General features: G+C 36.1%; 1 protein-coding gene across 1 annotated transcript; it reads right to left on the bottom strand.

The window, feature by feature from the left end:
- Nucleotides 1-123,296: 123,296 nt before the first annotated feature.
- On the bottom strand, nucleotides 123,297-240,767 carry LOC145693197 (uncharacterized). The gene is made up of 15 exons (XM_081768977.1): nucleotides 240,562-240,767; nucleotides 235,185-235,531; nucleotides 226,326-226,357; nucleotides 220,398-220,478; nucleotides 217,499-217,550; nucleotides 202,138-202,193; nucleotides 192,599-192,714; nucleotides 185,673-185,911; nucleotides 176,522-176,615; nucleotides 168,651-168,864; nucleotides 163,410-163,532; nucleotides 160,724-160,861; nucleotides 152,016-152,153; nucleotides 143,300-143,386; nucleotides 123,297-124,858 (listed from the first exon to the last, which is right to left on the bottom strand). The coding sequence occupies exons 1-15, from the start codon at nucleotides 240,630-240,632 to the stop codon at nucleotides 124,697-124,699; spliced, it is 1,950 nt and encodes a 649-aa protein (XP_081625103.1). The 5' UTR covers nucleotides 240,633-240,767; the 3' UTR covers nucleotides 123,297-124,696.
- Nucleotides 240,768-261,710: the final 20,943 nt, after the last annotated feature.

Genomic DNA, 261,710 nt, shown 5'->3' on the forward strand with positions numbered 1-261,710 from the left:
ATGAGAAGAAAACAAGTCGACCAAATCTACTATTGTTCGCTAGGCACAATTATTAAAAATCATAAGAAAGAAGTATAACTAAAATTTACCTCAAAAGGGGCTAAATTAGAAAACAGAAATATGCGTGCATACCCAGACGCTCAAAGAAGAAAGCTTGAGGATTAATCTGCCACATAGTAAATTCATGGAAAGTAGACTACAATTTGTCAATGAGATTGGTTATGATACTGATATATAATACTACATGAAGAATGTTTAAAGATTGTAGGAGTCTAGGGGGCAGTCAGGGGGGCAGAAGTAGCTACTAGGGGGGGCTCGCCCCCCTTTCCCCCCTCTGGCGTCATCACTGTATTGTTATGTTTACTTTTTGAACTTAAGCACTTTCTGTACTTTTTGGTGGCATCTTTTACTTTCCCTTTCTGTATATATGTACACCTTGTCTCAAAAAGGTTGAGCGCATTCTTTATTGGTGTTTTGAGGCAAAAATTTTCTAAGTCCAGCTTCGGGTATCTTCGGGAAAAAGTAAGCCAGGTTCGAACCTCCAAGCCAGCCTTTGCAATCGGGAAAAAGTTTGCAGATGTGTTTTTCTTCTTTTAAATATAATAAGACTTGTTACCAAGTGTTTAAAAAAGCAACATTGATTGAAATACTTAATGATACAATATTTCGAAACCTTTTATTAATGTGAGCACATGCTTGTTCGTCATTTAGCTTTCTATACGTAATGGAACATTTAAATACGTTAAAGAATCTTTCCATATATAAAAGAATGCTCAAAGTTAAGAAATAGAACATAATTATCGCCTGAGTACTAAAATAAAAGTCAAAGTAGAACAGAAACAGCGTTTGTAATGGATATGAATGTCATAATTATCTTGAAATCCTTTATACATCGCTAGAAGCTTAGTTGTAGAAGTCCTTGTGTTAGCTCATTGGTAAGCTGTCGGATTTCAAATCATAAGGTTGTGAGTTCGAATCCCATCTGGGTCAGTACTTTTTTAAAATTATATTTTCCGCAATGCATGAAAAATTATATAAAATAATTACATTAAAATACATAAGTTGTTTATATATAACATAATAATTGCAGAACATAGTAATTATTATGTTTAAAATATAACATCTGAGATAATTTTCACAGTAGGTCGGTATTATATATGAGGATGTAAATACAAGTTAAGAAACTCGTTCAATAGCAATAAATAAATCATGTAGTGTATTTATTTGCAGCTATTTGTCATATAGAGAGTAATTCTCAACATTCATAATATAGAATGTCATTTATGTTCTTGAAAAGTTATTCGATGCATAAACAGAGGGTATAAATAGAGAATCCAAAGTCGGAACGCTCGCAAAAAAATTCATGAACCCCAAAGGTCACGTGAGCAGACTGGAATTGCCCTTATGAAGCATGCCACAGCAGAAAGTCTTTACATAGATTTTCAATTCAATTCCTGATATATGCTTTTGCAATGTGGAAGTGGTGATGCCTTGAGTCGCCCTCTCTCGCTCGCTCGCTCGCTCACTCTCTATTTATACAGAATATAAAAGTGGATTTATGTGTGTGTTTCAACACAATTCTGATATATCCAGAGCAATTTTAACTATATTTCTTACAGTCTGGAAAAAGAGTACTGTCGGGATACATATCAAAAATGCTAGAAACGGGTCGATATTATTATTGAATCCATAGTTTCGTGGTCGCTTAGGTGAATAGCTCTACTTTCAATTCAAGTCCAATTAAGCTCCCATTAGCACCCAGGGTGGTTACGTAGCGACATAAAGATATCGAAATCAACCGATATTAGAATCGAATCATAAGTTTTCAGCGCCGCTAACAGTGCAGCATTTCCCATTAGTCCACATTAGTCCCATTGCCTAGAGGGCAACATATTTGCAGAGTGCAAATTTTAAAACTTGAATAATATTTTAATTTTTTTCCGTATGAAAAAGTTAAAAATCATGAGCAAATATACTATTTCACGAACAATCCTCTTTTACTATTCTAATATGTTTAATAATAGCGTAAGAAATGTAATAGTAATTCAGAACATGTTTCACAGTTGTTATTTTTTCTTACATAGTTGTAGCTGTAGCATGTAGTGAGTGGAATTTAACTGTAATAAATTCACTAATTAACCATATTCGAATTAAGTTTTATTTTTAAGTTCGGAATGAAGAGGCGGAGAAATATGGAGTTATTGGGGGCACTGAGCTTTTCTACATTTTACTTTCAAGATCTCCATTTTTCTTTTGTCATTTGTTCCTAATAAAAAAAGTTCAGTCACTTTTGGATTGTCATAGGATAGTAGGAGTTGGATTTTGGGATGCAGCCTGTGAGATTCTAGAGGAGCTAACTGCTTGAAAAAATATTTTTGAATCATCTGTAACATATGAAATAAGGTTATGTATCATAAAAAATTGAAAGTAATTATGTCTGCGTAATCATCACGGTCAAATTGCAAAGTCAAATGAATTGACGTTTGGTATATAATCAGGCTCCAATCCCAACTGGGAAGTTATCATACGCGTGTCACTTTCATTATAATACATATCCTTAGGGGGAGTAGAAGTCCGAATTTTTGCGAAAAATTTAGTATCTCACAAGCCGTTCAACTGAGAGCTGAAATTCAGCATATAACTCTATTAAAAATAAAGAGAATATGCCCTGGCATTTTTTAAAATTGTCTTTTATGAGCGGGGGGACGGGGGTGCATTTTCTATATATTGGAAATTGGTAGTGGGTTGATTTGTAAAAATAATCGAAAACGATTGATATTAGTTGAGAAAAAAATTGAGTAATGCAAACTAAAGTTCTTTTTGAATTTTCTACCCACTGCTTTCTATTTATAATTGCTGAAGCTGGTGTTTAATATATGGAGCGTTCCGAGCATAAGGCAATCAAGCCATAAAGTTAGAGAAAAATGGCCATAAAATTTGTATTCTAAACTTAATTACATGGGCATTTTCAATTAGTACGGCATGCTTAATTATATAGAAAATTAGTTTCTCTCTCTCTCTCTCTCTTTTTTTTTTTTTTTTTTTTTTTTTTTTACGTTGGTCTACTTTTCCTTGATTCGAAACTTTTAAATTTCACCCTATTTTCTACTGAAATGTGTCTGTAAGGCAACAAAGAAATAATTACATATGATAAATTTAAACCCATTTTAATTCGGAAGATGAGAAACACTTTGCCATTATATATCGTAAAGGTCAGACCCACCAGTATTGTAACAAAGAGGTGCTTGACGGTAGAAATTCAAACTCCGATACGTGATAATTTCACAGTCTTGTTTTATTACAAGTGTAATCTCTTTAGTCAATGGAGAAGAGGACGTGGGTCATTGGTCAGAGTTGATGTCGATGGGTTTTGGTGGTTCGGAGGTGGTCGCAATGGTTCAGAGTGGTTTATAGTTGGTGGTGGGTCAGAGTGGATCACGATGGTTGATGGGTCAGAGTGGGCCAATGGGTCATTTGGGTGGTGGGTCATAGTGGGTCGTGGATCAAATTTTCATTGACCCACACCATCTCTGGTTAAAATTGTACTAAAGATAAGAGGCACCGAAGATGCATGTCGGCTATTATGCTCAAATTTTGCGCATGGATAGTACTCCACCAGAAAGCAATAAATCTGAAACGGTTCACGGTATGACCTCCTAGAACTCGAGATGTAGGGGTTTGTCTGATTGGCTAAATTAAGACGTCAATGATTTATCCTTCAACAACCAAGCTTTTTATGATCGTTTCCGTGGGGAAGTCAGAAGAACACGTGCCTAGTAATCGTAATATTGATAGTTCGCGTCCACCCCGGGGTATTTGTTTTGTGTTTTTTTGTTTCACCTAAATATAAACAAATCACACATATAGGCATTTTAACATATTTTGGGAGAGTAATTTTGTGGTTCGTTGGCGTTTTATCGCGTCTCTGCCACTGGTAGTAAAGTTTTCAAAATGGAACTTGGGCCATCACGGATCGTCGCTGCGGGGCCACCAATTTCTGGCGAGAGGTTAATAGTTGACCATCTGTAGTCCACCGACGCTTACAGCTTAGGGTAATGAACGATGTCCTTGCCTTGTAGACTTCATGACTACCGACGTCGGCAGTCAACTAGCTTTTAGTATTCCTTTACTAACCATCTATCGTTCATGTTTGTACACGGTGTTGTCATAATAATAATAATAATAATAATAATAATAATAATAATAATAATAATAATAATTATTATTATTATTATTATTATTATTATTATTATTATTATTATTATTATTATTATTATTATTATTATTATTATTATTATTATTTGTAGTAACAGTAGTATAATTGATGATAGAATAATTATTGTCTATGTATTGTCTAGGTAGGACTACACACAGGATTTGGCTCGTTTTGGTTCGACTTGACTCTAATCCGAGTCGAGTTGGAAGATATTTTTCGCGCCGAGTCCAAGAGTAGACCTCAAAGATGTCTGTTTCGAGTCGAGTCGAGTTTCAAAGAAAAGTCGTTCGTGCCCATCCCTACTAATGAGAGCTTAATCGGAGTTAAGCGAAATTGAAAGTCTCACTATTTATCTAAGCGACCCCGAAAACTATGAATCTAATATCGATCATTTTCTAGCAACCTTTTATATGTATCCCCCTCCCATTCACCATAGGTAACCCGACAGCACTCTTTTTGAAACTATAAGAAATGTGGTTAAAATTACTCTAGGCCAGTGGTTCTCAATCTAATTCCTATCACGATCCCCTTTTATCACACGCTCTTGCCAGCGACCCTTTTATAATTTGTTTTATAATAAGCTTGTGTGGAATTTTTAACATACCTATTTCTATAATAGTAGAATCCATTTTTTTGTTTATAGTGAACAGTGCCATGGAAAATCATTGCCCGGGGCGAGAGTATAGTACGATGTCACCGTATATATGAGTGACGTCGACAGACTAGCTACGAAGCGCCACCATGGTTGGCACGAAGCTCAATAACATTTTCAAAATAAACCCTACCTTTCCTTAATTTTGAGCACATTTTATTACGTTTTTCCTTCTATTTTACACATGTGCACATGCACTTTCCTAACTTGAGTAACACACTTCCTCCGAAATGTGTGGCCCCTTTTTTCGGCGCCCGGCACTGACAGTGGATACAGTAACTGTAATATCTATATTCCCAACGACGAAGGTGCTGGTTCAAGATGGATGTTAAACTCCTTCATTGAAGAGGCCATTAACGTATCCGATCTAAGCCCACAACTTCTTGACCAAATAATAGAATGATCATGCGACAAGTCTTTGCAACTGGTTTTCTGTAACGAAGACTTGGACAAGTTCTGCCTGATGAGGAGAGAAGAATATCCTGGTCTGGTGATTGCTGCTTTAAAAGTAATAATTCCATTTGCTATATCGTACTTGTGCGAAAGTGTTTTTTTTTTTTTATTTTTTATGGTAAACATTAAAACAAAGATAAGAAATCGCTTATCAGTTGAAAATGGCTTGATAATATTCGTCATGAAGATTGAACCGGGCATTACTGCACTAGTGAAATTACACCATGCTTAGGTATCTCATTAGGTTTTAATTTTAATTGTATTTCAATGTGCAGGTTTTGTTTCATGTGTATTTTTCTAGTATTTCTATATACAGTTCTCATTAGTTTTATATCATACCTCTTTGATTTAAATTCATTTTTAAACAACTCTACTAACTAACTAACTCTATGGCCTATGGAACCCGGAGGTTCAATGCCGCGTTCACAAAAGCTCTACACTGACTTCTATCCTTAGCCAATTGGATCCAGTTTCTACTTTGTATTCTTATCTCAGCGAGATCCATCTTAATATTGTCCTCCCATCTGCCCCTAGGTCTTCCTAATGGTCGTTTTCCGTTTGGTCTTCCAGTCAAAACTTTCAAAGCGTTTCTACTTTCTTCCATTCTAGCTACTTGACCTGCCCACCTAAGCCTCCTAGACTTGACGACCCTAACAATGTTGGGTAACCGTATAAATTATGTAGTTCCTCGTTATGAAGTTTCCGCCATTCCCCATTCCCGTTCCTCTTGGGTCCGAATATTCGTCTAAGGATCTTGTTCTCAAATACTTTCAGTCTATGTTCTTCCCTCAGAGTAAGCGACCATGTTTCGCAACCATACAGAACAACAGGCATGATTATCGTTTTGTATATTTTAAGCTTCAAATTTCTCGACAGAATTCGCGACGACAAGAGACTTTGAACCGAATAGTAACACGAATTCTACACCCTTTGAAAATGTTCAGTAGACTTATTTTTTATTGTTCTTTACAGTGTGTATAAAAAATAAAAGTATGCCTATCAGAACAAAATTAAAAATAATATTTAAAAATAATTTCTGGTATTATATTCTAACTATATTTATCTCTCCCGCCTATCTTCGCGATCCCCTAGGGGCCGCGACTCCCAGGTTGAGAAACCCTGCTCTAGGCATACATGAGTTATGATGGAACATACATACATACACTTTTATATGTATAAATGCAGATAAGAGAGAGTTGAGAGAGAGCGATTAAGGAATTACCGCTCTCAATCTCTTCACTTTACTTTTCGATTCGTGAATTTCTTACGTGACAGTTTGGGGCTAGCCACAATCCGATTTTCGATATGCTCTACCTAAATGCTGTAATGCGAATATTGAGAAGTTATCTGCGATGAAAGTAGCTGCAAATAAATATATTACATAACTTATTTATTGCTATTACACGATTTTTTAAATTTGTATTCAATATTCACACATAACACACCGACGTTCTGTGAATACCTCAGATGTTATATTTTAAAGATCAGAATTACTTATGTCGTGAAATGATATGAATATATATATTCAACTGATATATACAACTGATGATATGAATATATATATTCAACTGATATATACAACTGATGATATGAAAATATATATACAACTGATTAATTGTAATGTAACTATTTTACATAATTTTCATGCATTGAGGAAAGTAGAATATCATAAAGGAATCTCACTTGAACGGGTATCGAACTCACGATTTAAACGCTCGGTGGTGTACCACTGAGCTAACATGACCGCTTTTCGGAAGCTGCTTCTGAAATATAACTGAGCTCATACGTAAATGCTCTTTTCCGTATGGAAATCACAATGACGAAACGAGAGTGTGAATACATAGTCTCGAAATATTGTATCCAGTGGCGTAGCAGCTGTCCCCGCAACCCCCGCAGTGCGGGGGGGCCCCGATGTATAGGGGCCCCGAAGTCTTGCGATGAATAAAGTTTTAAAGAAGTAGAACTTCCACCTTACTTGTGTCGGCTTTACAAGTGGGGCCCCTTCTCTATACTTTGCGGGGGGGGGGGCGCAAAAGTGTGCTACGCCACTGATTGTATCATTAAGTATTTCAATCAATGTTACTTTTTTCTACACTTAATACCATTTCAACATGTCTTATTATATTTAACAGAAGGAAAAACATATCTGTACATCTTTTCCCGATTACTAAGGTTGGCTTTGGAGGTTCGAACCAGCAGCTTTAGTTTACTGTTTTCCGAAGACACCCGAAGTTGGACTTCGAAAGTGTTCGTCTCAAAACAGCTATAATCATATCGCTGTTTGGTATATGGTATATGTTTTTATACGTGTAAAGTCAGTATAACAATTCATTCTTTAAACAGCTTTTCGTATGTATTAATATTCCTTTATAAAAACTGTTTTTATTATTATTATTACGGCGCACCATTTTCAGATTTCTTTCGCGAGTCGTTGACCAAGTCGTTCGCCACCAGCGTTGCCAGACTCACAGCTCGGAATTATTCCAAAACCTGATCGAACTTATGCTAGATTCGGTCAAATTATGCTAGATCCTCATAATTACTAATTCAGGAGTTTTTAAAAAAACAAAGTTGAGATACGATAACGTAACTTAAAATACTCAGAGAGCAAGAATGCATGGATAGAACTCAATACTTCATGCACCAAAATTTTAACTCAACTAAATTACTGCAGTCGTTGCCAAACTCAATGGCGTATATATCGTATAAATGAATGCAAAGTTTTTGTTTACATATTTTGAAAGAAAATTACTTCGCAGCATAAGCGGAGTTGGGAATCGTCTGCTGGGGGAGGGGGCAGATTTTTGGTCGGTCTCGGAGCTGTCATTTCAGGAATAAATATGATCATGAAGTCAGAAGTAAAGATGGTTAAGTTGTCAAAAAGTTGGGGGGAGAATGGCCCCCATAGCTCCGCCCATGCCTCGGAGTTAAAGGATTAGAAAACCCTGAGTGGAGCCACACACACACACACACACAAAAAAAAAGCCCAAAGCCGTTCCGAACTTACTTAGGAAAATAAGACTGCCTGTATGGTTTACCGAGTGTATGAATCAATGGAAGAGGATACATTTCTGCCGTTCTTTTTCTTCCCACGACCAACTTCTCCAGGTTTTACGGCTTTTTGATAACTTGCTGAAATTGTGCTAGATTTGGGCAGGATGCTAAAAGCAAGATGCTAGGTTCTAGAGATATGCAAATTATGCTAGATCTAGCATCATTATGCTAGATCTGGCAACGCTGTTCCCCACAATAGGCGTGTCGTGCAAGTAACCAATCACACGTCAGGTACTAGCTTTTACCTATTGCTTTCTTCTCACAGCTCAGAACATTGGTAACTATGGATAGACGTACAGCAGTAATTACTTTATGGGAGTTGGAAGGTTATTCTGCAACTGCAGCTAGCAGGCGAGTAGGTGTCCCGACCTCTACAGGAAGGCAATGGATTCGGAAATATGGTGCTACAGGTCAGACTGGTAATTTACAATCTCCTGGTCGTCCGCATGTGTCAACCGAAGCCCAAGATGCGAGATTAGTAAACGAAGCCCGGTTAGACCCACTAAGGACGTCTAGACAGCTAAGGGAAGCTTCTCTCTTTCCTGGTAGTAAGCATACAGCTCTGCGAAGGCTTCGTCATGCTGGGTTACGTGGCCGTGTTGCTGCCGTGAAGGAAAAACTCTCAGACGACCACAAAATTTACCGTCTCGCGTTTGCACAGGCGAATGTGGTTCTCAATTGGGAAAACGTAGTTTTCTCAGATGAATCCATATTCACAACATCAAAGGAGGGACGCCGTTTTGTGTATCGTCCGAGAGGCACCCAATACGACCATGGATATGTGGCTGCTTGCAATCGCAGTGGCCATGTATCTATTTTATGTTGGGGTTGGATTTCCAGACGCGGAGCAGGACAGCTTCATAGAATTGAAGGACATCTGGACAATGCTCAGTACTTAGACATTATCAGTAATATCATGGTGCCATCTGTACGAGTATTTCAGCCTGATGGTGAAATTCAGTTCCAGCAATACCAGTCGCCAATACAGAATTCCCGTGTGGTTCAGGAATGGTTCGCAGGGCACCCTGAGATTGATTTAATCGACTGGCCGCCTCGTGGAGCAGACCTCAATCTCATGGAAAATATGTGGGCAGAAGTGAAGCGTACTCTAAGGGAAAGTTGGCCTGAGGCAGATCCACCAAGAACTCAGGATGACCTGTGGCATCTTGTTTCCGAAGCATGGCTGGAGGTAGGGGAAGGAGATAGATTTGTCACCCATGTAATAGATTCCATGCCCAGAAGAATGGAGCGTGTAATAAATTCAGAAGGGTCTTGGACACAATATTAATGTCCCCGCCTTAACTCCCGAAAACCAGCCCTTTTCAGGGCTACCTAAACGCTTCTGAAAATATTTCTAGAAGTAAACCACTCCTTGTATCCGATTTCTGTGCAATCCTACTAACAAAAGAATGATAATTAGCTGTAGGCTTTGAACTCAAGACCTCTTCAGTGGCAAGTCCGTACTCTACCAGTGAGTTAACATGAACACGCAAACCTAACCTGAAGAAACACGACTTTCAATTTCTGGTATTCGATGACAATGATGCTCATATACTTTGCAAATGTTGTATTCAACTTGGGATATCCCGCAACACACACACACACATAAACAAAGCGAAAGAGAGAGAGAGAGAGAGAGAGAGAGAGAGAGAGAGAGAGAGAGAGATGAATACACAAAAGCATATTCAACGTATTCGAATGAGACTCTAAGTAACGACATTCCGTTCTAAAGAGAATTTGTGTTTCTGCCAGTGACGTTAAGGGGATCGGGAAAAGTTATGTGTCTTGAAGCAGGATACGACTTTGGATACTCTGTTTATACACTTTCTATATCCGTAGGAATATACTGTATTTCACGAATATAAATAGCATACTGTAATGAGAATATTGAGAAGTTAAATCTGTATGACAAATAGCTGCAAATAAATACACTACATAACTTATTTATTGCTATTAAACGATTTTCCTAACTTGTATTTAACATTCTCATATATAATAACGACCTACTGTGAAAATTATCTCAGATGTTATATTTTAAACATAATAATTACTATGTTCTGCAATTATTATGTTATATATAAACAACTTATGTATTTTAATGTAATTATTTTATATAATTTTTCATGCATTGCGGAAAATATAATTTTAAATTAAGGACTGACCCAGATGGGATTCGAACTCACAACCTTATGATTTGAAATCCGACAGCTTACCAATGAGCTAACACAGGGACTTCTGGAACTAAGCTTCTAGTGATGTATAACGGATCTCAAGATAATTATGACATTCATATCCATTACAAACACTGTTTCTGTTCTACTTTGACTTTTATTTTAGTACTCAGGCGATAATTATGTTCTATTTCTTAACATTGAGCATTCTTTTACATATGGAAAGATTCTTTAACGTATTTAAATGCTCCATTACGTATACAAAGCTAAATGTGCTCACATTAATAAAAGGTTTCGATATATTGTATCATTAAGTATTTCAATCAATGTTGCTTTTTTAAACACTTGGTAACAAGTCTTATTATATTTAAAAGAAGAAAAACACATCTGCAAACTTTTTCCCGATTGCAAAGGCTGGCTTGGAGGTTCGAACCTGGCTTACTTTTTCCCGAAGATACCCGAAGCTGGACTTAGAAAATTTTTGCCTCAAAACACCAATAAAGAATGCGCTCAACCTTTTTGAGACAAGGTGTACCTGTAAGGCGTACACAAATGATAGAAAAAATTTATTCAAGCAAAGCACATCTCTTTACAATGAATTAAGTAGAAAGTTCATTAAATATGAGAGAAACTAGTTGCAAAAAATATCAATAAATAGATCAAGATATTTAGAATATTTGATGTATAATAAATATACATTATACACGATTAATGTAAAATAATCATTGAAATTAACAATAAAGCATAATTTAAAAAAAGCATAATTAAACAAGAAATAAAGCATAATGTGGGCTGCTCTAACAATTAAGTTGTATGAAGACGAGAAGAAAACGAAAGCTGATTCCTTAACGAATTTCGTTGATCTTCTTTGTGTCTACAAAAACGCATTCCTAGAAACCTACAAGCTAGGTATCATCTCTGTGATTATATCAGTTTCTAGTGCTACATGTGAAAGGTCATTCTCTTCTTTGAAAAGATTAAAGACTTGTATACGCAAGTCAATGACTCATCATAGGTTGAAAACTTAGTGTTACTTTATATTGAGAAGAAAATTGCTAAATCGTTAGATCTTTAACAAGTTGTGAATATGTTTGCTGCTGCCCACACGAATAGAAAGATCCTCTTCAAGTAGAGGCATGAACCTATAAGTTATTTTCTTTACCTGTAAAAGTGTATTTGCTTCCACTTAAGTCAACCAGCTACACATATTTTAAACGCCATGATTAAATAACTATTTACTTATATTAGAAATCAATTGCATTAATGAATCCTAGTTGTTTGAGGTACTAAATTCTTATATTTTCACTGTTTTCCAAAGAGTAAAATCATGAACAATAAAGATGGAAACATTCACCTTGAATACACACACACACACACACACACATATATATATATATATATATATATATATATATATATATATATATATATATATATATATTGAAGATGTCCCCCTCAAAATCATCTTGGGCCCTTCATTCGCCCCCCCCCCCTGAAAAAAACTCTAGCTACGCTACTGGACACCATGCACCAGAGATGAATTCTCTACCACTGAGCCACCGCGGCCTTGCTTGGGCTTGGTCGTCCATATCCAATCTCTCTTTTGGCGTTGCTTAAACAACTTCTAGTTTTGTTCTAAATCCAGACTCCATATTGGCGTAGATATTAATATTACAGTCGATTGGTAAAATCAATCTTCCACATTTCAAAATTAAAGTACACACAAGTAGAAAAATAAGCATTTATCATAAAAACACTAGCTGCAAGTGTTCAAAATAGATTTATGGTTTCTATAAAATCAATTGAAAATTGTTATTTTTAATTAGGCAGCTAGTGAAAAACAGCAGCTTTCGACTCCAGCCGAGTTTAAACTCAACCTAAACTCAGTTGACCAAAGTGAACTGACCCGACTGAACCGACCCGACAACCCGACCCGAGCTGACCCGATTGACCCGACCCGACAACCCGACCCGAGCTGACCCGATTGACCTGACCCGACAACCCGACCCGAATAACCCGACCCGAACTGACCCGACCCATAACCCGACCCGAGTTGACCTGACCCGACCCGACCCGTTTGAGAGCACTAGTTACAAGATGTACTACATATTTGGGTTCAATGATATTGGTATCTATCATTTGCTTACAAAACCATCTCACATTGTATTTTACTTCTTCGTCTCCTTATCTTTCATCTGTGCCAGAGGTTGCTAATCTTAAACAGTGAATTTACACCATGTCAACTTTTCACTATATTAAGTACAAAGCACAAAAGGTGATCGTTTACACATACCACTCGAGTAATAGTTCCATAGAAATGGTTTGTTACTAGACTCGAGCAATTTTTCGTTTTATACTAATATACATACACATATATACGGTATACATCCAGGCATGTTCAAAAATTTGGCTTATCGAATCTTTGATTAGCAAAAATTCATTTGATGATTTGGAAATCCGGAACAGTAATTCCCTTTGTAGTTCTCACACTTCTTACAACGCCTCCTGCCATTGTTGGAAACATTTCTGGAACGCAGTTTTCGGAATGGCGAGCACGTGCCGTTGCATTCCGCATGATGTCTTCTCTTGTCTTAAATCGGGTCCCTTTTAGTGACATTTTCAGCTTCAGGTAACCAAAAGTCACACGGAGGTCTGTTCAGTGGCGGATCCAGGGGGGCGATCGCCCCCAGAAGAGGAAACTTTCTCATTTTATATATATATAAATAAAACCCATCCCAGAGTTTGAAGCTCTTAAAAGTAGCTCTAAGTAGCAGTATGACAACTCACCGCCCCCCCCCCCCCCCGATGTCGGTCCTGAATCCGCCGCTGGCTCTGTTGGGTTAGTAGGGAACCTGTCAACACACAGGAATGTTGTGTTTGGCGATGAAAGCCTGAATCAAATTTGGCGGACACTCTCTTCATGCCCAAATTTTCGTTCAAAATTGAATGTACCGTTCCGAGTGAATGGTTTCCGCTTGGATATCGCCAAGCGTTTGCCACAATTTGATGTAATATCGCTGCTCAAGTTTTTATGTCATTTTACAAAAAACTTAAATCCGACGACCGCTCACTACACGTCTTCACTCGTTGACCGACTGCCAGCGACTGTCCTTTTCTGCAGGCGGCAAAAAATCACGATTGCGCATGAGTATCTCCTCTACGTCTACATTGAAGAGTCTCATGTTTACATGTCTACATGTTTACGCGGGAAAAAGTAAGGTTCGATACTTTTTGAACACACTTCGTACAGTATGAGCGGAACATATTCGGTGAACCAGCTCAAAAGCTCCAAGTATGCAAACTTGTAGAACACAGATTTTGTTACCTGACTACATGCCCACCAAATTTCATTCAGACCTGGCCAGCTGTTACCGGGGAATAAAGTACCACATACATGCCGAGCCGAGATAGACCACCAAATACAGCGATCTTTATTTCTTAGACGATGGGCTACTTGCCTAAGAACTTTGGTTTAGATCCAGCCAATAGTTACGGAGAAATAAAGTACCACATAAACACACAAGTAACCAAGCTACGTAATTATGGTTGCATTCTTATACATTTTGAAGGGGGCACGGTGACTCAGTGGTAGAGCGTTCACCCCCGGTGCTTGGGGTCCCTGGTTCGATCCCAGCTCGCGCCGTGTGGACTTTGTGGTCGACGAACCCCGTGCTCGTGGGTTTTCTCGGGGTTCTCCTGTTTCCTCCCACTTTCTTCATTCTACCATTTCACTCATCTCTCATGATCACCGTCTCCTTTAGCCTAACCGGCATAACCGTGGGACGTAAAACTTAAAGATTTCATTTCATTTTTTCTTATATATTTTGACTTAAAGAAAATGAAAATAAAGAATTTCGTGTTTATCTTAAGTAAGATTAACTAACCAGCGTTTCCACTGAAATCTCGTTTATCAAATTAATAGACTAGATGCTTAATTTACTGCACATTGTAGATACAAGCTACATAACGAAAGAAAAAAACAATGCTGTTGAGAAGCAAATTGTTTTAAAAAAACAGTGAACACGAAAGTAACTGTAATCCTGCTGGAGCACGTTTACTTTAATTGACTAAAGTAACATGATAAAGTGCATTTTGAATCTACCAATGGCGAATTTAGCAATATTGCATGAGACCTGCAACCTTATGTAATTGTATAGAAAAAGCTACAATAGAAGTTTATGCTCCCCAAAAAGAATGAAATTGGTTACTTTGATGTGATGTTCACCTTGAAAATCACAAGACAAAATACGCATCACTAGGTTTATCCTTACAGCTACATCACTTCCAATTGCGTTATTCGCACGAATGATAATTTCAGTGATTTTTAAAGTGAAATCAGGGGCTCACCCACGGTGCACCACCGGGTCCAGACCCTTCCAAACAAAAAATTGTGACTCAATATATGTGTACAGTTTCTCAATAAAAGCATATTTGTTTAGCAGAGAAATGATTAATGAAGCATGAAAATTTGATCTTACACATCATCTGTACTTTTTCTCTTATAAAAATAATGTAGTTCTATCATTCTTTCTAAAAATATAGGTGGAAGTATTTTACATTTATTTATCGCCTTTTCGGGTGCAGAATAATACCCATTCATTACTTCATACTCGTAGTGGCTTGTAGAATTGACCTCCCTAAAACTTGAAACCTTCTCAAAAAAAAAAAAAAAAAAAAATCTTCGGGATTTGCGGTTCAATTGTTTAAATAACTGTAATCTTCGCCAACAGACAGTACTACGGAAGCTTTATTTCCCAGGTCCCGCGAAATTTTGTTTTCTTTGTGGTTTCCTGGTGTCTACGAAAATATTTCAACGTAACTACTGCTAGTTACTGGTTCTAAGAATTGTTCTTAATTATAATTCACCTGTTATGGTATAATGGAAATTTTTGTTTGGGAGGCCCAGTAGTTTTTGAACGTACTGTATACTGTAGATTTTACAATATATATATTCTTGGGTCCATGTAGTATATTCATTTGTTCCTTATTCAAACCGAAATTCATGTAGAAGCTTTGAATAACCCAGTAGGAATTATATTTTGGGGAATAATATCTTTATTTACACATTATTTTAATGTAAACCCTGTATATGGGCATTTCAAATGGATGAGCATTAAAATTATACAATTTAATGCTGTACGAAAACATAGGCCCGCAAGTGGATAGAAATTCTTGAAATTATCCACCAATCTGATATGTGGCAGAATAATTTAGACCCCCTTCGTCCTTCTGAGATGCCCGTATCCTCCCAAAGGCCCGTTTCATTCACTTTTTACTATTTTCTATTCGTTTTATATTTTGCGCCGCCAAAACTCTTGGTTCTGATTGGAACTATTTCCACTGATCTAGTATTAAGGCGCGTCTCTAGTCATTCTCTACCCGGAAAAGCATCAAGTAACACCTCATTAATTCTCTCCAAAATAATTTTGGTTTTCTTCAGCAGTAAGCACCAGAAATCGGGTAACAATTTATAAATTAGTTAAATAGACTCGTTGGAAACGGAAAGGCGTGAGGCAATGAAATAAATCAAAAACCAGTGAGATATGGACTTCAACCCAAGCGACGCCGTGTTCTTAAATGTTAATAGTGATGGACAGGATACATCGTAGTGTGATCTTTTCTAAAACAGTTTTAAGAGTAGTGTTTTTTCCTTTGATAACTCCCATTATCCTAAAAATTTTCCTGTTAGGTTGCGATAGGCCTGTCCTAACATAACTTTCTCTGTATATGCAGTAAATGTGATTTATTATTATTATTATTATTATTATTATTATTAATGTGACGATACTATTATTATTAAGAGAGATATGCAGGTCCCTTTTTGTTTACTTAGCTCGTTAAATTCCACATAATGTAGAGAAATGCTCACGCTAATTCCTTAGCGGTTGTCACAAAAGAAATATAATTAAATTACAACATGGTTTTCATGGGAAAAGTTTACTAATCTAGGGGAATGACAACATAATTTCTAATTAGTTAAGTTTATTACATACTCAAAATGGTAATATACAACAATATTTAATTAAATGATTCAACAAGAGTAAATTGATATCTGATAGTTCATGTGACAGTTTGATACCTTAATATAGATCGACTAACAGGCAAGATATTCAGATATTTAAGTTATTGGAGATGGAAGATGAAATACAAATATGCGACAACAGTTCTTAATCTTGAAAGTTTTACGGTGGGTAGACAGATCATTTTATATTACTTGCATGACATCTCTAAACTTGAAATTAATGATGCAACAAGTGCTCGTACATACCTTATAGGATTAGTCTTTGTAATTCGTAGAACTTTGACGATGATTCTGTCAGCTCACAATCTGCGTCTCGAGTCTCGACTCTCGAATCTCCGAAGCTCCGAATGAATAATTTGAGACCTTGAGGTCCCTTTTTATTATTTTTCGAGGGACACACCCAAACCTCCAGTGATAAAATTTCTGTTCGGAACCGCGGAGTCTATAATGTGCCGCTATTTCGAATCTACATCACAGCGCATAACATATTTAGAAAGTGGTGATAAGAATTCCAGTCTGCATGATATGATATGAATTTAGAAAGTAAATATTTTTTCGAATCGAAAATAAATAATATAGGTAAAATTTAAATGTTGGAAGTTATTAACAGTGAGAAAAGTATTAATTATGAATTGGTAGTTTTACTTTTGTTCGGGAGATTTCTCTTCTCTCTTCCCTTATTATAATCTGCCACTATTTAGGATGACATGATTTAAAGTAATGTATGATTAAAATAGTCCAAATCTTATGTTTCACATTAAACTCTTCAGTATTTGCTACGCGTACCGTATTTCGAATAATAAAAACTGTGAAATATATTTACTATATGCTATGAAACTTAATGACACGGTAGATGAGTAGTTGGAATTGCAATTTAGTTATGTAGAGATATGGAATTCTGGCGCACCAACTTATTTGATATTTTAAACACCAGACGAATGCTTTTTTGAGATAATTAAAAGAGTAGTTTGGCGCTTGTTTTTACTTGGAAACTAATAGCAGTAGTGGTTGCAGCGGAGAATCAGCGTACCTGTAAAAATATAAAGAAAGAATAATGTATTTTAATATAGTAAGAAGAAAAAGATAGATGAGAGGAAAATGATTATATATGAGAAGAAGAGATATTAATAAAATATAGAATATATATATATATATATATATATATATATATATATATATCACATATCTTAATTATTGAAAGGAATGTTGAAGGTTAAATACTTACCTCGTTATTGATATTGTTTCCGCTGTTTAATATTGTTTTCTGAAAAAGTGATGTAAATATACTTGCGCCGAAGCTGAAATGAGAAGAGAGAACATTGAATATATATATACACAGGAACATCTACATGTAAATATTTTATACGAAGTCTGAACTAATTAATCTACTAAGAACTTAACCTAATAACCTAATCTAACAAAATCAAACAAAGAAATATACATATTACTAACAACCTATTATCAAAAGATTCAATGTAATAAAATTACTTACCTGTGGTTGTTCTAATATTCTATATTGTTTGCATTAAATTGTTCTTGAATTCCGTGCTCGTGGGTTTTCTCGGGGTTCTCCCGTTTCCTCCCACTTTCTTCATTCCACCATTTCACTCAGCTCTCATTATCACCGTCTCCTTTAGCCTAACCGGCATAACCGTGGGACGTTAAACTTAAAGATTTCATTTCAATTTTTTGTTCTTGAATTCAGAATGGTAACAGAAACTTCAGTTGATCGTAGATATTAAAATTTTATTTATAGTGTGAACATCAAATTTATATTCTGTTTCCATACTATGTGCGCTTTGGATAAGTTCCCAGGATGTTGCTTCACATGTCGCCTAGATCCTATTATTCTGATTAGTTTTGCTTTGCCACAATTTTGCGTGAGGATGGCGACTCCGTTGATGCCGGGCCAAAGTTTGGCTCAGTTTGTAACGATCTGAAAATCGATCGTTTCAAATCTTGTTTGTTTTGTTTCACATTGTGATTATTGATTGTTTTATTTTATTATAAGTACTTGTTCATTTAATTTTAAGCTTATTGTTACTAATTTTAAAATGTTATTATGAATTTTCAACTCAAATTTTATTAAAACGAGTCGATAAATTTAGTTTTATGGGATACTAAATGAATCACTGGGCGGAAAGTGCTTTAAATTCTGTATACATGCATTTTTATCTTTTTCTAATTATTGACCGATTGATGGATATTCAAAAATAAGCAGTAAAGTTGATAAACGTAAAATCAAATTAATTTGACGTTTAAAATCAAGTTTTAAGTGCTATTTAATCGAACTGCCATAAAATATTGACAATTATATTATTTTGTGCAGTAACTAAATATAAATGGTAAGACGTGTTTGTGGAATATCGTTGAAATGTACCATAATATGAATTGCTAAGAGCCTAGCACCGCCTATTTCCTTATCCCAGATGATTCCCAATGTAAAATTATTAAGTTTGATTTGTATGCAATAATTATTTTATTAAATAATATGAATTTTACGGAATTTAGAAAGCTAATATTACAGCCTATGTACTAACACGAGATGGATGTTATGGATGTTTTATATGTATTCTTAGCCATTGTTTATAAAGCTTCGCAGTCATGTGGAAATACGTCGTTGTCTTGAAATAATATATGTACTGGCTGTAGGAAGTAAAGTGGTGAGATAACTGGTGTATCCTACAATCCGGATCGTTTAAAAGCAGACAGCTGTAATATGGCTCTTGTATCCTGGTAATTGAAATAAGCATTAAAATTTTGGAACTAAGATTTGGAATCCGTATTATTATTGTTTGATTGTTAAATGCTGTGAATCTACTTCCACGCATGATATCCGGACCTGCTTGACTGGTGCTAATTGGAATGGAAGTCCGAGATGCAAATTATATAAAAGTTAAGGTTTTCTTATGGCAACGAATGGCTGTTCCTATAGAAAATGGGTAGTACTAGAGAGTGTTTTTAGAAGATAATTTTACAGCTACAAGTTCCTGCTAGAAAATGTTCAACATGTTGAACATGTTGCAGAACCGAGCCCACAATTGAAATAGCTTAACCCAACAACTGCAACGACTTTTGTACTGCCAGAAAAAAGTGGATCCCGTATACCATCTGTTTACGTCAACGTATAAAGGTGTGTGACAGCAACAGTCAGTTACGAAAAGGTTTGTACAATAACTTCACTTAAAATGTCAACAACATTGTGTAGTACTGTGGAAGGAGTACTACAAGAATCTCACATACAAATAGACGTATATAACATATAGCTGACGAAGGTAACATACATATATGTATGTAATATAAGGAAGACTGTTAGATATCTGATATCCTGCAACGGCATGATGTAATATCTAAGGGCAGTGCCTATGTAGCATACAGATAACGTATGTTCCGTACTGATTTTTGTAGTACGCAAGAGGTTTCTGTATATTTGTACAACATACTGCTGTCCGGAGAACGGATTTTTCTCAGTGCAGACTTACTGCATGTACCACTTTCAGGAAAAGTGTTGAACATGATTCTGTACTGCGATAATTGTGCCGGGCAGAAAAAATATAAAATAATGTATGCATTTTTTAGCTGTACCATGCAGCTCAAACTCTTCCCCATATTGCAAGTCTCACGTTAAAATTTCTGGAAAAAGGACGTGGGGGGGGGACGCTGTACATAGAACCATTATTTTCTTCTTTTACAAAATAAAAAAGGTCAGTTATGGCCCCTTCGGTCTGGATTCCCATGATAGAAGCTAGCCGCTTAAATCCAGAACTATTTGTAGTCAAAAAAAAAAAAAAAATGGACCACACAATGTTTCAGGACTGAACCTTAGTTCGACAAAGAATGATTCGTCTGCGTTGAAAGACAATTTCGGCAACATCATACGATGCAACTTGTTGAAGATGCTTCAGTTCACCAAATGTGATAAGCAAGTAAAGCTTAGATATTCTTTTGCTGAAGAATTAAAGTCAACATTGATAATTTTATCCATGACCAACATTTTGAATAATGTTTTTCCACAGGCATACGAAAGCAAAATTCAAATCAGCGAGTTAAAATACAAAGACTCGCAAAAACTTTGCTATGATGGTGTTATACCAACAAGAGCAATGAAGGCCGAGTATTACGCACTGTCGTATTCCACAACTGCAAGAGACTTCGTCGACGTAGACATAGATTCAGAATCATCAGATGATGTTGATGATGTTGACGATTAATCAGCACAACATCTGATGTTCACTTTACTATTCCCATGTAATTAGTTTGTGTTTTATTTTCTGCTGTTGAGATGATTGTTTGTAGAAAAATATTCACAGTAGATCTAAGCTCTCTTTTTGTCTTATTATTCTTTTGTTTTTTAGTGCCACTGGAGACCGATTAGGAAAAAACTAAACTTGTTGTGAGTTTCCTTCATTGTATTCTTTATGATATATGGCGTGGACAAAATGTTCCAAGGAGGTATCAGCTCTTTTTTCATTTATTTTTTTATAACTTTTGTTCAATGCCACACTCGTCTTTTGTGTAAGTGAAAAAATAGATCTGAACCCCCTTTTTTTTTCTTATTTTTTGTTTGTTCAGTGCCACACTAGGCCTGGTCTAGTAACAATCTTATGTTACGTGTGTTTTTTCTTAACTGTGATGTTGTACGGTAGAGTAGGCCTCAGTTTGTTTCTTATTGCTTAATTTTGTCCAGTGTTACTATAAGCCTATTATAAAATTGTTATAGCCTACTGCCAGTGAAAGTCAATAATTTGGTTACTAATAAGTCTTTTTTTACAAAATGTATAAGTTGAATGGGTCTTAGTTCATAAACATACACTTTTTTTTAAACAAAACGTGTTCTTCTTTTTTTCCATATTCCAGTATTCACCAATACTATTTTTGGCACTTAAGACACTGAAAGTACAAAAGCGTCAGAATCCAGAAAGATGCCAAGCATTATGAAAGGGATGAAAATGGGCTGCTCTGAAACAAAATGGGTCATGGCTAATAAAAGTACCTTCTTTTCAAACAAAAGAGTTCATTTTGTCCATAAATCAGTATTCACCAATCCTACTTTTGGCACTTGAACACGGAAAGTACAAAAATGTCAGTAATGCAGAAATGTGCCAAGCACCATGAGGGGTGCTCCACAAATTTTTCAATGATCTTTGTTTAGGGTCCCTTTAGATACACTAAATCCGCAAATATGAAAGGTCTGCAGTGAAAAGTGAATTCTAGAAGAAAGAAAGAATCTGAATTAATTATCGGTAGTGTTTCATTCGTTTTTATACTCTCCTGAGAAATTTACATTTTGGCGCTTAGCACCTTTCTGCTTTCTGGGGGCGATATGTTAATAGGGGGTCAAACTTCATATTTTTCTAAAGAGCACAGTGGGAGATTTCATCGATCTAGGGGAACTTTATTCAGTATGTGATGCACATTTGCCTGTGACAGGTTTTGATGTTCTATTCGATTGAAATATGCGATTTCTTTGATAAAGAATGTTGTTTGTGTATTATTTACCAAAAGAAGTTTCACAAGTGTAAGAAAAGTGAACACGATTACACACAATTAGTGAAAGAACAGCAGTAGCATTGATGTGATCAGCTTATGTCTAAATAAAAGTTTAGTGGTAATGAGTACATTACACTAGATAGTCAGGATAATAAACAAGAGTCAGCAAGTACTCAAGACTGACAAGAAAAAATATGTTTATTAGTCTGAATTACAGCTGTGTTCGGATTAATCAGAGGTGATCTACTAGCAATATATGGATCAGAGGTGATCAGGAATCTATGAATTAAATCCGTGTTGGTATTCACTCTAGATAATTTTCTTGTAAAGAGTTTCCTATATTTCTTACTGTCTTTATTTCGAGCCTCCTGTGCTTCTTCGGAAAGCTGGCCTATTGGTAGAAATAGGACTTCGAGAACGCTTACGGGCATATGATACCAAGAATATTTTTGCAAATACAGTTCCAAAGTGCAACGAGCGCACTCACTAAATTTGTTTGTATCAATCGGAAAAACAAAATTTAAGTATTCTAAAATAACGTGATATTGCTTAATTAAGTGGGCATTTTACGACCGTTATTTCGGACCATTTTTCAGCATTCCTAAAAAACTTGCGGGCTGTATTGCCATCATTGGTGTTTCCTGTTTGTTATTTCGGCGTTTGTATACAAATAGTCCAAGCTCACTACCAAAATTTTGTTTGGACCGTTTATTTTTTTATTCCATTATCATCCGATTTTCTTTGCCCCTTACATGCCATGCTTTAATATCTAGGCGGTATGCAATGTGTAAAATACATTACATAAGACGCACCCAAGAATAAACCGGACAGAGTCCAAAAGTCAAAAAGTTCAGGTCTACAGTTTTATGAGAAAGAATACCAAGAATATTCATCTCTCTCGGATTTACTCCACATAAATACGTACACGTAGACGCACACGTAGATTTACACGTAGACGCACATGAGGATACAAAATTACACACTTTTCTATCAATCATACAAAAAAAATAATCTTAGGCTGAACGATAAATTTCTTGTCACCTATAGTTATTATGATTAAGGTGACTTTCTCGATTTGATCTTCTACTTTCTGGACTTGGTTTTGTACAACCTCAACTTTTTCTTTTGCAAACACAAAACTTATGGGATGGCAATCTGGTAGAGGATAGAGCGGTATTTTGCCAAATAACACAGATACGATTGTTAATGACACTGTACAGTTGAATAGGGACCATAGATACACCAAACAAACTCTCGTCAGTTGCATGCTCATCTAAAAAGGTTGGCGATACATACTTTGTTGCGCACCACCACAGTCCCCCTTAATTGGCTATACATGCTTTGTTGCGCACCACCACAGTCCCCCTTAATTGGCGATATATACTTAGTTGCGCACTACCACAATCTCCCTTAACACCAATATTAATATTGCGAACATCAGACAAAGTTCGAAACACATCTTCTTGGGTTTTACTGAGTCTTCTTATGGTATCATGAAGAAGGGATTGCACCGGTATGTCAACCGATGTCTCTGTGATTTTTATTTCATCTGGATAACAACGTTGCTTAACATATCTAACCTCATCATAGGATGGATACATTTTACAACCTGCTTATTTTGCCTCATCACGCATGTCATTCTACTGGTTTTTTCCAAAGATTTGCATCAACTAGAAACGCCAAAGCTTCATCTTCTGATAATTTCGCCAGAACGGAAGTGCAGTGCTTCCAGATTTCTTGATTTTTCGTACACCGTGTGGGGAAAAAACAACAAAACTCCTTGACGATCGCTGCCGAGTCGCGTTTTCCTCCGTAGTTTTAATTCAGTCACCATCGTCAATTCCTAGTTGCTGGTTGATTCTATAAGTTCTTTAACTTTCCTACATTGCACTTTTGAGGTACAGTTTCGGTCTACTGCATTTAATTTCAACAGAAGTATCCGTTGGCAGAACAGGCGCTAAGTTGAAGTCCACTTCATTTTCCAACCATGTTGCATTGTCTTCTATCAACCTGTCCTGGTGCTGATTGCCTTTGTCCCGTTTAACCAGTACGTATATCATTAATATATTTCCTTATTCTTGCTCGCGAACTAGTGGTCAGTTCTACTACTCCAGTTTGTTCCAATATGTAATTTGTTAAAACTTCAACCGATTTGTTGACGCATGTTGTTCCCAGACATCTAATATAACCTGCCATATAAACACGGGAGTCATTTTTACACCACGTCCTTACGTTTTTGCGCAAACTTGCACAATGTTTCTCGATTGTTTTCACTTCTACCCTCAATAATCTTTCAGGTGAACTTAATCCGCAGGCTGAACACCACAGAACACTTACTTCAATCCTTGTTTTTAATTCACAAATAATATTTTTCCACATGTTCACACACACACTTTTCCCACGCTATCCCTTAGGAACACTAAAATGCAATGCGAAGTCCAAGTGCTCGATCTTCCCTTCGGAGACCAACAATACTATTACAACACTGCACTGGCCACTCTGTGTAAGCACAGCAGGACACAAGTCAAATGAAGTGCTAGTACAAAGCGTACCTGTCGGAGGCTCTACGCGCGTGCAATTGGTTGCCCCATTTCAGGCCATATTTGCAACCGTTGCACGCGACCATTGCCCGAATTGAAGTCAATTTCATACCAACGGCATATTTAGCTACCTACATCGCAGGTATTCTTTGCTATATTGCTTGGTCGCAAAATTGAATAAAGTTCCCTTAGATCTATGAAATCTCCCACAGTGCGGAGGTCCAAATATCAATGCTTGTTCTCCTAATAAAATTTCCAAGTTACAGCGTTGATAAATATGTTTACACGTAGGTACAACTTGAATCATACAACATGTACAGATCACCATGATTCACATCTAAAACAGATTTTCTAAAAAAATAAAGTTAGGAATAGTGAAAAATATGTGAAAATTGCATCACAAAAGACATTCCTTCGAAACTCCCAATTTTTTTATTTGGAAATATAGTAATTCTATCAAAAATGTACAAAAAATATCTTATGAAAGAAATAATTTTGTAATAGTAGCTTATATGATACTGTATGCAAGACTAGCTTTCTGATACATCGTGTCTTCAAAGGAAAAGTTGTTCATTGATGCTTCTGTAAAGAGGAAAATATAAGAGAAAAGTCGCTTCAAGGTGACTTTTCTATGACAACGTGACAGTGACAAGGGAATACAAAGGTACAGGAGAGAGAGAGAAAAGTGGAAAGATACCAGGAGAAACAAGATCAATCATCGAAGAAGAAAGAGAAAGAAATGTCAGGGGTAAATATTTTGTCAATAGATAGAGTAACAAGCTAATAGAATTATGTACTAAGCAGAAAGCACGTATCAAAGAAATAATTGACTCGTTACTCAGCGTGACCTTAGCAACTCCCTATGGTAGGCAGTTTTTCTCTTTTCTCAGCAACACTCCGGACTCTTATCCAACTCAGAGTCATACTAAACACACACACATATATATAGCTATGTACAGATTGATCAAAAAGTCACACAAACCATTACGATCATCTGTACAGTCTTCACTATCGTTACATTCAACGCCGTATAGCACACGCTCATCCGATTCTCCATGACCTCTTAAACCAGACTCCAGCTCTACCACACGCATATTCACGGTTAGATCACCTTCTTGCTATCCATGAATATTATCAGGCCACCGTTCGCTATAACCCTTGTCGTTGTATATATTGCCATTCAAACATCCGTTGCACATAATTTCATGAATGCACTCCTTTGTTTGCTAACTAATAGGCCTTCAAATGTCTGAACCCGCTCTGAGTAGCCCCAGAGCAGAAACCTCGTCGCAATTAACACCATATATCCTTGTATACTGTTACCTGCACTTCATTTCATCATATACATTACATACCATGCTCAGGTTACCTTCTTTTGTATGCCTAACCAGATAAATATATCAATAAATAAATAAATAAATCCTAATACCCACCTCCCAATGAAACTACATATAAATGAATGCTCATAGCCCCAGAGAAGGTGTTGCTTACTGCAGTTCGTCCATCTTCGGATGAGAATGAAATTGCACTTTAAAAAAATACGCTCAGTATTGCCAACTGTACGAACATTTCCTTAAACGTAGGGATATTTAGACATATCTACTAATCGTAGGGATTGATTTCGTAAATTGGCAAGCAACGTAGGAACTTTTTTTTAAAAAAGTAACTTTATTAGTGAAAATACGAGTAAAGTGCAATTAGTCATCATATTAGTACTATTAATTAGTCGAGGCCACCATGTCTCACGTTATCCTGACAAATCGTAATTAAACTTTAATTACCAACCTTAGTTTTGATCTTTTTAGATTTTACATTTCGAAAAGAATAAAAGTACTGTAGAATATAAGTTGACTGTGACAAATTTCCTCCATGTTGAAGGGCACTGAAACAAAGAAAAACAAAGATGGGCAAGGGCTTCTCAATTCACTTTTAGTTACAAATTTCTCCCTGAAGGCACAAAAAAGAGACTGCAGAACTTTTTACATAACGGATCAACACATATATCTCCACAAGAGAAGTATTATAAAGGTTGTTCAAAACATGATTCGAACCGGCAGCTCTGTAGGAAATACAAGCGTCCTTTTAAATGTTTTTAGAAAGACATAATGGACAAGAAAGAGTATCATCATTTACAATATATTTTAGGAACCGTGAAAACTGCTTAACGTACGGTAATCTCATTACTCAGAAGTCAAATACTGTCTGACATTTTTTTTATATAGTTTTGGCAATTTTCCCCTAATAATTTGGTTTTCTTTGTAAGAGGGCTTTCCCTACAGTTCGTTGACTGAGATCACTATTCGGAGTCTGAGTCAGTACGAAGGTTGATGTGGGTTTCCTTTTCAAAATAACGTTTTTTACACTCTATACACCGTTTATGCACTAGTTTGTCAAACACACGTTGTAAACCATTTTCTGAGAGTGAGTGTAAGACAATGGATGTAGCAACTTTCACTTACGTGGTTCGTGCTCAACTTCGTTCTGCGTAAGTTCTTCGTACGTGTTGGGAAAGCCCAGAAATCGCAGTATGGATGATCTAACAAGTAAGGGACCATATGGTTGTCGCGCAAATCAGATGCAGACATACGCCATCTGATTGAGCATGAAAAGATATGGAGAACACAGAAATTTAAGGTGCTAAGGGCCATAGGGAGCGGAGTGAGGGAGGAGGAAACATTGAATGTCGGCAAAATTGGAGAAAGTCAGGAATGATGGTAAAAGTTAATTCCGTGCAAACAGGGAAAGAAAGTCAAGCAAAAGAAAGAAACTAAACATAACAAGGGCATCAAGGACGAAGAAAGATCATAGTCAGGGTTGCCATCCGGACCGCAGTGTTGCCAGTGCTGCATAACATTGATATGGAAGATATAGCACAGTATAGCAATTCATGCACAAGGAAAAATATTAGTAACACAAAAGACAATTGAAAAGACTCTGTACACGTGCATAAAAAGGTTTGACGTAGTCGTGAGTGAATATTACACCCGCGTGAATATATAAATGGAGGAAAATAGAGAACAGTACGCACCATTTGTAGTTTAATTGCAGTTGACGTGAAGACCACGAATGAATGCGTGGTCAACACACAAACATTTCTCGCAGTGAGCACAGCGGATGAAAGCAAGCTGGTCACACGCGTCTCTGCAGCATTCCTCTGTGACTCCTTTTTCAAAGCAATATGCGGAAGGTGTTTCAAACTGTCCAGGATGTTCATTGGAGTAGCCACATTTGAAAAACGCAAAGCGTATCATCTTTTGGAATCGTCTAGAGGAAAAGTGGTAATGAACAAATGACTGAAGGCGGAGAAAGTTCTCACGTTGCCGCACATTAATACTGGAGAACACTAACGTATCTGTGATGAACTTCACCATGTTTTTGAATGGACAAAGGAAGAACACATCAGCAGGTTGTATAAGGCCTGTACATTTCGGATGAATCAGCTTTTTGTAGAATTGAACACCGTTAGGAACTGTCATGTTGTAAAGAGTGTCATCCTTGTTTGGAGTCCAGGAGTCAACCAAAAGCAAAATACGATCCTTACCCTGAAGATCGGGTCACAAAACTTCTTCCAAGAAGATTTGAAAATCCCATATCGAAAACAAAAGGTTCGGATCCCTCGTTAAACTGTAGCTCCCGTCCTTTATACGTCATTATCATCCCATGGAAGGCAATAGCAAACCACCATGGGTTCATCCAGCCCAGGGACATTCAGGTCAAAACCTGCCTTCGGCAGAACACCGATCATCATCATCACCATGGAACGATTCTCCCAAACACTTTCGTTTCTGTGTTATCATATGTACCCCCTTCACTTTCATGTCTATATTTGTCCTACCTCATGTACATTATTCACTCACGACTATCGTAAAACCTTTTTACGCACTGTACAGAGTCTTTTCAATTGTCTTTTGTGTTACTAATATTTTTGTGCATGTGCATGAATTGCTATACTGTGCTATACCTTCCATATCAATGTTATGCAGCGCTGGCAACACTGCGGTCCGGATGGCAACCCTGATTATGATCTTTCTTCGTCCTTGATGCCCTTGTTATGTTTAGTTTCTTTCTTTTGCTTGACTTTCTTTCCCTGTTTGCAAGATATTAACTTTTCCCGTCATTCCTGACTTTCTTCAATTTTGCCGACATTCAATCTTTCCTCCTTCCTCACTCCGCTCCCTATGGCCCTTAGCACCTTAAATTTCTGTGTTTTCCATTTCTTTTCATGCTCAATCAGATGGTGTATGTCTGCATCTGATTTGCGCGACAACCATATGGTCCCTTACTTGTGAGCTAAATGGAGAATAGTTTACAGAGTGTCCACTAATTTTCTCCAAAAATTCCATAGGCTGTCGTACCATATGTGTCCTGGCATTATCTTTTAGAGAAAGCCATTCTTCATGAAGAGATTCAGGTCTTTCTTTTTTGAGATTTACTCCCTTCAAACGCACTTATAACACATTAGGACGATCATCTATATTTGTAGTTTGATAACTTGGTATTCCAATGCTGTACAGACAGAGTATTCGACAAATATTAAAACCTCAAATCAATTTTAACTTCTTTGAGGTTCCAGAAACCTGAGAATTTTGGAAAGGCGGTGAGTCGCTGTGTTTCAATACGCTGAACTGTTGGTTTCATTCGGTATCAACGTCTAATTCAGGACGTGTTAGTGGTGATTATTCTGTTCCGGAATTGAAGGGTAAGGGAAAAAAACAAGGAATGTCCATGTATGAGCTTTTTCGGGTGTTTTGTCCTATCTGTTTGTGACTCTTGGTTCTATTTGGCTGTATATGCCATTATAACGTAAGTCGTTATACACAGGTCCTCAGTCATAATTAAAGCTAGATTATATTAATGAAATCACTAAAAACAGTTTATGTTGCGTTTAGCTTTCCTGGCCTTTATTGTGACACACACTTATTGAAATAAATACACACCTTCATGATTATGCGTATATCCCTTTTATGATGGTTCCTGAATTATATCGTTTATTTACAAAACGTTGCTATGACAACGTAAAGACAAAAACTCATCACAAATCATCAGATTAGAATCAATTTTGATTATCTTTCCTTTTTCTTATTTTCTTCTTCTTCTTCTTCAAACTGATTAGTGCATATTTTAAAATCATACATTGCCCAGAAATATAGGAAGAGATATTTAAAATTACACTGAAAATACAAGATGTCGTTGCATCATGTCGGCAGAACTATGGGACTTTCTTTTATTGGGTTTACAATTAAAAGAAAAGAATCCTGGATCGTTAGGTAATACATATTTATCACTCGAGCTTTCGAATGCACCTCGTATATATGAAAATTACAATTCATATATATATATATGTCATATTTATTTTAAATTTTATCATTGACTTCATTTATCTATACATTTCAACGACGATAAGGCACATTCGAAATTTGATTTACAAGTTATTTAATTTTAAGTATTTTTCGAGTTCATTAAAAAATTGTTACACAGTTAATAATCATATACTTGGGCATAATGAAGAAGGTTCTGAAAAAGATGTATTTATGATATTTATATGGTTGTTCTTTGAATGAGGAAGGATCAAGTACATGTATTTTCAAAAAAAAAATATCCATGGATAAAACATGATGATTAACATCATAACAAAAATTAAAGTTACAGTTTGAAGAAAAGAAGTTCTTATCAACATTATAAATGTACGATTGAATGATCATAGAATTCAAATGAAATGCAAATAACACAATATCATAACGGTATTTATAGTGAAGTATAACAAAAATCAATTGAATATATTCTTTCGGACGCCACAACATTAGCTTAAGTTACATGACCAATGAATTCGCTTAAGTTGCATTGAAAGTCATAAACCGGAATACAGTCTTGCGCGTTATTTATTTCTACAGTTCTTTGTTTCTTATTTTGAGAATTTGTACCATCTATGAAATTTCTACGAAATCCAATTCGAAGGAAATTAGATCTAATGAGTACATGCTTCTTAAGTGTATGATTACTATTACTGTTGCTACCAAGATTAGGTTCGGTTACACGATTACTATTCTGTTACTAATAAGGTTAGGGTCGGTTATCTTACCGCTAAAATTAGGTTCAGTTCTCATTCGTTTTACTGGTGGCGAGATGTCGTGTCTCCTAACGGATCTGTACTTGTCCTTTACACGATATCCACGGTAGTCTGTCTACCACGGTTTCTATTTCTTCTCTAATTAGGTTCGGTTACATTACTGGTACACATGAATTTAACATCACCTTTTACATTGGTATCACACTTTAATCTCACATGGACACTTCGAATTTGATTTCCATTAAGGTTAGTTTGATTCAGGTTAGTACTGTATTGCACTATTGATGGATTTTTAAAATTTTGCAGTGTCATACCTAGATGATTGAAATCAACGCACTGCATTACGTTTGGTAAAAGCACCATCTGATTGTTCATTACTATAATTTTGGTCCTTTCGTTGAGTGAACATTTTAATAGCTCTAACTCAATCGACCAATCATTATAAACATTGGTAAAAACACACGTTTTCTTTCTAAATTTCACGAATACTGGGATCAATTTTCTTCCTGTTACATGAACCAAAGTCGTGTACATATCATTAAACGGTTCTATTACTATTACTTCATCTTCAGAATTAATATCATGTTGAATATACCGTGAATACAAGCAACCAATAACATTCACTAGACGAAGATGGCCATAACTACTGATACATACTAAAATCTTCATTACACGTAGCATCAATAAGTCAATCAAAAACATTCGAATGAAGAGTAAAGTCAGGATAATCTGATCCAACCAAAACAGCAGTAAGTTTTGCAAAAACTCAGTAAATTTCATCAATGCAAATTCAAGATCTGCATTTTCTGTTGTTTCTGTGGAACGTTCAGGTTCATTTGGAGCACACGTGTTAACCTGTGATGGCAATTCTTTAACCCGTGATGACATATCTTCAGTGAAACTACGGAATATTTCACCAATATCTTGTCTCAGTTGTGCAAACTGCTGGTCGATTTGTTCCATTTGTTGTCTAAACTGCTGTTTAATGAGATCGGCTAGATCAGATAATTTCATCTTCTTATTACCATTTGATTCAGCTGCATTTCCAATATCAGGAAGACTCATTTTGATATTCCTCGGAATTTTTGTGCCACTTCTCAACACGGTAAACTCCGTCTTGTTATCTCTTTAGTGAAATCACCTCGCAGCCTGTCAATCTTTATTGTTGAAATTCATTATTTAGGAGATTGCCTACTTTACTTCAACGAATCATCTAAAGGTTCCTGGCGGCAAACCACCAAAATTTTATAACGTATTCAATCCTGCGGCAAGAATCGCCAGAATTTTATAACGTGACTCGTTATACACAGGTCCTCAGTCATAATTAAAGCTAGGTTATATTAATGAAATCACTAAAAACAGTTTATGTTGTGTTTAGCTTTCCTGGCCTTTATTGTGGTACACACTTATTGAAATAAATATACACCTTCATGATTATGCGTATATCCCTTTTATGGTGGTTCCTGAATTATATCATTTATTTACAAAACGTTGCTATGACAACGTAAAGACAAAAACTCATCACAAATCATCAGATTAGAATCAATTTTGATTATCTTTCCTTTTTCTTATTTTCTTTTTCTTCTTCTTCAAACTGATTAGTGCATATTTTAAAATCATACATTGCTCAGAAGTATAGGAAGAGATATTTAAAATTACACTGAAAATACAAGATATCGAAATACAATATGTCGTTGCACCATGCATGCATACATATAAAACGTCCAGGTAAAAAGGGGCAAAAGATGTAACTAACCCTATTCTTTTTATGCGGTTTTCAATATTAAAACGCCGTTTTCTCGAAAATGCAGTTTTATGACATTCCTTCTTTTTATCCTTACCCTTCAATTGAGGATATTGTTTTATTATTTCCACAAATGCCTGGCAACATTGAACGCAACGTAACTTCTGTTTTTCACTAAGCAAATGTGGCACCATCTTGCACAAGCACGAGACATTTTTATGTGCTCTATAGCAATTTCATAACATCTTGTTACACTAATATTCAGTTTAGCTGCCAATTTACTAATCATTACGGCCATTTTATTCGCTATTCTTCAACATTTTATGAATATAGAACATTATTTCTCTATCCGACTTTGTGGACAATCTAGACTATTTCCTTGGTAATTTGCTGAACTCGAAAAATAAAACAACAATTGATATGACGAAATAGCCTATTAATATCAGTGTTAGCGTTTCTTGAGGCTTTTCTTTATTTGCATTGTAAATTTTGATGTGAACAAAACATATTTTCGGTAGAGCTGTGATTTTGTTTGCAATGAAAAGATGGTGTCAAAATAAGGTTAGAAATTATTTTCAAAAGGAACATAAAAAAACGTGAAAGCGAATTAGAGGAAGTGACAGTGATTCTGGAGTAATGGCTTTCTATAAAGTTAATCCATTTCACAAGTCTGCCGTGTCGTGACAAAACGCTGTAACTTTGGCGGAGAAGTTTTACGAAAATGAGCCGTAAAGTTTTCATTCAAACATGTGATCTGTATCGTGTAGAACCAGTGTATCTTGACTTTGGAAACACGTGGTTACATGTAATGTTACGTAAATGCATGTTGTGTGATTGAATTTGGTGAAAATTGATTGGTTGACCATTATTGCCTAGTTACACTGGTTCTACACGATACAGATCACATTTTCGAATGAAAACTTTACGGCTCATTTTCGCAAAACTTCTCCGCCAAAGTTACAGCGTTTTGTCACGACACGGCAGAAGTAAAACCAGCAACAGAAACGGTAAAAACGACATTCCAATATGGCGGCAATATGTTTCGTGTTCTGGTGCTCCTTCTATATGACATTGAGCAACTTTGGTTGTTGCGTAAGCTGAAATATACATGGTTCATAGGAAGAAATGTGTATTTAGGGTGATTTGCTTGTTGCTCCGTAGATTATTTAGGACCTGATAAAACTCAGATATTATGATAAAGTGTCAAGTTTCATTGAATGTCCCAAATCAAGAACAACAGTTAAAGTATTTAAGAACAAGAATCTCAGCCAACCAACTATCTATAGCACATCGAAAGGTATCACGAGCTTCCTCATGCCTAAGCAATTAGCGTACGCGCCTTTGGTGTGGGAGACCCGGCCTCAATTCCCGGAAGGAGTCCATGTGGTTCGGATCCCCCGTTAAGCTGTAGGTCCACGTCTCGCTGTTGAAAGGGACGCTAAACTCAAAGTCAAATCACAAGCAGAAAGTATGCAGAAATTCCTGCTGCATCTATAAAACAACAATTAGAAAATTTTAATTTCACACACGAAGAACGTTGATTGACGCAACAGGAAAAAAAAAACAATTGAATACTTCCTACTATTTAGCTAAAAAGAATAGACCATTCACTGATCATAAAATTCTAATCTATTTGCAAACGAAAAATGGTCCTGATGTCGTGGTAACACTTCAATCTCATTATATTAGTACCGAAATAATTAAACACTTTTTAATGAAGAGATTGTTAACATTGAAGTTAGCTTCTGATAATCATATATTTTCTGTTCAAATAGACAAATCAATTAATCTCAGTATGGAATTGTTTTAATTTCGTACCTGAAAACCATCCCAAATGATAAAGACGAAATCCGTTTTCTTGATTTAGTAACTCTTAGCGATAAGAAAGCAGACAGAATAACCCATGCAATTTTAAATTGCCTGTATGTTAAGGGTTAACAGATGCGTTTAGTTGAAAATAATTTAAAAACAAAAACAATATTAACCGACATCAATAAAAGCGTTAAAAGCAGAAAATAAAAGTGCTAGAAAGCATCAAATAATAAGAAACTTAAAACCATAAAATGATTCATTAGAATTATCTATAGAAAATTTTAACTGACATTTGAGAGGCGATTCCTATCTCTAGGTAAGAAAAGAAGTTCATATGGACTTATGGCCGAAAGTGTTTAGCAGGGCTGCCTAAAAGCTTTGAAAACTTACATTGCAACACGCGTTATTTCGAACTCGAAAAATCGTAGAGTGTCGACCCATATCAGCGTAAAAAAAAGTCACACATATGCCATCTAAAAATGCATATTTGAGTAATTTGCAATGTATACACAAGGGATTCCCTGAACTCATAACTCCCAGATATGTTCCGAAAGAGAAATACCAGAGTAGGAGTATGGTGATTTTCTGACCTTCATAATCCGCTCCCTCGTATGTCAGGGGCTTAAGCCGTGATTACTGCTCTGTATGGCCTTCTTTCGTCAGGGAGCTAAGGGATTAACGTGGGATTAAGCTGGATTGAGGCGGAACTTTAGTTTAAAGCCGGTATTTTATCATATATTGTATTCTACATACGGCAATTACATTTTCAATTGAAGTAATGACAGTTCGAAATTACACTGGGATAATATTGTTTTGTAATCGGTAAACCTTCCAGTGTATGACGTGTGTAAGATGTTTCCCCTTGGCGCCATTATTGTTTTATACCGTCGCGGCTTATCTTTTATAGACTTCCGCTCGCTTTTTATGACCGCCCGTCACACCCGCTGCGACTAGCTTTTACGGACTCCGGATCGGGAGGCGCTAATGACATTTTCGTGTTTGCCGGCTCTTTTATAATTTAGCTCAAGTAAGAAGAGAAAGTTATTACTTACCTTTTTACTTACTCTTTATTGCTTTATCCGCTATTCCGATGCCGCCTATTTTCCTGGTTGTTTGTTGTCGCCCACTGTTTCATTAATGTTAGCAATCTTCTTTATGACGTAGTAGAACTTGCTGCCCGAACTGAAATCGAAGAAATATTGCGATGGCGTAATTGAAATGTATGCTTTTTAGGGTATACTTATAACCTCGGTTAAGTATTTTGATTTAGATCGTTACTGAATTTAATAAATAATAATGAACTGCGTCAATATATTAATTTGATAATGTAATTTTATGAAAAGTATGAATATTGTGCATTATTTATTGAAGAAAAAAAATTTTAAAAGTACGAAAACTACATTATTGCAATATGGGTATTTCTATGATACGTGTCAGACATACGGACACTATCCGGAACTAGGTATGTTTACAAGGTGACGTTTGTATGCTGGTACTTGTATGTTACTCCTTTTTCTGGAAGCATGGCTTATTTGACACTGATTGTGGGCACAACATTTGATTGTAGGATATTTGCTACTCCTTGCAAGTTTGAACTATGTTCTTTTACACAGCACTTTCCATTATTAATACAATTTGTATTGGGATTTCAGCTTATTTCCATTTGTTATTATTATTACTATTACTACCATTATTATTATTATTATTATTATTATTCGTATTATGAAAGTATTTTACGTAAATAGGATTGGAACTTAGCCTCTCTGAATTACTAGTCCGTCACGATATTTATTATCTGTGATGATATATATGAGAGAGTTTTTTGTATGTTGCAGGAACTTATTATAAATACGTGATTGCGTTTTAGTATATGAAACTGGATATAGAAACACGAGTACTTAACACGTCACGATCGTTTTTATTGCTTGCCCTATTATTTAAATGTAAAATTACACGTTACAACTAATTGATATGTATAATACAGTTATTAATTTTTATTGCTAATTGCGGAGAGCATATGATTTTAGTTTACTTTGGGATTGTATTATTTAGATTTTTTAATATTGAATGTGTGTGTATCCTAACAGTTATATAATCGCTAACAACGAACAAACAATTTGAAAATGAGTAGAAGACTTGTTTACAAACCTAATACCGTGCTATTTAGATTTCATGTTGTGTATGTATAAGAATAGACATTCCATACATACGATGAACATATTTGAAACTGCAATTGTATTTTAGGCTTTTGGAGGGCGGATTTTTTGAAAGATAATCCCTTTTTTGTTTTGTTAGGCACTTATTCCTTTCTATTTAGTATGCAAAGGGCGCTTCATTTTTTTTTAATTTACCATATTAATGCGTATACACTTAAGTATAAGACTTGAATTTAATAATTTTATAACTAATTTAATACAACTTGTACTCAAAATAATGGCGACATTACGGATTATGTCAAGTCAAGAGTGAATTTTATTAATTAAACTTTGTATTTACTATCGACACCAGCTTATAGGATGTCTGGAAGATATAGGAACACACAGATATTTTACTAGAACTTACACTGGTTTCAAGCTCCTTTGCTTGCATGATATTAATATTAGGGATTTGATTTACATAGGACTTACTTGGATATGCTCTGAAATTAGAGTTTCTTTATTTATTTTGGGGAACTTTATATTTGTAATTAGTTGGGAAGCTTGTTGCCGCGTCTGAACGGAATAAGCGTTTATTGCATGATAATTATTGTTGTTGTAGATGAAATTGATATCTGTACACTCAATAAAAGTATGAATACAGAAATATTAGTTTTACTGATAGTTTCATTTGGAATTGCACTACGAATCCCATGTACTAGGGGTTACAGCAGAACAATTAATAATTTTAAGTTTAACGTCCTACGACTATGCCTGCTAGGGTAAAGGACACGCTGATGATGAGAAATGAATGAAATGGTAGACTGAGAATGTGGGAGGAAATGGCAGAACTCTGAGAAAATCCCCTAAGCACGATGTTTGTCCATTACAAACATATATGGTCCGGAATATAACCAAGAGTATTGGAACTACTAATTAGGAAGTGTGTTGCCTATAAGTAAGAATAAAGGATATTCTTTTGAAAAGGTTGTTAATAATTACAGGGCTGAAAAGTTATCCACTGTATGTGATAGACGGTGTTGCAGAACTACTTATACATTATGTGGACTTACGACTTAAAATTTATTACAGTACTAAGACTATTGATTTAGGCGAAGATCTTGTTTGAGGCCTTTTGTAGAGAGGTTTTAGTTTAGGCTTGTTGATGAACGTATTATTACATTTTTTTTTTAATTAATATAGTGAGGATATTATAAATTTGCACCCTCAAGTGGAGGCGAATTACAAACCTTTTGCTTAACGCTTGAATGTGCTAGCTGATTACACATTTCCGATGCTGCACAACAACATTTTATTACATATGCCTTTATTTGACTCGATTTATATGCGTTGAATCACTGACAGAACCATGGTAGGTAAAACTTGTTTTTGTCTCGAAATTTTATGTTACGTGTTTCGGTTTTCCGTAAAAAATATTTTCACACGGAGTACACGTGAATTTGATTTTGTCTAAGGTTAGAATATATCGTTATTTATAAAGTATTTGACATAGTTTTAATTGAAGTTGCGGATCAGAGATACACAGATTGACATATACAACACACTGATCTTTGGTATATTGTAGATATATTTAAATCTTACAAAACAAGAGAATACTAGAATTTGGCATAGCTTGTATTATATTTATGCTGTAAAATCTTATTCCCCAGAACCATTATATGAAGACTTGCTTGACGACTGCACTTGTATTTGTTGAAGTAGGTTGTTTAGGAGATTATTTTTGTATAGATATACAGATTAAGCACGTGCTATTACTGTATGATGGTGAAAATGATTAATACTTTATTGTTGGGATAATAGATAGATATATGGTTATTTACTTTGTAAGAAAATAATTTATGGAAACTTGTTCGTATTAAGATTTCAGATTGTAAGATAGAACTTTGTTTGATGCTATGTAGCTTACATATGGATGATAATTACAGCTTGTCAAATTATATACACACTACTCAAACTTGAAAGTTGTTTACTGTATTATATTAATGTAACAATACTAGGAACAACTGCAAATTCACTTGTTATAACATATTATATCTTATTAGAAATACTTGATCAGAACTGCTAAATATATTTGAAACAAGATTGAAGGCAGAAAACTATGCTTGAATTTACCAAGCATTAATAGTTACTATATTGATTAAAGTTTTAAATATGTGTTACGATACCTTCACTGATTTAGTACTTTATTTGTAGCCTGTGTGAATACATTTTAGAATAAATTAGGCTGTTCCGACTATTTGGTTGCAGATATTACAGTGTGATTAGAATTTATTTTATACTTGAAATATGACACAATATTAAGTATGAAGTATTGATAACTAATACTTTAACTGTGACTTACTTGGAATACAAGTTCAGACTATAGTTTTTGGGTTTAAAATTACTACTTTTCTTTCAAGAAGTAGATGGTTACCAAGTTTTAAGAGCAAGGACAACTGATTTGTACACTAATGGCAGCTATTATATTAGATTGGAGATATGCCTTCTATATAACTTTAATTTATTTGTATTGCAATTAGCACATAGAAATACCTTATCTATATATATAAAAGAGAACGTACAAAATTTTGTCCGCTCATCACGCTAATACGGCTGAACCAATTTCTTTCATTTTTGGGGGGTTATTAGGATTTGGACCCTAGATGGTTTTTATCATATCACTTTAATTTTTAATTACCAGTGTCTTGAGATAATTGACCATTCAAGTGTCCATAACGTACAAATCCTTTGTTATTAGTTCATCATAGGTAAAAATAAACGTATTTATATGCAACCCGCATGACCGTGTCACTCGGCGGGTTAACATAAATGACAGGCGATATACAGCGGAAAATAGCTTGAATCTTCTGTTTAAAATTTTTTAATTGATTTGCTTATTTTTACAGACACTTTTACAATATGCCAGCACCGGGATGACCGCAGCGAAGCGGGGCGGGTTAACATAAATGACAGGCGATATAATGTTAAGATTTACTGCAATCTTCTATGGTTTTTATCATATCACTTGAAAGCGAAAAAGTAAAAATTATCTAAGTAACAAAGTTTATTGCGTTCCGGGGTGACCGCAGCGAAGCGGGGTGAACGCTGCTAGTTTTATTAATACTTGGAGATACTGATTCCTTTAATCATTTATAAAGGCATACTTATTAATAACATTTAGATTTGCTTAGTTGGAATCAAGTAGCAGCGTTAACTATGACCAATAATAAGAACTAAATGGTTTATAATATCACGGATTGACTGATGGTTGTTGGAATATTATTATCTATTTAAAATAATATACAAGGCAACGCAGCTAGTGACAAGTATTAACCTATTTGAATTAGTAGAATATAACTGACAGACTGACATGTATTGCTTTCATATTATAATATAATTCGGTTGCAATTCCATGTATGCTAGCTGAAGAGTATATTACTGACATTGATTTTAATAGATAGCCGGGCCAGCACAACTAGTGACAGCTATTATTTTGTTTAAAGCTATTTAAGTATGACTGACAGACCACTGTGTTTTGATTTCATAATATGTATTACACGGTTTACAATAACAAAATTGGCAGTTCATTATTACATTATCTCTTTTATTCCAGGAAATAGGTAGGCAACATAACTACCGACAATTATTACACTATTTGAACTATGAAAGAGAGAAATTACAGACGGCTATGTTTTGCTTTTATAATAAAATATATTTGGTTTACATTTATGGAGGCGCTTTTGATTATTGCATTAGTCACTTATTCATGTTAGATAGGAGGTAGCGCAACTAGCGACAACTATTGACTTATTTGATTTATTAAAACACATGAATGTTACATTGATTTGTTTGCATTTATAATACGATATAGCAAGTTTACATTTAAGGATTGGTATTATGATTAGTACAATATTGAAATCTATTCATGCTAGATAGAAGGTAGTACAAGTAGCGAGATCTACTAACTTATTTGAATTATTAAAATGTGTGAATGTAAAACTGATTTGTTTGCTTTTATAGTAAGAAATAGATTATTACATTTAAGGATTGATATTTGATTAGTATAATACCAAGATTATTCATATTAGATAGGATGCAGCGCAACTAGCGACAACCATTGACTTATTTGATTTATTAAAACGCGTGAATGTGAGACTGATTTGTTTGCTTTTACCTAGGTATAATGCGATATGGCAGGTTTATATTTAAGGGTTGGTATTTTGATTAGTACAATATTGAAATCTATTTACGTTAGAAGGCAATGCAAATAGCGACATCTACTAATTTATTTGAATTATTAAAATGTGTGAATGTCAACCGATTCGTTTGCTTTTATAATAACATATAGATTATTACATTTAAGGATTGATATTTGATTAGTATAATACCAAGATTATTGATGTTAGATAGGAGGCAGCGCAACTAGCGACAACTATAGACTTATTTGTACTATTAATTGCATGAATGTCAGGTTGAATTTCTTTACTTCAAAAATATTTGTTTATTAAATTGTAACTATCTTTAAAAATGACTGCATAGAAACAAGATAAATAGGCATTAAACACGAAACACCATATACCATTAACATGTACTACATTGTGTTTAAATTACTAGATTCATGACTGATAGACTAAGACGGTTTTCTATAGTAAAAGACTAATTATTTTGAATAACTAATCAATAAATACTAGTGTATATGCATTATATATTTGCTTTACATAACTTTATATTTTATTTATCTTGCTGTTTATATTAACTTGTTATTGTAGACGTTCTCATTTGTCAAAGAATTCTGATAAAATAAATATAATTGTATAAATATTAGTAAATTAAAATTATATATTTATTGTCTACATATTGAATAAGTATTGGTTTGATTCACGAGAAGAATTGAACAATCATAGTGAGAATTTTATATTTTTATATGAGTGGAAACTATATGATACAAACACACATTAGTATTGAATAAGCATAACATTAAGGATAACTTTTACGAATATGAACTAATTTTCTTGTTCTGAAGTTTAGTGTATGCTTATAGAGCAGTTTTTTTTAAATACAGGAAGTTTCACGAGTCATAAGGAATATTTACAACTAATTGGTAATACTATACTGATGAGACTCGAGTTCCGGATGTGGAGATATATCGGAAAACATGATGGATGAGAAAATATCTTAATATACTAACTCACGAAGACTCTTTTTGTATCTTTGTTTAATAGGGACATTAAGTATTTTTTATTTTAGATTGATTACAGACAAAATTATAGACTATTTTGACTACTGATTAATTACATGCTAATTTAGTTGTATTATAGATTATGACATTTACGGTATTAATTGACCTGAAGGTTTGAAATATTCCCAAGAAAATATTTGTAAATGGATGAATGTTATGATCATTATAAATCTCCTAATAAACATATTTTAATCAAAGGATCAACCCAGAGTAGGATTTGTTCATAGTTTCAAAGAATTATCCAATTCAATAATACTATACGCGTTTCTTCATCTTACATGACAGTTTTGAGCCTATATTGACATTGACAATTGCATAGAATTGTTTTCATTATGATGATTCCTTTATTTTTCTGCAATATATGTTTTATGTTACGTTTGTTGGTCTATCTGTTCAGTATAGTGACAAATGTTTTAACTGCATTGTGACATTTGAATGAAAATGATAACATGATATCAACCATTTGCTTATTAGATATTTATGATTATTACCAGTCTTACTATTGCTTCTGGATCTTTTATGTAGAAAGAAAAATTGATTTCAGCAAATTGTGTTTGTGTGCTAGGACAGTACTTCCTGTTTTGCTGTTCTAATCTTGTTTTTGTATTTTAATCTATATTAATGCATTAGATTATAAATAAGTTTTCTTCTTCTTACACGTTAAGATACTACTTACCATTAAATTACAAATTTCGCACATATTACTGTATACTACAACGAAACGCAGGGATATATTACTTACAACATGAGAACATTATTCATTTTGTGTGGAATACAGATTTTTATTTTTTATTTTGGTATTAGAAATATAGCATATATGTACAGTAACAAAAATTATTTGCAAACGTTCAACTAATATTTATCGAAGAATTATTAGCAATTTCCTTTAACTCGTTTGAGACCGCCGTTCCATTATTGGAATATGGTTTTGGAACAATATATCAAAGTGAGTTATTTATGCTGGTGCGATTGGGCTTTATGAGACGACTGATCTGCCTACACTCAATCATCTTTTTGGAAGTTCAGTAGTGCAAATACTGTTTCGTGGTTTTAGGGTGTTTTAAATCTATTTAGCTTTTCTTCATTAATGGCCTCAAAAAAGTATAAGTATATAGTGATAGCTATTTATTTTATCTAAGCAACCATAACATTGTAGTACGCGTAAGGTACATGTAAAGCAATGAGTAAAATAGTATTTTGTTCGGTGCATAATTGTGAGAGCTACGCCGGTGCAAACATGAATGTTCCATTATTAGAACTGCGGTCCCAAGAGGCCCCCGGAGTTTCTACAATGGACTAAATACATCCGATTCTATTATTTGCCAACTCAGCGTTCACAAAAGTGAAGAGGATAGGTCTATCATAGACACTACGAGTAATGTATACATTGCTCCACCAGATGATACTGTTACAGATGAGAAGAAAAAGATGAGTGAATTTTTTCAAGTGATGCAGAAGCAGTTGTAAAAAGACTGGGAAACGGAATAGTCATTGAAGAAACTCTTCAGAGTACTTCTTTTGTGGACACATCTGAGAATCTTGTAGCAAGTTTACCTAATAAGATATATAAATACGACAAAATTCAGAGAAGCTAGGTGATCAATGGCGTTAATGCTCTACAACATGAAGAATGGAAACTTAGTCCTTCGATTTGAAATTGTGAAAAAAGTCAATGGAAATCTTTGAACAATTCTATGACAGTGAAACAATTTCTCTTAATCGTGACTACACAAAGTTAAATGACTTTCAAAAAGGTGAACTCAACTTGAATGTCACTTCTGAGTAAATCAAAGTCTTCCGTGGTATTTGTCTCCTTAGTGATTACTGTTTTGTGCCAAGGCTAAAGATGTATTGGGAATAAATTCCCGATTGTTACAATATCTGAGCTGTATCTAATGCTATGTCCAGAAACATTTATTCGGATTAAGAAGTGTAATGGTAGTCTGTAATAATCCCAATCTTCTGAAAGATGATCGATTTTCAAAAGTGAGGCTCTAATGAAATGAGCTACACAAAAGATGGCTCGAACACGTTTACGGTTAACGTAATCTGTCCATTGATGAAGCCATGATTCCTTATTACGGAAGACACAGAGCGAAACAAGACTTACGATTAGTTTTGGGTACACGGCTTGGTGCATGTGTTCTCGTTTGCTTTATGTTATTCAAGCTTCATTCAATCAAGGTGCAAAAACTATCATCTATCATCCAGATCTAGCTGTCGGTAACTCAGTTGTAGTAGACTTTGTTGATAAATTACCGTAAAGTGAATAATATAATTACTTTTTTGATAACTTATTCACATCTCTACGTTTACTTGAGAAATTACGGGTTCCTGTGTCCAACATTGTTCTATTTTTCTCTATACAGTCTATATGTGGGAACGTTACCTGTATATAACATAAGTACGTGGCATAAACTTAACCAGTTTACAAATGAATGGCTCTTTGTATAAGACATGTTGCATCCGCAAAGCGGCGTGCGCAACAGTTGCTCACAGCAATTCCACCGGAATTGTTCCGACATGTTGCCTTATGCTGTTCTTTGATCCGTCAACGTCTGGACTTTTTCCTGGTAGATTCGAGCTTTCAGATATCCCCACAGCCAGAAATCATAAGGATTTAGATCGGGGGATGTTGCTCGTCACATATCTGGAAAACCTCGGAAGGTGCTGCGATCAGCAGTGAAGGTTTCACGAAGCAGATCCTTCACGTGGCGACCGATGTATGGTGCTGTCCCTTCTTACATGAAAACTCTCGTCTCCAAACAGTTTGGTGCCTGTAACACAGGAATCACATGTCACAATAAAAGGTCTCTACAACTTGCCGATGTCCCGATATAGGTGACAACTCTTTGGAGTGTCTTCTTCTCGAAGAAATGCGGCCAATTATGAACGTTCCTGTGAATCCATAACAAGCAGTTACGGATGCAGAGTGTAATGGCTGTTCCTACACAACACGCGTATTATCCGAGCCCCATACCAGACAGTTTTGAGTGTTCACTGATCATTGTAATGTAAAATGCGTCTCATCAGTCCACAGGATACCCCACGGCCACAAATCATCCACTTCCATCCTTGCCAAAAACCGAAGGGCAAACTCCAAGCGTTACGGCAGATCTTGGGGTTTCAATTGCTGTAGTGTGTGAATCCTGTAAGGATACCAGTGTAAAATAGTGCTAAGAATTTTCAATACTGTTGGCTATAGGATGGCAAATTCCCGTGACACCGCCAGAGCACTGGTAGCGGAATATGGAGCGCGTACTGCGTGGTCCACAATAGCCACAGCAACCTTGTCAACAACCTCCATTGGAATGGGTTCTCTCCCTCTCCCTGGATCCGCACGCAACTCATCGTTATCTCGAATTTCAGTACCATCTTCTTTAAGATATTTCTTGATAGCGATTCTTTCTCATTCCTTTCAGACGAAGATATTCCTTCAATGTTTCACTAATTGCTCCCGTTCTGATAGACCAATTTTACTAACATTGCAAGGCCTTTCTTAACAATAGTCATACTGCTACTCACATCAAAGCGATCGTCTGTATGAAGTGTGAGCTCGCATGTGTTAGGATAGGTACAGCACCATATTTTCCGAAAAGTGGAACTAATACATTTTCCAGCGTGCTTCTCATCCGCATATTCCATTAGCGTATGTACCAAAGAGTGCGGCCAACAAAGCATTAGACTTTAGCCCCAATTTCATCTCCCCATGAATTTGCTCGAACTTGAATGCAAGCGATAGCATCGATTCATAGAAAACGACTCTGAAGAAACCAAAGTGGTCAGATACACCGTTCGTGCGTTATCGCGTTCCAAAGTGTGGGATGCCACGAGATGGCGCCAGTATTGAGGCGCAGCTGCGAGATGGCCCCTTAACGCCTCAAGGATATTTGTATAAAGTGTGAAGCTGTCCCGTTATAGTGGTCACAGATCTAATTCCGTACCGTATTAAACTCGTTGATCAAGCTTGTTGTTGCGAGTTTGGAGCACGTACAGTAGGATGTTGTTCACACATGGTCACCATTATTTGGAATTTCTCTTACGGCCACAACTATGAGTTTGTTGTGTCCGTTCATCGATAGTCCAGCGTTTCTCTTCGCATTGAAAATGCTTCAGATGATGAAGATATTTACTATTTTGTTTCATAAAGTAAACCTCGGTCACAACCTCAATGCTGATGAATGGCGTCGGGAAGTGGCGCTCCCATCGCCCATTTCTTCGGAACTGCAATCAGCCATTGGTCATCCAGGTTGGGGGTTGGGTAGGGCTGATCACCCTGCCTGTGAAATTCATCGATCGATAGTAGCAACATAAACCTTGGATGAAGCCGGCTGGATTTTTGGATTTCGTACCTCTGCTCTGTCCTGGATATGACTTTGGATTGTTTGGATGATGCTCGAACCTGGACTCATGAGACCGTGGAGTGAAACGTGTGCGCACCCAGCGAGACCGGATGGAGCGGAAAGGAAACGCTGGGAATCAGCGACACAGGGATCTCCAATAGAACATGGATCTCTCCCCTAACACGGTGGGAGGTGGGTCTTTTCAAGGGTACCCATCAGTCGGCGGTACAAGTTGCCCTGCTCCATTGTCAAGCGTGACTTGGGGTGACGGCTTAGCTTGCTGACAAAGGTCATGCAGGTAGGAACTGCCAGGCTCGTTGGCCTCTATGGAACTCAGACAGGGAAGTGGAGAAGATTTTGGGCTTAATTTGATAATGGTTTTTAATCACCCTGTTTCGTCCGCAGCTCCATATTAAGAAATTACGTAATGGCATTTTACTTGTCCATACTGTCAGTGACAAACAGTCCCGGCTGCTGCTGAAATGTGAGTCCATCGGCACCGTTCCTGTCCTGGTTGAAGCTCATAACCAGCTCAATTCCAGCAAGGGTGTGATTACCTGCCGCGAATTCCAAGATGTGCCTGTTGATTAAATCTGTGCAGAGCCCGCGACTCTCTTGTTACAGGAGTCCAACGGATCCACATTAAGAAGAATGGGCAACTAGAGGCGACACATTCATATATCGTCACGTTCGACCTGCCCACCTTACTTCCTGCTTTGAAGGTTGGCTACCTCCAGTTGAAAGTCAGACTGTATTCCTTTGCCGCTCCGATGCTTCAACTGTCAACGCTTTGGCCATTCTGCGCCTTCTTGAAATGGGACGGGCACTTGTGGGAACTGTGGTGGCCCTCCACATGGTCCTGCTTTATGCACGATGGATCCAAAATGTGTCAACTGTACTGGTGCCCATCCTGCTTCGTCCAAAGATTGTCCCAAGTTCAGAGAGGAGAAGGTGATTAATGAACTAATCGTGACCAAGATGATCTCTGCGGCGGACGCTTGCCGTAGAACTGCGCCGAAGTTACCTTTTAAAACCAGTTTTTCTTCCTTGGTGAAATCCAATAACTCTGTAAACTCAGACAACAGATGCATCCACGCAGACCAATTCTTTTCCAGCTTTTGCTGGCTGTTGCACTTGTACCGTCTCGTCTATGGAGGGGGTAGAGGATGACGATCTAGATGCATTCCAACTTGTGCCTCGTCGTGAGGGAAAGCATGCATCGAAACTGTTTGTTATAGATTCCGCTTAACTTATGGCTCTACTCCAGTGGAATCTCAATAGATATTCCTCTCACCATGTGGATCTTCGTCAGCTCCTGTCAGTGTTGGATCCAGTGATCTGTCTCCAAGAGACTCAATTCACGCCTACCGCCACCAATTTAGTCTCCGGATACACGTTATATCGTCACGAAAGATCACGGATGGTCGTGCGACGGCGGCGTCGATATTGGAGTGTCTGACTGCTACCATTCCTCGATACTACATGTTACGAGTCCTCTTCAAATCATTGCTGTCCGTATCTTTATGCACCAGCCTATCACCATCTGCTGTGCGTTCATCCCCCGCACCGATGCTTTTACTGCAGCCGATCTGGGCCATGTCTTTCACCAGCTTCCCGCCTCTATTGTCTTTGTGGGAGACTTCAACACTTACCATACCGTATGGGGCCATTGGCTGGACTGGACTTCGTGGTCACGAGATTGTAGCTTTTCTTGCCGAGACGAACCTAATTCTGTTGAACGATAGCAGTCCCACGCACTTCACTACTGCTACAGGGACCTTTTCTCATCTGGATTTGTCCTTCTGCAGCCCAGCTCTGGGAGCTCAACCTCAATGGCGTGCACATCCTGATCTTTGTAGCAGCGATCATTTTCCACTGGTACTTACAGGATTTCAGCTCCCTCCAGTTATACCGTCGCCAAGATTCAATCGGTGCCTAGCTGACTGGGCACGGTTTTCTGCCAGCTTTAACATCACCCCAGATTTGTGTCAGTCTGTCGAGGAACAGTGTGCGGCTTTCCAGCGGAGTATCTTGTTGGCAGCCGATGCGGCCATTCCCGTCCACCATGGTCTTCGTCGCAAGCGCGTCGTTTCTTGGTGGTCTGCAGAGATTGAGCAGGTTATCCGTGCCCGTCGACGAGACTTGTGCTTTTCGTTGTGCTCCTAGTGATGCTAAGTTGGAGCAGCTTTGCTGCCTCCGTGCCCGAGCTGAGTATGTCATCAAACAGGCCAAACGACGCAGCTGGCGATGGTATGCGTCTTCACTTTCTGCCCAGAGTTCAATTTCTGAAGTATGGTCTAATGTTCGTCGTCTAAAAGGGCATTCTCCTTCTAGTGGTATTTCTGCTTTGGTTATCAATGGACTCCTGGTCACCGAACAAGACTTTGTAGTTTCCGAATTGGGGCAACATTTAGTCGATGTTTCCAGCGCTAGGCATTATCCAGCGGCCTTCCTGCCCATCAAGCATCGTGACGAGCGTACGCCTCTCGTCTTTCGCTCTGCCAACAACGAGAGCTACAATATCCCGTTTACTGCTGCGGAGTTATCTGCTGTTCTACGCTCCACGAAGGACACTGTGCCAGGTCCGGATCATATACCTTATGCCATGCTTCGGCATCTCTCGCGTGAAGGTCACCGCCATCTTTTAGATCTCCTTTACCGGCTCTAGCTGAAGGACAGTTTTCCCGCTGCTTGGCGTGAGGCTTACATTATCCCGATTCTAAAACCTGGCAAGCTACATCTCCTGCAAACTACTGACCTATTGCCCTTACCAACTGCCTTTGCGAAGTTCTGCAGAAGATGATCAACAACCGTCTCGTTTGGTTCCTTAAGTATAATGACTTTCTTTCCAACTTCCAGTGTGGTTTCCGACGCTATCGCTCCACGACAGATCATCTTGTTCACCTGGAGACTGCGATCCAGGAAGCCTTTCGCCACCGTGAACTTCTTGTGGCCATCTTTTTGATTTGGGGAAGGCTTATGACACTATTTGGCGCTATGGGACCCTGCGCCAACTGCATACTTTGGGCCTCCGTGGTCATATGGCTGCTTTTCTCTAGAACTTTCTGCACCATTTCGACAGGAGAATGGAGTTCCGCAAAGCAATGTGCTCAGTGTAACACTGTTTACTGTGGCTGTGAATAGTATGCTGCACGAACTTACACCTTTCGTTCATGGTTTGCTCTACGTGGATGACTTCATGATCTACTTTCGGTCCTATTATTATAATCTTCGTACCATTGCACGCCAATTACAACTGACGCTCAACCGCCTGCATCAGTTGTCCCTTCGCTCTGGCTTCAAGTTCTCCTCTGCCAAGACCAACTGTGTGCACTCCTGTCGCGTCCGAAACTGTGCTTATGATCCAGATCTTCTCTTGGCACCCCATCGCCTCCAGAATGTGTTGTGTATTCGATTCCTGGGCCTCCAGTTTGATCGCCGTCTTACTTGGAATCAGCATGTTCACGCCTTGAAGTATAGCTGTCTCCGCTTCATGAACTTGTTGCCCCTACTTTCTCATACCACCTGGGGTGCTGACCATGTTGTGCTGCTTCGCCTTTAGAGAAGTCTCATTCCATCGAAGATTGATTACGGCTGTGTGGCTTATAGTTCTGCTCGTCGCAACGTACTACGCCATCTGGACACCGTCCACCATCTGGGTCTGCGAATTGCCACTGGGGCATTTCGTACGAACCCAATCCTTAGCCTGTATGTCGAAGCTCACGAGCATCTCTGTTGTACCGTCGCCAAGTCCTGCAGCTAAACTATCTACTTCATCTGAAGGCCATTCCTGATCATCCCTCTGGCTTTACGTCGGAAGTTAGAGAAGAACTTCTCGCAGATCTTGCTGTCGAGCTACTTCCACTTGCTGTTTTGGGTTTCCTGCCACTTCCACCCTGGCAACTGCTTCGACCGGCGATCAACTTCTCTTTCGCACAGTTCAAGAAGGCCACTATCAGTGACCAGGAATATCGAATCAAATTTCTCTCTCTCATGGACTCCTATCCAGGCTACCGCTTCATCTTTACTAATGGCTCCAAGGAGGATGACTCTCTTGGCTATGCTTTTGTTCTGGAAGTCCGCCGTTCCCGAGTTCAGCTTCATCCCTTCTGCACCGTCTACACCACAGAATTGGTAGCCATTTTGGAAGCTCTTCAACATGTTCGTCGCCACCAGCTTCGCGCTACTGTGATCTGCTCTGATTCCAGTAGTGGCCTTCATAGCCCTGCCGATCTCTTATCTCCGCATTCACTTGTCTAGCAAGTACTACTTCAGTGCCATGGCCTCCTTGCTGTGGGCTATAATCTTCGGTTTTCTTGGGTGCCAGGCCATGTTGGTATCCCTGGAAATGAGCTGGCCGACACTGCTGCGAATGAGCTGCTCTTCATGGTCGTCGTTGCAACCTCCCTGTCCCCAGCACTGATGTTCGTCACATCTTTTCTCGTCTTCTGCATCAGCGCTGGCAGTCATCATGGGATCAGCAGATCAACAACAAATTCCATGCTGTGAAGCCCCGTGTTGGAGCCTGGTCGTCGAGCTCCCGCCCTTCACAACTGGAAGATAGGACTTTGGCTCGTCTTCGGATTGGTCATAGTCATTTGACACACGGACACCTTCTACAGAGAACTCCTTCTCCTGACTGTAACCTCTGTGGTCAACGCTTGACTATTCGTCATCTTCTCGAGAACAGTGTGCTAGTGAAATGGTGCAAGCGACAGGCAGCCGTCCAGGCAGCGGCCGCTTGTCTCATTTGGCTAAACAAATTGAGTAACTGGCAAAATCATTGGCTAAAAGGCTAACTTGCAAAATCATTTAGCTGAACACTTACTTGTGGACCATTTTTGGGGGGGCGGGTTACAAGCGGGTCTGGGCGGGAAGGGCAAGTGCAAGCGCGTGGTTCTCTTTAAAGTGTTTTGAAGGTGAACTTTGTACCTCCTTTACTGGTCTTTGGGGGGCTTTTGGATCCAGGTATGGAACTGGTTGTTAAGGTCCGGTTCCGGAACCGGGTTTTCAGATCCAGATCTGGAACCGGTTCTAAGATCCGGTTCTGAAACCGGATTTTCGTATTCAGGTCTGCAACCGGTTTTGAAAACCGGATTTGAAAAATGGAACCGGATTTGAAAAATGGATCTGGATCTTTGTGGTCATCCCTATTGGATAGTATGCTTGAATTAATATATATGAATTGCATTGAATATTCATGATCTACCACACACTGTGTCTGTTTTTATTAAATGCAATAAGTCCCTTTTTTCTTTCCTTTCTAAAAAGTTTTAACACTTTATATGTAGTCCTAAGATCAGAATGCATTAGCTACTTTGTGTGGTGATTTTTATTATTATTATTATTATTTTCCAGTTCAAATCACAATAATCACTTAACAATATTATAAGACAACAATCCAAGAAATGAGCTGTGTATATTGACTTTTAGTGCTCATATACTCTGGCTACCCTCCAAGGCACAGTTTCTCAACGTAGGGGTCGCGACCGCTAGGAGAGTCGCGAACATAAACAAAAGACATATAACACTAGTTAACAAATTTAAACTTTTTGTTTGTTACATGAGGAAAATCACCTGATCTTAAAGGAACTTTTTGCGCTGAATTCGAATATGCACTCGGTTTCTCTCCATCACGTACAGTTTTCCCGTAACAGAGGGATTTTCGGGAAATTCCCTCAAAATTTTCCCTTTTTCAGATATTTTAGTCCCCTAGCTCCTGTCCCCTTACATATAGTAACATAGAAATTATACCTAAGTATACCTTGATTTATATTTAATAAACCCTAAAAGTTTCGTAAAAATCGCTTTGTTCTTTCTAGAGAAATAAATATATTTGTATGTATACTGTGTGCACTGTTTATTGCACCTTATAGTAATGCTTTCAGATCTCCTGAGTTGGGGTAAAAACGATTTGCTTTATTACTACAAACACAGACATAAAAATGAATATTTACAATAGTCAACAACACACTTGGAACTTATTGGATGCAGAAACGAACATATCAGTGTACAGGAAAAGGCATGTTCAATTTTCAAGCTATTTCTCAATGCAAGATAATGTGTGCGTATGTACGGATATAAATGGGTTGATGGCGGAGCTAGGAATTCCTTACGTTCCAGAAGAATGGAGGTTATTTATCGACGCGTCAAAGGTCAGCCTTAAAGCTGTCCTTTTACATAATGGAAATAAAAAACCTTCTATACCACTTGCGCACTCAGTGAAGATTAAGGAATCCTATGACACCATGTCAACTTTCCTAAATCTTATAAATTACAAGGACCATTCTTGGCAAATATGTTGTGATCTCAAGGTAGTTGGTATTTTAATAGGACTGCAGTGCGGTTACACGAAGTACCAATGTTTTTTATGTTTATGGGATAGCCGAGCTGATGACAAACATTATGAAGTGAAGGAATGGGAACCTAGAGTGAATTACGTACCTGGAGAATGCAACGTCAAATACGCTCCTTTGGTAGATCCTAATAAGATATTACTACCGCCACTTCATATCAAGTTAGGACTTATGAAAAACTTTGTCAAAGCCATGGACACATCTGGTGAAGGTTTCAAGTATTTGCGAGATAAGTTCCCTAACCTGAGTGATGCTAAGATTTCAGCGGGAGTGTTTATTTGTCCCCAAATTAGGAAATTAATGCTTGATGATAGCTTTGACAGCAAGTTAAAGTGCTGAGCTAGCTGCCTGGACAGCATTTAAGTGTGTTGTGCGCAACTTTCTGGGCAATAACAAAGCTGAGAGTTACACAGAAATCGTACAGGACATGATACAGAAATACAAAGAGTTGGGTTGTAGGATGTCTTTAAACATCCACTTTTTGCACTCCCACCTCAGCTTCTTTCCTGCTAACCTAGGTGCTCTCAGCGACGAACAGGGGGAAAGATTCCACCAAGATATAATGGCAATGGAGAAAAGGTACCAGGGACGATGGGATCCTTCAATGATGGGGGACTATTGTTGGGGTCTTGTTAGAGAATGCAACATTTCTTACAAAAGAAGGAAGTAGTGTACGTTTTTGTAACCCAATGGAAGTTTCATATATTGTGATAGTTTTGATTGTCTTTCCATGACCTTTTGGTACATTTGTATTATTGTTTATTGTAAATGTCACACTTGTATTGTCACACTTGTTTATTGTCACACTTGTTTATTGTAAATTATATTCTATTATATTTTATATATGTGTTTGTGGTAATAAAGCAAAACGTTTTACCTCAACTTAAGAGATCTGAAAGCATTACTATAAGGTGCAATAAACAGTACACACAGTATACATACAAACATATTTATTTCTCTAGAAAGAATAAAGCGATTATTACGAAACTTGGAGGGTTTGTTAAATATGAATCAAAGTATACTTAGGTATAATTTCTATGTTAGTATATGCAAGGGGACAAGATCTTGGGTTGTAAAATAAACGAAAAGGGAAATTTTTGAGGGATTTTCCCGAAAATCCCTCTGTTAGGGAAAATCGTACGTGATGGAGAAAAACCGAGTGCATATTCGAATTCAGCGCAAAAAGTTCCTTTAAGAACAGGTATTTCCTTTTATGTAACAAAACCTTTGTTAACTAGTGTAATTAGAATCTAATACTGGAAAATATTTTTAAATATTATTTTGAATTTTGTTGTGATAAATTATTTTTATTTGTACATACTGAGAAGAACAACAAAAAATTGGTCTACTAAACATATTCAACAGGTGCAGAGTTGGTTAAAAATCAATGTAAATGAAAGATAGTACGATATGAAACTAATGAGAACTGCATATTGAAATACTAGAAAAATGTAAATGCACTTTATTTTTTTTTACCATATGACCCAAAATTAAGGAAATTGTGAAATTTTAAAATTTTCAAACAACCTCCATTTCGAAACAGTATGACATCGGATTCGATATCGGTAGTATGAATAAACTGACTAATCCATTCGCTTTTAGGGAAGTTACTGTATCCACTATACACAAGAAATGGATTCTACCATTATAGAAATAGCTGCATATAGCGAGATCTCCGCAATAGGTATAAGGTATATTAAAAATCCCACACAAGCTTATTACAAGCCAGAGAGGGGGTCGCTGGCAACAGGATGTGATAAGGATATGGGGGTCGCGATAGGAATTAGGTTGAGAACCATAGCTCTAAAGTAATGATGAAAAGCGCTGATACCTCCCTCTCGACAACTTTTTGAACCAATAATAGCATATATATATATATATATATATATATATATGCTATATATATATATAGCATATATATATACGCACGCACGATCTCGTCAGATGAGTTATAGTCTACTGTGTTTTTATAAGCATACATACGCGCGCGCACATACACACACACACACACAGAGGAAAGAGTCCATTGAACAAGTCCTTCGACAAACTCACAATAGATGCTGATTATTCCACTTGAGATGCAAAATTGAATTGAGAAAGTTTATCGAAAATGTTTAAATGAAACTATAAAATCTTTTTTTTAAATGAGAACTAGATAAATCTCTTCTTCGATTCAGAAACTGTAGATAACTCATTATGACCGTTCTAAGATTCTTCCCTGTCTTCCTCTATGTCACATTGTGCGAGTTTGGGAAAGTCCTTGAAGAAAGTTTTCGTGAAGAAAGAAGCTTCCACAACTCCCAAATTCGCTATTACGTAAATTTTATTAAAGTTTGAGACTTAGTTAAATCACTTATTCGTATCAAGAAACGATAGATTCACATCAATTCAAGAAAAGATTTATAAACTAAATCATTAGTTCTTCCACAGGTATCATTATGCGATTTCCAGGCCTCTCATATCTCAAGGTTTAGTGAAACGCAACAGAAAAAACTCTCAACAATCACTATGAGTATGGACATTTTAGTGTGGATCAGTTTAGTTTGGCCGGAACAATTTCTCAAGTGGTCGCTTAAGAGATATTTACTTTCAGCTTGAATGATTGTTTATAAGCTTTTCCCCAATGAGTTGCATGACGGGACAACATATTTAGTCTTATACTAGCGTCAAGTACCCGCTCCGCTGGGTAAAAATAATAATAATTAGCGGGTAATTTGGATTTAAACGGCATCGGAACTGTCACTGTTCATCTCAGCGACCCCGAAAACTATGGATTCAATGCTAATATCTGTAATTTTCAATCATTTTTATATATCTACCCCCTCCCCTCTCCAAGTTGCAGGGCTGAATTTGGATTTAAACGGCATCGGAACTGTCATTGTTCATTTCAGCGATCCCGAAAAGTATGGAATCGACACTAATATCAGTCATTTTCGATCATTTGTAAATATCTCCCTCTCCCCTAAGTTGCAGCATTAAAGGGAAGAAAAATTGATCAGGTCGGTCGGGTGGTTCAAGAGTTATTAAGTCACAAACAGCCATTTTCATTTATATATGTATAGAATCGAAAACATCCCAAAATAAAATATTGTCACTTTAAATTAGAAACGAACTGAAAAAATACAGCCATCACTAAATTCAATCCGCCTTATGCAGAGTCGTTTTGATGTCTGATTAGTGATACACTAAATGCCTAACTACTACATGAAACATATGTTAGTCGAACAGTTTAGTATGGCACTAATCACGCATCAGAACGACTCTGCATAAGGCCCAATGTGTATAAAAAAAAATAACCTTCAAATACTAATACAATTGATTTTAAAGAAGGGATGATAATTTTTAAAAATCCATTTGGAACAAAATTCGTTAAGAAATCAAGGAAAACCCTTATAAATCAGAAACCCGTGACAGTATAACAAACTAGACATAAGAATACATGTTTTTGTTAATTCACAATCAGAACTCGAAAACATATACTTTTCGATAAAACATAAAATATAAGACCTCTCTAGTGGTCATATGTAAAATCTGATGAATTAATGCTCTTGAAATGCAAATAAAATGGCTCCACGATGGAAAGTAGAGTCTCGGTCTCACGTATGACAGGTGGGATATTTGTGATAAAAATATAACAAAGATAAATCAAATAGAACAAAGTTATCTAAACACGCAAATGAAAATTGATAGCTGATTTGGAATATCTTATTGTCATATTTGAAAATAATTTATAATGCAAACCGATCATTAGATTGATTGGTCGATTTGATCATAGTTCAGTGCCTCTTTCAGCAGTGAGGCTATACGAGACGTGAACCTACAGCTTCACATAACACTCGAACCACACGATCTCTCACAGGGAACGAAATATGAATCAGTAACATATCTTCTTTAATAGAAAACCATTACATATAAGTAGGGTGGTAGTGGCGTGGTAATTTACAATACGAGGAAAAAATCAAATGAAAAACGAAATTATTTTTTCACTATTTTAGTGCACGGAGAACGTTTGCTTGTACAATGATCTTCCACATAGTCCCCTCTCAGTTCAATGCACTTACACCATCGGATAGAAAGTGCTTCAACACCACTCAAGAAAAATTATTTTTATTGACGCTGTAGCATTCATGGACGTCTTCATCAGACTTGAATTTCTGCCCTACAAGATGCTCTTTTAATGAACCGAAGATGTGGAAATATAATGGTGCCAAATTTGGTGAGTATTGCGGATGTGGGAGACATTTGAAACTAGGTCTTTGATGGTTTTCGTGGTTGCAAGAGTAGAATGACAACAGTCATTATCGTGTTGAAGCAAAACACCTTTACTCAGCAATCCACTTCCTTTGTGCGTATTGCTGGCTTCAAACCATTCTTGAGAAATTTTGCTGTAGGTGGCATTAGTTTGTGGTACGTGGGAACATGTAGTGTTCCCGAATAGAATTATTCTTATCCCAGAATAAAGTCCATATGAATTTCCTTGCAGAGGGCTGGCTCCAAAATTTCTTTGGTTTGGGCAAAGACGAATGTCGCTATTCTTTGCTTGTACGTTTCGTCTCCAGTTGAAAATGTTGTATCCAACTTTCATCCCCAATGGGAATGTAAGCTAGAAAATTCTCACCCTTCTCTTCATTACGCCTCAGCAGCTCTTGTGTTGTATCAAAACGACGATCTTTCAGTTCCTGCGTTACCTGTCGAGGAACCCACTTGGCAACATTTTTCTGTAGCGGAGTTAGTCATGCATTATGTATTGTACTGAACGGAAGCTCATATTCAGTAAGGAAGCCATTTCAGCCAGAATGACCCGCCGTTTTCCCTGAATAAGCCAGTTTGCTGAGGCTATGGACTCCTGTCACAACTCGATGACACTGACCCGGACAAGGAACATCAGTCAACAAATTCGTACCTTCTGTGAATTTCTTGCACCGCTCGTAGCCATTATGACAAATAGACGTCCCCATACTTCGTCTTCATTCTCCGATGAATATTAACTGGTTTCACGTCTTCACTCCATAAAAATCTAATAATTCCACGCTGTTCCTCCTTGATGCAACTGCGTAATGGTGCCGTCATATTGAATCAGCTGTTACTCAGCCCCAATTCCATCTACCGCCACTGTTTCGTACTATCAGTTCGGAAAGACGTGAAAGACTGTGTTTGCAAATTCCCAAACATCTGGAAAAATAAAGATTTTAATGACACATTTGTGGTTTTAATTTTAATCTTCCTCATGTTGAACTCTAAACAAGCATCATAATTATCGCAGAATTCTTTATAAGGGCAGTAGCTAAACTTAAACTGCAAACAATAATCAATATGCTTTCCCAACCTAAAATAGTAATTATCACTGAGTTTAATAACAAACTACTAGGGAAGATCAAAAATGTAATACAACCACACAAGAGCCTAATATTTCTCTGTAAGACGTGAAATGTCCATTTCCAAGATATTGCTCTTTAATTGATTATTATCAGTAATTCAACACCCAGTCTCGTCACAAGCTGATCATCTATAATAGGTTGGAATTCGAGTAGTTCATCTGATTTTCTTCTTACTTCGCTTAATTCAATGATATCCCAGTTGATCTTCCGTAGCCTTCTTTCAACGGTTACAACTTTGTTTCTGATTCAAGAGATCTCGCATTATGCGTAGCAACGTCAGTTTTAAGTAGCAACGTGTCCGTAACTTTGGGCATTCTTAGCATGAGAGTTCGTACGTTGCCTTGCCTAGTCACAATTTAACCTACGGAAAATGAAGGTCTTTGGCTTGTTATGTCGCGTCATTATTGATGAAAGAAGTTGCTAGGTATTTGGCCAAAAAGCACCGTGCTGGCCAAGCATGTTGTTGATATCCCCATAGTGGCTCTGCTATTACTAGTCAAACCTGTAAGTTTCAACATGGAAAGGAAATTTTCAGTTTGGACCACTGGGAGGTGCGGACATGATATTTGATGGCTCATCCGGCCAATTCCATACATCGAGTGAATCTTAACATGTAAATAGATAAAGGAAGATCGAAGGAAAACGAATAAATAGCGACATGTGATGTCTAAAATAACAAATGTGGAATTCTGCAAAACATGGGGAAATACATTATAGAATACATAAAAAAATTTAACACGTACCTCGTAAGAAAAACAATTCAAGATAACATGATTCTTAACAAGGCAAAGCAGAGACTAATGGACTGAAGCAGATAGTAGCGGTGAAAAGAGAGAACGGCAAATCTATATATATAAAAGAGAACGTATAAAATTTTGTCCGCTCATCACGCTAATACGGCTGAACCAATTTCTTTCATTTTTGGGGGGTTATTAGGATTTGGACCCTAGATGGTTTTTATCATATCACTTTAATTTTTAATTACCAGTGTCTTGAGATAATTGACCATTCAAGTGTCCATAACGTACAAATCCTTTGTTATTAGTTCATCATAGGTAAAAATAAACGTATTTATATGCAACCCGCATGACCGTGTCACTCGGCGGGTTAACATAAATGACAGGCGATATACAGCGGAAAATAGCTTGAATCTTCTGTTTAAAATTTTTTAATTGATTTGCTTATTTTTACAGACACTTTTACAATATGCCAGCACCGGGATGACCGCAGCGAAGCGGGGCGGGTTAACATAAATGACAGGCGATATAATGTTAAGATTTACTGCAATCTTCTATGGTTTTTATCATATCACTTGAAAGCGAAAAAGTAAAAATTATCTAAGTAACAACGTTTATTGCGTTCCGGGGTGACCGCAGCGAAGCGGGGTGAACGCTGCTAGTCACTAATATCCTTGAAGAAATACAGAACAAGGTTGAACTATTTAACAGCAAATTATTCTACAAGCGATGAAACTGTAATGTCTCACTATTCTAAATCCGTTCATGACGAATTTCATTAATAGCACGTTTAGTATGTTAGTATTTATTTGTTCATGTTTAAGTTTCATTCAAGTTTCAGAAAGCTAGAATTATGTAGGCAACCAGAATTCGAATTTGCACCTCGTATTTCCATGACTTTGGTGATTAGCACGCGATTCTAAACTTGTGAACTATATAATTTGCGAAAGTAAAGAAGAAAATCCACGAACCAGAAGAAATTATATTTGACGAAGGAAGAGATAAGTAATTTCTGTATTTTACATTGAATTTAGGGACAAATAAAATTCCTACGATTGAAGAAATCTTACAACGTTACGGTAAACATAATTATATAAAATAGTAAATATAAAGTTTTGTGGCAAGAGCGGTAATGAAACAAACAATGCAGCTTTAAGGAGTTTCAGGTTGAGAGATTTCTCTCACACATTCTTTTGCCACCAAATGTACACACTTATGTATCATCAAAAATAACTAATATAAACAATTAAAATAAATCTTATCTAAATTCCATGTTCACTAACGAACTAACGAACGCACATAGTATTTCTGGTTATTTTCAATTGCAAATTATATTAGTAAAATAAGCCAAGCTAAGCACTGAAAACAGAAGTAATATATACAGAATGATCACAAAGTCCGTTTTACCTTTATCACGTGTCCACATATTCAGATGTGGACGCATTGCATTAATCTGGGATCATGACAGAGGACAACTTCGAGATAGTGTGACTATTCTTATCTATTTATTCTAGAGTGTTTGTGTGTACACCATCGTTTTCATAACAGAGTATGATTCCCTTCCAAGTACGATGTTAAACTCTTCTCAACAATGCTGGCGTGATGGTTGTAAATGCACGTCAAACAGCTTAATTTCGTCAACTGTCTCGTAACGTGTGGCAGAAATCTTTTGTTTTATGAACCCCCCACAATGCATTGTCTCAAGATGACAGACTCTAAAGGTACAGGAAAATTGACAGAACCACGTCCAATCCATTTATCAGGAAATACCTCATTGAGATATTCTCTACCGGCAATAGTATAGTGGGCTGGTGCTCCATCCTGCTGGAACCGTACACGACGTAGCACCGATTTTACATATATGGAATAAACCAATCACGTAACATGGTGAAATAACGCTTGCAATGTGATTCATAGCACCGTCAATGAAATATGGACCTACCGAGTAGGTTGCAGACATTGCAGTCCAGATCATGACATGTGGTGGGTTGTGTTCAAGTTCTTCATATAGGATCTATGTTTTTTACTCCAGAAATAAACGTTTCTGGCCTTTGCACTGCGATATATTGCATACTCGCCCGAGAAAAACACTTTCCACCTTGAAGGAAGAGTAAAGACATCGTTCATTCGTCCACAAGCTTGCTGACGTTTTTGTACGTCACTATCACTGAATTCGTTTACAAAGAAAGTTTAAATGCCTTTAACTGCAAATCCTTCTTCGTATGTTTTCGTAATGTAGAGTATGGAACGCCCATTTACTATGGCTGCTTAAGAACGCACTTTGGCGAAGGTTCAATAGACGCTGCAGCCTTTACACACGTTTTCAGTCGTGTTGCTGGTCGACCTGAGTGAGGTTTGTCTTTTATGCAACCAGTTGGAAAGAGCTTTCTCTCTCACCGTAAAATTGTTGGTTTTGGAGGGTAATGTTTCCGAAACTTTACAGTGAAATCATGCTTAATATCTCTTATTGATTTTCATGTATGGGGCTGTTCGTGAGCCCACGTATACATTACGATCCGTTCCTCCATCGTGTAACCGGACTCATCAACCATGATTCAGATGTATCTTAAAACCAGCAAAAATAAGAAACAAGAATTCATTAACATCTTATGTAATAGATAGGGGTAATGGGTTGAGATGCATCTCAACATCTGCAACAATGAGAAACAACAATTTATTAACGTCTATCTAATATACACAGTGGTTGAAGTGAGACGGTATGCGGTGGTAGCTATGCCATACCGCCTCTGGTTTTTCAGTGATGATGGCATACAGCCTCTGGTTTTTCAGTTATCAAGACATATCGTCACTGGAGAGTAGATGATAAAATACCTTTAATAAATCCATTTCTATGCACAGTAATTGACGAATAGATTCTATGCAAAAAGATTTTATTTCTTATGTAGAAATAATTTGTAAGTTGACAACACCAATATTTTTGTTATAGTATTTTCCTACCTTTTCTTTTCAAAATAAGGTGTCTTCAAACAAGTTCATTTAGTTAATATTGTGATGTGTCATATTGAATTGTTTCTTTCTTGTGTGTGTTTCTTGCCTTAATGCATATACGTAAATGTCGTGTTTTGAGCATGGGCAGATTTAGGGATTGTCTGCTGTGGGAGCGGATCTTTCGGGGGTTTGAAATAATACCCCTCAGTAGAGTGGGGAGTCTGTAGAGTGGGCAGTTTTTCGCAGGAAATTGTTAATATAAAAGCTCAGTTCTTTAGTATTCTCTATAATACAACATAAGGGGATATTTTTTTTTCAAAAAGTTGTTGGCAGGGATCAAAGTCTCTCCATGTACCTCCCCCCTCGTAACTACAGAGGCGATCTCCAATGGTTTTCAGTCATTATATTAATAGAAAATCAATCTTTTAGGCAACATACCCTCAGTGTATTTCAACATTTAGGTAGCCGGTATGTCGAGTCAAAATAGTAATAAAACATACCTCTTTTGCTTTCCTTCCACTTCGAACACTGGATATACATAAGGGGTAACGACACTTTGTGATCACTCTGTATATATATATATATATATATAATTTGCTTCCTTTAGAAGAATTTTGTTCTTTACCAACGGTATTTGTGGTACTGTCAATTCCTGGTATAAAATAAGAGAAAGAGAGTTTGTCAGTTATATAATATAATCATAATCAAAAGGAAATAAGAAAATAATGAATGTAAATATTACTTCGCTAATTAAACGTAAATAATAATATTATAGAAAACAAAGATGGAAAATGTAAATAATATAAAAAAGTTAATAATAATAATAATAATAATAATAATAATAACTTAAGCTATGGTAAAGGAAATTAGACGTAATACTTACCTGTTTGTCATATCATCTTCATCCTCATACCAGACTCAATCGCAAGAGTTATTAGAGCAAAAGAAAGTAACATTTAGATAAGAGAAAGTTTATATGAAAAACTTTTGAAAGTTATGAACTGAGGGCTCTGATTATAGGTTAAATAAAAGTTATAGAATGCTTGTTCAAAATTCCTCGTGGTAGACCGTCTTCTTGATTTCCGCCTGACTTGATTATCTTTTGACTCGCCTCGTCTTTACATGGTCCGCGCCCACATAGCGCACGGACGTCCACAGTACGTCCGAGACTGATCCCGGAATGGACAACACGACATCTCGGGATCATCCGAATTTGCTCCCAGGACATCCGTAGGACCTCTGTAGGATATCCAGATTTCCGCTAATATCCCGGAAAACAAGATATTCAACCGGACCTCAAAGAGAGGTCCACTGGTAAATTGTGGGATAATGTGGTCCTAGATATGTTCGGCGTGGGATTTCTCTGGGATCTCCTTTCTCATCCGGGACGTCCCGTGGATATTCTACGTGGAAATTCTTTAGGACGTCCATGGGATGTCTACTCATTGTCCCAATAATATCCGGACCTATAAGGGATAATTGAGAATAAAATGGGACGCCCTAGGGACGTCGTGCGCTATGTGGACGTGTTCACATAGTCCTCTGTCCTGACGTCGGTTGCTGGAGATTTGCTTGCTGTGTATAACTGGAGCCAAAAGAATGAGAGTTCTTGCTGGATTCCAAGAAGACCGCACTGGTCATCCGTGTTGTCGCTTCTGTAATTGGCCCAATTAATGAACAACACGCTAAGAGGCAGATTTTAGTCGAAGAGAAAAAACCTAGAATGTAGTACAAATCGATTTTCATTTTAAAAATTCACAAGTGATAGTTCACTCTTCGGGTGTCTTTCTCGAACGATTTTTTTAAAAAACGATTCATGTTTCGTAAATAAATGTTTCATTAAGAAACCTACAATATGGTATAAATATGTTTCATACGTTCGCTGTATCAGTGTAAAACCGAGTTTGGATCTCAGTGCTGTACGAGCCATCCTGTGTCTCGTTAAAGGTTTATCCGTCGGTGCGTTAGGGTCTGTAGTGACTTGTATTCAGATCTTACTTTGAGCTTCTCTCCACAGATGACGAGATGGTATTTCAAATTCACACTTCAGCCATCTGTTGACAGAATCCGAAGCTATATTACGTCAAAGCAAGACGCGTCACCGATAACAACTCATGTAGCATGTGGATGCTAGTACTAATGTTAAAAATCGTTCTGTCAAAAACGAAAATATCACAAACGCACAGAGGTAATACGTACAATGCATAAAACGGCACCGCACAGAAATGAAGTATCGCACAAGCCACCGGTGACTCGTAACGCAGCGAACGTCTTAAAGAATGGTGGAGGCGATAACGTCTTCCAGTACTCTGGGAATTATTTTTTCGGACAATTAAAAAAAAAACAGACAATTTTGTTCATATTTCATAAACAAATCTACAATGTACAGTACTATAAATTATTTATATGTATTTAAAAAACATTACAAAGGGTAGTTTGCTCGTGGGATGTTTCTTTCTATACAAAATTCCCCCTTCCCCCGAAAAAAAAAGCCTATTATAATTTTCTTCATGTTTCCTAAATAAATATGACCGCAATAACCTCAGCATAGTATGTTTCAATTTAAGAAATGAGAACAAAAAAGTTTAGTATTGTGGTCCATGCCCCTTATTTTGTGTTCTCTTACAGTATTTTTGACTATAATTATATACCGTGATTTGCTTGCTTTTATTTAGAGGTGCAAATAATCAATTAATATTCAACAGCTTGTATTATGAAAGGAATACGAGGCGAAGAATGCCCCATACGATTCACACTTTGATAAACGAGATGTTTGCAGCTTTTTAGTCACTGTGCTCCGATATCTGCCCTGCACTTTATCCTTTTTCCAAAACCAACCTCACAAGGATAGAGTATATACAGGGTCGGATTCAGGATTTTCTGAGGGGGGTGTACCATAACTACCAAAATAACCAGTCTCATTGAAACTCTTCAAAGTGACATGTGACAATATTCTTTACACTTGACAACGCTAATACATAGAACGGAGGGGGGAGGGAGTATTTTAAAGTGGGTTGCAAGTGATATGCAAGAAAATTTGTTCCTCTCTCTTCCTGGCTTCTGTTTTCTTCCCTACGTGACAAATGTTATATTGCTTTGCCTGGTGAATCCTTTTCCTTCAACTTAAGAAAATCGACTTAAACTATTGCTTTTCCAAAACTTCTTTTTCTTTTAAGTCCCAAACGGAAACATGACGGAAGAAATTTTCGGAAAATGCTGCTATTTTCAGTGCTAGCTTCTCATTTTAAATAGTGTGGCCTACATTTACAACGAAGGGACGGTGCACCCCCCTAAATCCGGCCCTGTATGTATATAGAGTGTATCAAATAGGCTTTACAACTTTGAAAACTCATATTGATTAATTTATTTAGCTTATACACACAGTTTTGTTGTCATTTACATCGTCTTTTTTTTATTTTTTTTTTACCTTATACCTAAATAGGTTCAATGTGGCTTCCTTGCTGATTGGCGCGCATCCCATCGGAAATCTCACTTGCTCTACAATGTCTTCAAACGTACGGAGACGACCTGAAGATTTGTTGTGTCTTACCGAACATCCAGTTTCAATAAATCACTTATGCCACTGATAAATAGTAGGCTATCTTTACCATACTTTGTATGAAATTTACGTTGCACAGTTTCATCAAACCAAAACACACAGCTAGCACGTTCAGGACCAGTAAAGGTAGCCATCTTTGGTGCAACTGAAGCTAGCGCTTGCGGTGGCTTGTTTCTGAACTAGTGCACTACGCGAATCAAACCTTGATGTATTCTGCTACGAAATGACACCAAAACAATGTCTGTAAGATAAATGAATAAATCAATATGAGTTTTCAAAATTGTAAAGTCCTTTTTAATACGCCCTGTGTATCAATGAAACTCGTCAGTGCTGGACCATTGTAGTAGACTGTTGACAAGCTTAATATGCATATGAAATAGTGTGGAGTGCACATCTTTCCATTCTGGAGTTTTTGACCATCCATCGAAGTTAGGGTTTACACCAGTGTGGAAATTGAAGCACTTCGAGGTGGGGGGAAGTTAGTGTGGGCCAAAAATATACTTGTACTAAGAGTGTACTCTTGCAGCAGTGGCGTATACTGGTTTGATGGCTTGGGCTACCACTAACCTTTATAATACCTGTACATTATTATTATTATTATTATTATTTTATTATTATTATTATTATTATTATTATTATTATTATTATTATTATTATTATTATTATTATTATTGGACTTTTTCCATAATACTATACAATGTTCAAAATAAGAAAAAAAACTTTACACCATCCTTTTATAAGTAGATAAATATTTTTTTCTCTTCACTAGCAAGACTTAGACCTATATTATCTTATTAGTATTATGGAACAACGATCGTACATTTCTACCTTTATTTGTTGCATGAAGTATCACTACATTTCGCATTGGATAGATGGTAAACCTACTCACCAGAGCAAATGGAAGCTGTCCGAGTAATAATGAACGCTGAAATAGGTGATTAGGAAAGAAGGAGCCTCAGTCTGTGAGAGCTACACAAACTACTGTAAAGGCGGATTTTCATGTGTCCTTTACCTCCGTGAGTTGCGAGCGATTGTGCTAAACAGCCAATGAAATCACGCATCGGAGATGGCGCGCTACACTCGCGTCAGAGTAGAAATTTGTTCAACCCTGACGGAAGTAGCGCGCGTACACTATTGTGTTCACTGACTAACATGGCGGAGGTAAGAACAACGTTTGAGAACTGCTTGTAGAACAAGTAAGAGAAAACGAAATTTTGTACAACCTTAAGCATCCGAAATACAAGGATTCAGTATTAAGGACAAAAACATGACATCAAATTGCTGAGAATATTGGTATCGATGGTTAATACTTTTATATTTGTGTAGTTAGTTGTATTACCGGGAACAATAGATAGTTCATACAATAACTGGTATGTACAAATTATCAATTCCTATATGAAATAAAAGCAATGTAATTTGAAACATGCTTTAGTATGATTTATAAATATTTTTATTTGTTTTATAAAATTTATCCGGATCGGATTTTAATTCAAAGAAAAGGTTCCTGTATATTCCGTATTCTCGTCGAAGCTGGAAAATGGGGTGAATCCACCGCATTTTCCTAACATACTTCCGACGGTGCGTTTTGAAATATAATATATTCCAGCTAAAACGATAGCTCTCCTTTGGGAATCCATTATCACAAACTAAAGTCGCAAACTTTCTATTTTACGCATGCGCATTAGCTAGAGAGTAGTAATTTGGCGCAATACACGCACGGATGTATGAAAACGAAAATAATTTACGGTGAATACGCTACATGTGATGCTTCCGTTCTAACGCGGGCATGAAAATCCGCCTTAAAACACAAAATTTTCGTTGTGCTAACGCAAATCGCTACGGAACGAGGCTCGTGATGTAAAAAAAAAAAAAAAAAAAAAAATCATAGACTCCCAAAATCCACTGTCATTACTCGTCTAATTTCCTTTTACTCTTCACTCAGGTCCAAGAAACCGATTTCTCTAGTGGCAACTGCTTTTACCTGGCGGCCCGTCCATACGCTGTGGGCGGAGGTGGAGCGAAGGGGAACGCTCTGATACGATTCTTACTGTAGTAACTAGAGACTGATTTCTGCTGCGTTGTCATATTGAAGACTTGAGTTCGCGAGACAGGTTGCGTGCAAAGAATTCAGTGGATCTTTCTAAATACATTCAAATTCTCAGAAAATTTTATCATTGAAAGAAGATACTAAAGTATAAAATTATTAATATAATTTAGTTCATATTATAACTTTATTTTGTAATATTCTAGAGCTGCTGCCGGTAGGCCCGGTAGTCTACAAAACACGCCACTGTCTTGCAGACTGTGTTAATTTCTCAACACATTCCGAAAGAAACTTGTACTCGCAGGAAAATAACTTTATACGATATGGAATAGGTTATAATTTCTTAGTTTACAGTATTTTTCTCACAAAAGACTTGAAAAATCAGTTTTTCTAATGTACACTCATGTCCAAAATGAATGTCGCATATCTATAACTCTCTTCTTGTAAGAATATAATTAGATAATGATTTTGCAGGATACTTTTAATACTGATACTATTTGTATAATCGGGAAATGTATATTTGTGGCAAATTTCACAGGAATAGAATTATAAATACGAAAATTAGAGTGAGTAAAAAAAAAAGTTGCTAAATGGACAATAAAGTTTTATTTTGCTTTTATTATTCTTAATTACTGCTCTTTTGACATGAAATTTGCCACATACATGTCTTTGCCAATTATACACGTACTAACATTGTAAGAAATACCGGGCAAATTCGTTATCAAATTATATTCTTACAACAACATATTTATAGACATGCGACAATAATTTTGGACATGAGTGTACATAGTGTATAAAGGATCTTGGGTATCCTCTGTGAGAGTGTTTCCATAAAGTGTGCTCATAATTGTAATTTGTGTAATCACTAGAACACCACGTAAAATTAAAGTTACAAATATGAATAACCGCAATTATTATGAATATGCATTCAAAGTAGTTAACCTTCTAGTTTAAAAGAGGTGTATTATACAAAAAAAAAGGTAGAACAGATATTTGTTAAAAACTGTCTAATATCCATTAAATGGCTATCCGTTATCCGTTAATATCCATTAACAGTAAAATGGCTTCCAACGAAACATAGAACTAAACCTGAGAGACTGAAACACACCTCAATCTGTTCACTGTTCAGGAGATGTTACTTTTCAGCGTTTCGGATAACTCACTGTGCCAGTGGTGTATTTAGGATTTTGTTTTCGGGAGGGCTATGCACAATACGGGAAAGAAAGGGACAATTCCCATCTGGGTTTTAGAATTAATATTTTAATCAATTGTCTACTAATTCTGTACTAGGAAAAAACGTGAAACTCGTATGTCGGTTGAGAATCTTACCTCCCATTATACGTTGAAGATTTGTAATCTCATTTCAACTTAATTGACTTCAATTTGGAAAAAATGGAAATATTCAGTTTTATCTGTGTAAGTTTTTACCTGAAAGAAAATGCAGACACAAGTTGAAGCTGAAATATACTGATTGCAGTTTTAATGGCAAGAATTGTAGACTGGTGAACCTTATGTGATATATTATACACAAAAATTTAACAATCAAACCTTTTATTCTATTCATAGAAGAAAAAGGAAACATCTTCTTAACGTACCTAATTTCCCGGACTACGTATTTCCCCTCTCTTGATTTTCTTTAATTCAAACATTTACTTTCCTTTATAACTAAACGATGTAAATATTCCTTTGCTATAATAAGTAAAGTCCCGTTATGCTGATGTCCATGCACGTTGGTGTGGAACATCAGTTTGGCTTATCAGCTTCTCATAGTTTTGGTGTTACTGACGACAGCCGACTCAAAGCAACCTACAACGGTCGAAACTATGATAGGAGAAACGAAAGAAAGTAACAACCAAGAAAAAGAAACGGAAGAGTAGAATGGGCGAAAGATAGAAAAAACAACAACCCAGTTCTTACATGGAATGAAATTGGACAAATACAGTATTTTTTCTGAACAAAGAGCATAAGAAAATGGAAAGTCAATGAAATTCTTCGAAATGGTGAGAAGGATTAATGTTGTAATCCTATGTGGAATGCGAAAAACCATCAAATTTATTTCGGGAGGAGCTTGAACCCGATAATCCTCCCTCTAAATACGCCACAGCACTGTACTAAAATTTCTCGGAATAGATTCTATTTCGACACAAATTCCTTGTTAGTAATTTGCAAAACTGATGATTTTTATTTGTATATAAATTTAACTTTTGTAATTACACATAAAGGTTGGGGTCATTACCAAGTTTCCCCCTTAGAAAGCACAAAGGGAACGAGGTTCCGGGGAAATGTTCAGTCCTTCCGGGGAGTTCCTGGGAATTTCCCCCTTCCCCCTTCAATTACCACACTGGTTTGCACTTCGTCAAATTTTCGCAAAAGATAAAAATCTCTGAATGCTGTTTGTAACAAAAATACATTGAACAAAACCGTTATTAAAGTTAATTTGAATCATAAGAAAGTAAGCGACAAGACAGTTGATTAGCCATTTTGTGAATGTAGTGTGTAGCTACCTACAGTAAAGATTTGCTTCGAAAATCAATGGTGGACAAATTATTTCCGCAACATGAAAACTTAGAAATATTTCAGTCTATATGTCATTTAAACAACTTCAACTCGTTTTACTTATAGGCTACACGTCATTGGTGCAAATCAGCAAGTAGCCACAGAATTACCTATATAATATAAATAAAATAAAGAGTTTGTTTGTCTGTGAGTCTGTCTGTGTGCGGCCTGGAGACCAGACGAGTGGACCAATAGTTACCAAATATGGGTCATGGGTACTTTGGTCCAGGCCCCAGACCAAGACTAAGCGTTTTTTTTTTTTGTTGTTGTTGTTGTTGTTGTTTGCTTTTTTTTAAATTTCGAACCAGGGGGGTCTCAGGGAGGACATAAAAGTAGTAGATAATGGCAGATAATAGTGCCGAATTCATAGTTTTCGCGGTCGCTGAGATCAATAGTGAAACTCCATTGCATTAACTTCCAAATTCACCCCATTCGGTTGCGGGCCGGAGGTCACCGAGGGAGGATACCGAAACATGTAAAAATAATCCAAACTGACCGATATTAGTGTCAAATCCATAGTTTTCGCGGTCGATGAGATCAATTGTGACACTTCAATTAGCAGTGACTTTCAAATTCAGCTACCATTGTATGCAGGTTGGGGCTCACCTGCGGGGGGGTGGGGTTCCGAGACATGTAAAAATAATCCAAAATGACCGATATTAGTGTCAAATCCATAGTTTTCGCGGTTGCTGAGATCAATGGTGATACTCCCACAGGCGTTGACTTCCAAATACAGCCCCTATGCCAAAAATGGGTAATTCAGCTAGTAAGGAATAAAATACAGTTGGTCTAGATATACAATATTAAATATACCATTTTTTTTTTTTTTTCATCGGATACCGTACGTCTGTTATCAGATTATCAAACTCCGTCAACAACCTAAAAGTTTTGCAATAAACACGTGCAAGAAATATCGCACATAACATATTTCGAAGAAGAAGAAAAAGAGTAAACATTCCCATCTAATCGTGAGATTTTTTCTTCCTTCCGTAAGGAATGTTTTCGTTCGTCAATTTAAAACTGCTTTGTCAGCTTATTGCACTGACAAATCTGGCCTTTATGACAAGGATTGTAGCATTCTTACCTTCGTATATAGCTAACAGAAAACAGAATACAACACGAGGTCTGTCTTACATTTTTCCAAAATTTACTTTCACTCAAGCAATACATATATTTCCTAGGCTATTGTCTTTTCCGCTCTACAACCTGTGGAAGAACGTTTGATTCCTTTTCAACAACAGTGTCCCCTCATTTGAGTACCGAGTATTCTATTCCGCTTTCCTAAGTCTTTCCTTTTTTTTTTTTTTTTACTTCTTTTTCTAGTGCTTTGTTTTTCTTGATGCATTGGAACAAACTTTTTTCTTCTTTTTCTGTTTGTTGAATGTCTGAATAAAAAGGCAGAAAGAATATAAAAACGTAGAAGGAAAAGTAAGGTACAGAAAATTTTCAAACTATATATATATATATATATATATATATATATATATATATATATATATATATATATATATATATATATATATATATATATATATATATATATTTCTTTTGCGAAGACGTTCTCTGCCGTGGCTGACGAGATTCAATTTCTTTATTCCATTATTCAGTTTAAATGTTCATAAAGTTGTATTTTTTTCTTTTTTTTACACCAGTTTCTCATAAAAAATTGAAGTAAGAAAAAAAGATTGAAATGTATGAGAAACTTCAACTTAAGCTCTGAAATAAACTAACTTTTCATGACGCAGTTTTGTTATTTTACAAATTTTCTTCCACACCTGGCATCACTGCTTGTATAAAAATACACACTTTATTTTAAGCCTTAAAAAGGGAAAAGAAAGGAAATCAAGTACATACCTAACTTTTCTTTATTTTCTTCCAGATTGTTTATGATTATTCTTCTTCGCCGTCTTCCTTTTCTTCTCACTTTAAAATTATTTTATTTTTTTGCTTCTTAAAACAGACAGAAAGAAGTAGTTTTATATTGTATTTGGATATGAATTTTATAAAACTTAGTCCTGCTGAGATTTGATCCCTGCAGTAGTTCCAAACATAAATATTACTTTTCGTTCGAAAGATAAATAAATCAGTCTCTCATATATATCTCGGAAAGGAAATAAATCTATCTTTTGAGCTTATAAATATAAAGTACCGAATGCACTTGATCTTCCCACACTCACAGGGAACTAAATTAAATATTCGTATGAAAGCTTCCCGCAGCGCTGCAGAAATTTATTGAACTACTTGAAAATGTAATATAATGCTTCACAATCTAGGATTCGCAACTGAATTTTGAGTCGGGATCATCATGATTATATAAGTTCACGCGTAAAATTAAGTTAGGGTACTAATTTCTATATATTCCTCAAGATAATGGAAGCATAGTACATTTGGAACATCAACATTTTCACATTGTTGTAGGTGGTTGATGTCAGTAGCGTAGCGTGATATTCCGAAAGGGGGATGCCAAAGTTAGTCATTTGTGCGATATAGTACTACTGCAAGCAGCAATACATAGCTATTCCGAATGGAAATATAGGGTTATGCAAAATTTAGAAGGAAGCCCCCCTAATTGGAGGTCTAGTGGGGCATAGAGAAGCGAATGCGGGGATTATGTTAGAATTTAATAACCATTGTCTCAGATCCTTCTTGCCACTACCGTTGTGACGAGAAAACTAGGCCCCACTTTTGTATGAACATTGTTTCCAGTATCGTTCCCTTCATTTCTTTCTCGTGGGCGGCTTTTTTCTCCACATACCACACGTCAATCTCGTTCTTTCAAAAAAATATCGCCCCTATAAATTTGTCATTTTGGGTCCGGAACTCAGACGCCCGTTCGTGAATATGGGCCTGAGTGTATATATCATTTGAAGATGTAAATACAAAGCACTTAAACCAACTCCCAGATACTGAAGTCAAGGGCGCAAATCTGTCTTCAACGTTCGTGGGATGGGTAAGACTGTTCCCATAATCCTTTCCCTTTTCAAACGATGTTCAAAATATTTATGAAGTTGAAAAAAAAATGCTGTGGAGGATTAGGGGAGCAGAGTTGTCTATAACATCGGCAGGAGGGCACATTTTAAGGCTTATCGTGGAGGAAGGGGAAAAGAGACTCATATTACAGTAGATGAATCAGATTTCTGAGGTAAACCTGTTGTACTCTTATATTATATACCAAATGATGTAGATGAAATAGTGGTACATATCATTATTACAACTCAGTGCCGTGAGCACATTCTGAAATTTGAATATATGCGTAATAATAATTGACATGTTTCTACTTACGCATCCACAATGATCCACATTAAAATTTTAATATTTGTTTTATAAGAATACAAATAATGACTTCCCCAAAACTATGAAAGAAAATCAATCAGGCCTATATTTGGCGCAACAATATTCTTATCTGAGCAAAATTATGATTACCACAATAGCATTATAGGAATTGTTGCAGGAATTAAACAAATAGTTGAAAATAGACTACTAATAATTAATGACAATGAAATATTAAAGAATGACGATTCTTTTTTAAAAATGAAACAAGTCAAAGGACATCAGTTTCCTTTGTGGCAGTCGGATAGAAATCATCATCATCACAATCTCAAATCGGATTATTGGGGGGAACAAGATTGTAGGGAGCATGTTCCCCTTATGTCCCCGAGATTTGTGCCAGTGACTGAAGGGCCCTTGCACAATCTTTGCGAGTGCGGGGAGTGGTGGCTCTCTTGTCCTACCAGATCGGTGACGTAATTCTACAGAATGCTTTAAATTTATGCCTGTGTCTGTGAGCTCCTTTACGATGAAGATTACAATTACGATGCATTTAGTTACGATTAAGGCATAACTATTTTAATACTATTATTTACATAAACGGCATGCTTCAAAAATGCGTTGAACTAACCATTTCCGTTTTGTTCTATTTCCTTTATATTAGGGCTCGTACGTTCTGTTCAGAAACTATACCTTAGTTCAAAATATATACAGTTGGAAATACTTGAATATGCCAGCGTATATCTAAAGCAAATGTAGGGTTGCAAGGGATGAGGAGGAGTGAGAAGGGAAGTATTGCGCATGCGCATTCAACAGAAAGCAGACGAAAACCCCGATGCTTTCAGTAAGCCTGGAAGCCCGAGGAAAATAGCATACGACAGGAGGAAAGACAGAAAAACAGAAAATGTGCATCTGAGCGACGCGCATGCGTAGGTTCCTCTTGTCAAAGTAAGTCGAGAGAGCGCGCCAGAAGATTGCAGTGGAAATAATTGTGATAATTACAAGCAAACAATTTATATATAATGAAATACGTACTTTTTCTTATTAACAGGGGATGCCGGGCATACTGGCGTTCCCTTACGCTACGCCGCTGGTTGATGTACAGGGTGAGTCTTTCACAAAGAGGATCTGTGTAACATGTGTGATAAGAATGAATTATTGAGTCAATGTAGTACAGTGTGACAAGAAGTTACCCAGAGGAGATGCTGGAAGTATCCTGCATTGGAGTCGGAGGCACGTGTGTAGATGAGACCACATTTTCTGAAAAGCATTGGCGAGTATATCCTATGGGCTGGTGTGAATAGCTGTGATAATATTGTTCTGGAATTGCGAGGGTTGTTGTACACCTGTTCCTTTAGAGCTCCCCACAAGAACAAATCACAGGATGATAAAGATGGAGAACGATATGACCAAGATTGGTTAGTGCCACAATTGATGACGCGATCACACTGACTCAATGCGCAACACACTGCGATCACACTCAATGCGATCACACTGACTGATTGCACGGGAACACTGACTCAATGCACAATCGTTGCATATGGTGTATGCGCCGTGGCTCCATCCTGTTGAAAGTAAACGCTCCTTCACCTATTCTCAGTCAATTATCCAACAAACATGTTGAATATCTTACTGATATAGAGAGTCGAGTTCATAGTTTGGAGGAAGAATACAGAGACGATACAATATGATACGGCACACCAGATCCGAGTTTCTGAGCATGCAGTGGAACTTCCATGAACACATGTGGATTGGCATCTGATCAGTGTAGCATGTTCTGGGAATCCATGTAGGCAGCCTGACAGACAGAATGATGCTTCATTTGAAATTAACAAGTAACCATTATGTAGCATCTCTGGAGCAATATTGAACAGAAACAACTTACGAATTGCTCGCGAAATACCTTGTCCACATCAAGGTAACCTTGAATGCAAACAAGTTCAAGTACTGCTTCAAAATCAGCATAGCGGCTGACTGAAACAACTGGAAGTGTTGTGCCAAACGCCGAGATGATTTCATGGACTGCGTTGTAAATTAACTGTTTCCAAGAGGTGTGGATACGTCTCGACAATAAAGATATGCTACTTCACCATTAACACTATGCTGACTCACTGAATTACATTTACAAGTTTCCTCGCATCTCACCTTAATCAACTATCCTGCATTTTGCCTGCCTCAAGGTTACTTCTCGCTTCCCTTTAAGTAGGTTATCACACTCTACTGGTGACCTGACATTAACCTAAGACAACCAGTATAGACCAACCTGAGTGTGGACTTACCGAAAATTGGTCGGAAAAAATGCTAAAACTTGAAAACAAAATTCCGGTTCGAATTCGAGTAAAAGTGAATATTTATTATTTTTAGTGTATATTCCGCTGGTGCACACTTAGGTTCAGAGAAGGCGCCTCTTAGCATGCAAAAGTTTGCTGCTCCAACTTCCCCCCCCCCTCTGCGTGCCCCTCTCTCAAGAAATTAAAGCTGGCGTCGTCACTGTTAAGAATACTTCAGTGAATTCTTATATTAATGTCTGCCATATTTAAAATCTTTTCACTCAATGTTATACAGGTCGGAAAGTAGTTATTGTGACTCAATGAAGTAGTTTAGATAAGTTAATGCAATATTGTTGATTACATAAATCTTATAGAATTGATCGTACAAGGTCAAATGCTAACATCGTGATGTGAAATATGCTAATACACTGGCGCCCAATAAATATCCTCATATATTGATGCCTAGACCTTATCAGATATGAATTGAAATTACCTGTACCATCATTTCTCAACAACATCATTTTGCCATCTGGCTCTGTCAATCAGTCTGCTACGAGTTAACATGACACAGGCGAAATCGCTAATGCCAATGATGCAGCGAACATGCAACATGTACTGCTGATAACTGAAATATCTTATATTCTCGGATGAACCTTATTTTAAACCACGGAACGTGTTTGTGTGCGGCGGACGCCTAAAGAAGTGTTTGATCCATAGTGTTTTCGCGCAACCGTGAATCATGGCGGCGGCTCTGTGATGCTATGGGACGGAATATCCTGGTTTTCAGTGACCCTGTTCTGACACTTACCTGTCGCATCACTTCCCATAATGTTGCCATTTTAAAAGACCATGAGCATTATATGGACCGTATGTTGTTCCCGGGTAAACATTATATTCCAGGATGATACTGCGGCGATTCTCACAGCTAGAACTGTTGAGACGTGGTTTCACGTTTCAGGAACTGAAATTTAACATCTCTCATGGCCATCAAATTCCCGAATCTGAACATAATTTAACATCTGTGATCCATTTTCGAGACATGACTCTGGCCCATAAGTCAGTCTCCAACCTATATCATGAAACTGTGATGCACTATACGCGGGATGATATAATATTCCACTTGCTACCTTTCACGACGATCTTCATGACGCCATTCTACGTCGCATCTTAGCTCTTCTGAGGGGGAGATAGTTATCCAACGCCATACTAATCAGATAAGTTGCACTCTTTTTTTTTTAAAAAAAAAAAAGTTTTTTTCCATTAAGTTGATAAGTGTGTATATCAGGTTGGTACTCATACACCCAAATTTCGTCACCTGTAAGGATCCTCGACATAAAAACGAGTCTTCCACAGCACGCTAACTGATGTTGTTCTTGGTAGACTTCGACGCGGTGTTCCTTCTCCTTCTGGGTCAGTGGCCTGGGGACGAACTTGGCAGCAACATTTCACTTGTTCAAATCACATGTGATTATTGCGTGCCCTGTTCCGTATAACACACCTACAATAATAGCAATGTTGTGGATTGTCCTCCGACAATCCTCATGCACAAGTAGCCGAATCGTTTCAATATTTTCGGATGTTGTGTTCGTTGAAAGTCGTCCTGTTTTCTTGTCGCCTTCCAGTAATGTTCTGCTCTTGAAGTGCGTATGTCACTCGAAACACCTTGAACGACTCATTGCAGCATTACCGAACACATCCCGAATCATCAAGCATCTCTGTGATGGATTTGCCGAGTTTCATAAAGAATTTCACGTTCGCTCGATATTCTAACTTGCTGCCCACAATGAAATCACAGACGTGGTAACGCACATGATTAGAATGGCACCAGCTGCACAGCTCTCTATGTACACAGGACAACGTCACAGCAATTCCTCATTTTCTCCTGTCATTGCATCTTTCTGCTTATATTTTGCTTCCCCATGTGTCAACTTGAAAAATACAATGGATTGCTGACGGAGGAGAACAAACTTCCTAATTGGTTTTCAGTGAGGAAGAAAAACGTTTACAGACTCTTCCGTAATTTTGGTCACCATCACGAGTTCCGTTCCGCCCTTTTGCTACATCAAGATTCCGCCGGATTTGATGTCACCAAGTGAGATTTCAAGAAGACGCATGTAACTGAGGTTCACAATCTTCATGGAGAACACCCGAGATGACGTCTATCTTCGTCATAATTATGGGAGGTGTTACACCAAATACTAATTTCCATATTTGGAGTTGGAAGAGACCGAAGGTGGGACCCGGGAAACGAACCGAGAACAAAACTATCAACCAGAGAAACAAAAGAAAGGATTGGAAAACCAGATTTCAACGAATTCATATCAACTCATCGAGGAGCGAGACAATGGATTTTCACCTGCAAAGCAAGGTGAAGTGCCAAACTGACATTTGGGGAACTCTTACGCAAAACACTTTGAAAGCTCATTCCGTAAGCAATTCACATTTCTCCAGCTTAAGCGTTTAGTCTGCAGTTCCTGTTCAAAAGTCAATGTATCTTATGCAGAGTCGCTCTAACGTATGATTAATGCCATACTAAGAGATCGACTAACATATGTTTCCTGCAGTAGTCAGGCCTTTAGTATGACGCTAATCATACGTCAAAACAACTCTGCATACGGTCCAAGGTGTTTATGTTTTATTTAAAATTCTATAACATCGAATTAGATTCCCTAGTAGATTATGTATTAATTTTGGCATTCGGCTGTCAAGCCTGTTAAATCTTTAAATAAATGGTGTTTTATGATCCGCTCATTTTATGTATAATAGCTTTATCTATAAATCTATAACATGCCGTTTAAGTTACGTTTCATGGAGGAGATATGCTTAATTTTTAGTGGTCTTTGTAGTACCAGGTAATTGTAAAAATATTGGGCGGTATTCAGAGAGAATTCGTTAATCGAGGATTAGTCTCAGACTAGTTAGTAAGCATACTAACTCTTTACTAAGGAAGGTGCACCTTATGGTATTCAGAGTCTACTTTGAGTACAACTAAAATGATGATTTGGGTATGATTAACTTATATAAACCCAATGCATCGGGTGAAAAAAAATGTGGCAACAACGGAAAAGTAGATGAGCGCATGTGTGGTCTGTGAAAATGAAAATATATGAAATACGAAATGTTGTGTCGCACGCTAAACCGTGAGTAAAAGATTAGCTTCTGTACTAGATTAATTAGTCACATGTGATTAACTTCGTCCAATACTACGTCCTAATCAGAGACTCTGAATACAATTTTGGTAACCATCCTTTAGTCAACTCCGTAGTATGACGTTAATCAAACTTCAAAACGACTCTGCATAAGGCCCATTATGTTTTGTGTAAGGTTCTGTTTAAAGTCATGTTTCAAGAGGATAAAGTAGAGAACGGAACGTGTTCTTGGGGTACTGAATCAATATCGAAAACAGTTTCTAGTTACTTTTTACTGTTTTTGCTTTATAGAGATCAATATTGAAACCGAAAATAGTAGTTGATTTCTAGCACTTCCGGTTTCAGTAAAGAGATAAAGGCGGAGATGGAACCTACTCTGAGGTCACTGAATCCATTTCAAGAAACTGTATCTCACTATTTACTATCGCTTTTGTTCTATGATGAAGAATATCGTTGAAACCACTTCTACCATTGACCAATTTTACAAGACGGTTATGGAAAGGAATTAAACGTACTATTGAGATACTGATTCCATATCAAAATAAAAATATATTTCTCGCTATGTTTATTCTGGTATTTATTCTGGTACCCATCTACAAGCAGACGAACAGACAGGTATAGTTGTATTACAAGACCTCACGTACTCACGACTAGCATAGTTTGAAAGTCTGAAAAAAGGAGAAAATTTTGTTTACTACGTCCTTTGACAGGAACCAAAAACAATTATTATCTTCCGTATTTCTCATTGCTACGAAATGTTCTTAAAAACATCATTTGTGAAGTTTTTTATATTGTTTGTTTTTATTCATCCTTTTCTCCCTTGTTCCGGTAAATTTTTCATTTCCATTTTACATCTTTTCATTATTATTTTTTTTTTTTCCTAAACTCCTTCCTCATTCTTTCTGTGTGGCCTTCGAAAAGGGCAGTTTGACAGTGGTATTGTACAAGAAGTGACTAGAATGAAACCCTAGGAATTTCACTGAAAAGCTTCCTGCCGTAAGAAGATTCTGCCTTTGACAGGTGTGTCTTGAATGAAGAAAAAGCACAGACTCGAAAGAAGAACCACCAAAAAAAACTTTGCAAAAAACACACTCAAAAGAGAAAGATGGACAGAAAAACAGATCAGAAGAAAAGAAATGATAAAGAATTTTTCAAGACAATACTTTTTTGTCTTCCTGACAGAAACAAAAAAATAAAAAATGGCATTACAGTCAGTTGCAGTAGACAACTTTTCTTTTTTATTTTAGCAAAAATGTTTTATTTAATGTTAAAAAAAGAACTCAGTTGCTATGAGTTTTCATTGGTTCTGCGTATTTGTCTTCCGTCTTCTTTGACAAAGATGGGAGATAGACTAACAAGAAAGAAAAAGAAGAAACAAAAGCAATACTTGTTTAACCTTGGAAAAACTTTTTCAAAAGCATACGGAAATGCCTTTTAGTTTAATCAAACAATCAGGCGCATTTACAACTAGTAAAGCATAATGAAACAGTTGAACATTGTTCTGAATATCTCCCAGCACTTACTCCTGGACAAAGATCTCATTTTAAACCCCAGTTGTTCATACAATTAATCTACAAGGAACATGCAAGGGTGTCAGATAAGTTAGTTCTCGGATTCTAGCAGTCGCGATAGGAAATCTATTACGACTCTGGACTCGAAAGACTGAAGGAATAGCGTCTAATAGTTTTAGTAGTTTGGGAAGGTGTAAATGGAATAAACGCAGCAAGGAGGGAAAGATTCTAGCATCTGGTAAAACTTCGATGCCCAGCTGAAAGTCAAACAATGATGGGCAGTAACCACGATGCCTTACTGCTAATAATTCAGGTAAGATTGGAATTGGGTCTATCTACTACGAAACAAATTCTGTGTCTGTACAATACTAATTATGTATCTCAAGAAGTGGGTAGAACCGAGTTCAATAGTTAAAAACAAATTTTTTGAAAGGGTTGGCACGATGAGATTGAATTAGTAGTGTCTATAGTAAGCACATGCACGTTAACCCTTTCATGCATGAATTATGTTATCATTGACATTTGATGACGATTTTTTTTCTTACAAATTGTTCTTGATGTACTATGACATGTAAAACCAAAAATTTTGAAAGTTGATGTCTTCTTAGAAGAATTTAATCATTATTTTTACCTTCTCACTTGATTGGACCCCATGCATTTTGGGTAAGATAAACATTTCTGTATTGTGGCACAAAAAGTTTGCAAAATTACACTAAAAATAAATGGAATAAGCGTTATATTGTAGAAAACTTGCCCAGGTGATTTTGATACAAGTAATAACAGTTACAAATCAACATATTCATCAAAATCGTACATGTAACCATTACTCTGTGCTCTTACCCAAATTTTCACTCAAACTTTCGGCTTCTTGGGTATATATTGCTTTATGTGAAGTCTATACTTGAATGACATGATTTGCCCGTCAATGCATTGATATTCATCATTTACAGCAAATTCGAATCTTTCCTTCAGTTTATTCACTACATATCCTAATTTATAAAGTCCGTCGTTCGCATCTCGAGGCTATGAATTATCATAGATATCTCCATATGAGGTCAAATCGGTTTACTGACATTACGTCAGCTACAACTTTACAACGTAAAACTTCATCTGAAGACCAATACTGTCGTCTTCTTGGGTAACAGATAAGGCGTTACAAGATTTATTTCAGGGAACACTCTAATTTCACCTGAGTCAATCCAAAATGTTCCTTGCCATTTGATCCGCATACAGATTGGTCTGAAACAATGTCATTTAGAAGATCATCTGTAAATAACTGCGAAAACAAATCAATTTGTTCAATTTCTGTAATATTTACATTGGTATTTCCAAGAAATGGATTAACATTTGGAGAAAATTTATTGCCATATTTTGACCACCTAACTTTTGGTTGTTGTCTTTGGTTGCTTCTAGTCAGAGGAGGTTCTTCAATTTCTTTTTCTTCATTCGCTGATTTTTCTTTTGTCATCCTCACCATACTGAGTAACATACGTTCATGGCAGTTTGAGGATGCAGGTCTACATGTTCTTGATTTGTTTGATTTCAGGAAAGATGGTCTTTTGGGAGGCGTTCTGAACATACCAATTTTGTCTGCCATAACACGTTGGAGTCAAGTGTGGAGACATCAACTGGAAATCGAACCCAGATTTCACACACATATATATTAGAAGTTTTGATAAGGCTCGTTGGTTACCACAGAGACTCCAATTATATTTTTGTAAGTGGCAAGCAACACTTTTGCAAGACCAACGATATCTTCAATAGATGCAAGAAGTCCAATACAGTGGACAGACTGTTGCAGACAAATGTGCTTCAAATGCAAACTGTCCACTATATGGAACATGTCTGGATGACATCTGTATATACAAGAACAAAACCTGATATCATGATATCAGCTTGTTTCAGACATTGTAACAAAGAAAAGAAAAAATATCATTTGCTAGGCACGCCCCCGTAGAAGATGTCAGCAGATATTTCAGAAGAACTCGGCACGCCTCTTGCCTGTTTCAAGCATGCACCGATGATGTCACATCCCTGCTTTCAGAGTTTCAAGCTAGGTGGCAGAAAAATTCAGATCGTCAGGCCACCAAGGTAACTTCTATTGAAAAAGAATGCACTTCGGTTGAGAGTGGAGAGCTTCCACATAACACAATCGTAACCAATCAGCAGTGTCCACTCCAGTGGACGTTATGCACGAAAGGGTGAATGATTCAGGCAAGCCTTGTCATTTAAACAGTAGACTGTAAAGCACACTTTCAGGATAAACTATCTCAACAGAGCCCCACTAACTTCAAGTGTTGGGTTAAATCATCATACTACGAAAACATCACTGTAATCGTCCATGTGGAATTACATCCCAGAACCCCAGTCATACGACGTTTGAGGTTTCAGCAACCAACCCCTCAGCACTTTTTAGCATCAGTTCAGTCGCAACCTATCATTGGTCGACCAGTGTCCGTCAACCAGCCAGTTGAATATCCCGCGTCAAAAGTTTCTCCTATGTTCTATTCCTTCCGGTCCTCAAAACGGCTGGACCTGGCTTCCAACAGGGGAGGAGCCAAGGATAACCATTTTAGCTTTAATAGTTCCAAATAAAGCAAACTGTCAAATTTAAGTATTAAAAGAAAATTATTTTTGAAGTTGTCAAAGCTCAACCGAAAGCCATTGAACTCAGCACTTTAAACTTAAGTTATCCATTAGGAGACACACTTGATAAATGCCAACGTAGTAGACACTATGGAGTGTTACAAACCCCATCACTTAATTGACTGCAGAATAAATTGTAATTATTTTCGTTATTATTAGACTAGTTATTATTTGTCTTTAACCGATTGCTCTTGAGTCTGTATATTTTTATTTCATTTTAAGCAATATTCATATAATTTTACATTACATGAAAAAATATATGCGATTTTTTGGGAATTTTGCAAGGTAATTTCGAATATGAAAACAAAACTATTTGTAAGTTAGGTTGGTAATAACGAACTTAACATGCATAATATAAAGTGTATTTCCTAAAAAGATACCAAAGTTGTTAATTGATACATTATATGATCTTACTCATGCAAACTATTTGTTCACATTTTCAGTCTGCTTTTACATTTTTAGTTTTGGCATTCATAGCAAAGTTTTACTCTATGTTCATAACATGTGTACCTTTGGCAGGAAATGCATCTAGTTTTTGTTTTTCTATCTCGTGTTCGGGAACAGAATCTACATCGGTTCTGCTTCGGGTATTGGCACTGGTTGAATATTTTGCACTCCTAGTATTTCACAAATCGCGTTGCGGATACTGCGCCTGAATGTTGGAATTTCAAGTTTGGCTTGGAGAAATGGCTTAATCATTGATAAAGATAGCTCCATTAAAAACTTCCTTCCTCGCATCTTTGTGTTTTGCATCCTCAAATTGTAGAGAATCATGGCGTTTATGACACTTTGGTCCGTCATTCCATACCACATTCGTAGCGGCCAGCGGTTAGTTCTCGACACTGTGTACGAATGACATAATTGTTCAAATGAATCTATGCCTCTTTTCGTTGCGTTGTAAAACAGTATAAATTGCGGTTTCTTAGTAGCTTCATCAACTAACTTCCTTGCTTAGATGCATAGAAGACAGCAGTAATACGTTTTTGTTGCTTTGGGGAGAATATGACACGAGCATCTTGTCACTATCAAATGCAAAGTATGAAGTACCTTGTGGTTTCTTTGCGTTAAATGATGGAGGTATTTCTGGTTTATTTGACTTCAAGCTTCCAACCATTGTTATTTGGTGCTCTTGAAGCATTTGCTGAAATAAAGGCACAGAGCTAAGCCAATTGTCTACTGTTATGTTTCTATTAGTTCCATGGATTGGTTCGCTCAAAGTTCTTACATAGTAAGAAGGTATTGGTTCTCTATTAGGAGGTGTAACTTTCCCTACATATGGTTTCGCATTTAGCATATAAAATGTTTTCGCGTCATTCATCATCACTACTTTTAATCCATACTTATCGGGTTTATTTCTCATATAGACTCTGAAGGAACATCGTCCTCTGAATTCTAGAAGCTTCTCATTTATTGTAACGTACTCAGAGGGAGTATACAAAGATTTAGAGTTTTCTATAAATTGCTTCCAAATATCACGAATCGGAGCAAATTTATCAGTTGCTCGTCTTTGTTGTTTGGTATCTTTGTCATCAAATCTCAAGCAGGTTCTATGAATTTAAATCTGTTCAATGGCATGGTTGCTCGGTAAATCGAGGATCCAAAAGCAGCAGACCAAAGTTCTTCCACATTTGTTCGGGCGACTCTCTGCCCCACTCAAGAAAAGCAACCCCAAAAATGCCAAAAGTTCTTTCGTTATATTGTTGTGATAACTTTGTTTTATATTGATTTTCTGAATCTGCCTCTGTACCTCTTGATTTGTTCTTAGTATAGTTTCTTCCAAAATCGTGTCATCTATAAGTAAATGCCATGCAGATAGAGGGCTACTTACATCCCTAGTTGGTCATTTCGCTCCTGGTAAATGTGTAATCAAATTTCTTGCAACCGGGCGGCCTCTTCGTTGAGGTTCCTAGATTCTGCACAGATGTTTATTTCTTCAGATACAAGCAGCTGCATTCTTAACTCTTGCAAATGGTACTGAAACATTAAAAATTTTTTGTCCTTTGTTTGTGTTAGTTGAGGGTAGCTGAACTTGTAAAGGTGCTGGTTCTGCATTTTCATTGGCATCTTCTTCATCAGACTTGACACTTTCTTCATACACAAAGTCAGGCTCTTCATCACCAAATAAATCCTCAAGACTGTCGCTATCAGTGTCCTTCTTCATGAGTAAGTCCCTGATATCATCACTTCCTAAATCCATGGTTATATACTGCAAACCATCAAAAATAAACAAAAGTACTGTAGAATTAATGTTTTACACAACAGACACACAAGGGATTTTAACACCCCACAATTATTACACAGCAGACACACTGGGGTGTGTAACACCCCACGAGCTGAAAATCAGGAAGTCTTCACTCCGTGAAAGCACGACCAACAAAGACGAAGGTCAGTGGTTGCAAGTAATGATACCAACTGAATTTACAAAGGAATCAAAATTTCCCTTTCTCTAAAATAAAATAGTAACCAATAAAAAAAAATATTTCGGGGTGTTAAACACCCCAGTGTGTCTCCCGAGTGTTATACTTACACTGATTACTGTTCGGTTGATGTGAATAAAATGTCCGTTTTGATATCTGGTGCGAAACTCAGCTCAGCAACACAACATAGGGATAGGCTAAGATCACGCGTGTGACGTCTAAGAAACTCAGTTGACGTCCAGAAAACAGACAGGGGTACCGAGACAGCCAGGAGGCAGTGCGTTGTTGGGCAGGGTCGCATGAAAGTGCATGACGAAGAACACACAATTGCGAGAGATTTTGGTTTACGAATTCAGACACATTCTGAAAGCAAGCCGTAAAAAAATATTAACAGTGCATTTGGGCTGTTAATAGCGAATGAAGGAGCGCATCATTTGTGGTTGATTTTTTAAATTTCAATCCGGCAACACAGCATAACAAAATGTACCCTGTGGGCACTGATCAACATCATGTTTGAATGAGGGAGCAGACCCTCAGAAAAGTCTTCGTGTTATTGCAGAGATCATCAGCAGAGTTTGTATATATCATACCACTATCGGAATACCTGGAATATCCTCCATCGAATTGTCACTTCAGATGAAAACTGGATCTGCCATGACATTCCACCAATGGCATATGTAAAGGGATCGAAGTTTAATATCCCCTTAAGAAAAATATTTTGGAAAAACAAATATTTATTGTATTCGTCGGTGAAGGGGCATAGTGGAGTAACTCGAAAACATGATTTTAAGTTACGACCCGCATCTATCCGTGTTTAGCCTGGTCTATCAACCATTCAATATTCATAACCGAATTCCCGATATTAACGGAAATATGAAGTTTTTGAAAATGACATATCTTGAAATATGTAGCACAGTATAACGTTACGTTCTCACTGATCAGCAGAATGGTTGGATCGTGATAAACGTCCAGGACGTATCCTAACCACCTCTCCACATACAGAATGTGTTGTTGATAGTATGATACTCTATAATAGAAGTGGTCCATCAAGTTTTTCTCAGGAAAGTTGAAACTATTTTTGCAGATCGTTATAGTGCTGAACTCCACAAAATGCATAGCAAGCATTCAGCAATATAATCATAGACATATGCCGCCTTATGCAGAGTCGTTTCCACGTAGATTAGCGTCATACTAAAGGCCTGACTACTGCAGGAAACATATGTTAGTCGAACTCTTTAGTATGACACTAATCACGCGTCAGAACGATTCTGCATAAGGCGCATGATGACGTCAGGGCCGGACTAAGTGTGTTTTTAGGGGGGCTGTAGACCCGGGCCTCCACTCTGATCAAAATCTCAACTGGCTGTCTAAAAAGAATCATACAAGACATAATAATCATCATAAAATAAAATATGACCAAAAATATGAAACAAATTTCTTCGTTTGTTACATCCACAACCAAAGTTCCATTAGTTATAATATCATCTCATAGATGGTATGGTTGATGTCGTAGAACTAGGTGTATAGACTGAAATAGTGTGACGTCACATCCTTTTCGTTGCTATGGTGATCGCCATATTATTTTCTATACAAACACGAGCGAAGGCTGAGAAATAACGCAAAAATGGTTATATGTTATGTACCTGATTGTAAACATTATAGCGATAGCGATTTTTTTACATTTCCCATGAATGGAGCAGAAAAAAGGAGATGGAAAAAACAAATAGGTAAGTATTATTTAGTTTCATAGAGAGAAAATTATAGGCCTATATTGTCAAGTATTAAAATGAAATAAGTGCAAGTTTACATTCCTTTGGAAATGTTTTTTTTTTTTCATATCGTACTTTTGTTTACTTTTTTTTTTCATTTTGATATTTACAATATCTATCAAAATGTATCCACCTTATTCACTATAAATTTAAATTTTTCACTCAGTGGTATCGATATTATACACAGTATTCCAAGCACGAAGAATTAGTTTTAACAGTTGTTTAAAAATATGTGCAGAACCATTCATGACTAGTTGTTTCTTATTGTACATTTTCCCACCAACTTCACTTCGTCCTCAAAGTATTTGAACAATCTAACTAATTTCACAGCCATTGTTCTTACGCATATGAAACTACAAACACCCCATACTTCAACTCACGTTTGTGTAGAAAACAAAATGGTGATCACCATGGTAACGGAGAGGAAATGACGTCACTACTATTTCAGTCTATTCCGTTAATTAACTTCCCTACTGTACTTTCACAGAAATGTATTAGGTGAAGTCAGTAGAGGCCACATACATTTTCTAGTTCTGGACCTCCAGATGGGTTAATCCGGGCCTGGGTGACATGTTCGACGACAATGAACACTTACATGTCGTTCAAAGAACGGTGCAGACTCTCCACAAATTGGGGTATGAAAACCCTTCGTCACCCACTGCACACATTCTCCTGCCATCTCTCTTACCGACGACCACGTTTTCCAATGTCTCAATCAATTCTTGGCGGGAGAACATAACTGATGATTGGGCGGTGCAAGATGCTGTTGAGCACCTCTTCGCATTGAAGACTATATATTTATTTTACCACAGAATCCACTCGTTGACTGAGCAATGGCAAAAATGTGATTGTAGATAGTGACTATTTTCATTAATCTTGCCACTCCTAGTTTTTATTTACATTTACTTATTTTATTTGTTTATTTTTTGCCTTTAGAAATGGCGTGCCTGGGGTCAAATATTTAATTTGCACCAATGGAAAACGAGCAAATTTTGTTCGAATCCGTTTCACCTAGTGGCGGATGTAGAAAGTAAAAACTGGGGGGAAAGAACCTAGACTATGTTATTATATCATAAGTTTACGCAAATCATTTTAATTTGCAATCCGTTTAAGCACTTCGCTAACAGAACTAAGAATAAAAATGACAGAAATGAAGTACGAATTAACAATTAATAAATTGTAGGCATTTACAGGTAGGCCTATGATAGCTAAACGGATTACTCACAAGATATTATAGGGCAAAAAAAAAATTGTAATTAACATTCAAGTTAAGAATTGTTGGAGAAAGTAAAACTTGAGTAAAACGAACTCACTACTATTCAAGTTATCCTAGAAGTGTCCAATAAAGAATAAAATCCAACGCTTACTGTAAACTTTCATATACAAGGGTGCCCACAAGGGGGGGGGCTATGACGCAAACTGCGTCATTGAAATATTTGGGGGGGTAAAAATCTATATAAATATTTTGATGGGGGGGTAAAATTAATCGAAAAGAAGATTTTTTCATGGAGAACACCTACGGATAGACAATTGGGGGGGTGCGTCATAGACATAAGGGGGGGTGGGCACCACTGTCATATATATATATAATATATACGTACATAATATATATATACACAAAAGGCCATGCTTGTATCCCAGAGCATGTGAATTTGTGGTGGACAACATCGTGTCCGTGAAGTTTCCTTGAGATTCTTTCACATTCCATTAATTCTTTTACAATCATTACTACATTTCTTTCAGCAATCACCCGTCTCCTCTAGCGCCTAAAGAGCATAATCGTTAGACGTAAACGTAGAAATTTTCTTTTAGAAACAGATAGACTGAAAGGATAATGGATTTCGGATTGAAAATAAATTTCGTTTATGAAAGATTCTTATCCGTGATCTGCGCTTTCAGAATTGAAATAGCCGAAACCACTTGTAAGTTTCCCCATCTTCTAGTTTAATAATAATTATTAATTAATCTATTCTCGTCAATTAATGACAAATAATAATAAGAAGAAGAATAAGAATAATAAGAATAAGAATAATAAGAATAATAAGAATAAGAATAAGAAGAAGAACTTTGCTTTTTAAATGTTCTTTTTCTTTCATATTTTGTTCACGTATTCTGTGTCAGTGTATATAACTGACTATTATCGCGGCCAAATAGATTCTAAATTTGTTGAACAATACTCAATATGACGGAGATATGAAGTGTTGAACTGTCATAGCTTCCCTTTGGGAATGGTCCTTTGAATAGCTGTGGAAATTAATTATTGAGTTCTTGTGGTAGGTAGAACAACATTTTTTTACTTAATTTCATTCATCTTCCTCATTTTTTTTTAGCGTTGTTCCACTTTTGGAACATTGTGGTATTATGGCCAAGTAACTTACATCTCACACTGGTAAATTATTTAATTAATTCTGATGAACATTTCGTTAAATATTTCCAACTTTCCTCCTTTCCTTATCTCAACGTTCGCCGGTCACAACAGTTGAGCAGAAATGTTTGGGCCTCTACGTGGTCACATAAATTATTCAAGTTAGCAATGAAGATAAAATCTAGGATCAGATTTACTAACATTGATTTTGAGTAGTAGCTCTTGTGGGAAGATGGCGCCACACTACAAGGCTCTCTTAAAACATATCCAGACTTTGTCGATAGATGGCAGAAGGTAAAACGAACGGCTAAAATGCTGCTTATTTGGTCGAAGAGTTGACACAAGATAGTATTCAAGTAATTTTATCCTCATATAGCGTTGCACCAGGGGACTCTCGGGATAGCTTTTCTTCTCTCATTTTTCCCAGGATACTTTGCGGTCGGTGACGTCACGTGGAGGTATCGCGGTATTTTTCAAAATAAGCGAAATTCTGCATAAACAATAACACTACTGTTTCAAGATGCGGAAAAGTTATCTTACTTGTGCAGTAGCTCATTCTAATAACATAGGAAGCAATACAAATTAAATAATGTTCCATCGATTCCCTAAAAATGATGAACTTCGAAGAAGATTGATTTCCCGCTGTAAGCGAATGAACACTTTTAATGTGGATAACGCACGAATACGTTCTGCTCACTTTTCACCAGAAGATGATCAAAGAGTTTGAAAAAACGAGCTTCTAAGTTTCCTGCAAAAGTAGTGTCTAAGATCTAACGTTGTTTCTTCATTATTGATACCAAACTGGCATGGGGAAAAACAAACTAGACACTAGTCAAGTTGAAAAACAGGTGTGTAACAACAATAATTAATTTTACTTTTATGACATTTGTTTCTGAGGGCCTGAAGCTTAAGGAGTTTATGTACGTAAGGCGAAGTGGAAGGGGGTACCAACGAGAATATAAATGTATACTCTCATATATTCTTTAGTTTAAATGATATTCGTAAGTATCTGAAACATTATTCTAGCAAAGTGCTCCAAGTGCACTTTGAGCAGAACATTCATAGGAAGCTATTACGAAGCGAACCTAACCTAACTTTATCTAATCTAACCTAATCTAATCTGGTTTAACCGAACCGTACCTGTTACGTATAAATCACATTGATTTTATTCCTTCTCGAATACCACATCGTGTGACAAAATCATTTGTTCTGATCAAAGTGCACTCTTACCATGTTCTTATAGGATTGAGTATAGCCCGCTCCCCCCAATGATTTTTAACGAATCATAGTGATTCTAACGATTCATACTAGTTCATAATGAATCGGAATCGCATGTTATAAAGATTTAAGATGTAAATCTTGCGGTAAGGAAGCTTTAGTATAAGTAGTAGTAGTAGCTTTAGTAGCGGTAGTAGTAGAGGAACTGTACCAAAAGTGGGCCCCCATTTTGTTTTTTCCATATATCTAAGAAATTATCGGTCAGAAAAAAATGCTATTCAGGCTGAAAATAATATGATATGTAATTGCTTTGCTTGTTTCTTCCCATAACAATCAACGAAAAAATAGGTTGAGAAAAAATGGATTTTCATATGGACTGCATTTTCGGCATTCGAAAAAACTGCTCCAAAACCGGGCCCCTTTAAATTTAGATAAATTACACAAAGCGAAAACCTGTATTACTTAAATGAGTTACGTATTTAAGCTAAAAACAACATCCTAAACACTGGGGATTGAATTAAAATGAAATATGAATGTTTAAAAGACATTATTAGAAGAAATTGAAACAAATTCCGAAAAGTAAAGAACACACTAAAATTGAACTTAAAACTTAAATATTCCACATTTTAGTGGCCGAAATGCAATCTGAAAGTCTTTTTCTTAACTCCAGCACAACCTTTCAAATAGATTAAACTTATAAACTGAAAATGTCTAAACTTAAATATTCCACATTTTACTGGCGGAAATAGCAAATCAAAAAGTCTTTTTTTGCTTTTTAAGCTCCAGAACAATCTTTCAAATAGACTAAACTTGAAGACAGAAACTTTCAAAACTGAAAAAAATAATATTCTACTGGTAGAAATCAGAAATCTAAACATCTCTCTTTCTCCAACCTATTTATTTGGCATTAAAAAAAATAATCAAACTTCAGAACCAAAACTTCCAAATTAAACGTGATAAATGAAATGTTTCACAAAGTTAAGATTTCTACTGGCAAAAGTCACAAATATAAATGATTTTGTCAGTCTCCTCACAATCTACATGGGCCCACTAAGAGCACATGACACAATGGACCCAGAGTTCAACTCTCGTATCACTCGAAAAATTTTCATTGCAGAACATGCAGGTGGCATCGTCATCCCTGGACGATGTTTTCCCCTGTGGAACGTTTAAAGTTGAGAATATTGTTGATGCTTCCTTATATCAGAGATTGAGCCACAATCAAAATCGTCTTCCTTGGCTCTTTCTTTCACCTTCGGTGGTGTCTTTTACTTTCCTGGATCATAGGATCTTGATAATGACTTGACACTACCATGCCCTCGACCACGATATTGTGTTATTAGTTTCGGCTTTGTTTTGGGCATTTTGGTCCTCTTGAAAATTGTAAATAAATTACACGAATCATGAGAATTTGGTATGAAACATATCTTTTATTTTTGCACAACATAGTAGGGGCTCGCTTTAGGATTGACAAGGGGGCCCACTTTACGACCATACATGTTTCTACTTTTGCTGCAAATAATTTGTCACTCCTACGTCTAAATTACTAGCTAATTAAATAGAACATACCTCTTACCATTAAGATTAAATAAATAAATAGTTGGCTCACTTATCTCTTTACTACCTATGGAAAACAATGCTTGCTCGTCGGAGCTTCAAAACTTTCCACTGCATGAAAACTCGTCAGATGTTGATTGCAGAACAAAGGATTAACTGATCAACACAGGAACTAGCGCTGCATGCAACAGTAACGGTAAACTAAAATTCAGCCTATTTCTAGGGTTCTACGCCAATACCCGGAGCAACAATTGAGGGGGCCCGCTTTATGGACCCGGGCCCGGGTTTGGTACAGTTCCTCTAATAGTAGCAGTAGTAGTAGTAGTTAGTAGCAATAGTAGTAGTAGTGGTGGTAGTTAGTAGCAATAGTAGTAGGAACGGGTTAGAAGCCCCGCAGGGGTTGGTTTGGTTCTGTTCTCGATATAAGTAGTAGTAGTACTGACTCTTCCAGTTCCGGTGACAAAGAACTGGGGGGAGCGGGCTATACACAAGCCTTCTTATAATTAAAGGACTGGCCGAGAGAGGGGGCTAAGTCACAAAAACTAAATTCCTATAAATTGAAGGGCACAGTGTAGGACAAATAACTGCAAATTTTCCCCTGTGAAGGTGGTTCTTTTATGTATGTATACCACTCTATAGATATCTGTGCAACTTATAACCTGTAATACATAATGTAAAATGTGTTATATTGAGTAATAAACAAATATTAGTAATATAAAGGAAATATTTTGCAGTCACGATTTCTGACAATTTGGTTAATACAACGGGTTAGGTTAGATTTTTAACCTGACCTAACTTAACCTAACCTAATCAAATTTGGTTACGTTAGATTCGGTTATATTAAGTTAGGGTGGATTAGATTTCTAACATAACCTAACCTATCGTAACACAACCTAACCTAATTGGTTACTACATACCCGGAATCTCTGAAATTTTGAATAATGTTTGCTTTATGTATTTTACTACCTGAAATGTTATTGAGAGGATTGGTTTATGGAAAGTATTTGAACTCCTTCCACCCTTAGAATTCACGTTTCAATGAAACTGCAACGTCAAAAATCCATAATGCCACCCCTTCCCCACGCCCAAAGAGGATGAATTTGGTTTTAAACGGTATAAATGGTCACTATTCAGTGACTCTGAAAATTATGGACTGGACACCAATTTCGATTGTTTTTGATTATTTGTCACCACCTTCCTATTATTTGTCATCCCGAGCGAAAAAATAAGATTCTAAGTTAGGCCTGGTTGCATTAAAGTACCAAAAATCGTTAAAGTTGATGGAGGAGAAGTTAGCAATCAAACATTGTTACGATGAATAGAAAATGCCTCCTCTACCCCTTTAAACGAAAAGTTTCAAAAACAATGGGACTTGTTTTTATTTAAGCTTAATGAGGAGTTTATATACCGAATTTCATCTTTCTAACTTGATAGATTCGTAAGATACTGTATTTTAGGTACAAATTTTGAACCCCTTCTACCCCTTACGATTCGCCCTTTAATCAAAGTAATAAGGGCCAGGTCAACTCATGTACGGTACTAAAAATTATAAAAATCGATCCAAAGCTCTAGAATGAATTAGCAAGTAAATATATTTATTTTTATTTGTATAGATAATTAATCATTATTGAGGGTATTTATATATTTATTACATTATATTGTCTCATCTGTGAGTAGAAATAACTCATTATTTGTATTTGGAAAGACAAGGAATATCATAATTATGTTTTGAATCCAGTTTTACGAATAAAGCGCGAAGTGTAACAAGCAGGCAAGTGAAAAAAATCTTCACCGATACCTCCACATGACGTCACGGACAGGGACCCAATCGGAACCCTAATCGCGAACTGGGGCTACCTGTTATTTTATATACCTTGGCGTTGCACGAGTTAACGTGACAAAATACAGATCAGAAGAAACTATACTTAACATTTAAGTGTAGATATTATAAAGATGAGAAGTTACAGCGATATAAAACTTAAGAATTGAAGAATACGTTTTATAAAGACAAATATGAGCTGACGGCGTGTCAGGAAAATTTTCTCAGCCCTAGTATGTTTTGTATCAGTCATGATAATTGCGTGAGAATTCAAAACAATTTGAGCCTATACTATCTCACTAAACAGTAAAAGAGGTGGTTATGGAATAGGCCTATACATTTTGTTTTCCATAAATAACAATATTCATATGAAATAACAAGTCTTCACATTGACCTACACGAGACATTTAATGGTCAAACTGAAGTTTTACATATTCTCAGAAAGCAAATAACTATTAAAATATTGTTTTTTTTTTAAAAAAAAAAAAACGAAATCTAGGTTATGAAATAGGAGCATAATATAAAATAGTGGCTCCCATTTTTGTAGTTGATATAAATGTCCTAGCTCCACTGAACTATTTTCATTCCACAGGCACATACACATAAATTTTAGTTGAGAGAGATCCAAGTTGGGGGGGGGGGTCCCAATACTACAAGAAACGTCTATATAGTAATAAACGGGTATTATTCTGAACCCGAAAAGATGCTAAGTAATTGTAAAAGATTGTTTGATAAGAGAAACAGTACAGATGAAGTGTAAGATCAAATTTTCATACTATATTTATCATTTCCCTGCTAAACAAATATAGTTTTGTTGAGAAAGTGTACAGATGTATGTTGGAGTAGCAAGTTTTAGGAGGTTTCGGACCCGGTGAACTCCCCCATGGGTGCAATTGTGTCACATCAGTGCAAATCACAATTCATGAAGTCTTTCTCATAACGATACTCTACATGAAGCTGATATGCTCACTCCTCACGACCGCTTAAAATACAGCGTGATTCAAAATGATGGGACCCAATCCGCCCAATCCAGCGGTGTGGCAATCTGTTGTTGAGGAAATTTCTGACATTGTGATGAAAGTGACATGGAGCTCCATCCAACTGATTGATGAAGTTTGCACTGTCATGTACAAGCTGTGGCATAAGCCACGTAGTAAGCATTTGTAGAAATGTTTGTCCAGTCACAGTTCCTTCGTCAAAGAAGTACGGACCATAAACTTCTGAAGATGAAATTGCACAAAGCACATTCGTCTTCGGTGAATCACGCACAATTTCACAGATTTGGTGAGGCTTCTCAGTTCCCCAAATGCGAATATTTTGTTTATTCACTCTTCCTGTCACATGGAACGTAGCCTCATCACTGAAACAAAGTTTGCCCAAAAAATCATCAATACTGCACAACTCTTGAAATGACTCACAAAAAGTCTTGCGACACGTGTGATCATTAGGTCTTAAGTGTTGTAACAACTGCACTCGATACGGATACATCTAAACTGTTTACACACTACACGACAAACAGTTATTTGAGGCATTTGAAGCTCTTTGCTAACTCTCCTTGTTGACTTTTGTGGGCTGCATTGAAAACTGGTTCGACATCTGCCTCAGAAGTGGACGGCCTACCAAGCGATTTTTTTTTACAAATGCATCCCGTTCTGTTGAATTTGTCATACCGGAGTTCTTTGATGGTGGATCTTTATATAATTTAGTGCGGAACTCGCGTTAAACACTAACAACAGACAGACAAACGCAGTGGCGTAGGGAAGGAGGGCCCAGAGGGCCCCCTCCCCAAAGAGGTCCGACAATGTACTTTGGTACTTTGATGTTTGTAATTTTTTTATATATTTTTATGTTTATATATTTTTGTTTGTAATTTTTCTATATGTACCTATAACAAACAGTTATTTGTCTCCCCCCACAAACACACATCCTGGCTACGCTACTGGACAAACGTGAAACTGTAAGACGCAAAATGCTCTCTCTCTCTGCACCACAGGCAGCCATCTAGGAACTAAATCACTCTGCCACCTAGCGGATAAATTTTAAACCACTACGCTCGTTCAAAACAAAACTTGAGGATAGGTCTAATATTGAAAGTATTTCCATAGAGATTTCATTGTTGATAGAGTATTATCACTTATAGGACGTTTCCTTATCGTTCACATGATTTTGAATCACGCTGTATATACCCTATGGAAGGGAGTACAAAACAGGATGTGAAATCCTTGGGAGATGAGTGGGAATTCCTCCATTTAATATTTTTTGAAGAAAATTCGTTTCCTTTATACTGGGGGTGAATAAAATGACACTATTATTAATACGGAACGGCATCGTCCGAAACGGCCAACCCCCCCCTTTACAGTTCCGATCTGGCCCCGGTATATTGTTTCTTGTTCGCCTGAATAAACGCCAGTCATTTTAGGAGATGAGCTTTTAAAATGTCTTTCTTTCGATGAATTCAATTTTTCCAGTTTTTAATTCGTTATAATTATTTCTTTTCTAATATAAATAACATTTTAGGGTATAGGAATTCAGCACATCAAGTTAATAAAATTACAACTCCCTTATTTGCTTTATTATTTCTAAATTAGCACAAAAAACTCTTTACTCCAAAATTTCCTCGATTCCAGATACATCATAATGCTTTTGAAATTGAGTTACCGGCTGTACTCTTTTTCAGGGTATATACTTTCCCTTTCTTTCGAAATGCGAAATCGCAACAAGCGAAGTGAGAGAAAGGAGGGGGGACAGAAAAGTAGAAAGAAAATTCTTCGCATGAGCATGTTTCGACATAGAAAGATCACATATTTGAACAACCCATAAATGATTAAACAATATAATATTAAAAATACGTTAACTCATTAAACACGTGCAATATGCCATAACTATGCACTGAGCGGTAAAATCTGTCATAACTATACTATTTAAAATAAATAATTCTTGTTGGAAACAGATTTCATGATGATGGTAGTTAAATTTAATAAGTTGGCATTCTATCCATAAATCATGTTTAGGTTGTATTAGGTCATATAAACAGTGCTAAAGCAAACAGTCAAACAATTCCCATCATGAATTGCTTGATTGTTGTCGAATACAAGAACTCAAATTTTGAACAGTAGCAAATACCTGTTCCATTTAATTACCGTTGGTTATCACAGTTTTGATATGAAAACTAGTCTTGTCTTTGTCTAATGATGATATCCCATTTAGGTCATTGGATTTACAAAAACATAACTTTCTCTTAGGTTGGGAACACTGTTCATCCGGTGATGTTCGTCAATACACGGGTAGATGTCGTCCTTTCTCTAGTTGCTTCGTGCAAAGTTTCGTTTCTTTGTCTCTCTTAGTTTCTCCGTTATCACGGTTGGAAATTCTAAATTATATTATAATGTGGAAACGTGATTTCATGACTGTCGTCAAGTCGGCACGGGTTAACGTTCTCGTAGAGAGCTGCTATTTCGCTAATGCGTGTTTCCTGTCATAGAATACATTTGGGCAGTGTGCGAATTGAAAAATTTTCCCAGGGGGGGATGAATTTCACCCATATGCGCACCCAGTTCTCCCCCCCCCATATATATATATATATATATATATATATATATATATATATATATATATATATATATATATATATACACTAACAAGTACAAAACAGTTGAGATGTGAGATCTTTCATAAATTTTCACTCAAGTAATATTTAAGGTTAGCTACGCAAAATAAGAATTGTTCCCTTTTTCTATCTTATCTTTATGTCCATTTAAAAATACTCCAGAGGGGGAAAAAGTTATCCCTGCCAGGGATAAAATTTTTCTTCTCCAGGGTGGGAAAGATTTTTGTCAGGGGGGAATCCCTGGCATCCCCCCGCCAATTCGCACCCTGCATTTGGGAGGTGTGCGTATCGCAACACGAAATTACCCAAAATAAAAGACAGCCTAATATTATATATAAAACGCTTGGCGCGATATAGTCCTATGCCACACTTGGATGACTTTGAGATAAATGAGAATTAAGTTTTCAAAAAAATCCATAAATCATAGTTTCTCTTTTTGGTTAGTAAATTATATTATAAAAGAAGACCTAACATTTCTTCCACCAACATAACTCTAATTTGAATAAATTTAAGCATTAGTAACACAATAAATGTTAAAAAAAAAAGCTAATATTGAAAATTGTGGCATAGCACTATATTGCTGCTAGTTTTTCTTCATGAAAAATGGACTCTGTGTAAAATAATCCTATGCCACATAATAATAATTTCGAGAAGCATGTTAAAGAATGTTTTATAATAATAAATCATTACCACTTTGGTACTTTGCCTTCGAAATATTATATTGATAGAGAATACACAAAATGCCCCTCGTACCCACCTTTCCTGTGCAAGAAACGATTTTCCAACGAAACAAAGAAAAGTATATGCCACTATTATGTACTAAATGCATGGATATAAAAAAGAAAAATACTAATGCAGATGCAGTTTTAAACAAACCTTTCACGAACATAGTTCTAAGCCCACATATTTTTCACTAACCTATGAAGCCTATAGTAATTAACTTACCATTGTTCAGTGGTGCAAATAGCTTTCATAACCTTGGAAGGTATCACCCAATCAGGAATTTACTTTTTCATTTAAATAAACTATTAATATTATTACTATTTCAAACATAGGTCCGCTTCAAGCGGGAGCACACGTAGAATTTCAGAAAATAGTCCAAAGCCACATTTTATTTTAAAAATCTTATACTTACACTTGGTTCGCTTTTTTGAAACAAATCCTCGTCACTGGAATCCAGGAATCTTCTTCGTCACTACTACGCAGTAATTCATCAATATGATTTTCAACATCCACGTATGACGATCTTTTTCTCGCACGTGTTCTGAGGTTACTTTCGCTGCGTTCAGCCATATTGCCTCGATACGTGGAATAGGCTGTTCTTGCTGAAACGATTTAGTGCCACTCGTGTGAAGCAAAAAGGAATTGTAGCGCTTGTTCTGAGGTCTATTAACATTTCTTGAAAAATTTTGCTGCTAATTAAAAGCACTCCATATGACACCCACAAAGCACCCTTAGTTAATTTTCGTCCAAAGTGTGGCATAGGACTATATCGCGCCAAGCGCTTCATATATATATATCGGGTGTTCTAAAAATGGCGCCACGGACCACAGCACTATTCTACAGGCAACAAAAAAGAAAAAAAAACGTTATACGATGATTTGCCCTTCCGGGCCTACTTCAGCTGCTATGGGGAATCAAAATTTCATAATGTGGCAACGTCGCAGATTAACTTAGGGCAATTAGCAGTACTCTACGAATACAATAAGCAGTTCAATCAATTGCTACATTAATAAGTGACGCTAGTGTCAATCAATATCGACTTTAGCTGCCATCTGGAAAGAACTAATATAACTATTTGATAGACTGGTATATCTAATCTATGGTTCTTTATTTGCGACGTTGCCACATAGTGCAATTTGTGTCTCCACACGAGGACTCGAAAGGTACACACACAGACACACACACACACACACACACACACACACACATATATATATATATATATATATATATATATATATATATATATATATATATATATATATATATATATATATATAATTTAAATAAAATTAGCTACTGTTAAATAAAGCGAAGATAGAATATTTACACAGAATAATGAATATTGCCTACCTCCCATGTTGAAAACGTCTTTTGCTCGATGCTATTTATGTTTTGAAATACGAAGGGCATATTGGTTGTTAGCTTTACCTAACTGCTTGAAATGATATCTTGTAACACATTCATCTTTGTGGATATCTTCAAATGGATATGTATACAAATATCGTTTGTTAAGATACGAAAAAAATGAAATCAAATGAAATCTTTGAGTTTTACGTCCTACGGTTATGCTGATTGTTAAGATATGAATCACAATATTTGTTTCGTCAACCATTGCATGATATAACCTATTTATTGAATATTATGTGTATGTCTGTACGTTATTGTTGTCTGTCATGTATTTATACCTACATCTATCTATCTATATTATATATAATGTTCACTGTTTGCTACTTCTATTGTTTCAGCTACCATGTCGTATTAGGTGTATTTACAAGATCACATTGTGAAATTCTGAATACTTCTAATTTGCCAACACATGCCTCTGATAAAACTTTCTGTAAATTCTGTTCAATTGATACGCGGTATTTCTAAATTCTAATGATTCGTACACAAGTTCTAGCTTATAACTCGGTTGTTTGTCATCCGACGAACTCTCAACAAAACTTCTCTACGGAGCATTCAGTCCGGTGGCGATCTACGGGCCACGTTAGATATGTCTACATTCATCGATTGCGGACAGAGAACGTCGCACGGGAAAGTTCACTGTTGCGTAAAATATTTATTTAGCTGCCGTCTCAAGTATGATGTAATGTCACACGCCAGTCGACGGTAATGATGTTTTCGGAGCTGTAGATCTAGACATCGAAGCCAAGGCTTGCATGATTGACATTACGGGCAATGGAGTACAATTTCTTTCCTCGATAACTTTACTGCATTTTTAATATACTCTAGATACTTCTTCTAGATAGAAGTCTTTGAGACTCGCATTTTCCAAATCCTTAAGACAGGGATAGTTACTCTTAAAATTTTCCGATGTGGAGTATGAAAGGAACAGTTCAGATGATATACTGTGTAGCTAGTGCTTCTACAAAATGAATTGTTTATCAGATAAATTTTCCATTCTAACATCTTACTCCATTGTGTGTGGTTATCATGACAATACACTCTGATGATCATACGTATTCACTCTGTTTATTCTCCACCAAACCATTACACTTTGGATTGCAAGGGGAATTTATGATAGGTCGCATTTTATATTTTGTACAAAATTCCCTCCAATCTTTCGAATTGAGTAATTCGATCAGTAGTTGGGCTAGGGGTAATGATGGAAATATTTTTCTAATATTGGGACATTTTTGTCTTGGCTAATTTTTGGGGATTGAAACAAACCAACCTTGAAAAAATCCAGAGTGAAAAGTATGAAATAGTAACCACAGCTGCCTAGAAGTTTGCTCACAATATCAACACAAATTCTTCTCAAGTGGTTTCTCAGCTGGAACGTGATAGGTTTACCTAGCTATTTTCCGGATTGTATGTTTAGATGTCACCCAATGAATGCAGCTCTCTATTCATTTTGCGGAGGCAGATCTCATACCATTACAAAAGAAAAGCGATTTAGCAAAAGCTAAACATTTTCTTAAACCCAAATATTCGTTAACACATAATTTTAGTGCCAAATCCGAAATTATCTTGCCGGGAATTGCTAACACCTAATTTCGAGTTTTTGGACTTCGATAAATTACACCATCCAGAATTTTAACTTTGTCTGGAACTGTAAATCTTTAGCTAGAGACCATACCTCTACACATTAAGTTTCTGAAGCTTGACCTACATCATCAAAATTAAGAAGTGATTAATCTACTTAGTTCGATATATATGATGTTCCTCAACTTTAACATCCAATGATATCTAGTCAAAATGTCCATGCTTCTGTTTTCAGTTCCTGGTAAATGAACAAATTCCCAATCAAGCCTCTGCAGTTTCAGAATAATGTGAGTCGTCCGTGAATCCGTTTTTTAAGAGTCAATGTATGTTTTACGCGCGTATTATCACAATATATGATAGCGTTTCTTCCTAATAGATAATACGAGAATTGCTAGCACAAGAACATTGTCAATCTCCAATTGAATAATTGATAACTACATCTCATGGGGTTTAACACGCCGGCTTGTGTAAAAAAATTCAACTTTTCTTCGGGATGGTATGCCATATTTTGGACAGTGGCATCAATATAGATATGAATTTTAGAATGTAATCTTGCTGACAACGCAGGAGAACACGTGATTCACAATTTGTCGATAAATTCTAAAGCTTCAACTGTCCATTCAAACTTACTTTTTTAATAAGTCATATTAGGCCTATCCTAACACTGAAAAGTTGTTGACAACACGTCTTCTCCGTCCAACGAACCCTAAAAATGTCTTCAGGTGCTTGTTTCTAGGAATCGGAAAATTTTGAATTGCTTCGTTATATTTATCATAACCATAGATAGAATTTCCACTTATCACATGACTTAGGAACAGTATTTCGGCATTTAGAAACTAGCATTTCTTTAAGTTCAGAACAAGTTTCCTATTCCAAAAATCTTGATCACTTTTCCCAAGTGAGAGGAATGATCGTCATATGGAGGTGAACCACACATATCGTCCAAATAACATATAAGAAAATCTTCACTGCTGATATCAAAATAATTCTTAAAACTGAAAAATTTATATTGAAGATTTTAGTCCCATTCCCTTCATAGAAAGATGAATTATCTGCCTAAATAGAGGCTGCTGGTACGGACAAATGACTCTGGATAAAGACCAATACCATTGTATTAGTTCGTAAATCCAATGGAAAAAAAAAGTATCCTTACGTACGATTTATAATGTCTGTTATTAGTTCCACCTATACCCTCAGCGATACGACTTTGATACTCAATTGTATCAAATCTAATACTGGCCTCATAGTTCCTGATGATTTCTTCATGCAATGTTTTGGGATTTTATGAGAACTAACACATTCCTTCACTACACCAATTCGTGTTCATTTACTGCGTTCTTTTAAAATTCGGTTTACATATGTTTTGAAATCGGGCAGGATTTACCTCACAATCGGATACTACTGACTCATTACCCTTCAAGTGATTTTTTTGATTGTTTTTATTTCTCTCTGGTACTCTGAAAATAAAACATAATATTTCAGCAACAATTTAACAGCTCTGACTTTTTGTTCTCCAAATCATTTCCACTCACACAACCCTCGATTTCTTCATATATTACGCCCTCTTGTTCTCCTTTAATCGGATCATGCACTTTTCACCTCGCCAAAAATATTTACTGTAACTCTAGATTTATCAGATTTCTCGAAAAATATAATTTTGTATTTCCAATCTTGTACAGCATTATAGAGGTTAATTTATTTATATTGAGGAGAAGTCAATGTGTTTCTGTACCGCGCATGCGCAATCTATCGCCATGAGATTACCCACAAGAAAACAACAGTATCTCGTTAGCCACGCAGTAGAACAGTATAGAGTGTAGTCTGATACTGCCGAAACTGAACAAATTGTGGTAGGGGTTAATTGTGGTCCTCTCCGACACTGTTAACGGCACCGCGCATCGTAGAAATGTGTCAAATGCGTAATTTTTGTTTAGATCACGCCATTCTGAATCGTATTATATGGAAATATGCCGTACAGTCTCTTGCCCACTAGCACCGATGTGAGCAGCTAGACACCGACCTCGCGCGAAGAGGACCCCGCCGTTATTGTTTGTGATTCGGTATATGGCGGTCTTCGAAAATCCCTCCATACAGTGTAGGATGACCGGCAAATGCCAAACATTGAAGGCGACAGTCAACCACGCCATTCACAAGGATTTGTACCTCACGGTCGTTTGCAAGATTAGTTTGCATGTCCTGAAATCATGTCATGTGGTAAAGAGAGAAAGGAACTCCAACAGGCTGTGTGAGTGTCATCTCGCGGATTTACCACACAGACTGTAGTAAAATCCGTGCCACTACATACAGACCTATTGACGTCAAACGTCGAAGAATGTTCTTCCATCAGTTCGCCAGTTTACAAAAGGGTTCATAATTATGGCCGATTTCTCGTACAGGGGCAAACTGCATCTCCAAAAGGTGGAACGGAACGTCAAAATCAATGCTGCGTACCATCAGATACATGTCCTGATTGAAATGTACCAGCATGAAATTCCATCATTTTACGGACATGACGTGAATCAGGTTGAACTGCACCAAGACAAGGCACCTAGCCACACGGCCAAAACACCTCTGGAATTCTATAACCATATGAAACAGGAAACTAAAATTTCGGCAACTCCCCTCTCTGACATCTCTGTCAGAAATCCAGATGCCACCCCAATGGACTATTGTGCTTTCAGACTCCTCAAACAGTGACTTTGCCATCATTGAGTCTCTGGCCTGTAGAAAGGAATGAAATGTACTACCCATGTCCAGCTGCAATGTAGTCACCGCCAATTGGAAGCCCGATGCTCGTCAATAGTTAATAGAGGTGACTTGCTGATCTAACACAAACGGTGGTGGAAACATGACATTTCCTAGGTAATTGATACATTCAAATTCGGATCAATATAAACGAATCAACCTCTGTACCATTAGTGTATAAACCACCTAGTATCACGTCAATCTTGAAACCTTCACTCTCACTCTCGTCATTTAGATTTAAAAGTTGATACCTTTCCGTATCTGAGCAAAACCATATTTAATGCTGAGCCACAGCTGATTATACTGTACACTTTGTTGGAAATTCAGCTACTTGGCATTCTAATGTAGGAGGAGGACATTTCGTAATATCTACCCTAGAATAATTTAACTCGCTTTATTTACCAATAACAAAACATATTTGCAATAGTACGTTTTTACTCTGTAATACAAATAGAATATTTCCCTTGCAAATGTTCAAAAACTAAATCTGATGATGATTCTTCTGCAGTGTTATTCTTCTACCCACAGTAGTCATCTAATGTAATCTCATTACCTCCAATTTCTTCCTCACCCTCTTCCTGAATGATATTATTATTACTACTGTGTGAAGTGATCTCCAAACTAAAACAGATGTTACTGAAACTTTACCGAAATTTTGTACAGAAGGAGAGTTAAATTGCAATCAAAACCGCCCCTGTTAGTGTCAACTGCGAGGAAAGTTTTTCTCACACAGTTGATGAACAATTGCATCTCTCATTACTATTTCTTAGTGTGGAATCAGCTTCCCTCTAATAATTTACATTTCCTTTACCACCCATTCTCTTGTTAATACTATTTCTAGGTGACTCATTAGAATGTGGATTTCCCTCACAAACGTCACATCTCCAGTTAGGATCGTTATAATTAATATTAAAATCATTATTATACTTCTTCTTACCATGACCATTTGTTCTGAACTAATTATTCCTTTGGTAAAGGTATGGGTTATTAAAAAAAATACTAAGCTTTACGACCAGAAACTTCATTGCTTCTATCATTTAAAAGAAGTGCCAATTGCACCAAAAATATTAATTTTCATCTTTTTACACTCTTGATCATTAACTCCTTACCCAATAACTGATCCTAACAAAAACTCTCTTCATTTCTTTTAAACTAGTGGGTTGATTCTGTCTGTGTTCCCAATTCCATTAGGGATTCTGTATTCTGGCAAACATTCTCAATAATTTTTACCTTTCTGCCAAGCACCTAAGTATTAAATCTATTATTAGCTCTGTTTTATTTACTGTATCGCAAATACTGTAATACTGACTTACAATGTACATCTACCATTCGTGAGAACTTCACCTTATCGTAATAAAAATTCTGCAATTAGCCTCTCTGCGCATGTTCCAAGCGAGCTAAGAATATTGTAAAACTTTGTGTAATTTCGTCTCATATAAGGAAGAGGTAGAGCAATTTAATAAAAAGAGCGTCCGGAATCGACTCCCACTACCAGTTTTTATTATAAAATCCACTATAAGAGTATTTGTACAAAATACTATACAATCTGTTCTCTATTCAAAAAGGGTAAGTAAAAGGTAGTCTTTGACCTTAAGGTCGCAGACAGGATCTCCAACAGAGCCCCGAAGCAGGCAAAGTGGAGTGGAATTAGGTGCCCAAAGCTCCGAAGCAAGCAGTGGGTAGGTTAGATGGCCAACAGAGCCCCGAAGCAGGCAAAGTGGCTGAGGTTTGGATTCCCAGTCAGAGCCCCGAAGCAGGCAAAGCCAGGAGAAAGGATAGGCGTAGTCCTATAGAAGACTAGAGGCCCTTGGGTAGGTCACTCCTAAAGTCCCGAAGCAGACAGTAGGAGGGTCACCAGAAAACTGATACTGAGCTGGATTCTTCTGTCCAATTTATAGCGTCCCTTGGGTGGCGGTGGCGCTTCTGCTTCGATTTCGTCTTCTGCTCCGTGGGAGGGACTAAACGTCGTCTGCGGGTGATAGCAGGTCCCCCTGGTGGAAGTTCCTCTTGATGAAGCACGTGGTAGTGTATGTAAACACTTGATGCGTGTTTTTGTTTATAAACAACTTCACATGGGATATTACACCCCCTGGCTTGTTTAAAAAATAAGCCGAAGGGTTATTTTTGTTTATGTGATAGTTGACAACACTGAGGAATCACACAAAAAATCACTAAGCACTAAACACTTGTGACACTGAAATAAATGGAAATCACTTTTCGGAGCAGTATTGTGGTAGGGGAATAGAGCACTAAATAGGTGGTCCCTATATACAGGCAGGATCCGTACATGGTACATGATACTTCATTTCCCTCAAGACAGGGTTGTTTTTGGCTTGGCGTTAATAAATGTAAACTAATTCACTTATAGTAAGTGGGGTTGGAGTCTGTGTTAGCTGTTGCTCCTTAGTTGTATTATCGGTATTAAATGTTTCCAATGGAACAGGAGGTGAAATTTCCATGCGGGTCGTTCTAGATTTGTTTGGTAATGAGCGAAGATGACGATATAATATGTCTAAAATAATAAGACTTAGAAATATTAAAAAAGTTGTTATTGACACTGAAATATAAAGATAATTTATATTGGAATGTTCTGATTCGAACGGCGCGATTTCTTGGTCACTCTGTATAAGGTGTAAAGTTTCTAAAATATATGCGTTAAAGATATGCATTTCAATAAAATAATCCAATTTTAAATGTCAATGACAATAGTAATAATGGTCCTGAATTACTGATCATCCTGTATAATGTAGATGCGGTCGTAACTTTTGAAACGTCCTGTACAATATTCAAGTTGCATAATGTCAGTTACAATATGTAGTTCACAGTAGAAAAAAGAAAAAAAATTATCAAGGAATTGTAATATTATAGGTTAGTTGCCTTTTAAATGCGGAAATGCAGATGTCAGCATTCTTTCATTCAGTTGCAGAATAATGAATCAGCTTTTTATAAAACAAAGAGGAAATGAACGTTTGTATCGTTATGAAAAGTGTTTTTATCTGCTGAAGTCGTGTCTGTGTATTTCCTTCTTCCTACTAGTGAGTACTGTATTTCTTTCTTCTTTTTTTTGCTCGTGTAGAAAATAAGTTATTTATTCTTGTTCTATAGAATCTCTGTCTCCATAAAATGGCTTAATTCGGTCTATTGAGATTTCTTGTATTTTCTTATAAAGATTAGGATTCAGTCTATCCAGGATTTGAACGGGTCCCACATAAGACGCTGAAAAGCTCTCCGGCACTCCTATTTGCCGATTAGGAAAGTAGACAGTACTTTTTGTCCCTTTTCAAATTGAGTTTGTCGGTATCTGCTGTCGAAATACTTTTTCTGCTTATTATAGCTAGCGATCAAGTTAGTTTGTACACTCTCGCGTATTTTATTCAAATGTTCTTTATTGACACATAATGTTGGAGTTGACGCTAACGCAATATCAGAGATGGTCTTAGGTTCATATCCATACATGAGGAAAAAAGATGAATATTTTGTTCCGGCTTGTACGAATGTATTAATTGCGAATGTAATATATGGTATCAGCTTCGGCCAAAGATTTTGGTTTTCTTGTACGAAAAATTTAAGTGCGTTCTGTACTGTCTTGTGGAATGTTTCCACTATGCCTAGGTTTTTATGGTCGTATGCAGGGCAAAATTTAAATTCAAAGTTATAGCATTTTGCCAAATTTTGCAGCGTCTTAGCGCTATGTACAGGATGTCTATCCAGGTATAAATATGAAAAAGGTCCAAATTTGAGTATGATGTCATATATGAGAAATTGTTCAATTTCTTCCGCTGTTATGTTGTCCACAACCCTGGTCACACAATATCTTGTGGACATTTCTATGGCCACTAATATGTGTTTAAACTGTCCATTTCCCACTGTTATTTTCCCAATAGAATCATATTGCCAAGCTGTTACGATCGGCTTAGGTGGGTGCCAAGCTGTATAATTGACCCGCTGGTTTAACTGGTAATTTCTTGAGTTTCTGACATAAAATGCATGTCTTAATTCTGTTGGCAATGTACGCTTTCCTATTAGGAAAGTAGTATTTCCTCAGCGCCGAATGATGTTTTGGTATATCCAAAGTGTGGTGCCATTGGGTTATTGTGTAAGGCATCAAACCACTTACTTAATAAGGATTTCGGCACACAAAGTAAATATAGCAGTCCTAATTGGGGATGCTTCTGTGTTCTGTATAATATCCCATCTCTTAGAGAAAAATATTTTGCGGCCCGAAAAATACACAACTTATTAGGTTCCTTATTTTCCAAAACAGTAATAATGTCAGAGAATGAAGGATCTTTCCTTTGTTCTTCTGCTAAATTTGGTAGGATTATAGGTTGTTCAATTTGGAGAGTAGTGTCTAAAGAATGGGATGCAAATGCTTTAGCATCTTCCGTGTCCGAGAAATTGTCGATTTCTTGGTTTTCTACCTGTTTAATCTCCTCTTTATCCTCTAAACGACTAAAGATGTCCGCTGGGTGTAACTGACTTTTAATGTGCTGTATTTCGAAATTGTAGTCTGCTAAGAATATTCGGTAGCGACTAAATTTTCCAACTTTGTCCGCCTGTGTTGTGAGAGATGTAAGCATTTGGCGTCTATAAATAATTTAAATCTTCTATTTAGTAGGAAGTATCTAAATTTTCTCAAAACATAAATTAAGGCGTACAGCTCTTTTTGCCAAGTGGATGCTTTCCTTTCAGTGGGTGTAAAACGTCTACTAGCATAGGCAACAACACGTTCTTGTTTTGTTTTATGGTTATAACATGCTAATAAGCCTCCTGCGGAGATAGAGGAAGCGCCGGTATACACGCGTATGTCCAATGAGGGACCGAAGTGAAACAAAGATGGCGCGTGTATGATGTCCGTCTTAAGGTTCTCAAATAATTCGTCGTGCTGAGAGGTCCATTTAAATTTTAAATTCTTGTCTAAAAGGCATTGAAATGGTTCTATTTTTTCCGAGAAATTTTTGATGTGCCCTTAAATAGGAACATAATTCTAAAAAGCTTTTCAGAGTTCTTTTAGTAGTTGGTTTCTTAAAATTTCGAATCTTGTTAGCGATTTTAGGTGAAATCTTGATTTCTTTCCCACTAACTGTGAAGCCTATAACGTCCAATTCTGTGTATAGTAAGTGGGTCTTCTTTGGACTGGCACGAAAATCATGCTTTCTTAATCTTTTAAAAAGTAATTCTAAATCCGATAACTGTTGTTTCCAATTTTACTTCCTATGACCAAATCATCAGCAAAGGCAGTTATACGGGGTGGTAGACCCTCTAAAAGCATGCGTACAGCTATACTGAGTAGGGCGGCGGAACTGGAGTGACCCATGGTACACCTCTGGAATTTATGCCTTTCTAGTATGGTTGACCTCAAAAGTCATGTAGTTTTGGCTTTTGGGATGCAACAATAGCTGGAAATACGAGGATTTTATGTCAATAGTGGATATACAGGCTTTTCCTCTTAAAACGTGTAGAATATCCTCCGTATTTTGAAATGGAATACTTAGGTAATGTGAAAACTTATTGCAAGCTTGGAGGTTCAAAACTAGCCGGAATTCCGAAGTCCCGGGCTTTTTCATAATGAGCAATGGCGATGAAAACGAACTATCGCTAGTTTCCTTGATAATATTTGCTTGATTGCTAAGAGTTGCTTGATTTGTAAGTCAATTTGAGGTCTTACTGCTAACGGAACCGGAGGAGATTTTGATGAAAGGATGTTCCTTTGTCTATCCTTATTTTATGTATATAACCTCGGAAATATCCAATATCTGTTGGTATGTAGGAAAAAACATCTCTATATTTAAAGAGTAAATCTTGCACGGCTTTCTTTTTTTCTTCTGATAAATCCGGGTTTATGTCAAACAAATTAATATCAAAAAATGATTTTGTTTCTTCTAATTGATCCTGAATTTCTTTTTCTGATCTATAAAAAGTTTCGTCATCATGGCCACTATCTTGACAATTACCCTGTAAATCTATTTCTTGAAGGTTCTCTTCTACGTATGCTACAGGTGTGTTCTTTGTTAGTGTTACCGGCCTGTTTGTAGGATTCGATATTAATAGAGTGAGGTTATTTTTAGGTACTTTGGTAGGCACTGTTTGCAGACCATGCCTGTCTAATAAATTCTCTAATGGAGAAAGGAAAAAAATGTTTGTTTCTTCTGCTGATTTTTAATACGAATAGGTAAAAAGAAATGTGTCCTGGCAGGTATAGTGACTTTTCTGGTTGTAAAAACATCACCCGATTTGCATTGCCTAATTGTATTCATGGCACTAGCCGATAGTTTTTCCTGAGTATTAATCTTCGTTGGATACTGTGGAGGTCTAGGTTTTTTATACACTTACAGTGTATGATTTTGCAAATCGATCTTTGCTTGTAATCGGTTTAAAATATCCTCGCCAAATAGAGGTAGAAAGTCTCCATGTTCTAAGATTCTGAAGTAATGTGAGAATGTCGTTGAGCCCAATCTAAATTTAATTCAAGCTATGTATCGTAGATTTATAATAGAATTTTCAATTCCTCTCAAATTAGTGTTAAAAGGGATTAATTTTGTATTAGGAGGAATGGCTAATCTAGGCCAGAGAGACAACGAACTTCCGGTATCAATAATTACTGGATATTTTTCTCTATTAACCGATACATTAACTAATAATTTATGGTCTTGATTTAACATGTTAACACTTTCTTTTCTTTCCGACAAAAAAGCCACTGCGTATAGCGATGTATTCCCTGTTGTCTGATGTTCATTTTTATTTATGTTTTCGGCTCCCAGAACATTTTCTTGTTGGGGTCTGTCCTGGGGCCCGCCTATACGTTTCCCTGTTGTGCATTTTTAAAACATACGCTGGAGGTATGTCCTCTCTTATAGCACGTCCCACATACAGTGACAGTTTCCGGTCTAGGCCTATTATTATTGGTATTTTTATTGTTTTTAGGACCATTCTTTCTCCCATTTTTCTGATGGTTCTGATTATTATTTGTGTTTTTCGGTTTATGATTATTACGGCCGCCTTTTCTAAATTGTGAGGCTTTCATAGCATTCTGGGCCACCAAAAGTGATAGTTCGGCCATCTGGTTTGCTAATTTAGAAAAGTCTAATGAATTAGTTGTATTAGAATTACTAGAAGTGCTAGGCGCCGGGGGGTCGAGCGGGGGATTCTGACTCGCGGTTTGGTGGAAGGAATTTGTAGGTATTTGACTTTGTGGTGTAGCTTGTAATTGTGGTGCAGAAGGTGCAGGGAACATAGGAGGAGGTTGTTGATATTGACTCCAGTTATGCGCTGGATTATATAACGGGTGTGTGATTTGTTGTTGTTGCTGGTGAACAGGAAAGGAAGCGCCAGCGATTGGTCGCGACTGTAAATTGCTGACTGGTGTATTTTGTTCGCACAGCGAGTAAATGGCCTGTTGTAGCTCAACATAATCCCGTTTTTTCATCAAGTCATTCGCTTTTTCTAAATTATGTAAGTGAGTCTGTAGAGCCTGAACAGTTGTAAAGGATTCCAAGGCTATTTTTTGTAAAAAAAAAATTTCTGCAAACCTAATGATAAGTAATTGATTTTCTGTTCCTCGGTGGCCTGATGTAAAACTTGCCTAATTACTCTTAATTTCCTAAGAAAAGAAGCATCTATAGGTTCATTTTCCCCATGCTGAACCTGGAAAATTTCAAATTCCGCCTTATACGCTGGAAGTTTCGGCCTGCTCAAATCTATTAATTTGCTTTTTAATTTATCATAATTTAGTGTGTCCAATTGATTCTGAGCTTTTAATTGCAAAACTAAATCCAAAGCGACGTCCTGCAAATACATACGTAAGAGCTCTTTCTTCTTCTGTTCGTTCCACGAATGCAATAATGCAAGATGGTCAAAGAGCATAAAGAACCTATCGGGATCCTCCGTCACATGACCCGAGTATTTAGTAAGATGCAGTACATTAAAGGAAAGACGCGAATTCTGCTCCATGTTAAAAATGTTTTCTGGAAAAGTGTTTTTACCAGTTCTAGTTTGAGGCATAAACAAATTCAGTTCACTAAAAGCACTAACACTTAAAAATTCACATATCTTCCAAAGAAAAAAAAGTCCACTTCCGATTAATAAATATACTGTCCGGTAGGGGAGTATTCAGGGCTTATTCTGAGTCGGTCAAGCCTCTACCATGTAAAACTTTGTGTAATTTCGTCTCATATAAGGAAGAGGTAGAGCAATTTAATAAAAAGAGCGTCCGGAATCGACTCCCACTACCAGTTTTTATTATAAAATCCACTATAAGAGTATTTGTACAAAATACTATACAATCTGTTCTCTATTCAAAAAGGGTAAGTAAAAGGTAGTCTTTGACCTTAAGGTCGCAGACAGGATCTTCAACAGAGCCCCGAAGCAGGCAAAGTGGAGTGGAATTAGGTGCCCAAAGCTCCGAAGCAAGCAGTGGGTAGGTTAGATGGCCAACAGAGCCCCGAAGCAGGCAAAGCCAGGAGAAAGGATAGGCGTAGTCCCATAGAAGACTAGAGGCCCTTGGGTAGGTTACTCCTAAAGTCCCGAAGCAGACAGTAGGAGGGTCACCAGAAAGCTGGTACTGAGCTGGATTCTTCTGTCCAATTTATAGCGTCCCTTGGGTGGCGGTGGCGCTTCTGCTTCGATTTCGTCTTCTGCTCCGTGGGAGGGACTAAACGTCGTCTGCAGGTGATAGCAGGTCCCCCTGGTGGAAGTTCCTCTTGATGAAGCACGTGGTGGTGTTTATAAACACTTGATGCGTGTTTTTGTTTGTAAACAACTTCACATGGGATATTACAATATTGATTTTTAAACTGATAGACAAAATCATCAAATGATTGTATTTCTCAAACTAATTTCATCCATGCTGATGCTGAATGTGTCCACAATCTATAAGTTATCATCAATTTCTCACTTTCTAATAAATTTTATAAATTTATACATTGTACTAACTCCCTTACGAAATTTTGAGAGCACCTATGTAGAATCACCATCATACTTTAGGAAAGTGTTTGAATCTCTTTAAGAAAAGCTCACATTTTTAACATTTTCTCGTTTACTAGAATCTTGAATTCGATATGAAAGATGTATTAGTTTCGACTGAAACTTATCATTTTGACTCATTTGTCGAAAGTACAGACATGTTGTTTACAGTATTACCCCGGAAACATTTCACACTTGGTTGAAAATTCTTTAAACCTCACCATGAAACTGCAGCCCAACAGCCAAACTGACTTTTAGTACAATTATGGGCACATCATTATTAGCATTACTATGAACGTTAGTAGTTTCAGTAGCTTATACAGAATTTTCACTAAGTGGTTTCCCAGGAAAACTAAAGATGGCGTAGTATTAGTTCCTTGATTGCACTTAGTGTTACTAGCGATTGTTGTAGTAATACATGTGGTAATGTGACAATACAATACTCGTTTGGAATTTCACGTAATATCTCAATTTCAGAATTTTTAGAACCCACAGTATATTCAAGTTGTGCTTTTCTTTTCGTCAATGCTATTACTTTTTGACTCTCTTTTTATTCCTATCTAAACTAAATCCTTCGATCTTCCTTTCTAATATATTCAAACGTTTGTCTAGATCACTGATCGCCAAACCGTTGATCGCAAGCTACTAGTAGCTCTTGGGACATTTTCGGTAGATCGTGTTAACGCTCCGATTGGCTAAACTTGATTTCTCTATTAAGCTGACGATAACGACAGGGGGCGCTGACGACAACAATTGCTTGTTTCTTCCGCACAACTGCAATTGTCAGCCTCATCTCACAGTTGATTTTATACGCGTGGGGTTGGTTGTGCACGTTATGTTTTTCGTGTGTATATTAGATATTTGTTAACTTGGATAGTTTGATTCCATATTTACTAGACATGTAAATTTATATGAAATAAACAAATGTAAGATTTTATTAAAAAAGAAGTTGGTAGTTCTTTTGGTTGGTAGCTCACAGTAGAATTTAAAAACGGTATGGTAGTTCAGAAGCTTCATATGTTTGGCGATTACACTGTTTAACAACGAAAATGTAAATTGAACAAAATCAGCTAATTCTTATTGATTTTGTGGTGCTGATCACGAATTTGAAAGTTATTTTCGAATATTAGCTCTACTTTTCGATTTACAGGCATGCCTAATAATAAGCTTTAAAAATGTATATTTTTAAATAGTTGTCGGAACTATTTCAAGTGACATTTTGAGGATTTCAATAAACAAAAATGCCGCGAAATTGTGTAAACAGTGCGGATAGCTTCTGCTACGTGTATGGGGAAGTGACATATTCCTCACAAAAGCAGACTATAACACCACTAATAAGAAAAGCCTATCAATATTACTTTGGTTGTAAAATTGGAGACCAAGATAAATCTTGGGCACTCCACATTGTGTGTAACACTTGTGCCAGCAATCTAAGAAATTGGATTAATGGGAAGGGGCGCTCAATGCCTTTTGCAGTGCCCATGATTTGGAGGGAGCCAAGCGACCACATCAGAGACTGTTATTTTTGTATGATTCCTTCCGTCAAGAAGGGAATTTCCACGAAGAAGCGGGCCTTGATCTATCCTAACATTCCTTCTGCAATGCGCCCTGTTCCACATGGAGAAGGACTACCTGTTCCTGACCCACCTAAAGAATACGATCTTTTTTCTGATGATGGTCAAGAAGTTGAAGCTCCTGAATCAAGTACTACGAAGGACCCTACGTTTGTTGTAGAAGAACCTCCATGTGAACCACATAGACCTACTCAAGAGGAACTAAGTGATCTAATCAGAGACTTGGACCTCTCGAAAAGCAAAGCCGAAATTTTAGCGTCACGCTTAAAGCAATGGAATTTATTGCAGGAAAAAGTAAATATTTCAGTGTATCGGAATAGGGAGAAGATGTTCACTTCATTTTTTACTATGGAAGACACACTTGTGGCATGTACAGATGTAAATGGTCTCATGAGGGCACTTAAAATTAATTACTAACCTACGGAGTGGAGGCTCTTTATAGATTCGTCCAAGGTGAGTTTAAAGGCAGTGCTTTTACATATTGGAAATGAACTTCCTTCAATTCCTGTAGGTTACGCAGTTCATATGAAGGAATATTACGATTTTCAGTGGCTCATTTGTGGTGACCTTAAAGTAATAGCACTGTTGCTAGGTATGCAGTTAGGGTATACACAGTATTGTTGCTTTATATGTGAATGGGACAGTAGAGATCGTGGATCTCATTACCGCAAAAGTGATTGGAGTACCAGAGAAACTCTTCAGCCGGGAGTGAAAAATGTGCAGCATGAACCACTGGTAGATCGTAACCGAATTTTGCTTCCCCCTCTACATATTAAATTAGGTCTTATGAAAAGTTTTAAGAGCATGAACCAAGAGGATGAGGCCTATGAGTACCTAAGAGGACAATTCCCTCGATTAAGTGATGCCAAAGTTAAAGAGGGTGTTTTCATAGGGCCACAGATTAGGCAACTATTCAAAGATCACAAGTTCGACGAAATTCTCCAAGGTGAGGAGAAAGCTGCGTGGGAAAGCTTGAAGAGTGTTTGTTCAGTTCTTGGGAAGACACCGAGCAACAAATTACAAACAACTGGTAGCAAAGTTGTTATTGTGCTACGAAAATCTTGGTTGTAATATGTCTCTGAAACTCCACTTTCTTCATTCACATCTAGACTTCTTTCCCGAAGATTGTGGAGCAGTAAGTGACGAACATGGTGAGTGTTTCCATCAAGATATTGCAGCCATGGAGAAGAGATATGAGGGAAAGTGGAGTTCTAACATATTGGCCGACTACTGTTGGACTATTGCAAGGGATGCTCCAGATGTAACCTACAAAAGGCAAGCCAAGCGAAGACGTTCAAAATAAAATAAACATAATCCTGTACAAGGGATCACTTGAAACTTTTGTCTAATTGCAGTGTAGTTCTTGCACAAAAAGGTATTTGTACATATTTTTCATGTTTTGGTGTTAATACTGATTTTTATTACGGAATTGTTAATGTTTAACTTGACCACGGTTACTTTATTTTCTGTATCGCTGTGAAACTGGTATTTGCGCAATTTTGAAAAAGGAAGTACAAGGGTATAGAAAGCTATAGGTTAGGGTACTTCTTAACTCCCCAGCTTATCACATCACAGTGAAATATATTAAAAAAAGAAGTGAAATGTAGGTTTTTACAAGGATTTTGCTTAAATATTCTATAAATATTAATACATTTGTATATATACAGCTACTGTTGTACAAGGGCGTTTTTTTTTCACAACCTGAGCTAAGAAAATTCTTCTATTATCATTTCCTTTCATATTATGCTTAAATGAATGTAAAAATCGCAATCTCAAAGAATTTACATACTTCCGATCAAAATTTGTTGAACAGTGTTATTGGTCTAGATGTTGATATGTTGATTTATTTGACTACACAAATGGCAGTCCTTTCAACGTTTTTTATGGGTTTCCTTGTTATGATCTCAATTTTTACTTTCCAATCAATTCACATGTGCATTCAACTGGCATATATTACATTCATGTCCACTACTATTATTATTTTCTAAAGTTACTAAGCGATTATTAAATTATTCTACCCGTGAATCTATCTCTACACATTTGTTCTTCACAGATTTCCACTTTGTCTTGTACACTGTCTAGAACCGTTCGAATTTCAGCACAAGCCGCTAACTGAAAATCCTTTAATTCACCCTGTAACTCAGTTACCTTCTATCAAAACTTAACCTTATTTTCTATCCTTCACTCATTTCTTTTGCCTGAGAGTCTAACCTTTGAATTTTTGACTAATTATACTGTTTTATAGTCACTTCGTTTTTAATTTCTACAATAGCATCATAAACTCGACCCTTGAATCTGAATTGGTTTTATTATAGTATTAACAAGACTGTTAGTTTCATTCACTTAGCCGCTGCGTAATGTTTGAAGCACTATCATTTTTTTCACCAGCATTTTGAATTACTGTACCTCTACCTCGTTCCGTACAAAATCATTTTCCGTCGTCATTTTGCATTACGACTACACAAATCTTACTCTCTATTTGTACCACTTTTTAGCATATATGCTAAACAGTTCCATTTTTAGCTTTTCGTATTCCGTAATTGGTATCCCTTGATACCTTAAATGATACCACCGTTTACGAATACAATAAGCTACGCTGTACCTAAATTCTCGATTACAACATATCTGTCACCGACAGTTTAATGGTAACAATTTTCTCTGCTACTGCTGTCGCTCTACATTTCAGTCATTTTTAAAATTTCTCATCTCTCCTCCTTATCCTCTGTCGATGGGAAAAAATTTGGACTTAAACGCTATAGGGAGCGTCACTATTCATTTCAGCGATCTAGAGAACTATGAATTGCACACTAATATTTTAATGTCACTTTCCAAGTTCCAACCCACTATTGTTTTCCAGATTGAAAATCATATGTCTACCAAGTTCGGTTACAGTTGCTCCCCAGACATTCCAGACTTACACTGGAATATACATTCATACACACAATCCAAATTTTTATAGCTGTACGAGCAAAGCCTTCGACGCTGCCCCTGGAAATTCCCAATCCTGTTGACATGCTTGTCGTGCCTAAACTTAGGATTAAATGTAATCGAAATTGTAATCTAATAGCTTGATCAACCCAAATTATGGAATCGATACTAATCCCAGTTACTGAGACATTTTATTCTTCGCCCTTTCTCTCCCCATAGCGATGCTCCCTTGCGTGGAAGGCAGCATTTCTTTCGTGATATTGATTGAAGTAAAGTATTTATGGAAAATGTTATCATACACCAACCTATGGAGGACTGGTACATCCATTGATACAAAGCACAGCTTCTGGAGAATAGTGCTAGTGAAGGCAGCATCCAAGAATGCGTTGACAGACTAATGGATGAAAGAAGTTCTTCCAGCCAACCACCATCTTGGGAGAAAGAAAGTCCACCAACCATCTACACATGCTGGATCATGACAAATTATTATTCAGCACAAAGTCAGGAATAGCAAACAAAAATAGCAATCAATTAAAATCATTATAATTATGAAAATTCTGACATGCAGTATTTCTGTAAATTTCAAGGACAAAAAACATTTCTAGGATTTCCAGGACGAGTAGGAACTCTGCCTTATCTAAGCGATCCCGAAAAATATGCATTCGCCACTAATATCGGTCGAATCATTTTTGAATTGAGTTGATTTTGAGTTTAACGTCCCGTTCAGCAGCGAGGCTATATGAGACGTGGACCTACTGATTAACGTGGAATCCGAACCACATGAGCTCCCGCCGGGAATCGAACCCGGGTCTCCCACGCCAAAGGCGCGTACGCTAACCGCTTAGCCACGGACGAGCTCTTCGAATCATTTTTGTTTGTCCCTCCCACTCCTCCTAGGAATGTTAATGGGGTCTTGTCACCACTGCGGGCTGAATTTGGACTTAAACGGCATCAGAACTGCGACGCTGAAACTAATGATCCGACACTAATATCGATTATTTTAGATCATTTTTATGTGTATCCCGCTCCCACTCCCCATAGGTGTGCTAAGAGGTCTTACTCTTTCCCAGACAGTAAGTAATATGTGTAGGAAGTTTGGTTAAAATTGCTCAAGGTGTTCCAGAGTAATGCTGGAATACAGACACATACACAACACACCCATTTTTATACACATACAAACACAGATAAGAGAGAGAGAGAGCAACCAAAGCTTCACTACTACCAGATACAAAAGTATTTTAGCAGATTGAACTGAAAACCTAAGGAAAGAAGTTTTGTTCTGCCCTCCGTACTAAAGCACAATTTAGTCTAGAGTGAATTGTGGGGATCATGAATTTCCTGTGGACATGGTGTTGGGGATAGTGAGCTTTCTGTCTGGAACCACGATCTGACTTTAGATATTCTCTATTTATACCCGCATGTTTCCTTTACGTCTATGACCATATTTCAAAAACGTAAATTCCATGCTATAAAAGGAATATTGAGAAGTAACCTCCGTACGACGGGCAGTTGCAAATACACTACACACACTTATTTATTGCTATTACAGTTTTGTTAATTTGTATTTAACATTCACATATATCGACCTTCTGTCAACACCCACCACATCTTAGATGTTATATTTTAAGCATAATAATTACTTATATCCTGAAATGATATATATATATGCAGTCATTCACAAAAAAAAAAAAAAAAAAAAAAAAAAAAAGGTATCTACTTGGTGTTTTCAACAACCTTTAAGTTTGGGGAAGATCAGAGCAGTATTGTGTGTTACAATAATTTAGATACTCTCCGTTTGGTGTCCCTGTACTCAATATGAGTGTAGTTGAGACTTAAAATGCTCGTTTTATTTGCTTTTCTGGAGCGGTGTAAAGTGCAAATTTTAATGAAAATTATGTATTATTGAATGTTCGTTTTGTTTACGTTCTAAACTGAAGTGCTTCACGTACATTATAAGATGTTGAAGAATCTCATTATTCCCTAGAAACTCGAAATATGAGAAAAATGTATGACACAAGGCTTTATAAACAAAGACAAATTCTGGCACCGCGAAGTGAGGGCTACTCAAATAAACAAATCGCCAAAATTCTAGTTATACATCATACTATCTTTGGTAGAATAATACAGAAGCAAGGAGAACATGGTATGTCTTTTGAATGAGAACGGTGGCAGAAAATGAAAATGGCTGCGAGATTTGATCGAGAGGTTTTTCGCTTGGCTGTATCAGACAGAGCTTCCAAGGGTACGAAATGCAGCGATTATTTATTCTAATGCATGTTATAACATAAGCTGGATGATTGTTGTCAGAAGATTTAATGAAAAAGGGTTACATAAGAAAACTCGAAGAAAGAATCCACTTTTAACTAATAAACATGTAAACGCTAGAAGAGAGTTCGTGAGTAGACAGGGTGCATAGAGTGATGAACAGTGGTGATACGTAATTTTCTTGGATTAGGAGAAATTTATCATTATCGGAAATGACAGCAGAGTGAAATTTTGGATGAGATGATTGTTGGAAATAACAGTGGAATGAAATTTTTGATGAGAAAAGAAGTGTGAAGCCAAAGTAAGTTTTCAAACGAAGGAAATTTGATGAAAGTGTCATGTTGTGCGGATGCTTTACTTCAAGTGGAGTGGGATGAATTAAAATCTGGAATAAACAAGTTAATGCGGAATATTACATTGATATTCTGAACCTAAAGTTACTACACCCATCTGTTAACTATTTCTCAGATCCTATTTCGAGTTGATTTATTTTCCAAGATGACAATGTGCCATGACACAGAGCACGGAGTGAAGCGGACTGGTTTCGAAGTATGAATTTCCAAAGATTATGGTGGCCAGCAAATTCTTCGGATATGAATCCTATATAGATTCTGTGGCATATTATCTCAAAAAGGACATGGGAAGATATATCAGTCTAGGAGACAAATCACTGAGGAACTGGTTCGAATCTGGCACCTCGAACTGGATATTACATTAAGTGGAACACTTGTAAGAGCTGCTCGTGGCGTTGTAACAAAGGACTGAAGTGTCATAAAGATTGTGGTGTAAATAATTTTCTTTTCTTCATTTACATTCAATAATTTACCTACCATTTAGCGATAAACTTTGCACAAAGAGTGTGATAATAAAAAATATGCATTAAATTTAGTTTCTGGGTTATAAGGTCCCTTGATGTATAAAACTCAATATTTTCAAGTAATGTTCATATATGTACTATATTAGCACAGCATAAACATTAGAGAACTATGAAAAGATCAGTTGAACAGTGTGTGACCAACGAGGTGTGTAAAATACGGCTGGAATTAACAATATTTCAGTTTTTTCCAAAGTGGTGCTACTTTTCTATGACAGACTGTATATATGACCGATTTATTTTAATGTAATTTTATATAATTTTTCATGCATTGAAGAAAATAGAATTTCATATAAAAATTTTTTGAACCAAACGAAAATCGCACCCACGATCTTACGATTATAAGTCCCGCAGTTTACCACTGAACTAATATGAATACTCCTGCCGAACTCCTCCTGATGAAACCTAACTGAATTCCCAAGACAATGACATTCATATCCGTTACATATGCTGTTTTTTTTTTTTTTTCTTCCTTTGTCTTTCTCATTATACTATGGATGCGAGAACTGTGTTATTATTCTTTCCTTTCATTAGAAATATTCTTTCACACATGGAAATGTAAATGACAAAACCAGCCTGTGCTCATATGTATACATAGTTTCGAAACCGAAGCATTACGTATCTCAATTAATGTTACTATTTTTCTACACTTAACATTACATACACCAACGTGGGTTAAAAATTTTCCACACTTTTATTAGGATAAGAATTTTTATGGATATTTTTTTACTATAATGTCATAACTCAGCTTTTGTCAAAAATAATACAAATTTTGACATTGAATACTTTAAATTTCTAGAAAAATAACCCAAAATTAAAAATGAAAAAAAAATCGTGGTGGACATAAAGCACCTTCCGCTTATGTATCATGTTACCATACTGTGCATGAGGTTATTTCGAGTTAAAGCTAAAGATTCTGACACTAGGTGTCCCTATGGGTACAGCTGACGCAAAGCATTATACACCTAAACGGAAAAGAATTGCTGGTTTCAAAGTGATGATATTAAAAGTGGAATCATGCATTATGCGTAACACCGCACCTCAAAGGAGGGTTAAAAAACATCCACCACAAATTATTTCTGTTCCAGAAAATGTAATATCCTTCTCTATGTTGTGCCTTCAGTCGTCTTAGTGTGTAGTTAGTACAAAATAAAGAGGAATATTGTATTTTTGGAACAGAAAATAATGTGATGGACATTTTTAACCCCTTGGTGTACGTAGGGCTAATAACATATCCCCATGTCTTATTACTCTCAAAAGAACAAAAATATATCTGCACATTTTTTTCCCGATTGCGAAGATTGGCTTGGGGTTCGACCTGGCATCTTTGGTTTATTGTTTCCGAAAATGTCTGAAGTTGGACTTAGAAAATGCTTCAAAACAGCCATAATCAATACGTTCATTCTTTTTGGAATAGGGTGTGGATATAGGCATCAACATTAAAGAATCCAACCAATTAAGACTGTTTTGCACAAGTTTAGAAGGGTTGCTAGAATCGGAGGACGGGGTCTTCTTTCTGTCTTTTTTCAGAATTTTTTGCCTTTTTTCCTGTCACCCATTTGAGTGAATGAACAGTGAGTGTCCTCTATTTTAATGACAAAGTATGAATAGATAAATAGGATAAGCCAGTGTGAAGTTAAGGAAATAAATAGGTCAGCATCGCAAAAATTATGCCCAGGGGGGAGCGGAATTGCTTTCTTATCATTATCGTTTCAAACGAAACTTGAAACTTAAATTTACTGAACTCAGATAAGTTGGGCAGGTCCCTATGTTCCGGAAAAATGAACAATTAAAGTATTGTGTTCATCGCTCATATTATATACCCTGAATGCAACTTGGAATAACACCTCATTTGGGTAAACATAATTCTACTATACAAATAAGAGACATGAATCTCTTTCACTAGTTGTGCTCCAGTATTTTCTGAACGTTTTACTTTACTTATGGACTTATGGCTAATATTGTCCTATGTACATTCAAGTATTCATTTTTGTATGCAATTATGTATTAATAAGAAATTAATTTCCACGTACATTGGATATTTTTAATTTTAATTAAATGGTTAGGATTCATTTAGTTGTCTATTTTTTTAAATGCGTAAGGTACGTGGAAATTACTTTTTTTCTTAATTACACTGTATTAGATAGAAAGTTGCAAGGTCAATTAGAAAAGTTTTATTGTGAAAAATTAAAATAGGTGACTTTTTCTGTACTTGGTGAGGCGTTTTGTCATCTCAATTTAATATATTCTGTCTTCAAATAACATCCACGTTTTAACATTAAAAATTCACAGCATTTTTACTTTTTAATATATATCTGAAGTCAAGAATGATTTTTATAATAGCAAAATTTTAATTAATGCGTGGAAGTAATTATCTATAATTCTTGATCTATCCTTTCTCTCCAGTTCCTTAATTTTCAAATTTCCATGTACGCTTTAAAACCACAGAGAAAGGAACTGTTCACCTTACTTCTAATCTGTTGGTTTAGTGCCTTATTTAACATTACACAGGGTAAGTGGGTCGAATGTACTTCGGGTAAAACGTTCTGGACAAGATGATACTGATTCTCTTCAAATGCAATAGTTTTTATCGAGATATATATATATATATGTATACCAGAAAGCCTGGAAATCATACTATTCTAAGTACCTTCCTTCCCTGAACTTCACCAACTTTGATTTTTTGAGAAGATATTAATATTAATATTAACCACCACGACTGAACTTTATAGTTTAAAAGTTATTTTTAATATACAAATGAATATACCAAAAGCATCGAGGTATCGTGCCTTCATATATACATATAAGAAATCTATTCCTCATAAAACTTTTACTGGTAATATCTGAGTTAAGACTACAGTTTCTTTACTTTACAGAAAACTGTACTCAAATCACTTCATTAATTCCTGAGTTATTAGACATACGAACTACAGAACACTTTTCCACCGTCAAAATAATGCAATCCACAATTCAATCCTGGAATTCCTGTTTCAGATTCTCAAATCTTTATTATGCAAGCTGAAGTTACTTTCTTTCATCTGCATGTTAATGTACACGATACTTTAAAAGAAACAAAAGAATGGTATTATTTTGGAATGTAAATGTACAGTATTGAAAAATATAAAATTTGGTTATTCATTAATCTCTTTAATATTTATATTAATCTACTTGAGTGTTCGAAAAATAATAGAAATCACTCACAATATTCACTTTGTAAAAGCCGTCATGTTATCAACATACATTACAAACAGAACAGTTTACCACGACTCATTACTTCTATAAAGAATGTCACAATACATCACGTAAAATTTCACGTGATGTACTGTGACATTCCAAAATAAAATGCTGATTTTCCTTGACTTTTTAAACACTATCCCCAGATTTTTAAATGCTTCCTCTGAGAGAAAGACAAATATTTCGATCTAATACTTCTCGACGCATAACCAGATACAGATTTCTCATTTTTTTTTTTTTTTTTTTAACAAAAAGTAGAACCAAGGTAACTATTCGAAATTTACAGAAGACCAAATTTACTTCTAAAATAAAATTATCTATATGAGATCTGACTCCAATGAACATGGCACTATGCATTTGGAAGAACTTACTATACGAAATTCACTAAATCCATTAAACGAACACAAAATAATTGGGTATCGTATGGCAATTGTTGTTGAAAGAAGTCACATAAAATTCTTGCATAGCATCGGTCACTTACGAATAACAATCCACATACACACACATGCCATCACATTGTTAAGATGTCAACCCTTACATAAGCACCTCAGGCACGTCGACTTCATGCTAGTCTGTTTCCAACAGGTTAACCTTGATTTTAAAGGTTTCACATAGCTTTTTGCCTCATTTGATTAACTCTGCAGATCACCGTGAAATACTAAGACCTGTCAAACCTAAGACACATATTTCATATTTTGCAATTGCATTAATACCAAACATGTTACGAGAAAATAAAAATGAATAATAATAATAATCAATTCAAGGAAATTAAGCAAATATTTAAAGTGAACTTAACGATTTTCTGTGATCTGTAACAGATTAGCTCCCCACTCATGATTCCGTGATCTATTTCCTCCACAAACACACACACACACATATATATATACCACACACATATACTAAAAAGAAAAAGTACCGTTCGAACCACGAAAACTGACACAATTCTTGAAGTGACAAGCGTAACAACTAAAATGAATGTGAACAGTCAACAATATTTGAATCTTTTTTCCTTCAAAGTTTAACAAACAATACAAAAACCAAATTAAAATTGTACTCCATATATTGTACGTATCATACAAAAACACACACAACCATTTCCACAGACGTATATTTTATTCTCAGAAATTTCAAACACGCATTACTTTCATTTTACTGACATACGAAGAGAAAAGGGTGAATATTAGTATTTTTTTTTCTTACTAATTTTTTGTTTAAAAAATGGAGTATAAATAAGCTTCAATTCACACTTTCTTTTCACTGGCAAAACTTTGTTCACACACATAATACTGTCCTCACAATAGCAGTTTACAATTTAAGATCTCCCAAACCATCTTCCGCCTAAAATAAGGCATATTCTCCTGGCTGAACGTTATTTTGGCATCTCGAGTTAGGTACTCCGCAAACATACAACTAAACACACCACAATCAGAACCATTCATTTGTTGTGGGATGTCCTAAAAAAATTAAAAAATAAATATAACACAATATAAAATAAAGACATACGACGATGGTTTGATAAGTAACTTGGTTTGATATTAAAGAAAATAATCTGAGTTTTATTTAACGTCCTTTATTCTTCGACATGGTTCCCTCGAAGTTCAATGCACTTGCCATAATGTTTCTCCCACTTCGCGATTCCTTTGCGAAATGAGTTTTTTTCTAGTGTTTCAAATATTCGTTTACTTCCAGTATTATTCCTTCATTTGACTCAAAAATGAAGTGAAATAAAATCTTTTTGAGTTTTACGTCCCACGATTATGCCGGCTAGGCTAAAGGAGACGGTGATGATGAGAAATGAATGAAATGGTGGAATGGAATGAAGAAAGTGTGAGGAAACGGGAGAACCCCGAGGAAACCCACACGGTGTTTGTCCACCACAAGTCATTCGACTCAGTTTTGAGCTTCGGGAACAGACGGTAATCCGAGGGAGGACGGTAATCATCTGGCGGATAGGCAGGATGCGGAAAAGTTCAAATTGCAGCTCGGCAAATTTTTGTTCAGCTACATAGCTTTCCCACTGCTCTGGAGTGAATATACGTGGCACCCGTTTTTTTTTTTTTTTTTTTTTTTTTTTTGTGCAATTCATTATGCAAAATGAAGTAAACCCGCTTAGTTGAGATGCTTGTGGCTTCTGCTAACTCATGCACTTTCACTCGTCTGTTGACTAAAACCAAGTCATAGACTTTATCAATGTTTTCAGGTGCCACAGCTGATTTCAGGACTCAGGATGTGGTTGCATCTTCAATGTTTGTTTTGCCACACTTAAATTAATTTACCCAAAATTAAACAGTTTCATAGGAAGGACATGAATCACCTAATGTAGGTAAAATCCTCTCATGAATTTCCTTCGGCATTTTTGTTACTAGAAAAAACAACTGAATCACACTACGATTTCCAATTTTATCTATTTTTCACTGTTATTCGAAACCCTTCTGTTTAAACAAGCGTCGAACAACGAATTTTTGTCAGAATAACTTGAGACCACAGCATAGCAAGAAAATTTTATGACTACATGCAGAGAGAAAGTTAACACTATCTATTAGTACTTAAACCCAAGTTATTGATCAAACCGCTCTCGTATGTATACGTAAAAAATATTAAATTGAAGTTGCTTACTGCATTTATGTATTATATGTAAATGAATAAAAGTGTCAATTTCTAGACAAAAAGATAATAATAATAATTTGAAATATTATTATTTCATTATATTAATGACGAATACAATATGGACTTTTTGCAGCAAGACTTGAATACAATAAATACACAGTGTAAAAATAATTTACTGAAAATCAATACAAAATAGAGTGTCCATACGTCCCGTTTTGACCGGGTCAGTCCTGTTTTAGGATCGTGTCCTGACCGTCCCGTCAGTAGATGGAAAAAAAAGTAGTATTTGTCCCGTTTTATACAAGTGAAAGAATAACAAATCCAGTACCTTTACTCCTTGTAAAGATATTAATAATAACAAAGAAGCCTGAAATTCCCCTCATTAAATATGATTTATAGCTCGCAGTACTGCTCGAAAGACAGCAAAAGTTTTAGCAGTTGCTTGTTTGTTGAACAAATTTCAAGGTGTCTTTACTTTTTCATAAGTATCAAATTACTTTACCCCGCCCTGAAACAAAGAGAGAGAACGAGAGGAGGGGGGAACTCTGATATCAGGGCACTGATAAGAACAAAGGTAAGCTTAAAGGTCAGCACTAGTAGCAATCCCAGCCACATTCAAGAGTCAACTTCTCTCAATGTAATATCAAGGATTCACGCTACGGTTAAAGGACAAATGATGCAAATGCATCATGTCCTGCTATATTGTAAGTTAAATGCTGTTTATATTTTATAGTATATGTATATATATATATATATATATATATATATATATATATATATATATATATATATATATATATATTAGGGTGGTTTAATTTTCCGAAAGTGTTTATTCTAATTAAGACACATCTGGAATTTGTATCACCCACTATAAATAGTTCACTTACGAAATTTTGTCTTCCTAGTAAAAAATTTAAGGGTCCCCCTAAAAAACGATTTTCCTATCTTTAAGATACTTTTGAAACAACACAACACTTTAATACGAAACAAATCATTATGTGAGTACAATTTTCTATGTTGTCTGGGTGCATCTATTCTTTTTTTTCTCCACTTTTAAGAGAAATGTTTAAGTCAGTACAAAAATAGAAGTGCCAAAGCCTACATTAAATGAATCTGCAATGCAAGCAGCGTCTAAGAATGAACATGTCGCACTTGTAACATTTTACGTCCAACGAACGAAGACTTCTGAATAGACGGCATATCTTTAGATGCTTTGCAACCAAGTTTACAAGGTAATGTTTCTGGGACTCGTACTTCGTTAGGCAATTGTTAAAATTAGTAGCAAGAGCGATTACACGTTCACTAGTATCATGACAACTGCCATGCCCTTGAGAGCTTTCTCACAATTCCTGGTATGCAGCATGTTGATGGGTCTGTCGCGAGAAAGGTGAGAGACTTCTCTTGGCCATTTGGAAGTTTTATATAGAAGGTCCTTCTCGTTTTCTCGGTGGTGTAGTCATGGTGAACTGGTAGAGATAAGTTCTTCCTCTACAACCTTTTGATCCTTTCCCTTCTGGCGTGTCCAATTTACCCACCATCTTCCTTTTGTTCTGGTAAGAGACTCGTTCGAAAAGAAAGGCAAGTCCCCACTAACTCGTCCGAGAGATACCACAGATGTTTCTGAAGAGTATATGTGGTCGATTTTTTTTTTTTTCTTTCTTTCGGAGCGTGAGCAGCGATTGGTGCTTCATGCCAGTATAAACAGTACAAAAGACTGACGAGACTGACGTTTGTAACTGCCTTAAGTTTATTCGCAGTTAGATTCAGCTGCTTCCAGACAAGGAATTATCTTTATCATATAAATAGTCTTTGCCATCCAGCTGTTATGGTGGAAAGCACCGGGAGTTTTAGTGCGAACTCCTTCTTCAGGCTGTTCACCTAAGAAGACATATGAAAGAACCAGAAATTCTTTGTAATCGTCACGCGAATGTGCAGAAAATTCAATTGCATTTTTTAAAGGAAACTCAATGTTCGGGATTTCAGTTCTGCTAGGTGTTCTGATTCCGATAATATTTCCCGCAGATCAGAATCATCGAGTGCAGAGCTCCAATAAAGATGGTCAATGCCATTACTCCTAAGAACCGGGCAAACAGGGAGATATTCGGCCCTGCCAAACGACCGTGTTCGTATCTGAAGACGTCGGACAGAATGACTTTCAAAATGCGATACCGGCAATCCATTCAGAGGAACTCCTTACCCAACATCTGCTGAATTTTGGTTCAGGCTCCCTGCAAAATGTTGGTATTTGATGCTGTTGTGTCGGATACAAGTTTCTTAATCTGATCCTGCAAGCCATATTCTAAGATCACAGAAACGCAGGCTTCGGCTTGAACTATAGCTGTGCTGTTAGAGACCTGCGGCAAACCAATCAGAACTCTATGCTGTTTCCAGTTACTACCAAAGCAATCCTATGAACATTCCTACAATGGTGAGGATCAATGTGTGGCAGCATCTTTGTATCCCAGTGAAGTAGAAGTGGAACAGCTGGAAGTCTAGCAGCACCAGCCATTACAGACAAGGCCCTCTTTCCTACTTCTTCCCTGTATTTCCTTCGGTAGCGTCGAAAGGAAGTTGTTAAGAGAGTCTCTCCTTCAATGTTATGACCTGTCGATTTGGACACAGTTCCAATAGTTGCCATTGCCTTGCGGTCGGATATATTAAAGCAATCTTCTGAGGTCGGAGAATTTTCATGTGTATTTTTCCTTTTTGCCTGATTCGGAACCACATATTGTGGATCATCAGTGTCTTCTATATCCGACGACGAAAAAGAAAAGTCAACGTTTGTAGAATCCAGAACGCTACATATCTTCTCACTTTTCCTCTGACCATATATTTCATGAAATAAATATAATAATTTCAAAGATCAACTAAAGCAAACCTTTTGGGGAGTTCTAAATTACGCTTAATCCAGTTCATATTTCGCACACAGGTTCTCAATATCAAATGGAACAAGACCTTCACAAAGAAAATTGGTAAATAAGTATTAATTTTGGAAGAATTAAAAATTATCTTGAAATTCCACATAATTGGCACAATAATGTTTCAAAATAATTGTTATATATTTTTTGTGTTATGTTACAATATATATGTTATATATTATATAAAAATTAATATATATGTTATATTACAATATAAGTGTATTAGGTATTGCTAAGGTAAACGGGAACTAACTAATTTGCACACTAGCCTGTTTCTTATTTCTCATAATTTTTAAAAAGTCGGTACCTGTCCCGTTTTCAGCTGAAAATTATATGGTCACCCTAAGACCACAAGATTTATGACATATACAAACAAAACACAACATTATATTAGTAAATATGGGGTCAAAGGTATGGAAATAAAGAAAATAGAGTTGTTAAGGATCTGGGAATCTGACAGACAGTTAACATTTCTGTTACCATGTAAATCGTATCATACAACGAGCAAGAAGAACAATACGTTTTAGTTTTAAACAATGGGCCGTTTTTGAATACACTTGTATTTATACAAATTACTTGTAAGGCCTAAGGTAGAATTTCGATCTGTAATATGGAATAGTACTACTAAAACTTTGACAAATAGAACGAATTTGTACAAAAACGTTTTATTTGAGTATTATATTATTCTAATATTTACAAGCACTGGAATAATTATTGGTATTCAGAGAAACTTGCGACCAGAAGAAAAGTTTTTGATCAAGTTTTTATAGAAAAGGTAGTAGACAAAAGAGTTTTCTAAAATGATTGTCAGGGTTTCGTCATTGCTGCGTCAGATCTAGATGATTGACCGGGTTAACGAAAACGCATGTAAGTGTAGCATAACGAACAGGTTCTTGTTCATCATGTGTTTCAATACTTATGTTTCCAGATTCTTCACGGGATACTTTTTCCTAGATACGCTGACCGAGTGCTTATTTCCACAACTAGATGAAGACATTAACACTTACATCATGCAATTGGATGGAGCCACACCACATTTCCACAGAGAGGTTAGAGCATTCTTCACACAAATCTACCATATCGTTGGATTGGGAGCAAAAGTGATGACGATGACAAGCTTCTGTAATGGCTGCCACGTTCCTCAGACCTTTGTCCTTGCGATTTTTATCCTCTGGAGTTAGGTTAAAAGATGCAATTTACTATCCTCCATTACCGCTACAATTGATGAACTAAAGCGGCGCATAGTCAAACGTGTTAGACTGTGTATGGTGGGAAATGAACTACCTGTTAGATATCTGTATGGTTGCCTAAGGAGAGCACACTGAACATTGTAATAGTATAGTTCACAACCAACCTTGGTTAGTTTTCTAACATTTTGCACGTATTTTGCGCATATATTTTCACTATATAAAATAGTGTTTGTTTGTAGCTCCAACAATTAATCTGAAAAACTTTGTATGTATTGCACTGAATATTGTTCACATAGCATTGGCTTCAAAGTATCAAATCACACTATATGAAGTTGTAAAATTTTAGTGTCTCTACACTGGAAATGCGAAATTTTACGAAAGTTTACTCATTCTTTTACGTGATTTGACTGATTGTTTTAAGGTGATGACTCTAACAACATTCAACTACATGTAGTTTTAAAAGACTTCTTTTAATTTATTTTTTGTTTGTCTGCTCGCTTTTAATCATACTGAATCTAAAAGTTTGAATGTTCTAACAACGCGACAAGGAACTTATTCTGCTAAGTTGCCTTTAATTTTCCATTATGTATGATGTTTGTTCTCCTTTTTTCTCTCTCTCTATCCTTTCTTCCTTCAGCAACAATTTCAGATTTCTCTGGGAGAACTTGAATTATACGGAGGGTGAAAGTAGGAATACAAAAATACCAGTAACTCATGTTGAGCACGAGAGCTCCTTCGTACTATACAGTTAACGTGTGCGCCTTTGGCGCGGGAGATCCGGTGGAAGCTCAAGTGGTTTTAATTCTACCTTAAGCTGCAGACCCAGGGCTCACATAGGCTCGGTGTTGAAAGGGATGATAAAATCTAATTCAACTAACCAATTATGTTAAGCACGATTGAAAATATACCCCAAAAGTGAGATCTGCCCCTCCCCCTTTGCCTACCTCATGAAATTATCACTGGTTTATATCACGATACTATACAAAGCACTGACGTTTTGCTTAAAACTGTTCGCGAACTGAAATAAAAATTATTATTATTCAAGATGGCGCAAACAGATGGCACATGTGGTTTGTGTCGTAAGCCATTTTTTGGAAAACAACTAATATAACGATATTTATGTAACAATGGTTATCATGTAAAGAACTGTTTGAAGTTTGGACGTGTCAAGTACGAAATGTATTCGGGAAAAGTTATTTCGATACACAAATGTCAAAACTGCATAAGGCAACAAGACAATAACACTGCAATTACACCTATATTGAGGAAGCATGTAAGTTTCCTAGGTACAGATGAAACAGACAATTCTAGTGGTAATTCAAATGTTGATGAAGTTTTGGATCATGATGGAAATAAATCTTTAAATAATAATTGTTCAAATAACAACTCAAAAGGTGTTTCATACTATAATGTAGTGAATGAGAAGTTAGACCATATTAATATCTATATTACAGGAAAAGGTTATAAGTACGAGACATTGAAAAACGATTTAATATCTGTAAAGCAAGAAAATATTAAATTAAATGAATTAATAAGTGAGAACGGAAGGTGCAAATACCAGAAGTGGAAGAATTTCCCCCAAGGGTTCAATGTTACCAACGATGTTGCAACTGTGATACAAGGAGCCATATATTTTAACTACGAATGAGAGATCATTAACTAGCTACGCGCCTTCAACTCCCGTAACAGTTATGTCAGGACAGATCATGCTACATTCTTGTGCCACATTCATATTTACCTGTGCAATAAACATATGAGCAGGTTTATTGATTGGGAGTGACGATCATACCTCTTGTTACTTCGAATGAGAGAACTTTTATAATGTTTACTTTATAGGATGGTGATTCAGATAGAGCAAGCATTATATTTGATAGTTGTAAATAGGACGTTTGCTTGAGCGTTGACGATGAAACAAGTTATTTGAAGAAAGCTTTTTTCAACGACAACTATACATAAGCAAAAATTTTATTTACAACTTTTAGAAACATAAAATATTTAGCATTGTAATTTTGGAAAATTAATAAATTACACAAATAAATAAAAAGTAAATTTTGCACCATGTACTTAATAGACAGCCACGAGGCGTGGGAGATGACATGCACAATTACAGAAAATACTCGTTAATTGATTTGATAATTTAATAATACGTTAATAATAATACTTACAAATCCGATGTGGGATATCGGTTACAATACTGAACTTATATGGATTATATGTAAATAACTAAATAGGCGAAGATACTTGGAAGTTGCATTTTTATACTTTATTTTTGTGCAGCGTTATGCTAGAAGCTGTCCTTTTAGTTGCTTTTGCGCGCCGAATGGTTTTTCTTTTGCTAAATTTCTTTAGCTCTCACTGTTCGCGTGGGTTTCACGCGTTAAATGACGTAAGAGCGGACTGATTTGTGATTGGCTGAAGAAGTGTTGATTAAGGTCACTACGCCCACACGCATTTTCGGAGTGAGAGGACACGCATACATACACAGAGAACGTTGTTTGCTAGTATATGCTAGTTCTTTTAAATTAAAAAGAGAATTAAACTGCTTGAACTGCATACTGCCAAAATAATGAATAAATGAGTTTATGACAAATGGCACCCGAACAGCTGATAGGTAAAGTTTTGGTGAGATACGTTTATCCTAAGAACCCTGGCAACACTTATAGTTTGTGTCTGCGTATAACGAGGACACACTGTAAGTTGTTGAAGCACTCTTTACTTGGGCCATAGTTTACATTAACGCTTGGTTAATACTGCACTTACTAAAATAAAATGTTTATTTAGTCCATAAATATGAATAAATGTATGGATATGTATTTATTGTAGTTCTATTAGTTTAAATATAAATTTACTTAATACTTAAAGAAATTGGATATTTATACATACACTAAAATATTGCAAATAATGTGAATAAAATGAGAAAACACTTTAAGCAATGAATTAATTTTAACCTTTAGAAACATTTTTACCTTTGCAATTAATTGAACATAAAAGAAAATGAATATTAAAATAAATATAGATATATTTTCCAGTTCGAATAACAATACTTCACTGTTTATTTATAACACACTGTTTATACTTTTACTATCTGCACACGTTACACTGTTTATGTTGTTTGCTATTTACCATTTACACCATGCTTTAGAACAATGTCCAGTCCATAGGCCATCCTCTTTGTTTATTTTCTTTCCACTGAATGAACACTCGGCGATTAAATTTTTTGCTCCTATTCTCTTTTTATTGGATAGGGCTAGGTCCATTGGTGGAAGTTCTAGAAGGTTTCTGCATGCTATAGTCCTTTATACAGGACTATTTATTAAAATTCGGCGCCAATATGAAGATGCATGGAATATTGTAACTTATTGCGTGTAAACTTATTGACGTATAATTTGCATCTTCCCTTTTTTTTTTTTTTTTTTTTTTTTTTTTTTTGAAATGTGCTGCATTTGCTACTGCTGCATTCGTATTAAGTGGAAGTGAATAGAATGTGTGTTTTTCTTATTGTTTGGACCTACGTGTGTTTTTCCTTGTGTTGTATTCTTTGTGTATGGATATCAAGTGTATGTTTTTACGTGTTACATGTAATTACTATAATAAGGTTAAAATAACATAATTATGGTTAAAAGGAAGTTGACTTGGGATGGGTTAACAAAAGAAATGTAAGTATTTCTTTTTTTATTTTTATTTTTATTTTTTTTTTTTTTTAAATCACTTTACGAGTACAAACTACGACAAATACGTCCCAATTTTTAACGCCTTCATGCAACTTTATTGAATAAGTACATGGTACACGATAAATTAATATTAAAATATATCTATATAGGACATGATGCTGAATAAAATATATATATATTATGATAAGCTTATAGATATAACCTTAATGATGACTGTTACATGATTACTATAATGAAGAGAGAAATAAACCAATATAAACTCGAATGATGGAGAATTATATTGGGGCGAAATTAGATGTTTATAGATGCTAACCTGTATTCATTTTAGGGATGGTTTGACGACTAAATGAAGAAGAGCTAACCTACAAAAACCATATAAACCTATTTATTATAAGTACGACTACGAAGATACACAGAGATGTGGTTACAAACAAGTTATACTAAGGAAACCCCATAGAATTTTATAGAAGACAAAAAGAAAACGATGCACATGAAATTCATGGCGAAATGTGGTCGTAGGTTTTAAGGTAAAATTTTAATGTTGTTTTAATAACAACAAAAGGAATACTTTAATAAACGTGTATATTACTCTAATATTTCCTGACATATTTCTAAATTTAAACTGACTTCTTTGAAGTACTAATGGTAATATTTTTTTAATAAATTCAATAACTTTTGCTTATCTAAATAACCATGTCGTATATATCACAAAACATTTTCGTCAACGAAACTAGAATGTACTTTTACTTTTCGATCTTCATTATTGATATTACACAATTGATTTTCTTTACTTTTTTTTTCTTTTTTGTTTATGTAATTTCCGTTGGTTTCTTTATTGGCTTTTTTTTAAAATATTACTGAACTGTTTTTTATTTACATGCTTTTTCAGAATTTCTAGCCACTTTTTCCTAGTAGCTGGTGTTGGTTTTTACAGCTTCATTCTAGAAACATTCTGAAATCCTATATATTTGCCACTTTGCGGATTTAATACTTTAAACACATTTTTACCAACTTGTTTTTACAGTAAGTAAGGTTTACGGTATACTTTACACAGTTTGGCTATACGTTTGTTTACCAAGCTACTAATATTATACTGACGTAAGAAAACTAAGTTACCTTTACACAAAGTTCTTTGAGCTTTTTGATGAACGTTTAACTTTTTGTTATGTTGCTGAATGATTTTTTTTTGCCGTAAGTTAGCCATTATTAATTTTTTATTTTAATTTATACCCTTTTGCTTATTAACTGCTTCGTTGCTTTTTACAATTTCAAAATGTGACAGTGTAAATTCTTTTGGTTTGATGTTAAGATGTAATTTTGCAGGCGCTATTTTCAAACTGGTACTAATAATAGAGTTTAACAATAAACAAGCTTGCACAATATATTTTGGCCATGAGGAATGAGAATCGCGGCACAACACACGCAAAATTTTTTTTAAATCAGCATGGAATCTTTTGATGACATTTTCTTGTGCGTGATAAGGCGTAGTATAATGTATTTTGATGTTATATGCTTTCATAGCTTGTACGAATTTCTTGCCAATAAACTGTGGTCCATTATCTACTAAGATGTTTATAAAAATACCAAGATGAAGCATGTATGACTCAGTAAGACATTTTGCGACACTTGCACTTGTTGCACGACGAAGTGGATATGCTACTAAATAACGTGAGTATACATCACACACTGTTAATAGGTAAGTTTCACCGTGTTTACCTCGAGGTAGAGGACCAACTAAATTTGCTGAGACTAAATAACGTATGTTTTTTGCTGGCACTGATTGCATTAAACATTTTACTGGATGATGGTCTACCTTCGTCCTCATGCAGACCTTACAATCAAGAATGTATGATTTAATGTTACTACGCATGGTTTTCCAATAAAACATACAGGAAATAATATTAAATACTTTTATAAATTTAAAGTGACCGTAATGATTATGGTAGCCAATTAAAATATTTTTTACTAAACATGGAGGTACACATAATTTTAATTTGTTTGGGAAGTGAAAATTTTTTACCATTAAAATACCATTTTTTAAAGTGTAATTTTGTTTTTAATTTTGAGCACTACTACGAAAAGAATTTTTATTTGCATTGCTTTTACTTTTACTTATATTACCTTGTAAATAACTAATAATAGGACGGTACTCGTCACATTCCCATTGTAATTTTGCAATTGTAGACGGATTTAAATTGAACACTTTTGATTGAACAGCCTGTATAGGATTCACATTTACCATTAGATTTTCCTGTGTTGGTAACATACGAGATAAACAATCACTTAGTGTGTTAGTTTTGCCTTTGATGAATTTTATTTTATAATCGTAAGATTGAAGTTTAAGAGACCACCTCATTAGTTTTGTATTTTAATTACGCATACGTTTTAACTGCACTAAGCTTTTATGATTTGTTTGTATGTATATTTTCGCTCCTTTGAGCCAAACATGCTACTTATGAATACATTATACAAATGCAAGACACTTAAGTTTTATTATGGCATAGTTTTGTTTGTGTTTGTTAAGAGTACGGTTTGCATATTTTAATACATACTTTTTATCATTAATAATTTGATAACACACACAAGCCAACCCGAGTTTGCTTGCATCACTTTTGAGATAAAATGGCTTTTTGAACTGTGGATGGTGTAACTTTACATTTTTTACTAATTTAGTCTTTAATGATTTAAATGCCTTTTGGTGTTTTTTTTTTTCACTTTTATTTTATTTTTTTTTTTTTAAAGTTTGTAAAGGGGTTTAGCGATAACAGCATGACCTTTGATTGTTCGCGAATGCCACTGCACAGTACCAAGAAATGAGCGTAACATTTTTAAATTTTTGGGCACTGGTAACTTTTTGATTGCTTTAGCTGATTTTGGATTTTTTTGTATGCCTTTTGAAGATACGTAATAACCTAAATAGTTAATTTTACTTACACCAAAAATGCACTTTGATAAATTTAGTGTCATGTTTGCATTACTTAATAAACTAAGCACTTTATCTAACTGCTGTAAGAATTCCGGTACGCTTGTACAACCAAGAGCTACATCGTCCATATATCTGATTAACTTTTTTTGTAGCGGTAATGGGAACACTTTATTTAAGCACAATTGCAGTATAGACGATCCATTTTTCACACCGAACACCATGCGTGTGTACTCATATAACGTTTCTTTGAACAAGAAGGCTAAGTATGGCATAGAATTTTCTGTAATTCCACATTGTTGATACGAACTAGTAAAATTAAGAGTACCTAGCACACGTTTTTTACTAAATTTAGCAAAGAGGTTGGACAACTTTTTTACACGCAGAGCTGGATTCTTAATGTGCACATTTAATGCTTTACAATTTGTTACTATTTTTAACGCTTTACTTTTTTTTAATACTACGTGCAACGGTAATAGATGATATGATGAACTAGGTCTAATTACACCTCACTTTAACAATTTTTGGATTTTTTTACGCACTTTTTTTTTATATTTGTGCGGAATATCATAAGGACGAGCAACAATGGGTTTATTTGTATTTATTTTTAATTGGTATTGAAATTTATTACACAGGCCAGGGAAACGGGCGAACACTTTCCTATGTTTTATTAACAACTGAAATAATTCTTTTTTCTTGTTTTCACTAAACAGCGTAGCGCGTGTAACTGCATCCCTTATTTCATCTACTGTGAAATATAGATTCGGTGGGAAGTCCTTCACTAAGTTACTAGCTTTAATTTTCTCTAAAGGCTCGGCGCACCCACTGCGGAACACATTTATCGTTCTCGCATAAAAATCATTAAGGTCCTTTATCTCGGACAACACAACAATAGGGGCTACCTTGCACTTAATTTTACTTATATTAGCTACAATGACATTTTTACTATTTTTCTGTATTAAAGGCACTTTACCACTAATTCCTTGAAATTCAACACGCAAGTTACTTTGCTTAAAATCGATGACACTGTTTAATTTCTCGAGAAAGTTTGCACCGAGTATTACGTCTTTGTGCAGTTTTGGTAACACAAGAAACTTAACTGGCACTTCCACGTTTTTAATTTGTACCGGTAAAATAACCTTTTTTTTCACGTTTTTTTTTTCTTCCTAGAAAATCGCACAAAACGATATGCTCTCCTTTTTGCAAATGCACATTTGCTACACACTTTGTTACTTCTCGAAAAATATTATACCGTAATAGGCACAATTCTGATCCACTATTTAATAGACAAATTTTGGGTTGATCATTTAACAAAACTTTTACTCTCATTGTATTATGACCTAGTTTACATTTGATTACTTCTTTTTTATTATCATTACTTATATCATCTTCTGCTTGTAAATCATCGTTGTTGCACATACGTGGAAAAGTAATTCGGTTTACACTACTGAAATCCCTCCCCTTTTTAGCAATCAAGTGGGAGGGCGCTACTAGTTTAAAGGCACAGAACTTTGCGGGTAAAAACCACTTTGTTGGTATGGATATTGCCGTTGCTGATTGTTACCGTTATTTACACTAGGACCTCTATTAAATGTTGGAAACCAATTATTATTTTGATTCGGACTACCTTGAGAAGTCGACGCACTACTTTGATTTTTGTTTGCCCTTGCACCTTGCGTTTCATTTTGATTTTCATTTGCACTCGTGTTTTGTCGGCCATTATCTTGCGACTGATTACCACCGTTCGAATTATTATTATTTCTGTTAAAATTACCTTGCCGTCCACGTCTAAGAAATTTCCTTTTCCATTCTTGTTTGAAATTCGAACGTGCACTATTATTACTATTCACTTCACTACCGTGTTCTACTTTTACATTATTTACGCTAACACCGGCACCACCTTGCTGTTTTTGTTTATTACGCTGATTGTCGTACATATTAGTAATTCCTGACAATCCTTCAATGGATTGCACACTCGCAAGGAACTGATTTATGTTATCAGGCATAGAACCCATCATAGCTAATTGGTACCGCTTGGGCAGGAGAGTGATGATATGTGACAACGTAATGGTTGGATTTTTATATTTTTCCAGAGCTTGAATTTGACTAAAACGCTCTGTTACAAAATCAACAACACTATTATAACGTTTTGGGTCAAACGGAATAGAACGCAAGTTATGCAGACGTGTGGCTTTCACTAAAGGACTCTTAAATGCATTCTGAAACTCTATTACAAATTCTTGAAAAGTTTGACACTTCTTACCGTGTAAATCGTACCACTTAAGCGCACTGTCTTTAAGAATCAAGGGCATGATCGTCAAATATTCACTTTGAGGCACTCCGGCGAACGACATTTCTCTACTGAAATTTTTTAAAAATGCACTTGCACTTTTCTTTATTATATCACCTGAAAATGTAGAGAGTTGTTTAATGTTTGCTAATTGCAATGAATAACGCCTTGCATTTACTTTACTATTTCTTGCACGCTTAATACGCGGACTTTTTCTTTCGGTTTTGATTCTTGACACGGTTCTTCTTATTACGTCACTTTCCACCTCTGTATCGGACGCCGTTTGAGACTCGCTGCTCGATTTTCTTTTACGCTTCACACTGTGCACGGAACCTGTGTTTCTTTGTGACATATTACTTCCAGTATCATGGTGCTCGTTTGTTAATTTTATACGCTGCACACGCTCTGATAATCGCTTTACATCTTGCTTGGTTTGTTCACTTAACTCACTGGCGCGAAGACATGTTTCAAAACACTGCTGGTTAAATTTACTCTGTTCGTGGCACACTTGAATACACTCTTGCACTGCTATACCGTATTCACTTTGTTTGGTCTCGCACTTTTGAATTTTACTTTCACGGTACTTGTCGAGACTTTTGACCAAACGCAACCTTTTCTCGTAATCATTAACTTTATTGCAACATTCACTTAATTGACGTTGTTGGTCGTTTACTTGGCGCGTATTTTCTTCAACTGTGCCCCGTACATCGTGCACTGCATCTGCTAATTCACGTACACTTCTACGTATATCTTTACTCGTATTAAAACACTAATTCCACTGCTTCAATTCGTTTTATCAATTTATGTCGCACTGCACTAATACACTTATTCACATTGTTAATTTCACCTGACAAATCATCTTTACATTGGGATATGTTTTCACGACACTCGCTACGTAATTCCTTGATATTATCTTGCATTTTCTGTTGATTTACATTTATCGCCTCAACGCTTTCACTCACACGCTTTTGATTATCACTCAATTCAATTTGACTTTCATTCAACTTATTCTGATTTTTTTTAATTTCATTAATTGACGCACTTAGTTCCCTTTGCATAGATAAGAGAACTGTTCTAAGATCACCCTTAGCCATGGTGTTGCAAATATAACAAACTCGCTAACACAAATAATTGACTAATTTCTGCAAAAATCTAAGAATGCAAATAATAAAAATATTCTAATTTAGACAGGATTTAGGCTTCAATATAGAAGGATGAATGCACTGAACAAGGATACAATGACACGAATTTCATGTACTATTAACTCTCTGAGATGGCGGCAAAATTACGCAGCAAGTTTTGAACATCAGAAATACCTAGGCCTATGTTCGTAAACACAAAAACTGAACATTTATACAAAAAGAAAGGTTTCTGCTTGGACACATTTATTCCGGCACCATTTTATAATGTTTACTTTATAGGATGGTGATTCAGATAGAGCAAGCATTATATTTGATAGTTGTAAATAGGACGTTTGCTTGAGCGTTGACGATGAAACAAGTTATTTGAAGAAAGCTTTTTTCAACGACAACTATACATAAGCAAAAATTTTATTTACAACTTTTAGAAACACAAAATATTTAGCATTGTAATTTCGGAAAATTAACAAATTACACAAATAAATAAAAAGTAAATTTTGCACCATGTACTCAATAGACAGCCACGAGGCGTGGGAGATGACATGCACAATTACAGAAAATACTCGTTAATTGATTTGATAATTTAATAATACGTTAATAATAATACTTACAAATCCGATGTGGGATATCGGTTACAATACTGAACTTATATGGATTATATGTAAATAACTAAATAGGCGAAGATACTTGGAAGTTGCATTTTTATACTTTATTTTTGTGCAGCGTTATGCTAGAAGCTGTCCTTTTAGTTGCTTTTGCGCGCCGAATGGTTTTTCTTTTGCTAAATTTCTTTAGCTCTCGCTGTTCGCGTGGGTTTCACGCGTTAAATGACGTAAGAGCGGACTGATTTGTGATTGGCTGAAGAAGTGTTGATTAAGGTCACTACGCTCACACGCATTTTCGGAGTGAGAGGACACACATACATACACAGAGAACGTTGTTTGTTAGTATATGCTAGTTCTTTTAAATTAAAAAGAGAATTAAACTGCTTGAACTGCATACTGCCAAAATAATGAATAAATGAGTTTATGACACTTTGAAACTCTTCTTCGAAGTTTTCCAGACATGTATATCACTTATTGCTTGTAAGCAGAATATGTATTTAATGAGTCCAACTGCATGAAGTACCATTGTATTTTGATGTCCAAGTGAAGAGCATTCAGAACCGCAGACATCAGAGCATTTGATTCAAGTCGAAAAAAAGTCCAGTTCAATGACTAGTTGGCATCAACAGACGATCAAAAAACATGCTTAGTCTAATACTTCAACGTTGCATGTTCGTTGAATGCTCCGTGTGGATGTTATCACTAACTCACACGTTTTGCTTCGTTACACCTATCAAGGTAGAACGTAAATATTACAAGTGCAAGTTTTCGGAGCAGTGTCCCTATGGACTCGATTACCTTAGTTTGAGAGTATTTAAAATGGAATGTCGTAAGGTAACAAAAGCTTAATATACAGGATTCCTGGTTTCCGAGGAAAAAAAGAAGTGCTCAGAGATGATAATTCTAGATACAATGGTAGTATGAGGGTCTGAGATACCCGTCTTTACCAACTAATGTAGGGACTTTTGAGCACCACATAATAAGGGACATTGCATAGAACATAGAACAAGAGGATATGGTATGAAGGAAAAACTATTGAGCTGACCCATAATTCCTGGCTTTTTTTTAAGTGAAAATTTTGCGTAAAAAATTAATTGTTTTGCAATGCGTTCCACAGTATTCGATAGAGAATTATGTGCTCTACAAAATAGTGGTTTGTTTTCTTTTTATGCTGATATACTTTTTTAATCTTTTCAGGTCATTAAAATGGAGTGCCAAGTCGACAAAAAAAGATAATTTTCGACATCTTCTGCTTTTTGCGTTTAATCGACGTGTCAAAGCGACAGAAGCTACTCGAGAGATTCATGACATGTATGACGAAGAAGCGATGCCTCTTTGGACGGCTCAAAATTGTTTTAAGCGATTCAAAGACGGCAATTTCACCCTTAAAGATATGCATCGCATCGGACATTCCGTTCAGTTTGATGAGGAGTGACTGTATCAGCTTATACACGACGATCCACGCCAAACGACGAGGGAATTGGCAGAGATAATGAAATGCTCCCACAGTACCATAGATCATCACCTTCACTCGATGGGAAAGTTTCAGTAGTTGAGCGTGTGGGTTCCGTATGCTTTGAATGGCAACAAAGAAAATAAATGAGCCACGATCTCCACCAGCTTGCTTGGTCATGGCGGTCAACTCATGAACATACGCAGCGATTCCATTACCGAATTGTTACCGGCGATGAAAAACGGTGCCTGTACGTCAATATGAAGCAGCACAAAGAATGACTTAACCCCGAAAGGCGGGCGACACCGCGAGCAAAACAAGATCTTCTCTTGTGCAAAACGATATTGAGAGTACGGTGGGACTGGGAAGGCATGATCCACTGTAAACTGCTTGATCGGAACCAAACAGTGAATGTGGAACTTTACGTCCAACAAATGCGATAACTCAATATCCTATTCAGCAAAAACGACCTGATCAACGACATGGTGTTCTTCTGCAACACGACAATGCCCGCTTTCATATCGCCAATATGACCAAGGAAGCCATTCAAACGCTTGGCTGAGAAGTGCTACCACACCCTCCGTATTCTTCCTGATCTGACGCCTTCGGATTTCCATCTGTTCCGATCACTTTCGAATGCACTGCGTGGCGTTCCATTCAATAATGCAATGGAATTGAGGACTTGACTGGACGATTTCTTCTAATCGAAACCAGGTGATTTCTATCGTCGAGGCATTGAAAAGCTTGTTGAACGTTGAGAAGAAGTTGTAAACAACAATGGAGAATATATTACTGATTGATTTGTTGTTCATTTCTTGCTTACTTTTGTGGAAATCTAAACATAAAAAGACGCAAGAACTTATGGAGCAACCCAATAAACTCCCAACTACTCCTCTTTGATGTCCTCTCTACATGTCATGAGCAAACAACAAAGAATATTCTAATTCAATTGCCTATACATTTAACACCTCAAATCGCTCTCAAATGAAATCCAATATCAAATGTTCTGATTCAAGTTTACTTCGGAGACCACGAGATCCTTTTCGGATATTCATAGATGGCATAGTGCAACAAATACAGCAATTGAAAACTGACTTACTTTCATACATTCCAATTTCCAACCATCAGTTTCAAGTCTTTGATGTTTTTTGTCCCACATTTCATCTTGGAGGTATCTAAATACAACCTAAAACATAAAAGATATTATTATTATTAATTATTATTACACAGGATAAATTTACACAATATTTCATGTGACAATAAAACTGCCTTAATCATTTTGACATTACCTATTTATATTGGTTAACTATCAATACTTGTGTTCATATATATTGTAAACTGATTGAAGTACAAGGCTCACTTAGTAAATAACCGGATAAGTTGTTAAAGAACTTTAAAAATGTAAAACACGACTGTGATTGTTGTATGCTTATTTTATGGTAGACCGTTCAGCTACTCATAGATGGGATGGGGCTGGTACTTGCACACAAAAAAATGCTGTGAAACAGTTACAAGTGGCGGCCCCCTTACAGAATTGCTCAAACTTGAGTAGGGAAGTGTCCTTAAATTTCTGGCGAGTGAAACTCCAATAGAAACTCATCTCGCAGGACAGTTCAATACGGTGGCACTAGCCGAATACAAGTTTATCAGTGAGCTGAAAATTTCAAACAGAGAATTACAAGTGTTGACGATTTTTCTCATCCATGTTGCTCTTTGACTGCAGTTGCGAAAAGCAACATTCGTAAACTGAGACTTATGATACTGGGAAAGCCACATATAATTAAATCTGAAATTACTTCAGATGGGAAAAGTGAAGGATCAGCTATCCATAACGTACTGTGGTTCAGTAAAGTGTGTGCGAGGTGGGTTCCGAAACGTTTGATACCGGAAATGAAAGAGAGATCTATTGATGTGTTTTGAGCTGTATGAAACTGACAATGAGGCATTACTTCATAGTATTATCACTGAAGATTAAAGTTAGCTTCATTTCTATGAACAAGGACGAAAAAGGATACCAACGAAATGGCAACATCTTTCGTCTCCCAGACCAATTAAAACTTCAGAATAAGGAAGAAGTGCAATCAGCGGTACATGAGGTATTAAACACGCGTCCAAAAGGTTTTTTTTTTTTTTTTTTTTTTTTCTGTGGAATTATTGCTCTCGTCAAGAGCTCGCGTACTAGGGATGGGGTGAACTATATTGAAAAATAGTACTGTAGTCATTTTGATATTTGTAATAAATATTACGCAAAAACATATTTCGGTTATTAAATAAATGAGATTTCAGTTTTCTTTTAAAACAGCATATTTCATATTTTCTTAGCTTTTGGTTAAGTATAATATTAAATTGATTAATAAATTAACTAAAGTTTATCGTCCTTTTCAACGTAAGGATTATATGAGATAGAGCCTACAACTTAAATTAGGATCGGATCCTGCACACGAGTTTTTACGCGAAATTTAGTGAACTCACCGTGGACTAAATACCAGCGCGTTAGCTATTGTAAAATATAAAAAACAGTAAATTTTATGAGATATATTATTTAATAATTCTCTCATCTTAAATGGATTTTTTTTCAATTAATACTTGCCTTAATTGAGAGTCTATTCTTGGAGTCCTCCTGTAACACCGCCCTACTTAACGATTCGGCCCGAACTAACCAATATCAATAAAATATATTTATATATTACATAGGAGAAACTAGAATAATATACAAAATAATTATTATCTCGGCTCTGTTAATAACCAATTTTCAAAAAATGTTTAAGGGTGTAATTTAACTTAATTACTTAAAGAATCATGTTCCCGAGTCATGGAATTTTATTTTAAAGAAGAAATATCAGGATTACTGTTTTTAGCTCTTTTATTTCTATAGTTTTATGGGCAAAAAAGACTTTTGGAGATTTCAGATATGCTAACAAACTCGTTCGAGTCCTCTCTGTAAACTCTGACCAAGAATTAGACGTATAGACCCAAAAATAGTCAGTACGCTTCTACTTAAAATTCACTTAAATGTCTTAATTGGTTTCTATTGTTATAGAAGATCTGTAGCCTAAGTGTCTTGCTGTTTGCATTTCAGAACTGCTCAACTTGGCCTTACTTAAAAAAAAAAAAATAAATAAATAAATAAATCAATGATTGACCTAGCTACACAAGACTCGACGAACAAGAGTTCTGGTAATAAAGATTCCTAGCTAGAATTGTACTGCAGGTTTCAGGTGAGGTTAAATATTCTCTCTCTTTAAAAGACAAGAAAATAGCCCGAACTATAGGCCATTCCCTACTCCTAGTCCCTCGGTTTTAACACTTTTTCAAAGACTAATCCCTAACATACGTAGGTTCGGAATCAACACTCCAACTCAACAAGTAGTATACTGACCACATTCCATAAATTTAAGAAAAGGACAGAGAAAATCTAATTTCAATCTTAAGGGAATCGAACCCAAATCCCGCTGAGTTCGTTGCAAATACATAAAAAGAGACCTAACATAGGTAAAATTAGCAATTCCTAACTAAAACTAAGAAACCTAATCCCTAGCAGGATGAATTGTAAAAACGTAATTACATGAGACTACGTCCCTGTTCTCAGGGGATAGCTCAAACAAAAAGTCTGAGTCTCCTAACAGCGGGTCTTAGTTCATATGCCTGGTCTTCTTATAAGATCACCTAACCAGCCAGCCGACTACAGCACAGTTCTAACAGAAAGAGTCCCCACTGGCGACTTGTTGTTGTTGTTATTATTATTATTATTATTATTATTATTATTATTATTATTATTATTATTATTATTATTATTATTATTATTATTATTAAATAAAATAGTGAACTGATCCAATTGACCTAGGACCGTCGGTCTTACATAATCATGTGGCCCACCGGTTTTGAAACTAACAGGTTGTGTCGTATATGTACCAAGTTTGGGAAATTAACTAAGATGATCCAGAGTTATGCTGGAACATGCACGATCCATCCATCCGTTTACAGATATAAAATAACCCCTCATCACGACCACATTTAAAAAATAAAAAAATAAATAAATAAAAGTAAAAAAAATAAAATAAAAATAAAAAGACCCGTAGCCGTTTATGTTTAATGATCAGTGTACATACCGAGTTTCATGTTCCTAGCTTGAGAGATTCAAAGGATATTCTATTTTCGCATAAATTATGACCCCCTGCTTCCCCTTCGAATACGCATTTCAATCAAAGTAATATGGTGATAGTTTTATATATGTATATATATATATTCAGTCATTCTCCCACGATTCAATCAAACAGGATCAGTTTCATTTTTATATAATACAATGAACGAAGTTTGTAAGAATTTCGCAGTAGAAGTATACTCAGTGGAATGTTGGTGGAGAAGGGAAAAAATAGTAAATATGTGATTCGCTTTTGAATTTAATCTTCATAATAGAGTATCCCTGATGAAGCTTGAAATACCCAAAACAAGTGAAATATAGGGAAAGAATAAAATCAAACTACATTTACAGAAGGTATGTGAATTTTTATTTTATTTTTCGTATTATACAAGGAACATGGTTTTGAGTTTGTAGCATATACAAACGTCTGTAATTAAGTCACGCATGTTCATCGGCGAATCATCTCCAACACAGAAGAAAGGAACTGAACTGTGTGACTGTCAGTTTCGGATCGCTGTGAATGCGAGCCCTCCCGAAAGAGCATCCTTACATTCTAAAACACTTTTTTCATTGTATTACTATAGGGTTATTCAAAAATCGCGCCGGTTTTGTTACATCAAATTATGAACTTTATTTTTCAAAACACACTAACAAAATTCATAAACATGTTCATCACACATTCCGATTTTAGGTATGGTGAATGACGTCGAGCATATGACCTTCTCTACCGCGCTGGCATGCAATAACTCTGTTCCTGAAATTCGCAATGACTGCCTGACAAGTTTCCGCCAACCAGTATGACGACGCTCAGGATTTTTAATGTTCACTATTAAACCCGTTTCAATGAACTTTTTCATAAATCTGCGAACTGTTGATTCATTCGGTGCCTCACTTCGCCCTAGAACCGCGCGAAGTCGCTTGAAGTTGCTGCATAACTTTCTCCGTTCTGATAAAAAGTTTTCAGAATTAGCACGTTGTGCTACAGTAAACTGGTCCAGGGAAAGGATTTAGTTCGAAGTTGCTACACAAGTAAAAGATTATGGTACGTGGTAGTGGGCCCAACATGACGCCCGTGGAATATCCAGAATATGTTATATACGGTATTATGAAAACATACAACAGCCACCTTTAGCACCCACGCAAGCAGATGAACAGGTCTGAAGTAACGCATCCCACACTCGCTGGAGATCTTGGCATAGATGATCGATAGTTGCTGCCGTAACCTAGCTAGTGTTCAGGTGCCGTCTCACTATGTTCCATATGTAATTCAAAGGAGCTATATCCGGAGAGCTAGTAGGCCGGAATAGAAGACATATACTAAGTAGATCACGTTAGGTTGCCCAGGCGGTAAGGACACGAGTTAACCTGCTGGATAATGAAGCCCAGAGTTTTCAAGACATGCTTACCGGACAAGATTGAGGATGGATATGACCACTGGATATATTCTCCTGAATGAAAATCACAGGTACGTGAAATGTGTAGCTCATTGCCCCCCTCCCCCCAATACCAGAATGCCAGGTTAAAGGTCTTGTATGGCAAGTGCTAACATATATTTGATATCTCAGCTCACCTACACGTCTACGAACATTCACATGGTCGAGAAGAAACGATTCTCCTTGCTGAACTCCACCCCACCATCATCCATTCACCTTGTCACTGCTCTCTCTCCCGATACCACCGAAGATGCTTTTCAGGATGAGCAGATGTCAGCAAAATAGGAACGTACACCTGGCTTTAACAATTTATTGTTTAGTATTCATAAGCTCGCTAAACACTAAAAAACAGAGGTCACGGTGGTTCTGATTGCACTAGTGGTCGTCGTCCTGTCACTTAGGCACCCCGAACGATACTTCGGTAAGAGCAGTCTATGGCACATTACTGAAGACAGCAGGTCTGTTGTAGGAATTCTCTATCGCCCTTGCGTACACGGGCCAATGTTCACGATATTCCTTTGGCCACACGACGAGACATCGATTCAATAAGTCTACGGAAATGGTCCGAAAAAATAATCTGTCAATATTCGTCTACAATTTCTTCATAAATCAGGTCAGAATGTCTGTGGTGGATGACATGTTCGCAAGTCTTTTCACAAAATTTAAGGAGGGAGAAGTCAATGAAATGCTTCCCGAACCATGTAGGAGCCAACTGTGATCTGTGAAAAGTGTAATTACTTTGCTGGTATACTTCATTCCTATCCAGAAGGCAGAAAAACAAGAAGGGATGTAAGTGATTGCCCTATGTTCTTCGATGCAGTAAGGGTACGTGATATATGTACAGGGTGTCTAGCAGTCGGGAAAATCGGGAATTTGTCTTAAATTTAAAAAATGGTCGGGAATTCGGGGATTTGTCTGGAATTTGCGAAAAAAGTCGGGAAAAATGGAATTAAATTCCACATGTTGGAAATGATGCTGACACTTGTCGGAGCGACTCCGATAAACCTCGCGTTCCTAAATGCATCGCGATGTAGTACGTTTACATCGTATTTTTTAAAGTGTTCCTAAATACATCGCAATCCATCTCAACCGTTTTTCTATTTTCTACGTAGAAGCGGTCACGTGGTACGCGTTGCATCTCGTACACCGTGGATTTTCTGCGATTTATGTGAGGCGCGCGGTTTGTCTCCTGCTGTGGTGCTGGGGGAAGAAGAGTGGTGAGTGAGTGGTTGGCAACATTGTTTGCTGACAGCAGAAAGGTTTTTGCGTTTCAAGAGTAACGGGTGGTTAATTGGGCGTTGCATCGTACTATGCGTATATAATATTTAGTATAAATTAAATGTTGGATTGTTTTTCACGTACAGGTAAGTTTACCTGGGCAATGATTTCGTAAATAATTCAAACACTTTAAAGGCTAGTGGTTTTAGTGTCACGGCAAACCACATGCCATTTCTTACTTTGCCATGAATTACAGACGTGTCAGTTTTAAGTATTCAACATTCCTGCCGTCATAAATAAGTTTATTTTACCAACTATTACAACAACAACAACAACAACAACAACAACAACAAAAAAAAAAGACCTAAGCAAAGTTTTCCTAACCTAAAGACAGTTTTCCTAACCCAAGAACAGACAAAGAACCCAATTGTAACAGTTTCAGAATAGTAGCTAGAAATTTGAACGACAAGTTGCTCTATGCAAAATTAGCGTTTTTTCAATCTCTTGCTGATGACTGTGAGCCTTTCCTGACTGAATATCAGTCAGACACTCCTATGACTCCATTTTTGCATGGTAGCCTTACTCAGTTATTGAACGTATTGATGTCTCGCTTCGTTAAAAAAAAAAATAATAATGGACAGGAAGAGTATCAATGCTATTGATGTTATGGAGAAAAGTGAAAACTTATATTAATTTAATTCGTATCAAGGAAATTGACCTTGGGTATGCAACTAGGTCAGCACTGACGAGATGTACAGAAGTTAGTGAAAAGGAAATGTTGTGTTTCCGAAAGCAAGTACCTGAATGTTATCAACATTTCGTGTCCAAGCTGCAGGAGAGGTCCCCGCTAAAATATTCCCTTACATGAGTGCTGATGTTTCTTAATCCCTTAACCGTTGGTCACTCACAGGAAGAAGCTGTTAAACAAATGAGAGCAACGATCGAAATTTTAGTGCAGAGTAATATTGTCTCAGCGTCTGATGCAGAAAAGGCAGACAGAGAATACAATGCTCTAGTAGATCAGACACAAGTGCGGGAGAAAATGGAGTCGTACAAAAGAAATGAACACAGACTTGATGACTTCTGGATGAGTGTGTTACCACCAAATGATGTATATCTATGCAAAATAGTAAAGATATGCCTAATTCTTTCCCACGGTAATGCAGCAATAGAAAGGGCTTTTTCGATAAACAGGGAAATAGTAGTTGAAAATTTGTCAGAGGATTCTTTAGTGGCGCAGCGTGTAATGTATGATGCTGTCAATGAGGCTGGTGGCATACAAGCCCTTCCTATCCCAAAGTAGATGATTCTATCAATGAGAAACGCATACGCGAGATTCAAGGAAGCCGAAGAACACCGCAGAAAAGTGATGTCAGAAAAAGATCGCAGGGCCGCTGAAAAAAGAGGAGCAGAACAGAGACGAAAGGAACTTGAAGCAAAGAAACAGAAAATCGTAAATCAGTTGTCAGAACAGGTTGCTACCATAGAGGAGAAGATCAAAAAATTGCATGATTAGATTGTTTCATTTCATATATGAAGAAGAAGACATTCTATGATCAGGTAAGAACTTGTACACTTTTTCATTACATTCAACCTTTCCTAATTTTACGAAAACATTTTTTTAGAATGAGTCGGGAAAAATTTGGAAATGGTCGGGAAAAGTCTGGAAAAAGTCGGGAAATTGCTGAGAGAAATTTGCTAGACACCATGTATGTACCAAACATTCCCAGAGAAAACACTCCAGGCTATCAGAGAGCCACTATGACCCTATACAGTTCCAACCTGGCACGCTGGAACCATGGCTCTTCATGGAGCTTGCACCATGTTTCTAGCCTGTTATATTAGCGTGATACAGTCGGAATCAAGATTCATCACTTCCTGCTACTCGCTTCCAATCGTCGATAGTCCAGTCAGTGTTCAGTGCACCATGCAAGATGCTGGGCACGGTAATAAGCAGCAAAAAGTGTTACTCTCGTGGGTCATTGGCTTCTGAAGTCCATACGGCGAAACGAACACTGAAAAGTCCGTCTATTGACTATTTCACCGTACCGCCCCATAGTACTTTAGAGCGCAAGTTGAAAGAAGTTTGGGTAGGAAGAGATGAGATTCTACTCCTCCTGGTTTCCTGACGTTCCCAAAAGTTGCTGGATTCTGTCATGTTGTGGCGATATCGTGGGACTTGGTATATAAGGAAGACGTGTGCTTAGCTTAACGCTCTGACGCAAATGTTGTAGATGTCGATGGACTCCTGCTCGCCGTAGTTCCCTCACTAACAATATAACTGGGAGGTAGGCTTCGGTCTACTATAAAATGGGCGTACGGCATTACCCTACATGTGGTATGAGTTTTATTGTTCATAGCGTGCACTTCTTTTTGAATGATCAACTAGTGCAAAGCCCGAACACACATTTGCCAGTTTAAAGTTATAAGGTATCGGCTTTTGAACGAAGACGCCTGCCCACCCCAACACGGGAAACCCAAGAGTTGTAGCAGACACCAACTCAAACACGTCCCACTGGATCCCTCATTCCGTTGGATGTCATGTGGGTTAAGGTTTGGTGACACTGAGTACGTACAATAACGGCTGAGGATCTTGATCACTCAAGCTGCTTGTCCCTTGCAGTCTGCCCGACTACTCTTTCTTTACCGCTATCCGTGTACTCTTGCTATTGTGAAACGAGAAAACCCCATTTCTCCCACGGTTTCTAAAATTGAATGCCCTATGCATCGATCGAAGGCGTATAACTCGCGTGTTTCACCTACTCTGTTGTTTTTATCAATTGCTTCTAATGGGCTACACTTCCAGATATATTAGTCTTATTATATGTGCATAACACTGTCTATCCCTATTTTTAATTCAATGTCACTTCAGAGAAGAACCATTGACTGTTAGCTAAAGATACAGCGTGCATATTCCACCCAAGCTGACTTCTTGACATTTATAATTAGACAATTCACCTTACCTGTCAAGTGTTACAGATACAATGGTGTAAAGAATAAATAAGGAAATTATCATAATTTACCTGTAAACATTCTCGGTTTTCTGCTCCCATGCTATCAAAATACTTGATATGTTTGTTTCTTATATCTACAATACACATACACCAATGTACTCCTAAATGAACTGGTATAACCAAGAAGTTATGAGCAAAAATATCAATCTGGAAGAGAGAATACAACAGAAATTAATATATGCTTTTATTTTTAATTTTCATTATTTGTTTACATTTTATTCATTGTAAATTGAAGATTTTGGGCAAACATTCAGGTAACTTGATTTTTTAAGAATTATTTATATTCTCTGTTTAGTCTACTTCACTCATTTAATTTTGACTACAAGGTTTATTCTAACATTTCAAATAATCTTTTCTAATCATGACTCACCTGAGTTACCTTCATTTCAAAAATTAACGGAATATGTTACTTTTATTATTGGCCCAAACTCTTCAAATCCATTTATATAATTAAATAATTTGTTGAGTTTAAAAAGAGATAAATCTCAGTACTGCATTTCTGTTGCTAGTTTGAAGAAGATTTGATTTGATTTTGAGTTTACAGTTTCTTTCAGTAACGAGACTATATGAGACACGAACCTAAAGCTTCAAGTGGGAACTGAACTACATGAGCTCCTGCCGGGAATCGAACATGAGTCTCCCACGTCAACAGCGTGTACGCTAACCACTTAGCCAAGAGTGAGCTCTTGAGGAAGAATTGAGTGACGGAATAATATTGACAATATATTTCATTGCACAAGGTTCTTAGTAAAATCAACTTAGAATATGCATATCCAGCGTGGAACTATACGACTCAAGTTTATTCTTAAATACTACAACGAATACAGAACAGGCTAATCAAATATTTATGTTTTAAAACCATAGATGATTTTAATGTCTATAATAATGAACAATAGGTAATACAGGGTTCCCACAAAAAAACTGAAGATCGATTTCCCTGACATTCCCTGACACAAATTCTTGTTTTCCCTGAGAAATTCTTGAATATAAATGGGAAGATATGGAGCAAGTTTTATCATACGCTTTTTTTAACGGCCTCTTCCATCCCCATACCGGTCCAACACACTCTTTTAATGACCATTTACATATTTGTTATGTTCAATATGAGTAATTCTTATTTAAATACAATTTATCATGTAAGTATATAATAACATACGTGTGATAGAGTACCACATACATTGACATTACAATTTAGACTCTTTTGCTTGAAAAAACAATAAAAAGCAATGATGCCTTCCATTTCAACTCAGGCAAAAAAATATAAAATTGTACCATCACCATCTCAGATATTGTTGAAACTTTTTTTATAGCAACTAGACATGTTTTTAAGAGACCCATATTTTTTTGTTTTGTCGAAAAAAAATTTCCCGCCAAGTAATGGGCCATCAAAGACGGGGAATACAATTTATGAATTGTAGAAGACATGGAAAATGGTCAACTTCGGAGCCTCACCATTCGGCTATGGAGACAGGTAGAGTTATAATTCTTGTTGTGGTATGTACATAGGGATATAAATAAACTATATTTTATTATAGTTTGGTTTGCGCATGCGTATCTTTTTGTACATAAATTAACAAATGAACGTCAATTTATCTGAAAAGTCGAAGTTTGCGAATTTTTTTCGAGCACTTCCGGTTCGAATTTTAAAGTTCTGTTTTCGCGGTCGGTAAGACCTGGTTACCCGCTTTCCGAAAAAATTTTTGTGTCTCTTCTGTGTGCAACCGTTTTGTCGCAAAAAATTCGAGAAATTGTAAAATTTTCAAAAATCGCCATTTTTGGGCGCCATTTTCTCGAAAACACCATCTTTTAAAATTCTGAAATTTTGTCAGATGGTTCAACTTTACATGAATAATAAACACACCAAATACCATTCTCGACCAATGCTTCATGAATTAACTGCAGTCTTTTAAAGTTAGCGAAGTTTCATTAACTTTGATGTCACAGTTAGCAACACTGGGAACAATAAAAGTGCAATAATTTGATGATGTTTGTGGTTCGCATTCATTAAATGAAGAATAAAAGGTTTTCTTGATTGTTTTTTTCATTATTTTGATCAAGAAGGCTCTCTGAAATAGTAAACTGAGCCTTCTCCTACTCCTCCGTTTTCTTAAACCGAAATAATTTGAGGTGGAAATTACGATTACGAAACGCACAAATTTCAAGTTCACTTACTTAAAATGGTCTTTGGAAACAAAATTTCACTGTTTTTATTATTATTATTATTATTATTATTATTATTATTATTATTATTATTATTATTATTATTATTATTATTAATTACATGGACCAATCATTTGCTTGGTTGGTGTCTTCTTCGCTAATAGCATGTAACCGTGCAGGTGCTCCAATAGGTGTTGGCTCACTCACAACTCGTCCAGAAGTGGATCTAGGGGAAAGAAACTTTATTTTATATATAAATAAAACCGATCTCAGAGTTTGGAGCTCTTAAAAGTACCTCTAAGTAGCAGTATTACCCCCAGAAGTCAGTCCTGGATCCGCCTCTGCATAGCACATTGTCGATAGTCACAAATGCTGAAGTTCTATGTGGAAGCATAAACAGCACTTCAACTTCACGTAATTCATGATTTATTCATAATATTTTTGCTACGCACCACTGGTTATCATACATATATGTATGTAACAAAAGTTCCTTTTTGCAAATTTCTTAAATCTACACTTTGAATTGCAGAAGTTCGATTTTGGGGGAAGCATGAAGTTAGTTCATGGTGACCCGTTACTGCCATAAAAACTTCGCCATTTTCCGAAAGCCAAAGATGACTTCGTTGAATACCAGTCACTGGTCGCATACTTTCCCTTTTTTTTTTTTCTTTCTTCGAAGTCGTCGAATTCAGTTCCAGGCAACAAAACGAGAGTAATACCCGGAGTTTGTACTTGCACTATACTCACGAATTCTTCTGCGGTTTTAGTGAGGGCGCGGTGGCTCAGTGGTAGAGCGTTCACCTCCGGTACTTGGGGTCCCTGGTTCGATCCCAGCTCACGCCGTGTGGGCTTTGTGGTGGACAAACACAGTGCTCATGGGTTTTCTCAGGGTTATCCCGTTTCCTCCCACTCTGCATTCCACCATTTCATTCATTTCTCATAATCACCGTCTTAGCCTAACCGGCATAATCGTGGGACGTAAAACAAAGATTTCATTTCATTTTTTTCTTCTGCGGTTTTAATACTGTGTATCTGTTTTTGCTTACGGTTATGCCGCGTTGCCACATTCTTTATACTTCCCCCTCCTCAATACAGTCGCAGAGACCCTTGCATGGCCGGTTTCACTGCAAAACCACTGCTTTATCGGACCTGTCTGCATCTCGAACATCTGAAAGCGATTTTTAAAGTCGGATGCAGCACAATCATAAATCACTGACACGGTTTGGGAAATTGTAGACACTTATTTCCACGTATTCGAACCTTTTTCTATAATCTATATTTTCGCTTTTCTTCGAGTATTTTTAAAATCTTGTCTATTGCTATGAGTACATGAGCCGAATCGTGTGTTTTATCGTCGTTTATTACAACAAAACTGTCAGTTGTTTCATATTCCGGTGATAACTCTGGATTTCACTTTGCAGAATAACAGTCCAGTTTTCAGCGAAGTCCACATGAAGTAAAGTAGAATTTGTATCTTGAAACTTTATACGGTGCTTTTCGGTAGCAATTAATTCTCTTTGGATTTTCGTGATGTAGTCGTGAATTACATTTCTTACAGTTAAACCAGCAATCTACGATACGAAAACAGAAAATGGCACAGGTTTTTTTTTTTTTTTTTTTTTTTTTTTTTTTTTTTTTTTTTAACGAGATTATTGTTTTCCCATATGGCATACGTAACACTCATTTTCATCAGGATCAATAACTAAAAGACTCCACACTTATTCCTTCCACTCCAGGACATTCACCACATTCCTGAAGAAGACAGTTGTCATTTTCTACGGATCATACTACTAAAGGAAATAGGTCACTCATGACAGCTTCAATACAGGCTGCACCTTTGATTTGTAGCAACGCAGTAACAGCTAACTTAAAATTTGCACAATACACACACACACACATACACATTTCCCTCGCAGGTTGCGGACTGACCCACTTTAGTCTAATACTGTAAAATTCCGAGTGACCCATTCTTATGTTGCGATTGTTCAGTTTAAAAAGTCAGTAAATTTCTTTGGAACGCGTAAGAAAACGTTTCGATTTTTTTTTTTTTTTTTTTTTAACTTTTTGTCCTTTTTCGATCACTGTAATGACATCACACTTAATTGAGACTTTGTCTGGAGCATTCCAAATCATCACTGATGTAATAGTTCAGGCTTTTTGTAGATCATCAGAATTTATTGGATTTCAAGTAAACTTAAAATTTGTGTGTTTCGTAATCGTAATTTCCACCTCAGATTATTTCGGTTTAAGGAAACTGAAGAGTAGGAGAAGGCTCATTTTACTATTTCAGAGAGCCTTCTTGATCAAAATAATGAAAAAAAACAGTCAAGAAAACCTTTTAATCTTCATTTAATAAATGTGAACTACAAACATCATCAAATTATTGCACTTTTATTGTTCCCAGTGTTGCTAACTGTGACATCAAAGTTAACGAAACTTTGCTAACTTTAAAAGGCTGCAGTTAATTCATGAAGCATTGGTCGAGAATGGTATTTGGTGTGTTTATTATTCATGTAAAGTTGAACCATCTGACAAAATTTCAGAATTTTAAAAGATGGTGTTTTCGAGAAAATGGCGCCCAAAAATGGCGATTTTTGAAAATTTTACAATTTCTCGAATTTTTTGCGACAAAACGGTTGCACACAGAAGAGACACAAAAATTTTTTCGGAAAGCGGGTAACCAGGTCTTACCGACCGCGAAAACAGAACTTTAAAATTCGAACCGGAAGTGCTCGAAAAAAATTCGCAAACTTCGACTTTTCAGATAAATTGACGTTCATTTGTTAATTTATGTACAAAAAGATACGCATGCGCAAACCAAACTATAATAAAATATAGTTTATTTATATCCCTATGTACATACCACAACAAGAATTATAACTCTACCTGTCTCCATAGCCGAATGGTGAGGCTCCGAAGTTGACCATTTTCCATGTCTTCTACAATTCATAAATTGTATTCCCCGTCTTTGATGGCCCATTACTTGGCGGGAAATTTTTTTTCGACAAAACAAAAAAATATGGGTCTCTTAAAAACATGTCTAGTTGCTATAAAAAAAGTTTCAACAATATCTGAGATGGTGATGGTACATGCTCTGCCTGAGTAGAAATGGAAGGCACCCAATATAACATGCAGTCAAGAATATATTGCCAACTCTCCCTAAAACCTATAACTATAAGTCCTAAAATGAAATGAAATAAAGTTTTACGTTCCATGGTTATGCCGTCTATGCTAAAAGAGATGGTGATGAGATATGAATGAAATGGTGGAATGAAGAAAGTGGAAGGAAACGGGAGAACCCCGAAGAAACCCACGCACACGATGTTTGTCCACCACAAAGTTCACTTGGCGCGAGCTGGGATCGAACCAGGGATTCCAAGCACCAGCGGCGAGTTGGGATCGAATCAAGGACCCAATGCACCAGAGGTAAACGCTCTACCACTGAGCGACTGCGGCCCACTATCAGTCCTAATATTGCCAACTCTGAAACATGTTAACCCTCACATTTACATTTTTGAACAGAATTTTGTTTTGCTTTCAGTTCTTGAATTTATTCTACGAGAGTGTCTTGTTCTTGTTTGTAACTAATTCCTGCTAATTCCATTTGTTCCTTCTTTGCTTCCAACTTCTTAATTTCGGAACTTACTTTTCTTTTTTCACCTTTGATTTTACTGTACTTTCCTCTGTACTTTTGATTCATTTCTGTTTAAGGTATTCGTCATAGCGTCTCCGATTTGAAGGAATTAACAGAAGCATTCTTCGATCAACGGGAACAGATTCTACACCTTCACATTTCATAATTGCATCATGCACCCACCTCTGTGCTACCAGAGAATCTTCGATTTGGTTTTCTACAATAAGTATCTTATTTACTAAGAACCCACCCTCCACTGAGACATTGCCGTGGGATGAAATTTGCACATTCTACAAATCATAATAGTCTTGTTTTGTGGACAGTACCTTTACAAAGAAGTCATCTAACCTGATGCTGCCCATCTTCTCTTCGTATTCTCTGAAGTCATGAGAGCCCTGAATTTCAGTACAGAAAGACATAAATTGACACTTAGCTTTCTCAGCTACAGAATCAAATATTCTGTTATGCTCATGCAGAGTTTGTAGGATGCGTTTTATCCTAGTATGAGCAAGTTCTGGATTGTCCTTTTATAGCATGGTGTCCAAAGTTGACACAGCACGTACCAGTTTGTACTTTAGAGAGCTCCTTTCCACAGTCTTCTTGATTGTGCCCAGCAAAAAGTTTCGACACTCAAGCTTGAAAGCTAGTTTATCTTTATCTGATGTTTTCAGTTTTTTCGGTAGTTTTTCTGTCTTCAAACCAATGTCCAGTCATACTTCAATTTCTGCTTTTACATGATCAATTATCCCCCTCCCTGTTTCCCTCTCTCTCACACACACACGGTACCTAACTTCCTCAGCAGGAAATAGCAACACTGTATCACTATCATAATGGAAATGTTGTATCATTGTGGTCCTCTTCACATGTCAATCTGTACAACTGATAGAGAGAAAACAATGTTAGATTGAAAAAAAGAATGTTACACTAGCATATTTACATTCCCTGACTTTCCATGACATTTTACACAAAATGGACGGATGATTGCCCTGACTTTCCCTAACATGTTTTTTTTTTCCCTGACATTCTCTGACTTTCCCTGATTTTCCAGAATATGGGAACCCTGTAATATCTTCAAAACCCTGTCTCATTGAAAAACAAGATGCATGTTACATGATAGAATAACCACACAACTTCGAAAATAATAAGTTGCTCATTACTTACTTAGTTCTGATTTTTTCCTAATGTTAGGATAAAATAAGGAATGACGTATGTTAATAGGTATAGAGGTATATTTTAGGTAAAAAGCTAACTATAACGGAAAGATTTCTTATGAAAATTAACAAAAATGTTAGGATAATCTCTTTCACACATTTCAATAAAACAACAGTAGAGATCAAGCTGTAAATTACAGTCGATTTAAAGCTGCAGTAAGTAAGCGAACTTTTTCTCTTCTTTCTCTGGATTCCCCCTTAGTCAACTGTTGTACACACGTTAATCATCTGAAACATTTTATTTAAGAAGCTTACTTGGCTAATTTATATGAAAATTACTAGAAGAACTGAGAACACAACATTCTCCAAGCTAATAACTCATATCCTCAGCTATCTGCTACTGTAAATCTGAACGAAAAGTAACAATTCACTTATAACGAGTTCACGTCAGATACGTCCAAATCAAGAAAACGCGTTCCCACCTGACTAAATACTTGGAATCCACGTGCTGACCTCTGGTACATACCTATACAGGATATGACATGAAAAGATTCTTTCATTGCTAACGCTATCCGTATCCTCTTATTTATTTATTTATTTTTAAGTTTAACCGCCTATGATTATGCTCCGAGGCTAAGGGACAAGATGATGATGATGATGATGATAAACAAAATGGTAAAGTAAATGAGAGGAAAAGGAAGAACCTTGAGAAAATGCAGGAACATGGCATTGGTTTACCACAACGTTCACTTGGTGCGAGCTCCGATCGAATCAGGGACGCCTATGCAAAAGAGGCGAGCGCTCTTGGAAAAGTAAAATGTTATTTTGGAATAAGAACTGAAGCTTTCCTGGTGTCGTGACAAATATAGTTGTTTTCGGAGTAAAAATCACGAGAATCACGTTGTTCAACGTTTCAAGAGTTGATGATATTGTTCTCATTATCAGGATATACATAAATATGAAAAAAGAAAACAGAAACATTCCTTACCTATCCACTGACATGGAAAAGACAGAATGTGATTAGCAGAACTGATAGCTCAGTTGGATGATTCCATCCACTGATCACACTTCGTATTTCCATGCCAGTACATAGTTATGTAAGGAATGCTTCTGTTTAGTTCTCTCGAACCGAATTCTGATGACGAGGACAATGTCGTCAGATTTTGTCCAAATTTCTATTGTGAAAAATTAGGATGCGTCTTATATTCGTGACCTAACAAATATTAGCATTCTTCACACCGTATGCTGTTAAAGATGTGCTGATTTCTCACTTTGAAATAACGATAATGCAACAATAGCATTGTCGAAACTAACTTTCGGTAGTTAACAGAACGTTCGCTTTAAAGTAGGTGTAGCACAAAACCATATCCTTTATTTTTTGATAATGATACTCTATTGTATTTTGTATGTATTGCATTCATTATATATATATATATATATATATATATATATATAGAGAGAGAGAGAGAGAGAGAGAGAGAGAGAGAGAGAGATAGTTACCTAATTATATTTACCTGAATTTCCAGGTAAATGAATACAGATACTTTCTTTTCTTTCCTCTTTTTATATTCGGGTATCATGTTTTACTTTTTTTTTTTCTCATTTCTGCTCGTTGAAAATGTGGAGTGCAGTTTATGTGCAAGGACCAATACGGTATATTCAAAAGATCACCTTGTTTCATTGTGACCATTAGTTTTCATGCATTTTAGTTTTACAATATTAATTTTGTAATACTACAATTAACTTTAATACTATTTGATAAAGAAAAATACCTTCTTAGTCCATCGTTTAACCATCGAATGACCACTATTCCTTACTCGTGGATAGAAAAAGGTATTGAAAGCGTAGACTGATGGGTAATTATTTGATTCACCCCTATGCATAAGTAAATTCATATAAAAGTTGATAACCTGTAAAATAACAGAAAAACAAAATTTCCGTTAATAACAATTATATCCGTCCGAACAACAGGGACTCACATGACATTATCACTTACACGTAACATGTTATTCGCTGTTAAAAGTGTGTGTGACACTGTTAGGTGAAGATAAACAATTATAGATAGAATCTGTTACTTAACAGTGTAGTTTTTACATATACAGTAAAAAATCATCTTTTCCAGCAAAATACAAACTATCAATTATTACTGGCAACGAATGACATACTTTTAACATCCTAAAAATTCGTGCTTCGATTTTCTCGAGGACGTGTTAAGAGTGTGTGTCGCGCGCCAACATTAAGTTTTGTTCTAAGCTGGAAAAAAAAAAAAAAGCCAAAAAGCTCACGAAATGTCAAAATCAGTGTATGCCGATGAAGCGGTGGCATTGAAGGCTTTACAAGTGGTATGAGCGATTCAAAAGCGGCAAGGAGTCGGTTGAAAATGAGCAACGATCGAGACGTCCTTCGACGTCAAAAGCAGATGTAAAGTGCAAAAAGTGCTACAAATGATTTGTTCAAACAGGCGAATGACTATTCGAGACCTTTTCGAAGAACTAAACATCTCGTATGAGCCTGTGAAAAGCATTTTAACTGCTGATTAAATGGGCAAATGGCTTCAATCTTCACCACAAAAACGCGCCGTACTACACCTTGCTTTTGATCCACGAGCTTTTGACCGAGAAACTATTCCCCACACTCGCTGTGTTCTCCAGATATAGCACCATGCGACTTCTGGCTCTTCCAAAAAATTAAAACCGTGCTTAAAGAAAAACGTTTTGACACCATTTCTAACACTAAGAGGACCACGACAGAGCAGCTGAACGCCCTTCTAAAAGAAGTCTTCCAACAATGCTTTCAGGCATGGATTCAACGCTAGGATAAGTGCATTGTTAGCAGAGGACAGTACTTTAAAGGAGATTAAATCAAATTCGATTACTTTGTTTCTAATAAAATTATTCATTGTATTCTTTTTAATCACTCCTCGTATGTTTTATCTTTGGACAACTGTATAGTTAAACAAAAAATATATATACCGTACTTTAAGAGTTAACTGTAAGTTTCGGCAATATTTCATGTACTATGTACTGAAATGTTATGTACTATCGTATTGCTAGTTCATAATGAGAAGTATGAAGAAGGCATACTTCAATATCAATTTAATCTTAATAAGTAGTGTGGGTGTTGTATAGCTTTTACTTTAGGTTTACAAACAAACAAACCAATAGACAAACAAAAAATGTTTTCTAGACTTTCTCGAAAACTATACACGAAAGTTTACATTTACCCATATCATTTTGTTTAGCTCAATAAGATATATCGATTGGTATAACTCTCATCTTTGAACTTTTCTTCTTCGTTAAACGCTAATACTACTGTAAAATTTAAAAATTTACGAGATGTGATCAAAAAATACGATGAATAATTTTATTAGAAACAAAGTAATAAGTTTACATGGAATTTGATTTAATCTCCTGCAAAGTACTGTCCTTGGCTAGTAATGAACTTATCTCAATGTTAAATCCATGACTGGAAGCATTTCTGGAAGACTTCTTTTGAAAGGGCATTCAGCTGCTCTGGCGTGGTGGCCCTCCCAATGTCAGAAATGGTGTCCAAACGTTTTCCTTCAAACACGGTTTTTACGTTTTGGGGAGTGCCACAAGTCGTGTCATGTTATATCTGCAGAGTACGGTGGATGTGGACAGACAGGAATATTTTTTTGGCCAAAAACTCATGTTAGTCAGTCAAAAGTCGGGGAATGAACTTCGCATTTACTCTTCTCATTTCCAAATCGGTGGTTAAAATATTTTGTACGGACCCGTACGAGATGTTTAGTTCTTTGGAAAGCTCTTGAATAGTTGAACGAACAATCTTTGCAAGTTTTCTTCTGTTTTTGAGGTTAATGAACGTCCCGAACGTTGCTCATCTTCTACCGACCCATTTCCACTTTTAAATCGCTTATACCACTTGTAAACAATCTTCCAAGTTACAGTATTATCGCCACCAATTTTAACATTTCATCAGTTTCTTTGGCACTTTTTTATAACGTGAAACTAAACTTCATGTTCACGCGTTGTTAGAAATCCATGATGCACAACAACACAGTAAACACAACCTCACTATAGCGGCTCTGGACGCTGACTGACAAATCAGAACGTGTCCCAACTTGACGCTGCCTGTCTCAAGGGATCAGGCTATCGGACAAATTACATCAAATTGTTGTAGCGTCAACAGTTCCTGCTTTTAAAAAAATCACGCCTTGTAACTCCTGCTTTATGTTTTATTTCTCCAGTTTTCATTCCGCGCTGTGATCTTTCTCAGAATAGTAAGAAGAAATAAGAAAAACATAGGATAAAATCGAATTAAACGTGAGAGATCATTCAATAGAGTAGACTGGATCAGCTCTTGCTGTTTGTTTTCAGCTGAAGAATAAGCAGGTAAGTACGTGTTAAAAGAGGTGTTAAAACAATTAAAACAAACAAGAATATTAAGACGCTATAATTTAAAAGTACAACTACTTACCTCGTCGTTCAGCCAATTCAAACCAGCTAAGGTTTTGAGATCCCTCCGTGTTATATTAAGCTTAAATCCACTGGCCAGAACCTCTGAGTCAGGTCTTCCATAGAAAGCGTTATTAATTCTTTCCTGCAAAAAATAAAACAGCAACAGTCTGAAGAATGTGGCAATAAACATATAAGCTATATGATAATATTAATCTCCAATTTGTTGCATATTTTCGAATTAGCTCAAACGCCTGGTCTTCGCATGGATTTATGGAAAATATTTAAAAGGTATAACTGTACCTCCTTTTTGCCTTTAGAATGTGTATTCAAATCGAAAGGAAACGATAACAAACCAGCTCTACTCGAGTGCTTAATATATCTAAAAATTCATTTCAAATGGTGCAGCTGGTATTCTTTGTGAAAAATTTAACCTCTCTCCCCTCTTTAGAATATAAATTTCAAAGTATGGTGATCAAATACCAGATCGAACCAATGCTAACTATTTTAAAAATGTATTTTTAAAGAGTTTAACCGTTTCTGTACTTTTGCCATTTTATTAAAATGAGAAATTACAATAATATAAAAATTGCTCCCTTCACCCCTTAGAAGCAAAATTTAGAAAACAATGGGACACAGGTTCAATTATTTTTAATGAAAAGTGCATATATACCGAGTTACATTTCCCCAGCTTGAGGGGCCCTACGGTACTCTACTTTTGGCATGAACTTTGACCTTTCCCATTCCCTTAAGAGATGAATGTTAATCAAAGTGGCATGATAAAAACCAGCTACAAATAAGTATTAACTATGTTCCAAATTCATTTCAAACGGTTTAACGGTGTGTCTTGTATATCGGACAAACAAACAAACATTCAACTTTATAACTAGCCTTTGGCTAGCTGGGGCTCCGCCCCCAGGCCCCTACGTTTGCTCGACTTACGGCCTCGCACCTCTTAAAACATAAAATTCTACCGAATTTCAAGTTTCTTTCCCTATTTCAACTATCTGAAAGATACAATTTTGTATTCGAAGAAAACGCCCATTTAAATAACATGGGGATATCTTCATTCCCCCTTCAGGCCTCTAAAAAAACTAAAAATATTCCCTTCTGAAAATTATCCTGTGGGTTAGTCCCGAAACTGTTACAATCATGTCAAATTTCGTCATTCTAATCCTACCAAAAGTGCCTAAACATTTTGGGGTGTGGAAAATGTCCCATGTAGGTAAAATGGGAAAGATATTTCAGTTTCTCATAAAACCACTCTAAAGTTGAAAAGTTTTATTTTTGGTGATTTACTTAGGTAACATTAACGAAAACGTACAAGCATACCATTTCAAGTTTTTATATATATATATATATATATATATATATATATATATATTTGGTCTAGGAATTAATTCGTGCGGGTGGACAAGAGATGGCGCAACGAACGGAGCGTCCCACAGTTCCGTGTATCCACACATGTGTTGCAAACCCCTGTCATCGCGTATCGTTCGTAGTATAGGGCAGTGGATTAAAGCGTCAACAACACCAGTTTGTAGTTAAGTGAACATGGCGCAATTTGTGCCTGATAAAGTGTTTTTGCGGGGTGTCCTGCTGCATTACTTTAACATGCAGAAAAGTGCGACTGAAAGTCATCGTATTTTGGTGGAAGTGTATGGTGACCATGCTCTAGCTGAGCGAACGTGTCAGAAGTGGTTTGCACGGTTTAGAAGTGGTGATTTCGGCTTGGCAGACCAAGAGCGAGCTGGACAGCCAAAAAAATTTCAAGACGAAGAATTGACAGCATTGCTCGAGCAGGATTCGTGTCAAACGCAGGAACAACTTGCAGCAGCATTAGGCGTTGATCAAACAACAGTCTCCAAACGCTTGAAAGCCATGGGAATGATTCAAAAGATGTCACATTGGGTTCCACATGAATTGAAAGACAGAGACGTTGAAAGACGAAAAACCATTTGCGAATTGCTGCTTCAACGACAGAGCAGAAAGGGGTTTCTGCATCGAATTATTACGGGTGATGAGAAGTGGATCCATTACGAGAACCCTAAACGAAAAAAGGCCTGGGTGAAACCAGGTGAACCAGGTCCATCACAACCAAAACGAGATATTCACTGTGCAAAGGTTATGCTGTGCATATGGTGGGATATGAAAGGTGTGGTGTACTATGAGCTGCTGCAACCGGGTGAAACTATGAATGGAGAACGTTATCGACGACAATTAATGCGTTTGAAGCAAGCTCTGGCCAGAACACGACCAGAATGGGAGAACAGACATGATAAACTTATTGTTCAACATGATAACGCTCGCCCACATGTCGCAAAACCGGTCAAAACCTATTTAGAAAATGTCGGATGGGAAGTTTTACCCCACCCGCCGTATTCACCAGACGTTGCTCATTCGGACTACTACTTGTTCGATTGCATGAACAACGATTTGATTGGACAGTGGTTTACTTCTTCAGAAGATATCGAAACATGGGTCTCTGACTGGATCGCTTCCAAGGATGAGGACTTCTTTCGCCACGGAATCCGTACATTGCCTGACAGATGGGCGAAAGTGGTGGCTAGCGATGGACAATATTTTTCTTAAGGTATTTATGTATTTTGTGTTTGTACTACAGCTTCAATGTGTGCGTACCAACCGCACGAATTAATTCCTAGACCAAATATATATATATATATATATATATATATATATATATTCCAAGTATCTAAAAGTGCGATTGTAGGTCCAAAAAAGGCCTATTTGAATAACATGGGGAATTTCTCCTCGCCCCTTTTGACCCCCTAAAAATTGAAAATAATCACTTTTGGCAATTTTCCAGTGGCCGAAGTACCCGTTATTTTATGTCAGTTCGTGTAGTTTTATATATATAGTTAGGATTAGGATTCAACAGAAACGTGATTTTTTTTCCTATTCAAAACAGTCCAATTTTACAATTCAAAACTAAACCATTCTATCCCGTACAGGTTACATCGTCGCTGCGCCTCGAAGAACCGCTATGTGACATTTTTGTCGAAAATGAGTTATGCCATGCAAATAAACCTCAATGCTGCCAGGCAGTGTTCCTTATAATGTGATATGTGAATATTCAATTGTTTCGCCACAACAATGAAAAATAATAGATACGCTTCAAAGTTCTAATCACGTACGTATTGATTCTCTATGTGCTTATAAAGGCGCAAAAGATAAACCGATATGTGATACGTAAACATAAAAATAGTAATATAATATTGTTCAAGCAAGCTACAACAATGTCCAGTGCATGATATACGCAGAACCAATTTTATTATATTTTCAAGTGTTTCCGTGTATACTCATGTCCAAAATTATAGTCGCATGTCTATAAAAATGTTGTTCTAGAAATATAATTTGATAACGAATTCGCCCAATATTTCTTACAATGTTAGTATGTGTATAATCGGCAAAGACATGTATGTGGCAAATTTCATGTCAAAAGAGCAGTAAATAAGAACAATGAAACGAAAATAAATCTTTCTTGTCCATTTAGCAATCTTTTATTTTACTCATTTTAATTTTCGTATTAATAATTCTTTTCCTATGAAATTTATTACAAATATACATTTCCCGATTATACACATAGTATCAGTATCAAAAGTACCCTGCAAAATCATTATCAAATTATATTCTTACAAGAAGACAGTTATAGATATGAGACAATCATTTTGGACATGAGTGTACATTTGGCAAAATTTTAAGAGCGGAATGCTTTTTGCTTCTCCTGAAAAGTTGTGATTTTAACACATTACAGTTCTTCGAGGCGCACCGACGATATTTCAAAACATATTCTAATCATGATGCATCAGATTCTAATCCTCATACTTTGCACATTGTCAATCTTAACTCACATCCGATCAAAAACTCATATTTCGCGTTTCTTCCTTGAATCTTTTATATGTACACGGTATCTTTAATCCATTACCCTAATATTGGTATGGATTTAATATTTTACGTACAGGTTTGTTCAAAAAAAAAAAAAATTCTTGGTCACCCACCTCTCTTTAAAAAGATATATTTTGACTACCGTACGTACCAAATTCAAATAGTTTGTCTCTAAATAAATATACACCGTTGTGTCAATTGGCGTAGGAAAATCATTGGCCTATGTTTGATTAAATTTATTTGATAAAATGTGGGTTAAAGTACAAAGCTATACAAAGAGAGGTACGTGTTTTTTTTTTTTTTTTTTTTTTTACGAGTTTGTATTTTCTGATAATAAATTCTGCATTTGTCACTCATATTGGAAATTCTCGCATAAAACACTAGACCAAGTAAATTAAGTTATACATCAAAACACAGTATTGAAACAACAACAACAAAAAATCTTTAGTTCATTGGACAACTTGATAAAAAGGATCCAAGAAATATGTTTTAAGCTTGCTCCTTCCCTTCCTTCTGAAGCAAATAATGCCTGGGGCCGTAGAGATTTACAAGTTTGCGCCGTAGCAGCGACTACGGAAAGTCAATTTGTATCTATAAAAACAGTTCAAATCATTTAAAGATATAAGGAAAAGGCTTAACTGGCAGTTGAAATAGCTATTGACACGCATAGTTCCTCTTAGAAACACAGGTACATACTTTTGCGTTCTGCTGTTCGTTCTTAAGCCACCGCTTATTTTGTACTTCTAACTGCTAACCTGTACTTAGTATATGAAGAATACACGGCTAGTTGTCGAAAAATTACTTTCTATGAACCTAATTTGAAAGGTCAAATGCAATAAATTTCACACAACGAAGCAAATTTCATATATTTATTTTTAACAAAATTTATTTTTATAGTGGTATTAGTTTTCGTTGTACCACATTATTATTACAATATTCATTAAAACAACCAACCTATGAACTGTAAATTATTTACTGCTAATAGTATTTTATCTGAAATATAATTTATACTATCAAACTATCTACTGCTTGTTTTCATTTTAAGTTCTTAGTCAATAGTGAGGTTACACAGAACGAAACCTACAGTTTAAATCGGATCTGAAACACTGTAATGAGTTCGATCTCCTACCGGGAATCAAAATAGAAACCGTGTGTAGTCAACGAATGTATACTAGCCACTAGACCGGCGATGAGCGTATCTAACATTTCTTCTGAAAATCTGTATATAAATAAATAAATAAATAAAATAAACCACAGCAACATAAATTAGTATAGTTATTTTGAACTGTCTTTTCTCTCTTTCTCATGCTGAAGAAAAGCAATAAACTGCAATAAAAAAAATGCAACAAATACTGACCTCCATCTCTGGTGTAAGGTCAGGAAGACGTGGAACTTCTTCCTCCCATTGTTCATCGATTGCAGCTTCTGATATTACCAGGTACTTCCGGACTCTATCCTCCAACATTTCTTTTAAAAATGCAGCATTCCTTTCGGCTATCATTTTCTTTTTTCGTAATTGCTCCATTAGCTCCTTTTTTCTCAAGGTATCTCTCGCATTATATTTTTTAAGCCTGTAAATACAACAACAACGAAATTTCGGATCGGTAAATATTGAATACAAACATCTACAAGGTGGCTACAAAGTATAGGTAGCTATAAATATTTATAGGAAAAGGTTTGGTCGTTAGTTTCCATATTGTCATATTCCCAAGAATCCAAGAAAGAAAAAAAAGAAACATTTGGTGTACTCGGAATGGACTTCTTAAGAGCATGACATACTAAAAGTAATACAAAATTTTCCATTTTTCTTTTGCTTGTTTTTCATAAGTGAAAGGAGATAACGAAACGCAGCTTACCACAATCATAGATAATGTTATTCTACAACAGAAAATATGAACCTGAAGAATTTTCAGTGTTGCCATGCATAGAACCTGCAATATTGTCAGAATAACATTTCCCCCAAAATCAAAGGCAGCTACTAAAGCAACGAACTCAACTGCATTTGATTATGTATTATGTTGTTTTGGTATACTATGAACTACTTTTTAAATAACATTATTATTTAATTTTAATAAACGCATGTTAAAACTATTTTGTTTATTACAAACTAAATACAACTATTATTTAAGAAGTACTTCACTTGATTCCAGAGCAATGCAAAGCAATGGAACACAACCTCTGTTACAAAGCCGAGCCTGTTCCTGGTTGAGTTCGGCAACCAAATACAATGATTTTCATTCCTTAGTCGATTGGTTACTTATCTATCAAATTTGGTTCAAATCCGGCCAATAGTTACCGAGAAATAAAATACCACATACAAACCCAGTCGAGCTTGTGCCTGGCCGAGCTCGACCACTAAATATACTAAACTTTATTCCTTGGGGATGGGCTACTTGCCCACCAAACTTCGTTCAGATTCGGCCTATAGTTATAGAAAAATGAAGTACTATGTACACCCATCAGGGTTGGCTGGTTTAAACCAAAAAGCGAAAAATGTTCGTAAAAGTATGTGTTCGTAAAATCTTGATGGACACACATTTGTGGGTTATCACGTTTCACTCCCGTATATTATTCGTATTATATTCAGACCTAAATTCCCCATTTATTACTCAAAGGGATTATGCTACAAAAGCAACTTTTGTTTTTTGTATAATTTTATGAATGTTTCTTATGTGATTATTTTATAGTTTTTATTATTATTATTATTATTATGCAGTTGCAATCAAAGAAAAATTCTAAATATTGTTTCGTTCTAATAATGTTTACTATTGATAAAATACATCGAAATGCCGTACTTTTGGAGGGGAGGGGGTCATACAAACCGCACGAGAGGCATTTGAAATCAGAAGTATCTTTGGTATCTATTTATGTATAAATGGGTCAAAGTGGACTTAAATAATTCGTATCTTTATTCACTTTTCGTACTGACACGCCAATTAAGTCGTTGTATTTCTTTAGCTTGGACTAATAACAGTCGTAGTGAACGTAACTTGGACTAAATTAGTTCTTCTGTACTCTGCAGTATTTTGAAATTGTCCATATGTAAATCTGTATAATGGTTTTACTTGTTCAACTATTTATCTTTTTATCCTTCTGAAATGACTCTTGACAATTATATTAACAAGTATGTAAAGATCAAATGAAAGGAAATGAAATCTTTGTTTTACATCCCACGATTATGCCGGTTAGGCTAAAGGAGACGGTGATGATGAGTAATGAATGAAATGATGAAATGAAGAAAGTGGGAAGAAACGGGAGAACCCCGAGAAAACCCACGAGCACGGTGTTTGTCCACTACAAAGTCCACACGGCACGCGCTATGTAAAGATCAGTACAACGTATTTTTATCAGGAGTTCTTTCGTGAGTGAGTCGGCAGACGTATCGCAGTTGTGGCCAGTTAGTCCCGGTTTCGAGACCAAATGAAGGATAATTTCCCTCGGATGTAAGCCGAGAAGCGGTTGGATTCCGCTTTAAGCGTTATGTGACCCCTTCCAACATAACCCGGTTGTTGCATAATAACACCAAGGTGAAACAAACTTATTTCTGTCCATAGTGATATAAATACATAGAGCAAATTATTTAAACCAAAAAAACCTGGTTTTTTGGGTTTTTCAATAAAAACCATGGTTTTTGCCAACCCTGACACGCATACACATACACCTGAAGTGACATTGTGTGCTTACACCAGGAACTAATAATTAACAGAATATGATAATGTTATAAAAATTAATTGGCGAACTAAGAAATTATTCTACACTCACGTACACCAAAATTATCACGGAAAGTTGATAAAACAGAATGAAGAAGTACACACAGTTTCAATATATCACTTCACAGAATACAACATACATATATTTTATTACTTTAAAATACTATGACGAGTTATTTTAAACATATTTTACTAGTTTATAACCCTAATACTCACGTCCCAATTCTTGTCTAGAATGTGTTTATTTATATTTAACTTGGGTTTCCCAATCATCTTATTAGGGAGCTTAAAATCATTAAGAAACTAAGATCTCATATTGAAAGGTGGGTGCTAGCATTATGCACTATCAATACATAAAACCAAAGTTAAATCTGCATAAAAATTGCGACGGCATTATTAAAGTTTAATTGAAAAATTTAATTTACAACTATTTTGAATTGAATTGTCATTGCTCATTATGCAAATACCCAGGCGCATGATAGTGGAATAAGTAGTTATAAGGTTATTAACTGGTAATACATGTGATAGTGAAACAATCGGACTTAGGGTTATAAAGTGTAAAAATATGCATAGGTTATATTCTGTAAACTGATGTATTGATAGTGAATGTACTTCTTCGTTATGTTTCTATCAAGTTTTTGTGAAAGTTTAATATACATAGATGATAAAATATTTTCTTCGTTGCACAGCTAATTTAAATAACATTATCTCTGTTTTATATTCTGTAAATAAGTAACCAAGTTTAGTGATTCTACAGTTCTTCGTACTTTGAGCAACTAAGAAAAAAACGACGAGGAGGTCTCGAAATCATATCATATTGCCGGATAAATACACTGGCATTACAAGGTTACTTATATCATTTACTTACGGAGTTCATTGGTTGCAAACTTACCCAATTCTAACATTCAAATTGATGCTTCACAGCTAATTCTTTATTTTTTCTACTTATCCCCCTCCTTACCTATTAAAGCGTTTAGCAAAATAATTAATTTCTATGTTGTGCGATAATAGCTATACTGTACTGATAATAGTTACATTTTCTGATTATTTGCTTTCCATACTTGCTTCGCGATTACTTTCTCTGAACTCTAACTATAATGTGCTAAAGATATAAGTTTAGTAGTCCCTCTCTAGTATCCTTTCTCTTCGCTTTATCTACATTCTAATAACAAACAATTCTATCTCGAAAGCTAAATATCTCTATTAATTTCCTGAATTTGCTTTGTTCATACCTACCATAAAATATCGAATTAAGAAGTGTCAAATCGACCATTTAAAAGTGTACATGGCTATGTGGTTAGCGTAGCGCGTTGGTCGCGGGAAACCCAAGTTCGTTTTCAGGTGGGAGCTTACACAGTTCGAATCCCACGTTAAGCTGTACGTCCACGTCTCATATAGCCTTACTGCTGAAAGGAGCGCCGTACTTGAATTGAAAGCAACTTAACAGAGTACTATACCACTGAACCAACTTTCGCCCTCAGAACAGCTCTGATGCGACGAGGAATAGTCATAAAGGTCATGAGTAGTATAAAGTGGAATATTAAACCATTCTGCATGCAGTGCATCACTCAGTTCCGTGAGAGAGGTAGGGAGGATATGCAACGGATTCGTGTCTCCAAAACGAACCGCAGATGTTCAATTATGTTCAGGCCTGGGGATAGGACGGGTCAGGACAGACGTTCAACTTCATAACCATGTTCTTCAAATCACGCCGCAAAAGCTCCAACTGTGAGAATGAGCGCATTATCATCCTGTAATATGACTCATTGTCCAGAAACATTTTGCTCATAGGACGCAAATGGTTTCTTAAAATATGGATATAACAGGGCTCATAGTGGTCTAGCCTCATGTAAATAGTTGAAAAGTGACCAAAAGCACACGAAAAAGTGACCAAAAAGTAACCAAAATTTCATCATGGCACTTTTTTCTTTGTCAACTTCTTCATCACCTCTCTCTTTATTGTTTTGTTTCATCTTTTCTTCTTTACTTCTTCTTTTCGAGCTTCCTCTAAGCGAACTTCTTAGGTTTTCCAAGTATGCTTTGTAGTTACAGTAAGCAGACTTAGATGTAAGAAGCTTCTGAGTAAGTAGAACCAGTTCTGGCCTATTTCCGAATTTCTTCATCCCAGACATTATATTTAACTTAGCACTGAAAGTTCTCAAAGCCATGAAATATTCATCACCTACTCTTAAGAAGAACATACAAGAGGCATAACACAAGACGAACATGATGAACTACACAAACACACACACACACACACAACGTTGAGCGGAGCGTTAACTATTACGATAGAAAACTAAAAGACTATTATGATAGAAGAAAGAATAGACACAGAAGGGTTCTCAACCCCACCCTGAGAGCTTAAGCATCCACCACCCATCCACTGTGCTTTAGAAAGAATAAAAGCTAAAGTGAGAATAAAGTTGACTGTTTCACATGTGGCACCAAGTACTGAAGCTTTCAGAAGAGTAATGAGTAACAAGTTTCTGCCTTTTCCCATTTATTTTTATAATATTTTTCTTAGAAAACTTCCAATGCAAAACATAGATCACACGAAAAAGTCACTTTACCTCCCAAAAAAGTAACTTTTAGTGACAAATTAAAAAAAAAAGTAACTTTTAGTGACAAATTAAAAAAAAAGTAACTTTTAGTGACCAACTTGAAAAAAAGTAACTTTTAATTAAAAAAAGTGACTCGCTATGAGCCCTGATATAAATCACGGGCAATGACGCAACAGATAAACGTCAACACACGACTCATTGAAAATCAGGATATTGTAGCCCACAGTATCACAATTGGGCAGACATACAAACTCTGCCCTGGTTTGAAATAAGATGACCAATAACTCATCCGACCGTATGACACACTTCGCGACACTATTGGCATTGTGTTAAAGCATTATAGTCCCTTATCAGTGATTTTGCCCTATAACTCCAACCTGTATATTTCTCATACAACCCGTTGCGTACTGTGATTGTCGACATAATCTGTGGGAGGTGCTGCTTTAGTCCCTCTTATTATTTGCACCGCAATCGCACTACTGTTCGGAGTGATAATCCGCTTTAATGCTCAGCAGGAACTTTCAATAAGGGTTTTCTTTCGACTACTGTTTCTCTTCGCCGATGTGGTTTTACCGTGAGTTTCGCAGGGCGTCATTACCTGATATACACCCAACACACTTGCCATGTTAGTCATGCTCGCATCACAAACCAAGAGCCAACAATTTGCCCTCTTCGGAAATCAGAGAGGTCCTCAATTTTTCACTATCACCGTGTGTTATGTTAACTGCACACTGCTATTCTACTGTTGCTCACGTAGTACGGAGTTTGCCTTAACACACACCACCGCCGCCTGACCGCTACCATCCTAGACATCTGTCGTGATTCCAACTCCAGGTGTTTCCATTAAACTGATAAGTGTAAAGTGTATATACACTTTACACTTATCAGTTTAATGGAAACACCTGGAGTTATATATATACGGTGGTCCTTTCTCCATACCACACCAAAGTAAGCCATGAGAAAAATTACCTCATTTGAATAATATTAAACAGTGCCCCAAGCAACCTAAAGTTTTAAGAATGCACTTACATGTATACAATATTGTTGAGAGTTATTAGTTAATTTGTTTGAGATTTAGCAGTCTGTGCAAATGGTTTTATGTTTGGATTTTTCTAGAAACAAGTTATGGTGGATTGTGAATTGCATTATGTACTCAAAAATACTTAGATATTAGTGGTGTAAAGCATTACAGGAGTTTACTTATATAATTTGTTTAATTAAGAGGGTCGTATCTGCTTGTATGCTGAAGTGGCTAGCGAATAAAGAACTTATCAAGTAGATTTACTTTTATAATTCGTTTATATTAGTGGTTATCATGTGTGGTTTCCAATTATTCTATACAATCTGATACTTCATGTTTATTTGTAGATATCGATTTGAATTTTAACAGTGCTAACTATACCTTGTTACTAATAACGAACAATTATAAATATGAAGTAGAGGTCTGTAATAGATAACTTTTGGAAACAGCTGGAGGGAGTGAGACTATATCTTGGATAGGGTAATGGAGATGGAACCGGATCTACTACTCTATAGCACCTTCATCGCGGCCATCTTACAGTTCGCCTATTTCATTCGTCTATTTTTTTAAGGGAGGGGGTCACGTGACGTATCATTTTTCGGGGTAGTTTTTTACCACTCCGAATCATTCAACAGTTATTACCTTCATAATATATTTTTGCATATGTTTTCACATATCTAATGATTAAAAGTATGTTAAAAATAATACCAGGTTTGTGTTTGTGTTGAAAAGCTATCCCAAATGATATGTTACATGACTCCCTTCCTATTATAATTTTGCCCCTGAATCCAAAATGGCCCCCATGAAGATAATACACAGTAGAGATGCAGTTCTACTTCTATTACCCCTATCCAACATATAGTCTCACTCCCTCCAGTCGTTCAGAACTTACAAGGATCTATTACACATCTTTGCCTCATACTGTATACTGTAAATGTATTAAAATTTGGGACATCATTTAGTATTATTCAACTGAGCTAATTTGTTTCATGTGTTACTTTGGTCTGATGTAAAATCATTTTAGGGGGTGAGACAAAAAATTCGGAAGTTGAAAAATAAAGACCACCCGTGAATATATATATATATATATATATATACGAATTATGCACATATAATTAGTCACGGCCAATATAATTCAAATCGTTTACGTTTGATACTATAACGTATTACCAAGTTCTCAACTTAAGGTAAGTAGTTGAGAAAGTGTTAACAAACAAATAAAAAAATAAAAAAATAAAAAAAATAAAATAAAATATATTGGTCTTTGTGACTGTTTCCTTTTAAAATTAAACAAGAAAATCCAGAAAGAAAGGAAAATATATATTCTCCTAACGTTTGCACTCAAAGTTATTAACAGCTTCCCCAATGTTAATGAAAGTAGTATTTTTACACTCGTCAATGAACTTAGGAACATTTTTTTCGAATTTAAAAGTAAATAACACACATCAACAATTTCAACTTGGGGCAGTACTTGACAACTATGATAAGTAGCTCGAAAATGTTATACGTAAGTTCACATGCATTCTCTAACTATACATACGTATTTTATAATCATACACTACCTTTATAACTTTTTTTTTTTAATTTACAGCTAAGTACCGTAAGAAATTTCCAGCCGTGGTTCAACATTTTATTATAAGATTTGTTGCTCATGTATCACACGATTCTCAAACATTAATACTTACATAATGAGAGGAAACATGAATTAGAATATGTATTTTTTTCAAATCATTTTGTCTAAGTTACATAGTTGTGAAGCTAGACTGACATTTACCCACGATTTGATCAGCGTACTGCTTCGAAAGGACAATCGTTTTGACACATGTTTATTGTAACTTTTTTTGTTCTACTTGATGTGATGAATCACTTCAGAACTTGACCCATATTTTGAACCTACTTCATATATGCCGTTAAATATCATTTTAATACTACTTACAGCGTTTGAAGAATATCATCTTCATAATTAACGTGTCTTCTCAGGATCCAATCATCTTGTAATTTCTTCCTAGTTGATTCCTGCAGCTCTGAAACTGTAATGAGAACCGAGATTTAAGAATTGATCTTGGAACACAGATGCAGTTTAAACAGCCATCTATATTTTTCACCCATGTGCTTTGCAAATTTGTACATGTCATTTTGAAATTGACGGCTTATTATCTGAGGAGGAAAAATCTCGATTATAGGCCGCAACATGATTTTTCAAGCCAAAATTTAGAAGAAAAAAGTGCGGCTTATATTTGCGCAAATATGGTATATATATATACATATATATAGTAATTCGACCCGCAACACATCAAGTAAAATAGAGAAGTCTTTTTCGTGTAACCATTGCTCTAGTAGACTGCTGTAATGGGCCTAATATAGTACGACACACTTAGTACAAAAGTACTTTCGTTAAAGCCATACTCGTATTAGTACTTTACTCTTGAAAAAAAGAACTGTATTTCATACCACGCACGACTATACCATCTGTATCACTTTCCTACGACTATGTTCTACCATTGCGTGACTCGTTCTAGGTTAGATGTGTATATATAGGAAATAAGTAATAATATTGCGCTATGTTATGAATCGGTCTGACTCTTGTAATGTGCCATTAATGTATTCTTACAACGGGGCACTCAAATTGATCTGTGCTTATTTTCCGTATTCAATACGATCCTAATTGAAATATAGATCTTAAAATTAAGCAGCATGAATAAAAAAGGAAAGCATGGGGAGTACTTTAATAAACAATAATTTGCTAACTCTTGAAATCTAGCCTAATATTAACAGAGCGCTCCGCATACATTTCTTCTTATTTATTTTCTAAAGTAATAAATAAACACATTATCTATTTATGTTTTATTATAGTTTACACATATATTATTTACATACTGTTTCTTGTACTGTCCATAAATTACTCTTACTTAAAATTATGGAAATATATAGAAATGTATGAAAGTAACAATGGAAAATTGTATTGTCACCCGACTTCCGTCACAAAGTTTCATCATTGTTTGACATCGGGAAATGAATTAACGTTGCAAAATTTGAGGACAATTACTTTGAGTTAAAAGAAAAGTATAAAGAAGAGCTTTAAAGGAGTAAATTTTCTAGTATATTATTTTCAAAGTGTGTAATATATCGATATTTTGTGCTGGGTATTTTTACTTTTCCATTAAAATCATCTCAAAAACTTGGAGTCATGTTATTTTCGACGTCTACTACATTCACGTCAATAGATTATTTGCACGGTATTGAAGGTAACTTTCACTTCGAACTGCATACCATACTGTATTATCAAGGCACAGTACAGTTCCAGCAGCATAAGCCACTTTCGAAATCTATTAATTTACATCCTTCTGCTAATTACTGCGTGGCCTGGATATAAACATGTGTCAAATCCTTCCATAAGGTGAATGTGCACTCCCAATATAAGAGACAACTTCGTATTTTTTGCTTATGGAATGTTTTAGCCCTGGCAACAGTCACACTGAAAAGGCTTTCTTCTTCGACGTTGACAGCTTTACCTTGCCATACACAATACACGACATGGCCTACATTTACCCACGTTTCGTCTACATCAATAGTGGCGAATGAGTATTCACCCGTCCTTGAAAGTGTATGGATAACTCCCTGCGTAATAAGACAAGTGTAGTTGGCCATCACAATATATTTAAATCCAAATTTAACTTTTAACTGTAAAAAATATTTTCTTTAACCTTTTGTTATGAAGTTCATGTTGCAAGGTAAAGCAGTTGTATCGGGCTGATTTTTAGAAAAAGAGTTCCTTTCAATAATTCAGGCCCTAATTCGCCTGGAGACATGAAACAAGAATGTGTATGACTCACGCATATTAAGTTGTTTTAATCACATCTCATTGATTTCATCAAGTGACACCAATAAGTGGATAGGACCATGGCTCAAAGCATCAGGAAAACCATGGCTCAAGGAATCTTTCGAGCTCGAAACGTTTAAAACAGAACACACCTGCTATTTCGAATTACCAATGAAAGTGACAGAACAGTTGCAGTTAAAGCTTCTATAGCTTTTACAAGCTATATACACAGGTAATGTTCTTCACTATTTAGTTTTTTACCAGTAAGCGTAACAATTATGTTGATGCGAATTAAATATTCACTTTGACGTCTGGTGGGAAACGCTTCAATAATACAACATAGGGATTTACTATGCTCACGCGTCTAACGTCACACTCTGTACACGTCGAACAAACACTCTGGGGAACCTAGACAATTAGTAGGTAGGGTGTTGTTGAAGAGGATAGTATGACCGTGCACTATAAAGAACACATAGTTATGACTGATTTTTTTCTTTAAGAATTTACAATGGGACATTCTGCGGAGCAAGCTGCAAAAATCAATAACAATTAATTTGGGCCAGGAATGGCGAATCAATGCACCATTCGCTGATGGCTGAAAGCAGACCCTTGGAAAAGTATTCGTACCACTGCAGACGAGTTAGGCATACTATTGTTGTTCTGCAGCTGTTTGTAATCGGTAAGAAGAATAAGCTGGACTTATGGGTGCTCACGTGAGTTGATACCGGGAAACAACAATCGCTGTATGAAGGTGTACAGTTCTCTAAGTTTACGGAATAACTGGGGAGTTTCCTGTATCAGGTTGTCACTTCGGGTGGAAAATAGATTTGCTATGACAATAGTAAACGGTCAGGAGAATGGCTGGATCGTCATCAATGTCAGGACGGTTTCCTAAAACACTTCTCCACCCACAGAAGATGTTGTTGCTATGTTCTTCTATGATGGGAGTAATCCATCAGGTCTTTCTCAGGTGAAACCATTAATGCAGATCGTTACAGTACTGAACTCCATGAAAGTCACACCAAATTTTTTCAGAAGCATCCAGTAATGGTCACTAACATGGTGTCCAGGTTGCACAACAATGCTCGCCCATCTGTCATGCAAAGAATGGTACAGACTTCTCATGAGCTGCAGTGTAAATTCCTTCCTCACCAGCCGTATTCCCCAGATCTCAATCACTCTTGTGAGGGATGGCTTTCCCTGATGATCGGGTGGTACAACCTACGGTTAAGGATTTCTTCGAATTGCAGACTGAAGATTTCTTTCGCCACGGAATCCAATCGCTGGCTTAGCGATGGCAAAAGTGTGGTTCCAGATGGCAACTATTTTGATGAACCAGGCATTGTAGTTTTCACTTTTTTGCCCTTTGGGAACGACTCATTTGGGGCGAACATTTCATTCACACCAATTTAATATACCGGAAAATTTTTCACAACATAATTTAAGCCTCAATAAATGATTGTAAGGTTAACATTACCGTATTTGAAGTTATTATAGTTGCTACAAAGGATGCATCACAGCATGGTTTATGCATTTTGTTCACAGAATGTTACAGATAAAATCAGGTAAGCTTAACCATACCTGATTTTTATTATTATTATAATTATTATATACTAAAAGTCATATGATGTGATTAAAACAGTAGTATGTATATCTATTTAAATAAACAAGCTGCTGACGAAGGTACGGGTTCCCATTGAAAATTTCGGCATTAATAAATATTCACCCGCATTTCTGAGTAAGTTAAGTAATAATCATACATCGATTTCTTTTAACAATATGTAACATGATTATTATCAGTAACTGAATGAGGCTACCAAGAAAAATGAATGAAATCAGTTATAGGGATGTCTGACTAAAATTCAATCAGAAAAAGTTCACCATAGTCCTAAAAAAAGGACTAAAAAATGCACATTTTACAAGAAGCAGATCATCCTTCAAACCTATAGCTATTTTTTTGAAAATATTATAACAGTTTCATGATTTGTTCTTCTCAAGAATTTCTATATTTTTCATATGCGGTATTATGTCTTCACTTTGCTTAACTACCGTATACGAAGCATCCTTCGTCCACCGAACACGATGAAATGTAACAAAACCAAAGAGAAACGTTGCTTAAAGATATCAATGGACGCATAATTTAATAATAATCAAAAACTTACCCACAAAAATTTTCGTTTTCTTCGTACGTACAAGTTGATAAATGTCATTACGCTAAGCTCAGGAAATATTCAAGTTCATATTACTAAAAATGATGTAATTGCAGCACAACTTCCTTTGAAATTGTTGATGTCGAAGGTTATCCGTCGAAACTATACATATATAAAATATAAACACTTACTATCTAAGTTTTGATTACTATCAAAAAGGAACCTACTATTTCAGAGTAACTTGCTACGTCTTGCTGGTATCATCTTGAATATATTACACCGAGCTCAGACAAAATATGTTAATTTCCAATCAATCTTCCCGTGGTTATTTTGAAAGCACAGTAAATGTAAAGACAATATGATCCAAGATGAAAAAGCTGCAAACTACCTTCCGGACAAAGGAAGCAAAATAGTTTTCTAATGGAGCTTTAAAATGGACAGTATGCGATTTGCCCAACCACTCAAATTTGTATTGTAGCTTTTAATTGATTAAGATACCTTCTCTACCGGTCCCTCGGCTTAACCGCCCATCTTCCAAGAAATGGATAATTTTCGTTCTCAGTTGCGCTCAACGATCCACAACAATTAACTAGCTATAAAGGTAACCAAGAAAGTTCTGTCGCTTTTTCACCCACTCCTTCGAACATTGATATGTCATCCAAGACGTACCTGGAAGATAAAAAATAGTCCCCATCAGCATCGACGACCTTCTGCCAACGTTCTGGAAGGCCATGGATTCCATCGCAGCAGAACTTGGTGGGTCGTGAAGCGAAGAAGGTATCAAGTGCATTTTGCACCTCTACTAGGCTGGAGTCCTCTAAGGTGATTATTTAAGAAATGGAACAGGTGTTCATCGGACGGTGCAATGTCCGGGGAATATGGCGGATGCAATAGTGTTTCCCATCCCGGCTCATCCTAGCCACGTGGGGCTTAGCGTTGTCCTGTAACAGGAGGACTCATTGCGATTCAGAAGTGCTGGCTAAAGAGTTTTGAGTTTTTCTTGAACACGGCCCAACTGCTGACAGTACACAGTTGCATTGATGCTCTGACCAGCTGATAGCAGTTCCCGATGCACGATGCCGCGAGCATTCCACCAAACACACATGAGAACGTTCTTCTGGTGCAGTGCTGGTTTCGGCTGTTTTGGAACCGGTTCATGGGATGCTAACTAATGATGATGACGCCGTGGAGCTTCGTAAGGACCCACTTCTTATCACATGTTAACATCCTGTCCAGAAATGGCTCCTTCCTCAGACGAAACAGCAAAGAAACATAGGTGTCTGCTCGCGTTGCCGTCTGGCCGGGAGTCAAATCATGTGGGACCCATCGACCCAACTTGTAGTGGTTCCCAAGTTGGAGATGCTGCCGAATGGCTTCTCCACTCACACTGAATTTTAGTCCGAGTTCCTCATGTCTGGCCATTGTTCGCCTCGATTGCTGCCTTCAGATCTTTATTTTGTACATGTATTTGTCTTCCGTACGTGGTGCGTCTTAGAGTGTTTCGTTACCGTCCTTAAACTTGTTAAACCACCACTGCACTGTCCGCGTAGTCATGACATCCTCACCAAAGGACTGGCATATCTTCTGTCCCGCTGCAGCGGCGTTTGATCCCCGTTTGAACTCGTACAGCATACACGCCCTTGTGGCGCTCTGTGGACTCACTCTGTCCTTACGCAAGTTCACGGTGTAACTGAACTTCCACAACCAGGTAGCATGCTGAATATACTCACACCAACAACTGGTCTTCGCCTTATCTCCATTCCCATTCAACTCATGGTGTGAGGGTCAATTGAACACAGACCTCCCCAAAAAGCGATAGAATTTTCTTGGTTACCTTTATAATAATTGTTTCTGTCTTGATATTGTTTCGACTCAGTAAATACGCATACACCGTAAATAAGTGTGCGGTTTGTGTGATATTTTAGTGTGCTTTATTCAATATATATACATTATTCGTTCAACTGGGTGTCATAGGAGCAGCTTGTGGTCGAAACTTCTGATCTTGGAATTTAAACTTAATGAATTATAACACTGTAGGCCTTTACAAAACCATTACAGAGATGCTATACAATTTAAGATCTATGAATTTGCGATTTTAGCTTAATCCGACTTTTCGTTAACCGACCAGCGCCCGGTCCCGATGGTGATTGGGTAACAGGGAGTCTATTTTACTGCAAATCATCCTTAACCCCATTGGGAGAGTCCAGACCTACATACACAGCAATCCATAAAAGTAGAATTCGAGTATCTAGTTCTAACTCGGTTGCAGCTCTCGATCCAGAAGCGTACACTGAGATCCATTCGGATCCTCTGTGCAACGCAACTCAAACTTCCGTCAACGCTAATCTCATCCAAATCCAATGACGAACCCCAATGAAACACTAGCATAACACACACTTAAAAAAAAAAAAAAATCAATGGACTTAAAAAAAGAAAGAGAAATAAGAAAAATCCCAACAAACTATGGATGTTCTATATTCAACGGAGGAATAATTAAATCTACAAATATACCCTTACACAAATATACACGTTAAAAATATATATACTCTTTTTTAGCTTCGACGCAGTCGGATAAAACCGAAAAAGCAACGAAAAAGTAGTTATAAATTCAACAAATCAACACTATTTGACTGTTACTGCATTGTTTATAAAGTTCGTAGAGTTTGGGGTTTCCTAAGAATAGCAGTCTTAATATTTTGAACTTTTGCACACTTACACATACACACACACAAAAAAAAAAAGAAAAAGAAAAAGAAAAAGAAAAAGAAAAAAGAAAGAAAGAAAGAAAGAAAAAGAAAAGAAAAGAAAAAAATAGTAATAACTAAGTCACTGCAAGCTCTCATGACCGATATCTTGAACTTCCATATACGTGAAACGTATTTCTACCAGTATACGTTCACCCTACTCTGCATTTCAATTTCTTTATGATGTTCGCGGGGAAATCAATGGGTTGATGCCAGTTCTAATTTCAGATCACGATGCCACCCACATCCGCACACAGATATCTAACGAAGTGAGTTTAGTGGTTTCTTAATACTGAAACGTCATTCTTTTTCATATTATAAATACACTCTGGATTTGATTTCAAACCAGGTATCAAGTTGAGATTTTGGTAAAGACTGAGATTAACTTATAGAGCCTTGATACAGCTCTGATCCCGCTATTTCAAGATTCTCTAATCAAAATATCAGCTTTCAGATTCAAACTTGAAGCTTTCTAACCACACGAGACATGCTACCATGCATCTTCTGAACCACTACACTAGACATTTGGAATAGAAGATACTGTTTTAGTATTTTCCAAGAAAGTTTTTTTTCCACTAGTAGTAGCAAGTTCATATTATCTGTGATAGGGAAGTCCGGGAAATATTGAGATCTTAAAGCTTGAAAATTATTACTAAAATAAATAGTGTTTATTATAGCTAGTTGTTTCCTCTAAACCTTCCGCTCGCTATATGTTATAGGTTAAAATCGTGATTAAATTAGTGTTTTAATTGTTTACATTTAACATTCCTTTTACTTTCCCCAACTAACTTGCGAGTACACAAATATTAATGCTTAAATGTAAACACGGTACAGCCTATTAAAGGCAGTATGCTTCATGTAGGTTGGCAGTAAAGCTTGTAAAATATTGCACTGCCATAAAGGTAAACAGTAACAGCTGTCTGTACTTTATGTTGCTTAGTAAATAAATTATATTGAGCTTGATATGAAATAAACACTCGAAAATTTTGTAAAAGTAATTACAATCTTAATTTACATGTAATACGACCCTTGTCTTAATAATAAACAAAAAGAATGTTCATGTTCAGCATAATAACTATCTATTTTCAAATAAAGACATGCATCTTAAAAACCTTATAGTACAAGATCATTTCAAATAAAAGCAAGCAAGTAGCAAACGTAACGGAGCGGCGACTGTTAACTTTCAGAAATTAGCGTTACTTACAGGCTGAAATGATTTTGTATTATACGTAATACGCACATTATACGTACATAATAGATATGAGACGCTTGAGGAGCGATTTTATCAATAAAATCAGAAAATACTCATCTTGCCATTCTGAGTCTTGTAGATAAACTCAAGCAAACATGTTAAATGTCGAAGTTTCGCTGACAACTGTCACAATTGTCTTAAGACAAAGCTAAGAAACAGTTTTAGTGGAGACAGGGCACATGGGAAGTAGTTATATATAACATTTTAAAAAATAAGAATATTCACATTGATGAAAAAAATATTGCTGTTATACGTGTAGCTATACGAGTAGGAATAAGAAGTTTCCTTTTTTTTATCAGTGTAAATATTTTCAAATTTTCTATTTCATACGTAACTAATTCCTATCCATCGTATCCCTATCAAAATATTTTCTTACCTATTCTTGACACGATGGTGATAGTTGACAGCGAAAATTCAATGCTTAACATGTTTACTTTACTAATTGATCAATACACGATGAATAATTGAAATATGAATAGTCTTACCTTACCTTGTATCACGGAACTAGTTGTACTTGAATCAAACAGTTTCAGTTATCGCTCATACATTTGTCAATGGTTTCTATAAGTATCTGAACTGGAAGCATACGTGAAGGTTCTGTGGACTTTACTGAGAGAAAAGCAAACAACTTTAGTTCTCAGAACTGTAACGAAGTCGGCTTCTTGGAAAAAGAACAATGCACAGCTTATGGGCTTATCCTTGATTTTAATTTATTGCCCTTCATGTGAGTGAAAATTGGAATGAATTTCTAAATAACTGTACCTTACTTTTCCTTTTGTGATAAAATCGAAGTACAAAAACCTCTGAAAAGTACAAAACTAATACAAAATTTATATTTTACATTATCACCAATGTGTTGGTGAGTAATTCGTTACAGTTTTGAGAAGTGAGGTTATTTACTTTTCTCTCAGAAAGGTCTCACAGAAAAGCAGGGAACTTTCACACAAATTTCCAGTTTCGCAATTTTCGGAAGTCATCGACAACCGTACAAGCGCACACTGAAACTGTTTGACTGAAGTACAGCTACTTTGTGCATTAAGACCGCTCACATTTATGTTTACTTGTACAGAAAGGCAGAATAAGTACTTTTCGAGCTTATTAAATGATGTTTATTTTGATACCTGATAAATCTCTGCCATTACGCGTCGGATATTCCACTTCCGGCGGTTGATCTAATGTCACCTTTGAATGACTGACAAATCCTGTTGGCTTCCATTGTTCAACATCACCCGTGAGGTCAACTTCACCCAAAACAGCGGCTCGTTTATCCTTATCTGCAGGTCCAATTTGAGGAAGGGAAGGACATGATATTCCTGCGTGTACCCGTTTTAGAAACTCTGACATTGTTTCGGTAGGTATACTGTAAAAAGGAAGAAAAACCATTAAAATCTTGCAATTTAATTCCACAATATCATTAGTATTTAACGAGGAAAATAAACTAACCATATATCAATCGACAGATCTTATCGGAGCTAACAAAATGATATCGAGAAAATCGGGAAAAAAACTATTCTTTTGTAAACCAAAACAAAAACCACACCATGTATTAAGATGAAACTATTCCTAAAGTATACCTCACTAAGCTTTCCATTATGACACTGTCATGATACACAGCATAATTAATGAGATACAACACAAAATTTTGATTAACTTTTAAGCTTCAATTTGTATATAACTGTAATATTTCCAAAGACATCAACTGATAAATCACTTGATTGGTTTGATTTTTAGTTTAGCGTCCCGTTCAGCAAGGAGGCTATATGAGACGTGGACCTACAGTTTTATCGTGGAGTCCGAACCACATAAGCTCCCGCCCGGAATCGAACCCGGGTCTCTCACGCCAAAGGCGCGTACGCTAACCACTTAGCCACGAAGGAGCTCAATCGATTGATTACATCAGAAAATGAAATGAAATGAAATTTTTGAGTTTTACATCCCGCGGTTATGCCGGTTAGGCTAAAGGAGACGGTGATGATGAGTAATGAATGAAATGGTGGAATGAAGAAAGTGGGAGGAAACGGGAGAACCCCGAGAAAACCCACGCACACGGTGTTTGTCCACCACAAAGTTCACTTGGCGGGAGCAGGGTTTGAACCCGAGACCCCTAGCACCAGAGGTGAACGCTCTACCACTGAGCCACCGCGGCTCTAAGATAGATTACATCAGATTGAACAAAGTGAGATGCTTGGAAGCGGAGGAGAGAAGGGCTAGTTTTCAAGAAACTTGAGAGACAGATTTTTATGACGCTAAGAAGTATGTCGTTCGTTGTCAATACTAATTTTTATTTTATTGGAACATACGATTTACTTATGTATGTACTGTATATGTTTAAAAAAATACAATGTTAAGCAGCATATTGTATCTAGGCTTATTTGCTGTTGGTTTTCTCGTAGCTATGACAAGAGACATATTCTTTAACAGCAGCGCACATACTACTAGTGATTTAAAAGAAAACCAACAAATACACAAACCGGTATCATTTATCACCGACAATTGCTGTATCATTGATAGCGATATACTAATACAAAAAGGTTGCTATATACAGGGTGTCCCAAAAGTAATGGTAAAAAATGAAACAACACATTCCTGTCACCAAAAGAAGAAAAAAAGGTTTATATGATGTATAGTCCGGAAGTGGACAGGGGCGAAGCTAAACAGCTTCGAATGTAGGGGGAAAGGAACTTGACACTTGCCAGCAGAATAATGATAGGAGCTAGGAAGGGGGTTCATAAATACATAAAGATCATTTTGACTTGAACATGTTAAATGCATGTTACATAACTGCACCAGAGATTCTCCTACGTCATTAAGGGATTCACCGAATATCTATACGGCAGGAGTATTGAAATGGTGCAGTACAGATGAAAACCATATGGAAAAAAATTGTTTCCGTGGCACGATTGAACGCACATGTACTGTACAATGGGGTCAAAGCAAAGACCACTTACCATGACTGCATTATCTCAGGTTGCAGTGGAAAGTGGTATACCAGATAGAAACTTGCAGATAGAGGGTAGAAATAAAAACAAGTATAAATAGTCGTGTAATGTAATGAAAAAACAGGCAGAATACACAACGATGTACTTTATATGTAACGTAGTATCTTACACACAGTAGAACTACAAACTATTAGGGGATATGTGCTAACAATAAACGTACTTACAGAAGATGTTCAAAGTGCTGTCCTCCCACGTCTATGCAACGTCCTAATCGTGAGTTTCGAATGCATTCCATCACTCCCAGTGTGTTCCGTAACTGTTTACACTTATCTTCAATGCAGTTTTGTAAGTCAGCAAGTTCTTTTTCCTAAGTGTGAAGTTCCTTTCCCCCACATTCGAAGCTGCCTAGCTCCGCCCCTGTCCACTTCCGGACTATAGGTCATATAAACTTTTTTTTCTTGTTTAGGTGTCAGGAATATGTGGTTTCGTTTTTTACCATTACCTTTGGGACACCCTGTATTTTTAGAAGTCGTTACGTTGTCGATATACAACACCACCTTGCAATTCGCTTTTATTTATAATGATCAGGTTTCTTTCCTGAGCTTAATACTGATTCTGAATAAATATTATAATCTCATATAATTTGTAATGACATAATGTGGCGATAGTTCTACTAAATTCTTACAAGTATTATGTATCATCACTGTTAGGAATGTGCGCGTTACTGTCAGAACTTTGTCAGGACAGTTAGGAGCAGAATCGCCTGCAGAACTTTTTCAATACAGGAAGGAGACTCACATACAAGAGAACTCGTGAATATACACAATTTGATGGACATAATACTTTATCTAAAGCGATTATTATTTCTTTTACACATTACATAATTTTATCAATTACAGTAAATATATTAAATACTGTAATGGGTGAGCAAGAAAATCTAGTATATTTTGATATGTATTTCGAAAAGTACACAAGGATGATAAAGGGTTTAGTATTCTTCGGGATGAGTTTGGAAAAGCTATATTCGAGATTAGGAATGGAAAGGCAACCGGAATAGATAATATACCAGTTGAATTTATTAAGAATATGGGAGACAAGAGCAAGAATTGTTTCGACTGTACAACAAAATTTATATCATGATACCGATAGCTAAGTAATCGAACCCAGAGAGCTGTAAGGATAATACAACTGTTACTCTTATATCGCATACAGCAAAAATTTTGCTTAGAGTACTAAATAAAAGGTTGTATGGAACTTGAGGAGGAAAAAGGAGTAGGAGGAGGAATGAAAAAGTTGAGAAGGAAAAGTTCAGTTTCAGAAGAGGTAGGGGCACAAGAGATGCAATTGGCTTATTAAGGACTGGATTATTAAGTGCGGACGTGAAATAAAAACAAGGATAGGAATGACGAAAGAAGCCTTTGGGAGGAAGAAAAGTCGGTTTTGTGGGACCTTGAATAAATAGCTGAGAAAAAGACTCATAAAATGCTTCATATGAAGTGTTGTACTGTATAGGACAGAAACATGGATAAGCAAAAATGATGAAACTCGACTGGAAGCTGTTATAGCGTGGGTGTGGAGAAGAACAGAAAGAATTAGCTGCATCGAGCGGAAAACGAATGAGAAGATCTTAGAAATGATGAGGGAAAAAAGAAAAAATAAATATTGAGAAGAGGGAAAGAAACTGTTCGGGACGTTGGCTACGAAGGAACTGTATCATGAGGGACGTGCTAGAGGATATGGTGGCAGGGCAGAGAGGGAGGGGCGAGGAAGGATACAATTAATTAACGATATCAAAACAGAAAAATCGTACGTAAAGATGAAGAGGTTAGCTGAAGATCGTGGAGTACGGAACCTTCTGTTGCGGCAAGTGCGGCAGAATACCTATAATGATGATGTATTTCAAAGAACTGAACCCCTTCGATACTCTAGGGGGTAATTCCCATCCCTTGTTCCCCACTGCGAGCGCCCATGGTTAGGAGTACCATTCAAATTATCGATACATTCTGCTACTTGACAGTTTATATTTTTCATATACAGTACATAAATGAAAAAACAAAATATTCCTGCAAAGCAAAAACTATCATGCATCATCTTCGTTTTTTTTTTTTTTTTTTTTTTTTTTTTTTTTTTTTTTTTTTATTACGCTAATAATATTGTACCATTTCCCAAATTTTCATTGAGAACTTCTGGTCATTTTTGTGTTTTATTTTCCAAATACGAGCGGCTAGAGATCATTTAAAAAGAATATATCCCTTAAAATATTGGACTCTCGTACTAACTCCCATATAAGTTACTTTCTCGAAATTAATGGATTTACACAATATTAGTCACTAAGTGCAATAATGTTAGGAGAAGAATCGATTTGAAAGAAACAACTTAAATAGCACACTTTTTTTTTCTCCTGATGCACCATAAAATTAATATAAGACTATACACACTGTGCTTACTTTCAATGGGTCTAATCTGGAAAATTTGTTTATTCCTATCAGGATCGACTGGTTTAAACGAGTTTAAAAAAAAAATAAATAAATAAAAAAAAAATAAATAAAAAAAAACGAAAAACGAAAAAATGTTCGTAAAAGTGAAAGTGTTCGTTACGTTTCACTCCCGTATATTATTCGTATTATAATCAGATCTAAATTCCCCATTCATTACTTAGAGAGATTAAACTACAAAAGCAACTTTTTTATGTAAGTTTATGGATGCTTTTTGTGTGTGTGTGTGTGTGTGCGATTTTTTTGTAGATTGTTATTATTGTTATGTAATTGCAATCAAAAGAAAAATTCTAAATATTGTTTCGTTTCAATAATGTTTAATATTGATAAAATACATCGAAATGCCATACTTTTTTGGGGGGGAGGGGGGTCATACAAATCCCACAAGAGGCATTTATTGAAATCAGAAGTATCTTTCGTATCTGTTTATGTATAAATGGTCAGAGCCAAAGTGGTCTCAAATAATTCGTATCTTTTTTCACTTTTCTTATTGATATGCAAATTAAGACGTTGTACTTCTTTAACTTGGACTAATAAAAGTTGTAGTGAACTAAATTGGACTAAATTAGTTCTTCTGTACTCTGCAGTATTTTGAAATTGTCCATATGTAATTCTGTAAAATGGTTTCACTTGTGCAACTGTATGTATTTTTGCCCTTCTGAAATGATTCTTGACAATTATATTAACAAATAAAGATCAGTACAATGTATTGTTATCAAGAGTCTTTCGTGAGTCGGCAGACGTATCGCATTTGTGACCAATTAGTACCGGTTTCGAGTTCAAATGGAGGACAATTTCTTTCGGATGTAAGCCGTGAAGCGGTTTAGATTCCGCTTTAACCTCACGTGACCCCCTCCAGCATAACCCGGTTGTTGCATATAAACACCAAGGAGAAAGAAACATATTTCTATCCATATGTGATATAAATACATAGAGCAAATTATTTAAACAAAAAAACTTTTTTTTTTTTCAATAAAAACCATGGTTTTTGCCAACTCTGATTCCTATATTGAATGTAAGCAGGAATTTACAAAGGAATGTAGGAATCAAGAAAGGTAGTGAAAATTTTCGTACAGTCACTAAGCAGATAGGAATTAGAGTTTGCACTTTGCGCTACATACATACATACATACATACATACATACATTACATACATTACATACATTACATACATACATACATATATACAATACATACATACATACCCTTACATACATTACATACATACATAGACAGATAGATAGATACAGACACACTTGCCCACAGAACAGTATATTCCCAACTGTTTTTTTTTTCCTTGGGACAATAATTTTAATCACTTTGCTGTGACCTACATCAAGTTTCTTTATTATGTGAATTAGTGTCCAACTGCTCCTATACAATCTTGAAAGAAGCTATTCTTATTTATTACACATAGCACGGAAGTGCTAGCGTAATTCTAGCAAAGAAGTAATATATTATATAGCACTATATTATATACTAGCTGAATATACCCATTCTTCGCATGGGGTCTGTATTTGGCACTCAGCGCCTGTGAGAGTATCACCATTCATTTCAGCGTCCGCGAAAACTATGGATTTGACACTAACATCGATCATTTTTTACTACTTTTACATGTCCCGGAAAACGCCTCTCTGATTCCCCCCTGGTTCGAAATGTGAAAAAAGTGCTTCGTCTTGATCTGGGGCTTGGACCAAGGTATCCCTGACCAAAATTTGGTAACTCTCGGTCCACTCGTCTGGTCCCCAGGCCGCACACAGACAGACAGACAAACACACAAACAAACTCTTTATTTTATTTATATTAGATTAGATAATCTAATGGTCTAGTGTAATTATAGTACATTTCTTTTGAGTTCCAGTACACAAATGATTGTTTTACATCAACTAAATTAATCAGAAATGTAGAAAACAATTATTTATACGATATCTACACGACCAAACAACTTCCTTCACTAAAAATAAACCGCAATATTTTATATTGATGATGATTTCGAATATAAAATATGGCGGTTTGTTTTCAGTGAAGGTGGTTGCTTGTTCGTGTGAATAATTATTTCTACATTTCTCATTAATTTAGCTACTGCAAAATATTTATTTGTAAACAAGAACTTTACAGAAATCTGTGATAAAACGAGATCATATATAATAACGATAGCTGTTATTATACATGTACATAGAAACAATTCTCATCTAAAGAAACCTGACGAAGGCCAAAGCAAAGTGGTTGAAATAACTATGCCAATAAAAAAATCTGCGCGTGATTGGTTAATATATATTTTTTTTTCATTCACAATGTAGCAAATTATTTTTTGTATATAAGTCTAGTCACTCATTAATATATATAAATCAAGAATTCTAGAAATTCTCTCTTAGAACACTTCCACTAGCCTTTTAGCACTTACCAACTTTAGCTTTCAGCTTTCGTTCGTTTTGTTAAAATGAGCGGTGTTGATATATTAAAAATACAATGTAACATTTCCTGTACCTGTATCTGTATCTATCTATTTATACTCTGTATTTAATTGTAAATATTAATTTATTAATTCCTTGGTCAGATCCTATAAATTTCACCTAGGATTTAAAATTTAAAATTCAATCAGAAGAATTTTACCTTCGTTGTGACGGTCTTCTTGAGTCCAGCTGAACATATTGAGGAGGGTCGACTTCAATGTCCGAACGCATATTCAGTATTTTCAGGTACTTACGCTTATCTTCATATCGAAAACTCTGAAACAAAAGCAGCACATGAATTACCATTGTAAATATTCATATATTCAACTATCGATTTTTATAATTACATTTGTACAGCTTCTTATTACAATTTATAGCAACTGAAATGCGATCATATTCTTAATCAAATTCAAGTTTATCAAAAATATGATCGCATTTCAGTTGCCGTAAGTTGAAATTCATGAACTTGAAAACAATCACCAAACGTAATGCACTAAGAGCTTGAAAATAAATAATCATTATTTTATTTATTTTATTTAATGTGTATATTTTTCTTTACTTTTACTGACTTTCTTATATGCATTAATTTACCTTGACAATAACCTCAAGTGATTTTTATGTTACTATGTCTACTATGTGTGCTGCTTGTTCCTTTCGCCTTTCCTCAATACACACCCCTCACAAAAAGTTTGAAATATTGTAGTAAAATATAAATGATAAAAATCAATACTATTATTTAAAAAGAAATACTTTTGAAAATAATGTGTTGAATAAAACAAAAAACAAAAAAGTAACAAAATGAAAAACGTATGGCGTAAAGATATTCGTACAAAAGTTGAGTTGAGTTGATTTTGAGTTTAACGTCCCTTTTAGCAGCGAGGCTATATGAGACGTGGACCTACTGATTCGTGGAATCCGAACCACATGGGCTCCCGCCGGGAATCGAACCCGGGTCTCCCACGCCAAAGGCGCGTATGCATATTCGTACAAAAGTATGAAAAACATTACACAACAGAAATACTGTCTCATAATGTGAGCTACGCTCGTTGAACATCCTAACTCTCATGTTTTAATTTTCAAATCTTCATACCCGTCAATATAATACATGGAAACTTTGGAGTAACCAATGCGTTTGACAAAATAAATGAACATAAAGTTTGAGAGATCTAGGTTACTAGCATTTCTCTGTAAATAATTACTAATAATAAATGATAAATACTCCTACTCAAATATAAGGAGCAGGAAATTTGGATAATCAATTTGTTTTGAGTGTTTTTTCGTTTTCTCTTTTGGTTTGTTCTCGTTTTGTAACGTACATATTATATTTGAATTACACTATATTCACAGAATCTGTAAATTACCACTGATTGTTGAATGAACATATTTGTATACAATTGGAGATCCAATGTACTAATGTAACTTATTGTAATTACTTTCTCTTCAATAAACTTACTTAATTAATTACGGCAATGTATATGATAGCCACAATATCATACTGGCGGAAATACGAAAACGTTCAGCAGACACATACCATAAGTTATTTCATTTTAAGACTACATCTTACTGCTCGCGCTTGGTATCTCACTATTTGCACTCGTCCCACTAGCTAAAAATGTTACAAGAAATGTCTACAGTGAAAGCATCAAATGACGAACGACCGTTCACAATGTCTATTTCGGTTTCAGCAAACCAGAATAGTGGTGTTGCTGGACGGTAGTCATAAACAGGTGAAGATACCGCGCGTATTTTGTTGGGATTACGCTAGAAGTCTTACTAGGGTTAAATCAAACGGGTTCAAAAATCTGAGGAGAGTGAGAAAGCATTTAACACACTTTTCCATCCTTGTAGGTGGAATCTTACAAAATCTCATTTTAGTCACATTCTAGAACCTAACGATAACATTTGTACGAAATTTCACTTTCCTGCGTCCAAACGTTTCGGAAATCTGATGAAAAGTCAAAAGTTCAACTCCCTTTTCTCCTCCTTAGGGGTTACTTTTACAAAACCCCGCCTTATCTACAGCCTAGAGTTAATATACATAGAATTTCAACTTCATACACTCCAAAGTTTTGCAAACATAGTGAAAAGACTCAAGCTTCCGTGTCTTTTATTTATATTATTATTATTATTATTATTATTATTATTATTATTATTATTATTATTATTATTATTATTATTATTATTATTGAATTTCTAAACACTTCATTTTATTTAAAGCTTAAGGTTTGAGAAGAATATTCATACAAAATTTCAACTTCCAACGCTCAAAGCTTCAGAGATCTGGTGAATGGTAAAGTTTTTATATATATATATATATATATATAATATATAATAAGAGTCGAAATTTGTAAAATCTTGATTTTTCCGTTGCTTAGGGTTTATGGAAAACATCTGTACAAAATTTCAGCTTATTACGTTCAAAAATTTCGGAGATATGGTGAACGGCGAGGAAGAGTTCAAGCCCTTCTTTCTCCCAGCAGGGCTCGAATTTCGCAAAACCCCGCCTTATCTGAAGTCTAGAGTTTAAGAACATTTGTACAAAATTTAAATCAAATACAGCCAACGATAAAACGTAGCATGAAGCACCAGCACGTGCAAGAATCCATGTACTTGCTCTTGTAGAGCCATGTACTGGCTCTTGTAGATATATATTTTGGGTGGGAATCATGTATGGAAGTCGGACAGCACTGACACCTGAAGGCTCGAGGTTAACTTCCCAAAAGTATAAGAAGATGGTCTTTATCCAATACCCTGCGACTAATATGGTGACGGGTTTGTATTTGTAGACGATAATGCACGCTCACAACTAGAGCACCGCTACGGACCTTCATAAGTGTGGCTAATATTCACACATGGCCCCTTATACGATACGAACTATATAGAACATGTGAGGAAAATACTGAAAACTATCGTTTTTAAAAAGTCCAAAGTCTCCAGAAATATTATTGTATGATCTCATTCAGTGTCTAGGTGGAATAGGACCTTTTTCCCAAGGAAGCCATAGTAAAGGGTGTTCCAAATAGGACGCCGCAGTTGAATCGAGTTTTTTTTTTTTCCTTTAAAAGTTCGCAGACTTGTTCCTACCATTGTTGTTATCTGTTGACATTCTGAAAAAAATAAATCTTTGTTTTACTTCCGACGTTATAGCGCGTAGGTTAAAGGAGATGGTGATGAAAATGAATGAAATGATAGAATGAAGAAGTGGGAGAATCCGAGGAAACCCACGCATATTGTGTCTGTCGATCACAAAGCATTTCGCGTGAGCTGGGATCGAACCAGGAACAAAAGGTGAACACTCTACCACTGAGCCACACGGCCTCTATTGTCACTCTGATTAATGAAGCTTCAACTTTTTCGATTCGTTCGTTTTGGTTTTCAGTTATGGAGCAGTTTATGACCAAGCAACGTGTACTTGTGAAAACATTTGACTTTTTTCAACGATGATCAGGAATGACCGGCATGGCCATGTGATCTTTTACATCCTGTGATTTTTTCTTATGGGAGTTTGTGAAATCACAGGTGTACGCCAACAAATCACTCACTGGAACTGAAGACGGAAATCATACGCGTGATTAGAGACAACGAGACAGACATCTACGAGAGGGCTGTCAATAATTTTGTGCAGTGTATAAATGAATGCAGACTCAAAGCGGTTAGACATATAGTCCATTTCAATTAGACAGAAAAATAGCAATTAGGAGAAAAAATTCGTAAAGTTTTTAAACTTTGGTTAAATACTCCTTTGACCTTAAGGAAACGAGAACGGAAGAGATCCCACCACTGATGCGGAGCTGTCATCCTTTACCCTCATTGAAGTTACAGAAGACGTCAAAGTGTAAAATTGAACATACATACCTAATTTATTAAAAAAAAAAATCTAATAATAATGCTTATTTTTTAACTATAATAAATTATTACTTTTGTAATAATTTTATTATATGTAATCCTGAATAGAACATGGTTTTCTTACAAAAATGTATTTAATGAAAAGAAAAAAAGGGAATCGTAGAATTGTAGTTATTTCTTAGTATTTTTTTTTTTTTTTTTCATTTATGAAAATAGTCACCTAACATATCTGTAATCATAAAGTTACTTATATCAGCCGAACTATGGTCACCCGACTTTGAATAAAGGAGCGTATGGACAATGTCGGCGCCTCTCATGTGAAAAAGTACTTGAGCACGGGCGCTATAGCACAATTCTCTGCGCATCCTGACGCCGTTTCTTTACAGATTATACAAACATGCTTTATGAGGTGAGTAGTTGTGAAGTGTTTTGTTGTAGTAGAGGCTCTATTAATGTTGATCATGATACAATTGTTAAATGTCGTCTTCTAGCAACTGTTTCATTGGTAAAAAGTCTCTGTAAGAAGAAGATATTGTGAACGTAGTAAAAGGGCTAGCTAATTTAATTATTGTCAGCAAGAAAAGAAAAGAATGATTCCATATTTACTTTTAGGCAAATTTGCCGAAGAGAATATATAAAGGAATGGAACATTGAGTGTGATTGTAGAGAGGTTTCTACAGGAAAAACAGGTACGAGTTTATAGTCGTCTTTTGCATTCAATTTCAATAAAATATGTTTTATATGCGCGTCTTTTGCATTTAATTTCAATAAAATATGTTTTATATGCAAGAAGAAACATGATGCTAAGTTAAAAAAGGTAAGCTATCGAGAAGCTAAGAGAAGTGTAAAAAGTTCATTTTTTAACATTAAAAGAATCATTGTTAACGAAGGCCCAACTGGAGGTCCACTTATTCATCGCGCAGTACAGCCATGCTGATGTTTACATCACCTACACAAGCAACGGATGTCCTCATACTGAAAGAAGGTAAATGAAGCATCAAGGATGGATATATATATATATATATATATATATATATAGATAGATAGATAGATAGATAGATAGATATAGATATATATTGATATATATATAGATATATATATTCTCTTCCTTTATGTAATTAGTGGATGTAACACAACCTCAGGGTTCTATGGGAAGGGAAAACCGCAGACAGTGCAATTGTTCAACTGCAGTGAATACATGCAAGATATGCTTGAGATCTACAATAACCCTAGTTCCACTTATTATAACATCGAACGAATAAAGAAGAGGTTCATGACTGCATTGAACAGCAGCAGCTTGAATAAGATGAGATGTGACTGTTTTAATAAACTAGTAGATCAAGCGAGTGCTGCTCTTGTCCTCTCCAAATTATAGTGGTCCTTCGATTTCTTGTCTCTTGTTGTTGATTGAAAGAAGTATTTGTAGCAGATAACATCAGTGTTTTAAATCAAAACCAATTAACATTTTTTTTTAATTTTGTGTTCCACCCCATTTTCTGTTCGCACCAGCAAACAGGAGCTTGTAAAGGAATGTTGCCAAGTTGGCACTATTTTTCTTTTTCTTTCTTTTAAACATAATAAAAGCTGCTTCAGAATAGATGTTTCCTCAAAGCTTCAGTCTGGCACAGAATTTGATTCCCACGACCTCTACATTTTAGCAAGTTGAACGAATGAAAAATCAGATGATAAGTCTTGGCAACATTATGCTCTGAACAACTGCATTCCAAACAAGAACTAAAGAAAATTATGGATGGAAGCGAACACATTTATTTTCTTTTAGTTTTTTTAGTAAGATGACGATCTCAGATGCATGCTAATTATATAGATAGAGAAAAGAGGTACAACATACAGGGTGGACCTTGATATCCCTTTGTAACTTTTGAACTAATACACAAAAAATGTTGAAATTTTTTACCCTGCAAATACCAACAGGGGGGACATTGTTTGACATACTTTGAGATACCACCACTTAACAGTGTTGCCAACCCAACATAACGTTATATTTTTCAAATAGCACCACATCAGGCTATTACACACTTCAAATCTACATGTCAAATGGAAACTTACAATACCAGATTTGTAATTCAGTGTTGCAAACTAAGGACGCTACTGTATCACAAATATCCGAATTTCGGTGATCTCTAGAGTAGTAATAACGCAAGTGAGACAGATAAATCAAAGCACATCTAAAGTACTTCAGTGTCTAATACTGCGATCATGATATGATAGTTTTCAAATGAGTAGGAACAAAATTATACGGGATTAAAAATTTTTTTTTAAATTTATTTCGAAAAAAAAAAACTTATAAAGTACCTGGCTTAATCACACAGATAGTTTTCAATAGATATTAAGATCATAATGCCGGTTACAGCAATTTGATATCTCAAACCGTTCTGGAGATACGGCAAACAATGATAAAGTTTGCAACACTGCTCAAAATTAAGCAATTCTGAGAATTTGTTGTAATTAAACCTACCAAAAGCTATTGTTGAGATGTTATAGAAGCAAAGGGAAGCAACACCCGTTTTAAAAGGTTCCCATACATACGCTTAAAAAAAAAAAAAAAAAAAAAAAAAAAAAAAAAAAAAAACTTCTGAACGATTTGAAATATCGAATTGCTGTACACGGCATTACGATCTGTAGGTCTATTCAAACATTTATGTAACTGGATGTAATACTTATCTACGCACTTTTTCGAAGCGAAGTCCTCTTGTAGAAAATCAAATTTTCAATTCCTTGCACCTTTGTTTCTACTTGTTTGAAATACGTCATATGATAACAGTGGTATTCAACACTAAGGTACTTTGGATATACATTGCCCTGTTCGTCTCACATAAATTATTACTGCTGAAGAAGCGCTCAAAATTTGCTTGTTTTTCGATGTTTATGATACTGCAGCGTCCTTAGTTTGCAACACTGCATAACAACTTCGTATTGTAAGTTTTCTTTAATAAGTAGATTTGAAATATGTGATAACCTAACGTAGTGCCCTTTTTTTTTAAAAAAAAAATATACAAGCTTATGATGATTGGCAACACTGTTGATTGGTTGTATTATCGTGTATGTCAAACAATGTTCCACTTTCAATATTTGCATGGTACGAAACTTCAGCGTTTTACATCTATTAATTTAAAAGTTATAAGATCATATTAAGATAAATGGCTCACCCTCTATAACAGGCCAACTATACCTCCAACCACAGAAGCTGCGTATCAACACTCCCGTCGTACATTGCACCAAGTGCAAACATGGCTAGATTATTTGAATGCATCGGGCTGGAGACGGAAGTTAGTGAACAAATTATTGATGCACATATCCACTACTAAAGAAGTAGCAGCAGCAAAAATAGTGTCTCTGATTACTTGTGAATCCGATAAAGGTTGTGGAAAGATATGCAAGTATGTGAAAGCTAATCTGCATTGCACTATTATGTATAAGAAATATCGAGGACAAAGATGTATTAATAACAAAGCAATAGACATCGTCGATAATGATGATGATGATGATATATAGTAAAGTAAGAATTATTACCTGCTTCTACATTATCTAGAAATTAAGAAATAATTTTAATGTAATTATTGTAAAATAAAGTAATCTGTATTTAAATGCAGCTTAAACTTTTTTTTTTTTTAATTACTCTTCTGAAAAATTTTTAATTATTAATTTCTAAGTTTCAAATTTTCGGTTTCGAGAAGGTGATGTGTCGTTTGTTGTTTAACAAAGCCAGAGTTTTAAACACCCGTTGCTTGCTCTTTCAAAATGAAATACACGAAAATATTTTTTCTAAAAAAAATGTCTCGGCCACATGGGCCGAGCAGCACTTGTAAAACAAAACATAAATATTTTGAAAGTTAACTTTTAATACTATTTACATTTCTATATTTGAAGACTCGCTGAAGAAAACAATGTAAGTGGTAGAAACAAAAGTTACTATAACAGTAGAGACAAAAGATAGTAAATTGTGTCCAAGCGTCACAAAACAGAAAATACTATTTGCTAAGAAGTACAACCTAGCATATAACGAAGTATGAAAATCTAACTAAAGCATAAACATATTTAAAAAAAATAAGTGCAATAAATTCAAAGTGGCACTTACATTGCTTTCTACAGTGAGTCTTCATTTTAAGTTTGGTAGTTTAATAAAACATTAATTTGTTTAATTCCAATAGAAAAAAAATCATGCAAAAAAAATAAATATTTTACCGGTACTTTTCGTATCTTTTTAAGAAAACTGTGCCAGATACAAGCTCAAATCTAATCTAATAATTTATAAAAACTTAATTACTTATATTTCTGAAAACAACATAGTAATAGCTCTTTTATAATCAACACTAGCTCAAGTGCCCGTTCTTCGTACGGGGAGAATAGGTTTATGGAAAGTATTTGAACCTCTTCCCTCCTTACGATACGCATTCCAATAAAAGTGTAATGATGAAAATCCGTAATGCCAAACTTTTCTCACTCCCCATGTCAAAGGAGGATGAATTTCGACTAAAACGGAATCTGGAGTGTCATTATTCATCTCAGGAACCCCGAACACTATGGATTGGACACAAATATATTAGTCGTTTTTGATATGTTACATCCTGCCCATCTCCTCTTACCCCTTCTGGTCCCCCATTCCGAATTGTTGTAGAAACCTAAGTTAGGCTAAGATCAACTCATGTATCAAAAATAATCAAAATCGAAGGAGTTATCCGTCAAATATCGTTGCATTTATTTTCATTTATATAGATACAATCGTTTTACAGCATGACTCTTTCGAAAGAGTGCGGCCAACAAAGCATTAGCCTTTAGCCCCAATTTCATCTCCCCATATATTTGCTCGAACTTGAGTGCAAGCGACAGCGTCCGATGCATGGAACACGACTCTAAAGGAACCAGAGTGGTCAGATGCCCCGTTCCTGCATTATCGCGTTCCAAAGTGTGGGATGCCACGAGATGGCGCCAGTATCGAGGCGCAGCTGCGAGATTGCCTCTTAACGCCTCGAGGGTTTTTGTATAAAGTATTAATCTATCACGTTATAGTGGTCACAGATATAACTCCGTATCGTATTAAACTCGTTGATCAAGCTCTTTGATGTGAGTCGGGAGCACGTACAGTAGGATGCTGTTCACACATGGCCACCATTATTTGGTACCTCTCTTACGACCACAACTATGAGTTTGTTGTTCCCGGTCATCAATAGTCCAACGTTTTTCTTCGCAATGAAAATGCTTCCGGTGATGAACATGTTTCTGATTGAGTTTCATAAGCTAAAGTGCCATGTCGATCTCAACCTCGATGCTGACGCCATCTCGTGGGATCCCACACATTTGGAACGCGATATCTCAGGAATGGTGCATCTGACCACTCTGGTTCCTTCACCGTCGTGTTCTACGCAACAGAAGCTATCGATTGCAATCACGTTCGGGCAAATTCATAGGGAGATAAAATTGGGGCTAAACCTGGACGCATTCCTTCAGAAGTTAGAAAGTAAGTCCCTTAATGAAAGGAAACTCTTTGGTTTTCATTTCTCGGAGACCCAAGCAATGTTTAATTAAAATTTGAAAACCTTAATGGATGTTTTCTTTCATTTTACCTAATTGCAATGAATTAATATACTTGGCAATGTAGTTCATTTATAAATGGGAATGTTACTGGTTACATTTGTGTAATTCATATATAGCCATTATTTTATTTCATTTTTCCTAGAGCAGCTTAAATTTAAATAGTTAAGTTGGTAGAATGATTCAGCTTAATAGTTTACCATGCCTAAATATTTTTAAAAATATACCGAAAAATTGTTTAAAACAAGTTCTGAACGGGTGATTTGTATAAGTCTATAAGCAAGTATTATAAAAATGACTTACATCATTAATGCCCAGATACTTCCTTAAGTTGATATCAGACGAAAGACCTATGGACTCTGAAAGCAAAAGAAAAAGCAATTATATTTATATGACAAACAAAGCAACCTACAATCTTTTACAGCTTTCACATTATTTTACAATTAAACATGGAAAAGTACTAATACAGTGCGACTCGGTTTATCTTTGCAATACATGTTTCCTACTATTTGGTCTAGGAAATAATTCGTGCGGGTGGACAAGAGATGGCGCAACGAACGGAGCGTCCCACAGTTCCGTGTATCCACACTAGGGATGGCCGGATCCGGATCTGGCCGGATCCGAAGATCCGGATCTGATTGGGTCCGGATCCTTTGGATCCGGATCTCGGATCTGGATCCGGATCCGGATCTCGAATCTCGGATCTGGATCCGGATTTCGGATCTGGATCCGGATCTCGAATCTCGGATCTGGATCCGGATTTCGGATCTGGATCCGGATCTCGGATTTCGGATCTGGATCCGGATCTCGGATTTCGGATCTGGATCCGGATCTCGGATTTCGGATCCGGATCCGGATCTCGAATCTCGGATCTGGATCCGGATCTCGGATTTCGGATCTGGATCCGGATCTCGGATCTCGGATCTGGGTTCGAAATTCATATCTGGATCCGAAAACTTATTTCTGTATTAGATAATGTGGGTAACTATAGCTTTTCGTCTATAGAAAACGGAGAGTGTATGGTATTATCGCAGGAAATATTTGATGCATAAGACTTAGATTGTCAGTATTTAGGAGCAACTTTTAAAATAATCAGTTACTTTAAATGTGCTACGGATTAGCCGAGGAAACCCGACAGCCATAGTCGAAAGGTTTGCGGCATTAGGCTGTGGATTGTTTGCTGTGAATGTCTTGGATTCAAATCCCGCTTCGGGCATAGGTGTTTTTAACTGTCCTCGTTTACTTCTATGTCTGTGTTGTGTCATAATGGTTACAGTGTAATCCGTGCAAAGCGTTCAACAGGTTAAACAATCAGATAAAAAGCTGTTACCTTTTTATATATATAAAAAACAGTGGTTAGCGCGTGCCTTCGGTGCCCATGGCCATGGGTTCAATTTCCGAAGAGGCACTTAACAATTTCGATCTTGATCCAGCATGGTGAGGACAATTGGGGAGTTATCTTAAGTAAAAGGTAGCGGACTCCAGTCTAGAAAGCCGGCATTAAGGTGTCATGGCGCTGACCGTACATCCCCATTTGGAACATAAGCCCGCTGGTAGGTCCAGATCCTAAGGGACTGTTACGCCAGGAGTTTAATTTGTTTTAATTACCTTAAATTCCGTTTTTTTTTTTTTTTTTTGTTACATTTTATTCAACATTTTCTTTTCAATTGGTTTGCGGAACTCAGCGCTACTTGTTTTCTTTCTAATTCATGTTCATAATTAGCACAATTAATCATTATGAAAAACATTCTTTTCAATAAAATTCATCTTTCGTAGCTCTAAATTTAGTTATTTTTTGCATTCTTTTAATTGAAGGGCGTTTTATTTCCCCCTCGTTTTCCGTTTTTTTTCTAGTTTTACCTATGTTTCTTTGAACGGATGTTGCGCCCATGGGCACGTAGTGTGTCCGTTTACAAAAGCGGGCCTTACAGCATTCTTGCTTCGCAATTGGGTAATATCGGGTTCAAATCCGGGGACCGGCCATCCTGACTAAGGATTTTAAAGGGTTCTTCCTTAGTTACACTAGGCAAATGCTGGGATAGTACCTTAATCTAAGGCTCTGGAAACCTTCCTTCCACTTCCTTTTCCAATGTTGTTTTCATCTGTTGATTACTACACTGTAAAATAGCATCTGAGGATGTATCTGGTAGCTTATAATAAATAAACAATAATGACATAATATCTTGTCATAATAACGTGCATATCTTGATGAAAGTTTGAGTTAATTTAACTACAGCCTTACGGCCCTAACAGATTGATTAAGGTTTGATATCAATTTTCTGATTTTTAAATAATGTTTTCATATTGTTTTAGCTCCCAATTGTCTCATGCATGTCTCCACCGAAAATTGAACCTGAGATCACATTCGAATGTGCTAAGTATTTTTGAACATTTTAATATACAAAATACAAAACACATCAATGATACGATACATGAATATGTGTTGGTTACGTCCTACAACGTATATATATATATATATATATATATATATATATATATATATATATATATATAAAGAAACCTGGAGGGTGAAGGAAAGATCAACAGAAAGAATTTTTTTTCTATTTACTCCTTCAACAAACCCTCGACTTCAGAAGGACAAACCATAATAGGTGATAAATGTCATACAACAAACACTTTTTTTACCTAATAATATACATATACTACACAACCATATCGCTATCCAGAAATTCTCATGTGTATGTTTAAAAATCTACTGTGGTGCCACACCAATCTGTCTATATTTTTTGTTATACCTTCGAAGTGAAAGGCATTCATTATTAAATTTGTTGATGGTTGGACTCCAGTGAGTTAGAAACTAAAATAAATAGAGTTTGTTTTGTCTAGTATTCTTGCGATTCGAAGGGTCTTATCTAAGCGATCTTTCATTTGTTTATGAGAGAATAGTGAAATTTATTTTCTAAGAATAAAATAATTGTTTTCAATGTGAAGCTAACATCAAGTTTTGGAAGAGGGGCTGAATAGAAGAATTTGTTACCATTTACATCAGCTCTTTCAGACGGTTAAGTTTGCTATACTCTGAAATGGGAAGAAGTCAAATTTGGAAGCATTTTACTAAAGAGATTTCCACAGAAAGCGCAATATGTAAATATTGCAAGGTTAAAATAAAGAACAAAGGTAGCACAAGTGTATTATGGAAACATTTAAAAGGCCAGCATCCTACAATATCAGTGAATCCGAAAAAAGTTCCATCATTCGAAGACGATGTACTTATGGAAGAGGAAACCCTGGACAAACCAAGGTGGGTGTCTTTTACAATCATGTTTCTTTATAAATAAAACGTATGTGTGTATGTATGTAGGGAGAGAGAGAGCTACTTAGAAAGCAAGAGGGAAGATGAAAAGATTTACTTTTATTATTAATCGCATAATAATCACAACGCAGAGTAATTAGGAAAAAAATAATATATTATTTAAAATAAAGAGCGAAAAATATAGAAGCACTTACTACAACCACACTACACTGCTGAAAAATTATAGAAAAATGCAATTTAATAATGGAAGGGGATGAAATTCATACCATGCAGACATTACCATGGACACTCACAAATAAAAATCTAGGGAAAGGCAAAATTTACCAGTGTTTGGCAAACATCAATCTAAGTGTTAAATAGTTAATATTGCATTTCTTTTATTCCCGTAAATACAAGTACATAGTTTTCAAAACTGAGGGGTGGGGAATACCCGCTTGCCCATCCCTCCGAGCATTACGGTCCATCAGGTCATGGTCATTACGTATTACTAATCACTAAATTGATGACGAAACTGCCAGAAAAGTATTACAGGCAGGAAGACTGTATCTTGTAAAACTTCCACAAGCTGCAATAATAATAGCTGCAACGTAACATCATTGAATGAAAGTATTGAACGTGTTCCTGAAAAATCATTGATAGTTCTTTAGTGCTCTCTCTTGAGAGCACAGATGGGCTAAGGTAAACATATTGTTAACATATTTAAATAGATGATATGAAATAGATGGTATGTGCAGATAACGTAGAGCCCCACAAAAGAAGCTATAGACTATCTTCCATTATGGCATCAAAAGTGCTTCTTTTTCTTTTTCTTTTTTGGTTTTACTTAGTCCGATAGAAAAGGGTTGTGTTAATCTTTTAAACCTTACAATAGTATCTTTGTTTCCTCTCAGAACAAAAAGGCAAACCTTCTCCCCTAGTTGATTTTCTCTGTAGAATTGGACTGTTTTTCATTTCAAAGAAAGACAAGGGAAATTAGTTATAACGTTTTTATGTAAGAGTAAGCCAAGAAATTAAATTATTATGACTCTTATACCCTATGTTGGGTGGCTGTCATTATCACGAATTCCAGAATTGCAAATACGGACTTTTATGAAACAAGTAGCATGCGAAAAAGGACCCTGAAGTTCAAAATTGGTATATTACTCTAAACAAGGACTGGGGAGCATAGTGGCTCAGTGAGCCCTCCCGCTGGTGTAGCGGCTAGCACATTTGCCTTTAGTGTACCGGGTCGATTCGCGGTTGGAGAGCCTTTGAAATTTTAACTGTCCTCGATGTTTCTGTTCGTTGAGTTGATTTTGAGTTTAACACCCCATTCAGCAGGAAGACAATATGAGACGTGGACCTACTGCTTAACGTGGAATCCGAACCACATGATCTCCCGCCGGAAATTAAACCCGGGTCTCCCACGCCTTCGTGCACCGCTTAGCCACGAAGGAGCTGTTTCTGTGTTAATGACCCTGTCGTTATGTTACTCGAAAAAAGAGTAAAAATGAAGTAAGTCATAGTAATAAGTAGTTAATCAAGTTTAAAAAGTGGAACAGAGTTTGCCTCAGGTACTTGGGGTCTCTGGTTCGATCCCGACCAAGTAAGTTTGTAGTGGACAATATCGTGTCTGGATTTTCTCGGGGCACTCTTGTTTCCTCCAACATTTCATTCCACCAATTCTTCCATCATCACTCACTTGTCCAAATCATCGTCTTCCTTAGTCTAAAGAGTATAAACATGGGATGTTAAACTTATTTCATTTCTAAACAAGAACTGTTATTTTTATCCGGACCCAGATCCGAGATCCGAATTTCGGATCCAGATCCGTGATTCGGATCCAGATCCGAGATCCGGATCCAGATCCGGGATCCGGGATCCGAATTTCGGATCCAGATCCGAGATCCGGATCTGAGGTTCGGATCCGAGATCCGGATCCGGATCTTATTGGGTCCGGGTACGCACGTGCTTACTGTGTTCGTTTACAAAAGCGGGCCATTTTCCTGCCACTATAGAAAATAAGAGTGCCCTGTATCAGAGATACATTAATTGACGTATGTAAGTGAATATATCTGTGATGAAGTCATAATTACTCATTTTTTGCATCGTACATAGTTTCCTCATCCTCATTAATCTCTTCACCCCCGCTTCCTGAATTCCAGTTCTAGTATTCTTTCTTGATGGGGGACTGATATCTCATGTAGGCTTATTAACTATAACATCAGCAATAAAGAAAGTAGGTTTAATTGGCACTAATTTTAAAACATTAGTTAATTAAACAATAATAATATGGAGCGAGCTCAGGCTACTTGTTAGGATTCTTGCTTCGCAATTGGATAATACCGGGTTCGAATTCGGAGACCAGCCATCCTGATTGAGGATTTTCCAGGGTTGTTCCTCAGTTATACTGGGCAAATGCTAGGTTAGTACCTTGATCTAAGGCTCTGGAGACTTTCCTTCCATTCCTTTTCCAATGTTTTCATCTCTTGATTACTACAGTGTAAAGTGGCCTCTGAGGATGTATCTGGTAGCTTATAGTAAATAAACAATATTGACGTAATATAACTTCACGAAACGTGTGGGTTAAGGCATCGTAAACTACAGCCTTATAGTCCCAATAAATAGCTAAAGTTTTAATATCAATTTCCTGACTTTTAAATACTATTTTCATATTGTTTCAGCTTTCAATTTTTTTTCATGTATGTTCCCACCGAGAATTGAACCAGAGATCACATGAACAAATGCGAATATGATAAATATTTTTGAACACTTTAATATACAAAACACAAAACGCTTTAATGATACGATGCATGGATATGTTTTGGTTACGTCCTGCAATTCATGATTAAAGAAACCTGGCGGGTGAAGAAAAAATAACAGAAATCTGTTTTATATTTACTCCTTCAACAAACTCCCGGCCTCAGAAGGGCAAGCTATAAGTTAGGTAATAAAGTTATACAACGAACACAACCATATCGCTCTCCAGAAATTCTCGTGTGTATGTTTAAAAATCTACTGTTGTTCCACGCCAACCAGTCTATATTTTTTGTTGTATATACCTTCCAAGTAATAGATATTCATTATTACATTTGTTGATGGTTGGACTCTAGTGAGTCAGAAACTACTATTAATAAAGAGTTTGTTTTGTTTAGTATTTCTGCGATTAGAAGGGCCTTATCTAAATTGTATATGAGAAAATAAAGTTTATTTTCTAAGAATAAAATAAATATTTTCAATGTGAAGCTAACATTAAGTTTCGAAGAGGAGCTAAACAGAAAAATTTGTTAACCTTTACATCAGTTTTCAGACAATTCAGTATGCTCTGAAATGGGAAGAAGTCAAACTTGGAAACATTTTACTAAAGAGACTTCGACAGAAAGTGCAACATGTAAATATTACAACGGATCCAGATCCGAGATCCGAATTTCGGATCCAGATCCGAGATCCGGACCCAGATCCGAGATCCGAATTTCGGATCCAGATCCGAGATCCGGATCCAGATCCGAGATCCGAGATCCGAATTTCGGATCCAGATCCGAGATCCGAATTTCGGATCCAGATCCGAGATCCGGATCCAGATCCGAGATCCGGATCCAGATCCGAGATCCGAATTTTGGATCCAGATCCGAGATCCGGACCCAGACGGATCCGGATCCGAGATCCGGATCCAGGTCCGGATCCGGCAAGATCCGGATCCGGATCTCACTGGATCCGGGATATCCGGATCCGAAAATTTTTGGCCATCCCTAATCCACACATGTGTTGCAAACCCCTGTCATCGCGTATCGTTCGTAGTATAGGGCAGTGGATTAAAGCGTCAACAACACCAGTTTGTAGTTAAGTGAACATGGCGCAATTTGTGCCTGATAAAGTGTTTTTGCGGGGTGTCCTGCTGCATTACTTTAACATGCAGAAAAGTGCGACTGAAAGTCATCGTATTTTGGTGGAAGTGTATGGTGACCATGCTCTAGCTGAGAGAACGTGTCAGAAGTGGTTTGCACGGTTTAGAAGTGGTGATTTTGGCTTGGCAGACCAAGAGCGAGCTGGACAGCCAAAAAATTTCAAGACGATGAGTTGACAGCATTGCTCGAGCAGGATTCGTGTCAAACGCAGGAACAACTTGCAGCAGCATTAGGCGTTGATCAAACAACAGTCTCCAAACTCTTGAAAGCCATGGGAATGATTCAAAAGATGTCACATTGGGTTCCACATGAATTGAAAGACAGAGACGTTGAAAGACGAAAAACCATGTGCGAATTGCTGCTTCAACGACAGAGCAGAAAGGGGTTTCTGCATCGAATTATTACGGGTGATGAGAAGTGGATCCATTACGAGAACCCTAAACGAATAAAGGCCTGGGTGAAACCAGGTGAACCAGGTCCATCACAACCAAAACGAGATATTCACTGTGCAAAGGTTATGCTGTGCATATGGTGGGATATGAAAGGTGTGGTGTACTATGAGCTGCTGCAACCGGGTGAAACTATGAATGGAGAACGTTATCGACGACAATTAATGCGTTTGAAGCAAGCTCTGGCCAGAACACGACCAGAATGGGAGAACAGACATGATAAACTTATTGTTCAACATGATAACGCTCGCCCACATGTCGCAAAACCGGTCAAAACCTATTTAGAAAATGTCGGATGGGAAGTTTTACCCCACCCGCCGTATTCACCAGACCTTGCTCCTTCGGACTACTACTTGTTCGATTGCATGAACAACGATTTGATTGGACAGCGGTTTACTTCTTCAGAAGATATCGAAACATGGGTCTCTGACTGGATCGCTTCCAAGGATGAGGACTTCTTTCGCCACGGAATCCGTACATTGCCTGACAGATGGGCGAAAGTGGTGGCTAGCGATGGACAATATTTTTCTTAAGGTATTTATGTATTTTGTGTTTGTACTACAGCTTCAATGTGTGCGTACCAACCGCACGAATTAATTCCTAGACCAAATAGATCTATTAAAATTAGAATATTTATCTACGTGAATATTATTAATGAAACAAATAAATGTTCAATAATAATTTGAACATCGAATAATTACTGATGAAACAAGTAATGTTTGGAGTGATGAAATACATATATATATTGGCAAAACTCTTCGTAAAGCGTAAACTGAAACAACTTAACAGCACGACTATTTCTTATTATTTTATCATTTACCGGTATATTCTCTTTATCCATTTTATTTCTTTACCTCCATAATTATACCGGTACATTATCACCATAATTCACTTTTTTTTTTTATTTATTTCCACTTCTTATTCTCAGTCTGAGGTTTTAGAATACACTAAAACATAAAACACGTCACAATACAACGATAATGTATATTTTGTATGTTCTTCACAATATTATTTTTATTTAGGGACAAAAGTGCTATTTAAAAGGGCACAAGTTTTTAAGAAGAAGAAGAAAATATAAAATGAAATTATTTAAATATTTGTATTGTCTCGACATATTTCTTCTTTTGGTTGCTATGCCAACCTGTTTATCTCGTTGATACGGTAACGAAAAGAAAACATAGAAGGAAGAACCATCTTGTAAGAATTGCATGTTCATTATTTTAATGTGACAAATTCGATATTATATATATATATATATATATATATATATATATATATATATATATATATATATATATATATATACAGTGAAACCTCTACTAACGGACACCTCTGTAAAGCGGACACCTCTCATAACGGACATATTTTGTAATCCCCAAACACTGTAATAGGAAAAAACCATGTTGGCAAACCTCTCTAAAGCGGACACTCTCTAGTACGGACACGGACAGTCTTTTCTGTCTCTTATAGGTATTATTTACCTGCATATTACGGACACTTTTTCTAGAAACAAGTTGAAAAGTACAGAAAAAATCACCACGGAAGCATTGTAATAACATTTTTCCTCGTCAACTGGCTGTTCAGAAACTCAGATGAAGCGTCTTTGATTAACAACATCCTCATATCCTTTGCTTGCATTCCACTCCCACGCAACCTGTTTTAGAATCAAAAGTGATTGACAGTTTCCTGCCATTTGGGATGACACGTCATTCTATTGTTCCGCTGGAATCAAGTAGAAGACATGTTTGGTATATTTTGTCCGCGTATTCGCATATTGTCTTAGTGCCTCTATTTGTAGACGGACATCTTTTTAAGTCATTCTGTATCGAATAAGCAATAAGGTGTAAGTTGTTGTGAGCTTTCGAAATGCCACGAGAAGCGCTAATGTTAAAATCGAATTGATTGAAGTTTCGAAGAATACTGAGGTATGCGAAGGATAGCTGCAAATGTTTGTATCGGTAAAACACAAGCACCTGAGATAATATAAAACCAAGACAAGCTAATAAAGTTGTGGTGTGAAAATGACAATGAAAATAGTGTCTCATTGCTTTGAACAAAGCATAACATTTTGGTGTGCAAGTGAATGTTTTTGTAGAGTGCGGAATGAAAAAAATTCCTGTGTTAGGGTCGATGCTAAAAGCTAAGAATTTGGAGGTAGCAATAGAAATGAATGTTTCGGATTTCAAGGTCTCGAACGAGTGGTTAGAGAAGTTTCGTATTAGACACAAAATTTCTTTCAAAGCGATTTGTGGAGAATCCGCAGATGTCGACATGCCCACAGTCATAGAACGGTTTGATAAATTACCTTCAATAGTTTGTAATTACATATCACCTTATTTACTAATTTACTTAAGAAAATATCGAAACCTCTCTAAGACGGACACCTCTCTATAGCGGACAATTTTTGATTCCCCACGGCTGTCCGCTTTAGAGAGGTTTCACTGTGTATATATATATATATATATATATATATATATATATATATATTACGAAATATACATATTCTAAAGTGCATAATCGTGGTGTGAACTATCATAATCTTGTGTAGTTTATAAATACTAAAAATATATTGGAAACTAGGGAATGTAACGTAAGAAAAACGTTACAATAGCAGCTTAGCCAATAGCAAGTAGTGTGCTTTTTAATCCGAAAAGGTGGAGGGTTATTTATCATACTTATACATGTGCATATAACACAGCATTTCTTTAAGATGTAACTGTTGTCTCTAGAACAACTGGAAAACGAATGACACAAGCAACTCTGTATAATTATTTATAAAAGTAACTTTACGTATGTAACTCGATAGTTTGTGTAGTTTAATATAATAATATAAATATTTGGAATCCTAATCGCAGCCGACAACTGAAGAGAAACATGATGCAAGTAACACTGTCAGATTTACTCGTGATCAAATAATAGTGTATCGAAAAACTACTTAAAATGCATTTATTTTTGCAGTAAGTGAGCATTGAAAGTAAAACTGACTGTCAGAGTAACAATAAGAAGATGGCAAGCTCCTTCTTTCAAGGTTGAATTTCTTGCCATAAGGTAAATTTGGCAACACTGTTGCCAAGTTGTTCGGCGGCGGAATTCCAACTTCAACGCATTGATATTGTGACCTAAGTCTATGCATTGATCTAAAAGTGACTTTCTTTGTTGTGCATATTCTTCTCTTTCTTGTTCTTGTTATTAATTTGTTGTTGTGTTCTTGTTATTAATTTCCTTGTTGAAATTGTTAATAGTGTACGTGTTAGTACTGCTGGTTAACATCAATTTTGTTACCAGTACTTCACAATTCTGTTGGGCTCTTTTTGGACGCAATGGCTACTAACTCTCCACGATGTTATAAACAACAAAAAAGAAAGAGAAACCTCCTTCTACTGGTGAAAAATCTGTATTATTCAACTTTATTCATATTTTCGTAGACAGGAAGTGAAGGAGAGTAGTAACATTGTTTCTGAAGCATTTAGGTCTCTGAACCACGACTACAATGAAAGTGAGACAGAAATTCCATTGGTCTAAAGAAAGGTATTTATTTTCAACGTTAGAAAAGACTAGCGGCAGTAAAAGACTTGACTCGAGAAATACAACACATTCACCCAAGTCTGTGTGAAGTAGAGTTAAGAAGTAAAGTTACTTAAAAAAAAAAATGATGACGTCCATATTGTGCTAGAGGAAGGAATAAAACAGTGGTTTAAAAAAAGTCCAGAAGATTGTAAGAACTATTTTGAACATATTAAAACGATGGGGAAAGAAATATAGGATGCAAATAGACTGACCGAGATTGTGCATACTAGACTCGCGACGGAATTAAATTCTGATACGAAAAGTGTAAGTGACGAAGACACAAACGTGGACAATACGTTTATTTTATTATTGTTATTATTATTAATATTATTAATATTATTATCATTTACAGGTACTTTATTCCTAGTGTGGCTGGATTCTTCTTGGTGAGAATATCCATAATATACAACAAATTAAAAAAAAAAAACTTAAAATAACGTAAAACAATACTGAAAACGGATCATTAACGCCGTTTGGTTCGTTTCTTTTTCTTTTTTATTTTATTATTAAACTTCCAAACTATGCTATACGCAAGTGCTAGAAGTTTTATAGAACGGCTTTGTCCGTCCGTCTGTTGACAGTTATTAAAGCAGAAATTATAAGAAATATCGAGAAGCAGTTGTTTGTAATCGATTCTGCGTCCCAAACATGGGTTTCATCTCCTCCGTTATCTCTCTATTCAAACCGAAAGTGATTGAAATTAGTTACTTCCGGTTATAACGTTTATCGCCATAGAACGAAAGCGGTAACAGGTAGCGAGAAATGCTTTCTTGCAAACGGTTCAGTGTCTAAAGGCAACGTACCATGTCTATACCGAAGATTACCAAAACCGAAAGTAGTTCAAATTATTTCCTGATCCAATACTGATTTCCACGGAGCAAAAAAAGTAAGAAATATCGAGATGTGATTATTTGCAGTCGATTCATTGTGCCAAGAATAGGTTTCATCTCCTCCGTTAACACTTTATATTCAGACCGAAAGTGGCTAAAATTAACTTTTTCAGGTTTCAATGTTTATTACCATAGAACGAAAAATGGTAAGAGACAGCAAGAAACTGTTACTGTAAACGATTCATGGCTTCAAGGTAACATAGAATGACTATCAGCAACACTACCAAAATCGGAAGTGCTTCAAATTTATTACTACTTCAGGTTTCAATAATGGCCCATAGAGGAAAAACGGTAAAAGATAACGAGATCCAGTTTTTGCAATCGATTAAGCGTCCCAAGAATAGGTTCCACCTCCTCGTTAAAACGATATTTAAACCGGAAGTGGTTTAAATTAACCACTTCCGGTTTCAACATTTATCGCCATATAACAAAAATTGTAATAGATAGCGACAAAAGGTTTTCTGCAATCGATTCAGAGTCTCACGAGAATATAAACTTATCATCATAATCCGCAACATACTACGAAATTGGAAGTGGTTGAAATTTACTATCACTTACGGCTTCAATACTGATTTCCATACAGCAAAAGACGATGAGAGATATCGAGATGTGGATTTCTACAATCGATTCAGCGTCCCAAGAATAAGTTTCAACCTCTACGTTAAGTCTCTACTCAAACTCAAAGTGGTTCAAATTAACAATTTCCGGTTCCAACATTTATCACATTAAAACAAACACAGTAAGGAATAGAGAGTAGGTGTAATGGCTTTATGATATTGTAAGGTTCTATACCTTCACGTGTAAGAAACTTCAATAAACACATGCTTCAATCACGAACACGGTTATTGTGTTCAAAACATAAACGCCAGCAGACGATGGAAGACTGATACGAAGAAGGGTTGGAAGTAAACCAAAGATAGCCGACCTCTGCTCACGGACCTCCCCTTCAAGAGGACGTATATAAAAGAAGACTTCAAGAGACCGGGGACATCAGTCAACAGCTGATCAATAACTTATCAGTACCTTTCTCCTGGGTCCGCAATGGGCTATGAAGTTCCTTTAAACCTATCCCTGCAGGCTGCAATGAGCGAAGGCGTTTCCGTCATGCCTAAAGTCATATTGAACCTTTATTTCCGAAGCCACTAATATGTGTGCCAAGGACTTGCTAAACTCTCAAAACATTTAGTGATTTACAAAGAAACTTTGTAAAACTGTTGTAGAGATTTATTTTGTAAATAAATTACGTGAAGGGTTTTGTATCTCGGACTTTTATTAGACTTTATCGAACAAAACATCGCAATATGGATTCAGCATCCGAGGAACAAGTTCTACCTTTGATCTTATTACTCTATTGCAACCAGTAGTTACATATGACTACTTCAAGTTTGAGTATTGAATTTGTATAATTTGGAACTCTACCATAGTTTCACACTGTGAAATGAAATTTATTTGTTTATTTATTAACCACACTAGTTCTATCAGTAACGGTTATTAATGGCAACATTGACCTGCACGACTTTATGCTCAAGGGCATTTCCATTTTCAACGTTCTTAACACGAGATACAGGATAGTAATACCTTGTTAATTCACATTTCACAGTATACAGTGAATAACAGACATCAACTGTTAGAAATAATGAAAGTTTCACGGGATTAAATGACTCACAGCTCATGCGGAAATCGTATGCAGCATATGTAAATACACAGTTATAGTTGTAAATATAAGTCCTCTCCGCTTATCTAGTTGCTAGCGCGCACGCCTTTGGTATACAAGGTACCAAGTTCATTTCCCGGAGAGAGACCACTGAAGTCTGAACGTATTAGAGTGGTTCGGATTCCACCTGAAACTGTAGGTCAACGTCTCATACAGCTTCGGTACTGGAAAGGGACACTCAACTTCAACAACAAATAACAAACAAATGTAAATATAGGCTAACATCAAAATACTGTACCCGGTGTTCGAATTATGGGATTGAAGTGATCAGGTGGAAATTTCCTTTGTAAAAGAACAAAAATATCACTGGAGGTAATGTTTATATAGGCGTGTACCGCAAAATATACTGCATGTGAGGTAATTTTCTGCTCAAGTAATGTTATCACTCTGTAAAAATACCTTAATTCGCACACTGACTTTACCGACAGTAACAGTCATTCATTGAAGGTTTTCTGAGATTCCCACCACAAAGAAATTTGCTGTGGACAGAGAAAAGAATAACTTACAGTTCAAACTGAATTACTCTGTGTGCTGGTTTACCAGGTCATTCTCTTATAATAAAGTCATCATTCTGCTATAATAAAGTCATTTTGTTGGAAAGAATATCCTATCTAGTATACTGTATTGTACAATTATTTTCAAATTGCAAAAAGTATTTTCTGTGTTAAATACAAATGAACTGAGAATAATTCCGGTCCTTTATGAAGAGATTACTAAATCGCTGAGGGAAAGAAGACTGTCCGTGTCCGTATTTGAAAGTGTCTGTAGAAGAGCGAAATTCCGTTCTGTGATGACACATATAAGGCGTTACAGACAATGAAGGCAAACTTAAGTTATATATAATCTAAACGTTCGGAAATTACATTTAGGGTGTTCGATTAGTAACACCGAACTGTTCAAAGTTACATACAGTCTAACGCTCGGAAATTACATTTGAGGTGTTCTAGTAGTAACAAAGAACTGTTTTATGGCAGACAGTTCTGCCTACTGTATTATTTGTCTCCCTTACAAAATAGTCTCACTTGCGAAATATAATTTCAAAATAAATAAAACTAATATTTTGACCGTTCAGCGTGCATCTTCAAGAAACAATCCTTTGTTGAGTCCACACTTACTATTTGGAATGCCTCATATGAACCTTTGCCGGAACAAAAATCTCTTTCTTATTATGGAGATGTCCGTTATTAAGAAGTTTCACTATATTATAGGGTCCATAATCCCAAACAAACATCCATAAACTTTCGCTCGTATTCCCGAAAATAGATCGGATGTTCGAAAAGTTGTATTTTTCATGTCAAACTATTTTGTACGGAACATTTATCTTACTTAAAACTTCTATAATATATTGTGTATCCCATCTTCTCGTTAAAAAAAGAAAGAAAAAAAAACTGGTGTGGCTACAAGCTAAATTATTCTACTTACAATACTAGGACTGCGAAGGATACGTCGCTATGTTCATTAAATTTAATAATCTTTTCCATTTACCATTAACAAGATTACTTCAATTTTTATGTACGAGAACTCTATAAATAAAAGTGAAAGTGATTTTGTTTGTGATCGCATCACGGGAAAAGAACTTGAATTTATGAACATGGTTATGATTTACCTCGAACTATGCTTTTATCATGACACTTTCATTAAAATACGTATCAAAAGGAGAAAACGGAGTGTTCAAAATTTCTGCCAAAAATAGAGTACCTCACAGGACACTCAAGATAGGGCAATGAGATTCGGTATATAAACTGCCCATTAAAAATAGGCGGACAAGTGTCCCAGCGTTTCCTGAACTTCTTTTTTCAGTTTATTTTATTTTATTTATTTATTATATTTGGCATTCTCCGTGATAGTATCATAGGAAAACAGCTGAAATTAATCTTGATTCTTACCTCTGAGATAATCTAGACAAGAATCACAAGGAGTCGCATCAGAATCATCGTCCTAGAAATAGACAAAAATGCCGATATTAAGATAAATTGAAGATTACAAGGGATAAATTAAAAAAGAAAAAGGTTTTGTTGACTTGAAATACACATACTTATTGCTCCTCCTTTATTTTACGTAATTATTAATTTTATTTCTAACACACATGCCTCCATGCTTCCTGAGGAAAGGTATATGTATTTCAAGAAAAACTCGTTTCTCTTCATCGGGCAGCAAGTACCGCATACTTCACATGATTCCATTTCTTATTTATACATTGTTACTCTGCTACTCTTTGTAGCTTCTTAATACAACTGAGAAAAACAAATTTATAAACGTTCCTCTCTTCCTTACTCATTGAATTGAAATGAAATCTTTCAGTTTAAAGTCCCACAATTATGCCCTTAAGGCTAAGGGAGACAGATGTTTAACGCAAATGAATGATGATGGAAGAATAGGTGGAATGAGAATGTGGGAGGAAATGGAAGAACCCCGAGAAAACTCACGGACACGATGTTTATCCACCACAAACTTACTTGGCCGAGGATCGAACCAGGGATTCGGGACCCCACACACCAGAGGTAACCTTACTCTTGTGACTTGTGTTTCATTTATCAAACTTACATATACATTATAGCTGTCAAACAGAGTTTTTCATAATTGGTGATTTTTATGTGTAGCACTTTGTATGTATTTCAATCGGGTCTAAATCAAAAATATAAGGTATTAACAGCGTTTTTATTAATGTATTTGGCGTTTACACTATCTTATCTCCCATTAAAATTTCCTTTCTCTGTGTTATGTTCCTCTTTATTCCTTATGTAAAAGCTTCAAACACACTTCGATGGAGAACGATGCTTAACTTCAATACTGTGAAATAATAATAATATTCATTGCAGAAGAGGAACACAACTTCAAAATTTTCAATATATAATGGCTCTATTATTTAAAAAATTGTTTCAGAAGCAGGCGAGTCAACTACAACATTCTATTAAAGAAATCATTAGCAAGTAATGCATTTCTTTCAAAACTTTGTTTCGTTTTGATTTTTGGTATTAAACATCTTTTTCGTGTTAAAATTTTGAAAACGTTCCTACTTTCTTCCATTCTGGTTACATGACCTGTCCACTTGAGCCATCTCCTAGATTTAATGACCCTAGGGGATCTCAGTAGTAGAGCGCTTTCCTTTGATGCGTGGAGTCCTCGGTTCGTTTCCCAGCCAAGTAAGATTGTGGTGGATATCATGTTTCCTTCTACATTATCATTCTACCAATTATTTAATCATTATTCATTTTCCTTAATCATCCGTCTCCCTTAGCCGAAAGGACATAATCGTTGAGCATTAAACTGAAAGATCTAATTTCATTTCATTTTCATTTAATGATCTTAACAACACTGAATAAATGGTATAAATTATGCACTTCCTCGTTGAGATGTTTCCGCCACTCCTCATCCAGACTCGCCTGGGTCTGAATATTTGGCTCAAGATTTTTCTTTCAAGTACTTTCAGTCTTCGATCCTTCATTAAAATAAGTGACCAAGCTTCGCAACCATACAGCACAACAGGCACAATTATCCCTTGAAGTACTATAAGCATTAAATTCTTCGACAGAATTCGCGACAAAAGAGTCTGAACTGAATAATAATAAAAATTCGCCTGCTTTCGGTCGATATTTAATTTCTTGATAGATATGTCTCCACATATACTATATTTAATAATGTAGTATTCTATTATTATATATCACATGTACCTAGGTAATATAAATAATTTGTTCATTAGTATCATTAATATTACACAATATTATATACTTACACAACAACTTGCAAAGCATAAATCTTGCCGTAAATAGATTGGTTAATATTTCAATATAATTAAGCGATTTAAACTTTATTCACATGTGCAAGAAATTTAATGAAATTTTGAGGAATATTTTATTACTTATACGAGACATAGAAACGATATAACACATTCTTCTTCAATTTTACAGTTGAAAAAACTGGCCACAAGAAAGACGAATGCTAATCAACTAAAACAAAGTCTAGAAAAAAATAAAAATTACGCAATTTTAAATAAATATTCTCTTATAGAATTTGAGAAACAATGTGATCTTTAACATTTCTTTCAATCTATAAACTTGATTTACGCAAAACATTCACGCCCGTAATTTTGAGATTATTGATAAATAAATGTTTATACAAACCTGATGCTTTTTTTTTTCTAGTAATCCTTAATGTGTTTCTTAACTCTGGTATTTATGTTACATTTAGTCATGCCACTATACGAACGCGTTCACATGTGAACTTAATTAATTCCAGATAAGAGTTTTGGTCTACAAAGTAATGCTTGCAAGCAGCTAAGGAGTTTTTTTTTGCATTAATGGGCAGTTTGAAACTTGGTTTTAAGTTGTATTTTTGTGCAATTTTCTTTAGTCTTTATCCTAATTTCGGATACACAGAAAAATTGATCCGTTTGAGTTTTCATTTTCTCAGACATATATTTGAACAATTTTTGAGCTACTGAATGCCACTTCTCCGGAGTACCAAGATCACATTCCACTTCATTCTCCATAATTTTATGCCGTTCAGTTTCCAAAATAAGGATAATAAAAAATAACAATCATTATGCCATCCTCCCCTAAAGTTTAATGACAGTAAGTCTCTGAGGCTTCAGAAGTGTTTTAACTTTAATAATTTCTTATTGATTATGTTCTTCTAGGTTATATTGTTTTGCAAATATTTACCTGAGATGTGGCAATGTTTCTACATTTTGTACAGTGCAGAAATTTGAGCCCTCCCCTCCCCCCTCACACACACACACACGGAGAAGGTAACGTAAAGATTGATATATAAAATACAAATACTTACATCATCCATTATAATGTGTGTTTTGAGCCACTCTGCGGCTGGGCAAACTTTCAGTTTTAAACTACATTTTGTTGGTCTTCTCTGTAAAAAGAAAGAAAAAAAAGGTAATTGCTATCATTACTGGATTTTTTTTACAAGTAATTGCGACTCAAGTATTCCTAATGATTTTAATTCTACTTTAGTTATTCCTAATTTTAATAATTAATAAACTCTTTGTATTCGTTACATCTGTCTTACAGAATGGTAGTGCAAAGTCGTTACCATTACAGTTGTTTCTAAGAATAGTAGTGCAAAGTCGTTATTATCTCAGCTGTTTCAAGAGAATCGTAGTGTAAAGTCGTTATCATCACAGTTGTTTCAAACTGATTAACCATTTACCAGTTTTGACAAGTGAATGAAACATATACGGTGTGCAAAGGAAGAATTTTCGTAACTTTTAGTACATTGAAATCCGATCTATTGTACATAATAATAATAATAATAATAATAATAATAATAATAATAATAAAGATATACACAAGACTTTTAATAATAAAAAAAAGGAAATTTTGATCAAGAAGTAGGAGTATGTAGGATCACTAATATACATCCTTTCTACATACATATATGGACTCATAATAAACGTGAGGTAGTTCTGTAATTTGTATAATGTTTATTAATTGTTATGTTTCCCAAGAAGTTAATCTTTTAATTTTTCTTTCTGGAGGCACATAAGTAACTTCATGTGCTGCACCGTCATTTGAAGATTCATCAATATTCCTTGGGTTTTAAGTATGATACTTGCTCATTTTGCAGTATCTTCCACACTCATCTGAAGTAACAGCTATAGACAATATGGATTCACGTGAGTTATGATAATTTAAACTATTAGTTTTGTAAAGTCTTTTGTGTCCTTCTGGTAACACACACTGATTTCACGCTGGAAAACAAGTTATATTTTTCTAGATCTCTCCTTGTTTTTGATTCTACTTCCAGTTCAGTATTATTTAAATCCTGTTATAGTACAAACTTGGAATTTTGTCTGAATAAGTTCTTTAACAGACTGTGAATTAAATTCACTGACATTTACGAAGCGATTTAACGAACTCTTGACAAAAGAGTAAGCAACTTCATCAAGTACACAAATTAGTAGCTCCCTCGTTCTGAAACAGCTTCAAGAATTTCTAAAATGCTAATGATGTCTGTACTAAAAACTACAACTGTCTACGAGTTACACATTGTAGTATCTATTTACAACGATCGTTTGGTCTCGTTTGTAAAGTTCTACGATACAACTTTTTATTTATTTATTTATTATGGAGTTATAAGCAATCACCACCTGAGATCATGGTTAACCACTGTGTTTTAACAAAAAGTGCAGCGTAAGTGCCATGAAAATGATACTTGCATACAAAATATATTTGTTTGAAAGGTAAGACACCTTGCATCTCCGTCGTCGTCGACATCTTCGTCTTCTTCATTAGTATTAATACTATTATTATTACTGTTTAATAAAATTATTACCTATTCTAAAACTTATATAGTTATCAAAACTCTTACAAATATTTATAGTGATCAATTATAATGCAAACAGTTTGAATAGCAATCTTATCAACAAAAGCAAATGGTATTCACCTTATACCTCTAAATTATTATAATTATTAAAAAAAAAAAAAAAAAAAAAAGTATTACACATCGAATTTTCGCTGACAGCTGTCAGTATTGTCAAGACACAGGTAAGGAATTACTTTTAGTGGGGACAGAATGTATGCGAATTAAAATGCAAACTTCTTGCAAATTAAAATGCAAACAGAGTAAAATCTCAGCCCTCCCCGCTTGTATAGTGACTAGGGCATATGGCTTTGGTGCACGTCGTTCTGGGTTCGATTTCCGGTGGGAGAGCACAAAAATTTAATTTTACAATCATTGGCTTTTATTAGTCATCCATTTCCTTTAGCCTAAACGGTATGACGTAAAACGTTACATAATAATCTTTATTTTATGTTATTTTAGGCATTACATTTATTTTTAAGGAAGTAAAATTATTGGGACAATTTGCTCTGCAACTGGAAGTTTTTCTTATTTCTTTATTCATATGCTATAATAGTGCATTGTTCTGGATTATACCTGAACTAGTGAGAAAAGTTTGATAGTGAATATTACAAGGGGTACCCTGAGAACGATAGAACTGTAACAGACAATGGGAGTGCTCTTGCAGAAAAAGCGAGTGTAAAACCTACACGGGTTACAAACATTTACGGGTATTGAGAATATGGTTTTACCAAAAAGCGCCCTGGGTTCGAGACTCAACTCTGCACGCTTGCAGGTGCGAACAGACTAAAGGTCACCGTGCAGCCAACAGCCCGAGAAGATGCATCATGTATTAAAACGTACATTCTATTGCAGAGTGACCGTATGTATCATTTGTTATTGCCGTGTAATTTCGTATTTTAACGTTTCGCTAGCTGATTTATACGAATCATACTCTTTTGTATGTAGAATCGTATTAAACAGACTTATATTATACATAAATTGTTGCGATTTGATTAAGACTCACAGTTTCCCACGTTGATGATATATGTGTATAAGAAACTCCTAGTTCCTTTAATTTCTATTTGGTACTCGAAACTGCTGTTCGTCCCTGGAAAACCCATTTATATCAATGTTCTATTTAAATTTAGTGCGGAAAGTGATGAAAAAATCCGTTCATACAAAATTTACTCTTGCATTCGGTGCCTGCCGTCGGAATTTTAACTGAAATACTCAAATTTACAAAAGCAGCACAAGTCTTCACCTGGAACATCTCTACGAAGTTCCCAAATTACTCTTACAGTTAAATTGAAAAGTATTATTTAATTTTTATATCTTAAATCTTTGTGCTTCTTCTTCAGTAGTTGGCGACGATGGTAAAGGTGTCCAATTTGTGTCCCAATGCCTATGATCCCTTCGTTTGATTTTAAAACAATCTTTCTGTGATTTTTTTTTTTCAGTTCATTTTATCGATGTTATATTGTTGCTTTCACACATAGTATACTAAAAGGCCCGCGTTATAATTCGCATTTCATATTTCCAGCTAAAGCGTAGTGTTTTATCATGCGTAAAGAAGTATGTTATGCAAGAGACTTCATAGATACATGGGGAATCAAGCGGATAAGTGATAAAACTTATAATCTGTTAAGTGTTGATGAAAATTCAACGTTTAACTTTTCTTTTTATTACATTTCATTACATCATTTCTAGCGGTGGCTATAACTAGCTTCCTAGGCCGAGAAATAAACCTCTTAGTTGTGGCAGCTCCCTAACTACCTTAGGATTCTAGATCGATTTCAGAAACGTAATACCATCGAAACAAATAACTATATAAAGAAAAATAAATAAATAAAAAGTTACGAAAACCGACCTTTGACTAATATATAAAACTATATTAAAAATCAGCTCTACGGAGATAAAGGATTTTGTAGAACTTATTGTACTTTCCTACATGCGGTAATGTAATTAATGTGGTAAAAAAAAAAAAAAAAAAAAAAAACCGGCATAATATCGTTACAAAAAAAAAGTGTGTGTGATCAAACCTGTCCAAATAATCACTTATTTCCTGGTCTTCCACCTCAAATGTTTCAAAAACTTTGGGACCTGCCATGTTGTAAATCCTTTATCCTCGTGGCCACTGCTATACCGCTATAACTTTTACTATTAAATTAACTACTTCCAAACTAAGCTACTCTTTATTTACGGATACGGGTACATGCACACAAACTTTAAATATACTTTACTAATTATTATCCCCATGCTATTAAATAATATTCTTCACAGTACTTATGGCATGCCCATTTGCATACTCCAACTTCATTCTTGCTCACACGAACTCTTGACTCATACCAAAGCCGGCCATCCTCATACCCCATTACAGACTATTGACAGTACTCTCACACTCTTCAGAGACTATTTGCTATACCACGTTCTCCACAGATTATTCACTATTACACTCTTCCATATTCTTCACAGATTATTCACTATTACACTCTTCCACATTCTTCACATAATCAGTATTACAGAACAGGTAATAGTTAACTTCAGATCACCAATAGTGCTTGCTTGAACACTACCAGGCCCTCAACTATAGTCTTGTTCACCAATAAATAAGGTTGAAACAAGTAAATGTTAGGATGAATACCAAGAAACTGAAGGTCCACTAGTGGATTATCATCTTTGTTAGTACTTGTTCGAGTTTATATTCCAATGTTGAAGTGAACGCAATGTGAGTAACAAAATTTCACATCTACTACACTCAGTGTTTTCTCCCTTAGTATTTCTTCTTTAGTTACTATACTATTATTATTTTTTTTTTATTTCGTTACTACGCAAGCTATAGTTTCCTAACTAAAACTATAATAAATTAACTACTAGTCTTGTACCCCCAAAAATGTATCATATTTATTAAATTATTTCAACCCTATATGTAGTTTTCTTCAGTAACTCTTCTTCCACTGCTCTGCTTATTGTTAAATGTTGATCCACATGAGGGCACTCTTGAACCAGCAAACTATTTACGAAAACTCCAGGGAGGCTTGAAGTAATTTAATAAATACAATACATTTTTTGGCGATACAAGATAATTACTTAATTCTAATTTAGAATATATCCTACGGTATGAATTAGCAAGTAAAACCATCACATTTCATCCAATTCCCTCCGATTTGAATCTAGAAGAACGAGAGCGCACTTCTAGTGTTATAAAAAATATTTCTATACCCCCTACTGTAATAAGATAAAAAAATACGAGTCGTCTTATCTTTAACCTATCAACCGAAGGCCTCGAAACTCAATCACTTGAAAGTAGGCTACACTCCAATAGGGAAAAACTTTAATATTTTCAGCACAAAGACGTATGAATCTAGTGCTGCTCCCTGAGTGACTGTGAAACGTTTTGAATATAATTCTGAAATTCCGACGAGGTGAAAAACGACTCAACTTTCGTTTATATATATATATAATAGGATGTATATGTGTGTGAGGTATCTGTCCCCACAAATGCATGTATGTGGCATTGAGATCTCCCCAATGAAGACCCACTCCGATAGGTCTAGTGGTAAGGAAGATATATATATATATATATATATATATATATATATATATATATATATATATATATATATATATATATATATATACGTATATACGTATATAGGGAAAACTGTGCATCTTATCCTCTCTCCTCGTCTGGTACACCCACCTTCACATCATGATACAGAAAAAAATTAAGGGTGTCTAACTTCCGGTGGAATAAGTTAAGTTGAGAGACTCAAGTGACATTGGATTCGGGTTTCTGACATACAGAATGTTCAAAAAAGGGGTTGGAGGTATGAACTACCAACTACCCATCCCATCAATGAATGCAGGGTCCTTTGAGTATTACCTAATGATAAAGTCTCACTCCGACAGACTTACCAGTTAGAAAGACATAAAGGACAAACCAGCCCACTCAATGAAATAAAACATCTGAACACCAAACAGTCGTAGGCATTTCCAAGGTGAATTCTAATCCTATTGGCAACAACTGGAACTAACGGATTGTAGATCGTAGTATAGAATGGGAGCCGGGAATCAAAGTTATTCGCTATCAGTAGTAGAAGGCTTTTGGATACTATCCACCCCGAAAAGGCACAGAGGAATGAGTGGGAACTGACTAAGAAAATAATACCAAAACCTAATATCATGATCTTTCCAGGGAAAAGGGGGTATTTCCAGGTATCCAATAACCACAACTTTCCCAAGGAAAACTGGGCATTCTTCAGGTATCTGACACCATCAGCGTGAAAGAACTTCGATAGAATATAACACGATGAAAGTTACTATATGGTGTTTATCATTTTCAGGAATATCGAGAGTTTTCAACACTACACAATATGATGGAAGTTCTATTGTAACAGGCATACATGCTATACTCACACTGTCAGTTGCACCAGCTCCACCACATACATCTGAAAATAAAAAAATTAAAAACAATTAAATATTTTATATGGCAGTTAAAGTATAGAAAATTGCACGTTAATTGAAGTAGCCCATTATTGAATTCAACTTCTTTAAATCAAATTAACTAGAAAATACTAACGAAGAGTATATTATTAAAACCTGTCTTATTTTTAATAAAATTGTGAAACTTACCAAGCACACTAAAAATTTAACTGCATCTATATGTTTTTCTGTATTTCATGAAGATCTGTTACAGAAAGAACTAGGGAAAGAAAATATGTACCGGTATAAAAGAAACAAACAAGCGCGCCCGTAATTGAAATTAAATCATAAGTTTAAATGATTCACTCATTTAGACTGAAGGAGATAATAAAGGATGCGTAATTAAATCCTACTAAGACAGCTGATTTCTAATTCAGTGTTTCCTAGATACTTGGTTGTCAAAGCACAACAGGAATAGTGACACACTCCATGTGATTTGAATGAGCGCCGAGCGAGAGAGGAGTGGTTGTGTAGCCGGTTGCAACAGAACCTTTTGTCACATTATTTACCTCTCATTTATTTGCGTTCCACTGAATATTTATATTTGATTTTGGGATTCAGTATGACGGCTTTACATAACATGGTGGTAGTCTAGCTCGCTTTAGTCTGTGGCGATGCGAGTGAAGAATGGTTTCATTCTATCCATGGTGGACAGACAGCAGAAAAAAGAATAATAATCTGGAAATGAGATGTGTAATTTAGAACATACATAAATTATTTGAAATATAATAAATAAAATGCAACTCATCGTACGAAACATACAAATATTTCTGCCCATTTACTCAATATATAACAAGTAGTAAATCGACAGAGAATTTAGTGGAATCTTCCATCGTTTGAAATTACCAATCATTGAGTGTCTACAACCTGTGGCATCTTTTTGGCGGATACTGCGGTTTTGTACTAGTGTGCGCTGGAGTATGATAGCACCACACGTTTAGCCTGTCATACGTAAAATTAGGATATCGAGGACACTGAAGTCGTAGATGCCATGTAATTTGATAATAATTTACTGAAACTAGGTATAGAGAGAGTGGAAGTGGATAAACTAAAATAAGCCAAATATTTATGAAAGAGATAGGATCATGTTATGATTCTATACATGTACCGCTATGTAATCAGGACATTTGTTTATCTTTCATCATTCTTCAGTGAATAGTTGGCTGCTTACTGCACATTTACTCAGATAAACTTTTCCATTTACGAATCACCCTTAATCTAGTGGTTAGAGCCGTTGGACTCATATCTGCGTGGTCCCGAGATCGATTCCCCATCGGTGCTTCCCAATTTTCGGTGTTTACTCAGCGTCATGAGGCAACTTGGGGAGTCACGTGAAAACAAGACATGACGGCCACTAGGTTTAGAAAGCTCCTGATGTGCCTGTTAGGGACAGGGCATCACAGCGCACTGACCATATGCTCGACGCTAGACTGGATGTAGTTCAGCCGATCGCCGGCGGATGGCGCTGAAGCAGGCTTAGGCTTACAAATGGGCCGTTCCGCCAAGTGGGTTGGTTTGATTTTAACCTTTTCTGTTTAATTATGTTTCATCGTTGGATGGCCTCATATTACTACAATTATGACGGATTGCACAAGTGATCATATGAATCCTAAAACGTAGTAAAGATGGTTTACAACCACTGGGACTAAATTTCCTTGTCTTTCGATAGTATTCTGCCTTTCGGAATAGCAGTTAACCTCCTTTTGGATAGAAATCACGTCCGAGAAAATTTCTTCGCCTGTTGGATGGAATTCGTACATTAACTGGGAATGATAATATGGTTCTTCTTCAGCATAGTACGGTCTTATCAGTTATTGTTCCATAGTGACGTACTACATCATGAAAAGCCGTGGGTAAATTCATAGTTAAGAGGCTATATCGAGTAACTGTTTTCACCATTTCCATTTCAGTGTAATAGTTATGAAGTTTGGGTATGTTATTTCACTGGTACTGAATATGAATGCAATCATGTTATTTTAAGTTCCTCACTCGCCCTCCGGGTTAATTTCATGATAGCGACAAAGTAATTCTACGCAGCCCGCTCATGCTTTGATACTTGATACGAATTTTCGTACTCTTCACAGGTAATTATGTGTATTTACTATGCTTACAAACTAAAATTCGTGCTTTGAAGAAATAATTGGTCGTATGTGCTCAGACTGAGAATAATTCTACTCTGTCAATACCATTCATATAGGCTTTCCTTTGTACCTTTCTTTGTCAAAGTTAATACGTTCCAAAAAAATTGTGCTTTCGTATATGTCTTGCAAAGGATAGATTCACTTCACTGTACTATGAATACGCACTGCTGTCATTATTCATTATATACATATATATATGCCTAGGGAAACAACCTGTGAAGTCACATTTTTTGAAAGAGTTTTGCTAAAAGAAGCAGATATTTAAAATATTTATGATACAATACACCGTATTTTTTAATAAGAGCAGCTTTAAGGTTTTTTTTTTTCTCGGGTGGGGGTCAATTTATGATAATGTACGTAAGCTGGCCTGTTGTTCCAATATCATCACTAAGTCCATCCTTTGCTGCTGACCTTCTTCCCATCACATTAGTAACCAATGAAACTATATTTATGCGAGTCGTCCGTGCATTTAAGACATCTTTTTATACTTTTCTGTTGGCTATTTTCTCTCTCTCTCTCTCTGGCAATTTTTCTGCACAGGCGCGGCAAATTTTCTGCGATTTTATGGGGGTTAGCGCACCAACACAGTAAGTCACAGGCGCTGGTTCGATTCATAGTCCAGTTGTGTTCGTTCACTTTTAATTTTCATTTAAAACGTACCTATAGAGGATATGGTGTAAAGACACGAAACAGTGTCACGTGTACATCACGTGAAGAAGTTTGTTTTTTTCTTCATTAATATAGGAACTAGAAGAGGTACTAGATTTCTACTACTTCCGGTTTTAGTAGAGAGATTAGAGTGGAGATGGAATATTTTATTAGGACGTTTAATTGATTCCAGAAAACGCTACCTATTACCGCTTTTACATAGTAATCACCGTTTAAACTTTCAGTTGTTGATTTCTGCCACTTCAAATTGTATACAGGACTACAAGAGAAGATAGTACATATTCTAAGAAAGTAAAATATCGGTTCCGAACAAACCACTTCTAGCTATCTTTTACCGTTGTTTCTCTATAGCGTTCAAATCAAAACCGGAAGTGGTTGATTACAATTCCACACAGGGGACTTGAATACAGGGTTAAGAGAGAAGGTGATTTATTCTTCGAACGTTAAATCGATTTTAAAAAGAAAAGTTTTCTCCTTACCCACTACAAAATTTTACTCTATAGTGATCAATGTTGAAACTTGAAGCAGTTGATTTTTGACACTTACGGTTCGAATTGATTCCAAAAGAATCGCTTCTCGGTATCACTTATTGCTTTTGCTCTACGTAGATCGACTGGAACCAGAAGTTGTAGTGGGTTTCAATGACTTCCAGTTTTAGTAGAGAGTTATGGACTAACATTAAATTTATTCTTAGGATGCTTAATACATTGCAGAAAACAACTTCTCGGTATTATTGTTTTTGCGTAAGTTATCAACATTAAAATATCGGAAATGTTTGATTTCTGTCACTTATGATTTGAATATCACTTCACTAAACGAACTCTATTCCTATCGGAAATGTTTGATTTCTGTCACTTGTGATTTGAATATCACTTCACTAAACGAACTCTATTCCTATCGGAAATGTTTGATTTCTGTCACTTGTGATTTGAATATCACTTCACTAAACGAACTCTATTCCTATCTTTTGACCCTCTCCATCCTGCTTAAAATTTATGGTTATCCATCACTGAATTCCTGAGATATTTTTTGGTCTCACGGACATACATACACACACATATACAGTAGATAAAAGGGTAAACATGCAAAGGAGCTTTAGTAAACCGAATTCCTTAACAAATCGACTGATTTCTCTAGTTCTCATAGAACATATGCATATAAAATTCATATTATATAATTAAGGAACATTTTAACTATAATATCAATTCTCGTACTAAGTTTATAGTGTTCTCACAGAAGTTCTCTTTTTTTCTTTCTTTCATAATCTTGTAAACCCCACCAAAAAAAAAAAAACTATATTGAAGAAAAGCAAATAACTGAAATCATCGAATGGACATAAAAAACTATAATATCGAAATACAAAAAGGTTAGAATTAAACATAAGTTGATAATATAAACTACTAAGAATACAATCACTACATAAGCAATACACTGCAAGTTATTCTTCAATTTTGCTATGATGGAATTAGAGAAAATCGTACCTTTTTATCATAATTAAATCAACTGCTTTAGAATGCAGGATAGAAAAGCAAGTTTGTACCTAGTTTCATTAACCGTTATGATGATTTAAGATTAACCAATTGAGGATTGCAGCCAGGAGGCATTTAGCTATTATTACGCGTAAATCCATGAACAAATAGAATCATTAATTGTTATTAGAGATGACTGATGGTTTTAATTAAGAAACTGATCTCAAAAATTATTTTGTACACTTCTCCAAAATATAATTGCATGCCTGATTTTTCTAAGTCCTTTAATATGTAAGTTTGGCAACAACGCAATGAGTGAGAAAAGGGGAAGGAATGAAATAAGAAACAAGACTTTCATAACACAGCTCACAGTTCGCTGTTTGAAATTCTCAGTTCCTTTTTTGTTACTTCTAATAACGATACTTCTACTACAAAACAGTAGCTTAGCGTTAATGCAGCAAACTTTTTTTCTTTTTCTTTAAAGAAAACACACACACTTCTCGACAGAAAACAAAGATCGTCATAAAAACATGGGTAGTTAAGGAGTTTGTTATCTATCAATGCAACGCAAGGAGCGTTCTCTAGCCATGCGTGTTAAGTAGTCTATTTTTTGTGTTGATGCAATACTTTTTAACTTGGTTCGAATTCCACTCGATGCTTTTATTATTTTTATTTTGTAATTATTCAGCCATTCTTATCGTACATTTTTATAGTATATGTATTACACGGAGGTGATGGACAACTTTCTAATTTATCCAAAAATACGGTGTACAGGCATAGAACCTTTCCTATATATCCCAATGTGAGTCCCCATTAGTGCAAATAACTTCTTGCATCGATCTATAAAATTTTCGTAAACCTATCAACAAATCCGGAGATCTAGAGTTCAGGAAATCAGTATCAGATCTAACACCTCCTTCATCACTACCAGAACGCAATTCGTATTATTATTATTATCATTATTCGCATCTTTGTCATGGAAGACCCGGGTTCGATTCCCGGCAGGAGCTCATGTGGTTCGGGGCTTACGTTTAGCTGTGGGTTTACTTCTCACATAGCCTCGCTGTTGAAAGGTTCGCTAAACTCAAAATCAAATATATTATTATTATTATACGCATCTTTGGTGTGGGAGACCGGGGTTCGATTCCCGGCGGGAGCTCATGTGGTTCGGGGCTTACGTTTAGCTGTAGGTTTACTTCTCATATAGCGTCGCTGTTGAAAGGTTCGCTAAAATCAAAATCAAATATATTATTATTATTATACGCGTCTTTGGTGTGGGGGACGTAGGTTAGATTCCCGGCGGGAGCTCATGTGGTTCGGGGCCTACGTTACACTGTAGATTTACTTCTCATATAGCCTTACTGCAGAAAAGGATGCCAAACTCAATATTATTATTATTATTAAGTAGGGAATAGAAAAAAGGTTTGAGGGTACTAAATTTGGTGAGACATTTTATTTCTTCCCACTATGGACTTTATTGTTGTCTTGGTGTATCAGAACCATTTTAGATAGGTTTTCACGACGATCTCACATTTTTTTTTTTTCATTTAAAAGTCTTAATAGCTCTCAATAGTATCACCGCTTGCTAGAGTCTATCTCACAAGAATGCACTCAGTTTCATAAGACATTGGCCATTATTTTACCCCGAACACTCTCAGTATTTTACGAGAGAAGATGAGGTGTGTTTTCTACTGTTTTCAAATCGGTTTTGTCTCAGTTTCAAAGTAGTGGATGTAAGCCATCCATTGAATTACGATATTTTAAACCTGTTTGTATCCTTTTTTTTTTTAGAGATAAATGATGTGCTCGAAAGTGAGATCTCTTTCACATTTTCCTGCAGGAAAGCTTGTCTGAAGATAAATCAAAATGAGTTGAGGCCATAGTGGGACACTATTTCATGTAATGTAGTGAACCAGTTTGATGCTTCATTTATAATTTCATGTTCGTATCGTATATGGAGTAAAAAAATTGTCTGTCTTAAAATGGGCCCTCATCGAACGGCGGGGAGCTTCCCTGGAGCGGTAGTTGCCCGATGCCCCCCACAAGCTACGGCCCTGAGTGTAACAACAAACTGGGAGGAAATAAAATGTGTCACCAAATTTAGTATCCTCAAACCTTTTTTTCTATTTCCTACTTAATAATAATAATAATAATAATAATAATAATAATAATAATAATAATAATAATAATAATAATAATAATGTATTTGATTTTGAGTTTAGCGCCCCTTTTAGCAGCGAAGCTAAACGAGAAGTGAACCTACAGCTTAACGTAAGCCCCGAACCACATGAGCTCCTGCCGGGAATCGATCCGGGTCTCCCACGCTGAAGCGTATAATAATAAAAAATGAAATGAAATCTTTGAGTGTTACGTCCCACGGTTATGCTGGTTAGGCTAAAGGAGGCGGTGATGATGAGAGATGAATGAAATGGTGGAATGAAAAAAGTGGAAGGAAACGGGAGAACCCCGAGAATACCCACGCACATGGTGTTTGTCCACCACAAAGTTCACTTGGCGGGAGCAGGGTTTGAACCCGGGACCCCAAGCACCAGAGGTGAACGCTCTACCAGTGAGCCACCGCGGCCCCACGTATAATAATAATAATAATGTGAACCACGTTCTGGTAGTGATGAAGGAGGTATCAGGGCTGATAGTGATCTTCTGGACACTAGAACTCCGGATTTATTTTCAGGTTTACAAAAATCTTACGGATCGATGCAAGAAGTAATTTGCACTAAGGAGGAATCACACTGGGATATATATATAGAAAAGATTTTACACCTATACACCTTCTTATTTTTGGACAAATTAGAAAGTTGTCCATCCCCTCCGTGTAATACATACTACAAAAGTGTACGGCAAAAATAAATGAAAGATTACAAAATGAAAAAATAAATAAATAAAAAATAAAATAAAATAAGACGAGCATCGAGTGGGATTCGAACGAGGTTCAAAAGTACTAAATCCGCACAGAAAATAAAAACTTAGCACGCATGTCTATTGAAATAACTATGAAGTTCCGTTCCGATTTTATGGATAGAGAACGATTTTCTTAACAACTCCTCCTCCCTTTTTTTAACAAATATTGTGGTCGAAACGCGTGTGTGCTTTACTTATAACGAAGTACTATGATGTTCTAAATGTATCATTACATTACGTTATTAAAAGAGAACTAAGTATTTCAAACAGCAAAGTGTAAGCTGTGTTGGGAAGTCTCATTGTTTTTTTCCTTTGACTTCCCCTATCATTACGTCGACTGCGCTGTTGCCAAACTTACAATTTTAAGGGACTTAGAAAAAATCGGGCATGCAATTATATTTTGGAGAAGTGTACTTGGCATTCCAACTAAATCACAAATTTCAAAATACAAATGAAAAATAGATATACTCACTAATGCACTTACATTATCTTTCTGGACAATAATTTCAATCTCGAAGTTGCAGTCCCCTACGGTAATTAGTGAGCATAACCTTTTTATTATTATTTACTTAATTGTGCACATTTTGTTACTATTACGAAAATTCCCTGATTTTTAAAAATTATATGATCATGATTGTAATGAAATTTTTCAATCTTGTACAGTTTTTAGTACACTAAGTGAGTAATTTAAAATCCTACGGTACACATATCAAAATTCAACTTTTTTTAAACCTACATCTTAATCAGTTTCAATCCCTGACCTTTCTCCCGGCAAGTGTGCCAGAGCATAGCGCTTAAAAATGGCTATTGTATTGTATCAATACAAAATTACTGTAAAAGAAGTTCTTAAAATTTTAAATAAACCTACTAATTTACAATTTGGCGAAAGCAATTGTTACTAAGCTCAACTGAGATTTTCCAAATTAGTGCTGTCTACGTATTTAGAAATTATCCGAAACACAAATTTATGGTTACCTTCAAAGCTTCAGATATGGTAAAGCTATACTATCGTACCACAAGCAAATATGAACAGCAATTGATACTACAGTCCTTGATATTCTACCTATTTCGAAGTAGATACTCAAATAAAGAGTTTTATATCAACATATTGCTCTAAAATAACATTTTATGAACCAATACAAGTTGATTTTAACATCTTTTTGTTCTTCTACGAGCTTTGGGAAGAAAAAGGGATAGACTTTAAAATATCTGATAGCACACAGGTTTCTCAATTTATGGATCCTTGAACTCCTCAAAATTTTAAGACAGTACCTGATTTTTATTTTTATCTTTCTCTCTCTCAGTCCATTCATGGCTGAATGGTTAGCGTTCTCGCTTGGATGCAGAAGACCAGAGTTTGATACTTCTAAGCTAAACTGTACGACCATATCTCGCAAGACCTGATGCTCAAAAACGACGTTCAACTGCAAACTAACGTACTTCCCTTCTCTTAAAATGTGTCCTGTAATGTTGTCAACATACTTTGACAATTTACTCCCAATTAGTAAAGAAAGAAAAAAAAAAGCGTCCATGATACCTTTTAAGCTATGTTGATACATGTTTGAAGAACTCGAAATATTATTTTCTACACATACCTCTACGTTGTTGCTCTGCTTGCTTTTGCGCCGCTCCGTAACATTCTCTTGCTAACTTTACTAATTCACTCATCTCCGATGAGCTTTCCTTCCCACAAACCGCCGATGGATCATTGTTGGAACATTCATCATCTAACACTCCGTCACTTTCTCCATTTGGATCATTACAGCACCCACCAGAAGCATCTACCTCACTTTTGTCTCCATTAACAGCAATCGACGGCTTGGAAGGACCCGCCATGCTCTCACCCTCTTCGGCAACTGCTGGAACCTCGCCATTAACCTCACTCTGAAGGCGTGGTTGTTTTGATGATACTGCTTCATCTTCATCAGCTCCCATTCTTGGACTGAAATAAGATAATAACTCACTGAAGTATACAAAAGACATCCATAGTTCAAATTAGTCAACTGCTTAGTTATCTCCAAGTGTTCTCTTTTTAACTTCGTTATTCGTAACCTCGTCGACAAAACGCGAGATCTTTAGCTATCGTCTAAGCAATTATATATTAGCTTAATAGGAATCATTCTTCAGACAAACAGAATTATAAATAAAGCGTTATAGTTTAATAAATATATTGTATGTCCTTCATTGTTAGGAGTATGTGTTTCACCATTTGATGACGAACGGCAATACATAAATCTACTACTTAACTGTGTATTTGTTTAAAATAAATAATTAAACAAACAACCTGCTTCAGCGGAATATAAATTATTGATTACTATTGGCAATATTATCATACTGATAAGCACCATATAAATTTATTTTTGTCGGAAACTACACATAAAAAGTTATCCTCAATCATCTAATCTTTCGTACTCGGTGTCACTATATTTGGATATTTGGGTAATATTAAAGCTGCATAAAAATTGAAGAGTTAACCACAATTTCGTCTATTACCTATTAATTGAACCGTGTAGTGTCATAACAACAAGCTTGATGAGGGTATATTTCAGCATCAATTTTCACTGACGCGAATTGCATTACGTGGCAACGTCGCAGATAAAGAACCATAGAGTAGACCAGCGTTTCCCAACCTTTTTCAACTTGCGGCACACTATTGGTTTAACTTGAATTCTTGCGGCACGCTCATTGATTTTATTATATTTAAATATAAAATACCATGGTATCTTTTTCTGTGATTACTGATCTCCTCACAGAAAAGAAAGCTTGATCACTGATTCTCCCCCATGGTAAATCATTGTGCTTCTTTTTCATTCTAATTCAAAAATAGAAAACAATTGCAATGAAATATTGGACTTAGGTTTTAAAAATATGCTTTTTCTTTTTTCTTTCGAAAACTGCATCCAAACTTTCACTAGCAAGGAAGATCACTAAATAACGAACAAACAAATCTCTTTTACTTTTAAAATAAAAAAGTAGGTAACTCTTATGCATGTTTTTGTCGAAAAGATTGAATATTCTAAAATTTGAACTTACGAAATAGTCTGCAACAATAAAGAAGCAATAATGGTCATAACGTCATAACAATGATAACAAATACCTTTTTCAATAATACAAATGTACAGAAAAGTAATGCGCTATGGAAGTTAAAATTATAGATTAATATTAAAGGTTCATAGTAATGTGAAATACAAATATACTTTTCTCCCATGTTCTGCAATTTAATTGCTATAGAATTAATAATTTTGTTTCGATTTGCTCGCGGCACACCAGCCGCCGATTCACGGCACACCAGTGTGCCGCGGCACGGTTGGGAAACGCTGGAGTAGACGCATCAATCCATCAAAGAATTTCATCGATTCTTTCCAGATGGCAGTTAAAATCAATATAAATTGACACTAGCATCACTTGTTATTGTAGCAATCAATGTAATTGCTTGATGGATTCACAGAGTAATGCTATTGGTCCCGAGTTAATCTGCGACGTTGCCACATAGTGAAAATTTGATTCCCCATAGCGACTAAAGGAGGCCTCCGAGAGTGTATCACCATATAACATTTTCTCTTTAGTTTCTTCGGTTAGCTACAAAAGATGAAGCTAACCTTTGCAAATTTGAGGTACTGTCTTGTAAATGTACGAAAAAGGGAGTAGCCTCATAGTATCCCATAAATAAGAACAATATAGAAGTAATTTGAGTTTGATCTGAGATTTGGATGTTAGTTTTAGGAGACTATCTTCTCGAGGTAAGAAGAAGTAGTTTTCATGAGACCTTGAGTCTCTTTTAAGATTCTAAAGTAAGAACAGCTGGAACTTACGGAAAGTATTTTCAGAAAATAAAATCTGAAGTCGGAAAGAACTTCTTACTTTCATTTATGTAGTACGGCTCTCAACCCTAACCATATATCTAGACGTAGATTATTTTGAGCTCTCATTTTCTGTATAATTAATTTAGAAAATCTGTATTTTTACATATTAACTTTTTAATGTGCTTTTACTTTACAATGGTTTGTTTTGGGATCTCATGATCCACATAGGTGATAGTGATTAATTTGCTTTTAGACACAGTGTCATTTATCATATTTTACACACAAATTATGGGATTATAAAGAGAAACAACAATACATATATTTATGAAAGATATCATTGTATCATTTACCCCAACATATTCATTTACATGTCGAAATATGGTATTAGAAGGGCTGAAAATAGAACTAGGAAAGATTACGTAATTACCGTATTGCATATTTGTCAACTGATTTTTTTACTATGCGATTTGGAATTACTTAATTGTTTATTCATATCTTTTTCTTTTTTATTATAATTAGCTCATCACTGTATCATTATTCATTACTACTGTCACTTTCAAGTTACAACTAGTTCTGCCAATTACTAAACATTACTCAATTCCTTTACTACAAAGCAGAGTTGTAAGCATACCAAGAATACGAAAATTTGATGGGCCGTGTGTACACGTATACATATACACGAATTGAACATTATGCCTCTGTTAAACTATATTTAGCAGTTGATCCTATATAATACACTGATAAGGATAATTTCGAGGTACGTATACTTGTGCCAATTATGACTTGTACATAGGACAGGCGCAAATTTTCCGATCGCCATTGGCGACTAGAAATTTAGAGCTGTCTACCAGTGTTCAGTAGGAATAAAGTTCATTCAAGGAATGTTCAGTACCTCATGTAAACAAATACACGTGGTGATTGTTTAATTTTATTGGTTAGAAAGCCTTAGAACACCCATGCGGCAGAAGAAAATAGTCCTTGCTTATAAGGCTCATTACCAGAATTCCTTAGAATTAGACAACACTTTAACTAAGAACTAAATTGAATTAATGCAATAAAAGAGAATACGCATGCATTGAAAGTAGTTTTGACCCAACTTTAGCGCGAATCACAGTTAACAATATGGTCACATGCGGGGAATAAGTAAAACATCGACAGGGTACAAGCACGTGCTTCTCGAAAGAAGCGCTGACCGATAGCCAATCATCCGGTGACTGGCGGAGTAATACAATTCTGCAATGTTTACATCAGGATCAGAAGGTTCGTTGAATGAACTTTAGTTTCTGCCTTAACACACAGGGCACTGCAGTTTCTATTTCGCACAAAAATAACTGTCACTGAGTGAGAAAACACGGAATGTGAAGTCTTTCTTTGTCAAACCAAAGGCGGGGGGGGGGGGGTATCATAATTTGCACGTGAGAGATACTGGCGACCATCATTTTTGGATTGGCGATCGCGTCTGACTTTTAAATTATGCGCCCTGACATAGGATACATACAATCTTTCAGTATTACTTGAGACCGCCTACAACCAAGGCTGGATTTTTTTTTTTCTAGCGTAGGCGCCATATAAGAACTACCGGTACTGACAGACAAAATCTAAGGTGAAGATTTATAATATACTGCAACAAAAATGGTAATTTTACAGTTAAAATGAGGTTATACTTAAGGAGCTGCACTTCCCGTTTAGGGAAGGACAAGAAACGCCACACTATTAGGGATTATTCATTGACTATCTAGGATGTTAAAAAGTCGGTAACAGACTGACTTCTAATTAGTTAATGAGTCATTTAACTTGCCCTTGCACTTAAGGTCAGGAATATCTTTTTTCATATCGTATGGGAAGAATAATAATGTGCCCTTGTACTTAGTGTATGACTATGTGTGGGGGGATTTGAAAACACATATCCCATGTCCCGTGGACGTGGATACTTTTTACTGTTGCGCTACCTAGAAAAATGATGCTATTTGATGTAGAAGTGGTAATACAACACATAAGAAATGCAGATCACGGTGTATTCTCACTCCACGTTGGAGGTGAATACAACATGATCTGGGTTTGTTCTGTGTGCTATTACCACTTGTACATGAAATAGAATCATTTCTGTAGATAGTGCAACAGCAAGAAGTATCCTCGTGCACTGGAGATTAGAAGTAGCTGTTCTTAAGTATTACCTAAAATGATTCAGTCCATATGAAAGAGGGCTATCCAAGATATTAATTTCCACTAGCGGACCATTTCTGCACAATATAGGAAAGAAATATTTTATGTTTACAAGTGACAAAACAATATAAGTGCTATGGTACGGTTAAAGCGAGTAATGCATCTGAGAGACCACTTTGTAACATATTAATTTCTAAAGGTGGAGTGTTTCTGCCAATGTAGGCAACGTATATTTTATATTTTACTATAGAGTACTAACGTGAAACAATGACAAGAGCTCTGACTGATACACTTGCTCTGATTTTATGCGATATAAGTGCGCACACCCTCCCTTGCTGATCTGCCTGCTTCCCATGGACGCACCGTGCTGCACTCCTGCCCTGACTCAGAGAGCATTCGTGCTTTTAAGTGACCTAGCACAGGTTGATTAGTGTTTTATGCACAATACTTGCTACGGCAAACGTCTGAACGTGTAGTCATACACGTCAAGGGATGACATCAATTTGAAAGCGTATTATCAATCTGTATGCAATTATCGGGTGTGCCAAGAAAATATGGGTGCAGAAATCATTTAAGGTATAAAAAGTGAAGTAAAATATTTATTAAATTTGATAGAGTAGTGTAAATCAGAACGAAAACTGAGAATGCGAGACAAAAGAAATGGGCACCAGGCTCAAATTTCCGGTCGCCATGGCGATTTGATGTCTGGAATTTTTCCAGTCTGCCTAACAGTCTCATTTGTACATGCTGCACGAAAATACTTAACATAGCTTTGATTTCTGTTTACAAATTCAGTAAATACCAACAAGGCAAATTTCGACAATTACTTTCAGAGAAACATTTTACATGATTTTCATACGAAAGCTACTAAAAAAAAATAGCGTTTTAGTAATTACACTATTTAGCTTTATATATGCACATGAATGCTTTTTAATAATCTGAAAGAGAAGTACATTATTAACAGTTTAGTGCAAGTATTGTAAAGAAAAAAATTTCATGTTCTTACCGTTTTCTTGACAAACTAACGCTACTGAACCCAAAAATCCCCCTAATTTTGTTTGTGAATGACGATATCATTTTCTATTATGCTTACTCCACATTACTGGTTGAGTGAACTTCCAAATTATACTTTTTAATTTAGATAAATTTGACACATCCTTGTATATACATCGTGTAGATATACGCTGTGCTTCTGTTACTCAGTATTGCCAGAGTTCGAATTAAATTATTGACAGTGTATCTAGATTTTTTTTTGCCAGCCGTCCACACTTTGTACTCCTCGTAACAGTTTACGTCAAGTCACGTAAAATCTGCGTTTTATCAATAGGTAATAGACAGTGGTTAAATTCAGCCGGGGCCCACCGGGGCTCGGCCCCGGTACTTTTTGGGGTGCCGGGGCTCAGCCCCGGATCTTTTCTCGTTGCCTTTTTTTTAACTTTCTCCGCATCTGAAATAATGTTGATAAAATCCGTACTTTAACATTCCTTTGTCACTGTTTCGGTAGCTCGGTGGCTCATATAATCTAAAATTCAAGTGCATTATTGAGGCAACCGGGGAGTGAGAAAATAGCAGAAACAAGTTTCTTTTCTCTCCGGCTGCTGCTGGTAGTTTTCTTTTTTCTATTTGTTTTTGAACAGGAGTATAGCTGAGCTATAAAATCCTTGGGGGGGATAGAGACAGAAACTAAGAAGTTCTTTCTTCTGCTGCCTTCAAACGAACTACAAAATAAAAATAAAAAAGAAATAAGAGTATTCATTACCTTTCCCCTTTTTCTGAAACTATAGAGGCGGAAATTTCATCTTGCAAACTCAAAATTGACCGTCTATACTTTGTATGGCAATAAAGTAATTCGTACGATTTGCCAAATGCTTGTAATTCTTCTGCTTTTCTTTTTTCAGAAACCTCCTTTCTGGCTTCACTGGTGTTGTTTTCGCGAAATCAGAATACAATGAAGCTTATTGTTTCTTTTGGTTATGTCAATTTATGTATGCCTTTCGGTCTTTTTCTTTTCCTTTGGGACACGCTGAAAAGGGGGAGGGAGAAGGCGGGGTCACTCCGACAATTTATACAATTTTGCATCTTCCAAGGGCTATGTGGTAACTTTTTTTTTCCTCTCTCGCATGGTGGTGTGTGTACAAGTGACGGCAGCTTTGGCAAAAATTTCTATAAACTAACATCAAAGCCTGTCGGATGGAAAGGTTGAACCATGTGAGGCTACTTAATTTTTATAAACAAGAGGTCCAAGAAAGAAAGCTAAACAGAGAAGTGGAAAATGGAAACCTCGTAACAAACCTCCTTCTTGATAGATGCCAAATGCAGGCTCCATTGAGAAAAGATTGTCCCTTACAGAAACCGAAAAGAAAGGTCCGAGATCCCTTATATTTATTTTCAATATCGGGTTTGGTGGCAGGTCATTTCCGTGGAGAAGGAGGGATCATTGGCCATGCAGCACTTCCTGTCTCTATTGCTACCAAATTTCCATAAGTTCGTAGCCGTAAAAATAGAAAACATTAAAGTGAAAAATTCGTTCTGTCCCGAAATAAAGTCCTTTTCTGAAGTAACAAAGAAGCGGCTGCTAGTCTTTGACGGATGCAGAGTTCTATGTCATAATTTGACAACTTTATTTAGAAACTTTTCTTTTTTAAACCCGAAAAGTTGGTTAGTTGCGCTCTTTAGTGCAGGATAAGACGACGGTAGTTAGTCCGATGGGATAGTTGTGCGTTTGTTCGCGATATTTTGGTTTCGTTACAGTAGTTATTTGGGTAAGTAACATTTCGGTACTATAGGCGTAAGACGCATGTGCTGACGTGAAGCTCATCAACAGTACAGTTTAACTAGTTAATTTTAATAACAAAGTGAAAAAGGTTTCGTTATATATATACATGTAATTGCTCGCATCAACAATGGAAAAGTACGTACATTTGAACATTTTTAAACGTAAGAATAATTCGGACAACACGGATGCGAGTGATGCGAAACGAAAGTGTAGTGACAGTGTTTATGTAGTGTGTGAAAATAATTCTGAAGCTTCCGAAAATATTTCTAAGAATGTTGGGGAGGTTCAAAAAAGTTGTAGTGAACACGAAGATAACGAATCAAACAAAATGGAGGGCATACCGGCTTGTTGGACACAAACAAAAAAGTCATTGTACTTTTGGAATTGAGTTACAATAAAATACCCCTGAAATCCCTTTTTTATAGGTGGCTGAAATAAAACACAATGCCTACATACCCCTCCCTGTAGCTTTCTAGAGTATGAAAGCGATGGAAACTGACTAAACCATTTGTATAGAAAAGGACGCTTTCCAGTCACAGCATCTTGTTTAAAATTATACGTTTGGCTAGGCTGCCATTGAGATACTAGGAGATCATACCTCTCAGTGTCCGACAAACATGCCTGGGAATTTAAATCAACATAATTCCCAATATTTTTGGGATCATAGCTGATCACATCACTTAAAACACTGTCAGAAAATGTGGAATCAAATTTGGGACATTTGGAGGAAAATACACTCACTTTGCTGTCATTTGATCCACTTCTCCACTATCACTTAACTCCACTTTTGCACCAACACTTACAACAGAAGAAGTATCTTTAGAAAAGGTAGTTTCTTTTAACAATATTTTTGTTTGTTTTTTCCTTTTCCTGTCCATTGTCGGAGCAGAGAAAAAGGCTACTATTAGTTTAATTACACACACAAATTAAAATAAATTGGAAACAAATATCAACAAGCGGTTTCCACACAGTTAAGAACTCAACTGAACAAACTTGACCTCTTTTACTTGAAACATTGACTAGTTACCACAAATAGAAATTTATAATGCCTAACTGGCAACAGATGGTGTATTTTAATTGCATCTCTTCTTTATCAGCCGAAAATAACATTCCATAAAAAGGAAGTTTGGTAGGCAGGTCATTTACCCAACCTTGAAATATGGATTAGCGAGTAGTCATTATTGTTGACAAGTAGCAGGTCATAGCTTTATGGGCCTTGCTTTTGAATACGGGTAAGGGAAGGAGAGAGAGAGAGTAAATACAGTCTCTTTCCTTGTTTCAACAAAGAAAAAAGAGCGAGCCAGCCCCAAGCCAGCGAACTCATGTTCCCCCTTTATTTTTAAAGATGTTCCGTTTGCGTGATTGTCCTTGCTCTCCTGGGAAGACACAAACAACGCCTTTGTTCGATTTATAGAGGAAACCGCCCGCTGAATTGAAATATTTATTTTCAATTGTGCACTTGACCCAACCCAAGTCACGTGTTAGTAGGGATTTCATATAAGCAACGCAGAGATTGAGAGAGAGAGAGAGCAATGCGTATTTTTAACGATGAGTGTGTCTTCTCTATCTTCGAAGAAGTTTTGGTCACTTGGGAAGACGGAGTAATGCTACCTCGTTTTCCTGACATTTGACTTGGAAGACCCAAGGTCTAGCAGATCAAAGTAATCTCTTCTTGAGTGCCAAGAAAACAATTTCAAGATATTGTCAAAATAAGCATTTTACATCTGTGCATCAGGTCGACATATATATATATTAGGGATGGCCAAAATTTTCCGGAATCCGGATTCCGGAAATTTTGTTTTCCGGAATCGGAAAATTTACTTTCCGGAATTCGAAAAAATTCCGGAATCCAGAAAAATTCCGGAATTCGGAAAAATTCCGAAATTCGGAAAAATTCCGGAATTCAGAAAAATTCCGGAATTCGGAAAAAATCCGGAATCCAGAAAAATTCCGGATTTCGAAAAAATTCCGGAATTCAGAAAAAAACCGGAATTAGGAAAAATTCCGACATTCGGAAAAAATCCGGAATTTAGAAAAAAATCTGAATTTTTCCGAAATCCGGAATTTTTCCGATTTTACTTTCCGGATTCCGGAAAGTAAAAATTCTGGAATTGACCATCCCTAGGTAGTAGCTGTTAAAAGAGAAACAATAATGAATATATATACTGAATTAGTTTCTTTTAAATACTATAGGCTGGAATACATTATTTTTTTTCATAGTTTTTTTAATTTGACTTTCAGTTTGTTTTAACATTTCTAATCAACACGTATTTTTTTGGTATTAAACTTTTTAAAATGTTAATTTTTTTACCACTTATTTCAACTTATTTGTCTAGGATTTATACATACAAATTCACATATGCTATTCTGATTTTAGATATAAATTGTCAACTCTACATGAACAAGAACTATTTCATATTTTTTTCTTTTTCTTCTAACAAGTTACTTCCTAAGACTAATATCATAAATGAGAGGAGAGTAATTACAAAAGGAAAATTTCGTCCAAAGCTTTTCCCGGAGGGAGAGTTCCTAGCATCGCTGCTACGTTCCCTCTTTGCACCGCCATACTTATTTTTTGTATAAGATAGGATGAAGCTCGGGTGTCTCCTGTGTTAATAGTTATGCGGTGTTCAATTTCCTTAAGGAAGTTTAGACCTTCCTGACCCCAGGACCCACAAGTTTCGATGGCTATGGTGACGAAGTGGTATTTGTCCAAGAGGTTGTTATATTTTCGTCTCTTTTCATGTTCCCTGCGAGTTGCAACCGTCCCAGCTTTTGTGGAAGATGAAGGAAGATTAGAGGGGGCTAGGGTATCGGTACAAGTGAAATCCCATATTTAAGCCTTCCCTCGTTTCCAAGGCACCAAAGACATTCCGTCAGGTCTCTTGCCATCAGAGCGACTACATCCCATTGGCTCTCTCACGGAAGGCGTTCCCGAGGAGATGAGGGCTCTCATAATGAGATCGTTAACAGTGGAGTGTCGAGAGTATCTGCCAGCACTGTGAACACATGATAGGCCATGTATACCTTTCTTATTCACTAAACTTCCGCAGGCCGGGCACTGGTGTTGTTCACAGACATCTGCTCCCAAACGTAACGCACAAGCGATTCGAAAACTTTCGTCGGGAAGATGTAGCCCTAGGGATGAAGATGGGGTAGCTTGTAACCAGGCCCCTGCTTCAGGAGAAGAAGTAGCAAGAAGACGTGCCTTATCTTCAGGATTGGTGGAGGACTGAAAAATAGAAGATAATCTGGAGTTTGTAAGAGGAGCGTCCCATGAAGTTTGAAAACTTCTCTTATCAAATTCAGGTAGATCGAGTCCGCCGCACGATATCCACTGGGAGATACAATCATTTATCTCAGCTTCTGAATCCTGATGAATATCCTGGCGAAGAAGAGAAGTGATCAAAGGCATAGAGCTATACATGGATGAAAGGAAAGATGGAATGGCCAAGTCAAGGGCTCGACGAATTCCTAGACCTCCGTGATCCACAGGGAGAGAAGCTTGTAGTCATGAGTTGTCTGTGAGAGAGCAGTTGAGAAGAGATTCTAGGCCAAGTCGGATGGATTCATCATATTGTTCCAGAAGATCTGTCTCATGCCAGGATGGAGAACTACGAAGGAAATATAACATTCTAGGAATGGCTAATGAGGCCCGTAGGAGATAAAAAGCTGAGTGGGTAGATATCTTAGATAGGCGAGTGAAGAAGAGATCTAATTTAGATATCTTGTCCAATAACAAAATGCGTCGAGTATCAGTGTGTAGTGCGGCACCTAAAAGGGAGGCTCTGTCGGATGATATAAGTTGAATTCCTGGTGCAACTTCGTTGAAAAGGGAGTAAAAGGTGTTAGCCTGCTCGTTTGAGACTCCCAAGAAACCGACTTCACATTTGCAGAAATTGAGCTGTAATCCAATGTCACGAGATTGAGTACGAATCTTTGACAAAGCTTCGAGGACATCTTCCTTGTCTCCAGCTATAGTCCCATCGTCGAGGTACCAAATGTTTAATTCAGTATTGATATTTCTGACAATAGATTGAAGTGTTAGCGCAAATAAAGCAGGTCCTAGGGGGTCGCCCTGTTGAACACCTCGCTGGGAGAGTATGATATCTTCACCAAAAAATAGATGACTAGGCTGTGAGTAACACTGATGTATGAAGTTGTATATATAAGGGAAGTGCGTTTTTACGGCTGTAAGCATAGAGTCTCTGTTGATTTCGTTGAATGCATTCCGGAAATCTAGTTTCAAGAAAATTTTCTCTTGTTTGTGGGGATGAGAATAATACAGTCGGGCGACATGGGTTGTAACCTCTGAGCCATGAGGAACGCACACTCCCAACTGATGTGGTGACAAGAAAGCAGATAACGGTTCCCTAATTCTTTGGCATACTATCTTAGCTGAAAACCGTCTCTAAACGTTACCGACAGCGATGAGGTGTATATCACCACCTTTCTTCCTTAACGCTATAAGCGACGCTCCGAAAAATAGTGGTCTAATTTCTGTAGGTACTTTTCCAGTGAGGATTATGTGAAGAAAATCACTGATAGTGCTTAACAGACGGTCTCTAGAATCGATGTCCTGGCACATCAAAAGGTCCCTGAGAATGGAAGGGCGTAAACTGTCCATACCTCCTGCAGAGCCGGAAGAGATTAGTTTCTTGTAGTTGGATATGTCTTTATCACTTAGGTAGACAATTGCTACTGCAGTTATTTACTGCTTTATGAGGAAGGTCTTATTTTCACACACAAAAAAGTCGCCGGTATGTCTCAAACATTATCGCGTTCCCACCTGCAGCTGCTGCAAAGCACTGCAAACTACTTTTTAACCAGGCGAAAGGCAGTGAAGGAAAAGAAATCTCAACAAATATTCTAATAACATTCGCTTATTGTCAACATACCTACAGTGAGCGCAGAAAGTGTTCGTACACCGTGCATACTTTATATTGAAAACAGCTAGCATAAGAACGGGAGGTGGAAAATATATATATAACCAGAATTAAGACTACATATTCATACATTTTATTTCTATATACAAGAGAAAGGCCAAACAAACACAATCACTGTTTTGTTCAGAAGAAAAGAGAGAATTCCTTTTTTGTAAACGCAAAAAGTCGCCGTACATTTATACTTGAATTAATGTTTATAAAGTATATTACGTTATTTAATATTTTGTGGGATTACCTTGTGCGTTAATGATTGTCTGTAGTCTTCGTGGCATTGATTTCACCTGTAGTAGTTCGTAGTTCTGTAGCTTCGGGAATGATTATGTCCCATTCTTCTTGAATAGCTTTTCTTAGGCCTTCTTTAGTAGAGACAGGGCCGGCGCGAGAGAGGGTCGAGCCGTGCCACCGCCCAGAGCGGCAAGTCTAATGGGCGGCAAAATTTGAAAAAGAAAAGAATACTATCAAATATAATGCTTCGTAATAGGCTCACATGGAAAAATAAGATTGTGTTAACCTGAGAATGTAATTGAACTTACTTCACTCACATTCAAGAAAATACTCTCTCAGGAAATTCAGAGCATTCCTCCTCGTTTTCAATTATCAAACTACTAGCCAGGTATCTCGTTCAATATTTCCCTTGCAGCGGTGTAGATAGGATTTTGAGCTAGAGTGCATAAGATTATCACGGTGTCTTTTTATATTTTTTTCTATTGAATAATGTTCTAACGCTCCGCTCCAAGTATGCAAAAGGTACACTCCCACTTGAGACAGGCCGTTCTAGCCTGTAGCATCTAGAGACATTTAGGTTCTAATAGCGAGTTTTTGACTAATTTACAAATTGTTCATTCCGAATATAGTAAATCGTACAGCGTATTATTTCTTGAGAAATGTTTCATTTTTTGTATAGCTAAAAAAAAGTTTATGACTTTTTTTTTCTGCGTCAGTTCAACGTTAGGCCATACTAAAGGAACATATTAGTAGTCTCACTTTAAAATCATTATCCACCACAAGGTGGGAGAGCCGAATTGATGCTCTGACTCAGTTATCAAATATAGGAAGTTTATGATGCCTTACTTCAAATAAGTAATGACAATAGAACCGATAGAATGGTCGTCCACGAAGCTCTGTGTATAGCAAACCAGCTGAGTTACTTTTCTTTCCTTTACTCACTCGTTGTCTGATATGACTTTAAAGCATTGATTCTCATGTGTTAGATGCAGTAGGATTTCTTGAAAATATATCTGGGTACTTTGAGAGGAGCAGAAATTATGCAAAGTTTAAATCTTACTTAGTTGATACGATGGACTTGGCATCAGCATTAGATACGGGTGATCCACTGATACGTAATACAGTGCAAGCTCGAAGTCGAAAGAAGAGACAGTTTCAGTACGAGGCAGAGGATGAAGCTACTGAAAACATCCACAAACAAGATACAAGATCGCTTTTTATTACAAAGTTCTAGAAGTGATTGTGTTAGCTTTTAAGAGAAAGATTTGAGCAACTTAAACATCACAGCGAGTATTTCAATTTTCTTTGCGATATAAGTAATCGTAAAGATATAGCCTACCACCTGAACTTTTTGTCTGAAAAGTGTACTAAACTTACCACCATTTTAACACGCGAAGAATTGAAAGATATTAACTCCAGTGATTTGAAAGACAAACTGAAAGTGTTATCCACTATAATTAAGCCTGTGAAAGTTCACAAAAAAAATAATAATTAAGGAACATGACTTTGCTCCCAATGTTAGTATTGCACGTAGAATTTTATTAATCTTGCCTGTAACAGTGGCAAGTGGAGAAAGAAGCTTTTGGAAACTTAAGTTTATTAGAAACTGTCTACACTCTTCTATGTCTGAAACACGCTTGAGTGGTCTAACGACCATATCAATAGAACACAAATTGGCTAAAACATTGGACTACGCGATGTGATAAAGGAATTTGCTCATATCAAAGCAAGAAATGTTTCTTTCAATTAAGGTATGTTAAATTTATGTATGTCTATTGTGTTTTAGTACATTATAAGGCTTAGGCTAATCACTTACATTTATCATAATATCTGATTTACTGTATTATCTTCTTGCTCCATACTCTGTTGAAAACGCCTTTTGATATAAAAGAAGCCTAAAAATTAAAATTCTTAGTCATTATTAAAGTATATTTTTAAAATTTTATTTTCTGTATGTTCTGCTCTATATTACAGATATACAGCGAAATCGAGCATACTGAATAATGTGTCAGTATAGAGTCGTTTAAATATTACGTGAGCATTCCAGAAAGGTAGGTTTTTTTTTTTACTTTTCCATTTTTTATATGTTTTTAAATGACACTTGAACGTTATCTGTCAAAATAAGGTTTGCGGATTAAAGGGGCGGCATGTGAAAGCACCGCCCAAGTCGGCAAAATTGCTAGCGCCGGCCCTGAGTGGAGAAGCTGTGCCTTCTGATTGTTGTCTCCAGAACAGACCATAGATGTTCTATGGGGTTCATGTCTGGGGATTGGAGAGGTGTGCGAAGCTGTTTCAAGGTATTATAGAGTAGCCACAATCGAGTATTTTCCGCTGTATGTTTGGAGTCGTTGTCTTGCTGAACAATGAATTGTTTTCAAGAACCATCTTCTGCGCACTAGTATGGAGATTTTCCTTTAATATGTTAATATACACTTTATGGATCATCACTCCATCGATAAGGTGGAGACGACCCACTTCTGAGGCACTCATACAACCCCAGACGAGCACGGACCCTCCTCCGTGTCTTACTGTAGGGACGAGATCTTGAGGATTCATCTCTGTATTCACCTTGCGCCATACCATGCGCCTCCCATTGGACTCGATAAAGTTAAATTTACTTTCGTCCGAAAATATGGCCCTATTCCAGAAAGAAGCCTGATCCCTTATCTTTATACTCTTTTTCAAACTTTAGTCTCTTTATACGATTTGTCTTGTTCACCCAGAACATTTTCCTGGCTATCCGACCATGATACCCTGCAAATATTCCGCACTGTACTGGCTGATACTTTAACACCGCGTGTTTCCAGATCCGTTGCCAATTGCACAGCACTATTTTTTGTTTTGTTTGTTTGTTTCGCACAGTGATAGAAACATTATACATCGCAATTATTGTTTGTACTGTTGAACGAGGCCTGTCTGCAAGGTTTGCTATCTTTCTCAAAGACTTACCCTTCTTATGCAATTTAATAATTACTTTTCTTGTCTCCTCATTTGTTTCTGTTCGGTTGCTTCCCATTTTGACAGCCCACCGTGCAGTTTTTTTCACTCCTATTCACAACTAAACTCATTCTGTTACTTGTCATGCTATACAGAGGTGTATACTCAGGTGAATACTAGTGAACCCCAGTTGTGGTACCTTTGTTTCGTATTCGTACGTCAGGTGTACGATCACTTTTTGCGTCTACTCTATACACTTTCTACGGAATTTATTTACTTTCTGACCATTAAACTTGTCTTTGTGGTTCTTTATTGATATATTCATAAAGCTTAGTTTTCATTATTCATATTGTGTGTGTTATTACACTTCTTAAATTTTCTGTTTCTTTTTCACAGGCATTCTCGTTTCAATAGCATAGGTGTACGAACACTCTGCGCTCACTGTATGTACAGTAAATACAAATTTATAATTTTTGACTTTACGAAGTGTACAATGTAATTGTTCAATAATTAACACAAGCAGGCATTCATTAATTTATATTAATATAATAATTAATAAAACTAATAAGCGGGTGATTGATGACTCAGTGGTAGAGTTTTCATATATGGTATTCTAACCCAGGACATGTGGGTTTTCGATGGCTAATTTTGTGTTCGAAAATTTTTCCGGTGGTAGGCCTACTCTTGGTTCCCTTTCTTATATTTGTTCCATCATCACTCATTAACGAATTTAGTTTATCAAAACTCTATAGCCATATATTCATTCTGTCCGTCAGTGAAACAAACAGTCTCAAGTACTATCTGATGGGTTACCAATCAATTTTGGCCATGATGTACAGAGTCAATAGTTAAGAATCGAGTTCCCTGATGAATGTAATATTCAAACCGGAAGCGGTACAAATCAACCATTTCCGGTTTTAACGTTAATCATTATATAGTAAATATGGTAATAGATAGCGAGAAGCGGTTTCCAGTAATCGACATATATATAACATTCATGTAGATAGAATGTTACCTAATTTGTGTATCTGCTGAAAATAATGAGCTTAGGTATTTAGAGAGCATTTTCCGCTTTAGAAAATGTGTTCTTGGTAAAGAATGTAGAGAATTAGCTGAGTCAGGCACGTAGCTAGAATATTGTAATAGGAAGGGGGGGTCTGTCACGAAATACTGTGGTTATTTACCAGGGGCTCAATCATTCTAAACTATTTTATTGGCAACATATATTGGTTCGTTTAGCCAAGATTTCTAATGGGGGGATGATATGAAATACTGTGGTTACACACCAGAGGCTCGATCAATCTAAATATTTTACTGACAACATACCCATATTGATTGGTTAGGACAATAAAATGAGGATATATTAGTAAGTATTTTAATAAGAAGCTATGAAGAAATCTCGAGTAAAAGAATATTAAAAAATATTGAAAAAGACCGAGGTCATTCAAACGGTGTCGAGAACGGTGTCGAGAAATTTGCGCCCTACATCAAGAACAGGGAAAATTGCGCCTGCGATGTACCTCCACCGGGAAGTTTGAGCCCTGCGAAATAAAAGAACCTATTGGAGCTTACGCATTTGCTCGGAGGGGCTGACATTACAGCATAAACAATCCTCCCCCCACAACCATTTGTGATTTATTTTCATTGTGGCTATATAAGGGGAAAATAAACTTCAATATAAGCCAAAAGAACACAACGGATCAACGCAATCACTGCTTCTTCCAGAGATGATTTTGGGGGAACACTGGCCTCCCCAGAGCTCTCAGAGTGCCCCCTCGGAGGAGACCAAAATAATACGTCTATAATATAATAATAAATAGAATAGTATCAGCAGTGACCCCCCTCCGGAATACTAAGTGTGCCCCCCGGAACATTTTTTTCTGAAAGAACGACTGAACGCAATTGTGTGTTTGGATTCCAAAGAGTAAACACACTGTACATAGTTTTCTTGATAATATTACTGAACTGATTTTACATTCACTTTACATTTTCTTTTCTATATTTTGTGTTCTGAAAAGCCAAACAACTCGCAAGGATTGTGAACAGAGATATCTGGGTAGAGCCAAACAGCCTTTTGTAGATTAAATTATACTCTTTGATTATATTAATAAATAATTATATATCAGTCATTTATACTTTTATTGTAAATTTTGTAGTATAATGAAAAATTGTATTTGTATGGATTGCCCTTTAGTGAACTAAAATTGTATTTTTTTCATTTGTTCGGAATATTATAACGGATGGAGTAACTCACTGAGACGATGAGAGGCAAGCCTAGTTCAAGTGTGAGTGGAAGTTACTTTACACAATACAAAAATAAGTTGAATTGTAGGGCGCTAACATCCCAGTGCAAATATGTAGCCGGCGCATTTTCCCCTCTTTTTGGGGTAGGGCGCAAACATCCTAGTGCAAATATATTGCAAAATATTTTTCCTATTTTTGTGGTAGGGTGCAAATTTCCTGGGCGCAAAATTCTCTCATTCAAGGAAAATATAATGTCCGTGAAGTTGACAAGCCACTTATGTCAGACTCCAATTTCGACTTTAAACGTCGCTAGTGCTACGTTAGTGTTTGATAGTGACGCAAATCGTTAGTACTCCACAGATAACGTGTGCTTTTTAAATAATGGATATAGATCTTCTAACTGCATGCCAACACGCCCACTTCTAAGAATCATCTCAAAAATGAGGTTAACCGTTAGAGCAAGTAAGTGCTCATTAGTGCCATTAACATTAATGCCTCCATCGTACGGCCCTTTGAGTAATGATAATACCACGCTCTTTGCTAGTCTCAATGCGTCCCTATATTCTCGCGAACATTCTGACGTGCCCAAGTTAGTTACTTTTTTTTTGCTACTATTGTTTATCTGTTATTGTTTATTGTTTATTGCTAGTCTGCAGAGTAGTTCTTACATTAATATGCCATTGTCCTTGATAATCATTGCGTATTTACAAGCAGTTTGTTATTACTGTTAGAAAATATCAAAAAACAACAGATAAAATCTACTACTTAACGGTTCACATTTTTCTTTTACAGTACATAATCAATTAATAATAATAATAATAATAATAATAATAATAATAATAATAATAATAATAATAATAATAATAATAATAATAATAATAACTAGGAATGCAATGGATATACCCGATTGCAATGAAATGAGCTGAGCGAGCTTAAACTACGTAATCAGGAAGCGTTTTTCGGTGATTATTCCTCGATGGTACATCGGATTTTTGATTTCGACCTATGTTGTCACTCAGCACGACATACTCTATCAGCGTGCTAAGTTTGGTTGAGATCGGCCAAACGGTCTAGGAGGAAGCGTTTTTCGGTGATTATTCCTCGATGGTACATCGGATTTTTGATTTCGACCTATGTTGTCACTCAGCACGACATACTCTATCAGCGTGCTAAGTTTGGTTGAGATCGGCCAAACGGTCTAGGAGGAGTTCGCGGACAACCAAACGGCTAACCCGAGTATAAGAGCTTCGCTTCGCTCAGCTCAATAATAATAATAATAATAAGACTATTCCAGCATAAAAGTTATCAATTGCATCACACTGGCAACAAGCGACGCATATTTTAACTTCATAAAAATTCGTTTCTCATGATTTTCTGGAAAACTACGTATGATAACATCTTCATTATGTCAAGTTGTTTATCTCAGTGTGATATATGTCTTACCTCTGGACAATATCACAGTAAAACAAAAATTAAATATTAGAAGTACATCGTACTTTTGGACTACATCTCATTAACCATGGGAAGATTGAGTAGTGTATACTTTAGGATGTAAGTTTCAGCTTAACTTGCATCATACATTCTTAGGATTACAAAAAGGAAATTTATTCGTTTGCGTTTGAACAAAATTTTAGGATTACAAAAAGAAAAAATATTTTTTACGAATTCCGGAATTTTTCTGAATTTCAGAATTTTTCCGAAATCCGGAATTTTTCTAAATTCCGGAATTTTTCCGAATTCCAAATTTTTTCCGAAATCCGGAATTTTTCTGAATTCCGGAATTTTTCCGAATTCCGGAATTTTCCGATTTTACTTTCCGGATTCCGAAAAGTAAAAATTCCGGAATTGGCCATCCCTAATATATATATATATATATATATATATATATATATATATATATATATATATATATAAATTAGCTTGTTTCTTTTAAAAAAATACATACATACTCTCTGTTGGGAGGGTGCTGAAAAGAGAGGGGCAAAATAAAACGTCGTGCCCTCTCCTAGATTTTAAATTTTGTTACGTGGTTGCTCAAATTACTGAAGAAAGCACTTTAAACTAAGATGTCTAAGGTTACTACATTATGTAAGGGTGGCATATTTAGGATTATTATTATTATTATTATTATTATTATTATTATTATTATTATTATTATTATTATTATTATTATTATTATTATTATTATTATTATTATTATTAAATATGAATGTCTTTGGAACGTCGAAGTTATGTGACACGAATCATTACATGTAGAGGTCATATTGCAGGAAAAAACAGGGTTTCTCTGTCTGACCCTCTAAAGTAAATATTATGTGCTGAAGGTAAGAAGCAGAATCATTCTACAATTGGTTGTTTTTACGTAGAATATCAGTTACTTGAGTTCTCCTCTTTGGGCTACTTACCTCATGTGGCAAATTCAAAACAATTTCAATTTAAGACAAATGCTTTGTGAAACTTTTCCATAATTAAATATATATAGGGAAAATTAAAATGTAATAGGGAAATCTCTTATCAAAGTATCCAAAAAATAGATAGAAGACTACCTAGTGATAAATATTGTGAAACTTTATAAAATAATCTAAATTAGAATTAACATTTGCTGGAAAACATTCGTTATGCACCAGTGAGCATGTAGTGAGCAGTGAGGACAGAGAAATAATTACGAAACTGTTTGCAAACAAAAATTAGGGATACTAATGCAAGTGTGACAACGACTTTTTTTTTGTATCGTTATGAGTTTTACACATATGTTACAATTTGATCCTTTCCCACATACAAAAAAGTAAAATAACCATAGTAATAAAAATGAAAGTTGCACTTTTATGGTGCTCGAACCAACTACATCTGGCATACAAAGTCTTTGCTTTAATTAATTGAGCTATTCACTTTCTCACTTGAAATGAACCTGTTCTACGGTAAACACGATTTTCATTATGATCGTGCTACCAATTCGTCCTTTTTGATAGGCAATTTCAACTGTTATCTCTATCTGCTTGTTATCACTTACATAGATTCATTTTTTTGGAGTTCAAAGATAATGCACGTAATAAGACATATTAGAATTATTTCGTTAAAATTTTCGTTTCTAGATTTAATCCACATTTCTCTCAATGACATAGATTTCGCTGCTGCGTGTTGAACTGCAGAATTCCCTCGCGTTTTTGAAAATTTCCCACTTTAGCAGAGTTGGTAATTTTTGAGATTTCGGTAGATTTAATGTTTTTTGCTTCTAATTTATTTATTTTAAGCTAATATCTAAAATAAATATTGAAAACGGGTTTGTTATTAATCTTTCCTGCTGGGGAAACCTTCCGAAATTTCGAACATATAAAGGAAACAGAGATATTTAAAAAAAAAAAAACTTCAGAATAAAGTGACGCGTCATTTATTTTGCTGACAGTTGTACCTAGAGTACTTTTCTAGGTACTTGTTGTTACCTAGCTAATGAACTTAGAATATATTTAATTATAGTAATAGACCATTGGGGGGGTGGGAAGCTTTATTGTACATTAGAAAAGTAGAGTTTTGTAGATTAAGAGTACACATCCGTTTTGGCGCTCAGTGAACATATTTGTATTTTCTGGTTCATTTCTCTAACGTCTATTGATATATAAAATATTTTCTTTGGAAAATGTGTGTTGAGGTTTGTAACAAACCTTATCCAAAGAAAAGTATTGCAAATTAAGCAGAAAACACGAATATGCTCACTAACCGAGCAAAAGTTATCCATTTCCTTTTGCTCCAGTTGTTTCTCGCATTTATATCTGAATTTTTCCATTTTTCTTTGATTTTGCACTGCTAAACATTATTTCCACAACAACAATTATCAGTTCATAGATGTAACTGAAATACTAGCATTTAACGAATACAATTTTTGCAGAGTACTTACCAACTAGTCCAGAAATGACGAAGCAGGTAACAAATTATGATTCACTGAAAATCAGTGTGTGCGAGATGGATCAAAAATTTTCTTTCAAAGGAACAAGAAAATCTGCAATATTTGTTTTGTGGGCGACCTACCTAAAAATAGGTTCTAGGCACAGGAAAATCATACCTAGGTACAGGTACTAGGTACTAAATACTAAGTGTACCTAGGTACAGGCCTTAGGTACGCGTTTTGTACGTAGGTACTCTACCTAGGTACTTTCCAACACTGTCGCCAGATTGCAACCCGATTAAACATCTATGAGCTGACTTGGGTAGCGTCACAAGTAAGGAACAACTGAAAGCTGCTCTAGTAGAGGAGTGGAGCAAGATAGACCCTACGACAACAACATCAAAAGGGTCTTTCCTAGTAAGATAGTAAAATCGGCCTTTAATAAAAATTGGATTGTTATTGATCCAAAAGATTACCCTTGACCTAAAACTATCTAAAAAATTTTTTTGATCACCTATCCCCTCCCTTTACCGAATTATCGCATCGTTCATGCTCAATATTGAATATTTTTTTAAATGTTGGTGGGAACGGTCGAGATATTTTGAATGTATTAATTGCAGGTATACGGAGACTTCTGAGACTACCTGTATTTGTGCACTTTTTCAATAAAACTATTCTTGTTTAACACGTAAATGATTGATGTACTAATAACATGTATATACGGAAATTTGATTTTACACTTCATCTGTACTCTTTCTCTTATGAAATATTCTAGTTCTATCATCTTTTCTCAAAATATAGGTGAAAGTATTTTACAATTACTTATCATGTTTTTGGGCGCAGAATAATACCCATTCTATATTTCATAAATATAGTGGCTGAGAAGAAGGTCCAATACTGCAAAAGCTTGGAGCCTCCCCAACAAAAATTTCTGAGTGCGTGTCCTTACGTTTCCATAGTTTTAATCTTCTATTTTAGAAATAGACAACAATATTTAGATTACAGATATAAGAATATGTGATACACTCGCACATGCATCGTAAAAACCGGAAGCTAAATAGTATAAATGCTTAATGATAACAAATGTACATATGCTACCTCTGGATGTCAAATTATTTATAATCCAGTTCGATTAACATTACCTAGTGGGAGCAGGGGCAAGGTAGGCAATTAGCCCCAAGGGGGGTTCAAAAGTTCAGTTCTTGGAAATATATGCTAGACCATACTAACTTGCTCTTACACCATATTGTATTTAATATAGTTTATATTAAATCCTAGACTTCTATACTTTATTTAGCGTGTGCACATGAATGTGGTGTTCTCTCCTTTAGAAATGTCCTATGGGTGTGCCTGGGAGGAAGCATTTAGTGATTTGCATTTCATGTACGATCTATTTCATAAGTTTCAGTGGTTGAAAGGGCTTTTAAAACCTTAAAACCAAACCCTTCTTTAAACACATTCTCATTACCTTGATATGATCTTATATGATATTGAATACGTTTTATAAAATTCACTATGTGTTCATCAAATCTCACATATCCAGCTCATCGAAATTCGTCTGTGGAATTGTGTTCTGGAATGGTAAGTTACCAACTTTGCCCACGGATTTGGCCAAGCAAGTACCAAGAAATAAGATCGAAAAGAAAACAAAAGTAGTTTTAACGTCAGATTTATTTTTCGTCTCTACATCACTCAGTTGGTTGACAGAAAGAGCTTTTCCTTTTTCAGCTCTTTAAAATTAAGAACTGAAACTAAACTCCTGGTACAAGAAGCTCATAGAGGACAAAGACCAAATAGCTGGATAATTTCAGATGGGGGCCCAGAGAAAAAGTCCCCCCACCGGAACATTTCTTAGATCGTCCTCAACCTGACTTATGACTATTTTAGCAACACTACTTTCATCCCCACCTCTGTTTATTCAAAGTTCCGGTTGGAAAAATCTTATGAAATTATAACTGATCGCCACACTCATATCTTTGCTTAATTATGTGCTCAGTACATCTGCTCCCCATGCCATTAATGCTGGCTTTCTAGATCGGAGTTTGCTATTTCCTTTTTTACAAGTAGCTCCGCAATTGTCCTCACGACACTAAATGGATGCCACAATGCTAATATGAATGGTCGCCTATCATTTCTCTTATCAGAACCAGTACCGATTGATTTTCACTGATGTCACGAGAAACGATATTCCAGTGCGGATATGTTATTGATAGTCATTTAAAAACTAATTAATCTAATAAATAGTGGTCCCTGAGTGACCATCTACGTTACATAAGCACGTTCTAGACGCCTTGCCCATCGCGGCTTTAGTTAAAATGATTAGATAGATTTAACTTAAAAATCAATTGAAATACTGTTTAAAATTACAATGTACAGTAACGAAAGAAAGTATTCTTCAGTTGTCAAAATTCTTTTCTTAATAACTCAGCAATAAATTAGCCTATTACAGTACCGATTTTGGCAAGTTATCACGTGCCTGAATTTGCCCCTTCCCCACCTCTTCCAAATTACACCAAACATTGCACATCGTTAGTGCATCGTTAGTGCACGTTAGTGCACGTTAGTGCACTCAGAACTAACGTTAGTGCTATCAGCATTTACGAGATATTGAAGATTTTAGGTGGGGGGCCAACTTCATATGAAGTTAGCCCCCCACCCATCTTTATGCAGACAGATTTTCACAAAACTTAGCGCATCGTTAGTGCATCGTTAGTGCACTTAAACACACTAAGCACTACCGTTAGTGCTACCATATTTTGGGATTTATTCAAGATTTTCGGTGGGGGGGCCAACTTCAGAAATATCAAATTCTATAGAAATAGAGGTAGAAACATGGAGTTAACGGCAATCGTTAGTGCATCGTTAGTGCACTTAAACGCACTAAGCACTAACGTTAGTGCTACCATATTTTGGGATTTATTCAGTTTTTTTGGTGGGGGCCAACTTCAAAAATATCAAATTCTATAGAAATAGAGGTAGAAACATAGAGTTAACGGCAATCGTTAGTGAATCGTAGTGCACTTAAACGCACTAAGCACTAACGTTAGTGCTACCATATTTTGGGATTTATTGAAGATTTTTGGTGGGGGGGCCAACTTCAGAAATTTCAAATTCTATACAATTAGAGGTAGAAACATAGAGTTAAAGGCAATCGTTAGTGCATCGTTAGTGCACTTAAACGCACTAAGCACTAACGTTAGTGCTACCATATTTTAGGATTTATTCAAAATTTTTGTTGGGGTTGCCAACTTCAGAAATATCAAATTCTATACAAATAGAGGTAGAAACTTGGGATTAACGGCAATCGTTAGTGCATCGTTAGAGCACTTAAACACATTAAGTACTAACGTTAGTGCTACCATACTTTGGAATTTAATCAAGATTTTCGGTGAGGGGGCAACTTCAGAAATATCAAATTCTATACAAATAGAGGTAGAAACATGGAGTTAACGGCAATCGTTAGAACGTGATTAGTGCACTTAAATGTACTACGCACTAACGTTAGTGCTACCACATTTTGTGACTTATTCAAAATTTTTGGTGGGGGCCAACTTCAGGAAATATCAAATTCCATAAAAAGTGCCGGTATTTTCAGGAAGCACTAACGAATCCACTAATTACTTTGTTAGTGCTTGAAATGGGCGTAAATTCATGGTGACCACCAAAGATCCACTTTACTTGTAGCACCTACACTAATTAAGCACTAACGTTAGGGATTGGTGCACGAAGAAGCACTAACGATGCACTAAGGATTGTACTAGAAGTAATCATTAGTGCTTTTTAATTTGGCAGAAATTTGACACAGTGAAAAACTCCCCTTAAATTTTTTATGTGAGTTTCCTGAGATGTAACTGGCCATAACTACACTAATAGTGAAGCACTAACAAAACTAAAAGTATTTTCTAGAAGCACGAACGATGCACTAACGAACGGCTCTAATTTTTTCGTTATTGGCTGAAGTGGGGGCGCCAAGTTCATGAAGGCTTCCAAAGGTTTTTCTACTTGTAGGACCTACATTAATGAAGAACTAACGTTAGGTGTTAGTGCACTATGAAGCACTAACGATTTCAGTAGAAGAAATCATTAGTGCTTTTGATTTTGGCGGAAATTTGACGCAATAAAAAAATCCCCATGAATTTCTTATGAGACTTTGTGGCATATAATTGGCCATATCTACATCAATAGTTAAGTATTAACGGAACTATGGGTGTTTTGCAGAAGAGCTAATGGTACATTAACGAATGGACATATTTTTCGTTAGTGCTCGAACTGGGAACCAAGTTCACGCTGGCCCGCAAAGGTTTTTTTTACTTGTAGCACCTACACTAATGAAGCACTAAACTTAGGTGTAGGTGCACTAGGAAGCACTAATGTTACAAGTAAAGAAAACTTTCGAAATTACCGTGAACTTAGCCCCCACTACAAGCACTAACGAAAAAATTAGTTTTATTCGTTAGTGCATTGTTAGTACCTCTAGAAGATACAAGTAGTTTCGTTAGTGTTTCACCATTAGTGTGGATATGGCCAATTGTAAGTCACAAAACTCCCATAAGAAACACATGGGGAATTATTCATTGTATCAAATTCCCATCGCATTCAAAAGCACTAATTACATCTGTTAGTGCAATTGTTAGTGCATCTTAAGTGCTTCTTAGAGCACAAACACCTAAGGTTAGTGTTTCATTAGAGTAGGTGTTACAAGTAAAAAAAAGACCTTTGGGGAAGTCAGCGTGAATTTCGCACCCATAATTTAAGCACTAACGGAAAAAAATAGTGCCATTCGTTAGTGCTTCTATAAAGCACTAACAATTTCGTTAGTGCCTCACTATTATATGGCCACACGAGACTCAAGAAATTTATGGCAATTTTTTTATTGAATCGAATTTCCGCCAAATTCAAAATCACTAATGATCTCTTCTAGAGCAATCGTTAGTGCTTCTTAGTGCATCTACACCTAAGGTTAGTGCTTCATTAGTATAGGTGCTACAATTAAAATACCTTTTGAGGCCAGAGTGAACTTAGCGCCCCCACTTCAAGCACTAACAAAAAGCTTAGTGCCATTCGTTAGTGCATTGCTAGTGCTTCTAGAAAACACTAACAGTTTAGTTAGTACTTCACTATTAGTTTAGTTATGGCTAATTATATGT

The sequence above is a fragment of the Thermobia domestica genome, chromosome 8, assembly GCF_964235325.1.
Source record: "Thermobia domestica chromosome 8, izTheDome1.hap1.1, whole genome shotgun sequence".
NCBI lineage: Eukaryota > Metazoa > Arthropoda > Insecta > Zygentoma > Lepismatidae > Thermobia > Thermobia domestica.

Coding starts and splice junctions, on each gene's coding strand:
- LOC145693197 (XM_081768977.1), bottom strand. CDS start 240,632: ATGATATCGTCATTCACAAACAAAATTAGGGGGATTTTTGGGTTCAGT. Junction 202,194..217,498: donor TTGTCTAGATTATCTCAGAG/GTAAGAATCAAG, acceptor TTTTGCTTTCAG/AGTCCATAGGTCTTTCGTCT. Junction 185,912..192,598: donor AGAAGACCGTCACAACGAAG/GTAAAATTCTTC, acceptor TCCTTTTTACAG/TATACCTACCGAAACAATGT.